The sequence below is a fragment of the Aythya ferina genome (assembly GCF_964211825.1).
Source record: "Aythya ferina genome assembly, chromosome: 19".
In the NCBI taxonomy this organism is placed as follows: Eukaryota; Metazoa; Chordata; class Aves; order Anseriformes; family Anatidae; genus Aythya; species Aythya ferina.
In genome coordinates, this window is record NC_140309.1 from 4,335,655 (window position 1) to 4,594,128 (window position 258,474).

The 258,474-nt window shown below is 45.5% G+C and overlaps 4 protein-coding genes and 2 long non-coding RNA genes across 12 annotated transcripts; 3 read left to right on the top strand and 3 right to left on the bottom strand.

Annotated features, from left to right (window-relative positions):
* Positions 1-6,838: 6,838 nt before the first annotated feature.
* Positions 6,839-17,331, top strand: LOC311421274. The gene is made up of 5 exons (XR_014684780.1): positions 6,839-6,986; positions 7,656-7,746; positions 9,989-10,097; positions 15,771-15,861; positions 16,213-17,331. It is a non-coding gene; the product is annotated as an uncharacterized lncRNA (long non-coding RNA).
* A 701-nt stretch (positions 17,332-18,032) lies between these two features.
* On the top strand, positions 18,033-145,640 carry CASTOR2 (cytosolic arginine sensor for mTORC1 subunit 2). The gene is made up of 9 exons (XM_084492920.1): positions 18,033-18,436; positions 82,653-82,723; positions 126,762-126,955; positions 127,739-127,871; positions 129,169-129,292; positions 129,894-130,004; positions 131,396-131,478; positions 132,442-132,536; positions 136,880-145,640. The coding sequence occupies exons 1-9, from the start codon at positions 18,324-18,326 to the stop codon at positions 136,943-136,945; spliced, it is 990 nt and encodes a 329-aa protein (XP_084349046.1). The 5' UTR covers positions 18,033-18,323; the 3' UTR covers positions 136,946-145,640.
* Positions 145,641-148,515: 2,875 nt separating this feature from the next.
* Positions 148,516-164,538, bottom strand: RCC1L (RCC1 like). 2 transcript variants are annotated; one of them, XM_084493577.1, is made up of 11 exons: positions 164,225-164,538; positions 163,512-163,641; positions 161,039-161,167; positions 160,096-160,162; positions 158,946-158,997; positions 157,558-157,642; positions 156,437-156,618; positions 154,171-154,255; positions 152,939-153,112; positions 151,499-151,584; positions 148,516-149,889 (listed from the first exon to the last, which is right to left on the bottom strand). In XM_084493577.1, exons 1-11 carry the CDS (start codon positions 164,519-164,521, stop codon positions 149,812-149,814), a joined length of 1,365 nt encoding a protein of 454 aa, XP_084349703.1. In that variant the 5' UTR covers positions 164,522-164,538; the 3' UTR covers positions 148,516-149,811. The 2 variants fall into 2 exon arrangements, with proteins under 2 accessions (XP_084349703.1, XP_084349702.1); XM_084493576.1 differs by having other exon boundaries at positions 158,946-159,108.
* Positions 164,539-165,667: 1,129 nt separating this feature from the next.
* Positions 165,668-173,961, bottom strand: NCF1 (neutrophil cytosolic factor 1). The gene is made up of 11 exons (XM_084492927.1): positions 173,807-173,961; positions 173,262-173,342; positions 172,870-172,945; positions 171,396-171,561; positions 171,096-171,151; positions 170,863-170,985; positions 170,252-170,359; positions 169,483-169,600; positions 168,671-168,778; positions 166,910-167,052; positions 165,668-166,284 (listed from the first exon to the last, which is right to left on the bottom strand). Exons 1-11 carry the CDS (start codon positions 173,876-173,878, stop codon positions 166,166-166,168), a joined length of 1,170 nt encoding a protein of 389 aa, XP_084349053.1. The 5' UTR covers positions 173,879-173,961; the 3' UTR covers positions 165,668-166,165.
* Positions 172,955-183,697, top strand: LOC311421243. The gene is made up of 2 exons (XR_014684763.1): positions 172,955-173,148; positions 181,971-183,697. It is a non-coding gene; the product is annotated as an uncharacterized lncRNA (long non-coding RNA).
* On the bottom strand, positions 175,828-255,484 carry GTF2I (general transcription factor IIi). Of its 6 annotated transcripts, none has more exons than XM_084492921.1 (34): positions 255,449-255,484; positions 244,629-244,734; positions 243,494-243,632; positions 231,372-231,506; positions 230,176-230,359; positions 229,944-229,972; positions 228,692-228,740; positions 227,882-227,925; positions 226,339-226,416; positions 219,236-219,295; positions 215,347-215,409; positions 213,553-213,654; positions 209,078-209,143; positions 204,850-205,033; positions 202,966-203,024; positions 199,605-199,676; positions 198,686-198,869; positions 198,314-198,372; positions 196,624-196,695; positions 195,904-196,087; positions 195,365-195,423; positions 194,622-194,705; positions 194,050-194,145; positions 193,187-193,252; positions 192,170-192,353; positions 191,509-191,561; positions 189,659-189,769; positions 188,818-188,901; positions 187,810-187,993; positions 186,717-186,745; positions 185,246-185,302; positions 183,801-183,839; positions 180,883-180,955; positions 175,828-178,100 (listed from the first exon to the last, which is right to left on the bottom strand). In XM_084492921.1, exons 2-33 carry the CDS (start codon positions 244,725-244,727, stop codon positions 180,897-180,899), a joined length of 2,967 nt encoding a protein of 988 aa, XP_084349047.1. In that variant the 5' UTR covers positions 244,728-244,734; positions 255,449-255,484; the 3' UTR covers positions 175,828-178,100; positions 180,883-180,896. The 6 variants fall into 6 exon arrangements, with proteins under 6 accessions (XP_084349047.1, XP_084349052.1, XP_084349049.1 ...); XM_084492926.1 differs by lacking the exon at positions 255,449-255,484 and adding an exon at positions 250,097-250,266; XM_084492923.1 differs by lacking the exon at positions 255,449-255,484 and adding an exon at positions 250,097-250,229 and having other exon boundaries at positions 219,236-219,292.
* Between the last annotated feature and the right edge of the window lie 2,990 nt (positions 255,485-258,474).

The window sequence follows — 258,474 nt, forward strand, 5'->3', positions numbered from 1 at the left end:
CTGTGCTAGCATAGCTATCCCTCTTTTGCTCCTTAATCTAAAATTAAAGTGACTTTTATTTTGCAGAGATAGGTCTGGAGCTGTGCTGGGTAACTGAACTGCACTGGAAGGGGTATTGTGAAATAGTTCCTTTGTAGTAGCTGTGGAGCTCAGTTTCCCTTAGGTATCGAAAGGCCCTCGTACATTCAGTATCCCAACAGCTCTTTAAATAAATCAATGTATTTCTTTCTTGAAATCCTATAAAACTGAATTTGAAAATCCAGCTGGGTTATGTATGTAACAAATACTCTCCATCTTTAAGGAACTTGCATTGAATTAGGAAGAAGACATGTAGAAGAAAAAAAAAACACCTCAGGGTGGGGAAAATGCTAAACTGAACTGTAAACAAAATAAAAAGCCAAAGCTGTAATGAAGAATACAATTGAGAAATATTTTCCTATTAGATACCAGAAACTATTCTTAAAGCTCTACAGACTCCTTTGCCTTGTTTCCTTCCCAGTGCATACAGGCTGATTTCTAACAAAATATGATCCCAGTGAATCCTGGGCTTATGGTGAGTTGCACTGACCCCATGAATCTTGTTTTTAAGGGTATTCTGTTAAGCCTTCTGGAAGATATTTGTCATCTTTCATTGCTGCCTTCAAAAATAACTTTTCAATTTATAGAGACTGCAGTACATCTGACCACTTTTATGCATGTGCTTCAGTTCGTGCGCTCAGCAGAGCCTTCAAGCACATGCTAAGTCCCTTTGATATCAGGAAGACTTTAAGAAGGGGTTAACAGTAAGCACATGCTTACAGGCTCTGGTAGATGCTCACAGATGACTGTCACAGTTTTGGGCATCATCTCTGTTGTTTGTACCTCTTCTAGGCCAGAACCTTCTGCTGAACCACAGCAGTGGACGGGGAACCCGTGCAGCGCCGAGTCCCAAAGCCCTGTGCACGTCTCTGCCTGTGCCTCCTGTCTGCTGCCTGCGCAGGACCCTGCAATTACACTCGGTGCCTGCGTTGTGGGGTTTGCTGGTTTCAGGGAAGCTTACCGTACACAAAGAGGAGCTATTCGTTTAAATGGGTCTGTAGGGAAAGATGACTGCAATAATTGCAGGCTGTTAAATATGCACGTTTGAAGGTTAATTCATGTACTGCATTCAAAGCCAAATATCCAGGACAGATGACTGTTTTTAAAAATAGCCTGGTTATTACAAAACAAACAAGGGAATATAGATGAAACAGCAAAAGCCCACCTGATTCCAGTACTATAAAATGTCAGTGACATACAGTAGGGGCCCTCATGCCTATTTAACTATTGTTTTTCTTCCAGAAGGTGTCAGAAACAAGCCTGTGCGCTGTCAGGTTTAGGCACTCGTAGTGTGCTGGTACTAGGATGGGGGGAGGTGGTGGTGGTCCAAATCAGCTCCTTATGCCTGAACTTTTTTTTTCTTTTTTTTTTTTTTTTTTTTTTTTTCCTGGATGTGAAAGTTTTGTGTCTGAGTGTGATTAAATGGAGTACAGCCACGTCAATCATGCGCATGTCCAGGGCAGTTGTTCCAGTACTAATTCCTCAAGGCTTGCGATCAGAAAGCGGAGAGCTGTGTGTACAGAACAACATATAGCACAGCAGGGGGAAAGAACAACTATCTTGCAAATGTATACATACGTGTCTATATGCAGGACATAGCTGTGAAACGCTGACCTTTTCATTCCCCCTAGAAAGTACTGGCAGTACTAGCTTCTTCATTTCCTTTTCTGCTGTTTGCTGTATGAGCTGCAGCAGTGTGGCCTGGCTGCTGCTTTGTAGTTTGTGCTCCCAGAGCCAAATATTGGTCCCAGTGAAACCAAGGGAGTTCTGCCCTGCAAGGGAGGGGGAAACTCTCTGAGGAAGATTACAACTTGGCCTTGATAGTATCCAGTAGATGTAGCCAGCAACATAAATCTAATGGCAGAGCTCTGTATTTCCTTCTAAACGCAGCTCTCCTGAGGGTTAGTTGGTGGGATGTGCATTTGTTTTGATGTTTGTTAGATGATATTATCATGACAGAGGGTTGTTTTAAAACCAGATACTGCATTTACACAGATCTTATGTATATCACTTATAAAGATAATATACCCTCTGCAACCAGCTGAAATTGGATGCAGAGCCGGGGAAATGACCTGGCTGGCTGTTCAGTGAGCAGAATATTTCCCTGTGAGCACTGGTTGTAGTCAACATTGCTTTCCTGTTGATAGGAGTATGTGTGAGGTATGTGCTTTCTGCAGCAAGAGTGTTTGGTCTTCAGCTTTCCAATGAACTGTGGAGCTTGTCTGTGTCCCCATCACGTGTCACCCCCCAGACCTCCTGCCCCCAGTCTTCTCAACAGTAGAATTCGTTCCCTTTGTTGAAGACCAGTTCCTGACCAGTTCCAGTCTAACAGTGGTGTCGGAAACAGTCATTTATTTTACTGTGGATGAATAAATTAAATAAATGGTTTGCCGTTGTTTCCTTATGGAAATTAAATTGTCTTCAAGGCCTGACCCTAAGAAATAATGAGCTTCTACATTTGATATGAGTAGGCATATGCCGCTCTTCATATTGAGTTCTTAATGTGCTTTCTGAGACAAAATGTAAGTGGATCATGGAAGCAGGTACATCCCTGATGCTTGTGGCCTTCTGGGTCTCATCTGTCCGTCTGGGGCCCCGTGTGTGCCTTCTTCCTTTGTCTCTTTGATGAGCAGTAACACAGCCAAGTGCAGTATGTAATCGCTTGTCTCTTCTCAAGTGTAGAGCAGAAGCAAATCTTGTTTGTAAGGTGAAAGTCTTTGATAGAGAGAGAAGGTTTGACAGGTACCCTTAATTATACTTTTTGGCTTAAAAATGTAGAGGTGAATGTTTTAAATGTGTGCAACACATTGTCATCTGCCTGTACAAACTTCTGTTCAACAAACAACTCTGGACGTGACCCTCTGGAACTATATTAATGTTCATCTGGCAAAGTCCTGGAATTTCATAATCATATAGTTGTCACCAAGATCTTTTTCTTTCCTTTCTCTCTATTTTTATATTAATGGCATCTGTACTCCGTGAAGGTTTTGCTATACTTTGCTGCTGCATAATGAAAAATTATGAAAAGTCAGCAAGCCCATACTGAAAGAAAGTTCAAGCCATGTGAAGACTTCTGTCCACCTGCTTGGAGAAGAAATGTGTATGCAGGAGTGAGCAGTGAGTCCTGTATTTGGGTGCAGGTTGCAGCATTGTTTTTTGTGGGTTTGAAATTTGCAGGTGTGGGGAGGGAAGAAAGTAAACAGCAGCACTGACACTTGGAAGGTGCAGTTAGGAAATCTGGCTTATCCTCTCGCACAAAAATTTACCGTTTTCCAAGTCATAACCATGGAAAGTCGACAGCATGCTGTGTTGTTACATCAGCTCTAGTGTAAACTTTTCATCATGGAAATGTAACTGACACTATCATGTTCATGGCGGCTCAGTGTTGTAGTGGCATTGCACTCCACTGAAGAGTGGAATCTCAAGATTGAGAACATGCTCCCAACTCACATCCTGCGGCAGAGAACATACAGCTGTGCTCTAAAGAATAAGTTTAATACATTTTATGTATATCATCAATATAGGTTCAGAACAAGATAATGCACAATGGTTAAAGCCACTCAATGTACTCTTCTTGTATTCCTCACTGAAGAGCATGTAAAAAGATATTAGAGTGGCAAGTGAAATACAACAACATGCTTTGTTCTGTCCTGGTTTGTCAAGGGCATGTGGACTGCATTGTTCTGTTGTCGTTTGGAGGGCAGTATTTGCTCTGTGCTTCCTCTGAGGTTACCGGAGTGTCTCATGAAGGAGAAGCACCCAGGTGGCTTTGAGCACATACCTGTCTCTAGCACCCTTCAGCACACTTGCTCAGTAATTCAAGGCTCATAGATAGTAAAAGGATGTTCTTTCTTGAGAGGTTATTGGGAGGAATTAATCAAGAATTTCTTATTGAAATGTCTCTGTTGTAAAACGATAATTCATTAAAATCAAACATGTTTTCAGGAGAGGGCTTGTTCTGAGACTATCCTATCACATTCTGTCTTTTTAAATCATTTTTGCAGGAAAGGTTTTGACATTGTTGAAACATCTGCTTTGAACAATTTCTTTTATAAACTCTACTCTTTGAAACATGTAAATGGAAGTCTAAATTGAAAAAGATAAGACAAAATGAACAGTTTCACTGAAAAAAAAAATCAAGCTGGATTTTTCATTCCAAATTAAATGGGGAAAAATATTTTTTTTAAATCACATTCATGTTGGATGGAAGAATGTTTCTCATTTTGTTCTAAAAAATAATGAATAATCTAGCTGGAAATAAGTGAACAGAGAGCAAAATGACAGTTAATTTCTGTTCTTTGCAGAGCAAGTTTACCTCCTGGTATCTTTATGTTAGTGTATGATGTTTAACATTCCTGGAGTGTTCTCAGGACCACTGAGTCCCTCCTGGCATTTGCCCTCACTGTGTTTCTGTTCATGCATGACCTTTGAAACTGAATTCTCCACACCTCAATCAAAACCCTGTGGGAATTCCAACTTCGTAAAGATTGCAGGTTCAGTACTGCGGGCTGCTTGCTGCTACTTCATAGTAAATCTATATTTCTTGTCCAATTTCAGATGCAGGTGTTGCACAAAGTGATAGATCACCATAGCAGGAACCAGCTTCTAGCTTAGCTCTGATACTGTGAGGGCAAAGAGGGTTAATAAGGAAGTAGTCTGTAAATTGGCAAAATATGGTGCAAGAAAACATAGAACAACTACAGAACCAGTCTTTTCATTACATCTCTCATAATTGTTTCCACACATCTTACTAGTAGGTAGGTAATGTGCCTGAAAGTCAGAGCTGGTGTAAACTAACATTATCCCAGAAAGGTCTGGTGGAGTTGTACTATTTCATGCTATCTTCCCAAGAGAGACTTGCACAAAATGACCATAATATGGAAATGACAATGCTATCCTCACTGCCTAAATTTGCTCCACCTGCTGCTGGAGCAGATGAAAATTGATATAATATGAAGAATCTGCTAGAAGAAGGTTCCTTGAAACATCTCTGCAAAAGCAGCTGGAGCTATAGCAACATGCTTCTCATTTAATTGAAAGGATTTGGGGCTGTATTTGCTTTCTGCTTAAATATAATGAACAAGTGAGGGAAAAGAAAATAATTATTTTTGAGGTGTGCTGCTTGGATGCAAAGCCCTGCGTTGGTTTATAGCCATTTTGAAAAGCAGCCACAACACAACTGCCTTTCTCTGCACAAAAAGATGGGGACTCTGCTGTGCCAGGGAGGCAGCCTGCCTTCTGTCGGCTCAGCGCCTTAGCAGTGCCACTCTCTCCAGACAGTCGGGACAGATTCCCTTTAAGAGAAGGGGAAGGAAAAAAAAATTAAAGAGGAAAAACAAACCTTTAATTATTTCTTCAGCAAAGGCAGTTAAAGGCACTTGGAGTCTTGAACAGAAGTTCCTTTTTTATTTTGTGAGTAGAAAAAAAAGAAAAAAAAGCTTGCAGTAGTGGTCTAAGCATGATATTTCTCATTTTCAGGCCATTTATGTTCAGAGAACTTGATTCTTCTGCAAGCCCACGTTACTTGCAAGACACCTTCATAATGAATCTTTGCTTCTGTGTTGGACAACAGCACAATAACCATGTTTTTCTTGCCTATCGGATGAAGCCTCCTGTGATCGTGCTTGATATCTTTTAATTTGTCATGGATATTTGTGTTTTCAGTAAATTGTTTAGACTGAAAGTTAGAAAGAAACAGACTTAAAAGGCTATAAATATGCCAATGATTCTGAACGCAGAGGAGACAAGTGTGCCAAAATCTGAATATGAAGTGTGACTGAATAAAACTTTACATGATTATATTATGGACCTTTCTCTTACCAATAATCAAAAAGCTTATAGCCAAGCTTTAACTTCATACAAAGCTTGTAAGTATCCACAATAATACTGAAGGTGGGTACTAAGGGGTTGCTAATGAAATCACAGGCTTCTTGTGCATCAGATACAGATACATGGGTGCAATAGCCTAATAGAAACTATGACATGGGGTGAGTTTATATTACTGGTTTGATCGGAGCAGATTCCCACTGACCCAGTCTTTGGCAAATAGCCCCTCCCTCTCACCTACTGGCTCTTGAATTTTCATGGCCTTCTCTAGCCTTTCAGTTTTTCAGATCAAAAACCTGATGGCAAACACAGCCTGGGACCAAAGTGTCTCTGCTAACCTTCCTTTGGATAATTTCTTGTGAAGGGTTGATGGCATGGCAACGTGCTTTAACTCAGCCCTCTGTATGTGGCTAATGCACGGGTCGTTCCTTTCTCCCTGGGCAGTTTCCTCTGGAGTGGCTTGTGCATCAGTAAACCCTAATGTGCAAGGCACAGTCCCTTGTTGCCACAGCAGAGATTGTGTACAGCAAATGAGGGGCATAAAAATGTCAGTCACATTATACTGATCCACAAGTAAAGCTTATTTTGGACCACAGAAGGACCTAAGATTAGATAATGCCATGCTTTTTGAAACAACCATGGTTCAGATTTTAATCCTAACTGCAGACTCATGTCAAGGTGGCTGTGGGCTCACAGCTTGTTTGTGGACTCATTACTTGATTACTTGGAACCTCAATTAATTTAAGCTCAGCTGTGTTCCAGCAGGCAATGTCTGCAAGACCTTGTCTTGATCCTGTTCTCATGGCCTGTGGCTTATTTTATAGCTAGGCACATGAACATATCCAGAAAGTAATCCTTTCATTTGTTTTTCCTCAAATTTGATAGCAAGTTGATAGTGCTGCCATGGGAAACGGAATCAGGAGGAGGTACAGTTCTCTTTGGACTCTAAACACCGACAGTGAAATGTGCAACACCTGCCTACAGCAGAGATGCCACAGAGCAGCACACCCAGCTCCTTAACCTTCAGCGCAGTCAGCAGCAGCCCCCTTGCAGCCATCAGCATGGACAAGGGCATACCCAGGGTGAGCTAACTGGGAATTTGCCAAGCAGCTGAGCTGTTCTAAAAAACCTTGGGGCCTGAGGTATTTGGGAAGGGAGTTAGAGAATGTGATTGCTCATGATAGCACAGAATGGGATTCAAGGACCAAAAAGGTCTTTCTTGTGTTTTCTATCTGGGCTTTAAAAAACAAACATTTCCTGCAGTTACATTCTTACAAACAAAATCTTACTGCAGCCACATCACTTAAATGGAGGATCAGGCAGTTGGGGGCAGTTTTTCAATGCTTCTGAACACCAACAGAAAATGCAGTTCCTCTGGTCAGGGGGCCTAGCTTGCATCTGGTTCCACTGACATAGCAAAATGGTGCTGGCAGCAAGTACAGAAGTGTGCACGTAAGGAGAGTCAGCCTCAGGATGAAGGATAGAGAGGGAGGCAGGATTTCTTTCATTTTGGATCTTACGCTTAATCTTTCCAAATGTAGTGCTATCACACAGAGTTGCAAGGTTTTGTTCTTGTTTGTTTAGTTTTCTTGAGCCAAAATAATTACTAAATCCCTAGTGTGAATACAATGATATCATTTATGTTAAAACTAGAGAGTGGGAACCAAGTGCTGTTTCATGAAAAGCTAACGTGTTTTGTTTTGTTTTGTTTTTTTCCTTTTTTTTTCTTTCTTTCTTCTTTTTTGAAACAGAAAACCAAAATGCCTGAACCCATTATCTTGAAAAAGGATTCTGAGACAGGAATCAGCACCCTTCCCATATGGTGGTAGCCCAGTGGGAAAGGTCAGGTTCAAACACATTTTTTAAATCTTGCCTTCCACATTAGAGGTTGCCCTTTCTGGTTTGTATTTATGTCTGTCTGCTGGTCTGTCTGACTGCAGTGTATGGCAGTGCAGAAGAACCCCAGAAGGAATGCTGTATCTGTCTGGTTTTGCCAAGCAATTGTACTGTGAGCACAAGAACTGCTTCCCAACCAGTATTTCATTGAAGCTGATGTTTTTCCACAGAAAGCTTTGGTTTCAACAAATCAGCACTTTCCAATGGGGAAGTGTTTTGCCAAAGAAATTCTCCAAATATTTAGCTGTGGTTGTGGTAGCTCCTCAGTAGGGGGAGTTCTGGTATGCTTAGTTATAGGTTCACGTCCAAGAATTTGCAGGACGTTGCAAAGTGCTTCCATGAGTGTGGTTGGTGTATGTGAAATGAATAAAAACCCCTAGGATTTCTGTTCTTCCATAGGCTTCATTATCTCCTACTTTTGCTTTTGCACACTCCTGCATTAAGCCGTGTACTAGTGCACTCCATTCTCATTTCCCCTTGGGACAAGTTCCTCCAATGCAGACACCTTTCTGCTGCTCACCCTGTGGGAACAGAAGCAGTGAAATAATATTCTGGTGGATGTGTTGCCTTACCTTCAACTCATCTGTTTATTCTGCAAACACATGGACCCATTTAAAGTGTTATCTCTGTCTCAGAAGTTTATCTCATTTCTAGCCCTGCCCAAGGAGCAGATCACGTAAGCACTGCCTATTCCACAGCAAGGGTAAGCGGAGCAGGAATTAACTGGGAATTAATGTGGAAAGAGAGGGAAGGAAGACCATAGGTATGTCAAGAACTGAAGAGGCATGGTCTTCAGGTAATAAGCAGCTTAGGAAGCAAGTATCTGTCTAGTCTCTCTTCTCTGTGTAACTCTTTTTTTTTCTTTTTTTTTTTTTCCTCTGCTTTCTGCTAGTGATGAACAGCAATGCAAAATAAGCCACTACAAACAGTCAGCTTGGAGTTCAGAGAATGGTTTTGCTCCCCTTCCACCTGACTGCCAGATCTCGCTCGCCCTTCTCACCAAGACCTGTCCTCCCTTGCATTTATGCACGTACTAAGAGGCGGTGGTTTTCTGTGCACGGTGTTTGTTACAGCTCCACTTCTCCCCACCCATCCCCCTCTGCTCTCTCTACCCTCCCTCCTTGTTAGACATGATTACATGTTGTTTGGCCTCATTCCATTTAGGTTACTTTGCTGTATCATCCTGAATTTGTGCATAGCATAACAGCTCCAGAGATCTCCTAGTCTGAACCAAATGATAGAGTAGGCAGAGTTCATTAAAATAAATAACAGCATAGCATGAAACATAGCCCTGAAGTAATCAAAACTGAAATTTGAAAAAGTGACTCTGAGTGTAAAGAAGTTCGTTGCATGCTGTCTGTGACAGGCAGAAATGGGGTCTTGCAAACAGCCAGTTTTATATGCTCTATTTAAACCTGTCAGCTCACCAGACAAAGGCATGGGTGCTTATAACAAGGGGAGAGAAAGCAGTTGGGAGGGGGATATCTGTGACCATATTGTAGCACCCAGCACATAAATTCCTCCCTTGATCCCTGAAGCTGGGACATTTTTCATGTTGTTGTTTTTTACTGGGGCCAGTGGCAGAGGAAAGCTGTGATTTAAGCCTCAGCATGGGGAATGTTTTATACAAGGCAAACTTTCTATGCTGTTAAATGCAGCTGACAGCCTCCTTCTACTTGCTCCCTTGTGTGTGGATCTGTCCCATTTCTTTAGTCTGCTTGTTTTCAGTGTTTGTGGTGTTCAATTTCGAACTATTTCTGTGACTTTTTCTCTGCTGTCTTAAAATCCCTTTGTTCCTCGCTTCAGCTTTTTTTCCTCAGAGCACTCATTATTACTACTAAACTTCTGTTCTTAAGGTGAAGGTTCAAGGTCCAAAGAGTAGTTTTGAAGAATGTGAATTTTTTTACCAGTTAGATACTAGACAGGGTGCAGCAGAGGAGGCTACAAAAGTGTCTTATTCTTGCATTCTGCTATCAGCATTTGCTACTGTCAGAAACAGGATTCAAGGCAAGATGGTCCAGTTCTGCAGCTCTTTATGTTCATCACTGAATTTATTTTGGCAACTCCTCCCCTGTAGCATCTATGAGTCTACAAATATGGTGTATAAACCAAGTTGAAAGTATTCCCTGGTCATCTCGAAGGAACACACAATCCAAAGATGCGAAAACTCATTTCTGTTTCTCTGCAGAGGTACCCTGTGCACAGATGAGGCATTTCTGTGATTTTTGCACTTGCACACTGGAACCTGAAGCAATTATACCTGACTCCCAAGTGTTGTAGAAGCAGGCCTTGTGTAGGTAAGGAGGTGTGCATTTCCTAATTGTGAAGTGATTTTTGTGTCTTCTTATTCCATCCTTCATTTTGCTTTTAGTCTGTCTCTAGTATTAAAATCCATGGAGTGCACGAGAGTAGTTGTGCATGCCACTGTATCCTGTTTGCAGGGGTTAGCAATGGGTTAAAGTCTTGCCTGGCATGAGAGGCAAGAGGAGGAGAGTGTTTTCAAGTATTTGCTGGAATGCACTGTCTGGAATCAAGGGCTGAGATATTTGAAAGAAGACTCCACATTACAGACTATGGGAACAACTGGTTTTATCCTCCAAATCACTCCAGAAGGCATCACTTCTATCAAAGTAATTGTGTAAAAAAGACCCTGCTGCAGAAGACAAACAGGAAGGAAAGGAGGAGAGGACATGATAATGTGCCAGGGGACATGGAAGCTGCTCGAGAGACCAAGCTCATGCCTGGAGAGGCCTGGGCATGCCTCTTACCGACAAGTGACCAACAGGCCCTGCTCTGTCACAGCAGGGCCTCGCGCCTGGCTGGGATTCCTGCTGGCTTGCACAGCTTCCCTCAAAGGGGGCAGGCTGTTCCCCTGTCTGCTTTTCTTTGCTAATTTTCTGACACAGGATCTCCCTGGCCGTCCTGCAGGCAGACAAAAGCTTTGACTAGCACAGCAAATGTGTAGGAATTAGTCCCTTAGGGCAAGCTGCAACTTCTAAAGCCAGTTTCAACAGCAGTAAATGCATTGCCACAGCCAGAAATTCCCTAGCAAGTAAAGAGCATGGCAGTCACGGACCCACAAAGTTAACGAAGCCACAGGACTCATCCAGAGGTTATAACAACTGAGGTTCGTTTATACCAAGAGATTTAAGAGGTCTGCAGGTGTAAAGGGCAAGTCCTAAACAAAACCCCGTGAGCCTGACTTAGCTACACCAGTTGTAAAAGAAGTGTAGTGTGACCAGAAGTAAATTGCCTTCTGTGCACATTTCTCTATAAATATATGGGCAAATAAAAGAGTTCTCACCATCTAGATGTGGAATATAATTTCTTGAGAAGGTGAGAGGTGACATGCAGGGAATTTTTCCATGTGGTATTTCATCCAGAATTAAATCTTGTGGATGTCTGAATCCTGTGTTTCAGTAGAGCATACAGGATTTCCTCCTGTGCAATGGGATCTTTCCAGAGTGTAGAAAACTGTCCTGGAAAACTTTAGTGGCTTTTATTTTAATTTGGTCTTTGGGAGGAGTCCCAGGATTGCTCTGGAACCTGCCATTCCCTGAGCATCTCCCATGTGTGTTTCAGTCAGGAGGAGACATTCATTCTTCACTTGGAGGTATAACAAAGGGTGTTCAGCAAGATATTGATCATGGCCCCACCAGCAGGCACCTTCTTGCAGTAAATGAAATGTTCACTGCCTCCTGTGATGTCTGGAATCAGCTGCTTGTTGCACCAGGTTTCTGTGGAGCAGACACAGTGTCTGACTCAGTGTAAAATGGTGAGGTGAAGGGGGAGCCATGGATAAATATCGCACAAGTTCCAAATCCTTAATTTGTGGATCATTAACTTCACACGGTAACCCTTGGAAGACAAGGTCATCTGCTTCATGGGCTGGGAAGGTGGTTTTGCAAATAAGGGTGTTTGTTCAACATTGCTGATCCCTGCTGATCCGTTATGAAAGCCACATTAGTTACTGTACCCATACGTTATGTGCAGTCATGTGATGCTCCAGGCCTGAAATACATTTAGCAAGTCAGAAGAGATAAGGCAGGCTACAATCTGGCTTTCTTCCCTTAGGTTTGCAGAATGTGTTTGCAGATGTGTTGCTCTTTAGGAGGCTGGCAGGAGGAGGGGGGAACATTTTCTTTAATAGCCTGTTTCAATACCAGAAGCAAAAGATGAGGTCATCTTTAACACCTCCCAGTAGCTGTGATGTCCCTCCCACAGCCTGAGCCATGCTTGTCTCAGTTCTGCATCAATGATGATTTTTAGCCATCATGAAGTGGACATGACTTTGGCCATTTCGCCTGGCTTCATGTAGAGCCAGTGAGCTGAGCTGGATCCGTCTCAGTGCTGATGGTTGCAGCCAGTGGGTCAAAGTAGCGCACCTAATCAGTAACCAGTGTGTGACCAGCATCGTGGCTTGGAAACTTTCAGCTTCTATGTCAGGTAATGTTTTGGTTCAGTAACACATGCATGACTTTTCCTCTTTTGGTTAATAATTGTGTTCCCTCGCAGACATTACATGTTTCCCGTAGAGTTGTAGGTGCAACTCGTTCATACATGTGTGCATTACTGTGGATGAGAGATTCATAGGAGTGGCTGTAGCCATCGAACATTCAAGGATGTGGACAGGCTTTGTCAGCCAGTAGCTAAGAGAACAAGGGAATAAAACACCAAATACCTGTACTAGGCTCCTCACAGGCCAAGGCTGAGCAAATTCTGCTTGCCTTAGATTAGCACAGACTTAGCCTGTTGCTTTCTGGTGCACCAAGTTTTGGTTGGTACAGTAGTTGGAGGTTGGTATGTCAAGTTACATGCAACCTGTACTTGCTTCTTCATCTCCAGAGGCTACGTAATGCTGATTACAAGTGCCAAAGCTTGCTTCTGCTAGCCCAGGACTGGGAGTCCCTTTCTTTCCTGTTCTGCAAGGACAGTAGCTGTTAAATGTCACCAAAGCGTAGGACATAGCTGGGAACCAGTGGGTGAGGTATTTATCTCCCCTCCCTGAGCAATGTACGTGGTTGTAACACTCCGGCTGGACATCTGGGCTCCTCGCAGGGGCTGGTGCAATGGTAGAGGCTCATCGGCACCTCTGCTGCCCTGGGAGCATGAAATGCCTGACCTGCTCAGCCCACTTTGTACTTCAACAGTAAATTAAAGGTCTTCATTAGCTTATTTGATAGTTGAATAAAATGCTTTGAAACACTGGCACATTAACTGCAATCAAGTTTTGAAAGGTCTCTGGTTGCTAGAAGGAAATTAGCTTGATAAATCACTCTTTTCAATTAACAAATGGGTAATTTTTCACAAGCAAGCCCAGAAGCTATCATTTGGGAAGGGTGTTTTTTTCTTTTTTGTTTTTACTTTTGTTTTTCCCTTTGCTTTTTTATTTTTTATTTTATACATGATTTTTCTTAAAGAACTGATTGAGAGAGACTGGTTGTCACTGGAAGCGTAAGATAGCAGCCTGTAAAGCCATCCTCCCTGTCTGCCTCTGACACACTCACAGGGGTCCCATGGCCAGGCGGTGCCCTGTGAATTGTTCATCCAAAATGGCAGTAGCTGATGGCACAGCTTTGTTTTTTGCCTGCCTTTCTGTGCCTCTGCTCATCGGTTTGTGTAAAGACGCGTTACCCTCCCTGGGTCAGAAAGGCCTGTTTAACTTAAACTAAGGGTTCCAGGATAATTATAGTTACTTAGTAACTTTCATCTCCAAATAAACTGGTTAAGAAATGTGATGGCTTCCCTTTTGGTCAAAACCAGAGACTGACCCGAAGATACCTCCAGTCCTCAAAGCTCTGAACACAGTCTGCATTCAGAAAGTGCTCCCCGAGGCTGGAACAGATTGTGTCCCTTGTGTACTGAGCCTGAAAGGGACCCCAGAAATGCATGCTGACCCCAGTTTCACACCAGAGCTACAGACGTGCTAAGAACTTCATATGCTCTGTCTACTGCGGAGAAGCAAACGCTAGTATAAACAACTGTGACACTGGATTCATCTTGCCTTGGGCATATTTATCCAGGGTATTGCCGTTACGTCATTCACATTGGGACTGGCATTATCTGCTGTTTCACATCTTGGAAGCTGGTACGAGCCCTAGTCAGAGGTCAAGATGCTGTTGAAGTTCAGATGTTTCTGAAAGAAAAGCATAATTCTTGCAACAGCAGAGTAATGTTAGATTTGCAGCGGTGCCATGTCAGACAAATCATGTGAGAGAATTGAAATTATATTTCTTTTTTCTTTTTGAAAATGAGGTTTTATTGCCAAGAATTTAGATACTGCATGTTAAAATCTATCTGTAAAAGGCAACCATAGCCTCATCTTTGAGAACTGAATAGGGTAATTTGGGGCTTTTTTATGGTATCAGAAGAGACCACAAATGATATAAGAACTTCCTTCCACCAGCTAACTAAAATAATACTGAAATATCCTGCTGTAGTTTGGAGTAACTGCATAAAACATGATGACTCACGTGATTAGAAATTCTCCTTTATTTTTCCTCTGTGCACAGAGCTGCTTCTGGTGAACTGTTTGTCACAGTGCGTAATTACATTCCTTTCACCTAAACTGTTTCTACGTTTCCCATTTCTTTTTCCTGCAATGCTGATTGTTCTCGAGTGTCTTGGTTAGAGTGGAAGCGATCTGTATGCAGAGACTCGGGTGTCAGGCTGCAGTGTGGTTTATGAGAAATTTAGCATTGGGACAAAAGACTCGGCAGAGTTGGAGTCTCCCAGAGGACTGCTGTTGACCCCTACCTGGCTGCTGAGGCAAAGGTTCAAGGCACAATACAGACTATCTCCTTGAACTTAGGGTTATCATAAAACATCGCATTCCTTTGGAGGACCTCACCTCTAGTCAAACGGTGCCTGGGGGCAAACAGAAGATGGCTCTTGCCCTGCTTGCGGTAAGAAGGTCCATGTGAACATGAGCAGAAGCTGAAATATCTGAAAACTGCCCATCTGTTCAAGTACAGTCTGCACTTCTACAGGGAAACCCTGCTGCTTCTGGCCTTGGGGCTTCAAAGGTTTGCTAAGCGTTACCAGTGGTCCCCGACCTAGGGCACTCAGAAATCTCTTCTACTTGTGCTGGCTTGTAAGGGCCCTGCTCCCCCTCCAGGCAGGAGGTGAGTCATGGTGCCTGGTCCTCATACTGAGATTTGTTTGGCTGCTATCTCATCTTCCTGTTTTCTTGTCCGTTCTCCCCATTTCTTTGTTCTGTCTGCCCAGCATGTGCTGTGGTAACCGACATTGGAAGCTGTGTGGGCAGGGAATGGGTTTTGTTTTTAATTAAAAAAAAAAAAAAAAAGAAGTGTGGTTACATCATCTTGCACAACAGGTCCCTGCTCTGTGGCTCGGCCAAGAGAGTCCTTCTGAGCTGCAAAAAATATGAAAAACTTGGAATTGCAATAATTAAATGATATTACAGCATGTTGTATGTAATAACAACACATTCCAGTCTGCTCCCTGCATGGAAACTCCCAGGTACACCTGGCAACGAGGGAGAGAGAGATCTGAATACTAATGGCAACTGGAGGAGGGGGCACCTAATCGTATTTTGGCTAATTGCCAGGTTGCCTGCTCTTGAAAAATGTGCCTGTGCTGAGCTAGGCATATTTTATTTTATTTTATTTTTCGTGTGGAGAAAATTGGGTTGGGTGTTGGTAGGGCTTGATATTTTCCTCATGCTTCCTCCAGTCAGCTGTGTGAAGGTTCACATAGCCATGAGGGCCGCGCTCGCTGCCCCGCGAGGCCTTCGGGCCTTCTTGGAAAGGCTTGGAGCAGCTGGTCAGACCCAGGGAAGAAATTGCAATTTTGGAGAGGAGCAGATGTAAACTAACAAAATGAAGAAGTATTTCTGTGTTTTGTGGGTTTGGGGGGGATTTTTTTTTTTTTTGCTTGTTTGCTCGATTCTTCTTTTTTTTAGTAAATCCAGATGACTAACTCAGGGCCTCTTTTCTCCTTCCCTGCAGGCAGAACAAAAGTCTCTGATGATTTGCTTGCTTCAAAAGGTCCCCACTGATTTTACCTTTGGGTCTGTTCTACCATCTCTCATTGTTTCATGTAAGCATTTTCTGTGGTAATTAGGCTGGTAAAAGCATATTCCCTGGTGGCCTTCCTGGAGTGCCTGCCCTCTCTGGGTTGAGAAAGCTCTGCTTGGGGGCAGCATATTTTGTCTCTGAGCGGGGAGGCAAAGAGTCGATATTGTGAATGCTGTCCTGATTATGATGGAAAATCTTTTAAAAGAGGAAAGTTTTGCTGCATTTCCTAGAAGCAGTTCAGGCTATGTTTGTCTGATTTCCTCTGGAAGCTCACAGCAACCTTGACGGTGAATGTTTTGTCCCTGGCTGCTTCCTTCTGGACTCTGCGGCCTGCATTGTCCTGCAGGAACACAGCTATCTCTGTGATTTGCAGATGCAGGTGCAGGCACTTTCTGTAGCTGGGCACAGATACAGCCAGAGCTTTGAAGACCAAGACCTTGAACTAGCAGTGGAAGCAGATTAAAAACCCTCTTCAGCTTCCTAAAATGCAACGCCTACAGTCATCAGGACTTATGCGTGAGGCAACGAATGAAAACAACCCTTAGGTTTTTAAAGGCTTTTAAAAATTGTACGAGAAATTCAATATTTTGTTTCCTTGCCTACAAATGATTGCAAACTATCAATATGAATGCCTCTAATTTCAAGGTTTTTCTTTTGGGATATAACAGAATTTAGATAGCCTCTCAGAAGTATGGCCACGGGCAGGGGAAGAACGGATGTGTCCAGCGGGGGAAATACAGCCATCCAGCGGGAATTAACAGAGCAGAAACGATTTGGAAATTCTAGTTTCTGAAGCTTGCAGCAGGGCTGTATTCAAGGGATTTCTTCAACAGGAACACAGGCCCTAAAAGGTTATTGAACTGCGGAAGCTCATCTGAAGCAGAAGAGTGGCCTGGAGAGGGGCTTAGTTCACTGAGCTGTGTCTTTCCCCCTTGTACACAGCCCATGCCTCAGTTTCCCCACGTGCAGAGCACAAGGACTGCCAGTGATGGTCTTTTGCAAAGCCCATTTGAGATCCAGCAAGTAAAAGTGGCATGGCCATCTGGGTATTGCTGTCATTCAGGGCAGAATCAGCATGGTTCAAAGCCAGAGCGAGCCCTTCCACGTGGCGTGTTAAAACCCCGATTTTTGGTCCAGGTTCTGAGATCCCCCACCCTTGGCACAGCCAGGCCGGTGTGCAAGAGCTGCCTCACTGGTGAGGTGCTGGTGTGGGGCCCGACCCATCCTACCCTGGCAGCACGGCCACCGCCATCCACATCCTCACACCACTGCTTTGGCCTTCCCACTGGCCACAGCTCTCCTTCTGTAACACCTGGGTGCACACTGGGGTCGTTTGTTCACTTCAGTTTTGCTTTGTGGGAAAACTGATACGGGCTGCACATTGGCTGTAAAGGAGAACAAACAGGGTAAGATGGGAGTATTTCTGTATAGGGTGATAACTGGCTAAGATGGGAGTATTTCTGTATAGGGTAATAAATGGGGTAGGATGGGAGTATTTCCTTTATTATGGAAAACTTGTGAAGCTTCTCTTTTTTGCTGGCTCTTGGCTCCTGAAGGATTGCGCTGTGTGCCTCCTGAGCCAAATGATAAAATTAAAGAAAATTAAAGAAAAATAAATAATAAAATAAAGCAAATTAAAATAAAGGAAAATGAAAGAAAAACGAAAGAAATTTGGTAAAGATAAAGAAAATAAGGAAAAGATAAAATATAAGGAAGAGATAAAATATAAGGAAGAGATAAAATATAAGGAAGAGATAAAATAAGATAAAGATAAAATATAAGGAAAAGATGAAATATAAAGAAAAGATGAAATATAAGGAAAAGATAAAATAAGATAAAAATAATTTTAAATAAAGATAAAGTAAAACTAAAATAAAATAAATTAAAATAATACAAAATTAAGATAAAGCAAAGTAAAATAAGGTGAAATAAAGTAAAAATTAAAGACATGACATTTTCAAGAATACAAAGGACCGGGGAGGGGGGGAGGCTCACGGGCAGGCCCCCTCCTTCCCCTCCGAGCCGCCCCGGCGGGGACCGGAGGGGGGCCGGGGGCTGCCGTGGCTGCGCGGACTCCAAGGCCCGGCGTGCGGCGGGGCGCTGCGCAGGCGCGGGCCGTGAGTGGCAACTTGTTTGTGCGGCCGGCCCCGCGCGGCTCGGCTCGGCCCCGCTCCTCTCCGCTCCCTGCCCCTGCCCCTGCCCCGGCCCCGCTCCGCGCCCCCCCGCGCAACTTTGGCACCCCCCGCCCCCGGAGCCGGGCAGGGGGAGAGGAGCCGGGCGAGGAGGAGGAGGAGGAGGAGGAGGGAAGGAGGAGGAGGAGGGAAGGAGAGGAGGGGGAGGGAAAAAAAATAATAATAATAAAAGCAACGGCAACACAAAAAGCGAGCCCGGGGCGCCGGCAGTAAGAGCCCCCCCCCCACCTCCCCTCCCAGCCCCCCCATTAACGCCGGGGCTAGATGAACTACAAATGAGAAAGAGGAAAAGATGGAACTGCACATCCTAGAGCACAGGCTCCGGGTGGCCAGCATAGCCAAGGAGAGCATCCAGCTCTTCACCTACGGATTGATCAAACTTGCCTTCCTCTCCTCCAAGACCAGGTGGGTGCCGGGGACCCCCCCTTTCTGCCCCCCCAAAAGGGGACGGGGTTTGGGGGCGCCCCCTCCTCGCCCCCTCGGGGGGAGGTGCAGGAGTTTGGGGGCTCCCTGCTCGGGGGGCACCCCCTGCACCCCAGGGTGCTGCTGCCAGGGGTGGGGGCACCTTGGGGTGCTGCGTTTTTTGGGGGGGCACCTTGGGGTGCTGTGTTTTTTGGGGGGGCACCCTGCTTGCTACGAGCCGGGGTGCTGGCCCCGGGGGACACCTTGCCCCTTAGAGGGGTGTTTTTTTTGGGGGGAGCAGGGGTTGTGCCCCCCGCAGCTCTCCTGCCCCATCCCAAGCTGGGGGGGCCGGAGTTTGGGGTCCCCCCCAAAAGGTCCTGGGGCAGCGCAACGGGAACAGGTGGGGGCCGGGGGGGCAGGCTCGGGGCCACCGCCGGACAACAAAGGCAGCGGCAGGAGGAGGAGGAGGAGGAGGAGTGCTTGGTGCTGGTGTTTTTCCCCTCTTCCCTTTTTTTTTTTTTTTTTTTTTTTTTTTCCCCTTCTTGCTCTCTTATTTTTTTTCTCTCGCTTTTTTTTTTTTTTTTTTTTTTTCCTCCCCTCTCCCGGTCGTTGCCGCTCGCTGCCGGAGCGGCTCGTGCAAAGGTTTGCGCTAAAAGGTGTTTTTTTGGTGCTGCCGGATTGCAGGAGGGCAGGGGCAGTGCTCGCCTTGCACTTGGTGCTCTTTAAAAATCGTGGTGTTGAGTAATAGGGATTGTGATAGCTTTCTGGAGGGAAAAAAAAAAAAAAAAAAAAAAAAACAACTGTAATGGAAGGCACCGTGAAGAATTTTATTTTTTTCTTAGGGGAAGGAAAGAAAACGCTCTGGCCAGTGTTACTGTGTGTGCCTTGCTGCCTAGGCCTTTCACAGCAAAACAACTTGAATTGCAAATGCATATTCTTATGTCTTCACTTCGCTTGTTGACTTTGTTGCTCTATTCAGAAGGAGGAATGGGAATGTAAATAGCACGACTCAAACTCTTCTTGTTTTTCCAGCCTGATAATTGGTATTTCAGCTTTCTCTTCAGATTCATCTTAGATAGCATTCTTGTAATGAAGGTGGGAAATTTTCTTTGGCAGTAGGACAATAATAAATAGATAATAAATTTGCTTTTTATTTCTTAAATTGTTTTATTCCAAGCTGTAATTCAATCCTCTCTCTGCAATAATGCTTATGGATGAATGGACCTATTTGTGGTGTAATTTGATTACAGTCCCTTATCTCACAGTTAAACTTCATGCATTGAAATCTCACTCTGATTTGGGGCTCATCCCATTTGGCTCAGCGCTAACGTTGTTTGCAGCGTAATGCACATCAGCACCTTGTTTACTGCTGTCCCTGAATACCCAGCGGGGTATTAAAGGCTCTTCAATCTTAAATTTCTATTTTTCATGTGTTATTTCATTGCTAATTGAAAGCGGTTGCTGATTTGGTGGGGGGGCTGTTGCTCCCCCCCTGCTGACAAAGTGTCGCTGTCGGCGTCAGCAATGAAATCTTCAAACCTGTCACTTCTAATGCATAGGCTGGGGGTTGGGGGTTACTGATTTATTTACGTATTTAAGTTCGTGGATGGTCCTGTTTTCTTTTTGCTTCATGCTAAATTTTGTATCTGTACGTAGAGAGGTGTGAAAGGCTCGGACAGCAAGTGTGCCCTTTGCCCTGCGGTACGATAGCTGGTCCCGCACTGGGGTGCAGCACTGGGCAGTTTGGGATTCCCCAGGTCACTGGTGTCTGGCTCTTTCCACGCAGTGAGTAACAGTAACGCTTCCATGGAACCTCACTGGTCAGGAAGAAAGCTGTTTGTGGAAAGGTTTTGTTTGGCATGGGGAGTTTCTATCTATTTCCCTTTTGTTGTGTTTTTGCAGAGAGTAGCAATGTAGGGGAAAGAAGGGAAAGCTTGCCTCTGTCGTTCTTGAGACAGCCGATAGTGCTGAGATGTTGCTCTTTCTCTGGGTTTCTGCACCCAAGACCCCTGCCCTATGGACCTTCTGCTCTGATGGATGTGTTTGTGTGACAAGTGAAAGTCTCTGAGAGATGTAACTGAATTTATGGTCCTGCTGGTTTATTCTCACTCTAACAAGTGGATGCACCCAGGAGACAACAACTTCTTATTAATGTGCAAGACAGATTTCCCCCCAACCACCCCACCTGGGAAGGCCTACATGAGGGATGAAAGCAGAAGGTGGCCTACATCTCTGCTGGTCCTATCTGATGAGATAAAAATGCCCGTTACTTTTACTACCTATCTTTTTCCCATTGAGACCTTAAACAGAGCTCTTACCTGTGCTGCAAGGCTGCCAGTGAGAAATAATGATTTGAGGGACAGATGTGATCCAGAGAGGTGGCAATGACATCACCAGTATCCTTCTGTTGGTAAGGCAAGAGATTCCACAGCTTTACATAGGCTCTCACTTCTGAGAAGTGATCTGGAAGGAGTATTGGAATATCTTTCACGTTCTCGTACACTAGGGAATAGGGCTGGAACAATTTTTCAAATCTTGTACGTTTTTCTTAATCCTCTTGGGAAGGAAAAGTAACAAATCTCCCTCTCGTTAGTTGGCCTTTTGCCACTTTGTCTGCCCTTGTTCATGTCATGAGTCTTTTAATTTAGCTTCTGTTACAATAGCAGTATTTTTTTGAACAAAGAACAGCAATTTTGGAACTATTCCGATGGCCAGAAGCAAGAAAGCAGTTAACGAGGTGAAGAGGTGAGACCAGTAGTGAATAAAACAGTGGGCTGAACTGAGCTGAAAGAAAAACACTATTAATCATAACTTTGTTAGGTATGAGATATCTTATGCAGAGATGCATTGAGACAGATAGTCAAATGATAGCTAATAGTGAAACCCCGACTTAGTTATGCTGAGCAATGTGCTTTTGGTGCTCTGCTTGTGTAAGTAAGTGCAGACCCATTGACTTCACCTGAACTCTGCCAGGCACCCTAGTGGAGGATCAGGTCCCTGTAATGTTTAGTTGCATGCTGAAGATTTGCATGTACCTCATCTCTTTGCTGTTGCTCTCAGCGTCATCATCCTAGTGTTTTACTGATCGTGACCTGTCTTCATTTGGCTCATGGGTTCCTTGGTGCCAAGGATCTTCGCCTATTCAGAAGGTGTGCCTTGTGTTTGTGCATGTAAATGTAACTGTGCCTGGTTTTAACACTGCATCATTTTCTCTTTGTATGTGCCCCTGTAAATGCTCATTCTCTGGGGCAGAGAATTGTGCTCATCCTTCCCACCTGTAGTGCTGCAAGAAGAACAGCTTCCCTCCCACCAAAATTAAGCACCTCCTTTCTACAGGGTTAAAACATCTCATGCTGTCAGATGATGTGTCCCAAACGACCTGCTCGAGGACTTGATAGACATCCTAATGTGCTACCATGCTCCAGCCTTGATCTTTGTCCTGCTTGCAGCACACTTCTAACTACGTCTCCCTCTACAGCATAAGAATTAAATCTGGATGGAGGGGGAGGAAGGACAGTTTCAAGTCTTGGGTAACGCCTGCACTGAGCCACTAGTACATGGAAAAAGTGAGGTTGACCTTGTCTTTTGAGTTTATAAAAATATATACGGAGAGTTCAAGTCCTGGAGAATCAAGTGGGGTCAGGGTTTTTCCAAGCACTGTGTATAAAGGAACTGGCCTTCGTTTGCTGGTTTCTGGGTAATGCTAAGATAGAAAGACCCTTGAACATCTGGAGTCAATGAGTTAACAAGTAGCCTTTCCTCTCTTGGTCCCAGTACCTAATATAAAGGTTTGGTGGTAAACAGAGAATTGAAGTAGTTGAGGGAGAAAGGTGTTATTTAAATTCTAATGATATTAAGTTATAATTAGGATGAAGTTGAGAGGTTGGTTTGTTCACAGAGCTGGGCAGTTAAAATAATAGTAGGTCCTGTGCCTAGCATCGAAAATCTTAAAATCTGTAATTGAGAGTTTTCTGATAGCGTTTAGTTTGTGGTGGTCCTTGTTATTTCAGTGTGCTAAAGAGAAGGAACAAATTCTCCATGTGTGAAGGGTGAGACCTCAGTCTCAGGAGTGTTTAAGGCAGCCATTTCTAAAGCATCTTGTTTTCTTCTGCAAGGCTCCCAGGTCGCCTTCTAGAGGTGCAGTTGCTGCACACCGGTGGCTTCAAGCAGAATCACAGGTACTTTGCAAGGTGCAGATTCCAGACCTGGCACTGGATCCACGAGAGAGAAGAGATGCTTCCCAGAGGAGCCGGGTGGGCTGCAGGAGCCAGGCTGGCCTCTGCCTTGTGCTCAGCACTGCTGCCACGCTGCCTCTGCCAGGGGACGCTCGGAGGCAGGAGGGGTTCTCAGAGAGGTGCTTAAAAATGTTCATTCCAATCAAAGGGTAGTGAGAAGTAAACAGCGATAAGCTGTGTGGAATAAACTGGCTTCTCTCAGGGAAGTGGTGGAGTCACCATCCATGGAGGTCTTTAAAAGATGCAGAGCTTAGCGATATGGTTTAGTGGAGGACTGTTAGTGTTAGGTCAGAGGTTGGACTCGATGATCTTGAGGTCTCTTCCAACCTAGAAATTCTGTGATTCTCTCGTATATAAATAAGCCATGAAGCTAGGTTTGTTATTTTTGCTAACTTTGTGATAGTTTCTTTGGTGATGTGTCCCTTTTGCTTAGTAATAATCGACACCCCTACTTATAAACAATGTGTTGTTGCTATTAATATAAGTGTTTTTCATTCCCTCATCGCTTGTTTACCGTTTAGGTGTCCTGAAATTGGAGATACTGTAATAAAAGATCTATTTTGGATTTCAAAACATAATAGGATGAACAAGTGTTTGAAATATATCTTAAAATCTGCATCATTTAAGGGAGTTCAGGAGATCAGAAGTCCATTCCTTTGGTATAAACTTAAGCAAACAAGGGTCATTTATGTCCCTATTATGAAGTACAGACTGGTCTGCAGCGTTGGGTGATCTGGCAAGGATAAGTTACTCCTGTTGCTAAAACCTATTGCTCTTGGCTTCCACCCCTCAGTATGTCCCAGGAAGACCACTGAATGGAGGCTTTTGCGGTGTTGACTCACCAGAACAGGTTGCTCTTGTTTTCCTTTGGTGTGGCAAAGGCTCCAAAATGACTCATTTTTTCTTTTTGGTGTGTGGTATCTGAGGTCTGGGGACTCCTTTTTCAGCCCGGCTGGCTGACCATCAGTTATGGAGGGACCCAAACATTGATGTCCAGATGCCACGGGAGGCTGGAGCAATGTGAAGTCTGGTGGCCGAAGCCACCTGCCTACCCTTCCCCAAAGCACTCAGCCTTCCTGACTGCCTTCCCGTGTCCCTGTGTGGTGCTGAGCTTGCTGCTGCATGGTCAGGACCAGCGAGAGCTGGGGAGAATCAAACAAGTAAGAGGGAGAGCGAACAGATGTTTGTTTGGGCCTAACAAAGGACATCAGCTCTTTAATTGTGAATGTCATCGCTCTATTTGGGGCTGCTGGGCATCCCAGTTACCACTGGGATGTGAGGACATTCTGTGGTATTTTAATACATTAAACCTTGTAAAGAGTGGGTTTCCTTCCTGGTAGTCTCTTACTGTTTATTTTCAAATGTTGTTGTGATTTTCCTTTCTTTTCTGCTCTGACACTGCCCTGGTTTACTCCTGTCTCTGCCTGGCAAGTGTCCCTCTGTCCCCAGCCTGCCCTGAGGCTGGTGCCTGGTCAGAAGCTGTCAGGAGCATTTAGAAAGTAAGTGGGATTCAGAAGGCAGAATCTGGACCAAAGAAGCAGTTCTGGACCAAACTCACAGTGCCTTGTAGCTGGAGAAATGTTTGGTTTAGATGTTGGCTTTTGTAACAGAACTGTTCATTTTGTAAGATTTCCTCCCTTTCCTCTCCCACCCCCCATCTGAACTTGGACATTTGCCTTTTAAATAAACAAACACCTGGCTGTAGCTTGTCCTGGGGTGGTTGTTATTCCTCATTTCCCATGCTGAACTGCTGCTGTCCATGGCCAGAGCTGTTGCACAGATGCAATCCATCATCTGGGGATACGCTACAAGTTCAGTCATGTAGAGGAAGCAGCACTGGTGCCCACTGATGTTGAGCTGAGAAATAAAAAAGAGGAAAAAATATTTATCTTCTGCCATGTAAATTGTTAAAACTCCCTTCAGCTGAATATTTGTTTATTACTTTCAGATGAAAGTCAATATTTAAACGAAAAATGTGGCTTTTGTTAGTTCCTAGATGGCTTCCTCTGCAAGCTGGGCGCTCTTCTGCTTCAGCAGCAGCGCTGCAGGTCTGCTAAGGATCGCATGACTGTTGTGCATTTATCATCGAGAAGTAACAGTTGAGTTGTTCATTAACACAATAGCTTGAATCCACAGGCTATTCCTGCTGCTGAGTTATAACTTAAATTAGGCCCCGTTTGATAGCTGGAACTATTTGACAGTGCCTTGTTTGTCCTCTATAAATATGTAGATCTTTTCACTTAATTCTACTCTTTTTTTTTTTTATATCTGTTGAGCACACTACCTCATTTATCTAATACACAACTCCTTAATCGTCCTGCATGTTTCAATTTTTTTAAATGTGTTTGGACAAGAGCTACAATTTCTTTTTCAGAGGAAACAGTGCAGATTTGTTCTTTTGTTTACTGCCAACTCCAGAGTAAACTCCAGCTCTGATCTGCTGATAGCTGAAGGCTGGTGAAGGAAGAATTATACAAGAGGAATGTGAGGAAATAACTCCATTCATTGCAGTTCAGAATCAACAGAGCAAAGCCTGTAAGTTGCAGTTATCATTTCAAAGTAAAAAGATCTCTCCTCCCCCAAGCTCTGCTTGGTTTTGTATAACTAACTGTAAGATACAGTTGTTGAGAAAACAACAGACAAAAATGTTTTATTAGAGAACAAAGGAAATAAAGATTGATAAAGCCTTTTTCATGACTATATAGTCCCGTTAGTTTCAGACATACAGCACTAAGTTTTACTGTGCTGCCCATGGAAACAGAGAATCAGATCTCATTTTTGTGGTCTGATGTATCATAAACATTTTGTACTGGTTGATAAAGTTTTATTTTTACAACCAAAAGAAAGCAATGAATGCCTAAACTTCCTCACCAACCAGATCTTGTTCCTTACTTTGGTTAAATATTCTTAACCGGAGATTAAAATAAAAAAGTCCTTCTGTACTGCAGCCTACTTCAAAGGGCTCCCAGCATTAATGCTGTGCTATTGGAGTTGCTGTTTAGCACAATGTTGGCATGAGGAAAAGACAAGTGAGCTTGTTTGGTGGCAGCAAACCACGGGTAGTCTTTGGAGGACTTTGGGACGTGCTATTGTGTGGATGGCTCAGTTGGCAAAGCAATTGCTTTTCAGACCTTTCTGGACCAATTCAGTTTCGTTGATGTGATGGAATAAGTGTTTTTTTAAGATACTTATGCTATTACTGTCCAGTAGTTGTAGGGAGATGTAGGCTGTAGTTGCTGGTCAACTGTCCTTGGCCCAAATTCTTTTAGTAGAAATTGTTTGTAAAGAAGGAACCCAACTGCTTCATAAGTGTGAATGTGTTTGATGCAGATGTAACTCTATAGGAAACGTTGCTTTTCTTAACCCACGGTTTTAGTGTCCTCATTACAAAGGATACCAGAGATGTCATAAGGTATTGCAAACTACATTAATTTGAAAGTAAAAATGCAACCTTGAAGTGTTATATAAAAGTATTCAAATCGGTGGACTTTTTACTATTATTATTTTTAAATGATACTGGGGGCAATTTCTAAAGCTGGGAGGGGAAAATTTACAAGTTTTGACACAGGTAGAACAGTTAAAACGTCTTTTCTGGTCTTTTTTTTTTCTGTTCAGGCTTTTAGAAATATTGTGTCAGAGGATCTGAGCAATGATATACACTGGTTTTAGTGATACCTGAATATTTATTCTAGTTCTGTGATTAAAAGATGAGCATTCAACCCTTTATTATGCTAGAGAATATATCCTGTTTTACAGGGCGAGTTGGCTGAAGTTGACAAGTCAGAGACCGTGATGGAAATGGCCCATGTTAATCTTGTTTAACATTTGTTATTTTTATTTCTTTTCCTAAAGAGCGATTGACTCTCCTCTGCTGATAGCTTCTAAGGCACTTGCTTGCAAATAAATGTGGTCTCGGCAAAACGAAAAAAGGTTGTTTTAGTAATGAGAAGGATATACTCTGTATGCATCTAAGCAACTGTATACATTTACATAGATTTACTCAGTCTTTATTTTTATGCTTTTTTGAAAATGATGGATGACTTATTTATTACATGATTAATCTTCCAGTTGTGATCTTCTTCACGCTGCTTTTGGGTGGAAATTGGAGTTTGGTTATAACATGGCAAGCAAGCATTTTGATTTGCTGTTTTAAAATAATGAACAACATTAAATGTGCTGAGTATTTAGAAAAAAAAAGTATGAACCTATTTTGTGTATGCAACTAAACAATTTGTTCTGATCTGTATAAAACAAACTGATTTGATGGTGACGTGAGACTATGCCTGTCAAGAGATTAGAGCTAGTAGATCTCAGCCTCCCACACCTACTTCTTGTTTGCAGACTGGAGGGGAAAAAAAAAAAAAAGAAAAAACAAATTTACTTGCTTTTTCAGTTCCTAATTTGTGTCTCAACCTGGAATGAACTAGTGATCATTCTGAACTAAATTGAGAGAATATTTTCCTCGTTTCAAATTACTCTTCTTGCAGAAGATGTTGTTGCTATTAAAATCTGGCTTATTGCGTAAATGGACTGGTTCCAGTTGCTTTGTCACCGATTTCTCCTCAATTGACTTGTTAAATTTGCTTTGGAGTTTCAGCAACAAACATACTTCCTTTGATAGTTAATTCTTGTTTAAACAATCTTCCTTACACGTAAGATGCCATCACTCAAAAAATGATTTCAGGTATCTGAAATCTGTAGATCGGATTTTATAATGTTAAAATAAAATTGTACTTTTAACTGTTTTCATGTCCTAACTACTGGGCTGCAAAATGGGCATGGTAGAATTTCCCTCTCATTGCTGCGGAGATAAATTTGCGACAGACTGTAAAATACTGAGATGATGTGTTTTGAGGTGTGCGTTATCACCCATTTGGCGTTTTCATCAGCCAGGCAGAGTTTTACTGTGCATGACTTGTTTGCGTGAGCTGAGGTAGCAATGTGGGAAACCATACATGCTTGTGGCTCCTTCTCTCGAGCTCACCATGGGTTTTAGAACAGTTGGTGAATGGGTTTCTGCAGCAAGAGATGGGGCCGTGTGTCCAGCAATGCTTGTCTTTTGTGGACTACGGCACACAACTCAAGACAGATCGCTGTTTCAGTTGAGGTCTTTTTTTCAGGCAAAACTCAGCAGTGTAGACTGTCTGTAGAGATTTCTGTGCAAATAAAATTAATACATTATTCTGGAAAATGAAATGGATTTGAGTTACAGGCACTGCAGATGAGGCAACGGTAGTTAGGAATGGATAAAATGATGAGATTCCTTGAGAACAGAGCATTGCTTTTAACAGGAAGATTTTTGGTTTAATGTTTACTTTCTTTTCAGTGTCCCTGGCACACAGGTGTCTCAGCGTTTTGATGGCCAACGGGGACCTCTTTGCTAGACCAGAATGATTTTGGCTGAGCAAAGGAGAGGTTTGCAAGAATTCAGCTTGACCAAAGCAAGCGTTATGGTTTACTTCAAGGAGGGAGAAGAACGACAAAGCACGAGGTTGGCTTGGAGACTGAGGTCTCCTAACCACATGGTAGCCTCTTGTGGGACTTACGCCAGTTAATGCTGTAGTAGGACCTTAACCTTTTTGTGGTGTTTTCAGTCCAAGCCTGGTACAGTGCTGTCACAGAAGAAGAAAACAGCACATCTTTACAGAGTGGTTGAGGTTGGGAAGGATCTCTGGCCATCATCTGGTCTGACTGCCTCCCCAGCTAAGGCACAATTGAGTGGAGATGGTCCCGCAGGGTGTTGCCCAGGTGAATCCTGTACTTAAAGCCCTGCACGTGGCTTTGCTGTCCTGTGAGTTGAGGTGTTGTTGACCTTCCTGACATTATAACTTTGTTCTGTTTGGCACTGCTTTCCCTATCCTAGTATAACTTGTGATTTAATGTTTCATTTAAACAGGACAATGTGTTTTTTGAAGGTAATAGTGGGGTTGTACGACCTCTTAGCTTTGGAGAGGTCCCTCAGTATGGAAGAAAAACTGTCTGTTGCATTAATTTATTGGTACTTTATGTTTCTTCGTGAGCATTTCATGTGAAACTGCTTATTGGCTGCACATTGTTTAAAGAAAAAAAAAAAAAAGCTGAAGTTAGAGCAGCCTCGAGGCTGCTCTAATTTAAACAAAGTAGAAGCCAAAAAATTCCATAGCTGGATAAGAGCAAAGCTGGCCTTGGGAAAGGGCATGTACTCACTTCTGTATCAGTGCAGGCAGCTGAATTACAATTTGTAGGACCGTTAGATGGATGTACAAGACTAATGAAGCCACTTCAACCCCAGTCCTCGACATGGAAGCTTTATTTATGTCTTTGACACAAGTAAGGGAAAGTATTAGAATGGCATAGAGTCCAAATGGTGCTCGGTTTAGCGCACAGCACTGTGTGGTGGATGGCCTGCAGGAAAAGTGGTGCTTTGGTTATTGCACAGCTCCTGAAATCCTTCTGCAATACTCATCATGCGATGAAACCACACTATATGGAAGAGTTTTCTCTATAGCCCTCATACCCGTATCAAGTTACTCCAACGCCCTGCCTTTCTGAGTGGTTCTCATAATTTCTGTGCACGCAGTCACTTTCTTGGCTTCGTGCCTTGCCACATTACCCATCGCAGTGCTGTAATTCGGGGGCCGCCGGGGCTTGACCCCGGGACAGGCGCTCCGTGCTATTGAGGACTGACGCTGTGTGTCTGGGCAAGGGGAGAGGTCTCGAAGGGAAGGGATGGTGCCGGATCACCGAGCTGTCCCCTGGTAGCTCTTCTGGTGTTGCAGCGTAAGGGAAATAAATACTTCTCCTTTGCGCAGCGCTGTGAAATCAGCCTGGAATGACTAATGTAAAAAGACTTTGTGCGTCCTGTACCCGTCTGAACGGCTTTGTTCTTTCAGATGGTGGCTGGATTGTAATCTCAGGGAATGATTTAAATATGAAATAGTCTCAAAACAATATGGTTATGTATTAGCTTTTAATGGGCTTGTGAAGCAGCGTGTTTTCAATGGGTATCTCATTGTGAAAGTGTACAAGTGATAATGACCTACTTCTTGGTGGGGAAATAAAACAGGAAAAAAAGTCAGAAATGACAAAGTGTGTGTGCATGTGTGTGTAAAATGCCTCGTGTAACATCGGTGGTCTTTGGAGATGTATGTTGGTATATGCTTTAAATTAATTTTCTTCTATGTTTGCAGTATATCAGCAAGCCTTTGAGCCAGTACATCCTTGGCTGTTAATCCATGCTTGATAGCCTTCCGTGGTGCGTTACTGCAGTGCATCTCCTTTTGAGCTCCCTCTGACTAGAACATAACCGTGTGTTTTCTTATGGATTTGTAGATGGCCACAGCACTTAAAACAGTTCCTGACTCTATCTCTAGGCGCAGCCCCTGTTGGCTGGATAGCTGAGGGTGCAGATGGAGGATCGTAGCCAAGCAGTTGAGATTCCTGGCCCCGAGTCAGCAGCTCCCACCTCTGCTGTTGTGGAGGTTGTTGTTAGCTTGCCGAGCGTGATCCAGGTTCAGTGAGGGAAAAAAAGGCACCTCTGAAGCCAAATCATTTTGGTTATGTGTATGGCACGGGCTCACAGACAGCTGCTGTAGTGCAGCTGTGGGATGGCTAATTTTGGAGTCAGGGTACAAATGATTGTTTGACTTCTTACCCCTTCTTTACTGGGCAGGAGAATGGTCAGATGATTCGATCGTGTTGTAGGGATAGAAATAAGTTGTGAAGTATGAGATACATGAACAGGAGTGGTGTTTTCTGTTTTGCCAAACTATAGGATAAGCACATCTTCTGTGTATCACTAGTATCATGTTTTGAGTATTACATTTGCTCCTTTTGTGTTTTTAATTCCAACAATAATGATTTTTTACTTGCATTTGAAAAAAACAACAACAACAAAACTCTCAATGACAGGAATAGAACAGTTCCTGGATTCAAAATAGAGTGGTACATTTTCCTTGGCTTGTTTAAACATATTACTGTTTATATATTCCTTGCAGGATCAGCACAGAGAAAAGGACAATGAGAGAATTTCATGGTGCTCCTTAAACAATTCTAACATAAAACAAAGTTTGAAATGAATTAGACTCTACCTTTTAAGCACTTGTCAAATGTTCTCAGTGTCAGGTTTTCTTCCCACTTAATGTTCACTTTATATCAAATCTAATGTGAGGTACATGATAATATTTTCAGAATCACCTAAGTCCCATTTAAAAAAAAATGGCTTAAGCACTTGGCACCCCAAGGCTCATTAGAAGCCAATGGGGCTTAGACTCTGAAATGTCTGTTACTGTGGGAGGGAAAAACACTTAGGGGCTTTTAAAAGAAAATTGCCTCCTGGACAGGCTTGCTGACAACCTTTCAGGACAAAAGCATGGTGAAACTGTACCAAAGCTGGGGAGGGGGGAGGCTTAGTGTAACTTCATGCAGAAAGGAGTGAAGATGCATTGCTGAAAATTAGTTTAGGGAATCAAAACAGGGATCTCTGTGCTTATCTTACCCCATAACCATGTGGGTTAGGGACTTGCTTTACTCCATTTCTCCAGCAGTGCAGCATCAGGCCCCTGCACTACCCCGCTCTGCAGCTGCAATCCCTGCAGCCGCTGCGTGCTCAGGGGTCACCCATCTCGGTGCATTTTGGCTGCATCTGTGAGAGCTGGGAGACACGGCTGGCTTTCTGCATGGAGGGAGAAACTGAGAGACATAGAGGGGGTGAGGGACCTGCTCATCTCACAGAGCAGCTCTGTAGTAGGAGCCTGACTCTTTTTTCCATGCCCTGCACCACCACCACTGCTGAACTGCCTCTTTCTGGTAGGAGTGACAAGAGCCATGTTTCCAGTCTGTGTTTGCATTAGCCACTTGAAATCCCTCTCATCTGACTGCTGTGCTTTCCTTCTCTTTTGCCTTTTCTGTTCCTACTTCTCCTAGGTTCGTTACTGAAGGTGTGCTCTGTCTTCTTTGCTTATACTTTCAGAGAGAAACGTAAGTAGGGTTGCAAGATGTCCATTCGAGCTTCCAGTAATAACAGCAGTCTTCCTGAGCGTCATAAAGAAAACAGCCAGGGATGTACTTGTGAGCATGTGTGTTTTTGAATGCACACACACAAATAAGTAGAAATGTATGTATATAATATATATGTATATATGTCATTCTGAAGTCAGAGCACTCTTGAAATGGAAATTGCCTCGACAAGAAACGAGAGGTAGCTTGTGCTGACAAACAAAAACACATGTTTTCAGGGGCTCTAATAGCTGTGCTTCAGGACAGAGAATGTCTCTCTTCCCGGTACCCTTCAGATGACAGCTGCCACGACGGGGGCTGGATGTGAAGAATACATTTTCAGGCGGCTGTATCCTGGGTACTGGGGAGGCTGTGGAGCTCTGAACAATAGCAGAATACGGAGCTGCCAGCAGGGAGTCTGAGTGGACAAGTATAATCATGCACTGCTCAGCTTTCAAGGAAATTACAGTTAGTGCACTGACTTGCTCATAATAGTGATGCATTGTTTAGCTTAATAACTTATCAGCTCTCCAGGAACCAGCCAGCGATCACTGTCATCATACACTGCTAATCATTCTGTTCTCACATTGTCCAAAGATGAACTGAGGACCTGTCACATCACCTATAAAACTGGCAAATTGAGTGCACTGTAATTTTTTTTTTTAAGCTAGAACGAACAGTATTGCCCACCTTCTTTGTTCTGTTGTTTTGTCGTTACGTTTATCATACGTGATTGTGCATGTAGGTTTTCTTTTTTTTAATGTCAGGTTAAAAGCCTAATCTGGAAAGGACATTGCCAAATTGTGTCTTTTGTTGTTGTTGTTTTTCCCCATTTGTAGAGTCTTTGTTAAATTGCTGTTCTTTGTGGTAGCTACTGGGGAACTGAATCTGAAATATATATATATATTTTTTTTAAATGAACATTTGTTTCTCATCAAGCATTTTGGGGCAGAGGGGCAATTTTCAGTGGTGCTGTCTGTAGTACCTAGGCTCCTGTCAATCACTAGTCAACGTGATCTGACAATGGCTCTCTGTAGCAGCAAGGAGCGATTATCCTTGTTACACAAATGTGGAATTTAGGCACGGGAAGGTTGAGTGATTTACCCACAGGCATGCAGGGAGCTGGAGAACAAGAAGGAGAGCAAGGAGGAGAAGCAAGCTGGTTTGAGTCCTGGTCCCAGTGGGCCGTATATCCTCCGTGGACACAGGCTGGCTCCTTGTCAAAGGGTTGTTTGTGAGTGCTGAGCTGCTGGCACTGAAGGAGCTATTTCTGATCGTTTGTTCTGAAGGAAAAGTGGCCACTGATACACGAATAGACTTCACTTGATAATATATCTAAATCTTCTCTTTAAGAGGTAATGTTTTAAACTCTTCTGGCTCTGACTCTTGCTGCTGCCACTGCTGCTTTTTTCCTTACCCGCCTGGCTGTTGTGCACGGCTGGAGTGCAGGAAGGGGGACGAGGTGCTGGGATTTCATTTTGTACTTTGTTGTTGCCTGGTTGTGTGGCTGGGGATGGAAAAAGTGAATGGTTCCTACCTCAGGACCGATCTACACTGCAGTACCATAGCTAGAGATTCAGGCTGGGTGGCTTGGACAAATCTGGTGCTGTAAGCAGCGCAGTACAACCTGGCACGGGCTAACTGCGGCCACGTTTACCATGTTTTTAGGTGGATTTTTGTAGTCCGTGACGGTCTGTGCTGCTACACACGAGAGCCCTTTCTGCATGTGCTGACAGCCACCGTGGTCAGATGCCGAATAAAAAAAAACACTCCTGTGGAGTACTGCAAAACAGCTTTATTTGCTAACCTTTAGATGGCAGATCCTAAAACAGTGCAAAATGTCAAAGCCTTAGGGACACCTTTTTGTGGTCAGCAGGGCACAGATCCGCAAGTCACGGTGGGGGAGATCTCCCACCAGTTCCATGCTTGGGGCTGAAATGAAGCATCTGATAAAGGGAGGGGGAGACAGATGGATGTGCCCCACTGAAGCAAGCCTCCGTACGGTTCTGAGTAGTGCAGGCAGCTGTAGGATAATATCTACTGATCTCAGGGATTGTGCAAACAGTGGGGTGGGCTATTTTTATTAGACCAGAATGAGTACACTGGGATTTAAATGAAATCCTGAGTATTTCAGTGTGTTGTGTTGTGTTGTTTTTTTTTCTGTTGTTTGGGGTGTTTGCTTTGGCTTCATCTCTCTCCTGTCTGTCGTAGCTTGAGAAAGACAATTGTATCTTTCCATCGGTGACGACTAGAATTAAAATAGGAAGGAGCCTTCTGCTGCAAGATTTATTGCCTGGCACATCTATGTTGTCTGATGAAATGTCATCTTTCGTTATGTTTTGAGACGATGCTGCCTGACTACGATATCTCTGAACTGCGCGAGAAAAACATTTGGCCACACCTAATCTTGTCAATTATTGGGGTATTCTTTTAGCTCATGTGATGTAAGTCTGTGTATATAGTATTGAAAAAATTAAGTCAAGCCTCTGCTAATAGACAGAAAAGATCAAGTTGTTGTGAAATGGTCCCTATAGAGAGTCTTTTGTGTGCTGTGGATGAATCCACTCTTTCTGGTAGCAAGAAGTGAGAAAAATGCTGAGTAAATATCTCTCGTCCCCAAAATCAATTTCCAAAATAAGGACATACCTGAAGCTTACAGGTGTGTCTTTCTCTTCCATGGGAATATTTCCCACTTATCCAGGAGTCTGCTGTCTTCCTTCAAAAACAAACTAATGTTGTTCAGGTTGTTTCTCCTGCAAATAAATCCTGTTTTTTTGGCTCCAGTTGCTGTAGGACCAACAAATGGCATTAGGCCTAAGTTCCGAGGTGGTACCATTTAACTGTGTTTTGCATTGTACAAAGCTAAAAAGCACAGCCAGCTGAAAACTAGAAATAGTCAGGTTGAATAGTAAAGCCTAAAGGCTGGTATGAAATAATGCCAGCGTGTACTTTAAAATAGCGTAACCACTGCCTAATAAGTTACCTTACTGTTTATATTGAAAAACAGCTGACTTTCGCGTTATGCTTGACTAGAGATTTCTTGTGCAAGAGGTATTTTTTTCTTCGTCATGCCTACAGATACAAGAGTATAAATGTCAATATTCAAGGCAATTACTTCATTACAAATCTGCTTGGAATGTCCTGATAACCCAGTTCATACCTGGCAAATACAACAGGTTTCTTTTCATTGATTTCAGCGAGCTAGTACCCACGCTGAAAATCTGATGTGAGGGGGAATGTTTCTGCAGACTCCAGTTCATGAAACCTGGACAGCAATACAGCTGGGGTGTCTGGGAAAATAAACCATTTTCCTGGGTGTAGCATGCATGAGGATTCTTGGATTAATTCATGCAATATTCAAGCCAGCTCTTGATTATCTCCGGGTAAATTATGTAAATGGTGAAGTTCCTGTACGAAGAGGGCAGAAGCACACCCAGTCTGGATCTGGATGAGCAGACTGAAAGCAGTGTGCTGCCTTCTGCTGGCGTTGCATCGCCCATTTCCCGGCTCAGGAATCTCAGCAGGCAACAGGATTGCTGCCTGTTCTTCCACCCCCCAGCCTGTTCCAGGCTCATTTGTATGATTTCTGCTACTTAGTTTTATTTTGCCAAGGCTCTCCCACCCATCCCTTTGTTCTGCATAACTGATGTTTGCAGCGCTCCTGTCCTGTTGCTCAGCAGCTCCACCACAGTCTGAAGCCGTTGTGCATTGTGGTGAGCGTGGAGATATGCTGGTACGAGGGTCTACACCCTCAGAACTCTGTTACAGATGTTTTGTTTCCAGCTCTCATAGCTGCTCCAGAGCAGGATTTGATGCCCTGTGCTGAGAATAGACCACAATACTTCAGAGCATCTCAGGCTGCTAGGCAGGAGTTGGATGCTGTGCTGGGGGAGTGAGGGTGTAAGGAAGAAAAGGTGTTAGCCTTGACGAGGTGTCTAGGAAAACTTGCATGTAATTTTTTGTTTTGGTCAAGTTTTATTTATAAAACTGTGCGGGAACATCCCTAATGTCCTTCCTACACATCTGATGTGCAAGCTTAGGTGAAGAGATCCATCTGTTGGGTACAGGTCACGGTGTTGCTGACTTCTTTACGTCTGCTTTGCTTAGAACAGGAAAAATTGAAGTTTGTAGTACTTAAATAATTCTGGTTAAAACATAGTTGTTTTCTCATCACCAGCTCTCTGTCTTCTTTATAATTTTGGTGCTTCATTTGGTCCTTTTTTCAGGAATGCTGTGTGGCTGTGTTACAGGCCCATCAAAAGCAGTGGCTATATTGACATTAATTGAAAGGGACAGACTTTGTCCCTATCTGTTGATAGATTTGAGTGTTACTTTCTCTTTTCCAGCACGTTTACATTCATTTCTTTATGGCCCTTTGAGTAGTAGATGCTGCCTACTGTACACACAGGTCCAGAATAAAGTTTTATGTGTCAAGAAACTCCACAGCAGTTGCAACTTTGCTTATTTGGCATCAGATGAAACTGAAGCTTATTTTACAGAAATCCAGTGAATTGAGTTTCAGCTTTTCTTAGGACTGCTGTGAAGACAACTCCCTTCCCACAGAGAGTAGTCTGGCACGGCAGCTTTCCAGGAAACCTTTAAAAACTGCTTCATCTTGGCCTACCTTCTTCACTACGTGCAACATTACTGTTAAACTTATAGTAGACTTCGGTACAGGCTTGCACACTGACAGGTATAAAGCAACAAACTCTGTAAAACTGTTTTATCCCATGGATCTGTGTACCTATGTGGCACCTCCTTCTGAAATACTTGCATCTGTGGAGCAGCTTTCATATTCTGCAGATGACAAACAGGAAGCACGGTTCCTTCTTGATGTCATGTAGAATGATTGGTGTCATTTTATTAACGTTTTTTCTCGTGCACTTCTCCAAACAAGTGGATGTCACGTCTGGGCCCAGAATTGGGAAGAATCGTCATGGGAGACGGGCTTCAGTGGAAGTATCTGATTTTCTGGTTAGCTGATTCATTGCTGGGTTTCTGAAAACCCCATAATGCCCTCTGATTGTTTTCTTCCAGAATTAACCTGTTTTTCTTGGTCTGGATTGCTGATACTTAAATAATGACATCCTTCACGAAAGCAGTTTTCATCTTCTCTAAGCAGAAGACAGACTCTTCTCCTCTGTGGACTCATATCAGGATTTGTTCTTTTGGATTGTGCTTTTCTTTTAATAAAAGTCCGGAGTGCTTGGGGATTCAAGCATTGTGTTTATTCATTTTCAAAAAAAGATCTTGGTCCTTCTACTGACAGTTTGTCTTCAGCTGGCTGCCTTTAGAAATCAAGTTCTGTGCTGGCAATCCGTCAATCTGTTGTACGAGGCACGGAGTGAGTGACATTACTTGCTTCAACATATCACAACTGTTACACTTGCTCCCTCTTGCCCTGTAGCATCATGTTATGTCAGAGTGTGGGAAGGGGTTGTAGGGTTGTATGTATTTTTGTTGTTGGAGGATCTCCTCCTTAACCTATAGTCTTTTATATCTCAGGCCTTGGAGGTGTTTGGTTCTCCCAAAAATGTGCTGTTTTGAAGAAATGCAACTTGTGCTCAGCTGGCTAAAGCCTTTGCTGCTGCTGGAACAATGGGATTTGTGTGATGCAGCTCAGCAAGCTCCTCAGGGCAGAGCCCATTTGTGTGAGATGACTGAATGGAGGCTGGAAGCTGCTGCAATACAGCAGGATGGACCAGGCAGGATGAGTGCTGCACAGGAAGACTTGGTACAAGTTACAGGGTTGATATAGGAATTATTACATCAGGTTTTTCAGCCTGTTTTTCAGAAGGTCAAACTATAATTAAAAAGCCTTTTATCTTCTCTCTCCCTCTCCCCCTCCATCCCCCCTTAATCTTTTTTGTTGTTCTTCTTTCTCTTTAGTCTACAGAGAGCAAATTCCGGCAGAATTCCTGGCACGAAGATGGAGGCTGATAACACTGGTGTGTAATACTGAAGTGGGAGCTGAAGCTACAGCTGTTTCATAGTTTCCAGCACAGGGCCTTTTCAGCATAGCTGATGGAGGATTCCTGAGTAAGGCCTCCCAAGGGCAATGTGTGCTGGTGCTGAGCCCCGTTATGTGCCCAGGTGCCCAGCACGGTGAAGGCAGTGGTTGCAGAGGGCTGAGCACTGCCAGGTTGCGCCCTTTGGAAGTGTTTGTGTAGTGGGTACAGAATTGGGAACCAGCATTCACAGCTTTTATTGTATTCTTTTATTTCCCAGCTCAGTAACGGCTTCATTCCAGAGCCTCTCACAAACCGTTCAGGCCTAATCCTGAACATACAGCAGCCCCGAATAAAGTCCTTCCAGTTTTTTCACTGGGAACATAGGATCAGCTTCTTACCTGCTGTTCTCCTCTCACTCAGTATGACTAAGGGAATAAAAAACATGATCTTCATGCATAAAGTGTGAATATTTGTTAATGTTTGGGAAGAGATAACGTGGGCATCTATGTGTGATGTGAGAGACCTGGCTTCCAGAACAGGGACTGATGGATTGCAGTTATCAGCTGGGCCTTTGGAGCATGGGTCTTTTGGCCTCTCTCATCAGAATACAGTTTTTACATGATTATAGAGGATAATGCTAGAAATGCCTCTGCACTGGGCTTGCCACATGTCCAGATGGCAAGGTCAGTGTAGCGTAGACCTTGCTCGGTTGCTTTGTGTGCCAGGATAAGTGCTGCTGCTTCTATTTGTGCTACTGGCTCAGCTAGAAATCGAGGAGTTCTACGGCTGTCAATAAATTCAGAGAGTTAGAAATTATTATCTGCAGTGAACTCTGCTCTTACTGCCCTTAAATTAATTTCCCACCCCTTTGAAAAGGCAAATGGGCGTTACTTTTTTTTTTTTTTTTTTGTATGGTGCTTTTGCTTTAAGAAAATCTGAGCTGCAATCCTAAGCAGAATGGAGTTAAAAACGTTCTGGGATAGGAGTTAATTACTTGAGTATCTTGGAAGATAAAAGGGCACAAAAAAAACAAGATGCTGTAATGTGCAAAAATTTTACCTCTGCATCTGCCAGTGTTGTATCTTGTAGCTGTGTGGTTCTGGTATCTGCCGAGTGCAGCATCTTGCCCTGCTGGTCTGTGTGAGGCTTTATTTTCCTGGTGCAGGGACAGAGATGGATTAATCCCCAGAGCTATTGGCAAAAATCTGTTAGCAGGCTTTCCAGTGGGGGATCAGCCAGAAAAAAACATGGCTTGATTTGTGTGTCAGTTGCGTGCTTGATGGGTGCTAGAGGAAGCATGGTTTCCCTGTTAAACGCAGGTCTGAAAACCCAGAGCCTGGCAGTGGATTACTTTGTGTTTTTTAGGAAAGGTTTGTCAGTGTAGCAGCACTTCATGCTCACGCCTGTGAAGGGTTGGGTATGTCCCAGTGCTTACATATACTTGACTAACAGGGCTTTGAAGTGGGCAGCCTGTGATGAATAAGTTATGTAGGTGAAGTAAGAGGCAGAAGAGCAGAACTATTACCTCTTGTGCCTCTCAGGCTGGGGTGGCATCCTCCTTTCCTCTTTCCCCAGTGAATTCAAATGTTGTCCTGACCTTTACAGAAAGCCAGTCCTGGGAGCCTGGGGGGCCAAGGGTGCAAAGAGCACCAGCAGCTATAGCCAGCAGCTGGAGGATGGCTTTGAGTTAGCTGGGAGCTACACTGGAGAGCCTGTACTTTAAATACACTTCGTTAATGAGGTTCCCTCAATTTGTTCCAACGTATTTTCTCATCCTCGCTGTACAGGAACCTCTTGCTTTCCTGTCTGCTCTCTTCCTTCACCAGTTGCTAGATCCCTGCTGCCTGAAAGGAAAGGCTCTTGGAGGAGCCTGTTTGCTGCTGATCTGCCTGAGGGTACTGGTGGACCCTGTGTGTAAAGCCTTGGATGTCTGGGGATGAGTTGGCTGGCTTCCGTGTCTTGAGAGGGCTCAAAAGTAGATGTGAGCTTCCAGTTCTCTTATCCCTATCCTTGCAGACAGGGTGGCAGCCTCAAGTGCTTTTCACTGCAGAAGAGCAGGAAATTTCTTCTCTAGCAAAATGGGTATTGGAAAAAGAGCCAGGAGAAAAACCTTTGCCCTGCTCTCCAGGTACGGCCTTGGACAAGCGCAGTAAGATGCACTCAGTTGTAGCCCAGTGCTGACCAAATTCTGGAGTTTAAGCTTTTAGAATTTTGAGTAAAGCTTGCTCGAAGACAGGGAGGCTCATATTTTTACTGTGTTTTCAGCCATAAAACAATCTTTTTTTCGCTTCATGTTCATTTCCTTTTGCTGACACTAGAGTATCATATGATTTAGGGCTTTGTTTTCGAGCTTGATATGAAGGCTAATTACTTCCTTCTTGCATTCTCTCTGTAAGAAAACATGGGACTTAATCTTTTACAAAAGAGAATAACGAGGAAGATTTTACTGTTTTTAAGTGCATGGAAATCTTTGGTAAGTCCCTAGATTTGAATTTATTTTTCATAATGGTAATACACGAGGAGCTGAGCTCCAGCCTCCATAGCTGTGTGTGGACACAGTTTTCTGTTCATTTTTTGTGCTCACTGTGTAATTATGCAGTTACAATTTAGTCTGCATTGAGTACTTTTAGCAATTAGGGATATACTGTGGCTATTTAATGTTTATAGAAGAGTCAGAACGTATTTGTCCTGTTTTGGCCCTGGGACTTGCTTTGATTATCTGTAGCCTTCCAGGTAATTAAGCTGTATATTTTCTCCCTGTCATATTTTCTTATGCTCTCTCTTATCTTAATTTGATAAGAGAGGGAAAAACTACAGTGGGAAACTTAGGAGTGTTTGTGAATTGTTTCAGTAGCAATGTGTGACAGTGTTCTGTGGAGATGCCCACTAAAGGGCAACCTGCTGCCTAGGCAGTTTGGCAAGAGAAAGGTTATTGCTAATAAGGCCAATTTTTAGGGAATTTTGGAACTCCACAATACGGAGTAAACACCAGATAGCTTGGGTGATGTTTCTCTGAAAGCAGTGGTCTCAACAAAAAAACACGTTATTTTATATTAGATGGGTTGTTTTTTCTGCAGGGTCAACATGCATCGCTCCCTCTATCCCTGTTCCATCAGGATGCCTGTAGGCATGCCTGACTTCAAGCACATGAGTCACCCCATTAAAATTTATTAGCTAGGTATGTGATTAAATAACTTGATAAATGGGGAATGCAAGTGGGGAGTGGGGGAGCTGTTCCCCAATTCTCTCACCTAGCCGTAACCCCATGTGTGGTGGTGTAATTGCAAGATTCGTTTGCTTCCAAGCTTTACTCATTAACTTTTTCAAAGCGTGTACCCTCCTTTTGGCAGAAGAAGAGTCAAGTGGTTCTTTTGGAGGCAGCCTTGTGGGATTCAAAGGTGATAAAATCAGAAGAGTTCTTTAAAAAGCAACTAAGTTCTGTAGAGTGTCATTGAGGACAGCTCTTTGTCCATGTCTGCCTGAACCTTCTTTAGCATTTGATATAGATTAGAATTCACTGAGTACTTTACAGAGACAGATAGTAACTTTCTGCAAGTGCTTATGATACTTCTCTAGACTTTTCCAGCAAGATACATAGAGGATATATTAAAAAATAATAAAATCAGTAATACAAGCTTTGTAGCAAGGGAGTTTGCACAGCCTACTCATGCCTGTGGCCATTTTCTTTGGAATCTGGAGTTTAAAAAATGCAAGATAGTTGGCTTTAAACATTTTCATGCAGATCAACTACACATACACAGCCAGTCATCCAAAAACAATGACATTGAAATCTTTTTTTTTTTTTTTTTGAATAAGAATTGAGGTGTTCTTACTTCATTCCAGACTGAGCCTCTTTAGTCACACATGTATCATTTTTTCTTGCTCAGATGTCTAAAAGACATATTCTCGACCATTTGTTTTTATAACCTTGAGTTAAAAAAGCAAAACAACAAAAACTCATACCATGGGATCAGTGACAGTAAGATAAAAAGGTTAGCAATACTTGATTTTATTCCGAGTAAAATCCCAAGCAGTTATATGCATTTGGTAATTGGAAGCTGGAAAGCTAAAGAAAAGATAAGGAAACTTTTTTTTTCTTTAAAAAAAAAAAAAAAAAAAAGCATGATGAATGTCTAACTATATCTTGAATTAAAAAATAGGCTCAGATCTTGCTCAAAGTGATTGAGTCTGTCTTGCGCCTGTGTAGGGCTTCTCAGATAATTCTCAGCCATAGTTTGGGGTTGGGATTGTACTTCGTAAGAGAAAGTCTGTACTCTAATTTCCAGTAAAGGGCTACTTTGTTCAACATCGCCTCATAGTGCTGTTCTAACAGCTGAAGACATATTGTCTTCAGGAATATGTTTGTGTAGTGTCAGTTGTGATGGAGATAACACTTAAATGTAGACCTTTATGTAGGGATCTGGATGGCAAATTGTTCTGGTTTTATGTTTAGTCATCTTTTGCCATCAGGTGAACATGCAGGTTGTAAAGGCTGGTTTGTTCTTTTAAGCAGAAGAAAGGTGAAGTAAATTGGAAAAAAACCAGCACAGCACAACGTGGACAAGCACTTTGATGGCATCTGTTCAAACAGGCAGAGACTTGCCAGAGGGCAAATGGAAAGAATGTGATGTAGAGGGCTTGTTGGAGTTGCTTCTCCAAGTTGCTATGGTAAAGGATCTTGTCTTGATTATTGCTGTGTGGTGTCTGAGCTTGGAAGCTGTGCAGAAAGCTGACTGCTTCTGGGCTCTCCTGGCCTCTACTTGGTTGCTCCTAGCCTGGGTACATGAGGTGAGTGCTGCGTGGTAGCCAGGCAGAATTGGAGAAGACGCTGCTTGGAGACCTCTCATAGCCAGCTATTTTAGGAGCAGTGTTACCACAAATTCTGAGTAGTAATAGCTGTCAAAGGACCAGCAGCGCTTCATTAAGAGTGGTTAAGCCACAGAACACCTGCGTGAGGTAGGTGTGGGTTGGGCATTCCATTTTCAGCATCATCATATCCAGATATCCCAAAAAAACAGGAGGTTGGGCCCCAGCAAATAGGAAGACTGTTATAAAAGTTTTAAAAGGTGTGTTTTATTTAAAAATATTCAATATGTTTTTTTTTTTTTTCTCTGATTAGTAGCCAGGCTTTTGGTTTAGATTTGTCAGCAAACAAGCATGAACCTATTTATTTATTTTTTATGTTTGGTCTTGCTCAATCTTGCTATTCTAGGGAGAGATTCAGAGAAAGCCATCTGCTTTGTAACCACATGGCAATGAATGATGGCCCAGTATTGTACAGGAGGCTGGAAGAGGTGAGTGGTGTGCTCCACAGCTGCAGTACCACAGCAGTTCCCAACCTCTCTTGATTCATGGAGATAATTTGTTTGAATGTGATCCGCTGCCTTTGCAGAAAATAGTTCTCCCAACCCCTCTGCCTAAAAGACCTTGGTGTTAACTCTGTGTGTAAATATGTTTCTAAAGAAAATGGATAGGGAGGCTTTGGAAGAGGAGGAGGACTGATTAGTTGACTTTGAGATAGGAATAATAAACATGTGGCTCTTGTGATAGAGGTTTAAACTAAATACTTATGACTGTCTAAGTGGTGGTGCTCGGAAGACTTCTGAACATGTAGAGTTTTTATTTCTTGTCTCAAGCCAAGTTTTGACAAAGCATGGAATTTCCTGCATGTGAGACTGCAGGGATATGGCTTCTTGGTATTTGATCAATGTGTTGAGCAAAGGGCGTCTATTGGAAACTTCCTGGAAGAATGGTACCAGGCCCTGACAAGCAGAAGGAACTAAAACAAGGAAGGAAATTGAGGAGGAATGAGATTACATTTTACTGTTTTGCATTTGAAATAGCCACCCTTGCAAGTTTTGAGCCCGTGCAGTTGAAGGGTAATAACTACTCCAGCTATACCACTTGTGCTTAGATGGATAAATGGCCACACGCCTTTGGCTCAGTAGAGCTCCCAGCACAGTGATTCCCATGAAATCCCTGTTTGTAAGAGCTCCCAAGCTGAGCCTTGCAGATAAATATTCAGTGTGGTGTACGGAGCTGCTCATCATCAGCTCCCGTAGGCACCAGGACAGGGGCAGGGTCGGCTTCTCTGCTCTGCTGACCAGCACCAGGGTCTTGTCCAGCCTGCGGGCACCTGTGTGCATGATACATCTGTGATTTCTTACAGAGAGCCTCAGGAGCTGCTAGAGGGACCTTCTACAACACCTGCTTTCTTCTTCCTGTCCTTGATCTTCATGTTTCCATCTTCCAGGAGGTTTCACACTGCAGTCACTGGAGGCTTGTCCTGCCTCAGCACAGGGAGAGCTATGATTTGCATCTCTTTGTAGGAGAATGACTGATCTCTTCTCCGTGCCTTCTGAGTTGCAATGCCACTGTGTTACAGCGCGATGAAGCCTACATTCCCTCAGTGTTTGCCAGGGGTGTGTGTGAGGAATATGTGAGCAGGGCGGAAAAATAGAACCAAAAAGCTGCAGAAGTCAGGGTACGGAGGGAAAATGGGCCTTGTTATCTAAACTGATACTTGGTGAGGGAAGTGAGGGCCATTGTTGTGTGTCAGTAATGTTTGATCATGCGTGAAGGCATTATTTCATGGCTGGTTGTTGCTTGAACAGACCCCATGGCCAGCAGAAGCACGGAACATGTCACAGCATGGAGGTGGCTGAGGGATGGCTGCATGGCCGGGGTAGGCAGGGTGGTTGGTTGGTGAATGCATTTTGTTCTGCAGTTGTTTTCCTTGTGGCAGGCTTTTATTTTCAAGTCACATTCAACCCTTCTGGCAGCTTCCACATCACATCCCAGACGTGTTGACTGAGCCAGCACATGGGACGTCAGTCCTCTCCTTTGTAACCTTGCTTAGTTCTTCCAGGTGGGAAGTTCAAGGCCCTGACTTACGAGCATAGGTCCTAATTTTTCGCTGAGAGGCCTAACTGAGGCATACTTCTGAATTCAGAATAGCTCCCTTCTACAATTCCCCATGCCATAGGAGAGACTTAAAAAGTAGTTGAATTTTTATGTCATTTGTGAGCATATAACCCAAATATTTCCTCTTCTCTACAACTTTCACAACACAAACTTCCTGTTAGCCTGTCTGAGGCAGTTTAGTGGTGATTCCAGGGACTGAAAGTCCTTGTTTTTTGACATCAAGTCTTTTTAAAATTGTTTATAGGTACAGAAAGCATCTCTTTTCTCAAAAAAATGACTATTTTTACATGCCCTCCTAGCAGTCAAGCCCTTCACAATGAAACTGTGACCCTGTAGCAAAGAACCAGGCTGTTTACTGAATTGTTGTAGTGTTGAGTCAGCTTTCTATTTTGACAAGTATCTCATTGGCTTGTAAGACGCCTCTTTCCAGGCACTTGCACTTGTGTGTTTTCTGTTGTACTGCCATCAATTGTGAGAAGGAGCTTCCCAGCCCTGGACTGGGAGAGATGGGCTCAGCCCTAAGGAGCTTACACAGATCTCTGAGGCCTGTCCTAGCATGCGATTTTGACAAGGAGATGAATGTAACTTGGAAGAGCAGTTTCCCAGAAAGTCATATTCAGTGTATATGGAATCTTTTTATGACATGGGCAGATTCTGAGGAAAAATCATTATTCCCCGAGCCTGTTCTGAGTTTTCGCTTGTTAGCTTACACGAACAGGCCAGTTCAAACAGAGGAATGAAACCATCGTTGCCCTTTAAGTTGCCAAACCGAGCTACAAAAAGGAGTTTAGAGAGTATATAAACCTGCAATAATTCTCCTTTGTTAATGTCTCAGGTAAGTTAAGCCCTTAGTTCCTGACATAAGCAGTTTTGACTTCCTGGGCTTGTTTGAAAGGCTCTGACTTGAGCCCCGGCGCCACAGTGGGTGCGGGCAGGTTCGAGCACCCAGCGAGTCTGGGCAGCAGGGCCGCACGCTGCTCATCGGTGGCTGCCCCGGGGCCGTGTCTGCTCCTTCAGCAGCACAAGTCTGCAATTGAAAAAAAGTGTAGTTAAACAGCTAGCTGTAGTTAAATCCAGCAAAACTGCAGGAAATAAACTGTTGAGAGATCTTAAACAGAGCCTATCTTCTGTTGTGTTCTTGCTGCTAAAGCTGTACAGTTTCCAAAGTTCTTCCTAGAATATATCGCATATGTAGATGGTTCAAGCAAATCCCCTAAGTTTTCTGCACTTTCAGAGTCAAGGAAGTCTGTTTTCAGCTGTTATCCTACTGCTCAAGGTGATGGCTTGGATGAGGAGCAAGGTTAGAGCAGGGATGTCCTTGTCCCTCCTGCAGCTGCATGCTGATCACTCTGCACTTGCAGTCTGATCACCGGCATACCAGGTGAGGGTGTTACTTCTCATGAGCATATATCTGGGGACAAGGGTGTACTTTGCAAGCAGGAGGCCCTGAGAAGCTCCCACTATTGCAGCAGAAGAGGGCTGGGGTCTCATGGGGCCAGGAGGAGGCCATCCTTGTCCCTTGCCTGCCCTCAGGTGGCTCTGTCCTCTGCTGCCAGGTAAGCCAGCCTGGGGCTCCACAGCTGGGTCTGGCAGTCGGTGTTTACCTGCTGCATTCTGCTGTGGTGCCTGTGCTGGTTTGGGGGGATTGTCAGAAATTTCTTTTTTTTTTCTTCCCCTTTTTCTCCAGACTGTCAAACTGGAAGAGCTTTGACACCCAATGGCCCTTCACACAAGGACAGGTTTTAATCAATACACTTCACCATCTCTCCTCTCCAAAATACGTCTTGTCCAAGGAATTTCCTTCCAGCTGTAGTTTCATGGAAAGGTCTTTAAAAAGCCAGGGAGACCCAGAACCGGTGTGAGCCCTTGCTTTTGTGGTCAGCCAGCCAGTGCTCCCAAAGTGGTGAACCAGGGGGGAAATCTCTTGTTACCGAGTAGAGCTAATCGATTAATTAGCAGGGGACAGAGTACACCAACCAATCTGTTATGCCAGATGGATGCTTCAGCGTTAATTTATGTTCTCAAAATAGCTGGACATAGATATGCTCAGCACTGCAGCCTAGATCCTGCTTTCATTGCACTTGGTGATGAAAATGCGGTCGGCTTTAGCAATGCCAGTCCATAAATTTTCAGGAAAAATGTATTTTGGCATCAAGCAGTAACAGTAAAAATGAAATGAATAAAAGCTGTCCAGAGCAATGGACTTTGTCTTCTTAAGCAGGCATATATTACTGTAAAAACTGAAGTTTTGCTTTTATCTCCCTAGAGCGTTCCTACTATCTGAATGCCAAGCAATGAGTAATTTGCATTTTTGTTGCTTTTTCATTCTTTTAAATAACTTTTGATGTATTTTTGTAAGGAAGTCTGAACTAAAGCGTAGTGCTGGAAAAGTTAAGATGTACATTGCTTTCTCTTTGAAGGCACCAGGAATGAGATTGAAAGAAAAAAGCAATTACAAAAAAAAAAATAAGGTTGCGGTGGTGGATTATTCTGCCACATTTTATTTTGAATGAAGGAGGCTCACTGCAAATTTCCACCCATATTTTTCTTCCATTCTTTCTTTTGTGTGTTTTTTTCCTTCAGTTTTTCATAGCCAAGAGTTAACTTGCCAGACAGATTCGTTTCTTATGAACTGCCTGGTGGAGAAGCGCAGAAATCTCTGACAGGCCGTGGCCTGAATTCAGCGGGGAGCTGAAGGCTGTTCCTGCTCGCTGTGGGGAAGACGTGGCCCACCACCTCTGTGATGCTGGGGACATTGCCAGTTAGAGCTGAGAGGAGCCCTGGGTCACGCTAACAGTCCATCCACGTTTTGTAAAAGGCAGTGGGTTTGTTGTGTCGTGCTTGTGCAGAGAGCTAGGTATCTATTCAAGGTGTTGTTTGTAGAGTTGGAGAAAAGGCAGGCCCTGGAGGAGGGAAGAAATCTTGAAGTCTTCTGTTCTTTTTTTTTTTTTTTTCTAATTTAGATTCAAAATATTGGTGATACACTAACATTTTTTAACGCATGGTGAAAAATCTGCTTTCTATACTGACCTTTCCCCATGTCCAGCTGTTTTTGATGGCTTCCTACAGCATAAATTGTCTGACTTAAAAGGCAATTCAAATCACTTTTCTTCTTGCTCCATTAGTATGCTTTAAAAATAAAGCATTATTTAGTATGCACAGAGTGATCTCACAGACTTCGGTTCTGTTTTCAGTGTTTAACCAAAACATTGAATTACTTTTACCTTTGTGATACTGTTAGGATTATTTTTAATTAAGTGAAGTGTTTTAACATGCTCTAATTTGTTTTTCAGCAAATGTGTCTAACACTTGATAGAGAGGGGCTGGTTCTGGGAACAAGACGTGCTCTGTCTTGCCTCATTTACCTGAGAGTTGGGTAAATACTCCTTGAGGACCCAGGAAGGAGATGAATTGATGAATTGCTTCCTATTATAGCCACGTGCAGACCCCAGAATACTTGTGTGTGGACTACAGGAAGGAGACAACGCGAACAGGTTAAATGCTCTGATAGTGAGTTGTGTCATAGGAGCAACTCTTTCCCTCAGTAAACGGTGCAGAAAGCAGAGGTTGAGTCTGAGCAAGTCATTAGCTCAACTTATTCTTACTCCCTGGTGTACTCTCAGCCTACTTTTAAGGTTATACCCAAGCTTGAATTTATATTTCCCTGAAAAAATATGCCATAAATAATAAAACTATTTCTGCAGCAAAACAACACTGCACAAGCAGTTTCTTATTTTCTAAAGCAAGACAGCCACCAGATGTGGGGGGGGTCAAACACATTGCAGAGCAGCCCTTATGTGGCTCTTGCTGCCAGGCTCTTGAAGGGTGGCATGGGACAGAAGTCTGGCCTGGGCCATACAGTGACCTTGTACCCTACGTGGAGCGGTGTTCTGGTGTAAGGATGTCAGAGTGGAGAAGCAGGACTTGGCTCTTTCATTACTGATCATTTTATGAAGAGTGCATGTTATAGTAGTGCATATAGTCCATAGTGCAGGGAGTAATCGGAAGTTTTCCTAGCAAAATGCAGCTTTAGAGGGCTTTAAGGGGGTTCTGTGGCTCTCTATGTGAAGTCTTGGCCTGAGCGTAGAAGACGGGGCCAAACTGCAGAGTGGCTTAATCCAGAGGAGGTTTGAAGGTCCAGGGAAAAAAAGACGCTCACAACAATGGACAGAAGCATGGCAAAATCTGGGAAACTGAGACCAGATGTGTAAACATCTTCTGTGCCATTGCAATGGGATTTCCTTCCCCATCAGAGTGAGAGTGTCAAAATTTGCAGAGCATCACGGTGCGGGGCAGAACTGAGCTGTAGAAAGGCATTTGGGTACTGAGACCTCTTCCCTTTCCTCTTTGTTCCCCAAAAAACAGAACTAGCCTCGGGTTAGTCCTACCCTCACATCCGCTTGCTGCAGGATTCTCCTTTTCTTCTGACCTTGTTTCTGTCAGGTTTAGTCAGTCTCCTGGTCTGATGGCAGTAAGGTACAGGGCTGAGGTGTGCCTGATCCCACTCTGGCATCCCGTGCTGTCGCTGCAGACAGGGTGAGGCTCGCTAAAATGGCAGCGCTGTGTGCTGGAATTTCTAGAATGGATGCCCTCGATTATCTAGTCTTCTAAGCAACATTTTGGGAGATGGAAAGGGGATAAGGATGTGTCTGCAAACAACAATTTGCCATGTTGTTCTGTTCCCTGTTTGGTTGCAAGTAGGAGGTTTGTCCTTATTTACTTAGTCTGCATTCAGGTGCCTCTGAGTATGACTTTCCTCACTGGCAGCCGAAGGTATTTAAGCAGAGTACACAACTAGGTGGTATCTTAATTTTATGCTTGGTAGCTTCCAGAACCTCAGAGGGGCTAAAGAAAGTTTGTGTTTGTTGTTTGTTTTGGAGGGCAGGATGAAGGGTAGATGAGAGGTGTTGGCCTTATAAGTAATATTTAGAGAGGCAGGGTTAGAACTCAAGTTTATAGCTACCCAATGCCAACTTGCTCAATAAAAACCCTGTTAGGTTTCCAAGAGTATCAGGAAACCCAAGGTGGTGTTGGGAGAGGGATGGGAAGCCAGCTGCTTTTTATAGATCAGGTTGCAAGAAAACTTGGGTTACTGTGCAGTTGTATTTATTGCCGTGCCGGGGGGTGTTAAGCACAAGCTGACAGATGCATCACAGATGAGAGCTGGAAGTCCCTTCTAGTATGCGGGCTAACTGAATGAGTGGCAGCTAGATCATTTTAAGAAATGATTGCTTCCCTTTGCTATGTTGTTATGTTCTCCGTCTTCAGCCCAAGCGGTCTATGGCAGCAGGCGCTGACTTCTAGTAATGCATAAAGCAGAGCTTCAAAGCAGCACGTGGCCACTGGATCTGCTGCGATTCCAGGCCCGTGGGCTGCTCAAGGGGAAAGCTGGCTGTGTCCGCAGGATCACAAACCAGGTTTTGGTGTCTCGGTCAGGGTAGAGTGCAACTTTTGGAAGTACACCAATAGATGCAAGTGCTGTATTCGAGCCCTAATCACTGTACTGCAGCAACATTGCTTAAAAGTGTAACAACACGTCTGTGGGGGGGAGCGGGGAATTACACAGTTCATTCACTGCACAGGTAGGAAAAATTGCTTTCCTTGTATCTCCTCCGTGGCTCAGCTGGGATTTATTGTCATAACTAAATAATTTTGTACTAGCAAGTAGCCATTTTCTCCCATTGTAACTTCGATTTGGCGGTGGGAAGGCAGCCCCGAGATCCCTGCGGCTGTGTCTTGCAGCGTTTCCTTCCAGCACGGCAGGCGGCGCAGCCTGGAGCATGGTGGCTGCTCTCCGAGGCCTGCCCACCAGCAGAAAGTGAGAAGCTGCTGGTTTTCCCTGCAATGGGAACTTTGTCTCCTGCTGCCCCCCTTCTTCTCTACATTTTTCCCTTCCAAAATAGATCTTGTAATGGCAGCATACCTAGGAGGGACTGGAGAGGTCTCCGCAGCCATCCTGGAGGCAGCAGCCCTCTTGGCACAAGGACCATGTCAGTGTTGGACGAAGGCGAAGTCAGCGCTGGCAGGAGCTGGGCTCTGTCTTTGAACTGCAAAACAGGGACTTGCAAGTGTTTCTGTAGGCCATACAGGCAGGACTCGAGTTGCTCTTTGGGCTGTGGCTTTGTCCCTGCTGTTGCATTTCGGTGCTCTCACTGTAGCTGCCTGATAGGTTTCAAGAGCAGCAGCCCACCGACGGGCAGTAAAAGCTTCCTGAAGCCAAACATTGCTGTTTCTAGCCTCGGTTTCTCCACCTCCCTTCCCTATTTGCAAAGCAGGATAAATGTCCTTCCTTCTCTACCCTTCCCTGCTGGGTCTGCCTAGATAAGGAGACGGCTGGTGGTGCAGTCATAGCTTTGCGGGGCGACATATGGGATGTCTTTCCCATTTTTCCAGGTTGTCATCCCTCAAGGCAGCCTCAGGACACCAGCAGCAAGCCAGGAACAAAGGCAGCTTCAGGACCGGGTCCTCGCAGTGCTGCTGTTGTTGCCTGGTCCGTTAGATTTGTTTGTGTGTTTTCCACTTCTTTCTAATTATGCTGATATTTACTACTCAACAGCTGTAGTCTGGGAAGGAAAGCGATGAGCGACAGCTCTGCAGCTGACAACAGCCTTGTGCCTTGGCTGCTTGTCAGCAGAGGGCTGCTGCCGGCTGGGGTGGAGCTGTGCAGCTGTTGCCTTCAGCGGGCTGAAAGGTTGCTTGGAGTTACCCGTGAGGTAGCCCCCTAAAAGTCCTTCTAGAAAAAGCACTTGCCAGGTTTTGGTGGCAGGAGCTACCTGTTGACTTGGCAAATAACTGAATTTCTAAGAAGGACATGTTCCAGGAACGGGATCTGTCGTAGTGAAACGCTCCTCAAGAATGAATGCTGGGGCAGTTCTTGGATAGATGTTATCTTGACTCCCAGACCTGCATCGCCTGCTGTCTGTCAGTCCAAGTGTCATGGTTTTCCCTTACGTGTTTTTGAGGATTTGGGGATGTGCTGGCTTCACAGCTATATGCTGGGTCTGGGAAAGCATCTGAAGGTGGTCCTGGAAATGCTGCTTGTGCAGAGTCTTTCATGCTTTGGTCCCTGAAGCCCAGCTCTGGTGTGATGATATCAAAAGGGACCTGGGCTGAGTGACACAGTGTTGATTTTGGCCTTGAACTTCAGAGTTCACTAATGATTTGCCTCTTGATCCTGCAGTCAAGCCTGTTTCATCTTTTAAAGCAGATTCACGCTCTCATGACTCTTTTCAGGGGTCACTGCTCCAATTCAGGAGCTCTTAAATTTGCTTGATATCTGCTTCCAGTTTCCATTTCCAGCCGTGGGAGTGCGGGGGCATGGTGGGAGCAGTAAGCTCTGCGTGGTGCAGAGATGGGGGCAAAGGGTTCGGGTGTCTGAGCTGCTCACAGGAGGGGCATCTGGGTTAATGCTAAACTCAGCTCTGATCGAGGTCTGGAAGTGGGTATCACCCCTGCTTCCATGTGCAGAGATGAAAGTGGCGGAGTTAATGACAATTTACACCTGTTTGCTTCAGGGACATGTGAAGGTGTGTTGGTAAAATACATTTGCTGAAGGTGCATGTCCTGAATTGCCAAATATCAGGCATTAATGTGAAACGGGCTGTTGAAAAGCCCAGTGACTGGTGCTGGACACTGCATCCTTATTCCCGTGTCGGTCCCAGAGGTGTCGGCCTTCCAAGCCCTGTTTTTCCCTGGCAGCATTAGACATGAGTTATCGCCAGCTCTGGTGATTGCAGGCTGTTTGCCAGCATGCGGCTTTGTACCGAAATCTCTGGGCTGGCATACAGTAATTGGTTGTTTTTTAATTTCTTTCCTTTCTTTAAACAGGACTTCAAATGCTGCAGCTTTGCCACAGGGGTATAATTACATAAGCCATAGAAACGTACTTCAGTGACCAGTCAAATGACTTTGTTTTTGCCAGTAGTTTAAGCTTGCCATTTATTAAGCTGTTGAAGGAATATAATTGAAATTCATTGGGGAGTTTAATTTTATCAAGCCTGCTATAACTGCATGCTTTTGCTTTGTGTCTGTGTGCATTTGGGTTGCCTATAAATGGCTTGTTTGCTTTCATAAAGGAATTAGCACAAAAGTGCAGCTGTGTAAGGAACAATCCCCGATCCTTGCCCCGTGTTGGTTAGGGTGCGAAAATATTGACATAAACACGTGCAGAAGTGGCCTCTGAGTGTTCTGGCTGGTAGAAAAGTTCTATATTTTGATTAATTCTGCTGCAGTCCTTTGTCTCATTCTACTTCTGAGCATTAAAAGACAGGGGGTTCAACATGATCCAGGTTTTAGTGGCTCCTCAGGATGTTGCTGCAGCGCTGGCTGGTGCTGGGGAGGTGTTTGCGGCCCTGCAGGACTGCGCTGCAGCCTCCTTGGGTCTCATGGGCAGCAAGAAACTCTTGCTTCATCTCCCTTTAGGGCTTTCCAGCTCCGTTTTGCACGGTTGCCAAACGGGGAGCTTGCCTGCTGGCTGTGCAGGTGTCAGCCTGATCTGGGGTCTGCCCGTGGTCTGGCGCGTGGGGCTGTGGAGCAGAAAACCAGAGCTTTGTGCTGCAGGGAGCCCTCTGCAACGCAGAGCCTGCTCCCCACCATGCCCCCCTTCTTCTGTGCTCCCGTGTCAGCATCAAGACCCTGTGGTGTCCAGGCTGATGGCCCCTCTGTTTTTCCTCTTCTTCCCCCATGTGAGTTGTGAGCCCCGAGGAGCTTCCTGGCACTCCGAAACTGGAAGGGAGGAGTCGTGGGACTTGCACTGCTTTCGATGTGGCAGGCCTCTCTGCTGGGATTTCTATAACCAGCAGATCCGGGGAGGAGTTAAGGCATCTCTTGTCAGATCTCAAGGCATGAATTAGCAGGAGCCTTCTCCACCAGCTCCCGCTCTGCGGAAAACCCTGCCTCGACAGCCAAGCCTGGATGGAAACCTGCGGTCTGTCGTTCGGCGGCTGTCTCGGCATCTAGGTGTTGTGGCTCCTCTGCCATCCAGGACATCGGTGTGCTGATCATGCATGCTGCCCTGTCGTACGGCCGCTAAATATGTAATCACCGCTATCCCCATGGAAACGCATGAACTTTTTTTTTTCCTGTGCATGATAGTGCCTAGTCTGGATTTTGATGCTTTGGCAGTGTTATTCCTTAAAGCAGTGACCTTAGCTGTGCAAGGTGAGCATGTGGGCACGCGCCCGGTTACATAGAGCTGGGCAGTAGCTCTGGCTTTGGGGTGTTTGGCTAATGGGGTTCAGGCACCTGTTTTTCACCCCATTCCCTTGCAGTGGGGAGGGCAGCGGGATGACACCGTGGAGGGCTTGGTTCTGCTCCACGGGCTGGGCTGGGGCTGGGGAAGGGGGCTCTATTGCCGTGCTAGATTTTGTTTAAGTTGGGCTTCTGAATAATTTTAAAGATTTTTCTCTGGTCTGAGTGTATTGGCACGTGATGCTGTCCTTTGTCTGGCATCCCTGCAATTTTTCATGTTTAAAAAAAAAAAAGCAACAGAAACCCCCCCCCAAGCTGTTAGGAGCTGTTAACGTGGGCTGAGCCCAGCAGTACAGATGTGCTGCTCTGTAGTGCAGTCTCCTTCCCTTTTCTTTTAATCACACTTCAGAATCTTCTAATTACCTTCTAGTGATTGTGCTCTATGCTGACTCCATCCTAGAAAGGGCTCAGCCTACTTGGTTTGCACCAGAGCTTCTGGGCTCTTTGGCAGTGTCGTAATGCCAGTCCTCCTCAAACCTCTTTTTTTTTTTTTTTTTTTTTTTTTTTTGAGGTACAAGGGAAGGGGCAGCTCACAGAGCAAAGAGGCTGCCCTAAAATCACACAAGAAACCTACAATGACTGTATGACTGTGCAGGAGGCAGCTTTGAATTCTCAAATTTGATCTGTGAAACATGGAGAAAAAAATCGCCTTACTTCAGTCTTCAAAGTGTAAATGCGGCAAAGACAGTTGAGAAAGTAAGATATTACAGTTCTGATGCCCATGTAAATGCAATGTATTTCAGGCTGGGGGTGGCTACTGCAATACAGAGGTTCCCCAGATTTGTGTCATGTCAGAGGCTCCAAACGCCTTGTGTGGTCTGTAGGGTAAGTGGTCGGTCTTTCTTAGGGTGTGTTTTGTTTGAAGGTACTGCCACAAGCACGCAGCCCAAACTGCCTTCAGAGAGGAAATCTGGGGGGGTTATACTTGGTTATACTTGCCTTGAGGTTTTCTGCTTACTCAGTAAGTATAGCTTGATTTCCACATCTGAGATGTTGAAAAGGACTGAATGAAATATTAGGAGGTAGTTGGTGGGGAGGGAGGTTTTGTTAAGCAGCCTTTTTTTCCTTAAGCATGAGCATCTGTTGTAGGGGATCTACTGTAGTGCTTTGAACAGTGCTGCAACTAAACCATGCTTATAAAAGCCTTGGGATAACAGGAGCACAAACACAATTAGATGATTCGTTAATCAGTCTTGGCTCCATGTTCAGGGTTACTCGGGAACACTGGTAACCAAGGGGGTCCAAGGCCACCTGTGGCTGGCTTTGCGATGGATGCGTGCTGTTTTGCCTTTACTTACAAGAATATTTAAATTCAATAACATAATTTTAATGTGGGAGTGTTCCAATCACCACATCTGCAGTGAAGCGCTGAGCAGGTTGTTCCCGTTGCAGCTCCAGTTGATGCCAGCAGGAATTGCAGTGGCTCGGCGCTCCCAGAGCCACTGGGGGACCTGGTAGGGTAGGCAGTGAACCTGAAAGTGCAGGCTTGAGTTTGCATGGCAGAGGAGAGGTAAGAGTAGCAAGAAACAAAGCTTGGCAGAGAGAGGAGCCAGTTCCTGGTAGCCTACCAAGAGAAAAGTTTTATGGGAGGTGAACTCTTCTCCCTAGCTGCTCCTAGGGTAGTAAGTCAGCAGATGTGAGCACCGTTGGTGTCAAACCAGTAACGGTGACTCAGTGCTCAGGAGTTAAGTGTGTGGCTGGCTCATCGCTGGCCTTTGTGTTGCATTGATGTTTGATAGGATTGTTCCAGCCCAGTGAATCACAAGCTCTTGCTTCTGATTTCCCCACCCACAATGGCTTAATCCTCCTCCTTTGGCTAATTGGTGGCAAAATTCTCGTTCCCTGCATGCACGGTAAAGTTGCTGAAGATGCACATTTTCCTGCCATTGTGTTATCCTGCCAGGACTGCTCTGATGGAGTCTGCACTAGAGGACGGGGAGAAATCCTGACTTTTGGTCCCTGTGTCAGGACTGTTCTAATCCAGCATCCCTGATGAATCTATCTGGAGAAAAATCCAAGGAAAAGTTTATTGTCAACCAGGAATGGGACAGTTGTGGTCTTGGAGGAGATTGAACTTTTTCCACTGCTTTGTGAAATAGCAAGCATGCATGAAAAGGAGCAGAGCTCCTCCCAGTAAGACTGCCTTGGTACTTGCCCTCCCGGGTGCATCAGATGTCCCAGCACAGGGGCAAATATTATCAAGATGGGGCTAGCAGGAAATCTTAGAGAGTGCTGCCTGCACCTAGCAGCTCTTCTCCGATAGCAGGAGGGAGCTCTAAGATTAAGTGTACAGGTGAGCACTTGATAATGTAATAAGCTTTGTACTGAAGCAGCAGTATGCTCAGAAGTGCCCTAATATGTGCCCTGCTCATATTCCTCCTCTGTAAGCCAAGAGGGGAAGAACGGCCGTATTGGGAGCACAAGATGGTGCTGCTTTGTGCGCAGACTGAGTGACACTATGCTGTAGTGCATCAGTGTTAGCGTTTCTGTGCAAGAATATGCAGTATTTATATTTTAAAGCCATAACTAAATGTGTTTTGAAACCCTTATTCCACCTATTGCCTCCTTGCCTTTCCCTCCCATACCTCGTTTATTTTTTGCCACTTGCTCTCCTTTATGTGCATGACTGTTTAATTCTCTGCAAACTTTTTTCAGTCCAGGCAGATGTGAGTTGGTCTGGCCATCAGACTTCTCTTAACTGGGGAAATAATTTGGCTCGCAGGGATCTGTTGCTTTCATCGACAGAGTCCCCCTCTTCAAATGATCTCCACATCATTTAAAGAGAAGAGACATCTTCAAGCGCTTTTCTAAGTCTCCTCTGCCAAAAAATTCCTTCGCTCAAGGAATTATCCTCTGAAAGAAAATGAGAGCTCACTTGGTAAATGATAAAAGCAGTGTTACGGACGTGGCAGTGTTCACAGGCGGCCAGGCAGGGGGAAAGTGGTAGTTGTTTTGTAGGGGCTTGTTAGTGTTGCTGTCTCCCCTCCTTTCTCTTTGATGTGAGATGAGAATTAGGGCTGTCCAACTCTCGATTGGATTCATGTTGGATGTAAACAAGAAGCAGTCCTTGATAGAAAGAAGAGGAGCATTTCTGGGGTATTGCTGGTACTGTTCCTACAGAGTCAGCGTCTTACTCCAGTTTGTGGTCATCTTACTCCAGTTTGTGGTTTTGGTTGCTACCTGAATATTGGTCCAGTTATATGCTTCTCCCTCTCTGCCCCCCCTTCTGCTTTGTGACTGGTGTCTCAGTATCTTCCTGGGAAGATGGGAATTTGCAAATAGCAAATGTCAATCCAGAATTCAAGATGCATCAGATCTCCATGTAGGCATGTATTTTGGCATCCTGTTTTTGAGTGGTGGGTGAATGCTTCAGACCTTCCTCCACAGCTGCAAGGGCTAGATGAGCTGCTTCATTCTAAAGGGCTCTTTTTTTAAGAGCACATGATTACATGAAAACTTCATCTGTTGCCTTACTAATATATCATAAGATTTGACAGTCAGAAAACCATGTAAATTTGGCAGCGAGAAACAAACACAAGAACAAGAACAATTTCCTGCAGCTTGGTGAAGCTGTTTTGGGTGTACTGCTTTCTGTGGCTAGGGACACTTTTATGCTGATGTCAGCAACTTCTGAGCCATTGGTACAAGATAGACTGTCTGGCAATAAGGTGGCAGCAATCTCTGTAATTAACTGGATTTCTTTGTATCTGGTTCTGGTTTAATAACACACCAAAGCTTTGGTTCTCCTGCCTCTATGCTGCTGAAATCATCTAATGCCTTAAAAATAACCCTTTATGTCCCATCTTGCCTTTGGTTTCATAACAAAAGGAGTTAACTTGGTGACACAGGTGGACAGTACTTTGTCCAAACTCTGGACTTCCGACCTATGTCACACCGTTTATTTCTTTTTCTAGCAGCAGAGGCAGCTGATAGTATTTAAATTGGTAATAATACATGAAGCATGCCTGGAAACATCTGATAACTTGCTTCATTCTTTTGATAAGAGATCAAGGCAGAAAAAAAGAGAGCTTAGTGTAAAGTTTATTAAATGGCAGAGCACGTTTAATCTTCCCACCCCACGCATTCAAGCCAGAATTCAGCATTTGTCATCAACAGTGTCCCCGGCAGCATTACTTAAAACGGATTTGTCTTCACCACAGCAGGTTGGTTTTTTTCTTTCTCAGATGGACACAATGGGTTGTTTGTTCCTTCTCCTTGGGCAGCAGAATAATATGTGCACAAACCCACCTACTTCTGTGTGCTTCAAAATTCATGAAAATCAGCAAGTTGCACAGCTACCCATTTTGACAGTACAGTAGCACACTGTCAGCGCTAATATTCATTAATATGCATTGGCAACTGCTTGTGTTTCAGAATGGAGCGTTCTATAATTCCCAGCAAAATGACAGATGAATGTAAAGAAGCTGCAATTTGAGGGACAGGTATACAAACGCATAGAGTATGTGTGTAAGCACTTAGATGCCCATTGTTGAATTCTTCTCTCTTTATCTCTGCCCCATGCCTTGGCACTTTGATGCACTTGTTTTAATGAATTTTAAGGATGGTTGCAAAGTTCATGAGAGCTGCATTCAAGTCCTGAATAGTTAGATTGTCATAAACTCCTACCCAAGCAGTATAGAAGAACATAACAGAAGCCGTTATGTTACCCCCAATTGCACGCATTTTATATTTCCTGGCTTTTCTCCATGATTTTAATGGTTTCCCACATCTACTGAACTATCATATGAAAAATAAAATGACTCCTCTACTGAAGCGGGGTGAAAGACATCCTTTTGAATTATAGTGCATCCCAATAGCTGGTAAGCGCAGAGGGTACCTGAGAGGTTGCTTTCTGTGCTTTCTTCACTGGGAAAAGTATGGCGAAGAGGATTTGGGGCTGCCAGCCCAAAATACTGCAGTGAATCCTTGTTGCAGCCATGAGCTGCACCTCAGATCCTCAAGTCCCAGTGCTGCCACTTCCATTAGATTCCTTCCCTCTTACTTGCAGCTAGAGATTGAGGATCCAGGCTCATCCTGGCGGTTTGAATGACCACATGCACTCATACCCTTTCCTACTCATGTGGATGTTTCAGTTTCCACTCCAGCTTTCTCAGGCACATTCTTTTTATCTAGGCTGAAACTGAAGGTAGTAATTTGCCTGCTCCTGTGCTTGAGAGAAAAAAGCCTTTTCAATCATAGACATAAAGAGAGCCAGGGAGGAATGCAGGAGTGAATGCCGCATTCTTATTTTGCGGGGACGTTGTCTTAGACTAGAGGAGCTGGCCTTTTCCCAAGGGAACAAGGCTGCCCTTCGCGTTCACCTCTTGAGAACAAGAGCCCTCACACACACTAAAGCACCTTAAAATGGAAAAGTACCTTTTTTGGCTTTCTTTGCTAAAACCACAGGACTTTGTTCCAGAGGACTCAGCACCTGTATGTACAGTTGTTTTCCCACACTTGAGGTTCTGCTTTATATGCAAGTTGTGGACTTTGTGTCAGAATCTGTGGCTTGCAGTAGGATGGAGATCAGTCAGGACAATGTCTCCTTTTGTCCCTCAGAACCTGTTTTTGGAGGGCTGGCATTTGTGAAAATGTTTTTTGAGACTGTTTTGTCTTTGAGATGCATAACGGGGAAGGTAAAACTGCTCTAAGAAAGACCCAAAAGATATCTGTCTGGTTGCAGCAGGTAGCAGAAGTGGATGCTGGCCTGTGTTGACAAAGCAGGTAAGTCCTGTAGCTCCTCTGAGATACATGGGGTGAAGCACGTGCACCACTAAGTGAAAACGTTTTCTCTTGTTCCTTTGAGTTTCATCATGACTGCTCCTTGAAGCATGGTAGCTTCCTATTCAAATGGCTGCATCTCCCTTAGAAAGGGTTTGTATTCCTTCAGTCCAGTGGAGTAACAAGATAAACTGTTGAGACTGATGTGGCCAATGCCTTGCACAAGTAATTCCTAGTGCCTTGAGCTTTCAATACTGCCCGTGAGTGGTTCAGAGGATGGTGTGCTTTCTCGGGAGTGGGATTTTCTGGGTTTTACTAAAGGGCTGATCAGATACAGGTGATATAAGAGACCAGTGAAAACCAGAGGAAGATCATAAATCATTTCTTTTTTGTTAGTTTCACTGGTATGTTTATATGTAGTGATGCAGATGCAAATGTATATAGGAAGATGTAAATGGCATTTATCCAAGATAACTGCTTGTCTTATGAAGATGAGTGGAATTTCCCCTACCTCTCTTACCTGCTATGGATTGGAATTTCCATGGGTACAGAGAGAAAACTAGCAATACTAGATTCAGTCATGTCTTTAAGAGACAAAAATAAAACTGTCAGTCAACTCCATAGATTATATTTAGCGTGTCCATTTAAAGATCTGCAGCTTGAGTGTATCTGAAACCGATGCAGAGGAATGAGTAAGAAAGCGTAGCACAAATTAGTGCAGGATGACGTTCTGTTCCATGTGTATCATGAAAGCGTTTGGCACCACGAGCTCATTTTGATCTCACTTGTTGTGTCTTCTGCCTCCTACCAGCCTGGAAGAGAGCTGGAGCTGTGCCTTAGCCAGATTAACACAACATGAATGATCTCTGGTTGTCTCAGGGTTTATCTAACTTAACTTTTGTGACAGCAAGTATTGCTTAGATGGGGTTCCCCCAGCCTGCTGCCAGTACTCAGTGATACACTGGGAGTAGAAATGATGCAGCTCCTAGAGAAGGGACTTCATCTTCCTGGGAAGGAGACCCTATGGTACAGCAGCCCCTGGGGTGTGGGGTGGGAAGCAGAAGACCCCCATGTTTACAGGCTGAGACAAGGCACTGAGTGTGCAAAGGCATTTAGTTCATTTTGAGATGTGGTTAATCATATGGATTTTCAGAGGCACTGAAGTGCCTGCCTCCTTTTCCGTGTCTTGAAGGGGTGGATGCGTTGGAAACCTCACAGTCTGCACTGTTAGCAACCCCTTCAAAAGTCTGGCTGCTGGGTTTTAGTTTGGAAGTTGGCTGGCTGGCAAGTAACTGTGGAAAAGTGCTGCTGTCGGTGAGGCAGAAGCAGCTTTAAGTTGATTTTCCCCTTATATCAATGACTAAAACATACCTTTCCCCGGCCTGATTTCTGGGGGCTTCTCCTGTTTGCCCCGTGGCTTATAGCTAACGACCGATGCTGAAACCTGAAATTAACTCAGCCATGTCAGGGTAAACAGATGGCCATTCCCAAGGAGAAGATACTAAGCTCTCTGTACAGGTTTTGCAGTGTGGTGAATACCCAGGTAACGGAAACAGCCAAAAGTGAAGGCTGAATTATATTGGAGTCCTGAGTCATCGGCTATTGATGCAGAAGATCCTGCTACCTACGCCTTTGTGGTGATGCTGCTAAGTAGCATTTCCAGCCCTCTGGGCGATGACATCAAAGGACTGTGAAGATAAAAACAGACTACTGTTGACTTTGAGAGAAATGTTATATTTATACGGGCATGTGTTGATGTAACTGAAAACTTTCAGACTGCTTAAATGAAAGTTTGCCAGTCCTCAGCCTTAAAAAAAAAAAAAAAAAAAAAAAAAGTCATACTACTCAGGCTTGTATTTCTCTCCTCCAAAATCACGCAGCTGGTTTTGGTGTGTCTGCTTCTTAGCAGAGGAGAGCTGCTGAGATGAAGGAGCTGCTCCAGGAGGGTAGCGGGGCCTTCTGTGAGGGTTCCCAGAGATGTCCCTCGGCCATGAGAGCCTCCCCAGGGCAGACCCTCTCTCTCCTGTGGGCATCCAGGTGCCTTTGTAGGCAGCTGGGCTTGGGTCAGGTCTGGTTCCTGTTTTGGGTGGCAGCTTTGTTGTGTTCGTGTCCCTGGCCCAGGCACTGGCACGGCTGCTGGCACTCTCCAGCACAGCGGTCCACGTCCGCTTCCCTTGGCTGGAGATGCTCACCACCAGGTTTTCCATCCCCTTCAGGCAGTCGATGTAAAGAAACACGGCAGCTTATGCAGGATCCCTACAACAAATAGGGCTCTGCATGCCTGGGCTGCACATCTCTGACGAAAATGAGAAGCCAAACTAGCAGAGCTGGTTTCCTCTTGCTTTCTCCTGCCGCGAGGCTCCCTGGAGTCTGGCACGACGGGAGCAGTGAGGTTTCCTGTGCCTGGGACGTGCCCCTCTTGGATTCATTGGTGTCTTATGAGGTCTATGCTTGTGTTATGGCCTTTCCCTCAGCACTGCTGCAGGCAGGCTTTCCTCTTCCTTCTAGCACCCATTTGAATGGACCTTACTTCACTTTAGTACCTTTTGAAATCTCCAACTCTGATGTTTATTGAAAATAGTTCAAAAACTTATGCAGGGGACAGATCGGATAGTGGGAGTGCATAAATCACCTTTTCCTTTAAAACTAGTCCCAGAGTAGGGGATCTGTCAGTACTTCTTTCCCAAACCTTCCCTGCCCTGACTGTGGGAAGGACGCGATCATCTCTATGCTCCCCTTGCTGCTGAGCAATGGGAGAATGACAAAACAAGCAGAACTTCTCATCTCAGGAAGACCTTAGCTCCTTCAGCACATCACAGCTCCTCTTCCACACTGGGCAGGTTCGTTGGGTGGCTCGTGGCTTGGCCTTGTTGCCCTGAATGACGGCTGCCTGGCTCGTGGCCAGCTCACCGCTGCCGGCAGTTCCCCCGTAACGGAGGAACATCCAGGTGGGTGACCCTGCATCGTGCTTTGTCTGCTAGTGTGCATGCACAGTTCCTACAAATGCCTCCAAGGCATCTCAACCCTGTAGTGAGGTTAAACAGTGCAATGTAGTTATAGGAAAGAGAGCAATTAAAAATTCACATTCCCCAAACATGCATATTGCAGTGCCAGGTCTGCACGGGACAGCAGTGCCTAGACATACCTTCTCACAGCTCCACCATGGACCAGACTCTTCATCCTACAGTCACAGTGAGTACAACCTAAATCCACGGGTGAAGTCGCTGTTTGAAGAGCAAAATACTGTTTGGACTGACTCTTTGGTGTGATAGGAATTGGCTGCTTTATATGTCAGAGGATCATTCTGCGATTCATCAAAGTAGTCATTTTAGCAGAGGAGCAAAAGGCAAAATGGCAAAGAACTTGCTGGCTAATAAATGAATGGTGACTTCCCTCTGTTGGATTTATTCAGTTCTTTGAGATATAAATGTGTTCTTGATGGCCAAAGAAATCGGTCATTCTGCATTAGGAAGCTTGATTGATGTTTTCAGCAGGCCTTTATGAAGGGCTGTGTAAGAAGATCTTGAAATAACCTACAGGGAAAAATACAACATGGTGTAGTTCATTTAATACATGACTACTCAATTATGTTTTTGTTGGTTTTTCTTGTGTTGCTACTTAAGGAAATTTTAATCATTCAGACTTATGAAAAATAAGTTAGCATATCCCTTGAAAAACACCCCTTGTGTGACATTCATCACCCCCAAACTACTGCGACTTCAGCCATGTCTGAATTTTAATCACTGTATCGTTATATTTCAAGTTGATACCTCTTGCTGTGACAGGATCAGATGGGTTTAATTATGGAACAGGATCCTGCTGTGGTGTGCAGATAGCGCTTGCCCCAGTGATGTTGAATCTGAAGCACGGGGCTTCTTGTCTTCTTCAGCAGCCTCCATGCCCTGTGCAGCTTGTCATCCCCACAGCGAAGGCAGTGAGGAGGAAGGCTGCTCAGCACAGTTTGAGCAGTGATTCATAGAAGAGAATCATGGAAGATCTCAAGTTAGAGGGGGCCAACAAGGACCATCGAGGCCAACCCCTTGCTTCATGCAGGACCACTAAAAAATCAGACCACGTGTCTGAGAGCCTTGTCCACGTGCTCCTTGAACTCCAGCAGCCTCGGTGCTGTGACCACATCCCTGGGCAGCCTGTCCCAGTGCCCAACCACCCTCTGGGTGCAGAACCTTTCCCTAACACCCAGCCTGACCTTCCCCTGTTCCAGCTCCATGCTATTCCCTCAGGCCCTGTCACTGTCCCCAGGGAGCAGAGCTCTGGTTGCCCTTGGGAGAAGGTACATCAATAGAACAGACCAGAATTGTGTATTGAGGTATTCTGCATTGAGAATAATAGCAAATGCTCTAGACTTGGACTAAGATGGACATACTAGAATCTGAGGTCTTGTCTGTGATAATGTAAGTGCATTAATGCAGTATTTTGAACAGAAAAAACAAAGACTCCCGGACTGGAAACTGGGCACACTGTCATAGCTTTGGAGAAGGCAGTTTGGTTCCTAACCTTCCAGTGGGATTTGAGTCTCGGTGTTGAAGAAAAGCTTGTGCAGTAACCTGTGGGTTTCCTAGCACCTTCTCTGTTGCTCCCCTTCTTGATTTACAATAGCTCCTGAGGTCAGAGGTTCATTTTTGATTGTTTTCCATTCTTTGAGCAGCTTCCACCCCCTCACTCTTTGTCTGATCAAAAAAAAGCATGTTGCTTGCTTACTGACATAGGTCAATGACAGCAGGAAAAAAATGGTGACTAAGCCATTTAATTGCTACCAGAACAAAGCCTGCAGACCTTCTCTCAAAGCATGAGCTTGATGGTAAAGCGTAGGGCTCAGCAGAACAGTAAAGTCCATATTACAGTGGAGATCTGTCTTTTCCAGACCATCCTGTGCTCTTTTCTCCATCCCCCAGCAGTGAAGTACCAGTTCTGGACAGTTTTCCTATAAATCCTTCAGGTGCTGCACAGAAAGGAGCAGAGGCAGCCTGTGTTTTGCAGAAGCCTCCTGAGACAACTGCTGGAGAACGGCTGCTGCTGGAGACAGCTGGTGACTGGAGGCCAGGTTCTGCTGGGGACCTGTGAACCACATCAGATGCAATTATGTGTAATTCCCTAGCCATGCTTAAAAAATCTAATTCATATGCATCCTCTGAACGGGGCTGAATTTTATATTTCAGGTCATTACTTCCTTTTTCAGCTTTTAGACCATTAGTTGGGCTGAGCTGTGAACGAGGATGTTGGGCTGCTGGTGGTTTGGGTCAAACTCTGCTGTCCTGTGGGACCTTGCTTCTTTCTGATCTCCTTGCTGCTTTCTCACCCTGTAGAGCACGCAGACAGCAATACCTGGTGGTTTTATTCTGTTTCTTTCTGCTGTGAATAAAGGAAAGTCTTGGCTTGAAAGCAAAGTCTTGTATGTTGCCAAAGGCTATGCTCGCTTTATCCTCAGCATAGGTTTAAAACGTTCCTTAACTGTTACGAACTGTTTATTCTGCTAGCAGACTTGCTGGAAGAGCACTAAATGTTCAGACCTGTCTGGGTTATGTGAGGCTGGAGAGAATTACTACCTTGTGCTTTGTCCTGCAAAGCTGAGATGCAATAAAAGCTGATATTGATACTGACTTTCTTTAGAAAGTGCTTTGAGGTCTGTTTGTGAAAAGCAGCAAATAGGAGCCAGGTGGGATTGTGCCTTTCTAAGAGTATTTTTCTCATGTTCCTCGACAAGGGTAATTTAGTGATTCCCTACCAGGCCCACTCATAGCCTAGCAATAACCTGTGTTCTCCAGGTTTTCTTCTACCTGTGATAGTCGTAATTCAACATTGTACTTGTTTTTTGGTTTGGTTTTGTTTGTTTTGTTTTTAAATCTTCTCTGAGGATATTTTAGTGTTTTCTGTGACCTAAATGCATTTTAAAGGGAGTTTTTTTCTGATAGTGCTAATCACAAGTATTTGCTGACCCTGGAGAACAAGAATTGTGTTGTGTGGGTGAGACTGTAAGTCTCATTAGTATCTTCGTGTCTTGTGCTATGCTACCTAAAGTCCTGGGCTGCATTTCACCTGAAGTTCTTGTCATTCATCCTGAAAAGAATACTTTTAGTTTCACTCTTCAGGAAGCATTATGCTGTATTTAGCACCCAAATGAACCACTTTAGCCTGTCTTATGATCGTGCTTGAAATACAGCTGGCAGACAGGGCTCTCACAGGTGGCAAATGTGAAGCCTCATCTGTACCCATGAAGTGTGTTTTAAATCCTGAGTGGAGTGAAAGTGGATTGCTGATGTACCTCAGGGATCTCTCTCAGTTCACAAAACTGCTTTCCTTACAGCTACAGACACTTGTGTTCTACGTGGATTTGTTATCCTGGAACTGCTGAAAGGCTTGAGTTAAAAACTAAGTGCAGAGCTGAGGTGACAGAAGAGCCTCGTGTGTTAAAGGCTCAGATAACGAGACTTTGGTTCGTTTCCTTTCCAAGTTGGGTGCTGCTGATGGTGCAGGCCTGAGTTGCTGGGCACCTGTGCTGCTTGTGACAGCAGGGGAACAATCCCTTCTGAGCTCTTTAGCCATGGGTCAGTGCCCACAGGCAGAATGGGTGCTTGAGGAGTCTCAGGACCTCTATGGAGGTGTCGTATCTTCCCTTTCTGAGTCATCCAAGCATATAAGTTTCTTTCTCAATGAAAGGTAAAAGCAACATCTGACTGTATTTTTGGTTCTCTCAGCTTGGCCACTTACTGCTTGAAAGGAGGGATAAAATCAGGGATGGAAGTGGTATTGACAGTGCCCAGTCTTAGCCTGGTTGCTTTTGGGGGAGCCTCAGCATAAACACACGTAGAAGAAGATCCTAGACTCATCAAGATCTCATACTCTGGAGGTGTCTTTTGATGGTCTAGCCCTATATTGCTCTGAGAGAAATGGTTCCTCCCCAAGCCCTTAAAAGAGGAAGATTGTGTAGTTTTCTTACGTTTTTTCATCCACACTAGTGATTTCACAATTTTAATTTTCTGTAAATCTTTGAGAGCAGTTTTTTGATGCTTTAATTTTTTAAAATCAATTTTAATACTTATCCTGCACAGCACTTGGTGAGGACAGGGCACAAGTAGATGATTACAGCCTGTTGGGTTTTCATGAGGGCTGGCTGTTTCACAATCTTTGGCTGTTTCCAGAGAACACGTTCATGGACCCTGCCAGTTACTAAATGGCTCCTCTTCCCTTTTCTTTTCCTCTCCTTCTCCATGGGGAAGCAAGGAATGAACAATACAGTAAAACATAAACTGAAATGGTGATTAGAATTTCATGTGAAGTGGTATTTAAAATAGTTCTGCGCTTCATTCATCTCCATTTTAAAGCGAAGAGGGTAGGGCAGGGGCAAATCTGTTAGTTCAGGTATTAAAAACTGCCTGCGGCACAGCATTTCCTTTCACTTCCAAAATTCCTATCCAGTCCAAGACAATTGGAAATGGAAAGATGATGTCTGTGCCTTCAGGCTCTTACTTAGAACTACTTGAACTTCTTCCTACGTCTGCTTGTGGAAAGGTTTTCCCAGCATGTTGTGTTGTATTTGTTCCCATAGACTTTAAAGGCCTCTTTAAAACACACAGCCCGCTACTGTTGAGAAGCTTTTTAATTTGACGAAGATGACAGCTAGCACTGATCTCTGGTAGCTGAAACCTTTGAACCATTACTAAAATGCCAACCTTTTTCCTGATACAATTCTCTCCAATCCCCCTTCCCCAGCACAGTTTGTCTCGCTTAAAAAAAGCTTTTATGAGTTTAGTAACCATGAAAGCTATGCCAGGAGAGAATATATCTTGATCATGGGCTTTACCTGGCTTCTAGCTAAAACTCCCCTTTTACCCATCCTGAAACATACGGGCTTGGAAGTCTGAATTTGAAACTTGTGATTGTATCTGAGGCTGTGGGCTGTGATTTATCAGGACCTGTAGTGAGTTTATGTGGCAAGGTTTTGGTAGCAGGGGGCCAGAGGGGTGGCTTCTGTGAGAAGAATCTAGAAGCTGCCTCATGTTAGGTAAGGGCCCCACTGCTGACCAGAGCTGAGCCAGTAAGTGATGTTGTTTTACGCCTCTTATTTAAGATGGGGGAAAAAACGCTGTGCCACACAGCAGCTGGGAGAGTGAGAGGAGTGAGGAACAGCCTTTCAGGCACTGAGGTCAGTGAAGGAGAGGTGCTCCAAGCGCCAGAGCAGAAGTCCCCTGTGGCCTGTGGTGAGGACCATGGTGCAGCAGGCTGTCACCCAGCAGCCCATGGCATACCATGGTGGAGCAGGGCTCCACGCTGCAGCCCGTGGAGGAAACCACAGTGGAGCAGGTAGACCTGCACTGATGGAGACTGTGACCTGTGGAGGACCCCTGCTGGATCAGATTCTGGGCTGGAGCTGCAGCCCATGGAGAGGAGCCCATGCAGGGGCAGGTGACCTGGCAGGAGCTGCTGCCCATGGGGGACCCAGGTTGGAGCAGTTTTCTCCTGAGGGATGGACCCTGTGGTACGGACCCATATCTGGAGCAGTTCTGGAAGAGCTGCTGCCTGTGGGAAGCCCACGCTGGATCAGTTCACTTAGGACTGCATTCCCACACAGGGACAAGAGTGATCGAGAAGGAGCAGCAGAGAAGAAGCGCTATAGACTGACCATAACTCCCATTCCCCTGTTCCCCTGTGCCACTTGGGAGGGGAGGAGGTGGAAGAGGGTGAATGGGGGGAAGGTGCTTTTGGTTTCTTTCCTGTTTCTCACTTCTCTAGCTTGTTAGCAATAAGCAATAAATCTTATTCTCTCCCTATGCTGATTCTGTTTTGCCTGTCACAATAATTACTGCACGATCTCCTCATCCTTATCTCAACCGTTGAGCCCTTTTCATCATATTTTCTCCCTGTTCCCCTTTGAGGAGGCGAAGTGAGAGAGTGGTTGTGGTAGAGCCCGACTGCCCACCTGTGTAAAACCACCACAGGACCAGAAGCTTAACTGCAGAGGAGTTTAACTCTGATGTTCTCTCCTCCCCACCATGAGAAAGGACTGACAGATTTCTCCCAAGGTGGCAGCTTAGCATGAAGTCCCTCTAGGGTTCATTCCCAAACACAGGTGCAGGGATGCAGACAGGACTTTGCTCTGGGACTGACTGCATCTGGGGTCATCCACTGACCCTTCAGCTGGGTACCTTGTAGATGTTGGAGAACACCAGAACAGCACAAGTGCTTCCTAAAGGGGAAAAAAATAAATAAAAAGAATGGGAGCAATCAGGTTTTTATTTCACGCTATCTGCCTGTCCCAGTCTACTCTGGTGTTGAGCGCATGGGGCTGGTCAGAGCAAGGAGCGCTGGTGCTGACTGTGCTGCTCAGGGAAGCGAAACAGGGCCTGCATATGTACCCTGCTGTATCCTCCCAGAGCCCGAAGCATAAGAGGTGTCCTAGCCAGAAGATGTCACCTGGGGCACCGGGTTCACCGGTGAACTCTTCTTCCTAGAACCCATTTTTTCCTTGTACATACTGTCTTATGCATTACTTTCTGGCCATGCCCCTCTCACCCACAATCATTTTTAAATGGAAAACTTTGTACTCTCAGATCACTTTGTTGCATCCCCTGTTTCACACACTGTGAGACAATGAATAATTCTTCTTTACCTTGGCCGTAATAACTTCTCCTGTAATCCCATGCTGACCCATCTCTTCTTGCAGTTGAATCTCCCGCATCTGTTCAGTTTTCAGTGCCTTGGTTTCCCCTTGGGCCCCTTCTGCGTGTTTCTTACAATTCAGTTCCAGCCCACTGGTAGCCTTGGGATAGTCAGATCATGAAGTACTTGGCAGCTGGGTATGTGCTGGATTTGTGCACTGGGGCAAGGAGATATTCTCACCTCCCTCCCTGGTTACTGGTATTCTCATGGCCCCTTTGAAAGTCGCTGAACCTTTTGGAGAACAGCCCGTAGTGACTTCAAAATCTCTTTCCTGAGTGGTAATAGCTCATTTAGAGCCTGTCATTCTTCATTCAGAATTAAAATTATTTTCCCCCTGTATGCATTAATTTCCATTTATTGACTTTGTATTTCACCTGCCATCTTATTACTTAGTCAGCAGGCATTATAAGATCTTTAGGTAGAAACTGAGTTTATAAATCTGGCTCTAAGCAGCTGTTTTCTCATCACCTGGCAAACTTTTTAGGCTGAACAGCGTTATAAAATTTGCAGTATTCCTAACGTAGGCCTTCACGTCATTTGGGTTAATGCTCACTAGAAATGTCTGAGCCCCGTTGTGCTAAGTGCTGTGCAGACCACAAGCAAGAGTTGTCCTGAAGCTGAAGGGATCAAAAGACAAAAATCTGAAGGCTCTGCAGGTACAGTGCAGCCAGTTGAAGTAGCAAGCAAACCTCTTCGGACCCCAGAGAGGGAAGGGCTAACTCTGTGACTTCTGCCACATTGATTTTAGGCCCTGATCTGAGCGGCCTTCCAGCTTGTTTGAGGCTCTGATCTGAGCAGCCTACACTGCTGGCCCTGCAGGGGTCCAAAGCATAGCCAGCAAGGTTAAGCCCTGTGGAGTGGCCGAAACGTTCCCTCAGTGACAGAGCAACACAAAAATGTGCATGGGATTGTGGAAAACTAACCATAACCTCGCTTCTGACCCAAAGAGTGACCCGTTCCGCATTATCAGCGGGCTTCGTTTCTCCCAGAGCTCTGGCTTTTGTTTTGGGTGTTGGTCTGGCAGCTGGATTTAAGGGGCAATATTCAGAAAGGGCAGACTTCAGTCTGAGCCCATGTCATGCTCGCTTGCTGAATAATTACTTGTGTTTTTCTTGGGCCTGGTAGGCCTGGGAAGAATGTCAATGTTGGCCTACCTTTCCATGGGTCCTTCCTTCGCAGCCTGACGAGGCTGATTTAGAGCATTTTAGAAAAGCATTTTTAAAAATAATACTGGCTGACATTTTACGTTTTCAAGGCTGAAACTTGTGGGTTGTCAATACTGACTTATTAAAAAAAACACTTATTGGAATACACTTGGCCCCTTTGCTTGTATTTATAGGAATTCGTTATCCAAAAAAACAGTGATTTGGTGTTTCCTTTTGCTTCATTAGCAAGGAAGCAAATGAAACTTCCTTTCAGCTCCTCTGAGTGCTGCAAATTTAGTCAACACCTTAACTGCTGAACTGGTTCGTGGAAGGCTGGCTGCTGGCACATCTACAGTGCTATCTTGCGCAAACTGCCAGCTAGGATGTACAGGAGTATTGCTTTCCTCATCCGTAGCTGGGCTGGTTAATACCCCAGGACCTGGAAATGGAGCCTGGGAGAATGAGAGGAGTCAGAGGTAGATTTTCCTGTAAATGTGTCCTTAATTCATTCAAGAAACTAAACCTACTGTCTGTGCAGAAGGGAAAGTAAATGACCATTTTTTTAATTATTATTATTCAGGTTCAACAACATCTCTTAAATTGTTAATGTGCATTAAATTTAGGTTTGACGTGCAGGCTCACACCGTTGCCCCTTGGATGGGTTATAACGTGGGGTTTTGGACCCGCTCAAAAATGGAAGCTCTTTGAAAATGATGAGGACTGAAATGTGTTTCTCCTGCCGCTCCGTTTCGATGGAGTATGGCTTGCTCCCTCCTCCCCCTCCAATCCCCCTGCCACACATGTTCTCAATTACTGCCTGCATTGAAGCTGCAAACATTTCTTGTGCATCTAGCTTTCTATATTGAGCTCTGGAAATATATTTTAGTAATTTGTGGGAGAACTATTATGTCCCATGCTGGGAAAATTGTGTTTATGGTTCCTGCAGGGAAACAAGTTCATCAATTCCAGTCCGCAACAGTTTTGCAGTTTCTTCCTCCCTTCTTTGTATCTTGGAGCAGTATCGTAAGAACCTCTTGCCCCTGTTGGGTTGAGCCTGGGTTTCTCCTGTCTCTGAAATAAAAAGCACATGCTCTGCAGTCTCTGTTTTTCAGTGTTGCCCACACAATAATTATTGGGTTTTGGCTGAACACAATAATAGCTACTATGTACCCCAAATATTTGGGTTTGGATATGCAGTAGCACTCCACTTAGAAAAAGTCAGTTCTGTTTTATTGCTGATAGAATTTCAAAGTCAGTATTCTGCAGCAGAGGGCATTGGAGGAGTAACCTAAGGGAGAATCAAACTTGCCAGTGCTGATGTATAGTGCCTGAATTGGAAGGGAAGCAGGGCTTGCTCTGTTGTTGTTGTTCTCAGCATTTGCATTGTCCTCTTTGGATAATCTTTCTGGATCCAGTCAGTAAAATGTATTCATGAGCCTTTGTTGTGCATTAAATCATGCTTTGTTTTCAACTGTAAACCTTAGGTCCCACACCCACATCTGTAATGCGTTTCTCAACACAGTTGCTGATTTGTGGAAGATAATTTTGTGGTTAAGGAAAACTCTGTTGTGCTCCACCTTTCTTTGCTGAAATGAAGTTCAGCTCCAATAGTGAAGCGTTGAGCTGAGAATACTGTTGCTGCTATAAAGAAAAAGTTTTTAAAGCATAGTTACTTTCTGCTTAAATAAACGATGGACTATTTCCAGTGGAAAGAATAGCTTTTGCATCTCTTATGCGGGTGAGCTGGCTCTCAGTAGATGGCCTTTTAACGGTGCTGGCAGGCAGGAATAGCGAAGAGAGAAGAGGAAAAGGTGTGTCTGGATCAATTGGTTAATTGTTAGATAATAAATGAGTCCTTTTCCAATGCACACAAACTGAGCTTCCTTTTCATTTGTTGTTCCAGCTTCCCCTTCAGAGGTTTCATTGCAACATTCTCTCCCAAAGCAAAGAGATCTTGCCTTTTCAATGTAAACATTTGTTGACCCTCTATGGAAATTTGAAGAATGACTTCCCTGTCATTAACAGTGATAAAACTGTAAACAATATTGTTAAAGATGCTTTGGGGGAGAATCAAGCCAAAAGGAACAAATTAAAGCACTTGAATGAGAACTGATGTGCACTATTGCCATCATCCTAAGAGAAGGAAATTAGCACAGGCAGCACTGCACAGCATATCAGATGATAGTTTAAACTCTGAAAATAACTTTATGATTTTTGAAAGTTTGGGGATTCAAACATTTTGCTGTTGCTCTATTGCTTTATTTCAGATGCTTGTTCAGAAAATAAAGCTGGAAGAAGAACAACAATAAAACATAAGTGAAGCGATGCCTGAGATGCTCATTTAATCCCCAACAGCACACTAAATGAGAGTATGATGAGGTTTGGTGTGGTTTTATATCACCATGCTGCTCAACAGGGATGCTTGTAGACCTGCTTTGTAAATGTAAACTGAGTCACAGCCCAGCCCACAGGACCCGTGTGGGGCAAGGTGTTAGGTTAGTCTCCCTGGAGATGGTAGCATAAGTCTGATAGGTTTGGTAGTGGTGGGGGTGGGGGTGTTCTTTGGTTTATTGTTTTTAAAAAGTGGCTAAGAACTTGGTCTCACTTTCCCATTTGTAAATCCAAAGACGTTACAGTCAAAATCAGTGGACTAAAATGATTTCTGATGTAATTTACAGGCTCACCTAAATGGAACAGAGCCTCCCCTGCTGCTCTGTAGGCTCAGGACAGTAGTGATGCCTGCAGCCCTTGGGACTGGACCCCGTAAGCCCAGAGGCGTGTTGCCCGGCTTCACAGCAGGCAGGAGCTGGAAGGGCAGCTGTGCCTGGGTGCTTTTGCTTGTAAAACAGGGTCGGGTTGGTGATCACAGCCTGTTTTGTGACTGTCCTCACGTAGCTGGGGCTGGAGGAACGCCTTATCTAAGGCTACTTTATCTTTTGAATATTTCCATTATCAGCTGCTCTCACGTCTCTTGGGCCCGAGGGCTGTGACACTGTTATTTGTGCTGCAAGGGTCTTAGTCCCTTCTCAGGGTTGTTCCCAATAAGTTTTGGGGGAAGGGAAAGAAGGGAGAATCAGTTTTAATAGAGGGTTTTGGTTAACAGAGGAGAACGTGCAGAGAGTCTGTACAGGCAGTTTTCTGCTATGCTTAAAGCAAATGAGCATCCTTGTTCCTCCTGCACATTAATGGTTATAGAGGTTCCTGCTAATGGTTATAGCACGCCAGCATTGCACAGACAGCACCCTGATGGACGTGTTGGGTCTGCTTTCAAGGCTCTGGGTATCACTGCTGGCAGTGCCATGCTGGAGAGACCCTCTGCCTGATGTAGGTCTGGTATTTCCACTCGTGCTGTGCCTCACCTGCTGCCTTAGCACGACTTTCATTCATTTCATCTACTACAAGGCCTCCAGGTACTTCACTTGGATGTGAAGAGTTGTGAATAGTTGTTTGTTTGTTTGTTTGTTTTCTTTACACCACTTTCCTGGCTTTGTGGGGTTGTACCACTCCCAGGTAGTCCATAGCTCAGCACCACGCTGGCAGGAGCTGCAGAAATGTGCCTGGAGCCCGCAGTGTAAAGCTAAATACAGATGGAGCTAGACGGTCCTAATTGGAGTTCTGTGCAACACAGAGACACAGTACTGCTGTTCTTCCAGATAACAGTGTTAAAGGCAGATTTCTATAAAGAAAAATGTCCTCTGCTTTTGCCCTTTGTCCGTTTTGTATTGAATAAAGCTACTGTTGGGTTTGATGAAAGTCAGGAGGGTTGGGAAGAGAGTTGGTGCAAGCCACTAACTGGGTTATGTTCAGTGAATGGCACAGAGAAAAAAAAAAATAATGTGGCTACTTTTTAGCTCAGAAAACCATGCTAATAATTTCTGGGCTTTTTTTGGTTGTATTTCTGTGAACTTTGAAAGCTTGTTGTTGTTTTTTGTATGTTGTTTTCTTTCCTCCCCCTCCAAAATTAGGAATTTGCATTACAGTGACTCTCCCTGAAAGTTCACTTTTCAAGTTGAGTTTCTGTAACATGATACAGGTCAACCAACAGTGAGGGCTGGAAGAAGAGGACTTTCTCATCCATATTTTCAGTGTTCAGAACAAAAAATATGCCTTCTTTGCACACTTTGTTGTTGGGGAATATTTTATCTTTAGTGATCCAAACCAACTTAAGCAAGATCCTTCTATTCCTGCAAAAGGGTTTTGCTTATGTATCTCAGTAACTAGAAAAGTAGGAATTCGTGGAGGTAGACATCACTAAATTGCTTGGCTGAAATACACTTAATTTTCCCTTTTAGTGTACATAGGACTCCTTAAGTTGCAAGCAGGGCTGTAGTCAAGCCAAGGGAGGCTCCTCCTGGTGAAAGCTCAACATCAGCTGCTACTTCTGTTAGCAGGTGGGAAAACAGATCCTGGGAGCACTTGCAAGCTGGCAGGATGTGCTGCTAGATGAGGGATAGCCCTGGTCTGTAGTGCCAGCCTCTGTTCCACACGTGCTTTAGATGCTTCTCCAGCACGGCCAGCAGAAAGCTCTTAGCAAACGCTGGTAGCATGGCGATCTCAGATGGTCTGAGTCAGTAGAAATGCATGCATCGTTTGGTAAAAAGGGGCAGCACAAGATGAACGCCAACCTGGTGAGGGTTGAATGTCCAAGCCCCCAGCTTGTGCCACCACACCAAGAAATCCCAAGGCAGGAGGGAAGCTGCGGCCTTCACCTTGCCTGCTGCATACCCTTACCTGGGGTCCCTGGTGATTTTGATTTCTAGACAGGCAGGGAAAATCGGCTAATACTGGTATTAACTCTAATTATTATTATTAGTAGTATTGATACTGGGGGACTTGAAGTTGCCAAGTTCATGTTATGAGAAAAATGGGAAATCATTTTGGAGTGTGGAGGAGCACCTGTTATTGACTGTATGGCTCTGTTCCCCTATGAGCAGGCATGCTGATGCTTTTTGTGCAGGAAAGGGACAAAGGTGTATAGCTTCAGTTCATGTTATACTTCCCTCAGTTCATGTTCATGTGTATGCTGATGAATTTGGGCTCAGAATTACTATATGATGACGGGAGAAAACTAGCACCTTTCAGGCAGCATTAAGCAACGTGTCTTGAAATTTGTAACAGAAGATGAATGACCCACTAATTTTCTTCTGTTTTCTGTCCCCAGTGGTTAGAGCATGGAGAGATGTCTGCTTTCAGGTAGAAAAGCAGCAGGTTCCATCAGTGGTCTGACACCTGCATTTTTTCCTGTAATCTAGGAAGTCCAAGTAGTATTTGGGATGGTGAAACCTAACTGAACGCGTTGCCTCTCTCTCATTTCCCTCCCCTCCAGCCCTCAGTTGTGATTTACTGTGTTCCCCACTTAGGCAGGTGATTAAAAATGGCTTTTCTGAGACTGGGAAAAGCCAGCACCATGCTGTGCAACTCGTGTATGGCTGCAGGAGAGGGAGCTGGGGTCTGTCCTGGCTCACTCGCTGCCACAGGATTGTTAAACCTGCTCCAACAGCAGCGTTTGCAGAGTGCACAACGTGCATAAGGCAGAGAAATAACTGTGTGGTTCCAGGTTGAGCATGAGCATGGTAGTGCCACAGCCATACGTGCTGTAAAACGTGGTTTCAAAGGCCTGAGATGTGAGTGTAGGAGCAGAATCCTAAGCGTATACCTACCAGAGTGCTGCTCGATTCTAATGTCTTCTTGTGTTTAAAGTTAGTGGGGGATCTTGTTCCTGTCTGCGAATCTGAGCCATAGCTGCTGGTTTCCTCTGTCCCCTCCTTGTCATCTGGTGCACCAGGATGAATGAACGCTTCCCAAGCAGAAGGCATTCAGCAGTTGAGATGAGAAATGAGAAATGGAGGTGGGGTAATCCCATTTGCAATATATTATTATTATTTTTTTGTTACCCCAGGAAATTTGTAATTATGGTGCTACAACTGATTTTTAAACCCTGATGCCTTTAAAATCAAGAGCTGCTTCCTGTCTGAGCACCAAACAGGCTTTCAGACACATTGGATCTGCCAAACCCCTACGAACACCAGTATCTAGTATCACTAAAAATCCAGTAGGAATGCTAAAACCTTGAGTGAAGCTTTGTGCTTGGATAAGGTGAGGCGCAGTGTGGGTGCAGATCTGCTGCAGGTTCTGTCCTTGTGGTTTGCCCCCTGCAGCACATTTTGTGTTGTGGATGCTTGCATGGCGCCTTGCAGACTGGAGTCCCAAAGAGCAGATGAGCCATTTGCAGATAACTGGGTGACTTTCCTCAACATATGGGCAGAGGAACTGCTGCCAAGCACCTGGCACATTCATCATCTGAGCACCGGCCACAGCAGTAAGGTTCAGATCCAGGTTTTTCATTCAGCCCCATGCACTAATATAGGTGGTGAATAGTGATGTTCTAAGTAAAAACTGCACAGCAGAGCTCAATTGAAATAATTTATGACCTGGGAAGAAAAATCTGTGCTAAGAATAACTTTTAATTACATCAGGTCAGTAAATTATTCTGCAGATCCATGACCAGGATGAGCCTCAGGTGTAAGAAATGCGTTAACTTCACTATGTCCACACCTAAAGTCACTGTTCTGTGCATTGTTCTTGTGAAGTTCAAGAAAAATGCTCTATATTTAGCCCCTTAGTGGACAAATAACAGATGAGCGCTGTAACACTTGCATAGTCTTAAACTGCACTTATATTTCCTGCAGTACTCTCCGCTGAGCACTGCAGGCTTCTTTCCTGTTTGCAGTCGTGTTGGGATGGGAAACCAGCATGGTCACATTCATCAGGTGGAGTGGTTTAACGAGGGAGCTGCACTTGAGTGGACTCAGACCTTTCATCTCCCATAGAGTCTCCTTCACTAAGCTGAGTTTTCCACTGTTCCAGCACGTAACATGCCTTAGTTTCTTCACATGGTGTATTCTTACTCCTACTTAGTGTATTACGTTGCTTTTGGTAAGAATTTATTTCTACACATAAGTCGAGATAAAACAGATTTTCTTACAGAATCTTTGTAAATGTGGTGGTGGAAGTGTATTGAAGGGGGAGAAGTAAGCCGGCGAAGCTGCATGTTGCTTTCTAATTGTTTTTTTAGGAAGTATTAAAAAAAAATCAATGCTATCGTGACAAATAAAAGAAAAAATTGTTTTAGTTTCTGACACACGCCCAAGTGTGTGTCTATAGAACAACAGCAACAAAAAACTCTCCTGAGGTTGTGCTGCAAGATAACTCTTGAATATCGTAGCTTTTTTAAATCCGCATCTTGGGAAGTCTGGACTGACCAAGTCTGTCTCCAGAAAAATGGAAGTCATACCAGAGTTACTAGTCAATATTGTTCCAAGCTACTGCTAATCTTCCATTTACAGCAGTAATTTGATTTGCATGGGCTCTTGCAGTCCAGACTACATGGAACTGTTCTGATGAAGATAGGAACCATGGCTTGGTACTGCTTTAATGAAGGCAAGTACAGTAGGCACCCGGCTGACATTTTTTCCATGTGTCCTGGCTTTATCAGTAAGCTGTACTTAAAATCAGTATTTTTTTTTTTGAGCACATCCACATCCTTCTCCCCCCACCCGCCCCCTTTTTTTTTCTTTCCTGTTTTCAGTATTGCAGGCATCCTTTTTGTGTTTGGTCTTGATTTCCATTCCTTCAATAATGCAGATCATTTTTCAATTATTCTATTCCCAGTTCTCTCAAGGTCTAAATAAAGGCTTTAGATAACTTCCCCAGCTACAGAGAAGTGGCAAGGAGAGGGTCTGACTGAAGGTCCCCCCTTTCAACTGTACATAATGTAATCTGTAGCTTAAACTGTCATTATTATTATTATGGATTAGACAAGACCGTCATGGTTATCGTGTTGGAAGTCTTGGCATAGCACAGGCTGTAGGACTTCCCAGAATTTGTCTGTTTGTGAGTACTTGCTTTCCTTGGCCACAAATCTGTTAGTTTTGTTCTGTTGATTTTGAAAATGATTAACTTTCTGTAATGAACCAAACTCTGCTCTCACAGTGGCTCTGCATGCAGTCTCTGAATGTATTTGCTGATGTCTGTGTCTCAGAGCCGAGCACAACTAACGACGGGGAGGAATGTCACTGCCGTCCTTTGACCGTTTCTAAGAGTGCTGTGCTATCTTCAGAGTTGCCCTTGGCAGGGATGGTCATGCAGAGTTTTACACAGTTCATACAAACAATAGTGCTCCTTTTAACAGGGTAGGAGCCTTCTCATACCAAACCTCAGAACTACATTACCGTAAGAAAGGTGAATCTATTGCTTTCTGACCTTGATGTTGAGTAGAAAGCAAACAGGCAACTATTGCAAGGGGCATTTTTGTCTTTGGAGTTCAGCTAAGCTGTACTTTGAGTCTCACCAAAAAGATGGCAAAGTGTTTTGGCTAACAAACAGATACGCTGTTTAGAAAACACCAGCCATTTCACTGTTTGCAATTTTCAGTGCTATTTGACTGTGTAGTCTTGTAATTAGATGGTGTAAAGTACTTAACATGTTACACAAATATGTCAAAACGCATTAACAGCACAAGTGTTCTTTACTGCTTTCCTAAATACATTTCACAATATGTCGTACTAGAATTCACCTCTTGTCATTATTTATAAAACTGCAAAGAAGTTAAGATCACCAGGATGGAAATGATTAGCATGAGACTGTCTTTCTGTACTAAGAATATGTATTATCATAATAATGTACGGAGTGAAGCATATAAATCCTTTCTCAACTAAAACGAGAAGACAGCCTGGAATAAAACCCAACAAATTATGTTTTTCCATATTCACTCAGATCAGCTTTCTGCTGCTACTTCTTAACTCCCATTCAGATCAACTGCTTCTTCGCAGACTTTTGGGTTACCTCCAAACTTTGCATTTGAATGCCTTTTAGCCATTATGTCGCTTTTGAATGGCACTCAGCTGTGCCTTCTGAATTGTAGGGAGGCCGGATGCCCACCTGCTCCTGGGAAGGGTCTTTTTCCATAAAACAAACAGCTTTGCAACCCTTTACCCTGCCTACGCAACAATTAATTGAGTAATTTCCTTATAAAAGAGAAGATGGGATTTGTGGTTTCCTTAAAGACCATAATCTGTGCCGAACTTCCTGGTAACCCCTAGCAGAGTCCCCTCAGACACGTCCTTGTGCGTATGACCAGACCCAGGGAAGTTGTGTCGATCCTTGTGATCCAGGCAGGTCTGGGGAGCAAATGTCTGGAGGAGACGCTTCTGGTGCCGACCTGCAAGTGAGGCCAACGGGGATGCTCTCCTGCCCGCTTGCCTCTCCTGGGGAGGCTTACGTGCTGTTTGCAAACTGAAATGATGCTGTTGCTGCATCCTACACATGCTTTCCGGCTCTGTGCAAGCTCGGGTATTACTTCCATACACAGTGTAAGCTTTGCAGTTTCAAAGATCTAATCTAATAATAGATTGGTCTACATTTGCTGCGTTGCCAGAAAAAGACATATGTTGTCAGGCAGTCGAAGTCAGCAACAGTGCTGAAGTGGAAATGTGCTGAAACATGAAGAAGGCAGAAATCCAGAAGAATCTATCCGAGGTTGGGCTATTAGGGAACTAAAAATATTTTCTTCTTTACATATATATGCTTTCCACACGTAGTTAGAAAAATGCTGCTTGCCTGATGTCTCAAAGCGATTAAAGGGCATTTCCTTTCCTTTCTTGGCTGTGGTGTGAGATTACAAGATGCTGGTGGCATTCAGCTTTTCTAGGACTGGTGTAAGAGGGAAGAGAAATGGCTGGAATAGCTTGAATGGAAGAGGCGCATGTAGTATGGCACACAAAGAAATATGATATCGGGCTCCTTCTGTTACTGATGCCTCAAGACAATTTGAGTTTCACTCAGTGAAAGTAGATGCGATGGTAATAAATTTTCCTGGGCTATATATTTATCACACAATGTTTGCAATTCCAATTTTTCATTTGTAGCTTTTCCCTAAGAAAAAATGCACGGTTGGCTTGAACAAAGCAAATACATACCCCAAGAACTACTGGTCTTTTGTGGGCTGGTGAAAAAAACTGCTTTTAAAGTCAAATAGCTCTGTGCTGCTGACCTTTTGCAGAAATGCTGTGAGGTGGGGATTGGGCTTTGAGCTGGGATATGAAGATGTGAGGTTTTGACATGCTTTCTGAGCCAGCAATTATGGGATTTCATCTGCACGTATCCTTTAAATATCATCACTTTTAAATGTGTGCTAAGAAAATGGCATCTGTCAACATTCATGCTTTTTCTGCTGGGTCAGTGTGCACACACACGTTCATTACCATCGTGGAACTAAATTTCTCTGTAAATCTCATCGCAGATCAGAGAAAGCTGGTGTTGTTTTTGTTGCTTTTTTTTTTTTTTTTTAATATTAATGTTTCCTCCTTTAAGACCACTAGGTTCTCCCTTGTCAGCATGCATGTGGGTAGGCAGCCTGTTAGTTGCAAATAATTTTATTTCAGTGACTTCTCCAGGGAATTCATCTGCTAAATAATAAATATTGATACCTCCTGGGAGCCACCTGGAGCAGCATACCAGAAGTCCCTTTTACCCGCCATAGATCACCCATCACAGGTAGCATCCTTGTGCAGTTAAGAAGTGAGAATAAAAAATTGGGGCTGCTACTGTTTTCTGCTTCTCTTGGCACTATTCCTGGAGAGAGTTGAGTTAGTAAATGTGGCTGTCACAGTAGCTATTACCAATGACACAAAATAATTAAGTTGTGGTTTCTGTTGTGGTGGGGCCACTGCTGTATTTTATAGTGATACATCTGTGCTAGGAGGGAGAATGTCATGCTTCATTGTCGTGACGGATGCTTCTAGGAAAGCAGGACGAGTCTGTAGAGGCAGGTTGTCCGGTGTTTTCCATTTACATGAAGCCCTGTAGGTTGCGTGGCAGATCCCTAATAGAGCTGCGTGTTGTTTCTTTGGTTTTCCTGCTGAGGTGATGGGGAGGGCAGCAGCCATCTCATTTTCCTGCCTGTTGTTTTTGGAGGGGATAGCTGCAGTCTTTGCTCTTTTCAGCCAGTCAAAAGACAGCCTACGCCAGTTCTTAGTCTGATCCTCTAATCAAGTGGATGCCTTTATTTTCTGATGTGGGGCCATGGTTGTGGGGCACCTGGCTTCCACAAGACCTGAAGACTTTGGGACACAGGTGCTGAGAAACCCTGGTGGTGTGTGCTTGGTGAGTCCTGCCGAGTTGTACGGCGTACAGGAATTGCACTGTAAATGCACTGTGAAATTTGTGGACCTTAAGAAAAACCCGTATTTTGCCAACATTTAAATATTTTCTATAGCTGGCCTCAGGTGAATCTGATAGCATTACAAAGTGCGGTTGCAAAATCCTGCTCTTTGCCATTTCTCCAGTGACTTGGGCTGCAGATGTGGTCTGGGCACTCTGGTGTGCTGCTGGGGACCAAGGGTAGAGGAACAGAGGTGGGGGAGGTCTTTTTTCAAGTAGGCGTTGCTGTACTTATATTGGTATGTGCCACATGTTTTCACGTGGGAAAAAAAATCCTTCAACTCTCTCTGGCATTAAACCTTAAGGCTGAGGCTTTTCTTGTTTGTGTGTCTACAGCCTGAGAAGCTCACATCACTTCTATTTCGTGTCTCGTGTTAGGGGCGACATTGGGCTCGGTGTTGAAGGAGATGGAGAAGCCGTGCCTCGCGTGGCCTGTGGTGTGAGGAGATGGGCCTGGGGCAGAGTGGAGGCAGCAGAGGATGGAGAGGAGGGAAGCAGGCCCTTGGGCTCGGGTGCACAGCTTGCTGCTCCCTGTCTCTTCACCTGCAGCTCGTCCGGGGAGGGAGGCTTCCTGCAGGGATCAGCAGCGGGATTTGGGATGCTGTCTGCTCCTGGGAAGAGGCTCTGAAGCAGTAGGAAGAGGTGCAGGGGCTTTGGTTGAGAGACCAGCCTTCAAACGTTGATGTGGCAAGAGACTTCAGGGGCTAAACGGGAAGAGGGGTTCACATGTGAACCATGGGGAGACTTTTGGAGTAGGTCGGAGGGATCAGTGCGTGAGCAAAGCCTTTAGCTCTGTGTTCGGGCAACACAGCAGGTCCTGGGCTGTGATGGAAAGCCTTAAGGGATACGGTAATTAAGAAAAGTAGCTAATAACTAAGTCATAAAAATAATAAGTGTTTTACCAGCTCCATGGTGTATAGGCAGGCAGCAGGGAATGTGGGTCACACAGCCTGAGTGGCTGAGCCAGGAGTAAAGTCTGTGTCTGTTAGTGCCCTGGGCTGCTCCGTGCGCACCAGCCTGTGGCTCTTTTCTCCAGCAGAGCTTGGGGTGGGAAAGGGCCTCTGTTTTAGCTGGAAGACCTCAGCTCAAAGGCTAATCCCATTCTGCTGTTTGCCTTTGCCAGGTGCAAGTTCTTCAGCCTCACAGAAACCCCAGAGGACTACACCATCATTGTGGATGAAGAGGGCTTCCTAGGTAGGTGTCAGCGTGCGCCGCTCCGGCACCCGACCCGTGGTGAGGAGGAGGAGGTGTCAGTCCTTGGCGAGATCATAAGGCAGGGTGTTTGTAAAACAGCTCTGTTTGTCACTGCTCGTGGTGCAGCTACGGAAGGTGCTTTGATCACTTAAGCACGCTGTCTGTGCTGCTGTGCTGTACAAGGCGTCTCGCACGCAGAATATGAATGTGTTTTAATGCCAGGAGGAGAAGACACACAAGTCTTAAAGAGCAGCTTAAGCATAATTGAAAAAGCAAAACCATCTGCATATTATTATGTTAAAATGAGCTGGCCTTTGTTCCCAAGCCTCTACGAGCACACCACATCTTGCACCTCCAGCTTGTTCCTCTGATCTCCCCTTTTATAAGGAGAACTTGAGGATGAGCACTTGGTATCAGCCCCACACCCGTCGCAGCACTGCAGAGTTGTGAATCAGCTCCTTTGACTTGTCACCAAAAGCTGTGATTTATCCCTGTTTTCACACCCATCTCAGTCCAGACTGTGTGCCACCAATGCCCACGGTGGCTGAAGGTCTCTCTCTGCCAGCATCCAAGGTGGAGCCGGGTGGTTATGCGCCAAAGAAGGCTCTTGGGAGCTGCAGATGCTTGGTGTCGGGCAAGTGTGGATGGAGAGAATAGTTTGGCTTTGCGGATGGAAATAGTTTGTAATAACATTTATCATGTGGGGAGGTTTTGTTTGTAGCAGTGTTATTGAGGTAGTGGAATGAGGAAGTGTTGTGCAGCTATTATTATTTTTGTTCAATTGCTGCTTTCTGTGGTTGGAATTCAAAGACTACACATTTTACCGGTTTGGAGAAAATTCATTAAAATATGAAAAAGAAGAATTTAATTCCTGAATAGGAATTAACTGCCAAGTAGCTACTTGAGACACTGTAAAATTCAATGGTTCTGTGATACCATGATCCTAAAGAGAAAATTAGGAACTATACCATCTTTATTCAGTACAGATCCAAAATTTTATAATCAATACCATTGCTGAATTATTTCCCCTTCTGTTTCAGGAGTACTCATAAACATAGAATAAATTATTACATTTTGGAATACTATAATGGTGGCTTAAACATTTTCCTAAAATAATCACTGTGTTGACAATAGGTGGATGGATCTTGAGAGCTATTGCTGGCTGGGAGTTGCAGGGTTTGCTTGGAAGTGGAAGTCATGTGTTCTGGTTTTGTTCCCAAAAGATGTGAAGACTTATGATCCTGCTGCCAGAATGTCCCTTTTTGCATTTGTTCAGGTGGCATATGCATGAACGTTTTATTGCTACTGTTGATAGTATTAGCTTTTCTATTATGGGTGTTAGCTGGGTGAGAGGAATTCAAATTTGGTCTCCCTATTATAGTAGGATGCAAAACCTGCTTCTAAGAGCTTAATTATAACAGAGAAGTCACCAAAGGAGGAGATTATTTTTTTTTCCCAAGGACTGCAGCATGTGGCAGAGCAAGAAATCCAGAGATTCCCCTCCTCGGGAGGGAGTCTGCATCACTGAAGCTGTGCTGTCCATGTGGATTTGCTCACCTCCAGTGTCATATTAATGCTGTGATATCCGTGGGGCTCACTTCTCTGCCCAGCTGGCACAAGGTAGATCCCTCAGTTCAGTCACTGGTGGCAAATCTGTATTGCCACCACCCCTGCACAGCCTCTAGCGTTACCAGGCCATGCTGCCGTTTGTCCCTCTGGAAATGATTCCAGCTTGAAACAAAGGTAAGCTCAAACAGAGGTTTTGCTCATCAGTAGTGGGGGTTTTGTTGCACTGTGTGCCAGTGGTTGTACTTAGAGCGAATCCTGGGTCCTTGTCCTCGTGTCCTCGAGGAACTGCATGTCCTGCTGCTGCCCCAGGTTTGCTCTGTGAACCAGGCAGTGCTGCCGCACTCCAAAGCAGCAGTCCTCTCTGCTTGCACCCTTTTGACTTTGTTATCTTGGTTCTCATGTGTGTGAGAATTTATTGCTGGTAGTTACAGTACCCACGTAGCTTCTGTTGGCTTATGGTTTTGACAGCGCGTAGCATCCCTTTTGTCAAATGCACAGCGTGCAGTTGGAGTGTTAAAGCGGAGATTTGCAGGAGTAATGGTCATCTTCCAGGCAATGCAGGGGAAAGAGGGAAGGAAGCAGGGCACTGAAGTCGGGTGCAGAACCCAGCATGAGTAGTAGTGTCACAGAACCGACAGCTTCATCACCTTATCTTTGCTGGTGAGTGAAAGACTTCTGCTGGCAAGACTCGTGTTAGGAGAGTTTGAATAATTCAGAGGACACAACCCCGTTCCCTCAGGGACTGTGTCCAGCCAAACCTCTTCTTTCTGAATTGTCACCACCCCATCCAAAGCTTCTTTCTCAGGGTTAGCCCTGCTGGGATATCCCCACTGTTGTTCCATCCCTGTTTCTCATTTCCACGTGCTGCAAAGTTTTCCATGGTCTGGAGGAATTCAGGATCTAAGTGTGAAAGAGCTTTCCTTCGCTCCCTGCTTCCCCTCACCCTCTGGCTATAAGCCTCTGAGCAGGAGGAGGAATCTCCCTCGGCCTTCACATACAAAATGCAATCAGCCCATGGACTCGGAGAGGATCCAAACCTGTACGAGCTGCAGCATCCCACCTCCTTGCAGAGCAGTACTAAGCATCCCTGCCACAAGTGGATCAGCTGCCTCCTGGCCTTACTGGAGAAGCGCTGGGTTCAGTTCCAGAATTGCAGGGCAAGTTCACCTTTGGTGAGCAGTGTCAGTTGCAAGTCCATCAGCAAGAAGATTTTTGTTTTTCTTCCTCTCCAGGTAATTTTTCTTCTTGCAAGGCTTAACAAACTTGATTCAAGTTTCTGAAGGGTAGGCATTTCTGTAACGAAAATTGGGACTTTTCTCTCTCAGGAGCTGATACAAATTTTTGCCGTGGCGGCAGTGAGAGGATTGCCCTGGTACCTCGAGTCAGCCAGGCCTCTTGTTCTGCACGGCACAAACAGTACTGCAGGGAGAAGAATAGGCTGGAGAAATACTGGCACTTTCAGCAATCCTTGAGGTTAACACTTCAAGCATACTGACATGCAGTAATCATTCTTAACTGTTTTGTCAAAAAATAATCCTCAGGCTTGTTTCCCTGAGAGAAGCAAGTGAGCTGGGCTGGGAAAGAAGTCATTACTTCTCCCCAGAAAACGTCTGCAGTGCAAAGCCGTAACCTGCTTAAGCATTCATCATGCTGGAAGGGAACGGCCACAGCCTAATTCTTTGCTTTAATTCCCTGGCAATGAGGTGAGGATTAGATCTGCACAGAACCTCGTTTGTTCCAGGCACCGTTTCTTGGGCTTTGGCCTGTTAATGGGGAAGAATTTTATTCAGCGAAATGACACGGGGACCGTGCACAGAAGGCTCTTTTCCTGGCTGATGCTGAGATGAATTAGCAGAAGGAGCTTGGCCGTGGGCCCTCCTGTGTGAGGACAAGTGGCTCGGCTGCTGGGCTGCGTGGACAGCCATGTAAAATCCTTGCGTTTATCACCTGCCGCACAGCCAGCACGTGGCAGAAAAGTCAAGTGGCTGCTGCTTCCTTATGTACAGGAATATTTGTGTTTCATTTGCTTTTTTCCCCAGGTTTGGCCGAAAGCAGGAGCTACCTATGCATGGTGCAGATACTATCACAGCCCCTGTGCTCCCTGCGCAGTCTGTCCCCCTTGCAGCCTCCCTCCATCATCACGGGTTTCAGTTGTCTCACACAGTGAAAGCAAAGCACACCTGGAGATAGCCATGCTTTCTGAAACCCTCTGTACGTGCACTGGGCAATAGGTGCTGGCATTGTGGTGCTATCCTGGAGGTGCCACCTGGATAAAATGATGGGTTTGGGGAGGTGATAGTGGCATTCCCAGCAGCTGTCACATCCAGCATCTGTAACTTGTATCCAGAGGACCTTTTACTGGGGGGAAAAGGGCATTATGGGTGTGTGGTTTATCTCTTTTCTGATCCCAGTGTCTTCAGCTGGTTTGTTTGCAGATTTGTTCTTCCTTTTTTTTTTTTTTTCTTCCCCTGGAAGTCCATTTCTAGGTTTAGAGATAGTTCTGCTTGGGTAGCTCAGCGAAGAGCCGTTCATCTAGCCCCCTGTTTTGCATTGTTTGTCTAATTGTACAGCACAGTGTGAAACGAAGAATTAATGCTCTACCTCAGCCACCTGCGTTCTCTATAAGCCATAGGAAGGAAGAGCCCACCCGGTGTCACCTGTGTAAGTTGGTCCAGTTGTGTGGATGTGACAGATGTCTATGGCTTACCTTCAGATTTTTTATTTTTTCTGTATCCCTTGCATCTGCTTGAAACAAAGCTGGGGGTTTGCAAAGACCTTCCCAGAACGACCACCACAGGGCCCTGGCTCTGTGCTAGGGCAGAAGGAGCTCCTCTATAACATCTCTGGGGCAAGACAGTCACTGCACCTGGAAGGCAACAAGCTCTTGTTTCTGAGTTTCTGCCCCATTCATGATGGAAAATGAAGTCCCCCTTTTTGACACATCTTCAAGGGCAGCATGTGGGGTTTGAAGGCGTCTTTCCCCATTGCAGGGAGAGCACTGAGCCTGTTGCTGCCTTGACCCATCCTCCTCTGTGACCTTGGCAGCTGTTGAGTTGCTCTGTGAACATCTGCATAAAAGGGTTTTGTGACAGTCTGTCACAAGGGAAGCTGTCCTGAGCAGAGTAAAGCAGCCTTGGCATTGGGCTGGAGGCCCTTCCAGGCAGTTTTTCTCTGCAGGCAATGAACTTAAAAAGTATCAGAGAAGGGGAAAAGAAATAAAATACTGAGGTTAAGGGAGGAGTGAATCCCTGTGGTTTCTGGGCTGGCAAACATGCTTCTTCCAGTTTCAGGGAATTGAGGGTGAGTAGGGGAATGCAGCACTTTGTGCTCTGGGCTTCTGTCTCCCTGACCCAGCCAGCCCTCTCATGTTGGTCACTGCCAGTAGCAGACTTTGGTCCTGACTGATCTCTTCTGGATGGGAACCAGGGGAAGGATACTTGGATTTCAGTACTGAAGCAGCAGGGGGAAAACACCTCCTTTGGTGCAGATCCCCTGTGTAAGTGTAGAGCAAGGCTGTCAGTCTCCCCACACGTGGGTTCATTTCCAAGTGGAGGTGGCAGTCCTTCCTTCAACCTTCTTGAGCTGCCTGATGTGGGTGGTGACTTCCCTAAGGCCAGAAATCCGTGTATTTACACAGCTTCCAGAAGGAGGAGGCTCCAAATCTCAGACCTCACAGTAAATTGCCCAGTGCGTTAAGAATAATGGAACTGTTTGAAAAGCCCTGACTGGTTAGAATGGCAGAGAGATTTTGTCAGAATTCTTAAAACGTTGACCTCATTCTATTAAAAAGAAAGGATAAAAAGAAAAGAAGCCCCCCTGCTGGCAGTGCTTTGTTTTGATAACCATCATCCTCAGACAACCTGTTCCCTATCTGACCTTGGACTCAGGACCATCATATACTTTAGTACCACGTTGATTCCCTTTTTCAATAACATCAAAATGGTAAATTGCTTTCAGTATCCTCTCTCTCATACTGTATATAAAATGGGCAAGAAATCAGCTTATAAATAAGTGCAAGCACAGAACCCATCTAGCTGGGAGCAATCTGTAACTTTGTTTAAAGATACTCAGGGAAGCAAGCTATTAGATGCACCTGTGTTTTGTTTTGTTTTTTTTTTTTGAATATTTCTCCTGTAACTATTTCTCCTTTAATTTTTTATTGCCCAGTGACTAGGCCTTTGTATCTCAGGCATGGTGGCTTAATTTGCTTGCTGACATTTATAGTGCTGAATTCCTTCCCCTGGACCGCCAGGAGAGCCGGCTGGTTGCTAGGCAGAAGATGTTTTTCTCTATTAAACACGTGCACAATCACTCTTCTTTGGATCTCCGTATTGGCCAGACTATACTGTGTCTGTGGTTTTCAGGTTTTTTTTAAGTAATGTGGTATTAATGACCTAAATACAAATTAAAAACACGGGGATTTGACTATGGGCTAATGAGGGATATGTGCTTGCTCAGAAGGGTTTTTGCTGCAGTGCATGTGTGTCAGTGTAGATCAATATGCATGTTGGGGGGCTGTGCTGATGTGGGATTTCTGCCCCCTCCTGAGAGGCGGTAAGGTTTGGTACTTAAATCTTTTGGGGGAAGGGAGGATGAGAAATCTGTAATATTCCAAGGTCTGGTTTGTGTCACCTGGGTAAAGGAGCACTTCAGCTTCTCCTTAGTGCTGACATGTGAGTGGGTTTGCAAATCTTGATCGCACATATTATTCCTTATGTTTGTAACCTGCCACATAAAGACTTTTGGTCCAGTTTCTCTGCTCCTATTTAAAGAAATACTGCATAAATAAGACATATTTTTCACTGTTTCTTCCTGTAGATGGGTGTGTATCAATATCTATTTTTGTTTCACAGCCCGTGGTGAGAAAGCCCAGACATCTCTTCCTGAACCACTTGACTGGCCATGATTTCCTCCTTTAAATTTATTACATCTTGGCTGCTTCCTAACACTTTCCAATCTGAGACAGATGAGTAGATGGATACCATGGCTTGCTCTTATCAAGCCGCTCTTATAAATGCAGGACCTAAAAAACGCTTTTCTGGCTGAAACAATGGAATGATTCACTGAAATTTTCGGTTGATCTCTAAAAGCAAGATACAGCTCAACAGAGATGTAGCAGCCCTATATATGTTTATGTACATTTTAGGCAGGACTTAAGGGGAGTTGGTTAATTAGGTTGATTGCCTGTGTCTGGAGCTAATCATAGTCTGTTGGCTTGGTGGAGACAAGCCAGGGCAGCAAATGGTGCACCCCATGGCCAGGAAGGGACAAGGCTGAATGTACCTTGTAAAACTTTTTGAGCATTTGTATATTGAAATACTGGTAAAACTGCAATTTGTCATTTTTTTTTTCTGTGCTTCCTAAGTGTTGTTTTTTCTTTATAGAGCACTCTGTGAGAGATGAGGAAGTGCTGTTACCTCCCACCACAGGTCAGGAACTGAAGCACAGGGAGAGCTGAGTATCTTTCCCAAGAGGGATCGGTGATATGGCAGTGAAATACTCCTTTTCCTAAGATTGAAAGCATCCAACCCTCAGCTCTCAAACTCTGCTATTAAGTTAGACCACGCCATAAGTTTCAAGCCTCACTTCTCTCAGGTTCATCACCTGATGAGGAACTGGACTTCCCCACCTTGGCATCCCCTTCATAAGTACTGTGACCTTAATCTAGAAATGATGAGCCTACAATAACCATACTACAACACATGAAGAAGGGATAATCTTTCTTTTCCATGTTGAGCTGACAGCAACACATTGGCCAGCCATCATCTTCGCCCTGTGTCTGTCAGGCCAAGGTCCTGTATCTTCAGGGTTTGTGGAAGGGCTGCCCGCTGGGGAAACCTTTCTGCAGCGAGAGCCTTTGCTGCTGCAGTTGCAGGGTGAAGGGACAAGGAGTTGGAGCTCAAGTCCCCAGGTCTGCTGCAGGCTTCTCTCTTTGACCTTGGACAAGTCTCTCATTGTGTCTCAGTTTCCTCATCTGAAAAACAGGGATAATCCTATTAAATCACCTAGTAACAGGCTTTATAATGATTAATTAGTAAACATGTGGAAATGCTTTGATAGTGTAACAGGCAAGGGCCGTGATAAATAATAATTGAGGTAGCTTCTGTCCCAAAGGATTCACAAAGCCTTTTACAATGGGTACACTTGCAGACCTACTGAATAAATCACCCCCACGGTGGAACAGATTGGAGATTATGGTGGAAAGAGCACCCTTTTATGAAAAAAAAAAAAAAAAAAAAAGTTCCATAATCTTTTTAAAATCTTGTATCTTAGTGTTTAATCTTGCTCAGGATTAAGTCATACAGCCTCAAGGTTACAGTCATACAACTGTTAGGAATTCGTGGCTACATCTTCCAGTCTTGTTTGAAATGTAATTATTTGCACTGCTCTGTCAGCCCGGTGAAATATCATCTGAAATGCAATTTAAAAAAAGGAAGGGAAGAAAAAAATACCTCCTTGTGCTGTTTTACTTGAAAATAGAAAAGAATTGAAAACATGAGTCTATTCGCATTGGTTTCCTTTTTTTTTTGGTTGTCTTTTCTTTCTAAATTCTTGGTTTTTCAGCAGCAGGCACTGCTTGCTTCCCCTTGCTGGTGGGAACCTGAGCCCTCTGCATGTGTCGGGGCTGGGTCCTCCCCACCCCTGGCTCGCAGATTCTGCGTTCAAAGCCCTTGCCAAGAGATTTTGAAATACAGGGATCTTTTTATTTTTGTATTTTTTGTCAGGAAGTGGGAAATGTGCTGATTTCTGCAGTTCCTGTAGCCTGATCACCAGAGACAAAGTCCTCGGGTCTTTCAGCCGATGGAGCCTGTGTGCTTGTGAAGCCACCGAGTGCTGCAGGCAGGCTGGTGGCCTCGTGGCTGGGAGCAGAGAGCCGTGCTCGGCAGGTTGGGGACATCTTGGTCATGGCACAGGGCGGGCATCGAAGTGTACTCAGGAGGAATTGCTGGGCAGGGGGGCAGACAGACCCGTGTCCATGCTCTGGACACGTTTAGAGCCAAACTTTTTCATCTGTCATTGCTTACCATTAAAAAAAAGCCAATTTCTTCTCCTTTCTTCCATCTCACAAGCAGACTCCAGCTCACGGAGCTCAGATCTGGTTTTGATTTTCCAGGTTTGCTCATTATTAGCGGTGCGTTATCCCGTGAAGAGGAAGGAAGAGAGCAGCCTGATTTCCTGAGAGCAGGCTGGAGCCTAACCTGGATTTGTCTTCCTAACTCGGTTCTCCAGCGAGGGTGGACATAATGATTATTTTTGGAATTCACCTTGCCATGTTCTGCACTTTTAGCCAAACATAATAACGATGCTTTGTTTTTAGAGTGCATTCATACTTCCCGTCCTATGATACCCCTGTGAGGTAAGAATTTTCTCCAACATATGAGGAAACTGATACACAAAGGAGACTGAGCGACTTGTTTAACATACACATTTTGTGGGACGGTTCAGTTTTTGCCTGAACTTTGAGCCCAGATTTCCTTCCAGGTGTCTGCATTTTAAAATTGGACATCACCTACCATTGTATCCCAAGGATTTGAGTATCTCTTCTAAGACAATGCTGTAAAAACTTGATTTTCCAGTGACCCTCCTGGCAGTCTGTAGCCAGTCACTTGCCCCTCCCCTGCTTGCAGCCAGGTGGGAAGGGTGCTACCACACCATAACTTGTATTATGACTCAGTTTCCTCGTGCAGTGCAATTTGTTGCTAAATCCGTGTCTGGCCCGGCCAGGCCTCCTCGCTCTTCTGCTGCTATCAGAGTTGTTTCTCACGGCAGAAATCACAGGCCATACACACATTTTCCAAAATGGACATTTCTGTGCGTTTCACCTGATATTGCCAGTCCCATTGGAAATGCATTCCTCCTTTGTGTTTAATTTTTTAAAAAGCCACTACGTAAGTATAACCAGCTTAATTTTTAGATTGCTGTCAAAGTTTAAAGTTACAGGGATTGCAAGAGGAGAATTGATTGAAAATGAGATGAAAGCAGGGCTTTCTGTGTAAGCGTTTCCTTTTATCAGTCCTTGATTGCTCTTAGTGGACCCTTGTATGAAGGTCTTTCCTCAGGATGTGCTGATTATTAAAGTGGAGAGAAGGCAGTGTCTGTGCATACATATGGATTCACAAGTTCCCAGTCTCTAAACAGCTACGACATCAGCCACTCCAGAAGGACCAGTATCATGTTATCCTGTGGCATGATAGAAGAGGGTAGGTGCATGCCCTAGTTACATGTTCAGTCCCTTGGAAAGCAGAGAAGCTACTTGTCAGAGTCAGGATTTCAGAGCTGGGCTCTGTGTTTGTACAGCTTCATTTAATTCCAAGTTACCCTTGGGTTATTTAATTTCCTGACAGCTGCAAAAACAGTGTTCTCAGATAACAATAGCCTCTAATTAGGCAATGTGCCTAAAATGGTAGAATGTTTTATTTGACCATGGCACTAATATTTTGCATGCAGCTTACACATGAGAAAGTTGAACAAGTTGCATTTCCAGCTTCCCTTGGCAGAGACATGTCTATCTTGTGATACTCAGTGCATAATGCTAAAGGCATGCCCGCTCTTCTTCTACCCCTGTGGTTAAAACACTTCTCATCTTTTTTGGACTGTGTCATCAGTAAATCTGTCTTTCAGCTGCAACCACCTTCCAGAAATATGTTTTATCAGCACAGCGAGACTAACAGGACTTGCACAGCTGAGGACGTGAAGCATTTTAGAGACACACAGGCACCAAGAGAGCATGTGAGATTTACCTGTAGTGGAAGGTTGTAGCTTCTTGGGGGTTATATCACAGTGCAGAGTTCCCCATATGTTGCTTTTATGTCTCACGCACTTAGTACACAATCAGGCAATGATAGAAATAATCATACAAGTCAATTCTTCTTCCAAATCATTTATTCAATTTGGAAAGGGTGTTAGCGTCAGGTTATGTTAATTAGATCCTGAATCATGATTTGTGCTTACAGAAGCTTTATGCACTGAGCCATACAAATTGGTGTTTTCTGAATTCTCTCCTGTGATAGTGTTTGTTCAGGAGTCCTCTTCCTCTAACTCTTAAGATTATCTTGAAGTCTTGAATCCAAAATATATATTTTTTAAAATTTTCACTGTTTTTACTCTATTCTAATTCATGCCAGAACTTGAAATTCTGATAATTCCCAAACCAAGTCCTCATCATTGCAGTCCTGTAATCATTTTATTTAAGCTGCCATTCAAATAACCATGATGCGAAATTGCAGTTCCTGATGTATTGGATACCTATTTAAGTCTTGCAACTTTAATGAGTTGCTTACTAATCTGCAGTCAGAGCTTTCAGCTGAGCAGTCTTTACACCCACGTCCTGCACCATGAACCAGAGGGCTCTCTTTGAAGGGGGCTTCTGGTATGGATTCTGCATGTCCATTTCCTTTTAGGTGACTGATGCCCTACTCTGGCACAATAATGCGATGAGAGAGGCATTGCCACATCAACTGCAATGTATAATAACAGTGAAAACCTGTTGTCTACGTTAATCTGCACTAATCCTGTTCTGTTGAGACACTGATGTATCTCAGAAAACTGGGGGTGTCAGCTCAGGTTTGCTTTTGGCTAAAGAGTATTGCCCATGGGGTGGATGTCCTCTGCATGATGTGTGCAAGGATAGGAGATAAGCCAGGAGGTTCCTATCCTCCCTTCCCTAGTAAGTTCATACAAATATGAACACTTAATGCTGCAGCCCCAGAAGATGAACAGAAAGAATCACAATAGATCTGGATTTATTCACAATAGATCTGGATTTATTCAAGTATATACAGCAAGTATATGTATGTCAGTCTGAATCACAGCGTTTTAAAAAGCCAACCTCCTGACTCAACAAACCTCATTGAGGTGTCAGATGTGGTTGGCAGCAGCTGACTTCCTTCAGAGTATCAGAAAAAAAACAAGTTATTTTCCCTTTTCTTCCATAATCCCTCTCCTAGCTCTTTGCATACCATCTAGGCAAAAGATGGTAGACATGTTACTAGTTCTCTTTGCATCAGTTTTGTCCATTTTCTCCTGGGTTTGCTCTTGCAATGTTCAACTGAAACATTTTCACTTTTATTTTGCAAGACTTACCAATCCCTCTTCAGTTCCAGCTTCCCCACTTCCATATTTATTGCGTTTCTAAAGCTGGAATGAACCATATTGCCACAGTCAGTCTGCATTTATTTTGAGTTGTTTGTGGAGTATGTGAAATTGAAGAGTTTCATAACATGAGAGGTGGCTTTGCGAGGGTCGGAGGTGCCAGGAGCACCGGGTGTGTGGCTGACATGCCCTTGGAGGGTCCCCAAAAACCTGATTTCTTTATTTTTGTATATTGTACGTTGCTGAGCAGATTGTAAGCACTAAATAAACGGTAATCTCTGGAGTCCTGCTGAAGTAACCATGTCTGCGAGGTATTTATTTCACGGTTGTTTTTCTCTTCTGCTTCTCCGGGCTTGGGTAAAGTGTTTATTTACTGAAGCACTTTGAGCTGAACTTGCATAATTAAGAGTTGCCAATTTATATAATGCCTGTGTGTATATACCTATATTTGTGCATTTATGTGCATATATTTCTACAGGGCTATAGAAGGGGATTGAGTTAAATTATTTAAGCTGCTCTTTTAAAGAAACTTGTCCTTAAACTCTAGCTTAAAACTGCAATATTTATTGGAATTTCAAGCTTTGATATATCTACTGAGAGCATCTGCCAGGATCTAGCGGTCCAGGATCAACCCAAAGTTTTCCTTAGTTGGTGAATTAAATAGCTCACAATAGCAGACATAAACATCCATAAGTGAGAACAGTCCAAGGGAGGAGGGCATAGCCTGGAGCTGCCTGAGTACTGCTCTCAGACCACTGAAATCCCCAGTGATAGCAGATTTTAAGTTGGGTGAATTTGGGTGAATTAGGGTTTGGTTTGTTTGTCTGCTTGTTTTTTTGTTTTTAAAGTTAGGTCTGAGCATTTGGAGATCTGGGATGAGGACTTAGGTGGGTCATGGTGTGGATCGGCCCCTGGTGGATATCTGTTTTGGCATTTCAACCAGTGAACACGAAAATAAAACATTCTCTCAGACAAGCTCTCTGCTGTTTGCAGCAGACAGGAGTGCCTGCTCTGATGGATGTTTACCATGTCTCTATGCTCTAAACAGAGATCATTTTCCCCCCAGACAAATTCATTTTTAGAATTTGTGTAAACAAATTCTTGACCTAGATGAATATTGCAGCATGCCACAATGTGCCTGGTTGAGTGGCTTGTATGTACCTTTACAAGGAAATGTATTTGTGTGTCCAAGAATCAAGGACGATCCATGCCAGCTTCTCAGATTGCCTCCCAGTTGGATGAAAGGAAACCACAAACTGAAACCAGTTTGTTTTCAGAAGTACAACCTGCGTCTCATAAACACGAAGTTCAAAGCAGCTGCAGAGTATACTTTACCAACCCCAACAAAAAACTCTGCTAAGAACAGGAGGTTTAATAGCAATGCTCTTGGTGGAGCAGTGGCTGCACCTTTAAGGCATGTGCACCTGCTTAATTTTAAGCATATTAAGCACGTATGTTCTGCCACCGGGGCACCACAGTCATTCATGTGCCGAAGCCAAATGTGGATGAAATATCCGAAGCATCAGGGCCCCTACATGTGCAGCCTCACAGAAAAGCACGACTTTGGAGGAAGGGAAGGGGGTAGGAGGGAGCCCAGCTCTTCATGGTGGGGAGGAGGAGGACATGGGCAGAAGTTTTACTTGAGTAAAAGCCTCGCTGCTTGAATATGTCCGGCTTGGATTACATGGCAGGGGGAATTGATGGTCTGTTGGCAGGACAAAACTGGGTTTCAGACAGGGCTCTTCCGTACGGCAGAGGAGATGCATGCTGCAGTGCTTGTGCAGGGCTCCGATAGCCCCTGCGGCATTTCAGGTTGTGCTTGGTGCCAACCCTCAGTCCTTCCCCAGGACTCATTCAGAAAGTTTCTGGAGGGAAATGTAGAATGAAAAAAAAAAAAAAAAAAAAAAAGGCACCAAAAAACGCTATTCTATAGAGATTCCTGTGGTTGGGTTTGGTATGTTTTTGATGGGTTGCTCTAAGTGGGGACGCTGTTGTCAGCTTTGATTAGTTGGGCTGCTGGCGCGGGGCGCAGCCTGCTTCCTCGTTTGAGAATGGAAAGATGATGCTTGGAAAGCACTCAGTGGAAAATTGGGAAAAGAAAACGAATTAGACACTGCTTTTCATCTGCTGCTTTTCCTGCTTTTGAATTTTTCTGATTTCTTTTCCCTAGTGAGCTTGAGGCAGCTGGGCTGTGGTCCACAACCAGGTCTCCTAGCCTCTGCCACAGCGTACATAGTAACAACAATGTGGTCCAGGGAGCAACACGCCGAAATACTCGTGTGCTCAGCAAGTAGGTTTTTCCAAGCAGCCATTGCAGAACGTTCTAGGTGGCAAGAAGGGTTTTTAAAAGAGCACAGAAGGTACCTTATTTCCAAGTTGAGCCCATGGCAGGGGCTTCATGTGAGGGATTTCCCATATAGAAAAGTGCTGGTTTAATGAACAGTACATTAATGCGTGGACAGTCCCTGCAGGATAATAACAATGCATATTTCTGCAGCAGATAGGTGTGCTGTGATATGTTGTGTTTTTTCTCCCAGCTTGCTTCTTCAGTCCTTCAACAGCCAGGCTACCAGGAGGGACTCACGGATCAGAGAGTAAGCTTGATTTGGCCTTTTTCAATGGAGGCGAGTGTAACCAGGCAGCCTCTTGCCAGCCTATGTCTGATTTGACTTGGTCTTCTCCGCTTTAGCCAAGGAGTGGGATAAGAGCTGGAGATGCTGCTGCATGTTGGGAGGGAGCTGGTGTGACTGCTGCAAACACGTAGTGTTTAGCTGGGTGGGGAGCACTTGATAGAGAGGAGGCCCTTGTACTCAGAAATGCCAGAGAGAAATCGCGTGGAAAATTCTTTCAACTAATGGTCTGAAAAATATTCTGCAAAGGCTATTTTCTACCCTTACTTCTAATTACATCTTAAACATTAATAGCCTGAGCGACTGGAGAATCGCACACACTAATGTCACAGTTCACTTGGAGCAATTTGTTTTGTAAGATAATGAACTGTGTCAGCAAAAGTTGAAAACTTGTTATAGGTAGAGCCGATCGTACCGCCTCATGCGAACTGCACCGGGTGCTTCCAGTAAAACACCCGAGGCCTTTGCCTGATTCCCTGCTGGATTTGGTAACCTGGGGTTGGGTTGTCCAGCAAGGGGACCTGACTTTGTTCTGTTTTTTAATTTAAACCATTCTTGGGAGCATCTTGGAAGGAAATGCTGCAAAACACTGACAGCCTTTTCTCTGAAAAGCTCCCGTGCTGTGGCAGGGGAGGTGTCTGTGTACCCGAAGACCCCTTCACCTGCCTTGTTAAAACCATTCAGCCCTGGTGCAGAGTTTTTCACTCTGGAGTTTTTCAAAGTGTCTGAAATGACACTGAGTCTGGGGTGTGTTTTCACAGGTTATAGTGTAGCTCGTGCCTGCTGTACTCCTGGGTTTGGGAGAGGTGAGAGGAAAGCCAGCTTTGTGCCCCTGCCTCTGTGCTGCGGGGGGGAGCAGGGCCCCTTGGGGTAGCAGTAAGGGAGGTTTCTGGCCCTGCTGTTAACATCGTAATGCAGAGACAGAAGAAAGTTATAAACAGTGGGGGTGTAGGGTCAGGTGAGTGGGATTGGAAGCTGAGAGTGAGAGCAGCAGTGATGGAGATGAGGACAGGCTGCTGCTGGGGGGAACCTGGTGCTGGGGGGAATGGAGCATGGGACCCATTCCCCAGCTTTGGGCAGAAAGAGGCCACAGCTACAGTGGCAGTGCTCATGGCAGTGGACCTAAATGTGCTGGCTCTAAGGAGCAGTGAAGCTCTGATGCAGTTGCAGTTTTTCAGCAGTTTTCTGCGTGTAGGCCAGTACTTACGCTGGTTTTGTTTCTGGGCATTTTGTTTTAACTAATATTAAAAACACCTGGGATTATTAATAGGGGTGATGCCAAAATTCAGTTGGCCTGGGATGCTTTACCTCCCCGTGTGTCTTCTCCATTGTGCAGATGCTCAGTTGCAACCTTACAGGCTGCTGCTTGGATCCCAAACCCTGGAGTGCCCAAAGCTCCTGTGTTGGGGTGGCGTCTGGCTCAGGTGGTGACGGAGGCTGCTGCAAGTTGGAGACTAAATAAAGGAAATGGCAGGAGAAGAAAGAGTGGTTTCATGGTAAATAGGATGGTGACCCTGTCAGCTGATGATAACCACTGCTGGGCTGTCTCCTTCCTTCAGAGCGCTCAGTATTGCACCGCTGTAAACAACGTTTTTATGTGCAATATAAATCCTCAGCCGCTGTGCTGGCATGGGCTGATGTCCTGCAGGCTCCAGGGTGATGGTTTGTGAGCAGCCTTTTGCGAGGACCCCCTGTTTTTGCTTCCAGGTGTTTAATCCCCATGGATGTCAGCAGGACTTGGGCATGCCTGTCCGTGCTTTTCTGGTTGTGCAGTGTCCTTGTGGGCTGAGCTGTCCCACTGGGGACTGGCTGCGAGCGGTGCAGTGCGATCCCTGAGCATCAGGGGATGCATTGCTTCCCAAGCATAGGTAATATCCCCTAAATTTCAGGCCATCATGGGATTCAGGAGTAAATTGTCCATACAGAGGAGCTCCGCAGATGTTGACCAGCTATACTGAGAAGGATCACCCTTTTCATTAAAGACGTGTATAGGAAAGTTTTAAAAGGTTAATAAATGGTAAGTTTGTTATCGACAGTGAACGCGATGAGGCCAGCAGGTCAAGACATCGCTATCACCTGTATAAAGGGCCGTCTGTGCTGTGACAGCCCAGCGTTTAGGGTTTTCTTTCATCTTCACGATCAGTTGGGAGTCTTGGGACCAGAGAGTCGTCTCTGACTGTGTCTGGTTCAGAAGAAGTCCAGATTTGTTTACCCTAAGGAGGAGGTCATGCGAGTCCACGGCAGACACAACGGCTTTGTTCTGCGGGACGCTTTGCTTCTATGCCCCCTTTCATACCGCGCTGTCCCGTGGCGCTTCACAACAACAAGGCACAGCAGAGCTGCAGAAGTTAGCTGTCCTCTTATTTATATTTTTAGGACCCAGGATTGGTGTCGCTCCGTACAAATCAGTGTTTAGCTGCTCCAGGGTAGCACTTGTGAAACAGGCTTGAAGGAGGTAGCCCGAAAAAAGGCAAGAGCCTCAGCTGAAGAGCATGCCGAGCAGCGGGGCTGCCAGCAGGGCTGTGTGCCCGTCTCCACCGATCAACGTTTGAGACAGGAGGGTAAAGCTGTGGAGCAAATGTTTCCGTCTGCAGTGCTTGTAAGCCTCCGTGTCTGGGGCATCCGTCATCTCTCTCGATCGGCTCTTTCAGGACCTACATTTATATGAAGATGCCTGTTTTATTTCTTCGCTCAGCAGCATGCGCTGAGCTTCTGCTAAGTCCTGTCATGGGACTTTATTTGGCGTTTGATTCCCTGCAATACACAGAGAAATTCCACTTTGCACTTCTCTGATCATGTCTGCAGAAATGAATTTAAAATATTCTTGTCTGTGCTTACCTCCTTTACTCTCCTAACACTTCTAGTGCTGTAAAGGCAGCCAGAATGCAGTTTGCTTATGTGCTTTGTCTTCCTGTGTCAGAATGAAATGTAAACTCTTGAGGGCAAGAACCATCTTTCTGAAACAAGCACATGGCTTCTCCTGGTGGCGTCTCATCCGCTCTGTTAAAACTTGTATTAAAAACTTAGGTGGTACAGGTCTTTAAAACAAAACTATGTAATAAATCAAATTGCTCCCAGCTGGCGGAGCATGCTGAAGATACCAATGCCTGCTTTTCTGCTTGCACTGTTCTTTTTTTTTTTTTTTTTTTTTAATTAGCACCTCTCTACGCAGGGTTTCCCTTCCCTGAGGAGTGAGCAGGTAGGAGCAGTGGTGCCCGCTCAGGAATCTGCCCTGAAAGCCCCCCTGGGTTACAAACCTCGCTTTTTGTAGCTGCAGCAGTTACTGCGAGTCTGAATGCCCACCGTGGCTTTCAGAGAGCAGGGCTCTGGCTGTAAGAGAGGCCCGGGCACCAGTCTGCAGGTCTTCTGCACCTGCTAAGTGGTTCCTGCTTTTAGAGAGCTCAGATGAGCACTGTGTTTACCCATCTTCTTTCAGGCAGACCGATTTGAAAACCTCTTAACTGGCATTATTTTCCAAACCTCTCTATTCTTCTCCCTCTTGATAAACATTTGCTTTTCTCTAGGTGATGATCTGCAGCAATGCAAATAATCTCTCGCTGCATCTCAGGAGAGTAAACACTGTGGGGAGAGTTGTGGGTTTTTTTTGTAAGTAATCCGTTTTTTTATTTTTTTTTTAATTTTTATTTTGAATGGAAAGCAACATTTTACTGATCTTCCAAATCTGTCAGCTTAATTCTGTGCTTGTTACCAGCGTAACCTTTTGTCCCTGTAGCATTCTGGGCAATTTGCAACCTGTGAGAAGTTTATAGATATTTTGCTCAGCACGAGTCAGCAGAAGGCACTGGCTTGATGAGCTGCCAGCTCTCCTGCCCCAGCCCAGGCAGGTTTCGGCATACCTGGGGCTCAGGGGACGCTGATGCAGTCTGAGAGGTGCTTCTGGTAGTTGGTGTCACGAGCCTGTGGCAGTGCCTTTAATCAATGTGCTATTAAAGAGGCCACAGACTCTCTATCGCTGGGTGGTTTAAAAGAACGCGTTAAATGGAATTGGGAAGGATCTAGGGGTAATGGCATCGCCAGAGCCTGGCTGTGTTATGCCTGATGATCGTTCAGCCTTGCCTTTTTACATTTCACATTGTGTACATTACAGATGTACACACCTCTCAGCACAAAAACAGGGAGAGAATCACGTCACGTACTGTATAAATGTAGGAAGAGGTGGTCCTTGCTCTGCAGATTTGGTCTTAAATACCAGGCAGGCCTTAGGAGATGGCATGTTAGCCCAGTGTTAGAGGGGGAGAACCAAGGTACAGAGAGATGCTCTGCAAGATAATCTGTGTCAGGGCCTTGTCCCAGCCCCCCAAACCGATATTCTGTACTCTAAATGGCCCTCTCTTTGCTGGAGCTAGTTTAAAAATACATGTCAGTGAAACAGAGCTTGCAGGCCGCTTGGCTGGGTGCCCATAGCTAATCACTGGAGACTTCACAGCGAGGTCTTTCAGAGTGTCTGTTTGATTAATGGTCCATATTTCGCAGATCTGAGGCTTTTTATTTTATTCTTAAATTTATTACATATCATTTAAAAGAGTTAAATATGTTTTAATCCCATCTTAAATACGGTGAAACAATTTCTACAGTGAGGTTGGCGTTTTCACCTGGCAGCAGCATGTTTGTGGAGGCTCGTGCTTGGGACTGCAGACGGTTAGTTGGGATTTTTTGCACCCCTGTGGCATGCACTTCCCCAGAAGTCTTGTAAAAGTAAGAAACCAGAGAGCTCTGAACCAGCACCAGGCTGAACCTCGGTGCATCGTGCCTCGAGGTGTTGAGGGATAACTGTGCTGCTCTCACGGGAGAGGGGATTGAGGTGTCGGGGGATTGAAGCAAAGGTGTCTGCAGAGGGGCTGGGTGGGGAAGGGAGCTGTAGTGTGCTGAGATACGGAGATGAGCAGGGCAAGGGGAGGTGTGAGCTGCTGCCCTGTGTCACCTCCTGGGCATCAGACTGGTGGGCTCAGTGCTTTGGGCTCAGGTGTGAGCACACGCTGGTCGCAGAGCAGGGGTAAAACCCAGGGGTCCTGTCTGCAGCTGCTCTGCTGCCAGGCTGCTTGCTGTGGCTGATCCCTGAGTGTAGGAGTTGCACTTGGAGCCCTTCTTCAGCAGCTCTTCATTCCCCTGCTGGCTGGGAGCTGGACGAAGGAAGCTCCTGGTGGAGAAGGGCTGTCCTCTGTCCTCAGAGAGCCCAGCAGTTTTCTTTGGCCCAACCTTCAGTACATCAGAGCGAAACCTGATTTTTCTAAGTTCACACAGTCTGCACGCTGCATCCCTTCCTTTTAAATTAAACATCCTTTTTTATCACCCCCCAGTGAGCCCACATGGCAGGAAGACCCCCCAGGCGCGCTCCCATTGTGGCCGCTCTGCTTGGGGCCGGGCTGTTTGCTGCGGCTCCAACCAAGCGCTGCAGCAGCAACTGCACGCGGCTGCTCCATAACCAGCACCCGGCCCTACCCTCAGCTGCTGCTTCCTGAGGACGTCTGTTTTGTTTTTTCTTCCTCACCCATTTGCATACATGCATGAACAAGCTGCCGATACCTGTGTACAACTACGTAGGGCTCGTTAACGAGGGCGGTAGCTGCTGTGCCGTGTGTGCCTGCAGCGCTTTGATCTTGGGAAGGGCACTCAGCGGCAGAAGCAGCGCTGCATCCAAACCGGTATCAAAAGCCTTTATCCTGAGCACCTGGGGCTGGAGGCTCGGCAGGGCAGGGTTCTTTGAAATGAATTAGGAGCATTTCTCCTGAGAACCGGGAGCATTTGTCTCTGTTAAGCTTGTTTCTGCTATTTCCCAGTGCTGCGAGTGATCAGTTATTGTAAAATCCCTTAATGGTTTTTATAGAGGAGAAGAAAACCATGACAAATACAAGCAAACTTGCTGCTTTTGCTTGTTTTGACACTTGTTTCTCTAATATTTTCTGTCCTAAATGACAAATGGCTGTATTCTTTGTGGTTGCTGAGGACCACTTGCAAAGCACTGCGGAGCAGGACCCCCGTGCATTCATAGCTTCCCAGCTCCAACAACTTCTTGAGCCAGCTTTTCCAGCAAATTGCTTTTTTCTCAACTTAATTACTCAAGACCATAATATTGAAGTGTCAAAAGTCCACAGACCAGAGCAAGGCAGTGTTCCTCATGCAGTAATAGCAGTAATATACCTCACTACATTTGTTAAGTTTTTGTAAGCTATTCCATCTTCCCCTAACCACATTTTAGCCCAAACCTAGCATCGTCATGCCAGCTAACTCATTTTTATCCCTTCTGCTCCGGCTTTGTCCTCTATTCTTTTTTTTTTTTTTTTTTTTTTTGCTTGCATTTATGTGACCAGCCCTGCCAGGCTTTCCTTCTATGCTGGGCTGCAATTGCTGCCTCCAGAGCCACTCTCAGTAGTGGGGTCTGCTCTGTGCCACAAAAGCTTTTAAGGGCAGAAAGCCTCTCTGAATTTACTCAGTGCACTCCAAGCAGCTGCATTTATATTTGTTCCCTCTCTGCTCTCTCAGGGTTGTTTTTGTTCCTGTGTGTGGCACCCAGCGATGTGCTCAGCATGATGCCTTCCCATCTAGGTAGCCCTGCTTTTGGTGTATTTATAAAGCTAGCACGAGTCGGGAGAGCATTGCTGGCCTTACCAGGTTTGGGAAGGTGGGAGAGTGAAACGGCAGAGGGGAGCAGCCAGCTAGCAAAGTGGTTATGTCAGATGATGTCTTCTGCTCTTTCTGGAATCAGCTCATTTGTTTCAAAGAGGACCAGCCTGAAAAAAGGCAGAGTTACTGAGAGTGCTGTTTGTTAGGCTCTGTGCTGGGATAACAAAAGCAAAGCGAGCCCTTGCCTAAGCCCACAGGGCAGCGTGATGCGGGAGCTCGTGTTGTGCCACTGAACTGATTTTTATTTTTGCCTTCAGAGGCAGAACACCCACCTCGGCTCTTTTTAGGTCCAGAGATGTGAAATAAAGGAAAAGAAATATTTCCAGCTTTTGGAAACTTTCTTTTTTTTTTTTTTTTCATGCAGCACCTAGTTTGGAAGCAGAAGTCTCTGTTGTTCTGCCAGGATGGCTGTTCAGAAGAAAAGATTAAAAACATATATATATGCCAGGGAAAGATTTTAAAGGGGCACCAACTGGCATTGATCTTGCTGGCAGATAAAGCAAATTTCCATCAGCATCTCCTCAGCATCTTCTGCATCATGCTCCCCCCCTTTATTTTTATCTTCTGAGCTATCATCAGTAAGAGATTTAAAAAAAAAAAAAAAAAGATAAACAACAACCTTCCAGTATGGAGAAATTTAGTGTCTGCACAGAATCACAGCCTGTCCCTTTAAACTACAGATAAGCCTTAGTGGAATTTCTATTCTGGGAATAGTTAATTCTGTTTGAGGTTGGGCAAGAGAGAAACGCACACAGGCTTAGTAACAATATTTTTACTCCGTTTGATTTTTTCTCCTAAGGATTTGCCTCCCTCATTTGATGGAAAGTGCAATTATTGATCAATTTTCCACTAAGAAGAAGATTTTAAAAAAATAGAAAAAAAGACAAGAGAAAGAAGAAACAAACAAAAAGCCCAAACGAGTGTATTTGTAGCTGTAGTGCAGTTATATAATAGCCATTATGTAATGCCTGTTGGTGCCAACTAAAAATATACTGGAAGATAACTTCCAATTCATTGAAGCATTTAACTAGCGTCATCCCAGGGTTTCTTGTTCTGGATTCAGACCCTCCTGCAGATGTTGAGAAGGGCTCACAAGTACCCTAGACCTCACAGCAACCTGTTCTGTCTCCTGTCCCTCTTTCTGCAGTCTTGTTTTTCTCTTCTACCCAAAGCTTTAGCAATGGTAAATGCCTTTTCAGACACCTCTGCTGACTGCACCTTCCACTGACCGTGCCATCGGTTCTCACGGCCCCTTTTCTAGTGCTTTATTGGGCTGAGCCTTAAATGTCCATGGTATACGCTGCATTTTCAGAAGGTGAGTAGAGAGCCTAGCAGTGAATAGATTTTGCAATTGCTTATGCAGCAGCCATCGAACACTCGACAGCTTCATGGGCTGTGTTTTATAGGGAGCTCATCTCCTGCAGCTGGGCTGCAGCTAGAAGGACTCTGCCTGCTTCATCCCGCGCCCCCTGCGAGCTGCTGGCAGGACCTGAGGCCAGTACCCAGATGCCCAGGCAGGTGCAGTTACAGGAATGGAGTAAAACCTCACGGTGCTCCTGTCCAGCACTGGAGAGGTGCGGCAGGAGCTGTGGTCTGCAGCAAAACATTGTCATGGTGCTGGCTGGGCCAGACCTGGAGCAGCGTTTCCAGCAGCATCACCCCGGTCCCTGGACAAGGGGACACGCAGCGCCGTGGGAGGTGATGTGGGCAGCAGCAGTGAGCTGTGCTGCTGGTGGGGACCCTGCAGGGTTTGTTGCTTGGACAAGAAAAGTTCAAATAGCCCTGGCTGAAAAAGCCATGAGCAAAAGCCCTCTTCGCATCCACGTATCCAGGGTTTCAGTCGGCATAGAGGTTTATGACACTACATATCACAAAATGTCATGGGTGCTTTAGTTAAAACCTCACAGTAGTACTGGGGAGAGGGTACCCAGACCTGGTGTTGCCACTGGGAAGTGGAGCTGTGGTTGAAGCAAGTTCTGCTGGGTCACACAGGGATTCGGATAGTGGAGTTTGGGCTCCCATCCTTTGTGGCAGTCAGTGTATGACACTGCCGTTTCTGTTCCTGATCACAGAAAACAGACTCGTTGTGCCTGTACCCAGGCACTAGGACCAGGATATCAACATTGGTGGTACAAATCTGTATTCAGGCTTTTCGCTGTAGCAGATGCATCTCGTTAATGCTGTATTGCACCTCTGTGGTCAGTGACACTGGTGGTGCCACGGCAGCAGCCAGAGGTGCTCTTGTAGGTGGCTGGAGATGCCATCAAACTGCCTGAGTGATCTGGGTTCACTGGTTCAGCCCCCAGTGAAGTCAGCAAAGATTTTTCTTTTTCAAAAGAGCAGAGGTTGAATCCATCTTCAGGACTTACAGAGCCTTTGTTTTGTGAGGATTAACCCAAGAAGAGCCACAATTGCGTCCAAGCAAGCGTTATATATATGTGGCACGTTCTGCTGTTGAAGGTGCAGTAGGAGTCATTAGTACCCATAATAATTACTGTTGTTGCTATTGCTTTATTACAGCCATATAATAAAGTATGAGTGGAGATAACTCCTGGTTAAACTTAATTTCCTCTGCAGGAACAGAAATGTTGACAAACTAATGAAGGGAACCAACAGTGCTTTGCACTCGAGTTGGCTCAGTGTCAGCCACAACGGCAAGGGCAATTACGTTGAATCCAGTTTTAAGGAGGGGAAAGTCCTGATAAGTGAAACTAGGATTTTGCCAGCCAAATATTTTTTTTATCTGCTTGCGTTTAACTAATGCTGCCTTCTTTCTGCCCTGTGGATGTGCTTTGTGTCCCAGCTCCTGGCCAGATGAAAGACGTCTTTCTCCTGGAAGATGCCTACGTATGAAGGGGTTAAAGACAGTGATGTGAGTGCTTACTCAAAACCACAATAAATTAGATGAGTGATGATTATTTAGCACTATAGGATAAAGGGTTAGGACTCCAAGCCTCAGGCCAGTGTGATTTGCTTTCCATGGGGTAAGATATTGCCTACAGCATGCCTGCTTACTGCCTTATTTATATAAAGAGGGACAGGCTGTGCAGAGTGGGTCTTGCTGATGTGTGTGTTAGCAGAGGCCACTCTCCCCGTGCCTATGTGTGTTAAATGCCAGGTGGCAGACAGTTGGAGAGGAGAGACGCAAAAGCTGTGGAAAAAAAGAGCCAATGGCTCTGGCGCTGCCCCGCTGGCCCAGCCGGGCGCAGCTCGAGCAATATACTTACTTTGGCTCCCTTCCCTCGCTGGCGTCATCAGCGTATTAACTGGAGATGTGGCCATGAATTTTTTAGTGCCAGCAAAGAGCTGAAAGTCTGAAACGTTGAATAGGTAACGAGAGCCGCAGCTCTGTGCGTGCTCCCCCGGGGGAGAGGCACGGGGCAGGTGCTGGGTGCCGGGGCTGTGCTGGCCGAGCTGGGAAGCGCTGTGCCGGTGCCTCTGCACCCCCTGCGTGCCTCCAGCAGGGTCACCGGCACTGCTGCAGCTCGGGTTCGCGAGCTCCTGGGCAAGATGTGCTGAGAAGAGCATTGATTACGTTCTGAATAGGCAGAAATAAACCAGGCAGTACTGTATCAGCGATATTGTTGTGTCGGATTGTTATTTAAAACAGCGTTTCATCTGGAAGCTCTGACCAGCTCTTTGATTGGAAATCAGCTGGGTTTGTTATCGTGCCTACGTTTAAATTCTACTTTCCATTTAATCTCTTTAGTCTGCATCTTGCATTAAAAACCCACTTGATTTTATGACCAGAAGATGCCCTGGCTGCTCCTCCTGTAACAACCGCCTCACCACGAGATATGCCATAGCCATTAAGCCAACCCCTGTGGTGACCTGCATATCTTTAAGCATTTAAATGAGTCCTACAAATTAGGCTTTTAGGATTAGTCATCGTAGATTTGCAGCATCATTGGTGTGTTGCCAAGGCCCCCGGTTTTGTCACCATGACTACTGCGGCGGGGTTACCGAGGAGCACAAACTGCAGGAAAGTTTATTAAACAGGGAACTCACGTGCCAGAGCCCGGGTGGGTGCGCAGTGACGAGGCACCCGCCGTGGCCGGGGGAGCACCTGGCTGCTGATACCGGAGGTGGGCCTCTGGAGGAGGGAAGATGCTGTTTTCCGCCCAAGGAAAATCACGTAGTGTGTTTTGAGAAGCTGGAGAGGCAGTGGGAATGTGTGCTCAGCCCATGAAATGCCCTCATCCTGCGTGGACTGTCCCCAGAGAGGGCCATGCACACACCAACGTGCATGGAGCTGCAGGAAAGGAGATCCTGGGATGGAGCTGCTGCAGGAACAAAGTCCTCTGGTACTGTGTTGTGAGACTGAGAGGGAAGGACTGTCAAGTTTGGGGGATTATTTTAAACCTGAGCACCAAAAAAAAGGATGCCATGGTTTGTCTCCACTAGGGAATGTAGAACCCAACTGTTCTCTGCTTTCACCTATTTAGATACATGCCTGCCTTGGGCAAGGGGAAGCACCTGGCCTGTGTCCACCTTCTTTTCAAGACCTTCAGACATGGGAACTGGGGCTTTAGAAACTCCAAAGTGCCATTCCTTCAAGATCTGTAGTCTTTTGTCATTTGAAAACCCAGCCCCCATAGCTTTCTTTTTTTTTTCTTTGTTTTGTTTTTCCCTTCGGATGTCTTCCTCTAGTACCTTTCACATGTGTACACATGAGTTTACTTGGGAGCTCATGAAGAGGTCGTGCATTTGGTAGGTTCATCCTGGCCTAGTTATCATCATGCTGTTGACGTAGATGGCTCTTCCTCACAGTTGTCTCCAGTTCCTCAGCCTGGCTTCTCTGGTTCACAAGAACATGGGACCAAAGTCTTCCTTCTTGCCAAACATGCTGTTCTCTTTGGCACGTCTTGGATTCTGTTGTTGAAGCCTTCAACAAGACAATGCTAGAAATCATCAGCAGATGTTCACCTGCACCTATTGGTAGTAGTATCTATATTACAAAGCATCCTTTATAGTCCTCGAAGGGAGAAGGGAATCCACAGAATGGTTCTTAGGTCTTCAGCAGTTCTGCAGACACTTTCTCCTGCTTTGGGCAACATCAAGCAGCTGGCCAACAGCAGGCTTAGTGCTGGGCAGGAGCTCCCTGAGGGTTTCCCTCCTGCAGGAATCTGCTTTTTTCCCTCTCACCTCATCCCTTCTCACAGGCTTGTGGCCAAGCATCTCCCCAAGGTCAGCTGCCCCATCTGAGCATGGGGTGCTCCCTGGGCTCTGCCACCAGCTCTGGGCCACCAGCTTACCATCCTGGCATAGAGGCCTGAGCGTTGTGCTTTGTTTGTTTGTTTTTGGAAGAGATTCTTTGAATTCAAAGCACAGCAAATTCCTGGTGGGGCAGCTGACGGTTCATGCTCTGCGAGAGCTCCGTGCCTGGGACTTGCTCTTCCGTGGTCCTTCCTGACCTTCCAGCAACAGTGCCAAAAACCTCTGTCATGGGTTACAGATCAAAACTACAGAAATAGAACAAACCAACATGCTGGGGTCAAGAAGGGGACAAATTCTCCTGATGCCAGCTCATATGTGTGGCCTGAAGACAAATTGCCTGTCCTGTGAGCCTGATACTGGCTGAAAATGGGACTGGTTGGGAGGGGAGAGCCTCGCAGTGCGTGCAGAAGCTGGCATGTTTGTGTGTTACATATAGGAGCATGGATGTATACACACAAACACTTTATATTTGCCTGCTAGCAGGCCACCACAGCCCTACTGCTTCCTCAGTTTGGAGGTTTCCCGCTTAAACCATTCTGGTTTCCCTCTTATGTTTTGTTTTTACCTCTAATTTCCCACAAATGGGCAGTCAGGGAGTTCTCCTACCACTCTCCTAAAGGTTTCCTTCCCCTGAACTAAACTGCTTTTGCAGAGGATTTTCACTTATGCAGTAAAGTGCTTGTTAGAGGTCTGTGTGGGTGACTAAATGCTGTTTGCTTTCCACTGTCGGTCCTGTTCCATATTTGTATTTGTCCTCAATGTCCTGGAGAAATAGGGGAAAACAATGTTTTAGCATGAGACCCATCTCAGCGTAAGTGAATTTTGTGCCTATTTCTTCTATTTCTTCTACATTGATCTCATGGTTAAGGGAGTGGAAATAAGGACGTAAAATCCTGAGCTGTCTTGTTTGGGTGAACTGGCTGCCTCCAGAGTATACAGCCTGCCGTGGAAAGCCTCTCTTTTTTAATTGCACATAAAGCTGCCGTTTGGTGGGATTTAGGGCTGGATTACCCCAAAGCCTGGCTGTCTCAGGAACACCAATGTTCTTGGTAAGAAAGTGAGATTTGTGCATGTGCAGTGAATGAGCCTCTCTTTTGGCTGCTTTCAGCCAAATTTGCCAGAGGCCCCTCTTGGAGCCAGCCTTACCCTTATCCTCACCCGTTCATCCCTTTTATCCGCTGGCAATTACCTGCATGATAACAGAATCAAATACTGCAGATCAGGTGAACGCACCAGAGTGCCTCTCCCCAGGTAGAGCATTGGGCCTGGCCACCTGAGCAGGCTTTGCTGGGAGATTTTGGGTGCTCCCTCTTTGCGGGGTGTTGCAATCCAGCAGTGTGTACTCTTGAACTGTCTTGTTCTTTGTCACTCAGGGTAATAATTACCCAGACCATTTTACCTTCCAAATGCTTTGCAGCTATTAGTCACTCATCAGCATTCCTGAAACGACAGGGTTCATATCCCCATTGTGGAAATAAGGAAAGGGAGACAAAGAAGGTAGCAACAGAGCTTTGCAGAAAGTGTCTGCAGCCCTGGGGGGTGCTGGGGGGCTTCGTTTGCAGCCTTGCTATTTCAGAGGTGAGAGCAGCGCTTGTGCCAAGTCAGGCTCTGCGTGTCCTGGAGCGGGGAGAGGCTTTTGAAAAATTGCCCCTGAATTAGAAAGTTGATTTAGGAGTTAGATCAGCTTTCCTCCAACTGCGAGGCTTGTTTGTCTGGGGGACTCGGCAGGGAGATCATGGGCAAGCTCCCAGCGAAGCCAGCGCCACGGGAGGATGGGCAGCAGTTTGCAGCCTTCCTGCATCGTTTTCACGAAGCATGAAGCAACCTGGAATGAAGAGAGGGCTCGAGTTCTGCCAAACATCAACCAGCCATGCAGAGGCAAGAGGGAAAACTGCTGTCTCCTGCCCGAGCTTTGTCTGCAGCTAACCCTTACGTTCTGGCCATTTGTATTCCTGGTTTCTAGCCTGCCCTCTTGCATCTCTCTGTATCCTGGCGAAGGAAGTGCTGTGATCAAATGTTAATGCTCAGGAAAACCTTGCTGTGAGCAGCAGCGCTCGCATCCTGCTGTTTAATTTTGCTTGTCGTGGGCTACGGGGATCAGTGGTTAGGTCAGGCTGGCCGCCGCAGCTTCTCTTGCACCAGGCTGCAGGGAGCCGTGCAAACCACGGCCACCTCCCTGCCTTTGAGTGCTACATAGGTGGTGTGTCCTATCTATAATGCTCCTTATCAGGGCCTGGCTTTGTTTACTTGCATAATTCCCTCAGTGCCTTACCAGATTAGCATGATTTCAAAGTGTTAAGAGCATCAGTGCCTGAAAGAGTTTTGCAGTCAGCTTGCCTGGGCCTCCCCCATTCAGATTAGATGCAAACACATTCGTGATAATAGAAAACCGTTTGGACAGAGGTGGTTTTCCTTTCATCCTAGATGAATAAAAGAAGCATGGAGACCTGTTAGCGAGGAGCAGGGCTTTCTCAAGTGGCTACTTTAATCCTTGCTGTGTCTCTGGTACCTGGCTTTTCTGCAGGCTCGTGTTTAGGAGCGGTGGAGGAAGCCCCATGTCCTGCAGCAAAGGCCACAGCCCCTGCGAGGACACTCGCTCCTCCGAAAGGGACAGGTCCTGAGCCTTATCTTGGGCCTGGGCCGAGCCCTAACCCAGCTGGCACCTGCCTGGTACCTTTGCCTTGTGGCCAGACCGCACCTCGTGCCCATGCACCTACCCAGCACAGACAGGGCTGTTTATGAGGTACTTTTACTTTGCTTGGAGTGCTGGATACAGCAGAGAAGGCTGAAGCTTTGGTCTGTGGGGTAACCAGGCAGGTACCTTCAGTCCCAGCCAGTCCCAATCTGCTTGTAGCTGCTCTCCCTGTTCGTGCTGTGTCCCTGCTGCATGGGAACAGTGTCAGCTACCCCCTTTTTGCCTCACAGAAACGTTGGCCAGCCAGGCCTGTATCTGAGCTTGGGCTCAGCTGGAGCCCACCCCTGACTTGGGTACCCAGGAAGATCTGTCGTTGTTCCTGCTTGCTCTCAGCCATCCCTCACCACCCTCCCTGAAAGCTCCCACCCCTCAGCTTGCTGAATAATTTCAAGGTGCTAATTGCCCCGCGCTGCAGCTGATGCATTGATCTGGAACGCAAACAGTCTCGAGGTAATTTTCTCTCAGAGCCGGCCTGGGGCTTACGCAAGCGCTGGTGTTTGTTTCCTTGTTTTTAATTTCCTGCAAAGAAAAGCTTTTGTGTTGCTCTTGACGAGATGCCTGTGCCTCTGTTTCAGCGGCTGCTCCGTCAGGGCACGTGGGTCTCGAGGAAAATGGACACTGACAGTGCCCGTCCCTTGTGAAACCAAGGTCTGTGGGTGCGAATGGGAAGTCCTGCTCAGTCGTGTCCCCCCGTCAGAACTGCGCTCTTCTCCTCAGGGTATCAAGTGGCTCGTCGTTAGCTCTTGCTCATCATTAGCCCAGCCTTTGGAAAGGCTGGGAGCAGCTCAAACTCGTTGTCCTGTTAGCTAAATACTTGTTCTGTTAGCTAAATCCTTGGAGCAAAGCTTGTTCATCCCTGAGGACTGACATCCCTGCTGCGGCTGCTGGCCACAACAGCAGAGGGCTGGCTACCAGCCCCTGGAGAACACAGCACGCACCCTGCGTGGCAAGGAGTTAATTCTCCTGTGGCTGTTGCCTCCAGCCGCCAGCAGAAACCTTGTGCCGAAGGTTGTGCTGGTTGTGCTGAAGGTTGTGCTGGTTGTGCTGCTGGCTGTGCTGTGTGCTTGCAGGGTTTGAGCCGTGGAGGGGTGGGGGTGTGCAGATGATGTAATGTGAGCAACTCCCGGTGCTCTGCGAGCAGGAGGCTGTGCAAAAATAAACCCATCGGCAGCCGTTTCTCTCCCCAGCTCGCAGGCACAGGTTCAATTTGCCTGCAGGATTTGCTCTCGTACCTTTTAAATAAAATGGGTGGTGGTTCTGCTGAGCAGGGAGGAGGGCAAGGCTGGTGGTGCGGCTCTGGGTCAGGGTGGCGATGGGGAGAGGAGCGCACGCAGGTGGGGGCTGTGCACGGGGACGAGCACCCTCTGCACCCTTCCAGGACATCCACCTTCATCAGCAAACTGTGGAGCAAACTTTGCATCTGATTCTGCATCAGCCCTGCCTGCGGGTGGCATGCATGTGTGTGTAAGCAGCAGTGCACAGCAGTCGTCTACCCCTGAATCACGAGTAAAGTGAAAAGGAGCGTACCACCTCCCTCCCTCCAGAGAAGCAGCCCCTTCTTTGCAGGCTCAGGAAGGTGCCCGTGGCTTCCTTCAGCTTCACTGGCCCAGAGCCCGTTGAGAAACGCTGCCACCGGGCCAGCAGAGCTGGAGGACAGCTCCTGGGTGTGCACGTAAGGAGGTGGGAGCAGGGAGGTGGTGGCACTGTGTGTGCTCCCGGCCTCTTGCCAGGCTGCCTGGTGAGCGCCTGCCAGGGGCAGATCTGTCGGAGGGGAAGGTTCACGCCAGCAGTGTCACACCGTGCCCTTGCAGGCAAGGGAAGCTGGCTCATGCACCAAGCCGTAGCTTTGAGGAGAAATACAAAAATTTATTGTGCTGCTATTTCAAAAGCATCTGTGTGAGTGTGTGTGTGCAGCCCTCACGCCTGTGTATTCAGCTTTCCAGAAGTGGCAAGGATTGGTGACACCTCTAGAACACATCAGCACCTCCCAGCCAAGGAAAGATTTTCTCACTTCAAACAAAATACTGACATATCCCCTCTGTCTGTCCACAAATAAAACAGGACATGGGAGGTAGAAGGAAAGAAACAACTCACAAAATGGAAACCGAGCTGCTGTGAAGCCCCTTCCCAGCACTGTCCTGTGTCACCTGCACGCCTGCTGCTGGCAGGAGATGTGGATGGAGCAGAGCTCAGCTGGTCCGAGTGTCTGGCAGCCGGGGGGGCTCTGCTTTTTGCAGCAGTGGGTTCAGATGGCAAGTGGCGAGCAGGTGTCATCCTCGGGACAGTGGGTTGGGTAGTCAGCACTCCCCTGTTTCTCTCTCATTCAGCCACAAATGTGCAGGTATGTCAGTGCTGCCCCAACATTTGATTTTGAGCTGGTGTAAGTGCTTGAGAAGTGTTCTGGATCCATTTTGCAGTCTCAGAGTGAGACGGGAACACCCAAACAGCAGAGCTGTGTGATCCCCTGTCACTTGGACACGACTGACACTGCCTGTGGCCTGACTCAGTGTGGCCATTGGTGTGGATCCAAAACATCTCCAAGAGAGATTTCTGTTCCTCCACATCCGCTAACTGGAACGAGGGGTGGGGGCATTTAGAAAAACAACTCCAAAGGTCGGAGAGCTTGGAAATTTCATATAAACAGATTTACTCAGCAGAGACTTGCTCTAGCATTGCTGTGTATCAGAGACCCACCTGAACGTTACAGATGGCCTCCCTCATTCATTTCACTGCCGTAGCGTCGTCTGTAGTTCTGGACACGACCTGGGATGACACAAGTGTTCTCCTCCTGTTTCACGGGGTGGCAGATCACAGCACCACAGCAGCACGTCCAGGGACATCCATCCCTTGCACCCGCGGGGAGCTCAGCTACACCAGGCTCTGCTTCTTGCCACAGCCGTCACTCCAGGCTGGGGGAAGGACCAGTCAGCCTGGGGGCTTCTGGAGTCCAGGGAACAGTGATGCTCACAAAATCCTGAGCCCACGAAGGGCGAGGGCTGAGCACATGAGCTCACGTGGGTCTGAAGAGCTTTGCACCAGGTGCCTCTAGTGAAGCTGCTCGAGGTCCGGTAGGTGTGCAGGAGACCACACCACTGCTCGGGCACGCCTGTGGTTGGTGTGGGACATGAGGAGACCCCAGGCAGCGTTTCTGGCCTCTGCCTGCAGCACCTGGAAGGCTGCAGCAAGTGCTCAGCGGTTGTGGAGTTCAGCTCTCCGTCACGTCGACACAGAGATGCTAGAAGATGGGGACGCTGAGACTGGGAGGAATGTTTGCAGGTTTGAGAGCAAATGTATCTTGCTTCACATGGCTGAAGATCCCTCTCCTTGCATTGCAAACTCATTCTTTTCTCCCCTGGGAAATCCTGGCCTTTCATTGCTGCAAGGCGATGCAGCTGCACTCCAGATGCAGACCAAAGGAGTCACTTGTTTTGCTTGTAGGTCGGAGCCTAATGGAGGGAGAAGAAAGCGACTGATTGGATTTCTGCAGCTGTTGCTGTTTTTCCTGCTTCAGAGTGAAAGAAGGCGCGGAGACCCCTCAGCTCTGGGGTGGGGGCACTGCTGGGGATGGCTCCGAGTGTCCTGGTGCTGCAGACACAGGTGGCTTTGGGATAACTGAGTAAAAACAAAATACCTGGAGGCAAATACAAAGGAGCTTCTTCCTGGAAGAGCACCTGCCCAGGTGGCCAAGCTCCATCTCCTAAGCTCCTGCTTATTTCTGGTGTTACTGCTGTAATACCCAGGAACCGCAGCTGAGCTCAATGCTCTGTGCAGCCAACATTTTACATGTGTTTCATCAGACGAGGACTTTAGCAGCCAAATATTTAATGTGGAAGGGAAATGCAGGTAAAAGGAGGTGACGTGATGTGCCCGAGGTTACCTCACAAGCTAGTGGCAGATGAGGGTGGGTGAGCTGTGTCTGTCGGGGCCAGACCACTGCAGGGTCAGCATCCACCTGCAGCACCTTGACCCCTGCTACTGCCCCAGTGTCCCTGTGCCCAGCCCATCACTGTCCGGCAGGGCCACGGCACCTGCAGAACATCCTGCAGCCCTCAGCATCAGCGTGCTGTGGTTTAACCCTGCCGGCAGCTCAGCACCACACAGCCATTCAATCACCCACCACCCTCCCTCTCTGGGATGGGGGAGAGAAACAGAAAAGTGAAGCCCGTGAGCTGAGATAAAGACAGTTTATTAAGACAAGGAAAAAAAATAATAGTAATGTGTACAAACAAGTGATGCACAATGCAATTGCTCACCACCCGCTGACTGATGCCCAGCCTAACCCCGAGCAGTCCGGCCCCCTCCCCCGGCCAGCCACCCCTATATATTGTTCAGCATGACCCCAGATGGGATGGAATACCCCTTTTGCCACTTTCGGTCAGCTGTCCTGGGTCTGTCCTCTCCCAGCTCTTGCTGTACCCCCAGCCTGCCCACTGGCAGGACAGAGCGAGGAGCTGAAAAGTCCTTGGCTTGGTGTAAGCACTGCTCTGCAGCAATTAAAACATCAGCATGTTATCAGCACTCTTCTCATCCTGAGCCAAAACATAGCACCCTACCAGCTACTAGGCGGAAAATTAACTCTGTCCTAACTGAAACCAGGACAGAGCATCAGAGTACAGGAGACAGACGCTGCTGCTGCAGCCAGGAGAGCATTTGTCTTGAAAACTGGTTCCTCCAGAGAACACCAAAGACTGCAGAAAATCAGCAAAGCTTCATCTTTTCCAGCACGAGCGTGATGTGTACTTCAAATCCCTTGTATTTAAAAGAGAAATAAGCAATGGGGTTGAGGAGGAATGCATTTTAATTATTTATCTGAATATTGATGAAAGTTAGCATTACGTGGGCCCCAAGCACTTCATTACACATTTTCAGTTACAAAAAGCCATCCTACCTGCAGAGTACTGTGTTCATGTTTTAAATATCAGTGCACCCTTCTCCCATAAGAAGCTCCTATGAACTTGTGCAAATATCTTCCTGCTGTTTGGTGGCAATTTGGATGGTCACCAAACCCAGGCACGTGGCTGTACAGGTGAGCTGCAGACACCTCGTCTGCAGGGCACTGCGGGCAGGAGGGGACCCACACCTCCAGCTTGGAAGGGCATCTGCCTGTACCTACATCTTTGAGGACAAAAGGAGCAAGGCAGAGTGCAGCAGGAGACTTTCATCCCCTGTGCTTCCTCTTCGCCACCTTGGTGGCCAGCTGCTCTTTAATCCTGGCTCTGCTCTCTGGGTCTGTGTGCTGAGCAGGCGGCAGAAGTGCAGCCCATGCCAAGAGGCCTGGGGTGCAGAGATACAGCCCTATCCTGGCAAGAAGAGAGCAGAATGCCAGGATCTCTCTTGCAGCCGCTGGCATTTTAGTGGCTAGGACTAGCCAGGGAGCCAGCAAAAGCCCCGAGGTGCCGATATCGTGAAGGCACGTCTGCCAGGAGCTTTCTTCTATCTGCAGTGCGATGCTGAATTGGATCATTCAGGTCTCTTTTCACAGGTAACAAGTGATAGGATGTGAGGCAGCAGCCTCCTGGGGAGGCTTAGGTTGGGTATCAGGAAGAATTTCTTCCTGGAGAGGGCGATCAAGCCTTGGAACAGGCTGCCAAGGGAAGTGGTGGAGCCCCCATCCCCAGAGGTATTTACGAGACGTGGACGTGGCACTAAGGAACGTGGTTTGGTGATGAGATTGGGTAGGTCAGGCTGATGGTTGCACTTGGTGATCTTGAAGATCTTTACCAACCTGGAAGACTCGATGAGTCTGTACACTCAGCCACGCCGTCTCTTTTAACAGGAGCAGAAGTCTTTGCAAACGTTAAGGTACCTTCATTATGGGGAGGGAACACAGGCTTGCAGCTGGCTGGGGCTGTGCACAGAGGGCGAGCATTGCAGGGCAATGGGGAACTCCAGTTCTGGCCCAGTGGTGCCAGGTGATAGCTGATGAGTGCTCAAGCACATGCACATCATGAGCTGGAGGCATCAGGAGCATTTCAGGGTGCAGCACGCTGCGGCGGCGCTGGGCTTCAACATGAGAGTGCTGTGATACACAGCCCGCAGCACACGATGCCAGCTGTGCGCCCAGGTCCAGCTGTAGCTGGGACTGCTTGCTCTGCGTGCTCTGTTTGTTGGCAGAGGAATGCAGCATGGGTGTGAAGATGAATCTTTCTGCCTCTACCTTTTAAAGGAATGAAAAGCTCAGGCATTTTTAACCTGGCTTTTGGAGGCTTTTTGCATACATAGCAGCATCTGATAACAATATCCAGTTTATTTTCTCTCTTTCCCAGGAATGGGCTTTCCAGGTTCCTCTGCTTGCTGTTTTCAGGCAGCAGAGAGATCCTGAATGGCTCGGGGTGGGTAGAAGTCACTGGCTTGTCTCCTCAGCCCCAGTGGTGTGCCAGGAGTATTTGATTGCTGGAACTAGCCCAGACTCCTGTCTGCACCCTTAATTGGGAAACAGGGATGGGGATGAGCAGGGGACTCCAGAGGTGTAAATAGATCAGTCAGCCACATGGCGTCATCTCTGCTCTGTACAAACGCAGCTGAGGACATGCTGCGCAGAAAGAATAATTTTAATTAGCACGTACTCCTTCCCAGGCTCCGTGACTAGTGTAAATACATCGCCACTTCTGCTAGGAAACTTTCCAGGAAGGTGCTGTACCAGCACGTACCTCATCTCATTCCTCAAAACCCACGTGGGCCATGGCCATGTACTCAGAGGTGAAGATCACTTTGGCATCTGCTGAAAAAGGGACACGCGTCTTCCAGATAGGCAAAGAGAAGCAGCAATGAACTGTCCTCTCCCATCATCCAGGGCATAGAAGACATGCCTGGGTTGTGTACTGGTAACGCTGTGTAAGTGGTAAAAATACACTGACTTCTCTGCCTTTGAGCATGACATCTCCAGTGCTGTCAGAACGCCGTTCCCACTTACTGCATGCAGATACGTGGGCAGATCTGGAGCAGTGAGAAGCTGCACAGCGTTACGTCCTCCCTTCCCAACAAACTCTTACAAAGGTCTTGCTCAAGAGCTGCTCAGCTGTAGCGCCCGCAGCAGCAGTTGTGTTTCATGTGGCAGTGGATGGGGCTGGTTAGGTTGTTAGGTCGTAGAGATCGTAGAACCACAGAACGGCTTGGGTTGGAAGGGGCCTAAAGGTCATCCATTTCCAACCCCCTGCCAAGGGCAGGGATGCCACCCACCACACCAGGCTGCCCAGGGCCTCGTCCAGCATGGCCTTGAACACTTCCAGGGATGGGGCACCCACAGCCTCACTGGGCAGCCTGTGCCAGTGCCTCACCACCCTCTAAGTGAAGGATTTCCTCCCAAGCTCTAATCTAAATCTCCCCTCTTTTAGTTTAAAGCCATTCCCCCTTGTCCTTTTACCATCCGTCCATGTGAAAAGTTGCTCTCCGTCTTTTTTATAAGCTCCATTACTGAATATCCCCAGCTCTCCCAGCCTGTCTTCATAGGAGAGGTGCTCCAGCCCTCTGATCACAAGGGCAGAGCAGAAGGGCACGATCTCCTTCCTCCCCTGTTGGCCACCCTTCTGTTGATGCAGCCAAGGATGCAGCCACCCTTCTGGGCTGCAAGCACGCACTGCTGGCTCACATTGGTCCTTTTGTCCGGCAGAACCCCCAAATCCATCTGCAAACATGCTGAGAGTGCACTTGATCACTTGCCTATGTCAGTGAGAGATATGAAACAGCACTGGTCCCAGGACAGACCCTGTGGGACACTGCTCTTCACCAGCCTCCACCTGGACATGGAGCCAGCGACCACCATTTGTGGCTGCAGCCAGAGATGCTTTACAGAAAAACATCCCTGTTGTTTGAAAATGCAGAATACTCACATGCCCCTGCAAATTGTTTATGGGCACAATGAAGCTTTGGTGCTTACTGCTGAGCTGACACAGTCTCTTTCCAGTTGCTCCTGAAAAATATTCTGTATTAACTCAGCTTCTGCCTCTGGCTAGGAGCTACTCCTCTCTACGCCTGAAGGATTGCCCTGGGTGAGCAAGGTGATCTGGGAGGCAGGGAGCCAAGTCTCCCGATTTTTAGAAAGTAAAGGGGGGATGAGCATGTTTGTGATTCCTCTCCAGTGAAGGGCGTGGATAACTGCCTTGTTTTTGAGTAATAACAGTACTTTGTCAGATGGACATGGGACCTGGGGTCACTGTGTGCAATCCCCTGTGTGTGATTTGTCCTGTTCGCACAAGTAATGTGAAATTCAAACTGCTCATTACGCTGGGTAGAGTTTGATGGAACTGCCAGGAAAACACGAGAAAATTGCACGGGGTACATTCGTCCATTCTGGTGTAAACCCATGAACGGCCTTTTACATTGAGTTAATCTGAAGTTGAAGGAAACCCATAACAGCAGGCAGGGACCAGGAGAAGATAAGTCTCACATGGGAAATGGCTGCATGGCTTGACGTGCTTTGGGAGTGCTCGCAGGAGGTGCAGACCTGGGGGGAGCCGGGCCAGGCTGGGTGCTGTGCAAGCTCCAGCTGCCCAGGGCTCAGGAATGGAGACTTAGGCAGGCTCTGGGTGCTTGTTTTCCCTTCTTTGTCTTTTCTCCTTTCCTTTTGTCTGCCTTTCATGGTCTTGTTAGTGGAAAGTGAGAGACCTTTGCCTTTCAAACCTACCTTAATATCCCCAGAATAGCCCTAGCATCAACAGCTTCCTCCCACAGCAGTGAGAAAGCAGATTACCCTGGAAAAATCCTCAGAGGCCAGAGCAATGCTTCCCTGTTCTTCCCATTCTTATTCTGTTTTCAGACACTTCAATCTTTGCCAAATGCCTTTTCTGGGCAGAAATTTTCCATGCTGTTTTTCTCCATAGTGCTGATTTTTGCATTAACTGTGAAATGCTTTGATTGTGAGATGTGTATAAACCCCAGCTAAACAGGTCAGCTGTTCCTTGGGAGCAAGGCTTAGAGGAATTGTTATTTTTTGTAACCACTTTATAGGTAGGAAACTGAGGCACAGAAGCACTGAGGTTAAATATATAAAATGTCAAGCTGTCATTTCCTCACTGCAGAGTGTTTGAGTTTATGAACCTAACAATGTTCTTTTGACAGTTTTGTGAGTGGGATAATACCTAAATAGGAAAATGAGATGACGGGTTTCACAGCTTCCCTATTGAGGGAGTTTGGAATAAGAAACTCAGTTCTGCATGTTCTGTTAGATAAAAATGTCAAAAACACAGAAGCAGGCAGTTAGGGATGGCGAGGATCCCCGGCTGTCGGTGCAGCCCTGCAGAGGTGCCTGGGCATCCCAGTAGGAGAAAATATGGGGCAAAGAAGAGTAATAAAAGAGACAAAAGTTGAAGTTTTCTGGTCCACTGTGGTCCTGGAGAAATCTGCCATCCCATTTTCCAGTAGCATGTGGCATCTAATGAATGCTTGGAGCAACCAGCACTTAAAAGATCGCTGATGTCCTGCAGGATCAGATGTATCGCTGCCAGCTTGTGCCTCCAGGGCTGACCCAGAGCACACATAGGTCTGAAGGCATCACATTCCTTGTGATGTGACTCGTGCTGGCAGGACTTTCTCCTCTGCCTGCGTCTGGCACCCATCACCTCCAGCATCGTCCTCTGAAGAGGGTGGCACTTGACCAAACCACTAACATAAAAGGAGAAAAAAATTGCAAAAGCCGCGTGGTTGCAAGCTTGCTGACCTCTTCCCAGGATGAGCTCAGGTTCATTGAATGACTTCAGCTGAATCAGAGCTGTGGGATTTTCGTCCTTCTCTCCTGCACAGAAGTATTGACTTTTTGGACCTAATCACCTTGTTTCCAACACAAAGCCAGGCGATGCGCTTTCATCTCGCCCGGCTATTGTGCTCTGCTAAGTCCCTCGGTGTGAGAGCGCTCCGTGGCACTCGAATCAAACCGACTCAGAGGACTTTCTGCCTGGCGGCCATCTCACACCGCGCTGCAGGCGCCTGCAGGGCTTATTGAGAGTTGGTGTGGCAACGACACTGCCTCTGCTCCCAGTTATTAAGTGTGAAGCTGGCGGTGCATGTGCCCAGATGCAAAAGAAAGGATATTTGCATCCTCTGACAGGTTATGATTTGTGCTGTAACATCCCCTGGACACTTCTTCACCCTGGTGGGGTCCCTGTGAGGGAAGCTCAGCAGTGGATCACTTCGGCTTGTGGCAGAGCAAAGCGAGGAAATGCAGGAGTAACCCAGGTGATTCTGGGGTGGTGAGGACTGGGACACAAGTAGCTGGGCATTGCACTGGCTCCAGAGCTGTTTCTGGATTTTAGCACACCACAGAAACTGATAAAATGACATCTCTACCCCAATTTCAACCCATTTGCATTGCTTTCTGGAAGTGAGAGAAACAAAGTGCCCCATTTCCTAGTGTTAAAGGAGTGTTACTTCGCATAAGCTCTCCAAAAATGTGAGTCTCAGGTGCTTATCCTCTTCCCACTCTCCCCAAGAGCTCATGTGGCCAGTTTCCAGTTTCCAAGAAGCCTCTGAGAGGTTTTCTGAGCAGGGACATCCAGTTCAAACACATGCACTGTGTTAGGTATCAGGGGAACCAGGCCAGTGGGTGCTGGAAGCCCACCCTGGGCATCCTGGCTCCGCATGGGCTCGTTGATGCTCTGGCTACTGTGCGCTCATCTCAGCAGCACCCAGCTGCAGCGCCCGGTGGCATCTCATCCCCTCCTTGGTGACTGCGTGACAAAGCCGATCGAGAAGTCAGAGAGATGCCCGGGCTTTGGATCAGGCTTTACGATCCGAGATAATCCCTCACTTCATTATAAGATAGGATTTTAAAACTGCGGAGCAACGGACAGCTTCCACTGGGCAGCGGGAAGAGAACCTTTTAATAAACATAAAAATCATATTAAAAATATATGTACATAAACTGTGCTGCCACATAGAGGCATGGGTGACAGCTCTCCCAATTTATCATGAATTTTGCAGTTGGCAGCACTTTTATTTTTAATGCCTGACCATTGGCGTCCTACTATTGCAGGAGCTTTTTCCTCTTATCTTTTTAATGCAAGCAGGACTCTAGCTGTCATTTTTGCAGAGGGAGGCTATAAAAGGTGAAATAAGCGCAGTGTATGGGATCTAAAGCCAGAAGGCTGCTAAAAAAGAAGCACAGTAATTTTTAATTTCATTATTTTTCAACATTCAGAGTTAGCCATGTCTGAAAACATAAGCCCTATAATGATGAATTGAATGAGCAATTGTTTCACCCAGAGTACTCTGCTGTAATGCAAAAATTTGTGTACCAAGTGAAGGTAGGTGCTTAGGAAATGATCCAACATATCACACCAAAGAAACAAACCAGCTTAGCACCTTCATTTCCCTCCAAGCACCACAATAAATCCATCATATATCTATGGTTTCATTTGAAAGCTAATAGGTGCCCTCAAGTGCATGTCTGATTGCTGTTAACTTGGAACAAACTCCGCAGGAGATGGGGAGATGCGTATCCACTATGAAACCATTCATTTTCCAGTTACTGTTGTGGCCCCTCAGTTTAAGCCCTTTGAGTAAATTGAACCCATTTAAATGAGGTGCAGGAAGACGAGTTCTGGTGGTGATGTGCTCTCAGAGCATTTTGCCCATTTTCCAGCAGGACGGCTCTCCCAGCTCTTTGCGTCCTGCCCCACAGGGTGCATGAGGCCAAGGGATCCCCAGGGAAACGGGACAGGAAAACACAAAACATTTGCACAGACGAAAACCAGGAGACTCCTTCCTTGCTTTCCCGATGAGGTCGAAGCTCATCATCTGCCCAGCATCCTCCCAAAGGTATTTTCACAGTGCCACAGGGAGCCCAGCTCGCCGTGCTTACAGCATTTCCTAGTGCTCTGGAGGCAGCTGCTCAATCCTTGCTTGGGTCTCGGCCAAGGTTTGTTGTCCTCACTGGAAATAGTATTGATTATTTGTGCTCAGGAGCCAATTATGGCTGGTACGACACTCACCAGCTCACAGCTCAGGGTGGCGTGTGCCATGGAGGCTGCTTTCCTTCAGCTGTGCCTGCCAAATGGGCCAGCGAGGTTCTGGATGATCATGGCTCGCGTAGGTTGGTGGGGGTAGAAGCCAGCTAAGGGGGATGAAATGGCAGCTGGAGTGTGTGACCCGCCAGCGGTGGTTGTGGTGACAGGCAACAGATGGCGACGATGCAGCCTGCAGGAGCAGAACCGCTCCTGTGGGCCTTCTGGTGGCAGGCCTGTGAAGTGTTACACAGCCAAAACACCAAAACCAAAAGGCTTCGCTCTAAATCAGGCTCCAAAATCCTGCTCGTAATGAACAGAGCTCAACCCAGACCTCATAGAGGTCCTTCTCAGCCCGAGGTGAGGTGTGCCCTGTGGTCAGAAGCAGGAGTGATGAGCCAGCAGTGAGGGGATCTTGAGAGCCCGACGGAGGGATCTGTGCGCTGGTCCTGCGTGGGGGACACCTCGGTGCCAAAGCCACAGGGCATCAGGAGATGGGGGAGATGGTGGTTTTGGTGGGTTGGGGCTGAGTCATGGACAATTCCTCATTTTGCTCTTTATTTATTACCTTTGTCTGCCTGAGTCTACATTAATGTTTGTCTGGTGTTTTCAGCTCTCCTTATGCTTGGTGCCTTTAACAGCTTCCTGGGCAAAGCACCTTCCCATGTGGCTTATTTGGTGCTATTTAGATGAATTTGTTGAGCTTCTAGCCTGGGTTTGTTTCAATAAAGTTTGGGCTGTACCTTTCCATCCGGCTGCCTAGTGGGAACAGTGCACAGAGGTGATGCTTTCAGTCACTTTCTCTATAGCTTTTGCACGATTAATTGAATTATGAGAAGCAGGTTACTTAAACAAACAAAATGGTCCTGTTACACTTCCTAGGGCCTGTTAAGCCCATAAAAACAAATATGATCAACGCTGCCTAGCAATTACAAATGCAACTGGCAAATTGGCCTCCCTGCCCCTTAATGAAGAGGTCGACGAGGTCTTCTTGGGGCAGTTCTCCAGCACCACGGCTGCTGGAGGGAATCGCAGTAATGCCTCTGTCCACCGAGCAATGCTGCATCTGCCATCGCATCCCCTACCCAAAATAGTTTACTGGTATTTAACAGGCTGTGATCACGTCACCCATGCACAGCAGGAATATTGTCCTGGGAAATGAGCTGTGATCTCTCCTTGCTGCTGGTGGCGAGTTGCTCGGAGAATGGGGTGTGCTGGGGATGTGCCGGCTGCGGGTGGGACAGGCCAGGGAGTGCAGGGATGGGGCAGCCACCCTGCCCGCTGCTTTGGGGGTGATTTTGCAGAGAGGAGAGGTGCCACTTGGCCCTGTGGTGGTTTAGATGCCTGCCTGCTTTAATGGCTTTGGGATGTGGGAAATGGAAGTGTAAATACTGATGACGTGCAGGTGCCTTTCCTGTGCTTGCGTGCTCTGTGCTGCCAGGGAGCAAATACACGTCCAAAGAAGGAACACATCTTTTTTTTTTTTTTTTTTTCCTCTCCTTTTTATTTGTGTCTCAGGCAAGGAGCAGAGATGGGAATAAAGGAAAAAAGGCGTCAGCTGCTTATTAGATCAGCAGCAGTTATTTTGAGCCCTAGCTTCTCCCTGTCAGTTGATGTGGTAAGCTTTGTTTTCGGGGTACCTTCCTGATGTGAAGGGCGATCTGATCACCAAATGGTATTTTGCTGCCATAATTTTCTGCAAGCAACTTGCAGTGGTCTCTCCAAGGTAACGTGCTGTTGATTAATGCACAAACTTATCCAATCTCCCTGGTGCCCAGTTTTTATTCCGTGCAAGCTCTGATTATTCAGTAAAAAAGAAACATTGGCCTATGAAGCTAAACATCAAAATGCAAAAGCAGAACCCTCAGTGTCCCCACTGTTTGCAGTGTGTTTGCTCAGGGTTATTTTCATGCCACACACAATTGAGGTTATTGAGGAGAGCAAAACGAACAGTATTTGTTATTCAGTTCTTTTTGGGTTTTCAGCACTATCCTCATCTCAGAGCAGTGGTGCCTGGGGATTCCGGGGGTGTGAGGTTATGAATTTATTACATGGTGTGTGGAGCTGTACAGAAACAGCTCCCAGAGGCCTCACTGAAGGAGAAGGAAAGGATACAGCATGGAGGAGCCAGGAGTGGGTGGATGGATTAGGAGACATGGGTACGGACATGGGGCAGCGTGCCTGTGGTGTCGGGGTTTGAGTGCAAGAGAGCAGTATGACAATTTATGTTTTCAGACTGCTGGGCTGCTCTAACCTCTAGCAAAGTGTGTAGCTTTCCACTGGGACCTCCGTTGAGTCTTTGCTGGCTGAATCTGCATCTGAGGTCAAGTTCCTTAAGCCAAGGAGATTTAACTGGGATTATGCATTTGTGAGTCTGGCTCTGGCTCTGAACTGTTTATTTCTGCAATTTGCCAAACCAAAATCCAAAGTCCAGACAATCTTAGAGAAGGTTATACCTTCATTCCAGAGTTTGTGTCTGGTTTTACAGGCAGTTAATACATTAAGGTTTCTGTAAAACAGGTAGAAATTTGTATTAAGTTGTTTAAGTACAGATTTTGAGCACCTTAATGACAATAGACTAGAAGCAAATGGAACGGAACTGGGGTTATTCTTAAAACAATTTCCTTTACCTCAATGTGTGATCACCTTGTAATTTCTTGTGCATGTGTTACACCATCCATCCCTTATAGAGCTGTGGGATTCCTGGCTTCTGTGTTAGAGGTGGAGGCAGCAGACTGCAGATGCACAGGGGTCCTGCTCTGCACCTCCCAAGCCTTGCACTGGCACCCAGGCTCCTCCATCAACCTCCGTATCAAGTCCAGGAGAAAACAAAAAGGGTTTAGAGCAGGAAAAGTAAAAAAAAAAAAAAAAAAAAGTGGGAGGGTGGGGAGAAAAGCTTGAGTAAAGCAGTTGGAAAAATAGGGTGGTAGAGAAGACTGAAATCAAAGACCTCAGGCTGTTTCCATGCGTGGATGTCAGCAGTGTGGGTCACCAGCATCCAGGCAAACAGCTGAGGCTCATGTAATGCCCTCTGTCATCCCTGGAAATCTGCGTGAATGTTGGTGTGGTTGGCTTATCTAAGAAGCACAGCACCAGGCTGTGAAGCAGTGTGGGATGCCCAGGACACTTGCTGGGTAAGTGAGCTCATCTCATTCCTTGCACTGAGGTCTGTGCTAACCACATACAAATCAGGTGGTGGACGTGGCTCTCTCTGCTGCTAAACCAAACCTCTGTCCTCCCCCTCTGTCTCTTTGCAGAGCTCCCATCCTCAGAACACTTGAGCGTGGCCGATGCGACATGGCTTGCCCTCAACGTGGTGTCCGGTGGAGGTGGCTTCTCTGGCTCCCAGCCCATTGGTGTGACCAAAATTGCCAAGTCAGTAATAGCACCACTAGCTGACCAAAACATCTCAGTGTTCATGCTCTCCACCTATCAGACGGACTTCATCCTGGTAAGAGGACACGAGAAAACCGGGCAGGCACCTGCCACCAAATGAAAGTTCAGTTGGGCAGAGTGTGTTTGAGGAGCAGCAGGAACACCAAAGTCTGCTTTCCCCAGAGCTCTGTGCCATGCTGTTGGGCTCTCTGACATCTCAGGAGCTTTTCCCATTCTCAGAATGCCGTGAGGCATTTCTTGGTATGGGTTATCTGGTGTCTAATGAGAGTGCTGAGCCCACACTGCAGTCTCTCCCTTACTGGCACTGGCAGCATTTTCTACCTTCCTTCTGACTTTGGTTTTCTGCATTATAGGAACATAGTGTTTGCTGTCAGGTTGCCTGGTGATGGACAGGAGGCTCCAAAGTTGTTTTGGAGATGAGCAGACTGCCTCACATGCATGTGTGTTTGTGCATGCACATAGGGCACAACCACATAAGATCTATTTTCTTAGGGAACAAGGCTGAAGAACAAGCAGTGCTAAATTCTTGAGGGGATGCTGGAAGAGAGGTGAAACATCTCCCTCTTAGTCACTGCCAGCTGCTTCAAGCTTGTAGAGTTACACAGGCTCTTCACAGACCTGAACACCATGGTGTTTAATCCTACCGATATTTGCAGTAAAAGCACCAAAAATGCTTCCCTAGACACAGATCTAGGTGGCAATTATCCTTATTTACCTGCTGGCTCAAACCAGAATGATGTGTTCACTCTCCTATGCCCTGAGAGTGCGTAACCTCACCTGCAGCATGCTCTCACTTCTGGTGCATGCCATCACAAGCTAACCCTGTTGTCACCTTCAGGTACGTGAGCGAGACCTGCCCTTCGTGATGCACACGCTGGCTGCTGAGTTCACCATCCTCAGAGTAGTGAACGGGGAGACAGTGGCTGCCGATGACCTTGGGATAACAAATGGATTTGTCAAACCAAAACTGGGTAAGAACCAGCGTGGGCTCAGCGTGCTGGGGGTGAGGAGTCTACCTCCTAGCTGGCTTCAGCGTTTTGGTGGATGGTTATCCTGTTGTAAGGTAATAAACCATCTTAACACATGCCTCAGTCCATCCCAGTTTGACCAAGGATTTGAGTAGGTGCTTAACTTTCTGAGCAATGCTGATAAGCTTTGCTGAATTTGAGGCTTTTAATGCTAGTTTAATGTCTCTAGAGGAGATGTGCCTTTTGTAGGACAGAAGGTTAAAATACAATTCATTTCAGTTGCAAAAATGACATTGTCTGTAGCCCATGCTTCACATTTTAACATTTCAAAGGAAAACAGCTTATTTATGAGCTTGTTTAGAGGCTTGTTTATGCACTGCAGCAGTTGGTACATAGAGAACGTTGTTGTTCAACTTTCACACTTCAGTACCACTCAGGATCAAGGCCAGAGTGAGCCCTAGGCCGTACAAAACCTTGGGATGTTTCCAGTGTAATGGAACAAGCATCAAGCAAAGGGCACAATCAGGAAAGGAACTCGTTAAATACACGTCTACCTACACACCTATGTGCAGTTTTGTGCCCATAAGCAAACAAAGCAGGGATCATTTGTTTTGAAGTGCCACTCAGCCTCATCACTCGATAGCTGTAGATCATCTTCTTAAGAAAATGAGCCTTACACAAAAGCATGAAGGAAAGGCACAGTGAACAGCACAGGTATGCAATTTGCTGTTTTGCTGTTTAACAGTTCAGTGCATAAATACTGGCTGCTCCATAGCCACTGGCTGCAAGTGTGATTGCAAAGCTGCTGTGTGTCAGCTGGTTTTTAATTTTTGTCAGTGTTAGAGCAAAACGGGCCTTGGGAAAGGAGGGAAAAGAGGGCGTACTGCCAGCAACCACAGCCAGAGAAATGCCTTCCATAGTCCTTTCAAATGGTGGAAGCCTGAATTTTTTTCTGCTTTACAGTTTGTCTTGCCACCTTTAGCTGCCCCTGGTTTCCTGTGGGTGCACCCGGTGGCCTGAAAGCCCCTCTGAGCGGAGAGCTGACCCGTCCTCCATGCAGGGCAGGGTACTTGGGATGCCCTCAGCCCACACCTCGGGGAGGATGCTGCAAGAGGAGGTTGTCCTCAGGCTCCTTGGTCCCTGTCTGAGAGCCCATGGGGCTTCAGTAATGAGAAAATTTCTGCTTTTACCTTAAAAACACTGCCAGTTTTCTCTGCGTGTGCATGGATAATGTCTGGTGGGATGTGAACCTGCTGCAGGTGTGGCTTCATAGCTGTGCGTGTCTGTGTGTCTCTTCCAGTTCAGAGGCCTGTCATTCATCCCCTTTCCAGTCCGAGTAATATGTTCTGCGTCACCAGCCTGGATCCAGATACCCTTCCCACTGTTGCTACACTCCTAATGGATGTCATGTTTTACTCCAATGGGTAGGTCGTGGCAGGGAGACAGGCTCCCCGGGGAGGCATGGCTGGTGTGTGGAGACACAAATTTGCATTGCTCCTCTCAGATGCTCTGAGATCTGCTTACACTGTTTTGGTGTCTTGCATTTAGGAAGGGAGAGGAGGGAGCTTTTACAGGCCTGGGAGGGTTGTCCTGACAGGTGGAAGGCAAGCAGGAGATTGAGGGTGCCCAAAGACTTCGGCTTTTTTTTTTTTCTTTTTTTTTTGGCTTTGCAGAGGTGAGCCTTTTCAGACTTAATCTAAAAGTAGCAATGGAATCCATATGCTGCAAATCCAAAGGGTATACGGCTGGTTATGCTGCACCCTTCTGGTGCCTGCAGCTCCTGGCCCACTGCTCTCCTACAGGAGGGACCTGGGGCAGGGGTGGGAGAGTTTGGTCAGTTGTGAGGACTGGGAATTCTTCCCCTGCAAAATCAAGAAAATGCAAAGCAGTGTGATGTGACGGTACTCACTGTCACTTCCCTAAGTCAGTGTATGAACATCTCTAGTTTCACAGGCTGTATCTGCTTTAAAAGCCTTCCTTTGATCTTCTAGCCACAGCTAATGTTGATCTTTTCTGTTCCTTCAGAGTAAAAGACTCGGTGGTCGGCAACGAAGACTCGGGACACATTCGCTTTTTCTCCTTTTCTCTCATTGAGGGTTACATCTCCTTGGTCATGGATGTCCAGACACAGCAGAGGTGAGCTTTGGTCGTAGGGTCTTCTCAGCTCCCAAAAAACACCTGTGATGTTCTCAAAGGAGCGGGAAGTCATTTGAGCTCCTACATGTTAATTGTGGGGAGCCTCATTGTGTGGCTGTCACATTCCTGTGCATCCTGTCACTTTACTGAGAGAAGTCTGGCATGTTGATCCAGGTCCAGAATTTTGGGCTTGTCTGTCCAAGCCCTTGGTGAAGTAATAATCCAGAGTAATGTAGGATCCCAAGAGCTGTCTCACTTTGCAAGAGGGACACTGGAGCAAAGTGGTTTTGCAAATTTTATTCCATTGTTCATTACTTGTAATTTTGAGAGCAAAAACCAAAAAAATCTGGTGTATGTGGTTGTAGGTTTACTGCCAAAAACTGAGAGTGGGGTGGGTACTTTGGTGACACTGTCCTCCCACTTCACTTTCACACATGGCTGGGCTTGGTGCAGTCTCGTTGTGATGATAATGTACTGAGTCATCCCTGTGCAGCGGGAGCCCATGGCTCGTTTGTCTGGCAAGGCAAAAAGTCAGCTGGGGAACGAATATCAGCCTGTTTGTGTGTGTGTACTTCTGCAGCTCCACGTCACAGGAGTCTCTGAGGTCTAGAGGCTAGACAGCGAGCTGCACTGAGATGCAATGCATAGGTTTGCCTTTGACACACAGTGCAGTGCTTGGTTTGATTCTTGACTGCCCTAGGGACTTGTTGTGCAAACTATTAATTGCCCTCTTGAAAGTTTCTTCAACCTTAATTGGGGTAAACCTCTGTCTGCCTTCAAGAGAGGCCTGAGGCTTGGAGCAGCAGCCTGGCACTTGGGGAACCGGGCTGGCCAGTTCCTTCTCTGTCACACACCGCCTGCTTGACCTCGGGCAAGTCACATAGCCAACAACCGGCCTTCTTTCCTCACTACAGAACTGGGATCTCTGTGGGGATCCCAGGGGCCTCCCGGGGATGGTACGGAAAAAAGCACTGATGATGCTCAGACACAAAAACATTGGGTGCTGTCACATACCAAAGACAGTGTGTCTGGAAGCATCAGCCACCCCTAGGTGCTTTGAAATGCAGCTCAAGTCAAACATTCAGATTAAAAGTCTTAAGGTTTTTAAAGCTGGGGCACGGCCTGTTGCTTAGGAATTCTTTCTTGTGCCTCACTGAGTGCCTGTGCACGCTTCCAGCATCAGAAGCTTATTCAGTGTAGGACATCTGGAGGGGCAGGCAGGTGCACCTGTACCGCTTGCCCTGACTTTTCTCAGTTTCACCAAGCTGCTGCTGCTGCTATTGCTGGCTTCAAGCAGGGCAGGGATACAGGAACAGCAGCATCCCCACAGGCAGAATCTGACACACCGCTGTGTTTTAATTGCTGCGTTTGGTGTTCCTTTTCTTTTGCAGATTTCCTAATAATTTGTTGTTTACAAGTGCATCTGGTGAACTCTGGAAGATGGTGCGGATTGGTGGGCAGCCTCTTGGCTTCGGTAAGTAAACATTTGGGGGATCAGTTGGTGCACAGGTAGTCACTTGCCTCGGGGCCTTCAAAGGTGATGGAAAAATCCATCTGTGAGTGAGGCTTTTTGAGAGCCAGCAGCTTAACCTGACTTTGCAAGCTGAGGTTTTCAAATAGGTAGAGTCTGACTCCTACCTGATAAGTTAGACTTCCAGGTATAGTCCTGAAGTGCTACATGCTTGACAGCTCCATCTAAATTACATTCATCTGTGGGACTTTGGAGGTACATGCAGCTAGGTCTCTGTTTAGAAATTAAAAATGAACTAAAAGGTGGCAAGGGAATGCATTGTAGATTACTGAAAGCAGCAGTCAGAAAGCACTGTTGTAATCCAGTGCAATCCTTGGGCAACTCTGGGGCCTTAGTAGATTGAGCATTGAGTTATAGCAGTCCAAGCAAGGGTCCTATTCACAGACCTATTTCACTTCCAGTGCTTCAAACGTTTTCTCTACTCAAAAGAGTGTTGGACCTAAGTAGCACAGAGCAAATACATCACATCTGCAGAAGTATTCCTGTTATTTTCACGTCTCCTACAATTATAAAGAAGTCCAATCTTAGTTCTGCAATAAAGATGGGATAGTCAGGAAACACTGGGGCTCCATCCCGTGGTTTCTGTAACAATTCCAAAATACAGGCTTCAAGAAAATTTCTGAAAATTTCTTTCTTTTTCTTTTTTTTTTTTTTTGGTACTATTTAATACTTTCTTCTACACCAGACACAAAAAATGATGCAAGAAGGAAATTTTCATGCACCTTCTTTTAATGCATCTCAGAGGCAAAATATGTAGAAATGGCCCAGCATATTTAATTGATAGAGCTTGCCAGTCCCCTAAGTATGCAATATTTTATTATGTTAGCTTAGGATCCGGTTGAGATGTTAAATTTGTATCAGTGAAATGGACACTCACTCTTTTTTTTTTTTTTATCTTCCCTACAGATGAATGTGGAATTGTCGCTCAGATTTCTGAGCCTTTGGCCGCAGCTGACATCCCAGCCTACTACATCAGTACTTTTAAGTTTGATCACGCGTTGGTGAGTCTTAAGGCAGCTTCTTTGGGGCACAGGAGGTCTTTTGGTCCTTTCTCCTGGGAGAAAAACCATGATGAGAATAACATTTCCCATCCAGAGAACTCGTGGAGGGGCCTTTGCTGTGATGCAGTGGCCCTGTGTCACAGGCTTCTGAACCAAGCTCAGTCCTACCCTGAGGTAAAACCTTATGAGGGATTGTCATTCTTGGAGAATCATGGAGACTTCCTGACCTTCCCAATCTCTTCCAGTGCATCACTGTCCTTCGTTAGAAACAGGAACCAACCCTCTCCATTTTCCTACAGTCGTGGTCAGAGGTGGCAGGCTCTCCAGAGCGTGGTGCATTTGTGGGGGAACCGTCTTGCACCAACAGCACCCTGCTGCCTTCATCTCCTGCTGCCTGCGTGGCCCTAACCTCTGTGGTTTGAGATCCATCTGTGAGTCAGGACTAGCTCTGCTCTTCCTGCTCTGTCCTTCTCCTGGTGTAGACCTTCCGTAAGGAGTAATAAGTGGCAGCAGGGCAAAGGCAGGTGATTTTGAGGCCATGTTTTTGGGAGCATTTGTAGCAGTTGCAGCGCAGGCATTGTCTTGTCGTTCATGTGAGGCTCTCTTCTCTTTTATATCAGCAGACATTTTACCTTTTAGGCATTGGGCCTACCTCTGCTCCTTCCTTCAGCTTTATAGGACACCCTCAAAAACGAGGAATTTCCCTGAAAAGGGAAGATTGCTACACCTGTGCCTGTGAGTGGGATGGCATTTGACATGGAGCCTGTTCCTCAAGTCTTTATGGAGGGAGTCAGTAGCCTACACACTAACAAAACTCACAAAACTCTGCTGTTTTGTGCTTTTTGTTTTCTTAAATGTGCCCTTTATTGCATTATACTTCTCCTTTTATCACTGTCTCCTTTTATCACTTAAATTCACTGTCCAGGCCCTGCTTTTGACCTGTAGAAGGGCTCCAAGGAGTTCAAGGGGTTTTTTTTTGCACTGTTTTTTCTTCAGCTAATTACTTTGGTTTTTCACAGCTGGCATGAACCATTTGCAGCCCGTAGGTCATATGTGTAAAGAGTAAAAGGTAAATATTATTCTAGATAGCAAAGGTCAGAGTGTTATATATGTTTGTCTTATTTTCTTGAATATTAACTGTGCTGATAAGATAAGCTAATAAAACACCATTTTAAAATCAATACTGTTAGCTTTGCCTCACATTCCTACCTGTTGTTGTGGCCACAGGAGCATGCTTTCTGTGCAGGACACAGGGTGCAGAGTGCTTCTAATTGTCAAGCGATATCTGGAGAGCTAAACCCTGCTGCTGAAAATAGATTTTTCACTTAAAACTTGTGCCATACAATTGTGATGACTCTGCAGCAGCTCCGCCTTTTAAAAGTGTCTCTCCCTGCTGCCTCCAAGCCCAGCAGCTCCCTGCTTCCGAGCAGCTGGCAAGGTGCTATTTTGGCCACACATTAAGGTCTTACAGATCTCCCTTCCTCAAATCAGTATTTAATCCTTTTTTTTTTGCTACTTGTTTGTTTGGTTGTTTTTTTTTTTTTTTGTTTGTTTGTTTGTTTTTTTTCTTACAGTTTTAAAAGCCTTTTCATCCAGTTGGTGCCTTTCTAGCTGTCAAAACCTTTCACCAAAACATGTTGGATGCTGGTGCATTTCAAGCCCTCCTTTGCTTGACTTTGCTCCAGAAGCAGTGGCTGGGCTGTGCACTTTCTGGCTCTAGGCTGGTTTGGTTAGCCAAGAACCTCACCTAGATTCTGGCATTTTCCCTAACTTTACACTATTTTTTTGCTACACAAACACCTTGACTTCTAGTGGCATTTCTCAAGGTCTAAAAGCATCCTGAATCCTTTCTCTGCATCCTCTCTTTCTTTATTTAAGGTCATTCAGTATTTGTTGTCAACAGTTTAGAGTGCTTTATAAAAAAAGTTGTTCCCCTTGACCTGATCTTTTTCCTGCTGTGCATCTTAAGGTGTTTTTTGTTGCGTATTTTTTTATTTGACCTGGCTGTTAATATTCAGGTCTCTGCATTGCTGTAGCAGTAGAAGTGTGCTCTGGAAACCAGGAGCTGAGCTTGAGAAGAGATCTTTTTGGGAGATGCTGCTGGGATGGGAACCTCCAGGTCTCTGGTGTGATATGTAGGGTTGGGCTGGAGAGAGCTATGGTTTCCAGCTCCCTCTAGGGTATGTCTAGAGAGAGCAAGTGAGAAGGGTCCCTTTTAGCTTTTCCAGGTGCTCTGCTCTCATTGCCTCATGCTGGGAGGTGTCTTGCTCTTCTTCACCAGTATTTTGTATCCGATGAGGCTGAAGCAGTGTCTGGGAGGTAGTCTGGAGCTTTACTTCGCCTTTCGTGGATGCTTTGATCTGCCCTCTGGCTGGCGAGTGGACGTTCTGCACCAGTTGCCCTGGTTTAGGGATCTTCTGTAAGTGGCAGAGATGGGAAGGACTTCTCCACTGGTAGCAAACCAGGATGTTTGCCTACAAATCAAAACTGTTTGCACTTCTGTCCTGGAGAAACTCAAGCCAAAACCTTCGTGGTATGATTGATATTTCCTTGACATTAAGGGCATCAAACATTTTGCAGTGAGTGAAGGTTCAGCCTGCCGAGTTTAATTGAACAAGGAGGTGCAGGTCAAAGCCAGCTCTGCTTCCTCCTGCTTCTGTACTGCCCTAAAGGATCACATGGAGAGATGATGATCCTCTGCTGGGTCTGGCTAAGGAAATATGTTCTGCAAACTGGGTTCCTGTGTCTTTTTTCATTATCTTCTGGAGAAGCAAAGAGCCACACAGCATCTCCCACTGCAGTATTCAACGTACAGGGAAAAACAATGAAAGAGAAGCAGAGAGTCCTGTCTTATAGTCCTACTTCATGCGGTGGATGTTTGCTGGAATTTTTTTCCAAACCCAGAAAAAATAGCTGTATGGTTGTTTTAAGATTATTTTCTTCCTTTCCCAGCTGACCTTTGTTCACACATCATCAGAGTTAGCGGCTCCTGTTCCATCTTCCCACTGGAAAATTGAACGCTTTTCTTGTTATTTCTCATGGTTTTTTATTTTATTTTTTATTTTTCTCAGTTTTGTTAAAAGCCCTGCAGAAAATCACAGCCCAGTTTTATTTCCACTGTCTGAGCTCTGAAGGGTCTCCAATGAATCCAGGTATTGTGCTCCTGGCCAAGGACTCAAACACCTCACAGACGAAGCAGTCCCTTCTTCAACTTACTTAACGTGAATTATTTTGGCTTCTTGCAGCAGCTCACAGATAATTTATCTTTCCCTCAGTCCCCTTTCCACTTTCCAGGAGCTGTTAGCTGCCTGTCCCCTGAGTGTCATCTGTGGTTTATGTAACGGTCAGACGCCTCTTTTCTGTCTCACCTAACTTTACTTGTGATATTCTTTTCTGTCGATGACAGTCACTCCGAGATCTTTTGCATCTTCTGTTACAAGGGATTTTTCCTGCAGCAAGTGTGAACAGACACCCACTAATAATTTTGTGTGTGGACTTCTGTGGTTAAGTTTCATCACAAGATCGGAGTAAGAATGCTCAGGTGCTGTGCCGCACCATCTGGGACTCCCCCCACAAACAGATGGGCAGGCCTCTTCCTCTTTGGACAGACGGTCCCTTCATCACCTGATGTGGTCTCCCCACCCACGCTTGTGTGTCCCAAACCTGTAGGATGCCCTGGAGAGCCTTGTGGGGCCTCAGGCAGGTGTATAAATCCTTTAGACAAGCACCATGTTCGAGCGAGCTCCTGGCATACAGACGCATAAAGCAAGTCTCTGGGATACATGAGCCACGAGGGCTCAAAGCTTTACCTGGATCTCCCCTTTCCTCCCACCTGTGGAATCCATATTGGTAATTAAAAGATTTCAGGTGTTTTGGGGGAAGACAGTGGATCTCCTGAGCCAGACCCAGTGCTGGACCAGTGGCAGCACCACAGGCAGTGGTGTGTTTTCTGTGGTCCTGGGTGGGGAGAGGCTGCTCCCCCTCCTGCCAGGGGCAGCACTGCTCACCCCAGCACGGTACTTTGCCAACAACAGCAAGGGAGAGGAGGGGAGTGGGAGAAGAGAAGGCAAGGAAAGGCCCAAAACAGTCACCTCCCCACCAGCAGACACCATATAGCCAGCTCTCACTTAAAACACTTGCTCCTATGGGAGCCATGCATCAGCACTTTGGAGCCGGAGGGTGTCTCTCGTAGATGGAGCCCTTTCTCAATGGAGCTGAGGTGTCCAGCATCCCACCTGGCACCCTGGGGCTCTTCAGGCTTTGTCTCCTGCCTCTCTCTTCATTATCATCCTACCCTGGCTTTTGCTAGAGCCTAACCTTTCTCTTTTTCTGTTTTCTTGCAGGTACCTGAAGAAAATATAAACGGTGTGGTCAATGCACTCCAAGTCAGTCAAGCTGAAAAGCATTAGAAATCTTCTGAGCTGGTTCCAGATGCTTTTTATTATTATAATTATTATTATTATTATTATTATTCTTTTTTTCTCACAGTATTTCTTGAAAAAAATCTGATTCCAGAGAGTGACATGAAAAGAGACTGTGGAAAGTTGAGCAGAAACAGCTCCAATTAGCCTTTGTTTTAATTATTATTATTATTATTATTATTGTTATTTTATTAAATTTCTTTATGAATGAGGGGCAGGAGGAAAGGGAGTTCAGATGGTTTCCTGAGGCCCAGCCCCAAGGCGAAGGGTGACCTTTGGTGGTGTGGAAGGAGCTCCCCGGGGACACCGGTGTCTCCCTGAAGTGCGGTGGCACGGCCGTGGGCGCTCTGCCGAGGGCTTGGTGGCACGGCCGGAGCAGAGGGGCCATAAACACTACAAAATGTGGAATTAAACGGAAAAGACGTCGCATAGTGCTGGCTTGTCTCCTCGCATCAGCCTTTCTCTGAGGACCGTCCGTCGTTGCATATGTTGAGATAGGATGGGGAGTGGGTTCTGTTTCCCCTGACAAAACTCTTTGGCGTTGGAAAAGGGGAGAGCATCCCACTGTCTGAGTCGTCCCCTGCCTTCCTTTCTCCCCGCAGTCAAAGCCTGGCTGCCTGGAGAAAGCCCGGGGTGGACGTGTTATTCTGGCCTGCCTCCCAGGTGGTGCCACCACCGCTTTGTCTGCTTCAAAACCCGGCCGTTTCAGTTCAGTTTTCCCCAGCCACCCTCGGTGTCCTCCCAGTGTGTCCCCTGTGCGGGGGCAGCCATTGTCCCTTCACCCCACGTCACAGCAGTCCCCTTTTCCCCCAGGGTCAGAAGAGGAGGAGGGAGGCTTCTCTTCTCACATCCCCTCTGTTCCTTTCCCATCCTATTTTTGGACATTAATTGGGGGCATGAAGCATTGCCCAGGGCCCCTCAGTAGCTGCTTCTCCCCTACCCTGCACAGCCTGGGCCGTCGTGTCTGAGCCCCACAGCAGGTGGTTGTCCCCTGCAGGGCCAGGAGGGTGCCCAAACCCTGCTGGGACCCTTCGGTGGGTTTTATCAGCTCCTTCATCACCAGGGTGGAAATCGCTGCTGCCTGGGGACTCGATTCCCAGGGTCTTTCCATTGGGTTCAGGCCTTTGAAAGCCTCACGGTGCTGAACGCTCCGGAAAAGCAAGGTGTTTTGTGTGGCCCCGCCACAGGCAGGTGACACGGCTCTTCCCCTGGGGCATGTTTGTGTCTGCCTCATGTCACAGCTCCGAGGTGGCAGGGCCAAAGCGCTGAGGTGCCACAGGGGACAGCACTGACCAGCAGCAGGAGAGCAGGAGGCCTTCACCTGCAGGCCTCTGCTTCTACAGCGAGGAGCTCAAGTATTTCTTGTGTTCCTGGGCTTCTTCCTGCCTTTGACGTGAAGAAGTAGCGGTCTCAGAGTTGTAATGAGGACTTACTGACGAGACAGCCTCTAGCATGGATTTTGTGAGGCTGCATCTCGCAGGGTTTTGCATGAAGCTGCAGGCAGTGCGCAAGCTCTTGGGATCGCGCTGTGGGCATGGATTGTGTTGGTGTGTAGGACACGCAGCCGGGTTTATAGCGGGGTGCAGGACATGCAGGCACTCACACTGGTGTACGGCTTGCTGGTTAGTTCTCCTTTCATGGCACTGGAGGGCTGAGATAAATTTGATTTATATTTGTGCTTTCTGGTGCTGCTGGACCCAGACATTGAGCTTCAAATCCCTTTGTTTCCTGATCAGTGTGGTGTTGTGTGGCAGCTGGGCAGGGAATCGGAGCATCCACAAACAAAATCATGGGTAACTTTTATTTCTAGGCCCCAACTGCATTAAAGCATCCCAGAGCACTTGGGCACACGTTTAATGCTTTACCCAGCAGTGTGTTTCGCTGTTCCTTTACGTGGGTTTTCAGAGTTGCCCTGTGATACCTGCAGTCACTCCAGATTTCTGGACTAAAAGATTATTCCCGGTGTGGCACCATGGATGTTTGCTCACAACGATGCTTCGGTTTCCTGCCACGTGCCGTGAGGATGCTGGCACAGGCCGTGCGGTGCAATATTAGAAAAATTACAAAGCAAAACAGAGATGTTTTAGCTGAGTCTGTGTGGCATTGGCAGCCGTGAGCTGAGCTGAAGGTTGTGGCAGGGTGCTCGGGAGCTTTTCACCACATAAAGCGTTGACAGGTTTCTCTGTGGGGTGGCAAGTTGGGATGTTTGTGGGGCCATTCTGGAGATGGAAGGCAGCACAGTGCACTGCTTGCCACCAGAGCTTCTGGTCAGCTGAGTCGAGCCTGAGCTTTCCCTGCGTGCAAGGACAGTGCCAAGGGGACAGGTCCTGTGCACGGTCCTGGGCTCCACCAGCCACTGACAAAATGGGCATTTGGCCCCTTTGTGCATCAGAGGGCAGCGTGCGTTGGCCTCCCCATGTGCCAGTGCCGCTTGCTGAGGGCCGCGACGTTGACACTAAGGGATTACTTGAAATGAGCAGCAGCTTTACTGAGCCTTAAGAGAAAGCAAAAAAAAAAAAAAGTTAGTTTTTATTTTATTGTATTATTTTTTAAATTTTGCACTCAGGCTATTCTAGAGGGTGTTTTTTATTCATTTACATTTTCCTCTTCTTTCCCTGAGGGAGTCAGCCTTAAATCTGTGAAATCTGTGGATGTCTCCGGGGCGCTTCAGAAAGTCACAAAGCAGGTTGATGTCCCGCCCTGACAATGTCACAAGGTGGAAAAGCCCTTGGGGGCCTTCCTGTGTCCACCATCATCCTCGGAGTCACATTTTTATTTCCTCTTTCTGTCTTGATAACCAAGTGGATGGTTTCAGGCGACGAGGGGCAATTCCTTCTGGTGCTCCCTGCCTCGCTGCGGTGCTGGGAACGGGGCTGACCCTGCGTGTGGTTCAGATCAGCACCAACTTGGGATCTGGTGTTACTTGTGAGAACATCGATACGAGGCTAAGGCAAGACAGGGGCTGTGGAGACTTTGTTAAAAAAAATAACAATAATATCGCACTTAATGAGCACACTTAATGAGCTCAAAGCAGTGGCTCTTGAAGCTGCCTGACACTCCTCGCCAGCACTTTGGGGTGGGGGAAAATGGAAGGGTCTTTTTGTTTTGTAATGCCTTACGATACTCACGTCTCTGCACGTCCCTGGCATTGTGCTGGTTCTTTGCCACTCTGGATAAAAGGAGGAAAACATCCCCATGGCACAGAGTACGGCTGGGAGTCTGCAGCACTGAAAACCAAGGTTAGGTGCCAGCTGCCCACGCTGTGTCCAAGCCTCCGTGCTCATCTTCTTGGCGTTTTCTCTCTTTACGGCCGTGGTTGCTGCTGATCAGGGACCCCTCAGCCCTGCAGGACCCCCTGTGCCCCCGGAGTTCCTCTTGGTGCACAAAACTTCACCAAACGGCGCAATGCAAAGCGCATTTCCAGCCCTGCAAGGAGGGGTGGGCAGGGGAGGAGGAAGCAGCCCTCACTCACCCTCCTTGCTTCTCCGAGGCCTTCGTTTCTTAGCAATTGAAACTTTTCTCATGCTGTGTGTTACTGCCTGGGGTTTTTTGTCTTTCTCCGCACGGTTAGATTTTGGCTGCAAGTTCCTTTCTACTGTGCAAGAGTGCGCGTATGTTCATAGAGAAGTGTATAGTGTTTCTGTAGGAATAGTATGTCCCTGTTGTACACATGTAGAAATGCCCGTGTTTTCTGTTTGTATGGCTGTATACTGTACATAGCATATATACTTGAGCAATATAGGTTAATATATACCGCGTGAGTACCTGTGTGTGTGCTCCGGGCACAGGCAGTAAGTGCCGTACACACACATTTACTCACCATATATTTTTAATTCAAGTATATAGGCAATACGAATACTTAGTTATACTCTGGATTTCTTGACACGTTTCTAGCAAAGAAACGGAGCAGAGCTGCGGCTCCTCCGCTTGCTGTGGGCAGGCAGAGCCCAACCCCAGTGCGCAGCACGGTGCAGCCGCAGTGCTGGGTTTCCCTGCCTGCCTCAGAAACGCCCTGCTCCTCTTCAGTTCGGTGCCTCAAGCACAAAGACTTTAGAAAAAAATGCTCCTTTTTTCATTTTTAGTTGCTGTCCTGAATGCTTCAGCGTCTCTGTGCGGGGCTGCCTGTGTGGGTCCCTGGCTGATCTGGGGTTTCTGTTTTCATCTAGAGGGCAGTTTGGGCAGAGGAGGTGCGGGTTTTGGTGGGTTGGTGGCCTGAAGGCAACCCACGGCCACTGCGAATGTCTGGTATTTATTGGGTAGCTTGTGTTTGTTGACCTGAGGAGCTTTAAATCGGTGGGTTATTAACTCAGTGGGTTACTTTTAAATAGATGGATGTGGAGGAGGGTTTTATCCTGTTACGAGTGACAGAGGCTGCCTGAACTCGGTAACTGGAAACGCGTGGGCTTTGCATCTCGTCATCAGACTTCCCTGCTGGCCAGGAGAGCGTTTGGAAGGCTCTGGGTGGGAAAAGGCTCTCACCCCAACCCCTGTCCCGCAGTCACACTGCACCAAATGCTTCCTGGCCGCTTGCCCTTCGGCTCCTCCAAGTCCCATAACTGCACCCGTCAGCAGCCTCGTGCAGCTTTCTGCTTCTTCTTGGACACTGGAGTCAGTTTGGTTTGCAGGTGATGGAGTTTCTGAAGCGTGGTGCTCTGAGTGGCGTGCGATAATCCTTGCATAGGAGCCCTTAGCAGAAGCATTTGGATTTGGCTGGAGCAGACTGTGGCTCCTGCAGTGGGTGATGTTAGCACTGGGACTGACTCGCTGGCAACACCGTTTATAAAGGGCATTCGTCGTGTAAACGCCGCGCTGCTGCTTCCAGGCTGGCTTTGAACTCCAGGCTCAGTGTTACCAACGCCATGGGCACGGGTGGAGAATGCTGCTGAGGGGGGAGATGAACTGACCCTGGGCCCTAACACAGACCTGTCGGTGTCGGACGCTTTCCCGTTACTCTCCTGCCTGCCCTGGGGCCACCTTCTTGGTCCGTGCTGACCCGCAGCAGCCCCGGGGACGTTTCCCTGCAGGAGGAAGGGAGGGGATGGCTGGGGCACTGACTGGTGTGAAGGGCATTTGTCATTTCCTTTGGACTTGAGCAAATATGAAGGTATGCGGTTTCGCTCGTTTGTCGTGAGCACAAAACCATTTCTGTTCTTTCTCCAATTTGACCCAAGCAGAGCTCCTCTCCCTGCCCAGCTCCCCTCTCATTCCCCGGGGACACCTTCGTCCCGGTCCCAGCTGTGCTGCCAGGGCCCCTCCCAAAGCCCCAGTCCTCAGAAATCCTCCGATGTGCAGCCTCTGCCCTGGGGACAGCCTCCGCGGGTCTCCGTGTGCTCGGAGGCAGCAGATCCTTGGAGAAGGACACAAGGTCCCGTGTTGGTGCTCCTCTGGCACTGCTTCAATGCGAGCAGCTCCTGCCTTGTCGCTGGGTGAGCACTGGTTTCTGGTGGCAACACGGGAGGAGACCGAGCCTGAGCAGCAGCTGCCAGCTCCTGAGCAGAAGTGTCTTGCTGCAGCATTCGGTGATGGACAAGAAATCGTTTCCTGGTGGGGATTTCTTTTCTTTCTGTTATTACTGCTGCTGTGGACATCTCCAGTAAGCAGCTTAAGGCATCTCACTTACCTGGTCCCATCCTGACTGCAAATGCTGGACTGGATTAAACTTTTATTACCTGCTAGAGAGTAAAACCCAGTAAGCCTTTTGCCAAATAGTATTTACGTCGTACCGCGCGTGCTGGGGTGTGTTTACATTGGCCGAGATGTGCAGATCTGCCTCGCAGATTTAGATACCTCCTCCCCACACACTCATCTGTCTGTCTGTCCATCCCCCTGTGGGCTGTCCGTGTCAGGGCCAGCGATACCCCGTGGGCTTTGTGGGGGCAGAGCCCAGGTGGAAATGCTCGGGGTGCTTCACCCAGCACGGGCTGTGGGACCTCGACCATGAATCCTGAGTCCCTCTGCTGCCTTCAGGCCCTTTCCATCCCCCTGCCTCCTTCTTCACTTAATCTTCATTAAGCACAACTCGGTTTAAATACCAGCTCTAATTAGCACAGGGGAAGAGAAGTGTTTGCAATACAGCACAAGCACTGGAGGCTGCTCACGCTGCTGCAGCTGCCCCTGCAGAAGCTCTGGTGAACGTGGAGCAATGCACAGACCCTGTTTTTGGCAGGGGAAATAAATGAAGTATGTATCAAGCAAAGTGTATTATAATTTTAGGGTGTGAATGTGCAGGGAAACATACCTCTTTGGAACACAGATAGCCAAGAAGTCCCTCTCTTGGTCTCTCTAGACAGCACCAGCCATTTCTCCTGCTGGTTGGGAAGCTAACTCCTACGCTGAGGGCTGGGACTGAAGGCTACCTTCAGACCACAGCTCATAGCCTTCCCTCACTCTGTCATCCCCTCTGTTTTGTAAATAATCTGGGGGTGGGTTTGGGACTGGGGACGGATGGTGTGGCTGGGATCAGCACAGCAGGGCTGTTGGTTTGAGAGCCATGGAGTGCTGCAGGTCCCTCTCCAGTAGCTGTGCCAGCGTCCGCCCCACCCTGATGCCAAAAAGTGGCTCCGTTCCTCCTTCATTTTGTGGCTCGACTGGATTTTTCCCCTTGTTGCAGATGTGGCAGAGGCAATGGTGCTTGCATGGCGCATTTGGGAGGGAGTTGGAGTCAGGGCCCTGCTGCCCCCACCTCCCTGCTGCCATCTCAGCGCCTCAAGGACCTGAACCCTCCTGCGACAGCAGTACTAAGCCTTTTCTTTCCCCCAAAGGATTCCTACCAGCTCTTTTGTAACTTGAAAAAATGTAGTTTTCCGAGTACCCTGCCCTTTGTGGGAATGCTGCTGCTGTCCCAGTGTGGCTGCCGGCAGCACGAGGGCTCCGCTGGTGAGAGAAGCTGGGGAGCGTTCGCCGTGCGGAGCCAAAGGAAGAGGCGGGGAGCTGTGTTCTTGGGACCTAGGGGAAAAACCCCACTGCCCTTCATTATTTCTTGTAATTAGTTTTGATGCCTGGCTTGTGATTGTTTTTGAATTGTTCAGATCAGCAAAGTGACCCAGTGGGTTTTGCTACGGCTGCAGGGCTGCTGGGGGCAGGATGCTTGGGTGGTGTCAGGGGGAACAAGCGGTTCTGCTCCTTTCGGTCAGTCTTGGTGCTGGAGAACCCGCTGGGGTTTGAACATCTCCTTTAGGGTGCGAACCTCAGCGGCTTCCCTCCTGGGGCAGCGTGCTGCTGAGTCCAGCCCTGGTCCCCATTTGTAAACCCCAAAACCTCGCTGCTGCTGACACCCCGGTGCTGGCCCCATGGCTGCGGGCAGTGGGGCTGTGAGGATGGCGTTACGTGGGGTGGGACAGGCGAGGGGTGGCCTGGCAGGGACCTGCAGCAGGGCCCTGATGTGGATGCCCTGTCTGAGCCTCTGGACAAGCCGTCTGTCTCCCTCCACCTCCACTAGCTGCACACCCGCCTGTTCTCCCGGTGTTTTTTTTTTCCCACTAAACCCAGGGGGTGCAATGCCCTTGCTTGGTCCTGTCGCTTGTCTCCTGCTCTTAGGGCACCGTAATGCACCTGAGGGGTTAATTTGGGGGATGGCGTTGAATGGAGGAACCCGATCATCCCCATCGGTGCTTAGGGACAGATTTTGGGTTGGTTCCTGGGGCTGACATGCACTGTGCTGTCAGCCCTGGGGTAATTCTGGGCTCACGCTGCAGCTGCACTGCACGGGGCAGTGTCACACCGTCTGGGTGCGGGTCAGCAGCCGGAGGGCACCGCCACCCCCTTGGTGTCTCACCTGGCTTCAGCAGCACTCAGCATCTCTCCCCCCCTTCTTTTGGACTTGAGAAGCAGCCCGGATTTTCCCCAAACGCCCAGGATTGCCCGTAGTCATAGCAGTGCCCCAAATTTCCAGCAAGCAGAGGGGGTCCTGGTGCAGCATCTTCCCAGTGTCACTCAGGGTCTTGCCCCTGGCTGCTTCGGGTGGCCCAGCGGGGCAGCCCAGGGGTGCACAGACCTTGGGGACCTTAAAGCCCCTTGTTTAGGTACCGCTGTCTCTGTAACTGAGCGAGATCCCACTGCTGACCCCCGACACCCACCTGCCTGGCAGAGGCTGGGCTGGGGACAGGGGCACCCTCAGCACCCCGACCTCCCGCAGCCCCGCTCGGGACCCTTCATTTTGGGGGAGTACAAAAAAAAACAACAAAAAACATTTTTATTTTTCCCCCCTTTAACTACCAGACTGATGCAAAACAAGGCAGGGGCTCACCCTGAGCTGTGGGGGGGCTGTGGGGCTATGAGGTGCAGGTGGACCCGATGCAGTGACACCTTTGTGCCCACTGCTGCCCGAGGGGCCCAGGCTGCAACCAGCACAGTGCCCAGGGCGCGATGCGTGGAGCTGAGAAGTGGAGGCTTTGCTTTCCCAGCGAGTGCACACGCTTCTTTTCTTTGCTGGTCTTATGCTGAAAAGCTGAGATTTATGTACTGTATGGGGAAAAAAAATACAAAACAAAAACACACAAAACATACACAGAAAAAAAAAAAAAAGAAAAAAAAAACTAATGTTCCAAAACAAATGACAGTATATTTTGTACTTTGTAAAGTGTTAATTAAAATGAAAAAGAAAAAAAAAATGAAACATACGCTGTCTGCTTTTGTACTGATCAAACTGATGAAAATAAAGCAGAGCTTGGCATTGTCTTTATAAGATGTAGCTCGCTTTTTTTCCGGCCCCTGGTCGCACTGGGCTGTACAGGCACAGGGTGCCTGGGGCTCTCAGTGTCCCGCAGGACCAGCCCCAGGGTGAGCATCAGCTCCGAGGGCTTCTCCATCCCCCAGGCTGCTCTCAGGGAGCCCGGAGCCTGCCCCATCCCTCTCCCTGGAAGCCCAGAGGCAGCAGGATGTCTCGGGGTGGGTACCAGACCCGTTTTTTCACCCACTCGCAGACGTGCCCCAGACAGCCCAGGGGAGTTGTCCGAGTCTCAGCAAGCAACGAGGCTGCCCAGGGCTGGTCTCATCCTGGGGGAGCTGAAGGACCTGGCTGGCCGTGCAGGAAAACCCAGCGGATTCCCCTTGCGTCAGAAGCAGCTCCTCTGCATGACCTCTGGCTGCTTAGTCAAGAGATTTTTTTTTATTTTATTTTTTTACGATAGATCAGCCCATTTTCAACACTTCTGGTCAAATTTAAAGAGCATGCACCTAAGAATTTGGTATGGGATCATTAACCTGGGAAATTTGCATCTGGAAACAAGCACTGAGTGTTGGTGACATGCACCCTTAGTGCTGTGCCTTGAGAAAAAGCCATTGCAACACAAAACCAGCCCCTGTGGTCTCCCAGGCACATGGCTACCCACAAGAGACTGGGGTCTTGGGGTAAATGTGCAGGATTTTGGCTGTAAAACTGGAGCTTAGACTCCTAAAACTCCATTTGCTGATGGTGCCCTCTCGTCAGTGGTTGTCTGCCTTTACCCAAAGAGGCACAGACGCTGGGGGGTGGCCCAGCACACCACAAAAAAAAACACCACAAAATCTGGAGTGTGATGAGTCACGCCGAAGGAACATCATTCCAGCGGCATTTTGAACGCCCCAGGCTAATTATTAGTTCTCTGAGTCACTTGTTTTTGAAGGATCCTGTGGAGAAAAGAGCTCACCGTAACGTAGCAGGTGCCTAAAATAACTTTGGTTTCGGGGGCTCCGATGTGCCCCATCGCCGGGCTGGCTCTGGAGTGGAAATTTGGGTGAGTCCCTCATCCTGCCCTGCCGCAGCCCAGCGGGGTGCTCGGGGTGGTTCGTGCACAGCTCTGCTCGAGCAGCTCGTCCCGGGCTGCTTTCAGGCTATTTTAAGCCCAAACTGACAGCGCAATGGTGTTTGGAGGGCGAATTACTCTTGCTAATCAATGCAAAATCAAGGAGGTTATTTTAGCTCTGATTTGAGCTGCTCCCCGTGTGCGTCCTGCGCCCACCCCTCGCTGCAGGTAGGTATATTTAGGGCTGGCTCGTCTGCGGCTCTGCAGGACGAAATGGTGCAAAGTTGCCTCCCAGCGCATTGCTCCCAGCTCCCGAGGGGTCCCTGCCCCTTGGCAGTGCTCGGACACGGCCCTGACCCATCCTGGGGGCAGCAGGAACCCCTCAGGACACGGCTTCCTTTGACTGGGGCTGGAAAGCAATTATTTTTCTATTATTTGCATCTTTTTTATTTTGATACGTTCTTGATTATTACTTTCTCAGTAGAAAACCAGTGCAGGGAAGGTTGCTGCTGGTTTATGAGGGCTGTGACAAGCGCCCCGGGAGCTCTCTGCTCATCCCTTCCCTCAGCACTTGGGGCCCAATGCGGGATGTGCAGAGACAGCTGGAGGCAGGGCAGGAGAGCAGCCCCTGCACGCACCCTGTGGGCAGCCTCAGGCCCTGCTGCATGAACTGCCCAGCACGTGCAGCGTTTCACTGGCAAGTACAGGGGGAACTGGTGTGGGTCTGCCTCTCTAAACCAGCCCCGTTTTGCAGACAGTGCAAGATGCTGAATAACAAAGTGACAGGTGCCACGTTCAGTGGCTCTGGACAAGCTCTAACCTGATCTCATCACTCCAGCAATGCCCCTGTAACCAAAGCGAGGGTTGGGTTTGATGCTTGCCAGCCCACAGGTCTCTGCCACCACCCCTGTTCCCACCCCACCGTGTGTCAGTGAATGCCCACAGCCACCGCAGTGAAACTGCAACCCTCCCCAGTGCGTTAAGCCGTGTAACACTTCTATTCAGGGCTAAAGACCTTGCTGGCATTTAATTAACACACAGACTTTGCAATTTATTGCACAGCAAGACTGCAAGACGAGCAGGTAGGACGTGGCACCAGGCCCCAGCCCAGCTCTCCAAGAGGCCGGAGCAGCGCTGGTGGCAGAGCAGCTGCAGGCCTGCAGAGGGCCCAGGCACCGAGCTGCAATCCTGCAGCCCCGGCAAACAGCAGGGTGCCCGAGGGAGTTGTTACAAACACCTTCCTTGCCAGATCTTTTTGTATTTATTTCCAATGCTTTAATAAGCTTCCTCATGTAAAAAGGGCACAGCTGCTCCCAGGAGGCCAACACGACACATTTGGGCAGCTCAGGCTGCTCCCAGCAGCTGCAGAAGGTATAAATCAGGGCTGTTAATGGGAAGGCACAGCAGCGAACTGTCACAATCCAACATTCACGGATTGCTCTGCCCCAACCCACCACCACAACACAAGGCACAGAGCAACGTTAAGAGCAGCTCATAGACAGGGTTGACTGCAAACTTTGGCTCACCTTCGTGATAGTTCATGTGAAGTCCTCCATAAGTTATTGCCTCAGCATAGAGCTCGGCCCCAAGCTCTGGTCAGGCTAACACAAAACCAATTTGGTACAGAAATCCAGCTAATGCAGCTAAATATGGCATCCTCAGGAGCATGGCTACAGGCCTACAGCAGTAGGGCTCCTCCTGGGGGAGGTGTCGCAGGTGACAAAGTTCCTGCCACACCACTCCACGCCAAAATGCCTGAGTTTAAACACAGACTGCAAGGCAGAGCAGCCCCTCTGTGAAGTGAAATAACATTTCCATTATTAAGAAACAAAGATACAAAGACTTAATCGCTTTATTTATAACAAATGCTTGGATTTTGCAAAAATAACATTTTTAAAAATATGTTTATTATTATTATTAATTTATTTTTACAAAGCAGGAGTACCCCATACATAACTGACACAGCTATGCCTGAGGGTGGGAGCATTTCACAAGGACTGTCCCACACTTCTGTGTGAGATTTGCTGAGTGCCTGCTGCAGGCACACCCAGCTGCTGCTTCCCATCTCCTTTAGCTCACTGCATCCTAGATGAGCTTAACACAACTCCTCTGCTAAGGCACCACGAAACAAGGCTGTGCCTACAGCCCGCTAAGGCTCACGCACTGCAGAAGAGCCAGGCTCAGCCCAGGGGCTCTTTGCAACTCAGAGCCCCCGTAACCCCAGGGACGAGGACTGCCAGGACTCCCCAAAAATCAAAGGCAGCGGTTTGTGATCAGCACACGGAGACCGCTACGTGACAATGAGTGCTGCTTATTTCCACTGCCTGAACATCAGCCCCACGTGCAGCTCAGAGGGACCTTTATGGAAGTAGGCTGGAAACAAAGATGCTGGACTGGCCCCTGCCCTTGGGCCTGTGCTTCCACAGCAGCAGCACTTTCCCCCTGCAGACAAGTTCCCACTCCCCCAGTGGGACAAACGTGTTCCCTGGATGTTCCTTGGCTGTTCAGTCTGCAGTGCACACACAGAGCCTGTGGCAGGTGGCGTGCCCAGGGCTGTCTGCAGGCCCCTGGCCATGTCCAGCTTCCACAGGGAACAGCAGCCTGGGCAGAGCACAGTTGGGGGGGATGCTGAGCAGAGCTGTGCTGGACTCCAACAGCCAGAATGAGTTTTCTTCTGCATAAAAAACTAGTAACTGTAAAGCTTTCCCTAGGGAAATAGCTTGGCTCAGTCCAATGCTGACACCCCAGAGCTGGTGACAAGGAAAGCACCCGTAAACAAACGCCCTGTGCTACAGATTTCACCTCACACCAGTCTTCCCTGAGGGAGATCTCTTCATCCTCACACACAGGATGCACCAGCTGCGGGCTGGGCCTCAGCCTCTTTGGGAGCTTGTCAGGAAGCAGCCAAAGCACTCCGTGCACTGCTGCCCTCCTCAGGGAGCATCCTTCCCTCCCGCAGCCAGGTTGGGATGTTTCAACAATGCAGAGACGAGAGCACCCCGAGGCACTGCAGGGGCTGTCCCTGCCCACAGTCGCTTCTTGCCCGGCTCCATGGAGCGAGTTTTCCTTTCCCAGACGCTCATCACCGAGCTCCCCATCTTCAAGGCGCAGCGCCGAGGCCCAGCAGCATTGCTAGGTGAAAGATTTAACCATGCTCACCATGTGATCCACGCCACATGCAACGTCCACCACCTCACCGGGCACAGTCACCTGCATCAGAGCAAAAGAGCAGATTATTTCTCAAGCTGGTATCTCACACCCAGTATTTCTTTCCCATTTCTCATTCCCCCTCCTGCTTAATATACCACTTGCTTTTACAGGAACTTTCATCAATTGATATGTCAGCTTGAGAACCCAGAGAAAGCAAGATCCAGCACCAGACGTGCCTGTGCATCAAGCTGCCAAATATTCCCCTTCCCCCCTCCCAGGAGGGCACAAAGCTCTGGAAGGACAGAGAGAATCATCTCAGCAGCAGCCAGTGAGGAGACCAAAGCCTCAGCCCATCTGCTCAGCAGCAGCACAACTGACCACAGCAAAATGCAGACAAGAGGACGAGGGCCTGCCCAAGCACCACGAGGATTAGCCTCTTCTCTCATCAGCAAGGACAGGAGAGATGCAAGAGCTTGGCTTTGCCTCAGGCAGTTTTTGCCTCGACGCTAAGCAGACCCAGCTCACCAACCAGAGCAGCTGCACTTCTTGCACTTCAAATACACTTACAGCTCAAGGAAAGCTGAAGCTACAGAGGGCAAGGTGCAAGCTTTTCCTCTGAGCTAAGGGAAAGTAGAGATGGCTCGCTCTAGAGTGGGACGTGACAGGAAAAGAGCCTGGTAACTGCCCTTGTTCTGGTACACCGCTGTACCATAATGGTACTTTGGTATCTCCTTAGGAGCTGGCTGCTGGAGGCAGAACTACCCTCAGCATCCACCCCGGGAAACCTGGACACACTGTGCGTGGTGTAGTCAGACCCTGCTCAGCCACAGCGGTGTGATTTCAGTCAGATGCTCCAGAGATAGCTTTGGGGGTTCCTTTTTAAGAGGAGGAGAGCACATGCCAAAGAAACACATCCACTGCAGGTTCAGCCACACAGAAGGGGACTGCAGGATGGTCCAACTGGTTGCCTCCCTCCTCTCTTACGTGGCCCCTGGTGGAGGCTAGGAACATCTGTTGGGCTGAGCGCTGAACTCTGGAGCCAAGCTTTCCTACACCCCCAGTCTAGCTCTCAAAGCCAACCGAGAGAAGGGAGTGGAACTGGAAGCACTGCGGACCAGCTACAAAAACAGCTCAGTGGCTCCTGCTATAACTCCAGGCAGCCCAGTGACCCACCGCCACAGACACATGGCTTGGAAGAGGAGCAGGGCCAGGCAGCCCGCTGCTATTTGGTCCTGCTGCCAGCACAGCCTGACTGCCATGACCAAAACACGTGTAACACAAATCTTACAGGTCACAGGTAACCAACGCTGGCAGTTTTCTTTGCAGTATGCACAGAAATAAGTGCAGGTCAGAGGGGAAGGGAAGAGGCAGTCAGGCTGGGGACATGAGGAAGAAGCCATTCCTGTGGTTCAGGAGTGATGGCACAGCACCAGGCCTTGCTTTGGGATCTGAAATCTATACTGAAAGAGCAGAACCAGAAGACTCAAGTTTACTGAACACCTCCACCCCTAGAGCACACTAGGCAAGGATCTCTGGAAAAGAAAGCAGTCCTACAGTTATCTGAGGTTTCCACTTCTTCCAAAATTACTTCAAACTATGCAGCAAATATTTCTCAGCCTCAGTATAACAAAGGTTCGCTAAGAAGTACACTCTGGGTCTTAATCCTTACCCTCCATGGGAAATACTGGTCTTCCATTCTTCCAATTCCCAGGCACCCTCTTAGATTCTTGCCCCATACAAAGAGTTCTCCTCTGTCTATGTAGAGAGAAGAGAAGAAAAAAGAATGAAAATAGTCCTTTTTTTTTTTTTTTTTTTTTAAATGAGACTGCCCTATTTGTGATGTTGGCAAGTGTGGCTACAGTGCTGTTGGGAGTATAAAGGGTTATACACGCAGCATGAAAGCCCTGAAGTTCAGTTCCAAGCACAATAAATGTGCTTGTGCTTGGGGAAAGCGATGCCTAATGAGCAGGACAAGTAGCAAACTCTAAGCATAAGTCTGCCTTTGCCTTCCCTTCTTACAGCTCTTGCTTTGGAATTTTATTTGAAGAAAGAATGCAGCAGAAGAGATTCCAGGCAATCATTTGTAGTGAAGTGAATGAATTGCACTGGAAATTAAACAATTAGAGCTGACCCCAATAAGCTATCAGTAAGCAAGGCAGTGAAATCTGCCCCAAGCCATCACCTGGACACGGGCTGTTCAGCTGCCTGACAGAAGTGACCTTCTAATGGTAGCTGGGGAAAAGAGTCTTGTATTCAGCTGTATTGGAGAGAGAGCATTTGTTAGGCCTCTCAGCACACAGATCTCAGAAGTGTGCAAATCAGCTGCACAGCACAGACAGCTAAACCCAGAACACCAGTACCACCTAGAGTGTAACTCTTTCTGGCTCACAGGGGACAGCAGTTACAAGCAGCCTGTGACCAGACTCAGTGTCACACCCACATCTTCCCCAACAAGGACCAAGCACATCAGCACCCAGCACTTCTCATGAGCAAGCTATTGCTTCTGCTAACAAGTACACGGGCTCTCTGTGTTGCTGCCCCCTGCTGCCCATCTTTAAGTGACCTTCACATTCAGAACTTCCTTTAGAGACAGGCAAATGCACCGTGTACATACTATACTGCCCTACCCTCAGCATACTAGATGTGTAGGTCTTCCACCTGAGCTTGCTAACTGAATTGGTGAGGGGGCAAGAAACCCCAACATCTCCCCCTGATTTAGACTCACTTTTACCTTGCCCATTTATCACATGTACTCCTCTTGCTGCTGAAGTGTAACTGACTGACTTACTCTGTACAAGGAAATTAAAAAACCTTCCTGGGTTTCCTGTTTGAGGGTTGTTTTTTTTTTTTGGTATTAGGGTTTATTTAAGAAAGTGTCATTCTTCTAAGCCAGTCCTAGAAGTGACAAGTAGGTAAGAGCCCTACGTTCACATTGTAATGAGCTCAATCACAGCAGTACCTATGCTTAGAGACCATGCTGCCAACTGAGATCATGCTGCCTGTCCCTCCTGCTGCGTTCCAGTGTGGTTTAAGAAAGACTTTTTAGCTTTCAAAGCTGCCAACAATATAGCCACGTGACTTTCTCTTGACAGCAGAAGTAGAAACTTACTTGTAAGTGCTGCAAATTGGCTGAGTCCACAGCGAACATGAGCAACGCGGATGTCCGGATTCAAGTCTGACCAGCCAAAGAGGCTGGGCGGGATCATCTCTGGCACCGCTGTTTCTGTTAGGTTTGGTCCTTTCCCAAGAATTCCGTATCCCCAGACAAAAACATTTCCTTCTTCTGCATCACAATAAGAAGGAATTCTGTAAGAACGTCTGCGCTTGTGAAATTCACACCACGACCAGAAGTTCATCAGATCCAAAGGTACGCTATCCTTTCTCCTACAGCAGACTAACTCCTTCTGAACATTTAAAAGTATAAAACAACACATTGCCATCCAAATGCCTTCATTTATTTTTTTTCTAAGCTGCGTAAGCCAGTCAAGCTTCATGGGCAAAACTTTCATGGGGGAAAAGTGCCAACATAGTGCAGACTGGATAAAATACTTCAGCTGGAGGCTGAGTGTTTTATTATCACTGCTCTCTCCTTTGAGGCACAGCCAAAGCAGCGGCAGGCTGGTCGCCCTGCCTGGCATTCTGCCTCCAGCTGGGTGCCTGGGAAAGGCAGCAGTTGGACAGCGTAAGACAGAGGAAGTTGCTACGACTGCCAGCCCCACTGCCTTCATGCTAGCAGCTCCCACGTCATCACAGCAACAGCACCGTATAGAGGAACCTCTTCATCAAGAGGATCCTTCCTCAAACTAGTAGGATCCTTTCCCTCAATCCCTTATTCAGCAACTTTCAAGCTGTGCAACACTGGCAATCCCCAAAACTATTCCATAAGAAACCTGCTGCAGTTTCACTGTCCTCAGAACCCTCTGCTTTCCAGCCTGGTTTATCAAGGTTTATTTACTTGTCAGACTTATACTGAGTCTGAAGGGATGTTCTCCCTCTCAAGCGTTGCCTTCCTTCCTATATTCATCTTCATACAGGCCACACAGGGCCCATGTGATGAGAAAACAAGGGATCAGAGCAGCAGGCAGTGACCATGCTCTCCTAGCTTGCGTAAGCACCACCAATAGCACACACACACTTTCCACCAGCACGGGCTAGAAGAGATGCTCCATGGCTTGTGCAGAGCCTCTCCAGAATGTTTTTAACCACAGTGATCTCAGTCCCCAAGCTCTCCTCGCACAGGCAGCGAGCCCTGCTTCAAGCGAGCAAGATGCCTGCTCCAGTAAGTTACAGCCCACCCACTGCAGGGCCCTGCAGTGGGCACAATTGTGGAAGCAACCTCACCTGTCAGCACAGCATTGCCCGTCCCTCCACACGCAGCCTCCTTTATCTTCCCGATCTTGAACGGCAAGTGCCTGGGAACGCTGACCTGCAGGAGGTTGCAAAGCGTCATTAGAGACAAAGTACTAAACTGGAAACAAGACATACATTTTTAACTTGTCCTCTGGTTGTGGTAAGAGCTCGCATACACTGACAACTTAAATGCAGACAGCCTTTGCTGCCTGAATAACAGAACGAATGCAAGTCCCAAGACTAAAAGAACTACATGAAATTCATTAAGGTTGAGAGTGCAGACACACCAGAAAGAGCTACCCAGCGGAAGCCTACGCAGGGCAGCAAAGCTGGGAGCACTTAAGGCCTGCTGGTGTCCCCGGCTCTGCAGGTCACACAGCACCACTGTCAGTACAAGACCACCCTGCCACAGCCTCCCAGTGGGCAAAGTAGCAAAGTCACTGAAATGCTCTGCAGCAGCATTTCTGAACACACCAAGGAAAGCCACTCAAAGAATATCAGTCTTATTCAGTAGGGTTGGGTACAACAGAAACCTACAGAGCTTGCCAGGTGTCAACACTGACCTCAGACATCATAGGTAACAGCCAGCTCTGCACTTTCACAATCTGGATGTTATGTGGTACCTAAAACCCCAGCTTTGGCAGGCATGCCACTCATTTGCCTCAGACCTCCCCGACCTCAGTCGGGAGCACGCAGCAGCCAGGAAGGTGCTACGCTGCTTAACCTGGCCGCTGTCCTCAGGCCTCCGGGGTCCCAGCAATTAGCCCTACAGTAAGGGTAGGTCAGGAGTAGCAGGGGACACAAAGGTACCTATTTAATAACAGCCACACTAATGCAATTGCCCGTTCTTGGCCTTCTGCCACGAATACTGAGTATTATGAATTCCCTGACTGTTTTCTGCACTGTCTCTAGGAGACCATCTGCCTAATGACCTCAGTACCGCAACATTTAGTGTCAAGTCAGCACTACGTTCTTTCCCCATGTAAGCTGCTCCAAAAAGAAAAAAAAAGTATCTTCAAAACACTGGAATTTGTTTAGGAGTCAGCTATAAACCTACTGAAGTAGCTGGTGAAAAATTCAGGCCCACAGCACAGAGCTCAACGTTATGAAGTATGGAACTAATACAGCAGAGAAGCTGCTTTCTTTATGTGTCTCAACAAAACCTTGATCAGATTTTATTAAAGCAGCTGAAGAGCTAGAAGGACCCTCTGTGTACACTGCCTTCCATGGATTCTTCTGCAATATACTTTTTCTTCTTTCTACAGATCTTAAGAGTGCTTCAAAAATCGCTGTTCATAATTTACAAGTAGCAAGATTGTAGTCCCCATGTACACTAGCCAGCAGCCCAGTACTCCATCCTGCAAGTCACAAAAATCAAAAACCTGAAAAATTAAAAGGCAATTCCCCTTTACTTCCTTCCAATATTTATCATAAGTGCCCAAGAAACTACGACAAACAGCCACAGAACCAGTTTATAAACAGTCAATGTATTTCCCACTCAATGTTGACAGTGAGTGAGAACCAATCTAGTCTGTGGGGTTTCAATGAGCAACCTCAATCGAGTTACTACAATTCTGGGGCTGGCTATTTGTTGAGGTGCCTTTATACCTCAAGTTTTAAGTTGATGGGTACAGTTACAGCATTATTTAAGGCAGAAAGTATTGGGAATTAAATGCTGCTACGAAGCACACTTTAAGGATGTCTTGTTTCATCACCTTCCTTTTTATTATCAGTTGCTTTCTGTGGTGGGGAAGAAGTTCAGGTGCTCCTTTACCGTGTCAGACTCTGAAGAGCCACACAATCCCACCAGGGCTGGTTGGAAGGCACTTCCAAGGGTCACCTGGACCAAAACCCTGCTCAAAGCAGGGCCATTCAAAGTTCTCGATTAGCCAGCCAAAAATCCTGCTTCTTCCGTCCAGAAACCAGCACAAACACTCAAACTGGATCTCCCTTGGTGCAAAGTCAGCAGACAGGGGATGAGGTCACAGGGTGTGCTCTTCCTTTGTAACTGACAAAGTGGTGTGAGGTCAGCCAAACCTCTGCCTGTCACCAGCTAGCTAACGTACTGCCCTAAAGCTACACGACCATTTCAGACAGGTTGGCTTTATAAGCACTGGGAAAGTCAGCCTGCTACTGGTGTTAGTTTATACTGATTTATACTGCTGTCAAATAAAAAAATAAATAACAGAGCTGGGAGAAATGTGTCATTTTTAACCACAGCATAACAAACATGTAAACCCTCCCCAGGCCAACTGACCTGCGTGGTTTCTGTGACAGATGCCAGCTGCAAGTACTCGGAATTCCCCCAGCCAAAGAGGTCTCCCTCATCTGAGACAGCCAGACAGCAGTCCCCGTAGGAAGAGACCTGGATAATGTTCACTCCAGCAATGTCACCACCTAGCTTCGTAGGAACACTGGTGATATTGTAGTGCCCAAGGCCTGAAAGGAAGAGGAAAGAGATGATCAAGATTTTTTTTTCAGAAATACTTTAATGCCCACATTGGACCATTTTGTCACATTACAGACCATTCATCTTTGTCTGTAACAACCAGCCCCAAACACCAGATCTGCTCTCTAGTACTCTCTGGAGTACAAAGCAACTTCACACAATCACACCTGGAAAAGTCTAGGCCCTGGTCTCTCATCTGCAAGAGTATGAGAGCACTAACCAATCCAGGCAGTTACCCTGAGAGAGGCAAACTTTCATAAAGCTGCTGCACCGTGTCTTCTGCAAGAACAACCATGAGCGACAGCACACTGCAACATTTTAGACAATAGCAGGTGAAGTGGCAAAAGATGCTGGGAAGCAAGCACACTGTGTGACAGCTGCCTGGATGAGAGGCCAGAAAGCAGATGACAAACAGGATGGGCTGTGGTATGCCTGCAGGAGAAAACCACAGGAAGAATCCAGCTTCAGGAGCTAGAGAAGGACTAAACAGTAGGAAATACTCTAGAAGAGTCCTCTGACAGCAAGAACCCGCCCAAAGATCCCATACTAAGACAGCAGCAGCCACCAAAGGTCTCTGAGCAGGAAGCAAAACAGACCCTGAAATGAGAATCAAGAAGCAAGATCTGCGCAGAACCAAGGAGCTCACTTTTGTGTGCCATTTCCACATTCCCTCTAAACTGAGGTAGTAAATACAGAGTTCTCCTCAGACTGCGTGTTTGGATGCATGCTTGGATTGCCAGCATGGCATCCTATAATGAACTGGTTTGTCTCTGTGCGGCTACCCAAGAGCATTGTGAACATCTGCACACAGCTGGAGACACCAACCCCTTCGCATCCACACATGGAGACCAACATCCATCACGAGCTCTGGATGCAGACAGCTCATTAAACTCATCAATCACTAGAGCACAGCTGAGCTCAGCTCCTACCTGTTTGTCCATCAGCTCCCCAACCGCACGCAAAGACCGTGCCTTTCTCGGTTCTAAACAGACTGTGGTCCTGGCCACACACAACCTGCACACAAACAAAAAGCCAGAGCTGGTCAGGAAAGGTCCCGTGTTCAGAATTGATTTAATGAAGCATTACAGGCAGACAAATTGAGCAATGAACCTCTACAATGTCTGGCAGCACAGATTTGTGACCTTTCCCTGCACATCCAATGGCTCTACAGACAGGGAAAGCTATGAACAGCATGAGATGGCACAATAAACAGAATTTTCTTCGTGGAAAGTGATGCTGCAGCTGACTTGGTCTCAGATCCAAAACAAGGCTTGGTTAACAGAAAGCTCAATTCAGCAGTGCAACGTAACAGAGCAGTAAAGAATAAATAAGAGCTCTCCCTTCCTTCCCAGAGCGCTACCACGTGGCTCCCAGTTCCAGCTACAAACTGCCATTGATCCCCTGCCACGCGAGCGCTCTAAGAACACATCTGTTCTCAAATGGACATTTACATGGAACCAGCAATCATGTCTGCCACAGGCCTGGCTTAAGTTAAAGCCTACATCTTCAGGAACAGAGCCTAAACATTAGCCAATGATTGCAGGGGTTAATCCACAAATTAAGAGATTGACTACCAAGAATTTTAAACATGTAGGTGCTGTGAAAGTACGAACAGGTACCGTTTACTCAACTCCCCTTAAAAAGCCATAAAGAGCATAAACAGAAGTTTATGAGCCCAAATCTAAACATAACTAAGATGTACCACGGTGGACTCTCATAGTGCTGACCTAAATCCTTGCCTTTGAGGAGACTGCCTGGACCAGGAGCAATGTGCCCACAAAGCATTGTTACAGCTGCCCAGTCATACTAGCGAACGTCTCCTGTGCCTGGAAGTGCTCCAGCAGTGCGAAGAATCGGTGGCACATACACTGCTCTGCAATCCCTAAGCAGGTCTCGCAGTTCACTTTTGCCATGAGGAAGGCAAAACTCAAAATAAAGCAGTTGCCAAGTGACCAGGACTCCCACAGCCTTTTCTGCCAAGCTGCTCCCCAGTCAGTCAGTCCCAGTGGCCGTTCCTCCCGAGGCAGGGCCCTGCAGGAGGCTGCTGCCAGCCCATTTCTCCAGCTTGTCTGTGGCCATCTGGATGGCAACACAACCCCTGGTGCTCCTCCCATCTTGGTGTCATCTGCAAACCTGCAGAAGGCACACCCCATCCTCCAAACCATTAACAAAGCTGGTGCACAGGATGGGGCCCATTGCCGACCCTGAAGTACACGGGGATTATCAGCCCTTGGTGCCACTGCCCACTACCCTCCGGACCAGCCATTCAGCCAGGTTTCAACCCACCTGCAAAATTAGGTTCAGAAGTTCCTCTTACCTGGACAACTCTGCTGTCAAAATCATTCAGCTGATGAATCAAATGGCTTTCGCTGGACACCACCAAACAAACAACAACCAAGAGAAAAGGCAACACAGCAGAATTCAGAGGACTGCAACTGGTTAGCGTGAAAGCAGACCTGACTTCACTGAAAGCCACTTCACTAGGACAAGAGAGATTCTTTCACATTCTTATATATTCAGAAAGCACAGTTCCACTCTAAAATTCATTCTCCTCTTTAAGAAGTTAAGAACTGTCACTACTTAAATATAATCTTTTAGGGGAACTGGGGGTGCGAGCAGCCCTCAAACACCTTCCCTAGTCTGGAACGAGCACAGACATTCAGTAATACTGCAGCGCCTATACAGCGCTACGCTGAATTACAGACTGACCAGATTTAAACCCCAGAGCACGAACAAAGCAGCGTCAGCATTCATTTACATTTTCATACAAAGAGGAATTCTGAACAACCCAACTGACTAAATTCCCGTATCCAGGTGAAAAAGAGCTGGCTAAACTACAGCTATTTTCTTAAACTCTACAGGCCAAGTCTTGAGGATTTAAGAGCAACCAGCAAGATCTCTTATAGGCCTTGCCAGGGAATCAGTAGCTTTCAACATATTCCCACTACCCGCTTGCATCACTAGCATCTTATCAAGTATTTTGAGCATATGCTTTGGTGTAGCCCGCAAAAACACTACAAAGGAAAAGCAGTACAGATTCAAACAGTTACAGCAAAGAGACTCAGTAAAAGGATTCTTTCATCATTACATGGCATTTCTAATGCCCTCAGAAACAGCACTTGCGCACCCCTCTGAGAGGCTAAAGGGAAAAAGGTCTACTAACACTGACTACCTCGGGCTAGTTACAAAGGTTGGGTTTTCCTCGCTATGCCCTGTGAAAACTGTCAGATGCCGACAGCTTGTTCTATTTTATGAACATGGTCAGAAGAGCACTCGTGCCCAGCTTGGGTTTAAAGCCAGGCTCTTTGTATGATGCCTGCAGCATAAAAGCCTGTTCTCAGACTCTTTAATCTTGAACAGTATCCTTGTACCACCAGACTTTTCCTACCTCCAGGTTTTACTGAAGGGTTATTTTCATGCAATAATGTTTTTAACATTAAGAAAGATCAGATTCTTTGGATTCTCACCTGTAAATTTCATCTTCAACAATCTTCCGACCACACTGTCCGTAAGAATTGTTTCCCATGGTGAAGACTGAAAAACAGTAATAAAATGCATGAGTTTTTATTATTGCCCAGCCTCATGAAAGCTTCTTTGCAGGTACACAGAATATTTTCCTGAGGTTCTCAGCACAAAAGATCAAACACAGTACTGTAAAAATTGGCATAAGCTTTCTTCAAAGCAAGTCCACTTAAATTCAAGTGCCCAAAGCCATTTTAGCCAACAATATCCAGGCGGTAGTGCTGCAGGCACGGGGCAGTACCTGGAGCCCAGTGGCTGTTCTTCACTAATTGCCTCGTTCAATCTGCCGTTACCAAGGAGACTCCGAAATAGATCAGCCTCCCACAGGAGCATTCAGGCAGCCAGCTCACCCAGCGATAAGCAGCACTGGATTGCTCTGTGTGGCACTGAAGCCGCTGCACCAGAATTACCAGAGACATGGAAAGCCAATTCACAAAGCAGATCTTCTGTACGAAGGCCTATTAATTCATGGCTTTTATAAATGCAGCACTCAGGGGCTTCATAGGGAAAGTAACACACAACTATTGGCATAGCCATCCAAAACGGAGTTCAAGAACACATCTGCCCGAACGAGACAAATAGCCTACACTTAAACGAGGCCTGGGGCTAAATAAACAAACCGTATTTTGCAATACTTGTAGCAAAAAAGCATCCAACACGTTTACAGCTTGAGCCAAACAGCATGCAGAGCTCAACACCTGGTTATCAGCTGAGGCCTCTCCCTCCTAGGAGCAATCGCACAAAGGCCAGCAGCTACCTGCACCACATTTACAGTGCAACAGCTCATCTGGGGTCTAGTTCTCGAGGATATAAGGCAATCCTTCTCAGATTTTTTTAAATGAAAGCACAGTCAAGCATCCCTTGTCACCAGCACAGGCGATCCCATACCTCCTTCACTGTCCGTCAGGATCAGGGAATGGGCTCTCCCGCAGGACACCTGCAAGACTCGAGTCTGCTGTGGCTTCTCCAGTGGTAATGGAATTGGAGATGGTTCCAAGACATACTCGTAGCCTTTAGCTTAAGGAATAGAGAAAAATTAGGAAGTCAGTTCTATAAACCAAATTCATCAAATATTTGTTGATTACATCCTCCATACACAAACTGATCCCTATGTTGTTACAAAAGCAGACGTATTTTAGAAAGCCAGGATGCTAAACAAGTAAAATGGCAACTGATATTCACCACTGGGAGGAAGAGGTTAAAAAAACACAAAACAGTGATGACTGAAGCCAGGAATCGTAGCCTAATCAAAAATCCTAGAGACTGAACCATATTAAGGCTTCAGGTGGCCAGAACTGGGAAACTGAGGCTTTCAGACATATGTTCAACCACTTTGGTGAATAAAGCTGGATTACTAGAAAGCCTAACACTAAGCACAAACTAAAGTGCTCTGTACAACTGGGGATACTGCAAACAAGGTATAGTATCAGCAACCACAAAAAGACAGCATGAAAGGCAACCAAAAAATCTTAGGGCTTCATATTTAAAGAACAGCAGATTAAAGGCCCTTTCAGAAACAGGCACGCAAGAAACATTAACAAGCAGGGCTCCATGAGGGATAAGAGATCTAAGGTTTAAGAAAGGAAATGACAGGCTCTACTCCAAGCAGATTTAGTAACCTGAAGAATATGCAATCAGTTATGGTCAACTGGGGAAAAAAAAGAACAGCAAAACAGAATCAGTATTTGGCAAAAGGTTAAGGTGAGATAAAAAGCTTTGATATCAAAAGAAAACCACTTGAACAAGTGAAAGCAAATCCCAGAAGACCTGACGCAGCATTCTGCTCCCATGTAGCAGCATTTTAACTAGTTCTCACCGCCTTCAATTAGAAAAAGAAACAGAACACCTACACTACTCTTACAGTAGGACACTACTGGATGTGAGGAGAGGGGTCACAACTGGCTGTTTGCAAGTGGCCTGGCACACAATGCAGCAGGGAGGAAAAGACAGCAAGGTCTGTACGTGTCTAAAGAGACACGGACATCACAAAGCAAGAGAACTTTTCCTTCTCTCTCTTCCTCCCTGTTCCTTCCAGTCAAGCCAGCAAGCTACTGGGATCTGTGGTAATGAACTCAGTGCCATCACTGATGATATCTGAAGGATCTCGGAGGAAAAGGAACAACAAAGTGGCTAAGGCAGGGAATGGCTAGCATAAAATATAAGTAGTTTAGCTTAGAAACAGCTGAAGTTAGACCATGAAATACAATGGCCTGGAAGCTGGTGAGCTGTAAGTTCTTCTGGAAACAGCTCTACACAGACATGGCATTAGAACAAGCAGGTAACAAACCAGGTTTGCAAAACCAAGTAACAAGCAACTTATCCAAAAGGAAGCCTGTCTGAGAGAAGTTAAATAAGGAGCAGCAGCAATCCCACTGCTCTGCAAATCGCTTTCAACAGCTCTCAAACACTGCACATTCCCTTACTTTGGGCTTTAACTGCATAGCTATTTAACCTGTTTCTATCCTCCAGCAAAAATAATTGATACATGAGAGGAAAAACAAGAGAAAGACAGAACACTCCTGATATATGAGCAGGTGCAGGACTCAGAGTAAGAGCTAACACCTTTAAAAGCAAAACCAAATGGAGGTTCCTGTGGTCCCATCATTTTCCAGTTGCTGTTTAAGCCACACACATCTGCTACACATGCAGACTCTTGGAAATCTATACAGGATTCTAGCAGCAATACACAGGAGTTCCACTGTAAGCTTCAGCATCCTCCATAGCAACAATCATTTTCTTTTGGTTTGCTAGAACATTTAACCTTTTGCCCATAAGACACACCATACCTTGATGGATTAGGCTCTTACAAGGCATGAAAAGGAAATAAATGGTTTTCTGCACAGAAACCATCTTCTCACATATATTTGAGAGCTTGTAAGACCAAATAACTGAATAAAGTGTTTTTCCTTCAAAATGCAATTTTGTATTAAAAAAAAGAAAACCTACAGCTTCACAAGTCTCCACTGACTTTGCCAGAAGACTTCTGTGGGAGAGAGTTAGTTCAGAGATCCAAAAGCAACAGAACTGAGCAAACCATCTTGCCAGAACCATTTTATTAATGAGCCCACTATCAAACTACGGACTCAAAGCAGCACCCTAACCTGCAAACATGCACTTCTGCAGAAAAGCTGCTTCCACTTCAGTTATAGCCAAGCAAGGACACAAGTATAATGCATAGAACAGATGTATCTCTTAAACAGTTACAGTGAAAACAACAGCCATATTAAAAAGATATATACATTTAAAGAGAAGTATGGCCCTGTGGTCTGCATCACCCCATGAACGTTTCCATGCCCGTGACCCATGCCACATGTATCCTACAGTGCCACCCCATCAGTCCTTACAGGACCTCAATCCTTACTTCTGTCTCTTATGCTCCTCTGAAATCCAAGCTGGGAGTCCTTGTTCAGCCCCATGCCCCACACTTTGGTGATATCAGTGGTGTTAGAGGACAGCAGCGTGAATCCATAGCCACAGGCAGCAGAGGTGATCTTTGAAGGCAAACAAAAGCATAACCTTTATCAATAAAATACTGTTTAGGAAAACAAGCCCCACTCCAGACAGTTTTCTCATTAGCAACTCTTTAAGCCATGTCTAAATGCAGCCCAAATTCATGGCCCTTGGGAAAACGATCAAAAATGAAGTTTAGTGATTAGCATAACAGTGTAATCACAAGCCTAATGTTTGTGATTTCGTGTTTTGCTTTTGCGCTTGTACAATCGCTTCTGGACCCATTCAGACAAAACAGCAAAACCTATTTGTTGACCCACATCGGGAGACTTAAAGAATAAAAAGGGAAAATATTAGGGGATAACAGCCCCATGTTGCTCTATTTGCCCGAGGCCCAGCCATTTGCCCTGCCTCCAGCCGGCCAGCAGAGCACGAGCCCTGACGCACGGAGACAAAAACACAGTAAATACAGCAGGAGCTTCTACTTTCCCTCAAAGAACCCCAAAAAGGTATCGAAACCTTCTGCTGCGACAACCAACCCCCCTCCTGCTATCAGGGGCCTGTCGGGGGCACACAGGCCCGCCCACGGCCGTATCGCCTGTCGCGACAGAGCCCCCCCGGCACCTTGCCGTCCGTCTCCAGCCGGTACGGGGTCGGCTGCACCCGCCGCGGCCGCTTCCAGCCCGCGTCCGGCCTCACGAAGCTGGGGACGCCCAGGGCGCCCGCCAGGCAGAAGCCCCAGACGAAGACGCGGCCCCGGCGCCGCGCCGCCTTCCCCGCGTACTGGAACACCGGGGCCGCCTCGTCGGCCTCCCGCAGCTGCCGGGAGCTCGGCGGCCCCGCCGGCCGGGCAAAGCCGCGGTGGGAGGGAGGAGGCGGCGGCCGCCAGGCCCCGCTCAGCGCCCGCCTCAGCGCCGCCATCGCCGCCTCAGGCGCCCGCCGCCATTTTGTCGCCCCCTCACCCGCCGCCCCTCTGCGCGTGCGCCATGAGCGGCGCTGTCCCGCCCTATGGAGGCGATGCCTGCCTTAAAGCGGCCATGGCGGCCGGCAGGGAATCCTGCAATCATCAGGGTTGGAAAAGGGCTTCAAAATCGTCTGCTCCAAGCACCGCCATGCACCAATGTCACCACTCAACCATGTCCCCAAGCACCATGTCCAGCCGTCCCTTGAACACCACCAGGGACGGTGACTCCACCACCTCCCCCGGCAACCCGTCCCAGTGCCTGACTGCTCTTTCTGAGCAGAAATGTCTCCTCATTTCCAACCTAAGCCTCCCCTGGCACAACTTGAGGCCATTCCTTCATGTCCTATCACTGGTTATCTGCGAGAAGCAGCCAAACCCCAGCTCCCCACCCCTTCCTTTCAGGCAGTTGTAGAGAGCAAGACCCTTCACACAGGATGGGCCCCCAGCAAAAATGGGGATCCCAAATGACATGCAAACCCAAGCTCAACATAGCTGGTACGGCTGGGTGTGGTGTCACCCACACATAGTCCTAGTGTTGTGCTCCATGTGGTGCGGCAGTGCTGTCCCAGCACTGCTCCCTGCACTGTCAGGCCGCCGTATGATGGCTGCCAGCCCCCCAGCATGGCAGCCCCAGGGCTGTGAGGCGGACAGAGGGCTGGGCTGGGCGCTGCTGAGCAGCACCAGTGGCTGTGGGGAGCCCAGCAGCCCCGCTCCGCTGAGAGTACCATGGGTCGCCCTGTTCCCCTCACACCCCACCACCATTTGGGGCCTCCTCATCTCATGGCCTCCTCGCCTCACAGCCTCCCTGCCTCATGGCCTCCTCGCCTCATGGCATCTCCACCCCATGGCCTTGCTGCCTCATGGCCACCCCACCTCATAGCTTCCTTCAAGGCTTGGCTCGCCCCAGCAAATATCACACCCGCACCCCCAGCCCTGGTTTCCCGCTAGAGGGAGCAAACGAAGCTTTCATCAGAGAGCTGCTGTTGTTTAACCTCCCCAACAAATTTCCTCCACATCGACATTTTGTACAATATGAGGCCCTATCCCTCTGGCCAGAGCGGGTTGGAGGCATGGGGAGAAACGCCGCCATGCAACCCATGGGAGATGGTGCAGAAATGCTGATGAGTTTATTAATCAGCCATGCAGACAGCATGAAAGCCTTGAAATACATACATAAAGTGCCTCTTTGTGCTACACTGGTCTTTGTACACATAGTTTACATGTTAAGGTTTTCCCACAATAATTGAAGGCCCCAAAAAGCACTGTACACAATGCCGGTTATTGATGAAAACTATGAAGCCATTCAGAATACAAATATGGTACAAAAGGGAACCTAGTGATGAGGAATCTTCAGCAGGCCATTGGAATGCTCAGCCCTCAAAGATGCTGATGGAAGATGTTCACACCTCTCCTCAGGGATTCACTGGGACATCTTGGACTTGCTGTGCCGTGGAATTAACATGGGGCCCCGAGCTGCATCTCTCCAGGCACTCAGCTGCTGTGGGAGCCACGCAGATCCCCCAGTCTGTCTCTGCGTCCCCATTGCATAGGAGTCGGTGGAGATAAAGCATCTGCTCACTTGGTTTTGGGGACTGAGGGCCTCACATGATCTTTCTCCTGGTGCTCTCTGTACAGCGGTTCATGATGAGGTCTTTGCTGGGCCGGGGAGGAACAGCAGGTTGAGCCTTGGACTTGTTCTCCTCTTGCTCATTTTTCTCAGCTATGGGTAAAGCAGATGTAGAGATGGGTCAGAGCTCTGCACCACCCCACACCTCTGTGGATAAATTCAAAGCCTTCCTATGGAAGAACCACAAATCGTCCTGCAGTTAACACGCACAGTATCAGTAACAGCAATATGGGCAATGATAGGAGTGCACAGAGGAAAGCACAGGTCCTAACAGTGGGCTGACCTCCCACTAGGACCTACTGAGGGCAGACATGCCACCACTTTCCTTCATGCTCCTTCTCTGTGAGACCTATAACCAGAGGTGAGAAAATCTGTTGAAAAGAAACCCTGTACACAATTTCCCCATAGCAGGACAGGGTGGACAGGCAGTGACTACCCGCGTGGGTTGTCCTACTGAATCATCTCCCTCCTGTGATGGGGCAGAGGCTGGAGGCCGCGCTATCTTGTAATGACAGCCCAAGGCTTGGGGCATGAAGTGCAGAGGATTTTGGAGAAAAGAAGACTTGTTTCCTTTTCTCCCCACAGATCTTTCAGTCTGGCACAAAGATGCCCAGGTTTGTTTGCTCACAAAACATCTCCAGCAACCACTGCTGGAGGTCACGGGACATGTCTGCAGAACTTCAGACCCATCTAGGGCAAAGGCCCCGCTGAGACTTACAGATGATGTTGGCCTTGTTCTGCAAACTGGCCTTCACGTTCCTCCGGCTCTGGATATACTTCCTGCTGTTCCTCCTGTAGGTCTCCTGGCTGATCTGCTTCCGACTCTGCTTGTGGATGCTCTTAGCATTGCGGATGGTGGATCTGCAGCGAGTCAGAAATGAAACATTAAGTTTCCACAACAGCAGCTCTCACTCCACCACTTTCTTGCTGAGGATGTCCCCAGTCCTGCCTCTCCCAGCCCCACTGCAGCTGGATGCTGCGCTTCCCCCTCTGCCTCGCCTAAACACCCGTACCTGCTATGCCTTTTTGCTTGGCAGAAGGCAGCAGGTGAATGCCAGCCCTTGCGGGTGAGCTGCCATGTACAGAGGCAGCTAGAGAGGTGCTTTGGAAGCAGGCGCTAGTGGGTGAAGCCTGAGCACAAGCCTGGGAGGTGGAGGTGGGGATGGCAAGAGAGGTCAGGCATAATGCTGAAAGGGCGAGCCATGCATGAGGTTTTCCCTGGAGTTCAAGAAAGCCTTGGAAGCAATGTAGGGCTTTGCTCACACATGGATGGATATATGCATATGGCTGCAGAACTAAGATCCCTGGTGTGGGGTTTTAGGGGACAGAGCTTGGGACAGGTGCCTGTGCAGCCGTTTGTGCGGCACTATGCCAGCAACAGAGAAATTACAGAGAGAAGTGAAAGGCCAGGCCCTGGGGCAATGCAGAGCCACACTGCTGTGGGAAAGCCCCAGCGTGCAGGACTGTCCCCAGGCAGATGGACAGAGCCACCTCTTTGTCGTTATTACCAGGGTGAGAGGTGGCTTCAACCGCCCACGGCATCGTCCTGCTCTGCTGGAGGCACCTGCAGCCCTCTGCAGTGCCCAACTGCCTTCAGCCCCTCCCTGGTTTCAACACGTGCCCCATTTCATAGCCAAGCTCTTCCCCGCACGGGCAGGTCACAGCCTTTGCAACGGGGGTGCTCTGAGCCCAAATTCATGCTTTGGCCACTCCCTGGTGAGCACCACCCCAGCCTCCATCTTCTGCTGCTGCTGCATGCTGCCATCAGCAGTGCCACGGGGATGGCTTTCACCATGGGAGCAAGTCACTGGCCTCACTGCCTCACCTCCCCAGAGGTATCAGGCAGCGTCACTGCACTCAGATAAGATTTGTGCTATTTTACACTGGCTCACCTTCAGCCCATGCTCCAGCTGAGCTGGATTTTGAGAGATTTTATGGAAGGCTGCCTTGTTTTCTTGTAGGGAAGAAAGGATCCAGGCAAGCTCTGCCCTTCCTAGCCATTGTCATTGCATCAGAATTAATGAGCTATTATTGCTTTTTATCTTTTTAATCAATATAAAATCCCTTCCATTAGCTCAAATCCTCCCATCAGATTAGGCCATTTGGCAGCTCTGATTACTCAAATCTCTCCTCGCTTCTCAAAGATTCAGTGGATGCACTTAGGAAAAAAAAAAAAATCTAATTTGAAAATTAAACGAGATTAGCCCAGAAAAGAAACTTTGCAGAAGGACAAGGAGAAATGTGCGAGGCTGTGCTGCAGCAGAAGTGCCAGCTGCCCGTGGAAGTCAGGAGCACTATTTTTGCTGCAGCCCTCCAGGATCTGCCTCCTGATCTCTCTGCCCTGCTCACGTCTCTGCTGGGCAGTTCCTCATTGCCAGGCCGAGCAGGGGACACCACAAAACCACTGTCTGGTTTCATTTCACCCCCCTCGAAGAACAGCTTTCACCCTCCTCCCTCCCTCCCGCAGCTCTTCTCCTACCTGCGGGGGGGAACGCTCCGGTTCCTCAGCTCGCTCTTCTCGGGGGTGTTCGGCTCCCCTGATCTCTGCAGGTACATGGAGGGGTAATAACCCGTGCTCTCATCCTTCCTGCAGGGTGACACAAGGAACATTGCTTGAGCTTGTGACTCGGTGGCCACCACCTCCTCGTGCCTGACGCTAGGTGTCTCGTGCTGCTTGCAGGGATGGGGGCTTCCACTGTCCCCCCACCTTGTTTGTTTGGGGCTCTCCCTGAAACTGGGGCCTGAGTCCCAAAACCAAGTAGGCAGCAGACAGAGCAAAGCTGCACAGTTTTCAGGGTCTCATCAGCTTGTATCATTTCTATTATCTCCTGTTTTGTTTTGGTTTTTGCATGTGACACATCAGCCAGGGCTCCCCTCCCGCGGTTTGTAGCTACCACGTGTCCCTGCTGCGAAGGCAGTTTGTGACTCCCCAGAGCACAAATGCCACTGGGTTCCCCCTGGGAAAGTCCAAGACTACAGAGCAGGCCAAGGCTGGGATGAAAGCTGAGGTTGTGCAAATCAGATTGTGCCAGAATGCCAAATAACTGACACATTTTTTTCCATCTGACGCCTTCTTGGATATTTCTGAGGCGCCCAGCAGAGGAAGCCCCAGCTGCAATGTGGTTGCACTTCGCGAAGCCGCAAGGCTACTAGAAAATGTCCTGCAAAGGGAAGTGTTGGGCAGCGGCACCAAACGGTCTGCAGATTTCACAGCCCTGATGGGGAGGCCTCTGCTTCGCCCCTTCCCTCTGCCCGTGGCCCTTTGCCTGGCTTCTTCTCAGTGTCTCTCACCTGATGACCCACCAGCCATCGAGCAGCTTGTGGATGACTTCGATGGTGTCGCCCTCTGTCAGCGTCAGCTCGTCCTCCTCCACGGCTGTGTAGCTTTTCTGGACCACGTACCACTCACCTGTGTGTGTGAAACGGGGACGTTTGGTGGGTGGGTGGTGCGTCACCCCCAGCAACGGGGCTCGGCCTCCCCTTCCACTGAGCCCCGGAGGCACCAGAGCACCAACCCCAAATTTTTGGCAAGACCCAGGGGGCTTCAGGTCTCCAAGCCTGGACCGAGACTTCCCCAGCCCTGATGGTGCCTGTGCCTCATCCAGGCCCCTCCAGCACCTCTCTAGGAGAAAGCTGACGAGTGCAAGTGGAAGGATATCCTTCTGTGCTGAGGAGCATGTTTATAACTTGGGTGACTAAATGAGGAACGAGGAAGTGTTGTGCTAATGGAGTCCGTTGCAGTGTTTTGAAAGCCACAAAGATGAAGCCCTGAGTGCAACCAGCATGAGTCTGCAGGATCCCTCCCTGCTCGGGGTGGTGTGGGCCCGCTCTGCACTGAGCTCATCGGCTAACCCAGCAGCTCAGCAGGCAGCCCCCGAGCTCAGGGTGGGCTCTGGATGATGATGTGCATCTCTGATGAGCCAAAACCAGCTTAGGGCACTGAGCTGCAGGTCCTGATGTCAAACATGAGGCGCTGAACCATGAGCCTGATCCCTCCTGGCAGCCCCTACAGCAACGCCTCCGTGCTCCTGGGGACGCCGTGCTTTTCTGAGCGTTTTACCTGCATAGTTGGGCTCCTGCTCTTCAGACTCATCGGGACCATCCATCGGCTCCAGGTAGGCAGCTGGCACCCAGCCGCGTTTATTCTTCAACTGGCAAAACCACCAGCCTGCAATGAAACCAGAGTGGGCAAGAGCAGGGACCACAGGGACAGCCTACACCAGCTGTGTCCCCTGGGTGGTGTCCGTGCAGGTGTCCCCGTGTCCTGTCCAGAAGGGAGGGCAGTGGGGACGGTTTGTTTTTGTGCTGTGAGCGGGGAGCCCGGCCAGCTCACCCTGCTTCCTCATGGGCAGGAAACCTCGCAGGCGGAGGCGTGCGAGGAGCTTGCAGGCTTTTCTAGGATTGCCTCACACCCTCCCCAGCCAAAACCCAGCATCATGTGGCTCCATGTGAAAGTGAATCTTGCCCCAGCGGGGCAGGGAGGGCTGCGGGGCTCGGTGCTGAGCTTCTGCTCTCCATCAGGAGACCCCGAGCCAGCCTCCCACCCCTCTGTAAGGAACGCCCCGGGGATGCTGTGGGGTGCTGGGTTCAGGCATGAGGTGCGAAGGCTGACCCCAGCCCTGCCGAGGTGGTGGCCAGGCCAGGGCCGGCCCTCGGGGCAAGGACACTTACCGCTCTCGCTCTTCTCCACGATGTCCACCATGTCCCCAGCTTTGAGAGCCATCTCGGACTTGGAGCTCTTTTCGTAGTCGGCGATGGCTCGGTACGTCTGCAGGATGATGGGGCCCGTGATGTCTGCAGGGGAGGAGAGAGGCGTTCCGTCCCGGCCCAGAAACACCCCATTTCAGCCAAACTCCAGGACAGCCTAAGGCAAAATCCACCTGCAGCCCTCTGAGGACTCTTACCGCTGGCGTTTTTCTTGGCGTCCTTTGGCAGGAGGAACACCTCGGGCTTCTTGATCCTAGATGGGTCAGAGCAAAGGCAGCTCAGTGCTGGCACCCTTGGACATGGCGGCAATGCCATCCCCAGCATGGAGCCAGGGGGAGCAGGATGCAAAACCCACACATATTTCTGCCTGCCTAACCTCAGGGTGGGTCCTGAGGGCTAATTATCTGGCAACTAATTGTTGCTGCACCAATCCAGCACTGCCAAGCACCAGCACCGGGGGCTGGCGATGCAGTGTGCCCTGCTGCAGCTCTACTCACTGGCTGTCGGTGACGGGGCTCGTGTCGTCGGGCCGCACCTTGAAGAAGTTGACGACGAGCAGGCAGCGGGAGATCTTGTGGGGCAGGCTCACCAGCGCGTAGCAGTACTCGGCCAGCGTGCCCTGCCTGCTCTGGGTCGACCGCTGGCCATCGAACCACCTCGGGGCTGGTGGAGAGGGGAAAGGAGTCGGGACAAGCAGGTGAGAGCTTTGGTTTTGTCACTTTCTCCAGCAGGCTGCTCTGCATCGTTAATGCTGCCCCGAAAACGAGCGGGTTTGGCCCCAGGCTGCTGTGTGAAGCTCTCCGTGGACGTGCCCCAGCCTCCTCCTTCGTGGCCAGCTCACGCGGGGCACATGTGGGGCATGTGGGGAGCTGAAGGAGCTGCAGGGAAGCTCGCTGCAGGCTGCGGCCGGTTTGCAAAGCGCTGCAGCCGCCCCTTCCTCATTTCAGCTCTGTGCGGCTGGGGACGTGAGCGCGGCCCCGGGGCCACAGGCAGCTGGAAGAGAGCTTGTGCGGCCGGGCTCAACCCTGCAGCCCTTGTGAAGCTCTTAAAAGCCTCGAAAAGACCCCATTAGACCCCATTTCAGCTTTGGGATAACCTCCATGTCCATGCTCTGACTAAGCCCAGCTGTACCAAGGGCTCTCCACCCCTGGTAGCCCCAAAACACCACCGGCAGCCCCAACCCACGTCGCAGCATTGAACCCTGCATCAGGGTGTGCGTCTGCATGGCTCACCCAGCCCCTGCCACTGTCCCACCCCTGCCCAGCCCCTGTCTCCATCCACCCCCAGGGCTTTCGGTTCCCCAAACAGAGCGGAGCGCTGCCCCAGGCCGGCCCCGTGCCCCGGGGGAGGCTCCGAGCAGCCTGGCACAGCAGCAGCACGATGGAAAGGTCCCAGCACGGCGGGGGTGTCCGGCCCCACGGGGAGCAGCCACCCTGCTGTGAGCTGTGGGTTTACTCCTCCAGGGGGGTCACAACCCATGGCTATTTTTCATGCTCCTTCTTGCCCCATTTGAAGCAGGAAATTCCAGAAAAGAGGGATGTTTGCTGAACCGCGCCTTGCCTGGGTACAAACCGCCAGCTCTTTGGATCGAGTTATTCCCTCTCCTTGAGCACACACTGACTGCTTCCCTTCCTCTCGTACAGTAAGGGCACAAAAAGCCATCCAGGGGGTGGTGGCACCGAAGGAGGGCTCTGCTCAGCTGAGGCTGCTCAAAGCCACTTTCCCTTTTGCATGTCCCCGAGGTGCCCGCTATCAGGGAGGATGGATGGGGTCTGCGGCCAGCTTCTGCTGGGGGAAGCAGCCTCCGTTCAGGCAGCCCCTGCTGGGGTTTTGGTTTCAGACCCAGAAGGAAGGAACAGAAATTGCAGCGAGCACCTGCGCAAGGGCACCCACAGAGCGCGGCTGGCGGGGACTTTCCCAACCAGCTGCAGTTTCTGTCCCAACCTCGGCCCCCGGCGCTCTGCCCCTCACCTGGTAGGTGCGGGATGATCCGGTTCTCTGGGTTGATGTCGCCAGATTCGATGGGGAACATCTCCTTCAGTGTTTTCTGCAGAGCAGGGACAGGCAGGGCCGTGAGGACAGTGCAGGGACCCCTCTGTGGCACCCTGCCCGCTGCTCACCCCCTCCTGGCTGTACCCCATGGATCGACACCAGGAGAAACCTCCCCGGGGGGAATGGGGCCAGCAGCTCCCCCTTTCAAGGCATGAAGGAGATCGAAATGCTGGGACCCAGGAGCCTCTCTTGAGCCAGGTTTGTTTCGGGGGAGTTTCAGCTGGAATTTGCTTTCCTCCTTTCCCCTTTTGCCCCCTGCCCAGCCCTGGTGCACCAGCACAGGGGCTGGTGCCCACCCCAGGACCACTCACATGGAACTCGTAAATCTCGGTAAACCGGCGGTAGACGAGCTTTTCGGTGAGGTCGTTCCACTTCACCAGGAACATGTAGACCTGCAGGGTTAGAGCAGAGGCGCTGCAGCCCCGTGGGCAGCCAGGACCCAAAACCCTGCTGTGGCTGGAGCCCCTTGGGTGTCCCACAGACGCTTTGGTTTCAAATTGCGTATTTTCTGTCTGTTCCCTCCTGCACAGCAGTAGCTTTGTGCAGGCAGCAGGTGAGCTGGGAGCTGGGGACACACAGCAGGGACAGAAACACGAGGTTGGGTGGGAATCAGAAGCCAGAGCCACAACAAGTCCTTTCCAAGCCTGAGAAGCAACCGAGAACTTGCAAAGGTGGTGCCCAAAACCTTTTGTGTTTAAGACATCTCAGCCTCTGGCTGCCTCCAGCTTGTACCACCAGCTGTGGCCCCTCCACTCCCACAAAAGTGATGCTCTTAAACCCTCATCAAATTTATCTCAAGAAATGCCTTGGCCAGGCTCCTGCCCCTGCCAGTCCTCACTGCACAACTCGTACTCACGTAGTGCTGGCTGGGGAAAAACCTCTTCTCGTAGCCCAGCAGCTCGATGTGCCGGATGAAGGCGTCCCCCATGGCTGCTGCAGCTCTGCGCCGTGCTCCTGCCTCCCCTCTGCCCTCGCCCCGCGCTCGCTCGCTGTTAAAACCCCTGGGAAAGCGGAAGCAGCGCTGCAATCGCGCTGTAATTGTTTACCCGCTGTGGTTTGTATTGAGCCGGGTGCTTCCCGCTGGGAGTCTTCAGCCGAGCCCCCTTGGTGGCGCCGGGCAGAGGGGAAGCAGGGAGGTGGCCGGGCCACCAGCCCCCATGGCCCAGTGTCCCCTCCACCAGCCAAGTGTCCCCTGCATGGCCACCCTGCGAGGCACAGGCGCTGCAGAGCCCTTGCTGCAGCAGCCACGGGAAGGACAAACACCTCAGCAATGGGAGCAGGAGCCTCTCCCTGCTGCCCTGCAGAGCTGAAGGTGCCACGTGGAGCTCCCCGAGCCCAGGGACAGCAGCACCATCCTCCTGGGCACCCTCTGGGGAAGCCAGGGCACAGGACGGGGTGGCCACGGGCTGTTGTGCAAGAGGTGCTGCCCGTGCCTCGCCATCGCCTTTCTGCCACCTGCAGCTTCCCCAAAAAGCTGCCGGCAAAGGGCTCTCGAGTGGCCCTTGAGGCTGACCCTTGCCAGCAAACTGGGAGCTGGGGAGAGAGCAGGAGACCGGGCTGTAGAGGGATCAATTGATTCAATCAATCAAAGGGATTGTAATCAATCAAAGGGATTGGTGACAGCCCCCACGCGGGATTTGGGGCTGTGTCCTGCACAGACAAAAGAGGAATCCTCACAGAAGCTGAGCAAGGTGAGCACCTTGCCCACACAGCCCAGCCCTTCCCAGCACTGAGCAGTTTTTATTTCATTATATTGAGGACTTCCCTGTACACGAGGCAAAATTATGCAACAAGTGATCTATATATAAAAACCCCACACCCAGGGCTGGTTGGATTCTGTTTCATATGCAGAACCATCAGCAATATTTGCTTGAAAGCTCATTTCATAACGATGCTGGTACTATATTTAAAACAGAGTTACAGGCAGCGCATTACTGGAAACACTTAATTCGGATGTTTCTTGTTTCCTCATTTGTTGTCTTGTGATGTGAGAAATGGAGTTTGTAGATTTTACTGCTGGTGCCAGTTAGCTCACACCATGCACATAAGGCAGCATGACACGTTTAGTGTTTCCACTAACTGCTCTATAGTTACTAGAAAGGAAGAAACACAACTTTAGAGGAAAATTCTTGGAAGAATAATGACCCAGCTGAGAAATAAGCTGATTTACAGAGTTCATGAGGTGATCCAGGTTTTCAGATCAGGAAAAGAAGGCCAGCGCCTGAGGGCAGGACCTGATTTTTGAGAGGAACTGAGAGCTTCCACTGGCCTCCAGAGTGCCAGCAGCAGTGTCCCGCTTTTCTGTGCTGCTCCACCCAGAAGCAGTAGCAAAGCCTCCTAGAAATTAAAATCTGATGAATGGAAGGCCACTCTCGATTTGTTCAAAATATGTATTTAAATAATTTAAGCTTAATTAAAGTCAGAGTCAGGGGAAGACACATTCATGTCACTGACAGCAAACTGCCGCATGTATGAACAGCATTAAATGCTCTAGCAGAGGCTGCAAAATCACCAAAGCGAATCTGTCCCCTCCCCTAGTCACTTGATAAGACATAAAGAAACGAAACTGTACATGGAAAACTTCACATCGCAAAGGAAAAGCACCGGCCAACAGCTGCACAAGGACCATGCTGGACCTCACCTGACACCTAGTGGTTACTGCTTGAGGAAACTGCGGTGCCCTACCTGTGGGACACCACGCTCCAAGATCAATGCCTCGAGCCCTTGGAACCCAAAGTCCAAGTCTGAGAGAAAGGAACGGGTCCAAGAAGCAGGCTGGGCTTTTTAGGTTCAGCAGCGTGCAGAGGAGAGAAGCTTGTCTGCTACTTCATCGCCACAAAGGTTCTCTACTGGAGGAAAAAATACCCAGAGCTCTGGTTAAGTTGTTGCAATTTTATTTATTTGCTTGTTAATTAGTACAGCCAAGGCTTTTTAGGGCATTATCAGCCAATGCCCAAAGAGTGACACACCTCATGTATTACTAGTTTGGAAACGAGTGCGATTTTCATACAAGGTCAACATATTAAAAGTCTGCTACCTGTTAGGACTATAGATATATATCATTTTTAATATAAAATTGATATTTAGAAGGTATAAATATCGGTGCAATTATTTTGTCAGTCTAATTTCTCTCTACTGGTTATAACTCAAAATGTCTGAGACCAAAAAGAGACTTCAGTGTTGATGCCAATGGGCACATTGGCACTAATCGAACCCCTCAGCAGGACGGACACGAGGCACACCACTACCCGAGCTCCCAGCATCACAGAATTACTCCAGGACTTCCAGATAAACTGCTGTCATCAGTTTTCGTTTCATTTTTTAAGCTCTCGTATGCACAGTACATGATACATCTGCAGGACATCCATGCAAGGCAGCAGTCTGAACTCCGTCATTCTCAGTTCGTTTGCTCTGATGCCTCTCCCTCCACTTGTGGCAGCACTGGCGGCTCCAGTAGCAATGTTTGGCTTTGCTGGGCAGGCAGCTGTGCAGAGTGCCTCCCGAAGGGGCTGAGAGAGAAGAAGGGACGGACCAGCCTTCTGCTTTTTCAAAAGGGGAAGTCGAGAGCCCGAGGAAGGCTGCATGAACTCATTACCCCACTCAAAATTTCTAGCAGCAATCGTGAAACTGTCTGTCACTCCGTAACAACCTATTTCTGGAGATACGTTAACTGCGTGTGTCTGGTGATGGTTCAGCGTGGAGCCAACCCTGCTCCCGCTGCCACCACCAGCACAACATCCAATATTTCATGGGAGCACTGAGACCTACCCCGAGCAATCGGGAACACACCTGCATGTGGGCTGCAGCTCTGCCTTGCCTCTAGAATGGCAGAGCAGGAGCTGCTCTGAACTGATCTGCCGAGTTCCAGCTTGCTCCTGCTGGGTATTGCCAGGAACAGACAGCATGTCCAACTGCATTCATGTCTTCAAAGTTTTTCTTTCAGATGCAACAACCTCACCCACCCAGAGCTGGTTTTCTGTCTGAAGGGCATGACAGGAACTTACTTTCCTCACTGGAATTAGTAACTACACTGTAGTGTATTCTACATGCCAACATTACTGCTAGAATGTTACATATAAACGTTTACTGCATGGACAGTCATAAAAACCATCAGAAATGTCTTTATTTCTTAATGAGGGCATAAGGTTTAGCATTTGTGCATAATGCAGTCAATCCCAAACTCATGCCAATGAAAGAGAAACCTTTACAATAATCTCTATCTTCTCTATAGAGAACCAGAACTTCACAACTTTATGGTTTGTGAAACTTCAAAAAAAAATGCATACATGAGTCTCTTACATCATGTGCGGTGTGACCAGGACTGTAGGGGACTTAACTTTTGACATGGGAGGACTTAGAGAAGCTTGTAGTGTAAGTTTCCATAACTAGCTGTAGAAGGACAGCAGGGCTTTACCCCCCAGCCTTTGGGAGAAAAGCCCTCCCACAGGTCCATGCGAGTTTTGTCTACATTGGGACTGCAAGACCAGAGCCTTCATACACAAACCAAGATATTCTGATAAAACATGCACTTACAACTTCGAGCTAACAGAACAAACTACGGAAGGGTTCAATTGGTTCCTAATCCACACACTGAAATACTGTCCACCTCATTAATGCATACTAACGGTCAAGTGAGCCAGTTCATCTTTTATTTATGAAAACCATATGAATTGTGGTAGATAGAGGAAAAATTAGTTCAAATATACAGATACTATTGTCCAAGCAGCCGTTAAAGGAGTGATAACCAAAAATTAGTGATTTGTTTTCTCAAAGTAAAACTAACAAACTGAACTACTTGCAGGATGTTTTTCTTCATTACAAAAGCTGAGATGCATTCAGGTACAGTGAAGTTCAGGTTTTTTGGGAAACGCAGACAGCCTCTGTTAAGTCCCTGTTGATTTTAATCGTTGTCATCTCCCCAGCATTGCTGCATCAAATTTAGTCCTCATGATATATTCCAAAGTAAAACCAGCCATTCCAAATCTACAGTCATTCTTTGCATTAAGTCAATTCACAGAACTGCTGAAAAAGTAGACATTTCTATCTAAAAGTACAAAAAGGGTTTGTATAGAAGGTACTTCTCTTATACAGTTATATTACACGGATCAGGACAGGCCTGACAAGCTCTTCGCAGAACTGGGTGCTTCTGACTAGACAAAAAAACAAATCATAAAAGTGAGTTAGTTTCATTGCAGCTCTCTATCTTATTTATCTTATTACAAATACTAGTAGATTGTTTGTGTCTTTTTTTTTGAGTTCTTTAGGCTTACAATTAGAAAGCATGCAGAAGGTGAACATTGATTTCCATAAATGAGAGATTAGAAGTATGCTTGAATACTCTCTGCAAAAGTTTAGATGGAATATTTTCTTTAGTACACGTTCTCTAGCTAGTAGAGAACATGTAGACCATCTAGCTAGTAGATGGTCTACAGTGTCCAAAAATCCAGAGCAGTGCAGGAGCAAGCTGTGGAGCCACTGCTCAAACAAAAATTCCATGACCTTTAATGGACAAATGAGATGTCTTTTTTTATCTCTATTAGGTGAAGAGCTTCTCACTAAAAATCAAAAAAAAAAAAAAAAAAAAAAAAGATATATTTTCTAATGATGAGCTCAGCTTTATGACAAACATTTCCAAATCAGAATTCAGCCATTTGTTAGAAAGACTACTGCCGTACTTCAAGTTCTCAGGGCACAGACAGTGGGTACGTTGACATGTCAATCTCTGCCAGTTCCTACCACTTCTTTTCTGGAGTTGTCCCTTCACTCCGTCACCCCCCTGCAGCCAGCAGCTCTGCACGTGCTTGCTCTTTGCTAACCCCTGGAAGCAGCCATACCACCCAGCCGCCTTCCACAGACTCAGTGCTCCAAGGATAAGGACTTCGGTGATGCAGCCCAGCTCCTTCCTCCAAGTTTCCAGCAGGTTAGGGACCTTCTGAGCCAGAGACCATCTCTAACTTTTACGCTTAATAGACACAAATTAATCAGGAACTTCCCTAACCCATTTGTGAATGATTTTTCTTTTGGCCTCCTTATCATCCTCAGCGATAAAGGCTACATTTTCTACTTGTTTGTATGAAAATGTGTTTTTTTTGTTTATTGAACAGGTCAGGGTTGGCTTCTCATTCCTCACTTGTGTGCTCTCAAGACACCTTTGGATTCTTGCCTCAAACTTTACAAGCCGTGCTATCTCCCCTTCAATAAAAGGCCTGTCCACTCCAGCCAAAAGCACTGCCCTTGTTTAGGAATGTTTAGGAATGAAGCCTGTCCTGCACGTCCTGCAGCACAAAGTATTAAGTGCCCAGGCCAAAAGGCTATGGAAACTACTAAAGGAAAGAAGAGCACGAGTCCGTGGTCAAACATCTGGCAGCCAAGACCAGCCCTGCAGCTAGCTTTGATCTCCTTTACAAAGGAGACAAGGATCTCCTAGCTCTGGAGCCAGGCTGTCCAATGCCACTGCCACACAGGGATGGTCAGACCCTACAGAAGCACAGAAATGCTGGTTGCAAGCGACCCTGGAAGCCACCCAGCCCAGCCTCCCTCCCTAAGGACTCCAGCTAGCGATAGTTAAGGTTGGCCCTGGTTTTGTCCAGTCAAATCTTAACATTCACCACAGCTAGAGCACCAGAGAGAACAAAGCTGCTTTCTCCATGCTGAAACCCATCAGTGGGGACATCCCTTGCCCTGAGCACTAGAAATGCTAGAAGGACCGAGAGCAGACACCCAGCATCCAACAGGGAGCACCACTGCCTCCATCACCCTGTGTTTGTGCTGCCCTGATAGAGGGCCACGGCCTTGGCTGTCCTTGTCTCCAAAAAGCCAGATGGTGACAGGAGTGCCTTCCACAGGCTCCCCCAGCCACTGCTTCATGCAAGCTGGCAAATGCATTACCAGCCTCATCTGCTCAGGCCAGCAGAAATTAACAGTGAACAGCCAGGGCTTGGCTTTGCTGATTGCCTGTCTGTGCCCTTAGAGCTGGAATAGTACGCAGAATTTTCTTCTCTGTGATGAATAAAATGTCTTTTTCTTACTAAAACTAGACAGATTGCAGCTTGAGCATACCACACAAATACATCCTGTTTTATGTCTATCCAAACCAATTACTGAAGTATCAAAAATTACAAAATGAGGATCGCATTTGGTACCAAAAAATTGAAATTGGAAAAAGTAGTAAAGATCTGCGATGGCTTAAAAATGCCTTTTTCTTTGAATGAAGCATATAAACTCACACGTGTGGGTCAGCCCCCTTTACATTTGGTGACATAACAACATTGCTAGCACTGCTCTCCACCTCCACCAAAATGTCATTTTAGGAGTAAGTGAAGTTTAAAAAAAAAAAAAAAGTTTCAGACATTTCTGCACTTGGAGTTAAACTAAGCTTTTCATAAAGTTTACAGCAAAGAAGCAAACCTTCTCAAGTTAGTTGGTTTGTCATCATGACTAACGATTTAGCAAGTGTCTTGAGCTTAGACACTATTGCAATCACAGTGGAGAGCCTTCCTGCCCGATTACAATTTGGACATACGTGGGCTTTACCAAGAATAATAATGCTCTTTCACACAACCATGTCAGAGCTCTTCGTAAACACTAATTCCCTAAGCTTTCATTTACTCTGCCTCTGAGGTATGTAATTACCATCACCCAATTTTATTTATAGGCTATTACAGCCCACATTTTCCTAGGAATGACTGCCACACAAATTTGAACGCCATATGCGTTCATTGTGTTCTGATGAGATACTGAAAACGTCCTACATTTTATAGATGAAAACTGAGACAAAATACTTCAGAAGGCAAGTAAAGGACTGGCACCTTCTGGCATTCAGCCCTCTCTCTTAGCCTGCTTCTCCTCACTCCAAATTACTGAAGTATTATTCCTTGACAAGTGTTTATTCCTTGACAAACACTGACTTCAAGAAACGCTAAATTACTTTACCGTAGTATTGAGGTCTACCACGTTGGGTCTGGTTCTTGCTTTATTTGAGAACTTTCTTCTGTTTCCATAACATCTGTTGGAAAAGCAGTAATGAATGAAAAAAAAAACCTTCTCAACCAATTTTGTCATAATTATTGTAGTTAGTAAGTAAAAAAAATTACGAAAATATGAAAAGCATTCATTTATCCTTTTAAACTATTAACAGCAAATAACAACGTATTCACAATAATCTGATTTGGTGGAAATTACCATATCCACTCGAATGTAAAGCACCCTGAGATCTAAGAGATCTACTTTTTAAGGCACAGAAATTGCTATTGGAAGTGTATGAAACTTCAAAATGCTTTTTATGTAGCTCAAAACCTTGGTAGGAAAGGAACTTTTTTTTTCTTTAGTGGGGGACATTGGTGGGAGGGGGAAGGTTGGACCAGAGGATCTCGGAGGTCTTTTCCAACCTTAATGATTCTAGGATTCTATAACTTAATCCACAAAGAAACCACACAATTCATGGAAACACATCAGAAATATCACTGTTTTGGTCTGAACCCTACTCTTCAGTCCTTCTCCCTCTGTCAATCCCCAGCACCATTCCTTCCTCAGCCACCTTGCAGACGCTGGGTGAAGCGTTCCCATTGCTCACAGCCCGTCTGCAGCCTTGTGGATGGTTTCCTTTACCTGAAGTTTTAGGGCACAACCGCTCCTTCACATCTGTTCAAATGCTGTCTAAATGCTAACAACACCTGACCATACCTGAGCTCAAGTCATGCCTTCTGTGACAGTGACCCAACTAACATTCATCGCACAGACTTGTCCCAGCACTGACCATTTTTTGTTCCCATCTATAAAACCGCTGCTCTTCCCAACTACATACAGACATTATTCTATTTCAGTCTTATCCAAAAGAAATTTGGACCTCATCTAATTTTTCTTCTTCAATGTATTACACAGGAAGGCATTATTAGATGCTTAAAAAAAAAAAAAAAAAGAAATTTGATCTTGTTGGGTAAAGCATTCATCATCTTTTCATATAGAATTTTTTTCAATTCCAGGAGACTTCATTACAAAATCTTTGCTTTTCTTGTTAACAGGGATGCTTGAAGGTAAATCAAAGAAATTGTGTGTCTTTATAGCACTGCCTATATGACCTGGAGCCTGATTTTGTTCTTTTCATAAGCAGAGACGATGATGTTGGAAGGAAATTCGTTTTTCACTGAAGCTGTTTGCAAGGTTTGGGGCTAGGGTAATTCATCACAGCAAAGCTGAAGTGTTTCACCACTTGATCACCTCCCCGCCTGGTTCTGAAGCAATTGTGTGTTCTTCAGCCTCGTCTCAAGATTATTTCTCCAGTAACTGGCTCTGAATGCAGTTTTGGATGGCAAATTCCAAACCACGTTTGTCTATTTCTTTTAAACAATCTCCTGAAGGGCCCATAGCTGGATTGCCCCCACGAGGAACTCTCAACAACAAGTGTCCCACTCTATTGAACAATTTCAGCACTCCCACATAGTTTTGGCATCATAAAGACATTTGATATTCCAGCTTTCAGTAACTGCGTGCTTAAAGTCTGCAGCTCAGCTCCTCTACAGCTCTCACGCTTCTCTCCTTTTTCACAGATTTTTTTCCTCTTGCTGGTTACAAAAGGATTCATCTAGACTCCTACTCACAGCACTCAGGGTGTGCCTGTAACTGAGCTCGTAATGCTAGTTTTGGCTGAGCATGGTAGAATCACAGAATGGTTTGGCTTGGAAGGGCCCTTCAAGACCATCTAATGCCAACCCCTGCCATGGGCAGGACACGTCCCACCACACCAGGCTGACCAAAGCCCCATCAAGCCTGGCCTTGAGCACCTCCAGGGATGGGACAGCCACAGCTTCTCTGGGCAGCCTGTTCCAGGGCCTCACCACCCTCTGAGTAAAGAATTTCCTACTGGTATCTAACCTAAACCTGCCTCTTTTAGTTTAAAGCCATTCCTCCTTGTCCTATCCCTACACCCCCTGACAGAGAGTCCCTCCCAGCTTTCCTGCAGCCCCCTGTAGGCCCTGGCAGGCCACTGTAAGACAAGTGCTGATGCCCAGGCACCTCCGTCCCAGTGCTGCAGGCTCTGCTCTGCTGCCGTCGTGCTGCTCCTGTGTCGGAGAGCCCTGCTCAGCACTGCCTGGCACACAGGGAGCTGTCCTGCAGCTGTCCCAGCACCTTCCCATCACTTCTGACCCTCACAGGGCAGCCGCCTGTGGGCCTGCTGAAAGCTGGGGCTAGCAGGGGCAGCGTTTGAGGGACCATTCACAACAGAAAACAGCATCCAAATTGTCAGGTCAGTTCCGTACTCTTAATGCTCCAAGACCATACACAAAAGCATAAGGGGGCTAGAAGTCCTACAGTCTCCTTGGTCTCACATAGGTCAATGTCCAAAAAATACAGCTCAGGTCTGTTCCTGGACAACAGGTCAGTTTGAAACTTCTCTCAGCTGAAGTTTGAGAGGAAGCACAAAAATCCTCTTCCCCCAGGAAACCCGTACGAGTATATTCAGCCCAGCGTGCTGTTCAAATTTCCTGATGATGGCAATCATTCACTTGCATAAATTGTGAAAAGGACTGTGTAGAATAACTAGATGCATCGCTCAGGATATGAGCAATCATTCAAAGCCTATATATAGTTGTGACTCACCAGCCCAGAACAACAATTCATAAAACTCTTTTGTAAAATTCTTTGAATAATAGCTTTTGCTGCAGACTATCTTTCAAACGATGCAGCAAGATATTAATACAGATGAAAAAAACTTCCTAGGAACCAATAAATGCCTTTTTTGTTGTTTTGATTGACTTGCCTTCTTTAAAAAAAAAAAAAAAAGGGAAAAGATGCAGCTTCTTTCAAAATGACTTAAAAATATTTGTTGATAGTAACTGAAGACAGACACTCACCTCCTACAGATACTTCTATTTGGCTCGGTTCAGCTGGCTCTTAAATGAAAAAAATATAGTCTAGTGAATACACATCCAATTTCAACAATATGAAACAGAAAAGTACCTTAGCAAAAGTTAGGAAATTAAGTTTACTCTGAAAAAAAAAAACCACCTAATTTTTTCCTCTTCTAATCAAACTAAATTATCTTTGTCTCAGATAACAGTCTGCAACTTCCTATAGGCTCTATAACGGAATATAAGAAATACCCAAACATTTATAACATTATACTAATTAACACTTTCTCTTTAGAGGATGGTTTACTCTAGCAGACATCGTTGAGTCCTAGCTGAACATAACGTGCACTTGCACAGAATATACCAGGTTTGGACCAACTTATTTCAAACCACTTAAATATAAATCTGGATTTCAAATAGATGTCACTACTTCTGGTTAATACTGTTCTTAGGGGTGAGTACACTTATTTTGACAGAGATGGGGGAAGCTGCAGACTAGAGGGCACAAAGTACATCTTACTTCCAGAATGCTTTTTCTATGGTCTGTGTTGATGGATTACAGGTGGATAAGTGCAGGGAAAGTTGTATAACCCTTTTAATGGTGCGGGTGAGTTGAGGACAGATACACTACAGCAACTTCACTGGACAGAAGTTTATTTTTTTCTCCCTTTTCTTGGTTTTTCTCACTCCCACCACTTCCAAATGTAAGCAGAGGGGGCAGCAGGTTCTTTTCTGTCTACCACAGAAGTGCCCCTTACTCTTGAAATGTTAATTGAATGTTTTCTCTCAGTTTGGCAGTTTCTTTGAGCAACAGCCTGTCCAGTTCATTACAAAAATCTTGCCTGCACTACAGATAACTTGATACGCGCATTTTTAGGTCTGTGAACAGTTAGAAGCCACACAATGTCAAAAGGAAGCTGTGCAATCACATTTACTTCAGCAACTCAGAGCGTAACGCTAAGTTCTCCTTTCAGACTGGAGGAGCTGATGTGCGTGCAGTCTGGGCACAGGCTAGCAGGGGGTCAGTGCTGGGTGTCAGGGACAGAAATTCCACCAGGACTTCTGTTCTAGGCTCTTGTCACTTAACTTGGCTGAACACAACCTGGTGTAGCCACGCACTTTGAGTTAAGCAGAAATCAATAAATAGATACTGAGCTGGCTTTATATATCGCCCCTAATGATGCTTCTTTTCAGCTCATTCATTATGTGCAAAAATCAAATCAAGGAACATGCCAATGACAAGACCTGAAGGAAGCAATGGTTCTATCGATTTATTAATATTTAATAGCTATAAATGTCACCGTTGCAGACCATCTGTCAAAATGAAATGGCTCATCATAAGCAGTGTGTACCCAGTGTGGACATGATTACTAATATCATCTGCCAGTAAGATCTCGAACTGCAGGCCCTACCCCTTCTGCAAGGACACGTGGCACACTCTGCATCACCTGGTAGCACGGGTGCTGCTGCCGGGGGGGCTTCTGCTTCAGCTTCTTCCATCAGCTCTAAGATTAGACATGATCACTGTTTAACTTTACAACAAAAATGGTCCCACATGTAACACAAGGGCGATCCTACCTCTTGTATCTGCAAATCCCCAAACTTGTTGTATTAACGGGTTACTAAATAGTCACTGTAACTGAGTTGTGCTTCAGTATTTTATGTTACAGAAAAAGTATTCCCTATCTGCAAGCACCAAAAGGTTTCCTCGTAAGTTCTCACATGTTCTTCAGAACAAGAATAATGCATCACCGCTGCAGTAGGCTCAGAGGCTTCCAATAATTCACCTCATACCTATCAATATCAGTTAATTTTTATCATAATTAATGGACATAGATACTGCATAAAAATCACATGTCCAATAACCAGCTTCCTGCTCCAGTGATGGAGTATGATCAGATATCCATGTTGTTCTTATTCAGCTGATTAGCTAGTGTCAATCCCATCACATGCCAGAAGTTTTGCAGAGAACAGTTAAATGGATTCTTTCATTTCTAAGTCAATTCTCTGGAAGCGTTATTACACATTTATCAGCCTGGAAGGTTCCCTCATAAAAAAGGATCTCTCACCTACCTAAGGTGTACCTAGGACTGGTGGACAGCCCGAAGTGAGTTACTAACTATAACATCTTCCTGAGAACACTTTGTCCTTGCCACTCACAGACCTCAGCACACTAGCTGGAATATACTGGTGGCTGGATGCAAATGAGGGAGTACTGGGTTGGTAAGGCTCAGTCTGGGTAAGGCCAAACTAATGACAGAGTTACCTGGTCTCTGAATTTCTAATCTGACACTGGCTCAGAAAGAACATGACACAAGGGATACTTGTAATGACAGTGTTTTGCTATTTGCTTTTTCTCTTAAATAAGATGTTAAAAAACAAGGTGACAACTATTATAGAGAACTGAAAATACTAAGACTTATTTTTCAAATAAGATTCAAGCATCACTGTCAAACTGCACTTCTGGTAATTACACTCTGCCTCTCTAAGCTGTTACAACTTCAGCAGAATGTTTTTCACTGGAACGTGGTTCTGCAGCTATTGGAAAGTTCTTGTGTAGTAAATGGTACTGTGATGGATCCGATCCTAAAATCTAGACACTCCCATCTAAGTCTGTTGCACAGTCAGGGTCCTAAATCTCTTTGGGACTCTGCAGCTGAAAAATACAGAAGCAGTACCTTGCATTTTCATATCAAAGTTAACGCCAATCTTACACTGGTCTGTAAATTCTTCACGCTGCTCTTATGTTAATTGCACATGCATTTGTAGCCAGGAATTTCGATTTTAATGACAGAGACAAGAGTGCTGTATGTAGAATTTAACCATGATGGGGCCTCCTGCCACAAAGCCAAAATGCAGAAAGCTGGTCTTGGTAAGTTACAAAAATACATTTGCTATCTGTGTCACATAATTACTTACGGTTGTTAATCACAAGTCCTGGAAATGGTCTGTAAAAAGACAGAAGAACAGAAAACATGCTGACTCTAAAACATACTGCATGGGGTCTCTCTCTCAAGACTTCCTCACCCAGCAATTTGGTAACAGAGATCACACTTTCTAACAGAAAGTAGTACAAAACAGGAGGAACAGCTCTTGAGCACAGTGGTTCGTTCACTAGCATTTTGAGAAACAACATACACAAAAAAATCAAAGTCCTTCCCCCAGTCATGACTAATAAACATGGAAATCATGTCTTCATGAGAGCTCAATGAAACAGAACGTATCTAGCAAGAGCCCTTTCAGTTTAGAACTCTTCTTGGTTAAGGGTCAAGAATTCAGACTCCAGAGTAAAATTTAAGAAATCTCTCTCTAAAGAAACTAAAGTTTTCTGTTTCTTGTGAAGCAGACTATGATTTGAGAAATGACAAAAATTAATACCTTTTTGGTTTTAGTTCCTAAACCTCTTCTTAGTATGATTTCCACATTTCATCTGTTCTGCTTCACACATACAAATATACCTTGCGTACACATGTAAATGTGTCTTTATGAATATACATATAAATTAAAATTCATTTATATTGTAATTGTATAATGCTGTATTTTTAAAATGTTGTAGATGAAGTCATTTTATAGGAAAAAAATATTTATGAAAAAGCTTACCTTAACTCAGGAATCTTAGTCCAACCAAAATACTTCAAAAATAGTAATACTACCACAAACATACTATTTACTGCCAAGAGCCAACAAATTTCAGACCAGGAAACTGCCTCAGAGCTTGGTCTTATAAATGGGACAGCAAGGCCCACAGCACTTTAGGACTCCATTATATCGTAGGAATAGATTGCATCTCAGAAGACAGCTTGCTTTAATATGCGGTAGTAGTAATATTCCCTTTGTCCTACTGCTATGAACATCTGGGCTTCATTTGACCTGATGTGTTGTTATCCAAAAGAGTCGTATCTTCCACTATTTAAAGATGCACTGCAAATTCTACTCTTTCAATCTGAATTTATTAAAGCTACGGGGCTGTCCTCACAAGGTCTGTACAATCTGATCAGTGACAACCACGTACCGAATGACTGTAAATTTGATAAACTCTGATGATTCCAAAATCTTCCTCATCGAGCTGATTTCCAGATAACTGGGAGCTTTAAATGCCACGCCAGGAGGCATCCCATCCACCACCACACAGCCAGGGTTGATGGTGATTTTCCTATATGGGACCTTCACAGGAAAATTCATACCAATGGCTTCACCTAAGCAAGAGAGGTCACATTTATTTTCAAGCTTATTCATTTATGATTACATTGAAGGAAAAGAAAACACAGATGATTAGGAAACTAAATGCAAACACAAGCTTTCTATTGGATCTGAAAATGAAAATCCACTTGACTATTAAATCATTACAGTGTCAGAAACAGATGTTTTGGATTACACTCATGAACATTACTACAAGACTATTTAAACTCCAAGTCTGACAGCTCACCATATAAAGAACTCAGATTTTCTTTTTTTCCTAAAAATGGTATAGAACAGGCTATCTAAGCAAGTAACTACGTGACAAAAACCAGTAATTTCCTGCAATGCCCACAAAAGGCAATTCAACACAGCACTAGCAAAGGAATTTCAGATAATGAAGCTCAGGTTATTATTGTACAGTGCAAATACACAGAAAAAATAAAGAAAACTATATGGAGCAAAAGGCTAACTTGTGTTTTAAAAGTTAAAATTGCTCTAGTGTCAAGTATTAATAGCTCGGGACTACGAATCCCTAACAAGAATCATGGTTTGCAAGCAAAATAACTATTTCATCCATGTTTACACAGAAAGAAACAGGATGTGGGGGGAACAAAGTTATCTGTGCTCTTGGGATTTTTTGTTCAAAACACCAGGCAATCCACTTCCCTTATAAAAGATTCTTTTTGAGGTCAGAGCACAACTTTCATACACAATTCTCAAATTTCTTACTTTTAATGATAATATATATCATCCACTGTAAGTGATGATTCAGTAGCATCCCCATGAACAACATTTGTTCCATTCACACCTATGTAAAAATGGGGGACTAAGAAGCATTTACCAAATTTCCGGCTAAACAGATCATTTACTTGCTCTCTCAACTGTCTGGCCTTTTCTACTTTTGAAAGCCGCTCACTTTCATCATCTGAAAGAAATTGTTAGAAAAGCATTAGAATTAAGCACATTTTTTGAGCATGTTTACTCAGAGCAGGCATATCCACGTGCTTCAAAACAGACCATGTCTTGTTCTTAGTTTTAGTGGTACCACAGAATTGTACAAATATACAAAAATGGATGGTTGTGAAGAAATCCATGAGAAGCTTCTACGTATTTACATGACCAACATTAGATTTATTATTTAGAGATGATTTTGTAAACCTAAACTAAAAAAAAATAATGTTTTATTTTCTTACATTGCATATAATGGTGAAGGAAAGCTAAAAGTGCAGTCAGATCCAATAGATGGCCATGGCATGCAATGTTACTTGTTTCTAATGAATGCAGTGTATGCCTGAGAAAGCAGTCATCAGTGTTGTTTAAGACAAACCAGTTCAGTCTGTAGGGTTATTCAATTTACTTCAAGTTTGGATCTCTTGAAGTTGCCAAGGAAGTTACAAATCAGTGTTTAATTTATTACATGAGATAAAAAGGGAAAAATGAGGATTCTTCTTGACTAGGGGCTGGACCAAGAATATTCTAAAGATGTCACTGAATAGATATTCATAAAAGCTAGAAAACATTTAACATCTCAGTAGAAACAGAATACTAAATTATGCTCTTTGTAGACTGTACTTGTGTCACTGTGAACCAGCTAGATTGTAGAAAAACTCCAATGGATGAAACAAATGTCATGAAGAATGTAAGCACAAGGAGTGTGATATGAAACGAGACAGTATACACACCTGGTATAGTTACTTGAATAATGTTGAGATCTTCAACACCTGCAGCTGTGTTTACCACTGTATTCGTTGTGGAGCTTGCTGTATTGGCAATATTAGATGAATTATTTTTTCCTAAAAGTAAGAGATTCAAAAAACAGTTGTAGAGCCCAAAATCTTCAAAGTCATATATAAAGCAAATACTGCAAAATAACAGAGATTTGCAAAGTTTTAAAACAGATCCAATCTCATTTGTAAAATGAGGCAATCTTCCAATGAGACATGCTTATCGAAGATGCACACCGTGTCTTTGCAATTACAAATCCAAGAGGGGAGAAAGGGCTACATTAAAAAATGTTAATCTTTACTTAATGGGTTTTATAAAAGACTATTAAGAAAAAGAAAAAAAAGACTACATGGAACATATGGAACATGTATTTTGTTACTTGTATTAACAAAAAAAAATGCAGTACTTGCAGTTAATTCAGTAACACCTACAGATCCGTGCATTCACAGAATAAATCTCTTGCAGTTGTATTTGTGAGCCACACTGTCCCATGGCACAAACTAGCACAGTTTGACTAGCTCAGTGGAATTAATCAAACTAACTGACAATTTCCTACTGGCTATCTGTGCACATCACCCCTGGAAAACTTCTGTATTGGGTTTACATGGCAAGGTAGTGGTAGCAGGGGGCTGCAGGGGTGGCCCCTGAGCAGAGCCCAGCAGCTGCCCCACGTCAGATAAGGGCCAGTTTCAGCCAGCCCCAAAGTGACCCACTGCTGATCAGAGCTGAGCCAGTAAGCCATGTTGTTTGCACCTCTGTGAGAGCACATTTAAGAAAGGGGGAAAAAAAACCTGCTGTGCAACAGCAGCTGGGAGTGTGAGGAGTGAGACACAGCCCTGCAGCCCCCAAGGTGAGTGCAGAAGGAGGGCAGGAGGTGCCCATGGGAGACCTGTGCTGGAGCAGTTTGCTTCTGATGGATGGACCCCGTGGTACAGAGCCATGTGGGAGCTCTTATTGAAGAGCTGCAGCCTGTGGACCCCCATTGTTGAGTGATCTCCCTGTCCCCATCTCAACCCTCGAGCCCTTTGCATTGTATTTTCTCCCTCTTTCCCTTTGAGGATAGGGGGTGAGAGAGAGGTTGTGGTGGAGCTTGGCTGCCCAGCTGAGTAAAACCACAACTTCTCATTTGGAATGACTTCTGTATCAGGAGCAATTAATTTATCTCTAGAGCTGAACTACTCCTGTGAATTGCACATCACCTGTTACATTTTGATGGAAGGCAATAAAGCACAGATTAGGAATGATAATTTTATTGTGGATAACACAGTTTTAATACTCTTTTGCTAAAGCTATATTCAAAGGGTAGCTGCTAAGTGCTTTTCCCATCTCATCAGGGCAATCCAGAAGCCAAGGTTTTTGACATACCACATTCTTTTGCTGAAGAGAAAGCACTGTAACATGCTTTATATAACATAAGCTATGTATTGAATGCTTTTAAGGTGTTCAATTACAAAAAGCTGCTCAGAAAACCAGACATAGACATGCCAGAAGATGAAATAATGCAAGAATTAGTGAGCTATGTAAAAACAAGTAATGCAATAGTTTGGAAATGGGTGGGGGTGGGGGAGGGGGAGGAGAGGGAGATAGAGAGAAAGAGATCTACTGTGGGTATGGACCAGTGGCACAGAACTTTAGGCTTTGCCTCAAATTCAGCTTGGATAACAATCTCCTTGCAAGTTAAAAACCAACCAACCACAATATAGAACGAATCTTTCAGGAATTCATTAACACCAAGCAGCATTCTTGATTTGTATTCAATCCTTGAAAGAGACTGTTATCTAGGACATTAAGCAGATGTGAAACTCACTCTGGGGACTTTTAGCAGAACTTTCCTTAACTGCCGCCTCAAACATCTCAGGCCTGCAAACAGATTGAACATTTCATGTGTGACAATAAAATTACATTCATTTCATCAGCATAAAAGAAAAGGCAATTTTCTAATATTCATTTTTTAAAGACATGAACTAACCGATATCATAAATACTGTTATTTCTCTAGGTCAAACAGACAGACAGGAATGCAACGGCTGAGAGGCTCCAGAACTTCCCCTGCTTGTTTCTACATGGGCACATGGATTTCTTACCTGGGATAGGTTTAGATAAAACAATTCTTATAACACCCAGTATAAATCTCCACTTCTCAGCCCTTAGTACATTGCTGATAAATTTTAGCTCTGGCTAAGTCGTAAGTCAACAGGAACTAAAACAGTGATGTCAGCACTGAAATGGGCTAAGAAATCTGGACTTGCTCTTCCTCCCTAAACAGGTCAAGTCAGAACAAAGAGAGCTGACTGTAACTCACTCCACCTCCACAAGAGCTTTCTGAATATTTGCTCATTTACTACAAATATTCCAGTGTGTATTTGAGACTGGAGAGAGTAATTCAGTAACTTGGCATCCTAAGTTTATTTTTCATTCTACAATTCTTTTCTAAAAGAATTGATTATCAAAGAGATGCAGGACTCTTACTTTTTAATAATGAATTTTATCTTAGATTTGTTTCTCAGGATCTTCTCTAGTCTTGGAATTCCAAAAGTAGACGGTCGTCGGAATGGCACTCCCTCTGGTAGGCCTTCCACATAGAAAACCTCTGGGAAGGATTCAAATAACGCAAACGGCACCTTCACTGGTTCACTCAGCCCCAGCGCTTCCCCTGAAATGCAACAGAGCCACTAATCTACCAGCTAGACAACTGATATGTTTATAGAGTGGAAAACACCTCAGGTACAAATAGCATATAATAGTTGGCACATACATACTAGGTTAGGTGGAAGAAGCAGGCTTTGATTTTTTTTGGTGACAGCTATAAGTAGGCAGGAAGAAAAACAGTCGCAAACATAACTCATTCTCTTGCAGTAGATCAGATCACAATTAGCAGTTGAAAATATTAGCTTTTATAGGCAGCTTATGCCGCTGGCTTGGCCTGCATACAAGACTATCCTTTGTACTCCACTTTGTTACAAGCAATATATTCTGCCTCTGTCTTTCCTAGAGACTAGCACCAGTGGCAGGTGACATTAGTGCTCTTGTTCTAAGAACTGCACTGGTAAGATTAATGACTTCAGATTCCAAACAACTTGTACTAAAAGAAATACTGGGATACAATGGGGCACACACCTCTCCAGATACCGCCCATAACATGTCAAGTCACGCAGAGGCTGAAGTCATAGAAATTCCCATTCATAATCAGGGTGAAGAATGCTTAAAAAGATGTGGCAGGATGTCGATTCACTGTGTCCCTGGGTCATTAAAGAAGCAGCATACAAACCACAACTTCTCCATTTCCAAACCCAAATAAAATAACCAGTGGAAATGAGACACAGAACTGCAATTAACCTGCATGAGAATGAACTAAAATGAGAGAAACTGACTAAAGTATGCAAGGATTGTAGGACCTTTGGAAGAAATAAGTGGACTTATTGCTCATATGCCTAACTGTATGCATATAAGAAAGACATCCCAGTAAACAGGAATTAATAAACTTACCACATTTTTCATTAAAAAGATTTTCAACTTTTTGCTTTAGGTCAGTAATTTTGGCATTCCATGCCTCTGTCAGAAGGAAATGGGAACAATTAAATCAACACTCACGCAGTGAATCAGTCCTTGAAGAATATTTATAAAGTAATGTCATTACAATTGAAAATAATCCCAGAGTGATCAAAATTTACAAGGCAAAAATTACACATCTCAACCAACACCCAAAATAGTGGCAGAAAACTCTTCATACATTCAGTGTAATAACCCTAAGACACATGTCCTTCTCGATGTCACTTCCAGTCCTGTCTGGCCTTTACTGATTTTCTGGAATTGGCAACCCTGGAGAGGTCTAAAGCTGATCTTGCAAAATCAACTCTGACAGAGCATGACTCACTGATGTTAGTTCAGATCCATCCTAGTTCCTACATACTCCTCGTGTACTCATGTATCCCTCTCTACACAGTGAGGTTCAGTATTTGAGATTTGTGGAGGACTTATTAAGCTTATGCACAATGTAAGATCTCAGCTCAGTTTAAACACCCTCATGGTACTGTGCACCAGACAACAAATCCAAGACCACAGTACTATGAAATAACAGAGCAGCAAAAGTCTGGAGAATTTGATTCTGAACTTAGGTTAATAAGATTTTAATGGATCCATGATGCATTTGTACAGCACTCTCCAAAAATCACCCAGGATATCTCTGAGGCATATTATTCCTGATGACTGAGAACTGAATGTACATGAAAATAAGTAGTTCAGTCATTTCTTACTAAGAATGAATTCAAAATATCCCTGATGTGAAATCACCAGTATTTTCAATAACAACGTTAATAGAACGTATGCATGCTAATTCCTACAATATTTACCAAAAGAAAATTCTCTTCCTCGTGGCTTGAAACTCATATTGGACCCATTGGTTTGAGAATTAGTTCGAACATCTGTCGTTTGTGGTTTATTGAGACCTGTAAAAAGACATTATATACAGAGATCAGAAGTAAGCTATCACATAAAAAAACAACAAATCAAACTTGATTACTAGAGAAAGTTTAACTTCTGAATCAAAAAAAAATATCTTTTAGAACTTCTTCAAGGATTGTAATTAGGCATTTGATACAATTGCTCACATCTGTCATTTCTCTGCTCAGGACAACATTTCCCACATCTCTGCTTGGAATAAAAGGCCCAAGCAAGCTGTCAAACTTGAACATTTTATATAACCATCATCTGCACAGAATCCAGTATTATTCAGAAATGAAAGATAAAACTGTTTCCATGAAAGATAAAACTGTTTCCATATTGAAATGTATCTGCAGCCCTGAAATCAAACTGTTTGCCACATGAGGTGCACATAGAAGTTAATTATAGGGTATGAGAACATAGAACAGAATATTAGAAGACCAGAAAAAGATAAGAAGAGTATTTAATATTTCTTCCATACCTTCATCAACAGTAACTTCTATTTCTGGGACCTTTGAATTGCTTGCAGGACTCCGTGATCTTTTTAAACTCTTTGGACTCATTGCTAGAAAATAATGTAGTAAAAGCTGTAATGCACATTCTACAATACATAGTTTGCAAAGCTAACAAAAAAAATAACTGTATTCTGAAAATCCTAACAGACTGACTAACCTGTGTCCGTACTAAGTACAGTCTACGCTCTGAAATCTGAACAATATAGTGAAGCTCATGTCCTTAAAAAACAGGTTTAATGCTCTTGAACCAAGGCAGGTATCACACCTAAAGTTTCACTTCATTATTTTAGGACAGGAGATATTTTTGGTTTTAAGTGTGAGGGAAGGCTTTGGTACTTTTTACTACCAAAAATTTAGAAGCTAGTAATTTTCTTATTTATAGAAAACAGAAGATTTTTCTTTTTTTATGAATCTTCATTGCTATTTACTTCACATAAAAGCTGTAAGTTGAACATATTTTAGACTGTTAGTAGCAAAATAGATGTTGCAGAACTTGGGTAAATTCGATTTTCTCTATTGAAATAGCCTTAAGTAAAAGAAAAAAAAAAGTTTGAGTAACTTTTAAAATAATAGCAGTTTTAGACTCTACCATGCTAATTCTCCTTAAGTAATGCCTTTTGATTGTGACACCTGTGTTTTTGAACCACAGAAGTCTTCCAACCCAAAGTATTTATGAATTGATGGCAGCAAATAATGCTTAATTATTTACCTTTAGTGTTTACTTTACTAGCCAGTCCTGGTGGCAAATAGGAAGTGACAAGCTCAGGCCTAAAAATTGAACAGAACACAATTCAATCAATTACATATGCAAAATATCACAAATTTCTTGGAATTAGACCAGGTTCAAATTTAAAAAATATCATCACTCTATAATAAAATCCTGCCAGAAGCATGCGTGACTCTCCATCTACTATAACAAGAAAAAGTTAGAAAACAAAGCTATATATTCTACTCTATAATTTTCTTCTGAGTTTACTTTAAAAAAAAAAAAAAAAGAGGAAAAAGAAAGAATAAAGCTTCCAGATACAAGGCCATTTTTTCCCTAGATCCACGATGCACAGAACACACAAATTATGCATTTAAATTTTATAAGGAAGTTACATCCTTTTATGAGATGAACTTATGGGCAAAATATTCTTTCTGTTTCATGGAAACAGAACTTAGCTAGCATTTAAAACCTAAAGTTGCTGGGAAGAAAATTAATTAACTTCAAAATCAGGCATAAAAATAACTGAATTAGAAACATACTTTTTAACAACAAATTTGATTTTGCCACTCCCACGGACAATTCTTTCAAGGCGTGGAATTCCAAACCATGTGGGACTCCGGAAGGGGATTCCTTCTGGCAAGCCTTCGACATACAAGTACTCAGGGTTTGATTCAAATACAGGATAGGGAACCTTCACTGCCTCTGAAATCCCCAGAGCTTGGGCTGAAAATAAAGATTTATTGATAGTTTACACACTCAAATGGGTGGTATTTTATCTCAAGTGATTTTAAGAAGCTTGGCTTACAAAAGCTCTTCTACTCAGAGATAACAAAAAAAAAAACAAAAAAAAACAATTGAAATATTTAAATAGATTTTCTATTATTTTCTGTAGAGTATTTTCAAGTGGGGACTTTGTCCCTTTTGCTACAGATAGATAAAATCTGTTACCTAAGCCTCCTGTACCTAATATGTTTTTCTGAGAAATTCCTTCATCCAAAAGCTTTCTGTACATTTGTCATACAACTGGAAAATTATCTGTCATACAATCAGAAAAACTACGGCCTAGGATGTTGCTCTAAAGTAATTCGTATCATTTATAGGGAAGAATCAGTAAAAAGTAGGTAAGAGAAGTCAAGATTCTGTCTGACCTAGTACATTTCTGATGCCTAAATAAGTGCAGTAAAAAATAAAACTCTTTTTACAGAATTGTTTTAAAACACAGCAGCATTATATGACAGTTAATTTAACATTTAACTTACCAAATTTCATATTAAATATCTCTTCTACTTGCTTTCTTAGCTTTGTGATCCTAACGTTCCAATCTTCTTTCACTGAAAAAAGAAATGGATAAACTATTACCCAGTGTATCTAGAACTGGGTTTGCACACATTATTTTTCAGCAAAAGAACTTGTAAACTATGAACACAACCAAGTAGGAGTAGGCAGGGACATGCAATAAGTAATGACAATGGCAACTTAAATGATACACGTAATTCCCTTTTTGTAATGGAAAATCTGTTTAAATGTGGTTAGAAATGTCAAACATTATCCTAGGTAGGAGAACTTGTGCTTCAGAGCCTTTAGATGTAGGAAGGAATCATTCCAGTGGCTTTTACAAAGTTAGAATTAATTAATTCTAGTGCATAAGAATAACACCCTTTAGAACAGAAGACACAGATTTAAAAAGTGCTCCGCTAAAAATTTTAATTAGCTTAAAAAATAACCTTCAATCCTATCTTCTACTACAAGTAGTCAATTACAGGAATGCTAGATAGAGCTGACAATTTGTAGCTTAGGTAGAGAGCAAAGGATGCTCTAGCAGCAATAAAATGCATTTCTTCACTGACAAACGGCATAATTCATTACTTCTCATCATAACCCACAAATAGCAATTAACTGTTACTGAGCAGTGAATACCATTCAGAGTTGTGGAAAGCACGCATGAAGAATTCTAAAGAGATTTTTTTCATTTATTTCCGAATGAGATGTTCAATCATATTTTTGGATTTTTATTTATTTATTTATGCATTTTAAGAATGATGACCATTGCATGTCAGTTCTTTCAAAAAGAGAATTTTATTAGATGCTTTTTTACTGCTGTATCTTTTATCTGCTGTTATTATTCTATTGACAAAGTGTTAGTTATACTGTCAAATTTGACAATAAACAGAGTTTTGGTAACAAAACAAAACTCAATGCTACCTTATACTTCTGCTCCACATTGAACAGTCTTTTCTACTGAGCTACCCTCTTTTGGAATAAGAACCTTCCTCTCAAAATTCAAACAAAGTCCATAATACTGAGTGATTATATAAGAAGACTATTGCTTACATAATTATTGAATCATATTCTTTGCCCTTTTTTCTTGCAGAGAACTCTATACAATTGTTTCTTGAAGTCACAGTTTGTTTATCCGGTGAAATATGTGGGGAAAAACCTATGAACCCCTGGGTCTCAGTTTGTGTTACTACTATAAGCCAATCCACACTTAAAAATATATATATATATTTGGACTATACACTTTTGTAGCAAGAAAGGAGCATTCTATTGTCTCAGGAAATTAAAAGGTAAATTAATCTGGATCCTTTTCATGTTTTAAAGGCACTTTGTGCTTTCAAGAAGTCATTAACATTCTTTACAAACAGAGGCCTGAAAAAAGTCCAACAAAATGAGCTACGAAATGCAAACACCCAAGCCTGGTATCAGACCAGGATAGCAGCCCTAGTTCTCCTGGGCCGTGAATACGATCCATCCTAGTTATTCACACTGCACCGCAATTCAGAAATCCACCCATTTTTATGGTGATTTATTTATTCTGTTAAAAACTCATGGAAAGCATGTCATGACACTTATCACATAAGGATCACCTCTTGAAAAATGTTGTATTGATCCAAATTTATTTCTGCACCGATCCCTTACATTGCCACTTGGAGACAGCACCTGTCTTACCTGGTGTGTTTGTCCTGGGCTGAATAACTTCGGTTGAACTGAGGGTTAGCAGCTCCGGCCTGCAAACACAAAGCAAATAATCTACCTATGCTTCACACTAAAGAAATAATTCATACTTTTTTACTACATGAAATACAAAGTTTCGATTTTACTATTGTGAATTTCGCTCTTGTGAAAATGCTACAAAGATATTTTGGAAGACTCAGCTGGATTTCAAATACCCACTTTAAAATGCAGAATATTTAATATTGCCTGTTGAGTAAATAAAGACTGAATGTTTCATGACTTAATGAAACTGAGTGCTTGATTACATAAATGGTGTTTGTTTGGCCTCTTTAAAAAATAAAAAATTAGGTATTAACTAATGCTTACCTTTTGATTACGAACTTTATTCTGTTGCCCACTTGAATTATTTTTTCAAGGCGAGGGATCCCATACCAGGATGGACTCCTAAAGGGAATGTTCTCTGGCAGACCTTCCACATAGAGGTCAGTCGGATGGGCCTCAAATTTCTGGTATGGAACAGCTTTAGGCTCGGTGCTCCCCAACGCCTCGGCTGTTAGAACAAAACCAAACCAGTAACTGGACAGTTTGGCCATCTCTCTATTCAAAACTAGCTTTATGAGAAGCCACAAAATCTCCATGCTATTACAAGCATGATCTTAGAACCCGGGACAATGCAGGAGACCTAAATCCAACAGAGTCCAAGTCTCAGCACATCAAGAACACAAGCATTTATCACACTGTGGCGTGCTGACAGTGAGCAGTCACAGCGCTACGCTTTGTTAATGGATTCTTCCCTGGGTATAATGCAGTGGTTTTATCCAAATTTTTAAAACTATTGTTGAGCAACATGCAACATTTTGTTCAAGTTCTTATGAAGCTGACCATTTTTTATTTTGGAGAGACCATAAAAATTCACCAAACCCAGAGATGTTCTGGTACTAGTTTTATGGTAGTGCAATGGATATAAATAAGTAAATGGTTGTTTTATTCACCATCAAAGGTGGAAAACAAAAACAAAAACAAAAACAACAACCAAAAAATAGTAATGATTTAAAAGCAATTAGAAAAGCTATACATTTAAGATTTATATATCTTTCTTTTACTATGAATGTAACTTGTATAAACAGTAAATGCTTTTGTTTTTCAGTCAACTGCCAGGATTTTTTTATTTTTTTTTAAAAGATGATGATCAAAGGTGTCATTCATGTTGACATTCAAAGGAAATAATGAAAGCAACCCTCAAGAAATACAAAGCCATAAAAGAAAAGAATAATTCTGTGCTCACCAAACTTCTTACAGAAGAGTTGATCTACCATCTTCCTCAGCTTGGTGATTCTAGCGTACCACTCCTCTTTCACTGTATTTGAGGGTAACACAAAACGAAGATAACACTCCCTAATTATTTTGGTTTTATTTTCACTTGCATAATTTATAGTAGGCGTAACCATGATGCATTATCAGGTAACCCAGAAAATACTCTGCTGGGGAAGTATGGATTCAATCCCCAATTAAGAAAATTGCTTATCAAAAATGACAGAATATTAAAGCTGTACAAATATCCACTGAACCAGAGACTTGCCCTTGCTAGAAAACACACACAGCAAATTGGCATCAAAAACTGCAATGCTTTTATCCGCCTTCAATCTGTAAATCCCTTTTGTAGATGGGATTATTTTTTTTTGCCAGTTTCATCTCCTAAAACATTATCTTGATACTCTGTGCAGAATTGAGCAAGCATATGGTATGAAAACTTGTTTCCATAGAATTTTCACTAAGCACTGAAAATCCCTAAGCAAGCTTTTACAGTAGGTGCAGCATCAGCTTGCTCCCTGCTGTACATTCATGCTGAACTGCCTGCATCTATTTCTCCCATTGTTTGTGCACAATGCTTATTAAATGGTCCCTAACAGCTATACCAAATGACTCCAGTGATTTTGTTACTCAACTTGGAATGACAAGCAGCTCAGTTCCAACTCTCTGAAATGTTTCCTTACGTTACTTAAGACATGAGTTAAGTTGTAATTTAGGCACAACCCAGCATGTGGCAGCTCAGTAGAGTAGCATATCCTGGGGAAATAAAGCAAGCTTAAATCCAATTTCTCATCATTTTATCACTTGAGCTTCTTTGTTCATTCGTTGATACATATGCTTCTTCAGTAGAGTTTGTCACAGTTTTGTACCTGAATGCTTAAGATTTGGTTCTCCAGCAGACCAACAGAGCACCATGATAATATTATTTCTGTCTGATTGGTAGCAGGAATGGTAACAGCTTTTGTTCGTGTTTTGTCATGTGTCATTTGGGATCAAAGCACAGGTAACTCTGTTTTTACCAAGAAACCAGAGAGCTGCCAAGCTGTGGCTTTGGTTTTTAGCATGCACAAACAAGAACTTCTGTTGCATAACTGCATTGCACCACGCTGCGTTATCTTCAGAGGCACCTGTTCACACTTCGCTCACTTCCTGAGCCAAATCAGTCTTCTCAGGGCTTCGGGGCTAAGGCTATTTTAAGAGCCTTCCTGACCAGCCTACTTCCCCCAAGAACACAAATGCGAATCATCTTCTTCCTGCCAGTCAGAAACACGCCTTCCATACCCACCCCATTCCCCTTCTGCTGGGGACACAGCTAGTGGGGCTGTGCAGACACGGAGCAGCACGCGGCTGAGGAGATGCTGACCTACTGCGAAAGGGGGGATCCAAACAGGGAGAAAACCGAGGGAAAGGAGGGTCAGGCAACTGCTGTGTGCTGAGGTGGGGTCCCTGAGATGTTGTCAGCAGCTTTCACAGATGTTCTCGGAAGTAACGCCGAGGTCGCACGTGGATGTCAGCATCAATACAGATTTGTGAAGACAGGCACAATAACGGGGCTGCTCACAACATCGCAATCCAAAGGGATTGCCACTGGTTTTCTTAGCTACAGGGCTTTTGCAGGATATGTAACATACCTGCTTTGTCTTCATAATAACCATATTAAAAACAACAGAGAAAAGGGCTAATTCAGAAACCCACATAAAAGGACAGTTAAGTTTAAGACTCAATCATTAGCCTACCTACTATTTTATAGTCAAATTTGGTGCTCAAAGGAACAGTAGGTTATTAAGACTGAAAACACTAAGTTAACTTATACTGCAGGAAAGCTTTAATTTCTGCACATCTTAAAGAGACATCCTTCAGACATAATTTCTTTGCTTAATTTAGATCCTCAGTGTTCATTTTAAGTACAGTCCTTGATATGCCTTTTATAACAGAGGACTACGAGTATGTAATGCAATATAATGGTGCTGCAGCAGTGCAGATACCACCACTTACATGCTTGTGTCCCTGTCTGAACTCTGAGTTGTTCTGGTATTACTAAAAAAATCACAGTTCAGCCAGGCTGAGGTTGTCAGCCAGTGAGCATTTTGGGGTTGGGAGCAATTTGTTACCGTTGGTTCACGCATACGAGCTTTCAACACTTGGCTTACTTGGACAATTAAAAAAAAAAACCTTGAAGCCCAAGAGACAGTGAAATACAACCGAGGAGCAAATCAAGTCCAGGCAAGTTACTTTACCAATTATTTCCTGTGCAAAGGCACAATTCTTTCAAAACATCATTTTTTCCATACTCTTTTTTTTTTTTCCCCAGCTTGTGGGGAAATGAGCTGGTGGGCTCAACTGGAACAAAAACCTTTTCTTGCAGTTTTGTTTTTACACATCCATTTTTGTTATCTTTGGATGGGTGCTCAGTGGACAAAACATCTCAGAGCAGGCACCTGCTGGTGGCAAATGACTCAGGTGGCTTTGCCACTACGCTACTACTAGAAAGCAAAGTCCCATCATCCGAGCAAGTCACTATATACGTGTCTATTCTGTCTCTAGAACCAGTGCATTCATTACTGCACTCAAGTTAATCTAATTTTGGCAAATACCACGTGTAAGCAAATATTCCATGATAGAGACAGTTCCCTAGCCGTTAAACTGTATCAGCTATAGGAACTATTGGCATTTCTCTATATTTTAACAGACTAGCACTTAGCTCATTATTTTTCTTTCTGGCCAGATGAATCAAAACAGATGGCAGTGTTAGCATTAGTTATTATATTTTTAAAAGATAAAAAAGTCTTGGATATCCAGTGTTACTTTTCACATCCTAACTTGACCTTCCTGATTTTCTTCTTAAACTCTTGAAAAAGGTTTCCTTGCTGTATTCCTGTTTTCAAAATAAAAAGAAGTAACACCTAATTTTTACATAACATTTCCAAACAGCAGATCAAAGCACATTACAGGGTACCGAAACGTGCCTGTTCCCACTCATAAACATTTAAAATTTTACATATGGCATTGATTAACATGTGCCAATTTATAAATTTTGGGACGGTGCATCATCAGAAAAATTTTATATCATCCTAAGTCTAATTATTTTAACTTAGAAAAGCATTGTACTCTTGAATAAAGAACATTGGGGAAAAACTACTAGATTTCCAAAGTATTTCCAGGATCCAAAGATTTAACTGGAAAATTGCTGTCAATTTCTTTGTAGCTAAAAAAAATTCAAAACACCAGGAATTACTTGCAGTGTGTTATTAGTAAAAGCAGATGGTAGTTACCGCTAAGACTGACAGACAAACAGGAAATCACCCTGTACTCAACTCACACATTTGAAGACCTACCTCCTGCAACTGGTTTGTCCAAGGGTACGTCTTCTCTTGTCGAATTCAAAAGCTCATGCCTAGGAGATTTAAGATACATGCTTCAACAGTGACAGACTTTGACAAACCAGAAGTTAGAGCCCACAGTTACAGCCTCTGTAGCAAACACACTACGAAATACAAGTTATCACTGAAGGATCAAAAGAAAAAAAGAAAACAACCAACAAACAAGGGATGTCAAGATTCATGATGCTAAATTCCACTTAACACCTAAGTATTATAAAAACTGGTTGGAACCCTCCTGACAAAAACATTTTTCGTTCCTGATACTCATATTCACCTGAGCCATAATATTTCGTGGTGACACATATGTATCACTAAAATTATCTCTGGGGCTAAAAGCACTTCCCAGCCAAACCACTATCAGAAACGAAGATCCAAATTGAAAATTCAACCATTAAAAACAAACATAAAAACAGGTATTTCTGTTTTCCAAATACATCTGGTTTTACCCACACTAGAATAAAGACAAATTTTGAAATTCTGACATCTCTCACAGCGATGAACTAGTTTTTGAGCTATTCTGGTTACCACAGATTGCAAGACTGATGAACAACATAAATGAGTTATTGTTAGCAACTAAGAGAAATTTGACAAGAGCCAGTGTTAGTATTACATTAATATTAAAATGTAGGCATAGTGTCTGATTTTAGGTGAGACAAAAGGTAGATCTACACCTCTCCCTCTTTTCTGATTATCTGCAAGCTTTAGGATGACAGAAACTGAACATGTAACTTCTCAAATGTCAAAAACTACCATCAGTGCTAAAGGTGGCATGCACAGGCTGTCACTTCCACTGATGCTGAGCCCAACCACTGCAATCAGCAGATTCCTATCCACTTCAAAAGCTCTTGGATTAGGCACTACACCCCTGCACAAAAGAAAAATGTCAGCTGTTATTCACAGTAGCTTCATTTAAACTGTAAATGCCCATCTGTGGTGTGAAACAACACATCTGCCTAAAGTGAAGCAACAAATTGCAAAAGATAAATATCCATGCGCTGCCAAATCTGCGGATCAGCCTACCAAAGTGGAACCCACATTGCTAACATCTGGAAGTGCTCTGCAGCTCTGAGACCCAGCACTCAGCATCTCTACCGTTTCTCCATGTGTATCCTGAATTCACAATAGGTTCAGGCTCCCTTCAAATCCCACCTGTCTTTCTAGCAAGTAATGTCAGGGTTCTTCTAGAAAAGACACTGAGGCCAGAGATGAGGAGAAAGAAAGAAGCCCAGAACATCTTCTGTGTCTCACATCCTCACTTTAAAGACAGATGATACATTGCCAGGGCCATAGGGCAGGCAAACAGTCTCTAAGCACATCTGAGGCCTCCCCTCACAGCAGCTATCTGATCAAGACAACCCCAAAGGGACACACGCAACTAAATCATAAGAACCTGTTGCTGTTTTGGCCTCAAGCCTGTCCTGGGTGATACTATATATGGATAACACCATAGACACATCTATACCATTTCAGCAAGAGACAAATAAAAGCACAAGCTGAAATGTAGGCCAGGATCCTCAGATAGCCTAACATGTGCCAAGGTCAATGGCTTTCAACACACATTACAGCCATTGAGATTAAATTATTACAAAGAGATCTGCCCATGATATGATAAAAGTCTGTAATACTGAAGAGATCTATGCAGATCTTAGTCACCACTGTGGTGCTCTGGTGATGTGAGAAGCTGAATTTATCAACAAATCAATCTGAAATGAAAAATACCCATCAGCGCGGCAGTAGAACACCTCTGTGGAAATCAGTTTGGTTGAAGACAAAATGAAGTAAAGCAGACCCTGCAGAAACCAACATGTAAAAAAGGGACAAAAATGCCAAATTCCTTACTTTTTAATCACAAACCGGATTCGCTCCTTCGCTAGAAGTATCCTCTCAAGACGGGGAATGCCGTACGTGGATGGCCTTCGGAAGGGAATTCCTTCTGGCAGCCCTTCCACATACAGGTCTTCCACGTGTGACTGGAAGAGTGGGTATGGGATAGACACCGGACCTTTAGCTTTTATAGCTTGAGCTTTAAGAGAAAAGGACAATCAAATCATTAGACTAGCTTGCGGCTCTATCCAAGCTTGACATCACTCTGAAAAACATTAGAATTAGCAGACAGGCAATCAACCTCTCAGCACTTTTAAACATGAAAACATTCATATTTGTGTTCTCCCTCCCCCCAAGCAAATCACTCTAAGTCACAGCAGAGAAGATGGAGACCTGTATACATATGCATGCATATGCAGATTTCTTCTTTTGCATTTACTCTGTAAACATTTAATAAGACATGGCATTTGTTAGAGTGAAGTTTCATAGTATTTTAGTTTTGTTTAAAAACATGATTTAAAATATGAAATTATCTAGACTTAATTATACATCAAACATGTTTCAGTTCATTAGCTCTCGTTATCATTATTTGTTATGTTTAATGGTTTACAAATGTCATCGATGCCTGGGAGGGGGCACACATCCATTCTTTTGAGTAAATTCCTAAAGCTTTGGTGTGTTTTAGAAATGCACGAAATCACCAATCAATTCAACAGTACACCTCTAACACCACCCAGAAAAGTATGTCTTTGGAGCAAATGAAAAGCAAACAACATATTCACACACAGCTGGAGAAAAAAAATAATCAATGTATTTCTTTAAGTTATGAGGACCTTAATCACATTAATATACCTATCATGCTGGCAAACCTTGGAGAACAGCAGGATGGTTTGCAAATACTGAGGGCTAATTTCTTTAGACTCATAAGAGTAAGTTAATTTTGTAGGCCATGCAAGAAGAATTCTTTATTAGCATCTGACCGGTCCGCAAACAGTGTGCTACGTTCTGTTGTTTTGCTATGGAAATTAAATACAAGAAATGACTTGAAGAAGAAAATATTTTAACAGATCAAAGAGGTGCCCTCAATGCAACTTGTTGAATGCAATTATGGATCTGAGGGGCAGCATTCGGCCTTTAAAGCTCACAAGAAGAGCGCACTGATTTCACCAGCACTGCAAGATATTCAGCCAACTGAAGCAATAAAAAAGCTTCTCAAGGATTTGTAAATTAACAAGGACAGTGCGGTCATAACTAAGTTTCCAGCAATTTATTCCAGGTGTCTAATTCAGCTCCTCCAGCTCTCCCAGCTCTTGGGGCAGGCCAGGCTCCTACAGGGAGAAGCCAGCAAGGGCAAGGAGCAGACATGGGCTGTGCTCCCCATACTGATCCCGCACTGCGAAACCCCACATACAGAAATGTTCTCACACTGGACATTCTGCAAGGCACTGAAGGACAGTCCAGATGAGGTCTAACCTCTGATCACAATGTTAAACACCAAGTGAAGTGACCTGAGTTAGGCCAAACCAGAACACAGTGATGTGGCACGATTTCTGAAACTGCTGGAGGCAGTTCTTCAAGCCACGCATGGCAAATAGCCAGTGGTTCAGACACTGGTATATGCAAAATGCTCACGTTAACTCCCAGATTCTTAAAAGCAATCGAACAATTTAGGTTTTAAAGGTGTTTGGATAACACCCTTTCCACCGTGTGGAAACAGACTGGTTCTAGGTGTGTTCATCACATAAGCACCTCGAGTGCTGTGTTCAGCTTTGGGCCCCACACTGCAAGGACACTGAGGCCTTACAGCTCGTCCAGAGCAGGGCTATGAGGCTGGTGAAGGTTCTGGAGCACAAGTCCTGTGAGGAGCGGCTGAGGGAACTGGGGGTGTTTGATCTGGGGAAGAGGAGGCTCAGGGGAGGCCTCATTGCTCTCTGCAACTGCCTGAAAGGAAAGTGTGGGGAGCTGGGGGTCAGCCTCTCCTCAGATAACTGGTGATAGGACCAAAGGGAATGGCCTCAGGTTGTGCCAGGGGAGGTTCAGGCTGGAAATGATGAGACATTTCTGCTCAGAAAGAGCAGTCAGGCACTGGGATGGGTTGCCCAGGGAGTGGAGTCACCGTTCCTGGGGGTGTTCAAGGAAAGGTTGGACGTGGTGCTTGGGGACATGGTTTAGTGGTGACATTGGTGGTAGGGGGTATTGGATCAGATGATCTTGGAGGTCTCTTCCGACCTTGATGATTCTGTGATTCTATGATTCTAAAAAGGGAAGCTTTGAAGATACCGTATGAATCTTTGTCTTATATTCTGATGAGCATTACATATAAAAATTGGTAAAACTCTGACAATTGTGTTTCAACCAGACTTGACTCCAACTGCTACGTATACCACGGCCAAAACTAGAGACAGAATATATATGTACAAAGAGAAGGACATGACTTGAAAATGTCTCTTAGCAAACAGACTAAGAAAACCTGTCCAAACACGACTGTCAGAGACAGGACAATCACCGAATGAGCTGTTGTGTATCGTACTAGTCCTTCACTAAAGTAGATTTTTATTGCAGTCATATACCTCTTCCAAGAAATTCAAACAAAACCTGCAGCCCTGGAGGCTGTTGTGGTGAGTAGTAAAAAGTGTAACAAATCCAGCAGCCGAGTTTCAGATGGAAAGAAGTGTTTGTGAACAACAACTGGCTAGGGGGAAAAAATCAAGTACAACACTAAAATCTAGACCATTCCAGAGCTTCAGAGTAACAAAAATCCCATTTAAATAAATACCTAACAACGTTTTTTTGTTTTGTTTTGTTTTTTGTTTTTACAAGTGAGAGTCTATTTCACCTAAACCAGGAAATGTTTTAGCAAATACTATTCAAACAAGGAACACAATCAGCAATACAGTTTACACTGAGACGAAGTGGTGGAGTCACCATCCATGGAGGTCTTTAAAAGACGTTTAGATGTTGAACTTAGCGATATGGTTTAGTGGAGGACTTGTTAGTGTTAGGTCAGAGGTTGGACTCGATGATATTGAGGTCTCTTCCAACCAAGACGATTCTGTGATTCTGTTTTGGATTTACAAGTTTTTGCTTAGAAATCTCTTTGGATATAGATTTCATTTTTATAAATTTGCCTATATTTGTGAGATTCTCTTTTGTATTTACCCCATAAAAAGTAATAACATTAGTTTACATCTAAACACCAAAATTAGTGTATTTTCAAGAGAAGCACTCTGAGAATTCTGGACATCCATAACTCATGTCAGGAAATAGGAAATTGCATGCCTATACAATTAGAAAGAACTAGAATCAGATATGGAATTGGTTTATGAATTAATTATGTGTTGTCATCCACAGGGAAAAAGGGGGTGGTTTAATACTGTATGACCTTCTACAGAAAGTCAGGAATAGCTCTTTCAATAGACTAGACAGATTTCTAGACTGGCTATGTGTAAACAACAAAGCCAAAATTAAAGCAATTCTCAGAATTCAATGATGCTCCTTTCAAAAGAAATAAGTAAATAAATACTGTGAATCAGATTCTGAGCTGCTTTTATTTGGTATGAGTTGCTTTCAGGGGGCTATTTAAATGTCAGCTAATAGTCACACCTGAAACATCTAATGGCTCTAACATATTGTAAGCTCCGTCCCAAGGATGCCTCCACTTCCGATGCCAGAGGAGCACCACTATACTATATATTTTGAAATTTTTACTAATGCTGTTTTACTCTGTGACATGTGGTCACAAAATATGTCTAGGTGCAACAACTGGAGACATTCCAGAGTCTAACACGCGTGTTTCTTTTTCTCTCCAGGAACCACTAAAATGTAATTGCTGCTTCACTGCAAATCAATCAATCAGAAAGCAACAATCAATCATTGGTAACCTCTCCCCAAAGACATTTCCTAAGATTATTTCACTTAAGAACTCAATGTAATTACAGGAAAAATGCCAACTCTCTCAAATGTGCGTGCCCAAGACATGAGCACATGGAAGCTCCAGGGAATTGAGCACAACTGAAAAATGAAATCAAGTTTTGCACTAAGATGCCAAACACAGTCACCCAATTTCAAAATTACTCTGCTCATCAAAAAGCTCCTGCTCCCAGTCTTAAGCCTTCTATCATTTAACCCTTTGGTGCTGTCAATCCTGGTCCACTGCAGAGAGAACAAGATGCATGCCAAAATGCTGTGGTTTCCAGTGTCAAAGGACTAGAGGCAATTGTTTGGAAAGGAGCATAACACATACCATATTTTTTCTCAAACAGTTCTTCAACTTGCTTTCTCAAGTCTGTAATTCGAGCATTCCATTTCTCTGCAAAGAAAAGAAGAGAACATGTCATACCACAGATGAAACTGAGAATCTTGTTAAATCTCTAACTACTAACTGAAATACACACTGTTTTTATTGCTCGCTTGCACACAGATGCCTGGGGAGTATAGTATAGCCTATACCTCAAAATATATTGATACATTCTGAAAGAAAAAGCACAGATTAAAATGTTTTAGATTGCCTCCCAAACTTGTGCAGATGTAAAGTCAAGTTTAAAAACCATAAAAGGACATAACCCAGGCTAAAGTCTGTCCAAAACTGGTTTCTCTTTGATGCAGCCCTCACTACCATCAGGGGAAAAGTCAATTTGAGCTGCTGGTGATAGCTGTCCAAAGCCAGGGCCTGAAAAGCTTAATAAAGCTTACAGCGAGTACATGATCATCTTTTGTGTCAATCTGTACAACTATATGGATCAGGAGGCATCATGCCATCCTCTTCCTTAATCCAGCCTTTCCCCAAATCCTGATTTTGCAAGACATCCACATAATTCCTACTTCTGAAGTGGGATCTGAAGATGCAGGTTGCAAGGCAGAAGTTACCCTACTTCAACTGTGTATTCCCTGGAGAACTGGATTAATTGGCAATATTTTAACATCTTATTTTCTGCCTGTGACAGAGAGCACACATTTTCACAGTTTTTTTTGTATCATCTCTATGCTTTAAGGAAAATGCCACAAGTCTTTTGTAGATGGTACCAGATGCTTGCTGGCCTTTAAAAATGAGTTAATAAGCAAGTTTACCTGCAGCTTATTTCTTACACCAAAGATTTGAGTCTAGTAACTGCAGAGGTCAAAATATGAGGCCATTCAACCTACTACAGTTCCTGTTGTCAAAAAGCTCTTCTATCAGATGAAATGGAGGAATTTTGAGTCCACATCAAAAGAATTTTAAATATTCGTTCTCAGACCAATGTATACAACTTTGATCACCATTTTTAAGCCTGAAGTTTTTAAATGTAATTTTGTAGACATCAAGAGGACAGCATACCTCAGATGTGGGCAAGAATAAGACCTAAGGAAAGACTGTTTTGGCATGCTGCCTTGCATCCATATAAACTCTTTATTCTAGTTATCTAGCAGATCATTTACATAAACTAACCTGTTTGTATTTTAATATTGCATGCTTGTAGATAAATTGACATAATTGCTTCTGCTGCCCTTTTTACTGCTACTCCGTAGTGCACAGATTCTTAGCTGTTAAATGTCTCCAGCACAATATTCTCTACTCCAGTGTCACTTTGACCATACTGAATTTACTGGGCTGAAGGGGAAACCCTGCTCCACTGCACAGAGCTGGTGAACACACACAGACAGTCCCAGGACAAGGGTTTTGAAAGGCACTTACACAACTCTAGATTGCAACCCGGGGGGAAACTGTCACAAAGTTGAGCTCCCTTCAAGTTCATCAAGGTCTGAGTCTGACTCAGCAAAAGACCTACTCTAAAATTCAGTCTGGTTTTCTTAAGAGGGAGAACAGCCAGAAAGAATGTAATGCTGTATTGCAAAACAGCTATATACATGTATTTAAATTATGTTGTTTTGAATATTGGTTATTACTGCAGTATTAGGAGAGGCTGCTCCCATCCAGCCTTGTCTCCCTTTGCTCATTAGCACGCACAAGAGAGCACTCTTACGTGAGCCATTAAGTTGTCAAGGGTTCATTTTTTTTCAGTTATCAAATCCTACAATCGCTGTCCAAATATTCCATGTGGATCTTTTCAATCAACTACCTCCATGCCTTTCTCTCTTCAACATAAACCTTACAAAGATTAATAATCAAATATATTTCAATATGGGCATGCTTACTCAGAATGCTGGATACAGAAAAAATAAGCAACTGAAAAAAATATCATCTGGCTCACATTTTGATCAGCGCACTGGTCTTTTAGGTACTTCTGTATTTTATGAGTAAATTGCCATATTAGGCTGCAGAGTCGTTTCAAAATTCGGAAGGGCTATCAGACAGCTGGGATTGTTTTTAATCAAATTGTCAGCATCATTAACCCCTTGGATTTGGACCAATTACTGTAGAAACATTTTGTCACATAATTCATGCCCACATAGGAAGGCTGAAGACCTACCTCAAACCTAAGCTCACATTCTGTTTTGGTAAACACTCTGCCAAGTAGTTTAGGTATTCTGCATCTACCTAGATAGGTAGTGGTTTCCTTCTATCCCTGTAAATACCTTCTGAGACCTTGGAACAACACCCTAAGGAAATAACAATCCCGACAATTTCCCCAGCCTGCCCACAGTCTGTTCAGTTTAGCCCACACTCTGCTACATGGAGACAGGCTCCAGGTAACATCCAACAGACTGGGGACAACCCGCACATAGGATGCAAAATCAGACTCAGCTACCAAGCATATTCCTACTCCCACCAGCATGCCGTGGAGAAATAAAATGGCCAACAAGCAGCCACCTGAAGCATGCTGTAGCCTAAGAAAATCCATATTCAACAGCATGTCAGCATGGGGAAGAGCTACACGCAGTTTCCATCAGTGTCATAGACAACACCTTGAGACAACAGCTATGGGGACTTATTTTTCCCCTAAAATGCTATGACACAACTGCACTGACGTTTTGGGTCTTTAAGCTTCTGAGCTTTTGATTGAATCTCCCAGAAAGCAAAAATGTTGTGGGAAGATATTTTTACTGACAATGACAGTTCCTTTCAGCAAAGATATTTTTAACTTTTAGTGGTTGGTTCAGAAATATTTTTGAAATCCAACCTTCCTTCCTAAAGATCATCAATTTCCACCAAGCATCTTACCAGACACTTTTCATCCTCCCTCTGGTTACAATTATCTTGTTTTCCACCAGCTTCCTGTTTGCATGAAACCAAGAGCACAGCAAATCATTCACCCTGCTTCTCTGGCCTCTTGGGGTACCTGATCTCTGGCTCAATCAAGACATACAGGAAATGTCTCCAGCTCACAGTTATCAGACATCTGGAACTCATCAATGTTATGTAAAATACTGAAAGCTCTGATCAGATAAGACAGACTACTCTCTCAAGCATCTGTACCTCCTTCCCAGTCTGCTGAGTGCACATGCCGTTGTCATTCTGCAGCTACTCATGGTGTAATTAAACACCACCTTCCTCCTGTCCAACTGAATTGTCTGAGACTTCATTAGACAAAGATGCAAAATCCTCTGAGATGTCCAAATGCCAGCACTAAAACCACCAACAGTTGCTCCTTTTTTTCAGTGTAGCAAGTCTGTATACAGCAGTCTATTCCTCCAAAGCTTCCCACGTTCATTCTGTGGTGTTCCAACAATGCAAGGTCCACTCAAGCTTTTATCACCCAAATATTTTTCTACCTTTGCTCTCCATGTCTAGTCAACCTCACTGTTTATTCTTTTCAAATACTGCTGGCCTGCCAAGCTTAGATGCTGTTTTCTACTAAGGGAATAGATTCTAGCAAAAGCTTCTGTGGTATTAGCTGCTCAATTTCCTTCTTGAACTTTGCCACTGTGTTCTCCTGATCCAACCAAAGCTAACTGATGCTACATGGGGAATTGCCTATTCACATCAATGATCTTTTGAGAATACAGCTCTTTTCTTTTTTTCTTTTTTTTTTTTTTCCATTTTCACTGAAATTAGCATGAAATAGCATGTTTCACACAAAACAGATGTCGCAAGAGATTCTATGGAGATTTCTCAATTGACCCCAAATCCCAGCATTCCTAATCATCATCTTAAACACTGTGCCAAATGGCATATTCCTGATTGTGCAGAACCTTACAGAAGTATACAGACTCAAGGGATATCTGCCTAGATACCAACCCAAATCAAGAAAATAAAGGAGAGGTAGAGGACTGTGACAAATCACATGGAAAGTACCTTACAGCAGGAAAAACTGCAGCGTGTGGATGTCTTTCTACAGTAAGAACTCTACATAAGGTATCGTGGAAGAACACTACCAAACCCACCTCAACTTTTTGTATATCCACAAGGATGAAGGCATGCTACTCAGCATAATGGAGTCACTGGTTGCTTTCTCAAGAGTGGCTCATCTCAGCACATCTTCATTGTTCACACCATGTATCAAGAAAGTCCAGCTAGACAGGCTCCTGATCTAAAGCCTGCCAGAGCTGAGTACACTAGTGAATTTGGTCTGATTTTCTTGCCCAAGAAATCAGCTGATAAAGATCTGGAGTTATTTTTATTAAATTATTTGCAGTGTCTATATTTGGTGGTCACTTTGACTAATGAAAATCAACAGAGGTAGCCTAAAGATGTTTATACTGCTGCAATCCATCTACAAATAGCCCTGGGCTCTCAAATGAATATATGCATGGGTGTCTTATTCTGCCACTATGAAAGTATCTAACACCTTTTCACAAAGCAAAACTGAGAGAAGAAATAACCTTTAATTTCTATCTTACCAAAATTGAATTCTCTCACTTTTCTTCTCCCAGTATTGGCAGTTTCATTTGCTGACTCAGTGTTTTTCGGTTTCTTGTTAGGGGGCGAGTAGTCTTCATCATCTGAAAGAAGCATGAAGATACCACTGTTTTAACATTCAGAAAACTGACAAACAATGTTGGAACTGTTTGAATTTCAAGATCTGCAAGCATCGATCATTGATAAGAGCTTCAAATTTTGCAACAAATAACTGATCTGAGTAACTTTAGAAAGCTACTGGCCTGTGTAAGAACAATCTGTGTGAAGCACATGAGCACAAAGCAGAACAAAGCAAAAAATCAAGGCTTCTTTTGCACTTCCCAAGGAAAACAATATTGTGTTCTGAAATGCAATTAGTCATATCATGATCATAAAATGACTATACGACAGCAAGAAAAAACAGGAAATATATTGTGTAGACAGACTAGATTTTGTATCTAATTGTAAGTAACCTTCCACTAGTAAGTCTTGAAACACAATACCTAAGTTTGATCTTGAAGAGCTTAAAGGTGCTAAAAATAATTTCAGATCAAGATACAACTGAGGTACTTAACTGAAATTCATCTAACAGAAGGTCTGCCCTATCTCAAACATATACAAGTAGGTGGAGTGCAGACCTGCAACCCCCAGAGTCATTTTTAGTGAGGTGCTACTCAGCCAGTTAGTTCCCAATCCAAAATACTAGTTTCTCTGCTAATTCACGACTTTAAGAAAACTGATCAATTACCAGTACTTCTGTTCTTAGACAAAATAAATGGTTACATCAGACAAAGATGTTCATTTCCCATCCAGAATAGCTCATGCCCAGGTCACCAGGCACATAGTTGACTTAGGAAGTATAACATTACATACTGGCATCTCTTGCACCTATACACTTGTATTACTTTGTGGTAAAGGCATTTGCATACACACAGAATTTAGTGACTATTCTACCTACCTCTTTTGTTAAAGTAATGTAAGAATTTTCTCATTCCCGTATTATAAAAAGATAAAAGTAATCCCAACAAGCAAGAACTCTCTCCTAAAATGCATTGCCTAATTTCTAAATTGCTAATCTGGTGGTCTTCATTTTACCTATTCCAAAAGCAAGCAATGCCAAAGTCAATCTGAGAAGTGTTTTAATGCAATTACAGAACATGTAACTCACAAATATAAGAAATACAGCTCACTTCCAACCAAAACCCTACCATGAAAGAAACTTGGATACTGGTTAGTGGCTTTAGTACTATTTTCATTGCAGCTATACTGCTGATGAAAAAGGGGAATGGTAAATGTAAAGGTTTTTATCTCGTAGTTATCAGTATCAGACATGTAAATTGAAGCTTCACTTAACACCAACTGTAAAACATCACTTCTGCTATGGTGCAATTCTTCCCAGAATCTAGTGGTAACTAGAAATTGGATATAACTACTATGTGCTTAGAAAAGAACATGCTCTTCAGAATGAACATTATAAAAGCTTTTAAAAATCTAAATTAATGGCTGTTAAATAATGAGTACTCTGTATTATTAATACTTGAAAAATATATGAAAAACACACCTCTATCAGGCATTATTTCCAGACTGGCCCATGAAGTCCAATATGATTCAGCATGCTGTAGTTTTTCTTATAAAACAACTGGAATAGGGATGTTTAAAAGCAGTGCACAGTGCAAACTGCAGCCAAAGGCTGGTTCATAATCCTATTTATTCAGTGCTAATATAGGCATGGGTACAGCATTTTTTTTGACTTAAAAATGTCCAATGGACTGAAATAAAGGAACTGGATGACTAACCTTCAATGGTGACCTCGACCTCAGGATCCTCACTTGTTTCTGAAGGGGTGTGCTGGGAAGAATCTGAAGGGACAGAAACACAACTGGTGAACGACTGGCACAGAAAGGATTTTTAAGCAAATGCTCAATGATTTTGTATTTTAACTAACACCTGTCAAAGAAGCTCTCTGTCTCAACAAAACATTTTGCATTCACAGTGTGCAACAAAAACAGAAGCAATGATATCTTACCCTAAGCCTTTAAGCAACTCTAGACATGGGTAAGAAGGTAGGATTATACATGCTAAATTGTGTGTGCAGCAGTGCAGAGAGTTGTCATTAATGACAGTAGGAAATTCTTTATTCTTGGCTTAATAGGATTAATAGAGTCATAAATATTTTTCTCTTTGTTATCAAGGATTACTGAATACATAAACAAAGGCTGTGTGCCCCTACAGATGATATATTTCTTTATCATTTATACAGACTTATAGTTGTTGCTCTGCAATGATTTCCCTGACAGGCTGCAAGGCCAACAGTAAAAAATGAAAGGGAAATGCATAATCACAATGCTTGTGTTAGGGCAGTCTGCACCAATATAATAAACAGGATTAGGCCTATCAGCACCCTGTAGGAGAAAGAGCAATTTGAATTTAACTCCAATAAAGTTTAAAAAAGTGAAGCCAATTATATTGGAAACTATTTCAAAATTAAGTAGTAGTGTATGAAGGAAAATAATTATTCTGGCAATATATTCAAACAGTTCGGTGTTTGTACACTTTGAAGAATGTCTTCTTTCAGGTTTCTCTGAGCTCTATCACTTGGGGAGCAAGTCTGAAGGAATGTCCCCTTTTCACTGCTCTTCACATGATGCCACCTGTGGCAGAGATTCAGAAATACCTAGTGATGTACTGCAGCTGGAGTACATTCAAACTGTGTCAGCTATCATCAGGTTCATGGAAAACACACTATGGCATTTTGATCTAACTCAGACTGAGTGCTTGGTAGGTAACGAGCAAATGCAAACCACAACAAACAGAATGAATTAATAAGCAATGGTCTTTTAGTACGTGTGAACATGAAGTATCATCATAAAAATAAGTATCATGTCAATTCATCACGTAGAGTCTTTTATATATATATATATATATAATATATATATATATATATATATACACATTTGTATATATATATATATATATACACATTTGAAAAAGAAATACAATTGTGGTAAATTTTGTGGAAGTTTATGAACAGCCAGGAAGACTGAAAATGGGCCATTTAGTGCAGTACCAAGTCCCTGAGAACTAGTCCCAGTTAAAAGAAACATGCAAAAATATCAAACCAGATGGTAACAAAGCTCTGGAAGGAAACTCCCAGAGCAGACGTTTCTTCTTAAACCACATTAAACCGACTGGTTTAAACACTGAAGTATTTTTTAAAGCGAAGTATTATCACCACTAGGTAAATTTTTGCTAAGTAGTTCTTTGCATCAGGTAATAAGGTAAATGCACACAGCTGCTAAGCAGCAGCCTTCTTTATAGTTCTACATGTCATCATTGTCTGGCACTGTCTCCAGTTTCCCAAACGTGATTTCATTTGGTTTAGAACATTTCTTCTGATGCACATAACCTTCACTTTCTGATTACTGAATTTCAACTGCACCACGCTCATCCAGCCTTACTGAGACCTCACAAGCCTTTATCAGCCACAGCTAATCTGGGCAATTCCACGCTCAAGGTAATTTTATCACTTCCTCGTTCACCATCTTGTCAAGGCTACTGGAGGAAAAAAAAAATGTGAAAACCAGTGGTGACAGACACCAGAAGATACTTTTATACATGCATCCATTTTTTTTGCTATGCAGAAAGCAGTACCTTCTGCACATCTGCTACATCATGGCCCAATTGTCAGGGCAACTTTTGGAAGAACTTCCAATGCCTATTATCTACATTTCTTTAGTAATAGCTGGCAGGGTATTTGTCAAAGACTTCATGAAATTCAAGCACATTCATTGATTTTAATTCCTTACTCCTGTTTGTGAGGAGCAGACATAAACATTTATTTTTATTTTACAGAATCCAGGCAAGACCGTCTACACTGTATGCCTATTAATGGAAAAATGAAAACAAAGTTAGACTAAAATTAAAGTTGGACAAAACTAAGTTGTTAGGTGCAATTTTTGTAACTGCCCACAGATCTGCTGATAAACACCAACCCTCACAAACAACAGATTTAATCTATGTAGCAAAATCAGGGTGTAACTTTCAGCATATCTTTTTACAGAAGCTTGCAAAGCAGAACAGATTTGAGGAAAGGATGTAGGAAAAAACATATTGTGACACAAAGGGCCACACTCAGCATCCACAGCTATTTTACAGAGGCAAAACCAAAGCAAAGTCAAGAGTTTTGGTCATTTTATAGAACACTTCCCTCAGGCTCTTTCTTCATAACCAGACACAATGGCTCATGGCAGTATGCTTAGGAAAAAAAAGCACCTAGATTTTTTAATTTCTTTTCAAAAAAGTAGTGCTAGTTGCGAAGTCAGCAAGAGCCAAAAACTATATTCTCCTTCACCAAGAGAAATGCTTTTGAATTTCATGTAATGGTACCCTTAACTATGGTGACACTTATCTTCAAAGCAAAAATAATGAGATTTGCAAGAATGAGCACTGCTGCTAGCACAACTTGGCCTAAACATCCAAAAAAAAAATCATGCCTCAGGTTCAAGGGCCAGGGGCTTAGAATGAAACCAGCTGCAGAATGGTGTACTCTTAATGTCATGTCAAAGCATTAAATGGTGGGTGAGGTGACAGGCACCTCACAAATGCAATTTATGATTTACAGAAATGACAACTCCATCCCAACTTGCCTATAGTAAGCCACAGAGTGGCAAGGTTTACGAGATTAAAACAAAATAGAAAAAGAGACAACCATGTGGAAATGTGGAAAGAGAATAGCTGGAGAAGAGGTACAGCTTTAACTAAGGTGCCATCTTTCCAAGTATTTCCGTAAAAAGAAAAATCCAATGATGTTATTTATTTTCATGAAAAACATTTTGTATCTCTAACCTTCTACCAGTATTTCCTCATCTGTTTCTTCACTACAAACAGAACCCTGGTGGCTTCCTTTAGACAAATACAAAATAAAGACATACCGTAACAAAAATATATATATATATATATTTTTTTAACATTGAGTATTCAAAGCAAGGATTTTCAGAAGCCAAAAATCCAGAATCATAACGTTCATATGAAAACCTAAAGAAGACAACTTCTGAATCTTAAAAATTGATGACAGCACGACCACTCTGACCATATAAGGAATGTCATAGCTTGAAACACTGATCAGTTTTTTCTAATGTCAGCAAATGGGCAAAAAGGTATTTTTAATTCAAACTGGAAAAGCTGGGAGAAAAAAAAAAAAGGTAAATTCATTTCATATATTGTTGAGAGTCAGCAAGGAACTGCTTCCCCTAAACACAAACTTTCTGTATGCTTGGTTGTCTATGTGTCTGCTCACTTCACACCCGTCTAAAGGAAAGAAATGATCAAGTTCTATTCACAATACATAAGCAGAGGCTCACTGAATTTTGTAACTAATTATGAAACAGACTGATTTTCATGAGAAACATACACTTGGCACTTATAAATTACTACTGCTTTAGAGTGATCAACCTGATGCTCCTTTTCAATTTTAGAAAAGAAATAAAAGAAATAAGATTCCTTTTTGTATGTCTCTTTATTTGGATACCTGAAAATTAAGGCATCTGAAAATTTCAATTATGTTTTAAAATTTAAATTTCAACACCCTAACTCTTCAAATCAAAGAGGCAGAGCCCTGGAAAGCAAAACTCACACAATGAACTCATAAAATGGATGTGAGGAAAAAAATAGAACTATAAGGCCTACCTGTGTAACTTTTTGCAAGAGCAATTTTTTCATCCATCTCTGATGTTTCAGAAGGGCCTGCTTGGGAACAAAGAGAATGCCTTTTAAATTGTCTGTCACAACAAACACATTTTCCCAGTCCATAGAGGAATTTACCAAATGACTCTTATCTTCACATATCATATGCTCATTCAATACTTTCTGTAAAGTTAACAGGGAAGTCTGTGAAATAACAACAACCTTTAAGTCTTTACTTGTTCAGTTTAGCAAAATACAAATTTGAGGGGCTAATGGAAGGTGCTTGCATTTCCTGCACTACTAAACAGTCAGAAAGACTCACATAGAAAAGCAGGTTTTGAATGTTTGTATTTGTGTTAATAAACTAAACTAATTTTAAAGCATCAAACGCTGATGGTTTTGATTTTTTTCAATTATCTTTTAATTAGCTCAGTCTTCTCCCTGTGAGTCAAAATTTATTTCCCCAGCAAACCCTTTCTGACTCTAAAATTTCTACCTACGTTAAATAGACAAAATCAGAAAGGTTGAAAACATTTACAGCACCACAAGTTTGCCTGCTTTTAACCACAACAGCTCTTTTGACTCCACATATGGACTGCTTTACAAAGGCTGCTGCAGAAGCCCAGAAAGTAAAATTACCACCACCAAACCCTCACTGCTGAATGCTTTGGCACTACAGCAGCCAGACTGCAAGAGGGCCCCACCGACTGAGCAAGAGATCATTTCCTACCGCAGAAACAGCACGGGTGTATAAAACTAGCCTAAGTGTGGCAGACAGGAATACCATCCCAGGACTAACTGGAAGGATTTGGAATAGTTGTTCTCATAAACTGAATCACTTCTGCGTTCATTTGCAAATACAGTATGCAGAACATCACACAGCTCCCCAGAAATGGTGGCCATTTAGAGGGAGGTCTAAGAGGATACCTGCAATCAACATTAATAGTTTAACAGGAAAGGCTACTGTTAGCTCACAAGGCAAGTGAACTATTTTAAACTCTATTTCATCCACACAGTGAGAAAAGCTAGAAAAGACTGCTGCCACAATCAGACGATGAATATTTCAGTCTACTAAAAGTACATATATAATCACAGAATCACAGAATTTTCTAGGTTGGAAGAGACCTCAAGGTCATCGAGTCCAACCTCCAACCTAACGCTAACAGCCCTCCACTAAACCATATCCCTAAGCTCTACATCTAAGCTTCTTTTGAAGACTTCCAGGGATGGTGACTCCACCACTTCCCTGGGCAGCCTGTTCCAATGCCTCACAACCCTTTCTGTAAAGAAGTTCTTCCTAACATCTAACCTAAAACTCCCCTGGCTCAACTTAAGCCCATTCCCCCTCGTCCTGTCACCAGGCACGTGGGAGAACAGGCCAACCCCCACCTCTCTACAGCCTCCCTTGAGGTACCTAAAAAGAGCGATAAGGTCACCCCTGAGCCTCCTCTTCTCCAGGCTGAACAAGCCCAGCTCCCTTAGCCGCTCCTCGTAGGACTTGTTCTCCAGGCCCCTCACCAGCTTCGTCGCCCTTCTCTGCACCCGCTCAAGCACCTCGATGTCCTTCTTGTAGCGAGGGGCCCAAAACTGAACACAGTACTCGAGGTGCGGCCTCACCAGAGCTGAGTACAGGGGGACGATCACCTCCCTAGCCCTGCTGGTCACGCTGTTCCTAATACAAGCCAGGATGCCGTTGGCCTTCTTGGCCACCTGAGCACACTGCTGGCTCATATTCAGCCGACTGTCCACCATCACTCCCAGGTCCTTCTCTGCCTGGCAGCTTTCCAACCATTCCTCTCCCAGCCTGTAGCTCTGCTTGGGGTTATTGCGCCCCAGGTGCAGGACCCGGCACTTGGCCTTGTTAAACTTCATGCAGTTGACCTCAGCCCATCGGTGCAGCCTATCCAGATCCTCCTGCAGAGCTTTCCTACCCTCAAGCAGATCGACACACGCACCTAACTTGGTGTCATCTGCGAACTTACTGAGGGTGCACTCGATGCCCTCATCCAGATCATCGATGAAGATATTAAAGAGGACCGGCCCCAGCACCGAGCCCTGGGGGACGCCACTAGTGACTGGCCTCCAACTGGACTTGGCTCCATTTACCACGACTCTTTGGGCCCGGCTATCCAGCCAGTTTCTAACCCAACAAAGCGTGCGCCAGTCCAAGCCAAGAGCAGCCAGTTTCTTGAGGAGAATGCTGTGGGAGACGGTGTCAAAAGCCTTGCTGAAGTCAAGGTAGACCACATCCACAGCCTTTCCCTCATCCACCCAGCGCGTCACTCTGTCATAGAAGGAGATCAGGTTCGTCAGGCATGACCTGCCTTTCATAAAGCCATGCTGACTGGGCCTGATCGCCTGCTTCCCCTTCAAGTGCTGCATGATGACTCTCAGGAGGATCTGCTCCATGAGCTTTCCTGGCACTGAGGTCAAACTGACAGGCCTGTAGTTTCCTGGGTCTGCCCTCCGGCCCTTCTTGTAGATGGGCGTCACGTTTGCTAGCCGCCAGTCGATTGGGACCTCCCCCGATAGCCAGGACTGTTGATAAATGATGGACAGCGGCTTGGCCAGCTCCTCTGCCAGTTCCCTCAGTACCCTTGGGTGGATCCCATCTGGCCCCATCGACTTGTGCACATCTAAGTGCCGTAGTAGGTCACCAACCAGTTCTTCATGGATAATGAGGGCCACATCCTGCTCCCCATCCCCTTCCACCAGCTCAGGGTACTGGGTATCCAGAGAACATCCGGTATTGCCGCTAAAGACTGAGGCAAAGAAGGCATTGAGCACCTCCGCCTTTTCCTCATCTCTTGTAACTAAGTTTCCCCCCGCATCCAGTAAAGGATGGAGATTATTAATATTAAATACTACAACAGGCAATGAAAAAAAAAAAGCTGGAGTACACTGCTGGTGCTCTAGGACACAGGACAAGAAATTCTCATCAAAAGAGTGGGACTTGCAACTGTTAAGGGGGAGCAGGAATAGCACGTGCACTCACTGGACATGCTAAAATATGCCTCCGTGGCCTAAATTTGCTTTTATTTGACCAAACAGTTAGTGTATGCAGGCAGACAGGTGCATCACTTCCTACGAGTTCTTCTGGAATATGCAATTGTTGTATTTTATAGTGCACCAGCACAAAAGCATGCATCCCATTACAGGCAAAAGCATATATTTTTGTGTTTATTCTGTAACTCTTTTTTTTTAAAAAAAAAAAAAAAAAGTGACTAACACAGATTATTTTATGGAACTTGAAGAGCTTTTCCCATCGCTAGAATAGCCAAAAACAAGTAGCGTGATAATAAGATCAAAAAGAGTTCCACCTAGGAAGAGAAGTAGGAAGAAAATCACAAAAATGAATAAAGAAGAAAACTCATGAGGTAAGAATTTAATTCCAGTGCCGCAAGGACAGTGGAGGAAGGATGATCACAAAGGTGCAAAACTTAATTGCTAACACCCCAGGAAGCAGTTATACTAGAAGTAAAATCCTGCAATAAAGTCCTAGGAGCCTAATCTATCCGATTTGTAGGCAGAGCCACGCAGTATCACCTTGCATCAGAAGAAGTGCCAAGCACAGTTACCAGCTAACAGCAACTCTCCTGTGCAACACAAGAGGCTTACAAATTCTTTAACACTCAGACTAAATCTAGGTCTTTTGTGAGCCTTCTGCTGCTTCTTCTCTTTGCTTTCACTTTCCAAAGCTAGGCTGGATGGGGCTTTGAGCAAACTGCCCTACTGGGAGGTGTCCTGCCCATGGCAGGGGCTGGATGGCTGGATGGGCTTGAAGGTCCCTTCCAACCCAAACCGTTCTGTGATCCTACGAACTTCAAGGCACCTGAAGACTTGCATCCATAAAATCCATTGGACATCACGCTTCTGTCATGAAGTGCTTGGTACTTAGTCAGCAAATCGCTCAGTGCTATAAGGGCCATGTCTCCAAAAAACCTTGTTTCAGTCTGTGCTGATGAAGAGCATGTGTTCCCGAGTAATTTTCTTACTATATCCCTGCTTCTTTGGAAATTGAAAAAAAAAAAAAAAAAAAAAAAAAAAAAAAAGATGGATAGCTCAATTCTGTTCTCTTAATTGCTTCAGAGCTGTTCTCCTTTTGGCACTGACAGTATCTTGACCTCATTCTTTTCAATTAAAACCTTTCCAGACAGCTTGGATCTTGTGGATGGCCTTCTAGTAAAAGCTCTGGGCTTTTTACTGACCAGTACGTTTACACATCAGCTAAACAGCCTCCTGAACACAAGGAAATGGGCATGGACACAGATCATAGAATCATAGAATCATAGAATATCCTGAGTTGGAAGGGACCCTTAAGGATCATCAAGTCCAACTCTTGACACCGCACAGGTCTACCCAAAAGTTCAGACCATGTGCCTAAGTTCACAGTCCAATCTCTTCTTAAATTCAGACAGGATGTATGTACTTGTTTCAAGGACACCAAACTAAGAACAGCATTTTAACTAACATCTCCTTTCAGAAAAGCCTTAAAAAATGGTACTTACAGATCAGGTATATACAGGAATGTTATATTTGGAATGCTCCCACATGCTTTATTTAGTCCTGATTTTTTTTTTTACTATCCTTTTCCTCATATAGTCAGTCAAAATCTGGACCTTTCTCCCAAAACATTTTGTCTCTGATGTCAGACAAAGCATTTAATACTGCAGTGACCTTCACATTTGTCCAAGATACTGGAACCAAATCACCCACTGCCACACTGCTACTGCCTACCGATGGAAAACTGCCCCCATACCCGATCAGAACACCCACATGAAATCTCTGGTGGTTAGAAGTTCCCATTTCCTACTCTTCATACAGTGTGCTGCTAACACATCTCTAAATTTAGTAATTCAGTATTAACTCACGGCAACATCCAAATGCTGCAAGGGATTAGCAGATGATAAGAGATGAAGAGAGCGCCTGTCCCCGGCTCTAACTTTGTCCCCTTTGATTAACTGGTAATTTGTGCATGCCACTAAGGCACGCAGGCCTTTGGTGAGCATCCTGGGTTTGTGAGAGGAAGCAGACACTCAGAGAAAAACAATAACTGTGAAATTTCACCAGGAAATCATATTCTCCAGGAGGCCCCTGGCACATTGCTGTTCTCTAACAGTGAAGTTGTTTGTTCTCATAAATCGATAAAGCCAGCTCTTGCTGGAGGGTATTTTTAGTAACAACTATGACCCTAGCCATTTCCCTTTCTTTCTGCAGCATGTGTCTACAAAGGAAATGCTGGGCAGCCAGACCCCGTCCTTCAAAGACACACCTTACTATAACTGTACTTTTCTTAGGTTTACTTCTCTGCGCAGCATCTTCATGCACACTCGAGCCCCTACATCCCTCTTGAATTTATATCCTTCTGCATTTTTTGTACAACTTCTGTTTCATACCTTAGAGTTCAAAGAAATGAAGGGGAAGCTCCTTTCCTTCAGGGGAAGGTGACAACATGACACCGTAATACCTCTCCTGGCTCACAGCACCCCCATCCTTTCTAACAGCACCTTCTGTTTGGTCTCATTTTAAATGTGAGATTGGGAGCGAGGTTAGAGGGATTTATTAACTGAGCAGGTATGATGTTATGTGGCTATCTGAAAAAAAAGCATATTACTTTCCACCAATCAGAATGATTAAATTTAGAGATAGGTAGGGAAAGACGAGAGAAATCCCCCAAGAAACCCACTTTGCTATGGAACCGTACTGTACAAATGGAATTTTTTAGTTCCAGCGTGCTGCACGACAATGGGTTACTGTGCTGTAAGTGGTTTCAGCACAGACGCTCCTCAAACAGGGTCAGATTACACTCCAGGCTACTGGCCAAATTCTGACATTGTTTTTATGCATGAAATGGAAAGCCACAAGGGGATGAAAAGCAAAAGAGATGACAGGGCTTGGCTTTGGAAGTAACAGTGATTAGGATGTCTCCAAAAAGGCATCTATTATTATTGCATTATATAATGCCTGTAAACCCACGGACCTCTGAGGCGAGGCGATTTACAAACACAAAGAAAAGATAATCCTAACCCCAGAGAATTCACCTTTCAGATTCCGCACCAGAGTAGTGATATTTTGGTACACCATATGGTTAAGATCATTCTGAACAATGTTTGTTCCTACGTTACTTAAGACATGCCAGTAAGAGAACACTGATTCTGCAATCCTGTAATTAGTAATTAAAACACGTATTAAAATAATCTCAAGAATTTTTGTGTCTAAACACACAAAAATGCTGTCTCAATAATAAATATTATTACAAAATGAAAGGATGTGCTGTTTTGCCCTTTGCTGTTGAACATACAGTTATCCTTCAGAGAGGCATGACAGCTTTCCTGTTTTTTTGTTTTTGTTTTTTTTTTTTTTTATTGCTCAGACAATTAACCTAACAGCAGATGCAAGCAAGCTGAAATAATACATTCAGGGTTCTACTTATTTTATATTGCCATTTCTATTTAGGTCTTCTTTCTTACTGTTTATTTCAAGCTACAGAAATAATTTCTTATGATTTTCTCTATTCACTCCTGGCTGAGATTAATGTGCAGTATTTCAACTAGATGTGTATAGATGAGGCAAAGCAGCTGAGAAAGATTTAAAAACACACAGTTTTGAAGCTGAGTCATGGACCTCATAGATGTTGCTATTCTTTGTCAACAGAAATCTATCTTGTAACTTCCAAAACATTTTTGACACATATTGGTCCTTCCATACAAGGAAAGTGATTGATACACCATATAATTTACTGAAACTGTAAAGATCCAAGAAGTGCTCTGACCAGTAACATGACATTTTCTTTCCTGTTTAAAGAGACCAGTGGAATTAGTCTGCATACTGGACTCTCAGGATGAAAACAAAGAAACACCTGAAATTTCTCCTTAAGCCCCAAACACACTTATATTGTTGTGCCAACATTGTAGTGAAGAATACTGGAAGACCTGAAGCACAACTTAAATGGAATCCAGCATGGAAATGCTGTATCCTAACAGAGCTAAGTAAGCAGTTACATGTTTAACAGCCGCCAATAAGCAAAAAGAGAGGTACAGAGAGAGTAAGACTTAAGCAATCCACCCATTCAGGAGATAAGCAGGTACAAAAGTTAGCATCATTACCTGGAATATTATACTGATAGTAGTCAGGATCCTCTGACTCCTCCTTTACTGTTACTGTTGACATTTCCAGTGAAATTCCTGCAGAAGCAACAACGGAATCAAATACGGAGACTAATGATAACCAAATTCTTAAAAACTAATAAAGAAATTTAAAAAAAAAAATAAATCACAACAACACCAAGATTCTATCTGGTCTTTAGTCAAAAAAAAAGAAGAAAAAGAAAATACAAGTACTGACACAGAAAATAATTGTTGAGCTAAAACAACAGTAACAAATGACATGCTGATGCTTCAAGTTTCTTGTGTCTGGGTGGTTACCATCAGAAGTGATCGAGTATGAAAGGCTTCCCTACAAACAGGCATCCCTGCAAATTGCTATCTGAGATCTGAAGAATTAAAAATAATGGCCTCCTTGCTTTTTGCCCACTACCAGCAGAAAAAAAAAAAAAGAAAAAAAAAAGGAAAAAAAAAGGTTTTTTAATCTCTTGTGCTAAAAGTACTTCAAGTACTTCTAGACCTACTCCAAGCTCACCCCTCTGTATCCCTAGTTTCAGATAAAGTCCAAATTTTGCTGCTCAAGGCAGCAACAATGACAGGCCTCAACTGCTCTTGGCTTTATCAAAGTGAACTATTTCCCCTGTATGCCTTCCCCCGTTCCCTAAAATGCTTTCAACACACTGGGGCAAAAGAATTACTTCAAACGTCTTGAAAGCAGCACTGGAAAGAAGCTGGTGAAAAGCTCAAGTTGACTCTTCAGTTGTGTTAAGCTAAATATTAACCTTTAAGGGTTACTAAACGCCAAGCTTGAAGTTATGAAGCAAACAGAACTAAACCAAAATACAGGACTAAACAAAAAATCTTGGTTTTGTGCAAAATGCCAAGCAGTGCAGCCCAACCTAACAAAGCAGAAGGTCAGAAGCTTATCTGCAGGCAGACTGGTAGCCTCCCTGGGATCATTCGTGGTTATCTCAAAGCACACACTTCAGCACTGCCCTGCTACCAACCACTCTGCCTTGCAGCAGCCTGTCCTAAGAGCAGGGGAACTTAAGATTGCTTGATTTTAGTTTTTAAAAACAATAAATAACATGCTTTGCTATTTATTTCCATCTTAGCTAGAAAACGGCATTCAGCATTCTGTCATTTTTGATATTCTGGTAATATTATTGTATATAAACTAAGTTTTTCTCTTCACATTAGGGATAAAATGATCTTCAATTAGGACTAAGTAAAGACCTGAGGATCTTCCTCTTCTCCACTTCCAAGTAAACTATTTACAAAGAAATTATTTTAGTCTAAAAAAGTTACAAATCTCCTCCATCTAGAAATGGAAACCTCTAGCCAAGGTAAATAAATAAATAAATAAATAAAAATACATATAAAAACTGCAACTGAAAAGTGGCCATTTTTAAGTAAAGCTTTTCTTTCTCACACATCATGGATCTTTGCTGCTTTTATTGGATTTTCCTTTCATTCCTTAATAGAACCTTCTGAACAGAAACTGATTCATCATTTTTTGCAAATGAGGACAAAATTTTGAACATACCAGAATCCTCATTTGGTTCCGTTTTCACTTGAATAGGAGGACAACTATAAAAATAAACAAAACAAACACTGACATTATAAAAAAAATATATCACATTTCTGGAAAGTTCCTTCAGCTTTACAAGCTGTCTAGTAAAATCAACCTCACTGTATTGTTTTCAAACTAGAAAAACAGAAGTAAAAAGCTTAGCATCTTGGCTTATCTGAATTATCTTTAGGGAACAGGGAGGAATCTCCCGTCCCTACATTCTCAGGATGTGCACAATATTCAGGAGCATTCACCATTTAACAAAAAGTTCACTCAGAGCCACAGAAACAACTGCCATTTTGCTCTGTTTCCACATTAACCAATTTTTGATTTATTCCACATATAATCTCTTCATTGAAGAGTAAATATATATGTACTGGGTTTTTAATTGAGGAGGGGAAGGCAGGAGCATTACAGCTGTTCCCCATCACTGCTGCAGCACACAACAGGACAAACATCCCTGACTGACAGACCGTGAATTAAGAACACTCGCTGGGCTAATTAAACTGAGGGGAAACTTTGCCATCTGTTTAATTCGTAACAGCTTCCCCACAAATAATGGTCAAAAGAAAGAGAAAATTCAACTTCATGCTTTTTATAATCCCATGCAAGCAAAAGTTATCCAAAGGTCAGTTGGACAGAGAAGGCACATTAAGAGAAAGATAAACTATATGAAAACACGCAGTTGGTACCAACATCAAATCATACTACACAAGCTTGTCTGTTTCTCAGTAGATGAAATATTTAAAGACAGGCAAAAAAACTACATTATTTTAAATTCACCTTCCACCTGGAGGTATAATTGAATGTGAAGGATCTGTCATATGAGCTCCTGAAAGTTAAAAGACAACCTTTGAATTTCCTGTTCTCCATTCACCTTAAACACAAATTGAAAATGTAACATTGATTTCACGAAGCAAAAACCTGTTCAAATTTGGCAGGTATGTGCGTATGTTCTCTGTACACAGATACGAAGGATGGATCTCATTAAACTGCATTTAACACCAATATAAAATTACTTCAAATGTGCCTATCAGTATGCTTTTCAGTGCTCTCTTTCACGATTTGAAGTGAAAATCTTGGGAAACAAAGCTAAGCAAATCCTTTATCTAAACTGCTAAAAGGAGGAGGATAGTTTTATAGAGATTCCAGTTTATTCCTAAATTACAGCTACACAAATGGGTTATGTTTTCAAGAAGTCGCTTACCCATTTAAACCTACCTTGCTTTATCAATATAAATATTTAATTACTGGAATCTCTGTAATTCCCTACTCTCTAGTTTTCTTACTAGGCACAGGCAACACATTTCTGATTTTACTAATCAAGCTTCAGTTTCTAGCTGTTGCACATCAGAAAGTGAAACTTTTCTTTTTTGACTACATTCCTATAGAGATTCTGGTAAGCAACATGCTTTATCCTCTTCATAAAACAAATCCTCACATGCACTTCTTGCAACTAAAGCAAAATAATTTCACAGCTGGAACAGGGGAAGGGACTTCTTCAAAGCTAGAAATGAATCTTCAGAGTTCTTAAAGAACTACGTTAGCTCAGATTTTTTAAAATGTATAGGCTTTCATAGAAACTGCAACACCTAACCACTTCAGAAGATTAAATCAATTTTTAAAATGAGATATAAATGCCAAAATCAGCTACATATTGGAATGCAGAGCACAGCAAAGACTAGGCATCTTCTAAAAATGCAACGCACAGCCTTTCATCAGTTCATTTCTCTTTTCCCTAGGATACTATCCAATTCACATTAAATTTAAATTGAGTAAAAGGACAAAGAGCACAATAGAACAAATTTGTCTCTAATTAGTTGCTCCTAGCAGAAAGCATAAAGGAAAAGGTTATAGTTCCAAAAGCGAGTGAGGCAACTCACAGCCTAGGAATTTCCACGAAGTTTGCCTCTTTCTCCAAAAGACCAAATACTGCATTTACACTGCTATCCTGCCATGTACTGGAGAAAATGATGTTGCCTTTTTGAAAGTAAAATTCTAAGCTATTTTTGAACCTGAATAAGTACTAACTTACCTAGGTGTTTCTTTGGCTCTAGGAAAGGCCTGTATGGAAATAAAGGGAAAAACAAACAAACAAAACACATAGCTTTAGCCAAGACATCAGTATTTACTTCAGAGTATATTAAAAAAAAGGCAACACTTCTGCTCAAGCAAAACAGTCTGCAATGTATTTAATTAAAAAATGAATGCAAATTTAAGTACAAAAACTTTAATGGACAGACTAAAAAGAGGAGGCAGCAAATAACCTTTTGATGATAAATGAGATCCCTGACTTGTTTTCCAAAATCCACTTCAGGGTTGAAACATCGTAATTTGCTGGATGTTTAAATGCAAGTCCTTCAGGCAGGCCCTGCACCACCACAGCAGACTGGTCTCTCTGAATCTTCTCGTATGGCACAGGTACTACTGTTGACTTTCCTAAAGCTTTACCTAAAAATAAAATGAGATTGTTACAAGGTCAGAAGGGTGCAAGTTAGCAAAAGGACCTGTGCCTCATAAAACCCACTACTACTTTGGAGAGGACTGGAGAGAAAACAAGGTGCAGATGCAAATCGCTGCAGGAAACCAAGTACTGCACACACCAATATTCAGTGGAACCCACTGAGGTACAGGGGCTTTCTTAAAACAAAACTAAGGGGACTGTACTGTGCAGTAATCCCAAATTATATCCTGCAAAACATTAGAAAAAAAAAACAAAATCCAATGTGTACACTTTGGAATCAGCTAGTAAAAATGAGGCTGTTGTGGTTTAACCCTGCCGGCAGCTCAGCACCACACAGCCGTTCGCTCACACTCCCCCCTCCCTCTCTGGGATGGGGGAGAGAAACGGGAAAGTGAAGCCCGTGAGTTGAGATAAAGACAGTTTAATAAGACAGGAAAATAATAATAATAACAATAATAATAACAATGATGATAATAGTACTACTACTAATAATGTGTACAAACAAGTGATGCACAATGCAATTGCTCACCACCCGCTGACCAATGCCCAGCCTAACCCCGAGCAGTCCGGCCCCCTCCCCCGGCCAGCCACCCCTATATATTGTTTAGCATGACCCCAGATGGGATGGAATACCCCTTTGGCTAGTTTGGGTCACCTGTCCTGGGTCTGTCCCCTCCCAGCTCTTGCTGTACCCCCAGCTTGCCCACTGGCAGGACAGAGCGAGGAGCTGAAAAGTCCTTGGCTTGGTGTAAGCACTGCTCTGCAGCAATTAAAACATCGGGGTGTTATCAGCACTCTTCTCATCATAAGCCAAAACATAGCACCCTACCAGCTACTAGGAAAAAATTAACTCTGTCCTAACTGAAACCAGGACAGAGGCTTCTTATTACCTTAACAGCAGTACAGCTGAAAGGCTAAGACTGTACAATACCTCCTTCCCAAGTGGAATAAAAAATTAGGAATCCAGAACAGGTATTTTGAAGACTTTAAAGCACCCACCATAGCAAAAGCAGAAGAAGTCCTCCACAGACTTTCTGAGCGCTTCCAGTTCCATGATATCCACTGTCAGCCTGTTTACAGATGGTAGAGTCTTTGTTTTCTGCATCTCTGCAGCCCTCTCCTCTTCCGTAACACCTAGAGTTTGTTTATACAAACGAGACAACATAAAATAGCAAGCTACTAAAAAAACGAACAAGTCCCCCCGGTTTAGACTACAGACACTTCAGAGTGACTCCTGCTTTGAAGCTGTAAGAACTTCTTCACCTTAGAGGCAAACGCACTTACCTATGCACACAGACAATGAGTAAATTTAAACTTACACCAAAATTATTTTATTTTCCCTACAACCTTTGTAAATATCACCCTCTGACGTATAAGAATGATTTAGAGACACAACCGAGTAGGCCTTTTTGGGAATGAAGATGTAGAAAACATTGCAAATCCCAGGAGAGTGAAATACAGTAGAAGTAAGAGGCAAAAATGCCAAGAATAAAAGGATTGATACAGTCACCAAGGAAAATTTAAAATGTCTGTGTGGAGTCTCATAGCTCCCTAGCACCGTGCTTGATGTCTCACTCAGCAGCTGTGTTATAACCTGTTTTGTTTATGCTGTTATGTGCTTAACTGGATCTTTTATGGAAGGGATCTGGCTTTTGACACAACAGCTCCTGTGCAGTGCAGCTCTCTCACCTGCTACAAGACATCCAAGCACATCTCTTATTGCTGGATGGCAGGGGCTGCAAACAAGCTGCCACCAACAGAACAGATAAAAAGGAGATTTCAACCCTGAACCTTGTTCTGTTTTCTGAGAAAGTCATTGCAAAAGGAGCAGGGGAGTAACAACGCTTTGAACTTAAACATAAGCGATCTGTTTTAGGCTGCAGCCTCCCCTTCTTATTGCTGGATGCTTAAGATGTTTTACCAAGAATCACCCAGCAAAAAGAGGGGGAAACAACAGATAGATTCCGTGGATGAAAGAGAAAGCAAGGAAGATCTATGTTCCTACATGCAACAGACACAGATCTATGTTCCTAAGTGCAATCAATGCTGAAACTGCATCACGATTTCACCGTGAGCAAGGACGTGAAGCGTGGGGACTGGCATCACCAGCACTGCTCGCAGTGATGTGGTGAACAGGGGCAAACAAACAGCGCTTTGAACTGAGCATAAACGGTTGTGAAATGAACTGGGAGCACTTTCACGGCAAAAAATGCATTTGTCATCTTGAAAACTCATTTCTTCCTTTAAAAAAGAATCGATTCCTTCCTGCAGAGGCCAGATCCTGTGCCCTGGAAACCCATCCCCATGGGACACCGAGCAGCAGCTCAGCACTTCAGGCCCAACTTTTGCTTTCTCTGAGATGCGACAGTGCCTATCATAACAAAAATAATGCAGGAGTAGAATATTATTATTCACCCGTAACACAAGGGCTTAATTAACAACAGTTTATAAGGTTTGCCTGTGGACTAAGGGATTAAAGGTCTTAGTTTCCATGCAGCATGGCTTTTTGGCTTTTTTCACATAATGACTGATTCACTGAAATGCCTTCGTTGTCAGTAGCTCTCTAAAGGGTACTCACACCTTCAAAAAATAATAAGCAAAATAAAAATGACAACAGTGCTCAAACTCCCATTAAAATGAAAAAAAAAAAAAAAGACAAACTTTCCTTCTTATTTGGAAAAAGATTACTGGTTCTTTTTATTACATGATTTTTATCCGATTTTCTCAGGCTGTACAGCTGTTCGCCTCCCTAATCTCTCCTATGCTTGTTGGCCAATTTCAATCAAGTTGGACAAACGAGATCAGGTCTCAAAAGACAGCAAGTTTTCGAAACCTACTGCCCATTTGCCTCCTCCTGGCAGCATGGGCAGGGGCACCTCCGCAGGTCAGAGGCTGCACAAGCTACAAGGCCCTGCAGGAGCTCTTACCGAATTACCAGGGCACAAAGGAGGTTTCGGGCTAGATTTGGGAGAGGGGATGCCTGGAACAGGACTTGGAAGGGAAGATGGATGGGCCAGCTGTATTTATAAGATAAATGGCTCCGTAAGGGTGGGGAAGGTCATGTAGTAAAGAAATGCATTCTCCCCAGCTGGGAGCATACAGCAGGATTAGCCCGTCACTTTGCAAAGTTCAGCAGGACTACACTGGTCTAAGTACAGTAATCCTCATTTTGCAGTAAGCACCTGCATGTGGCTGAGTGCCTCTTACCTCCTGGTGTTCCCCAGGTGTTTGTTACTCAGAACAACCCTCCCAGCCCTCCCTCTTCCCTGCCCAGCCTGCCACAGGGATGGCAAAGACAGCACCCTAGCAGCATGCAGCTGCCTCTACCCTCATAAGGAGAGTATATAATATCTGTATTGATTTATTTTAAGGGCTGAATAGGCTGCTTTGAAAGAAAAGCCCTCCTTTTTTCTGTGACATAGCAACAAACAGAATCTTCAAAACGATAAAATCTCAATTTGTAATTTTTTTTTGGTACTGGGAGCTGATGAAGCTTAACACTTCTCCAGCAAAGGGGCCATCAGCCCTATGGTATGTAAGGCATCTTGTAACAGCAGGAGGGTTTTAATCCCTCAAGTACAGGAAACCAGGAAAAGGCTGTAAGAAGATGAATGTCATCCATGTGCAGACAGCCTCAGAGGCAATTTAAGGCCAACCACTGCACTTTAATGACACTCAGGGACGTGTATTTTAGCGGTGGTGCTGAAGGAAAACTGTATTTTATTAGTGGTGATGAAGGAAAATTGTGCTCCAAAAGTAACTGCAAACAAGCAAAGGGAAAGTGTGTCTATGTAGCTAAAAGCAGTTTGCTTTCTTTCATCCGCCCAGTTCATGTGTGAGCTTTTTAAACCCAGCCAGTTCTACAGTTCAGGAAATTGGGCAATAACCTCAAATTAAAGAAAAATCATTTTATGTTTATCAAAGGATCTCTTCAACCACAAGAAAAGCAGATCACCTGAGGCGGAATTTAGGAGCCAGGGACTATGAAAGAGATCAGCTATCTGCAGTGACTTTGTTTGTTTGCATCTACAGGCAACGAGATGGGTGGTCTCCACCAATGTGTGGCTGTACTTTTAGCAGGTATTTTTTAATTATTTTATTTTAGAAAAGAAGAGTAGTTACTAGCTTCATAAGCCTTAACTGGCTAGCCAGAAAGAAGCATGAAAGGCTTCTGCCAATCACCCCAGCTCTAATAAGGATGCAAAAGAGGCCAGCCAAGTGCTGAAAAAAGCCAGTGAACCAGCACAGAGCTCAGGGCTGGCTAGGGCACGGCTACAGCTGGAGGTGGGGGAAAGGAAAGGTGTCCAGGCTGCCTGCGAAAATTAAAAAAAATACATTTTTAAAAACTTTTAAAATAATTAGACAAGTTATTTTTATTTTAAGAATTTGGGAAAAGGCATAAACTATTTTTTAAATTGAGGGAAACTGCCAGTACTGTAAAGCTTAGTAAAAACAGTAATCCCTAATACTGTGGAGGGAAGGGGGGGAGGCTACAAAGGAGACGATCAGAAAACACAGAGCTGGCCAGGACAGGCAGGCATCCTCTTCAGGTAAAGCCCTCCTGGCAATGTGGGAAGCTGGGGGGAAATAGGAAGAGAAGGAGAACCACAAAGGAGAAAAGTAAAACAGTAAAGCTGGCCACAGGGCAAAGCTAAAAAGGTACGAGGACTAGTCCCATGCCTTTCACAAAAACCTGGATTATTAACGCAGAGTTCAGCTAACGAACACACCAACGTTTAGGAAATGTGCGGCATGGGACAGCTCAAGAATTACATTGTGTGTGTTTCAGGAGGTTAGACAGGAAGGGAATGTGAGCCAAGCCATTTAAGTGATCTGAAACGCAGGCAGCAGTGGCAAAACAGCAGCTCTCGGTAAGGCAGGGGATGATTACTTTGGGTTTTACTGTCACCCAACAGTTGCAGTTACACGCAGTAAGTACTAGAGGAATGTTATCTTTAAATAAAGTAATCTGTTAGTGTGTGATTTATTGTGAATAAACTGCTCAAGTCTTCAGAGTTGGATGCTCTAACTCACAGCTACAATCTGAAAATACAAACCAGAAAGTGATGGAAACAAGTCTCTAAAAAGCTCTTAGGGATTCAAAGAATGAATGCAGTTCTGCTAGGTTATCAAGTAGTTACAACTGCAACTCCTCCAAAGAATAGGGATAGGGGTGAAAACAACCAAAATGTGCACTAGTGCTTCTGATGAACAGAGTGTGATGTAAAAACCTAAGGGACTGGGAAAGCAGAAGCCCAGAGTGCTGGAAGTAGCCAAGATGCCTGCAGGAAGGCATCTCACCTTTCTGGGAGGAACATACAAGGTTTCATGCTTTTTAACGAAAAATGGAAAGGAGACCATACCATGGAACATTTAGCAACCAGGACGCTCCATGTATCATGTTCACACCCTTGGGAGACAGGGACCCCAGAACTAACCCACAGTGCTAACGTTTTACAATCACACATAATCTACCTGGGCACAAAGCAAAAGCACATCTTAGCAGAGAGCTGCCCAGAGAAGGAAAAGGAAATACACAAGAGGAAGTGAGGGGTTATCATGCCCACACCTCTCAAGCAAGAAGGATTATGAAACTGTTCCCAAATTACCTCCAGGCAGAGCCAGCCAGGTTGGCAAAACACCACTAAGAAGGCATGATGCAAAAAGGCATGATGCAACCTGGCTCACAGAGCACAAAACAAACAGGAGAGCACTCACGTGGTCCCCTCTGCCAGCAGGGAAGAGAGGTCTCAGCTCCGAGGCAGCCACACAGGAGTAAATAAGGTATCATACAGTATGGTTACCCAGCCCAGCCATAGTGGTGCTGGTAAATGCGGACGGGCTACAGCCAGTGTGGCCAGGAGCAGCTGTCAGTCTTCTCCCTTCTTGCAATTTGCAAAGTGGAAATTATTCCAAGTCAGCTGCCCAGGAAAAATAAAGGTGGGGGGAGAGTGAAATCTCAAGGACACAGCTGAGAGCTGCAAATGAATGAGCTCCCATGAAGACTGACGGGGAATTGCCTGTTCCAGCAGATATCCGAGCAGAATAAGCATTCAGCAGAGGTTGTTTTGAAGAGGCCACTCCCAAATTGCTGAAAGGAAATCTGGCATGAAAAAAAAAAAAAAAGAGGTCAAATGCTACAGAGGTGTAACACAGCTCTAGCGTGGTAGTAGGAAACATCCCGGTAAGTACAGCCTTAAAATTCTAGTCCAACAGCCTTTTCTGCCGCTATGCTTCCTTTGTAGCATACTAGGAAAGGCAAGAATCCTGGCAGCCCCAGCCCCAAAACCTGCATTTACAACAGGTAACAGATGAGGGATGGCATGCATGCAGCTCCACGGGTGTTTTGTCAGGATTAATCCTCAGCCCGGCTCTTACTGTTTTTCTTTCACTTAGTATTTAAGCCTACGATTTAATGATTCTTTTCTCTTCCAAAATATTCTGTAGCTTCAGGAACAGCAAAAGCCAGGGAAGTCTCAGCTGACCACAGAATAGCTTAGGGCCAAAGAAAACAACTGTGGGAAACCAGTTCCCCCACTGGCGCATCACCATCAAAAAAGAACTGGTATTTTTACATCAGCTGCATTAGTGTCAAGGGATCATCCTCTGAGCAACACAGAAAGATGTCAGCCAGTTACAGAACAGTATTTCCACCATTTGCCCTGGCACACTGATGATTATCCTTTGCATTTTATAACAAGTATGATCGTTAGCAGTTAGAGCCACTAATAATCTCTACTGTTAGAGGAATGCTGAAATAACGTATTAGGCTCTTTGCATACACGTCAGGGGATCCAGGCTGCACTGCAAACATTTTGCTTCGTGGCTGAAAAGCTAACTGTCCTGTTTAGAGACCGTGTCTGAAATCACAGGCATGACAAGCAAGAAATAGATAATAACAAAACATAACCAGGGGTAATCACAACTGTAAGGAAGCCACAAGTCAGCTGCATTTCTACGTGGTTTCCATCATTGCTAGAGCACCCAGACAGAGCCACAGAAGGACTGTGCCCAGCCTGACAGCATTACACACAGCCAGCAGCAAGCTGCAGGAGCAGAGAGCACCTCGGTAGGTTTCATTAAAGATCTTTAAGCACAGGGCTAAAATTAACCCAGAGCTACTGAGTTAACAAACGTTCACGCTGCTGTAGCTTGACTCCCACCCATCATCTCCTAAATACCAGCGCTGTGCGTGCTGTCCTCACGCCTGCAGTATCATCAGCCTGTGCAGCACTGCTTACACTGAAGGTACATAACGATGCACAGACTGGATCAAACACGTAAATAGCTTCATCATTAGACACTGAAAGAAAGCAGCAAAGCTTGCCTGTCAGCTTCAGCATGTTTGAATCTTATACCGGTATCCCATGCACTTCACTCTGCTTGGTTAAAAAAAAACCAAAGTCACGATTTCTTACACCATACTTTTTGAATACCAGCTACGAAAGAAAAAAACAAGGTTCGAGACAAAAATACTGATTTACAAGCTATTTAGATGCCTACAGGTAGATGGCATGGAAACATTCAAAAGCACTACTCCGGATTTTTAAAGCAGCTACATTGCTTTGTAAATCTGGCTCTGTTGCCTCTGCTATTGCCATTATTAGAAGTAATTGCAATGACTGTGGTATAACGAACAATATTGACATGTTTTAAACCTCAATTGCAAGTATTGACTATTGTCTTTCACACAATGCTTATAGCTTGAAAAGAAAATAGTAGCCAGGCAATTTGGAGTACTGGTGCCTCTTGTCACTACCAAACAGTGCACGACAGAGAACAGGCAAACAAATGACAGGAGGAAGCTGCTACATCTAACAGTGGGGCTCGGGGCAGTACTGTCCATCTGCAATTTCCATGGGACATGACTTGAGCCAGTGCCACCAAATCCTCTGTAGGAAAGTCCTCACACAGACAGCAGCTACGGAGCTCCTACTTGCTGCCACTGAGCAGTGCCACCAGTTGTGACAAAAGCAGATCTGGAGCCTTACGATCACCTCGCAGCTGGCCAGGATCTTGGCACTGTGTCCATGATAGCTTGATGCTGGCACAAGCCCTGGTGACCTGGTGAAGTGCACTGAGCACTGCCACTCTGCTGCAGGTATCGCAGCTACAGACACACTGGGTGATTTAATTCAAACATTGAATATATGTCTGTACTCAGAACAGCAGGAGTAGAATTTCTTAAGAAGCCCTAGAAACAGATCAGGAAAGCAAGTAAAGATAGGAGGAAGAACTGAGATAAGAGTCCCAGTACTTCTACTCTGGTGTCCAGTACAGACAGCACTCAGCCTAGCCAACAAAGGGAACACAGAATGCAGACAGAAGCGAGCTGTACCTCTTGGGCATGGCTAGGAGGACACAAGGTCAGGGCGGTGACAGGTTTGCTTTAATGCTGCACAGGAATCTCCAGCCTGTGGGGATGAACAGCGAGGGGGTGACGCAGGCTGATGCTCTCCGGTGTAGGCGTGATGTACAAACCGACTACTCACAGCCCAGCTTTGCACATCCATCCTTGAAGATCGAATGATTGCTCTACAGCATTTTTGTGCATTAGCCACCGTATTAGACAAAGATAAAAAGCTCATTCTCTGTAGCAGGGAGATCCTGCACAGTGAACAGCAGCTTCTGGAGAAGCCAAACCCTCAAATTACGGCAGTCACTGCATGCCTGTAACTGCAGCTACAGGATAGGAAGCCAGCAGCTTCTACTACAAGAACCCCGACACGGTGTAACTTCAGCCAGGTGTGTTCAATCCTCCTTGGACTATGGGGGCAAGTTACTACATAGCCCAGGTATGCTAATTTCAGTTATTCAGAAATCACAGCAGGCCCCTTAGGTCCAACAGTTGACAGTTCAGTTGGAGACTTGCCAGTTTTATTTAAAAAACAAAACACTAAGATCTAGCTTTCCATGGTTCTGTTAGTTTACTTCTCCTTCCCCCCAAACTGCTGATGTTTTAAATTAGTTATAAAGTCAAAGCAGCAAGAGAGCAACGGTCAGAAAACATTTCCCTGGAAATCCTAATGCATTCTACTCACTCAGAGACTGCAGATTCAATGAGAGGTGCCACAGATCTTCAAGTAGGTCCACAATAGCCTAAGTTATGGGACAGGTCATTTTACCTGCCTGGAAAAGATCATGATGGATATCCAAGAGGGAAGAGTAATCCACATTCCACAGATAGTGGTGAGCAAAAGCTGAGCAATCTTTCTAGTAAGACCTTTGGAGCATTGTGGCACAATCATTCATCACAAGCAGGAGAAACAGCTGTGCCCACTAAAACATTCAGATTCTGATCATTCTTGAAGCTACAAGGAGCTTTTGCAGCCTGTGGCTAGCTGGACACAGAGGTACAGGTAAGGAGAGTGCTAGGCCAAAGTCTCCAGCAGGACCTGAAGCAGAACTCTGGCCCACACCAGAGGCATTAAGGTCAGCACGGAATCTGGGGGTCACCAGGAAGAAAAACCAAGGCTCCTAAGAATAAAGGACTTCTCATTCAGGATGAGCTACCCACAGATGCGAGATGGCCCTACCTCAGTGAGCCCAAAGCCCTAGCACCGAAGGATGAAAAGCAGCATGATGGGGACAGCTGACAGAGCTGCAGACCTAGCAGGGCCATGCTTCCATGCTCCCTACACACCAACAGAGCAACGGTACCAGCGGTATGCCAGGGGAGGCTGCTGGGACTCCTGGAGAACAACCAGCTCTTCAGCAGCTGGGAGGGCACACACAGCGCTTTGCTGTTTCTTTCCAAGTGCAGAGCAGATGACCCAAAAGGTGTTTGAGTCAACAAGCTCTCTTAAAGTCCGCTCTGACAGGCGAGCACAACCCAGGGATGAGCTGAGGCCTCTTCTGCTCCCCCCTCCTTTTGTTTTTTAACCCCCCACCAGCTTCATTTGAATGAGAGTGAATTCCACAGGGCTGGTGCCAAACCTTGACCAAACCTCAAGGGAAATAGCCAAGATGACAAAGACGAACATAAGAAGGGAGCAGCACTCCTGAGGCACCCCAGACTTCTGTTCAGGATGGCTGATAACCCAGAGCTCCAAGCACTCAGGCATTTCATCTCGCCATAGGCCGTACAATAAATACACTTCAGCAGGGAACAGCAACTAGAGCAAAGAGGCACTGGTAGGGCAAGAGGTGTATGAGCTTGAGTACCCAAGGTTGTCCAGATTCTGTACGAGCAGGCACTCCAAGAATATCTCCTTTTTACGCACAACAAACTTTCCTTGGCTTAGAATATCTGACACCACAGGTTACCCAAGTTCTGCACACAAGCACATGCAGTTCCGCATTAGGAGGCACACCTGAAACATCTGATTTCACTGAAACACAGGGCTTACGGATACCTTAATTAAGCACAGTTTGGAAGAGTATTATCTGACCCCAATTTAAACAATTAATACCTCTTGCCTGGCTCTTCAACATTTTAGTACACAACACATACTAATATTAAAAGGAAGCATTGCCACAGTCTGTTTCTAACACACTTTAAGGTAACAAGATACATGAGATGTGCACAGTGTTTCCTCCTTCCCCTGCCACTAAGCATTTGGGAATCCATGTGGATGAAAGTCTTTGTGAATGACAGCAGCAGGAAAACAAACTCCAGCTCTGCTGCTCAGTGAACCAGTTTTTCAGCCAGTCCCACATTGCTAGAGAACACCGATGCTGCTTCCTTCACACCCCTCATACGTATCGCAGTTTAGCCCACTAAGTTATACTCATTACTAAGAAGTACACACACAGCAGGTTTGAAGCCTCAGCTTTCCAAATTCTGAGAACTCTTTGTATGTACGTGAACTATACAAAGGAACTATAGGAAAAGTGGGAATGAAGCAGTACTGAGAGGCACACACTGGCTTGTCACAAGAGAGAAGTCAGACACAGCTTAGTAACTACACTTGCTTCCGTACTTCAGAAGAAAGATCCAGACAAGTCGATACCAAGTCCTTGGAACATGTGCTGCTGACAATATTGAGAATGACACCACAGCTGAAATTATACAGGTTTTACAGCAAACTAAAAAACCTCTTGGAAGCCTTTATATTAATCACAAAAGAATAAGGGCACCACTACAGCTTATTAACAGAACACAGAGAACCACAGATGGATTTTTCTGAAAAAATTAATAAAATTGAAACCACCATCATCTACTGCTAAATTCCATATTTAGCTGAAGAAACAAAGGTGTGAGGGAAAACTCACACTGTACAACTGTTGCCTCCACAGTTTTACATCTTCGACCAACCAATCCTATACTATAAACTTCATGAAGTCTTCGAAGTTGTGAAAGGGGGTGATGGAATCAGCACCACCAGGACTATGTAATGCTACTATTCCTAAAAACTGGTGTTTTAAAGTCAGGTTTTCTGGAATTATCAACACTTTTGTCAACAGGAGAACACCATCTCCACCACTGAGATCCCCAGGAACTATGGGGGACTTGTACTTAAAACCACAAATGCAATGACCGAGGTTTGGTTGGCTTTATTCACACAGATCTACCCCATGATGATCAGGAGAAAGCATAATGAACACAAAGTGGAAATTGTTTAATCTTGACTACCTAACAGTATAAACATGCTGAGTATGAATATCTTGTAACTGGAATAAAGCAAAGGATTAGGATTATCAAACTCATGTAAGCTTTCAATAAACACGTGCACCTCTATAGAAACCACAGCTGGTACAGCCACATGAGCATGGATGAGCAGGCAGTGCTCCTCGTGATACTGAACCAGAAATACAGATCTGGCCAGGGAGCCTGAGCATCAGAACCCAGTTACTCCTCTACCAGATGTGCACAGCATGCTGAGTCCCCAGCACAGCATGGCCTATGATACTGCTGTACTGGCAATAACACAAAGTATCTGAAATCTCAGGGAAACCCTTTGAAAACAAAAAAAACAGGTGAAAAAACTGAACTTCCCTCCATTACTCAGCTAACAGTTTTCATAAATACCAGCATGACACTGCTAACCCTGCAAAAATTGCAAACAAAAAAGGAATGGATTTCTCTTATCTTTGATTTCCCAGTAAGGTCATAATTCTGCATTTTCATATCAGTTCATATCTTTATTACAGTCCAACATTACAGCAACTTTTCTTAGAGTAAATATACTTAGGCCCACAGAAAGTCACTGTCCAAGTGAGTGTGACCACTGCAAATCCAGCGCTCCAGCAAAAACAAATGAACTCTTTGGACAAACCCTTCAGGAGTGCTTTAGCTAGCAGCAAAAGCATTTTTAGGAGTAAATGTTTCTGTTACAGATTAAACATAGTTGCTTTGCAAGCAATATTTAATTAGTGAAGCCAGAACATTTTACAGCTGTTGTTTTTAAATTCCCTCACAGACTGATTCTTCCATATCCTGCTCTCGACCTGCATTGTCTCCCTTCCCTTAGGCAGATAAAGGTACGCTGTGTTATTGATTAAGCAGTGCCTATCAAGAACACTTTGCTAAATGAGCACAAACAATCCCCAAAGAGTCGCTGAATCTTTGAAAGTGAACTAGTGAACTCAAAATATTGCCCTGTACATAGTGGAACATGCTTTATAAACAGAAGTTCCACCGCTTCACCATTAAAATAAAATTAATCAAAAAACACCCTCCTACAGATGTAAAGGAGAACAAAAGTAACACAGTGACTTACAGTGATACAAGAAAGGGATGTAAATAATGTATTTTTGTCAAAAAGGCATATCTACTGCAGTGAAACAAGTGATCTGAAGAACAGGGATCATCTAAGTAGACTGAAACAATCCCTGACCTGTTCTGTGCCCTCACTAACCTCCACAAGAGGGGGAAAAAACACTGGGTGGAGGGGGATACAAGGGAAAACTAACGTGAACTAGGAAATGCAGAAGATGTTGTAAGGCTGGATAGCACTTCCTATTGTACTAGTTTGTCATTTATCTAAGAAATGTCAGCCACAGTTGAAATAACACCGAAGACCACTGTCACCAGTGACTTTTTAGGATATGGTTTTGCCCCAGCCAGCAGTTATAAGATGTAGCCATGATTTACAGAACTTTGCTCTCAGAAGATATTGTTATCACACAATAAACATTAAGAAGCTTGTGAAATACAAAGACACAATGTTGAAACTTACAGTATTTAACAAAATCCTTCTGAAAATCTTTCCTGGAGTTGACAAAGGCTCTTCCTCTCTCAGTTCCAACTACAAACACGTCTGTTTCATATACAGCAATACAGGCAACTTCTGCCTTGGACTTGGCAAGTTCTTTGCACTGTAAAAAGAAAAAACAAGAACTGTTTATTATTATAAAGTATAGTTAATAGAACGTATGTGGAATCATTTAAAACAGTTACTACTTCTGCTGCCAGCACTCACCTCTCAGAAGGCACTGCAAGTAACATCACATCAACTATCAGCAAAGGATAACTTACACGTCTGGAGTACTTTTCACAAGGAATCTGAAAAGCACTGCAGATCCATCAGTGAAATTCAGGCCTCATCTAGACCCAGAGATTACACTGTTTTTAATTAAAATGATTTAGTCTATCCCTTGGAAATTATTACTTCACCATTGGACAATCATGTTGTCTTATACCAACTCCAGCTTTCAGCAGAGTGTACAGAAGTCTTGTTCTTTCACAGCACACCTAACACGAGTTGAGCTGGTTGGAAAGGTGTAGTTGCAAGCAGGAAGGGCTGCTCAGTCGTTGTCCTGCTGGCTGTGCTCTGGGTCAGGCGGATTCCTCCAGAGGAAGGGAAAGAGCACACCCTCCCTGCACACATATAAGTGAGAAACTGCTGGCAAGGAGGTCAGGAAACTTGCAGTGCAAGGAGATGGCAAGATCCTGAGAAAGGTAGGGTAATCATCAAGAAGTGATCATAAAAAGTCAACTTTTCCTAGGAACTCAGAGTTTGCTATAACCCAGAAAGACACAGTAGGTACTGCCTGAGACGAAGTGGCAAAACCTTTAGGAGCTGAATGTACCCCTTGGGAAAAAGGGTTTGAAACCAATTCTCTTATACAGATCCCATTCAAAGTTTTATTGCTAAAAAGAAACAAGAAAGACCACACAGCAAAAAAACAAGACAACTGCTAGCGTGAACTTCCACAAACAAACAGAGCCACAGGAAGATAGACAGCACACGCTAAGGAAAAGATATAACATTACACTCCAGCTCCCTGGGGTGTAATTACAGCAAGATATTGCTGTAATCTTGCAGGTGCCAAGACAGAGCTGTGCCACAGCTGCTGAGCTCGCCTACTAACCATTGACTCAAGTGCCGACATGAGGAACGTAACCACCATCCTGCTTTCAGAGGGATCCTCATCATGGATGGACGCTGCTGGGGCTGTAGCTTGGGCCATTCTCCTCCTATAAAATCAAACACAAAACCTGCTCAGATACACACAGCTGTGCAAGAAATCTAACCCCTCCCTCATGCAAGAGAAGAAATAAATAAGTAAATAAATATACACACATGTATACATATATATATATTCCAAGACCCAGAACAGCCCCCATGAGCAAATATGCAGGTAAAGTAACAGGATCAAGTGTTTGCTCTTGTTTTTACACTTTCTGCTGTTTCATCTGAAGTGGAAGCCAAACGTTTCAAAGTTAAAATGCTGTGCCATGCTCAGACCAAACAGCCTCTGTGCCTAGAAAGATACTTATTAATTGATTGGACTGCTAGAGTTACAGATGTGCTTAGAGAGAAAATCAATGTAAATTCAAATAGCCAGAGATGAAAAACATTGGAATTAATGGTGTGACAACAGGAATAACAAAAAAAAAAAAAAAACAAACAACACAGCTGTGGTACAGGTATTCGAACCCCCCTGTAACTTTCAGTACAAATTTATCACTGCCTGACTCAAAAAAAACCCTCCCAAAATCACAGCCTCAAACTACAGTGTCAGCAACCAGAACAGGACATTTTATCTGCGTATTCATCAGCTGCAGGATTAATGTCATAGCTATGAAGTCCCAATTAAGGTGCTAAAGCTAAAAACCAGATTTCAGGAGTGACAACAAAGATTTAAACCTATTTTATGTACAGCAGTCAGGACTTTCAGCTTAGTTGAGTGCTAATCAGGACTTGTTTCTGCTTTTGCTGGCAGAACTGTCTATAGACAGCAATGAATATATTGAGAAGGAAGTTTTGACAGCTGCTAAGAGCACATTTCTCTGTTGGAATGGTGCAACCGATGTTTACATGGACCTAATGCAATAAGCCGACATGCCTGCAGGAGGAGAGAATCGCAGAGATGTAGCTGCTCAGCTCCACGCGCCTTGAGAAAAACACCTAGAAGCCCAGGTGAGATAAACGAGACGTTTCACAAGAGGCTGGCAGCACCTTGCTGCTCCTGCAGAACCTGGGCTCGCAGCACGGCTCGGGTCCTCCAAGGTGATGTGCATGCTGAGAAGTGTGCAGGCACGTCAGGGCAGCGTGAATAACAACCACTGCAGGTGGAAATACGCGCACGCAGTGGGAGAAGGGCACCGAGCTGTTCCTTTGAGAGGACTTACGGCACTTCAGAACTGAAATTAGGGGGTGGGGGACCCTGCAGCACCAACAGCACAAGGTAACAGGTTGGACCAGGCGATCTTGGAGATCTCTTCTAACCTAAATGATCCCACAAACATCCAGCAGCCCTCCAGCTCTCCAGACTGTCCCAGCGGGGCTTGGGACACAGAGGCAGAGGGATTACCGCCTACCAGAGGAGGGGGAGATGCTGAGGGATGGCCTAGGGGCTGTCAGAGGTGAAAGGGAGACTGATGTGACATTAAAATCCATCTTCACTGAGTTTGGGATCCAACAGAGTTCCCAAGCCCATCTTTGGAACATTTTGGGGTTAGCATGTCAATGGGATTTTGTACACCATGGTAGATTTTTGATGATGTAGGAACAATGCAATATAAAAGATGAAGCAGAACACAAGCCTGCATTTCCCTTCTCCCACGTCCACCCGCAGCCTGATGGAGTTGTTCTGGTCACTGCCACCCCCTAAGCCAGCAGGGGCACGGACACACGCACCCACCCCATCCTGCACGGGAGGGCTCAGGCTGTGCACAACCAAGGGCAAGCGCCTTCCTGCTCTGCACAGGCACCTGCTCCAGAAGAGAGGCCAAAGAATTTCCTGGGATTGCTCCTGGTCTGCAGCCATGCAGGAGGACGCTGATTATTGCAGTGACACGGAGCAGGCTGTGGTCCAGCACCCCTAACGAACCTGAACCTGGCTCCGTTTCCAAGCTTGGATCCTCGAGGCACCCCGTGCAAATGCTTTGGGGTTGGTACTGAGCAAGGTGTTGCACGTGTACGACACAAAAAGGCAGATTTAGACATCATCTGAGCGGCCAGGAGCTGGCTGCCAGAGTACTCCTATGTAATGCATCTATTAATCACGTATTACTAGCTGGTCTGGAAGATTTTTTTTAATATTGGTATAATTGCCCATAAATCCTTTGGCTTTGCCGTGCCAAGATGAGCCCCTGTCCAAATCAAGGCTTGTAAAAATGAGCAAGTCATTACAAGACACACTGGTAGAGTACCACAGATTAGCATTTAACCATTCCTGCCCAATGAGAGGGTCACTGGGACAGAGCAAATAAACCCGTGTTTCCATTTCACCAGGAAAAAGACAGACCAAACGCAGCAGCTTCCAGGAAGCCAAATCAAACCAACATGCATCCCACTCCATGTGCTTCCTGCTGGCTTCTACTTTTGAGAGCCAAAAATTAGAAATACTCAGGGCAAGAAAGAGTGAAACCGCAAGCCAATTTCCATCTTCCCTGTGCTCACACAGAGGCACGCGTGCCAATCTTGTTACAGCCACCGGTAAGGTATACTCTCTGTTAGCTGCTTGCCAGACACACAGAAAATTACAAAGTTGAGCTTTATGAAGAAAAATTGTTATTTAAGGCTATAAAGAATAGATACGGAGAATAATGGAAATACAAGCCCAGAATTGCTTTTCTTAGAAGCAAAGCCTTAACAACAGAGAAGTGGTTTTCCTTTTCAGCAGACGCAATGCACGTGGATATTCCCACAGCGATCTGCGTGTTGTTTGCTGCTCTCACTGGCTCTCACTGATCGTATCCCCTGGCTTCTCTGCCTTCTGGGCCAAGACGTGACGGCAGCACGCCGACCTGCCCCAACCCCGGCCTGCAGAGGCCGGGCAGAAGGTTCTGCCTCCCAGCTGCACACATTGATGCTCGCCAGCTATGAAGTGCAAGTGAATCTTGTTAAAAAGAACTTATCCCACCCCCCCAAAAAAAAATCTGGTATTTCTCTCCACAATATGGTTTAGTGATCCTGAAACTTACCTTTCAGAAAAAGTCAAGCCTGGTGTTTCTGAGATAACCTAGCAAAGAAGCAGTAAGGACGTGAGCCGCTGCCTCCCTGCTGCCTGCAGCTTCCCAGGCCACATCTGCCCTCGCTGCAGCACCAGATCACAGCTGAGCTACGCCAACCAGTTCGGATGACCTCTTTCTTGTTATGCCATTAATCATCTTAATATTACACAAATACTCTGTAAGCAAGAGGCTTGGGTTAACTGCAGCCACTAGGCTGCTCATCATGTGGACTGGAAACAACAACAGAAGGGCAGCCAGGCTGCGGGACACCTCTCCCTTCAGGTCCACCACTGGTTTTTGGAAGGAGGTATTTCCAGCAGTACCAGGAGGGAAGGACGTGGCCACCCCACACCCAGCAGGGTGAACCTGCTCCACTGGCCTCTCCAGACTGAGGTTGGCTCCCTTGGAGGCACAGCCCTGGGGTCAGCAGCTAAAGGGCAGCATCAGGGAAATACACAATCAGCTCTTAGCTAATATCTAGCCAAGACTATTAACCACCCTAAAAAAATAAAATAAAAAATAACTCTCAAGCAGAGCCTAGCAGCGTGTCCCGCTGCAGGTAACAGCGCTGCTCGGAGTCACGCTGCTCGGAAATACCAGCTTGCTGGAAACCCAAAACGCCACCCCAAATCCCTGCTGTGGCCTTTATGGATTTAAGCTTTCGTTTCCCCTCCTCCAAGGCAGCAGAAGGGCAGGAGCAGGGCCCTGAAGAGTCCTGGATCCCAGAGAAAAGGCCAGGTGCTGAGCGCACCCAGCTCTCCAAGTGTCGGCAGCATTTTGCCAGGGCTGGGATGGGGATGTGCTTCGTTACACAGCTCCAAACCCCTCAAAACACCAGGAATTAATTTCCATTTCTCTGGGCACTTTTAAGACACCCAGCCAGGCGTGATGGCGTTTTACCAGCCCAGGAGGCTGGCTGCCTCTGCTACTCAAGAGCCATTTAGAAATGAACCAAGCCCAACACTGTGTACTTTAACTGTGCCTCTGATTCCTCACATTCACAACCCTGCAAAAAGGTACTTAAACCTGGATTTCCACCACTTCTGGAGATCCCGCTATAGACCAACGTGTAACTGTGAAGTTTCAGAAATGAAGAAGCAGCACCTGGCCCCACTGCTCGCAGGACAATCACATCACTGGGTTTGGAGTCGTTAGGAAACCACTGCCATCAGGCTCCGTTCTGCGTTAGAGCCAGGCCCAGGAGCGGTTCGTTTTGTCTTTAGGTGTGCAGTGTCCGACAGCAGCACCCAGGCGCTCGTGAATTACAGCTAAGCCACGTAAACAGCATGAAATATTAATCACAGCAGGCCTGGCCGCCTGATAATTCCTCTCTTCACCCACTTAATTGTACTTCGCCAACATGACGATGATGCTAAATAACTGCTGCTGCTTTATCTCCCTGTGTCCACCAACAGCAACCCCACATAACGTCTGGGATGTTCATGAGTCTGAACCCCAACAGCATCGATCTCGTTATAACAGAGGTGCTGGCACATCTGAAGAGAGTGAGAAGCTCACTGCAGCAGGCTGGCCTGGGGATTTCTGTGTTGCACTGTCAACAAAAGCCCCAAAATAACTTCAGGGCAAACCAAAAACCCCTTTAGCTCTTTTAGGATTCCCACAAAGAGTTATCCAACACGACACCTCCAGCTGGGCTATAACACCTTGTAAGGAGCTAGAATTAGCTGGCAGCAGCACTGGCAGCTCACCATCACACAGCAATGAGTCCCTGCATTTGGCCATCAGCTCCCCCTGCACCTCCCCCTCGTTCCCATTACTGCACGTAACTGAACACCACTTTCCATGGGATAGCTCCCATTCGCCCTTCCCCTAAACAAAGCACATGTGCTAACACTGTTGGCAACCTCTCCTCGCCTTGCTCACAGGCTCTGAGCGCAGGAACACAGGGCAGAGCCATGGGGGAAGAGCTGGGGAACACCAGCAGCTTTGGGGGGGCTCCCCCAGCACAGCCCCGGCCCCATTGCCAGCAGCCCCAGCCCCATTCACTGCCCCACCTCATTTGCATGCCCCGCCCCCACACCTGCACGGCCCCGCCCCTCGCCTTCATTTGCATCCCCCCCGCCCTCGCCCAATCACCACCGCCCCTCGCGCAGCCCCGGCACGTGCGCGCCCCCCCCGCCAGCCAATGGTGGGTCCCCAGGGAGGGGGGGGGCAGGGCGCGGAGCTCCGCCCCCAGCAGCGGCGCTGAGGGGGGCGCTGAGGGGGGCGGGCGGAGGCCGCGGCCCCTCCCGGCAGCGCCCGGTGCCCCCGCGGGCAGGGGGCGGCCTCTCCCCGCTCTCCCCGCGGCCCCTCAGCCCCCCGCACGCCGCCCCGAGCCCTTCTCCGCCCGCCCGCCCGCTCGCTCCGGGGCTCTCACCGCTGCCGGGCTCGGGCAGCCCCGCTCCTGCTGCCGGTCCCGGTCCCGCCGGCTGGGAGCCAGGAGGCGGAGGCCAGCGGGCGGCTGTCCCCGGGGGTGGAGGTGGCGGCGAGGCGCTGGCCCCGCGCGTCCCCCTCACGGTGTCGGGCTGAGCCCAGCGCCGCTCCGGGGGAGGGGAGCGGAGAGGAGAAGGGGGGGGGGGGGGGCGCAGGTTTTTTTGTTCCACTCGCCCACGCTGCGCATGCGCAGACCGCGCGGGGGCCGCTGGGAGTTGTAGTTTTTCCATGTGGGTTTTTCCCATCACCGCGCAGGGCGGGGGGCACGGCGGTGGACTACACCTCCCGGCGTGCCCCGCGCGGCGAGGGCCGGCCCGACCCCAGCGCCCACAGGGGGAGCGCGGCGCCGGCCGCTCGGGCAGCGCGGAGGGGTCTGGGGGGAAGATGGCGGGGGGGGGGCGCCCGGCCCCTCAGGGCAGCCCCGCTGCCAGCTTCTACCTCAGATTCTCCTAAACGCCGACGTTTTGGTTATGTTCTTGTAATTGTAATAAACACGGCTGTTGTGTGTATAAAGCTAGCAGCACTCTGCAAACGCTCACACTTCTGGTTGTGGCTGGGCACGAGCAGCCCCAAACCCTCACATTTTGGGATGTCGCCAGCCCGTTATGGCGGCCGGCAGCGCACAGCAGCGGCCTGACGGCAACAAAAAAATCACAACCCACAAGCAAAACCACCGCTTTCATCACCACCTGAACCCAAACCTGAAGGTTTTGCCCTGCGGCACTGGGGTGGTTCCTTTCTCCAGCCCTTGTGCAGGGAAGGGCATAATCGCCGGCGAAGGACTGTAATCGTGAGGGCAGGAATAACTGCCTAAACCACCACAACTATTTTCTGAGGGAATGCATCAGCTCCCTTTCCATGTGCTATGTCCTTATTAGAGGTAGCCATCACTCCAGGGTGAGAGCATGTTGGCATCTCAGCCGTACCACATTACATGCACAGCCCTGACCCGTGAGGAGACACGGGACCGTGGCTCGTTTGCTTCTGTGCAAGGTTTACTTCACCCTGATGCTGGCAATTTTAACCCTGAAAGAGGGCAGAGTAACAGGGACTTGCTCAGCAGCCCAGCTGCAGGCAGTACCATGCACCTGGGCACTGAGCTATTTTAGCTAACACAGGAGATTTTTGACAGGTAACACCTCATTTCATACAGATTTAGATGTCCTAAGAGGTCCCTTCCAACCTCAACTATTCGGTGACTATGGAAGCAATAGCTGGCAGCTGCTGCCCACCTGGCTCACTGGCTACCACATGGCCCCTCACAGGAGTGGGAATTGGGTATTTCTCAGGGACAGGATCCTTCCCCCTCCTCCCTATCCGTCTGTACCACCTGAACCAGCCACATGAGCTGTGGGGCTGGGCACCCTTCAGGAAAAGAGGGATGCATAATGAGAATTGAGTCATGCTTTATTTGGAATAATGTTTACCCATTGTGGTTACAAGCCAGCTAACTGAAAAATTAGTTCCTTAAGGCTTCTATATCCATCAGAGACATTCGCTGGATGTTGTAAATCAATGCTCAGAGTAGGAATATCTTGTGTGTTTTAGTAGCTACAGTAATTAACAACTGCAACTTATTACCATGGACCGCAAGAATTTCTCCATCAATTCAGACCCTGGAAATCCAAGCAGCTTCCTTCTGAAGAAAGACATTGAACTCAACGCACAGCCTCCATGCATTTGTACCAGCAGATTCCTGAATTGATAGTTATATAGAAACATCTGACTGGTTCATCTCGATATACTTCCCAGGCTTAAAATTCAAAGGGCAGTCTTCTGGCAGAAAATGCTTTGGTCTAAATTCCCTGGTTTAAAGCATTTTGTATCACTTTGCTTTTCCCTCTACTAGTTAACCAGCTGAGCTTCAACTACAGATTGACCAAGATTTTCACACAGCAAGGCAAGAACGACATTTCTCCTAAACAGGGCAGCCAGACTGTAAAAACAAACTGTTAGAAAAGAAGGGTAGAATCTGGAGTTATTTTATTCATAAAATATAATAATAATAATAAAATCCTATTTCAAGTTCCTAGTTTCCTTCTGAAAATAAATTGAGACCAATACCAGTTTTAGTTTGGTTGATTTTTTTTTTTAAACTTACTCATTAGTTTTGGAAATCATTCTGTTTCATCCCCAGAAACATGTATTATTCTCTTTAACACTCAAAAGAGTTAGGCTGTCTTTATCAGCAGGCTTTGCTTCAACACATACAGTGAGTTACAAATTTAACCTCCAGCTAGGCAGAGCGTAGGGGATTTCAGTCAGCTCACACTTCAGATTTCTATGGGTAAATCTAAATATTCCTGACAACTTACATCTTAACATCTAGCACCTGAGAGCGAAAACCTTTGCGTGTGCCTGTTGAAACTACCAAGTCCTTAAAACCTGGTGGAGGCGTGATGGCGAGCAAAGCCAGCCAGATCCTCGCTGCTCCCCAAAGAGCTGCTTCTCCAGGCAGACGCATCTTTCCTTGCACAACTTCTTGGGGGCTTGTTACAGATTTGATCCCAACTCTTTCCCCAGGTATTGCCGTTTATATGCCTTGGGTTATCAGCCAGGGTGTTTTGCCATCTTTCTCTCCAAACAGCTTTGTTTCAGGATTCCCAGCATAAACTTTAGGCAGGGGAGAGGAGAGAGGCAGCCCCAGTGCATCAGGGAACAAAACCAGTGCAGAGTTATGTCGTCTTTTATACTCTGTGCAGAAGCTCAGTTCAGCGTCAGGCAGCCCTGTGCAGCTGTCAGTCCCTGAGAGCACAGGGTTCAGAGCTCCCCGCTGTGCAGTGCTTCTGTTATATCTAGATGCGATGTCTTTTCTTCTCCCAAGTTATTATTTTTTAAAATTTCAATTCCAAAACCACCATGGCTCCACAACAGCCAAAACTAGTGACATACTCTACATTTGAGAACACTGGTGCAGGATGGACCAGGACGGGGCTGCATTGCTGCAGCCCACGTCTCTGTAGAGCAGAGCTCCAGGCACGCTCATCCCGTGTGCCCTTACTCATTTTCCTTTGCTCCAGTTGGCTCAATTCCTTCTCAGCTTTCTTTCACTGAGCTTTTCCTCTGTTAAACAGTAAGGACATCCTGTATTTTCGCTTGGAACACGGTGTGCACGATAAGGCTGGTGAACACATGGGCAGTACAAATATTTGGATGGTGAGAGCACAGCTGGTTTTCTCTGATCACTTGCTGCTCTGCCCTCAGTTAGGGATGCTCTGGGACATTCAGCAAGGATGGGGCAGCGAGCCCCGACTGCAGGGTGCTCCTGGTCACCCCCCTCCACCACATCTGCCTTGCTGTCCCCTCCAAAGCGATGACCTTAACTCAGGAGCCTCCCGTTGCCATTGGTTTTAGTGTCTCTATAAAGCCCACCAAGCAGGCAGGAATCCTGCACTGGCTCTTGTGCCGCAGTCTTTCCAAAGAAAGAAGCATTTTAAAATCATTTTCCTTTTGTGACAGAGGATTATGGTGATAGTAAATATGCACTGCTCTAAATATCAGCATTAACAACAACAGCAAAAACTAACTCACAAAAAAATAACCAAACTTGACACATCATCTGAAACTGCAGGTGCCAGGAATAGGTCCTGGGGACTTCTAAACGCATCTCCTTCAAGCACAAAAGCAGTTACTTCGGAAATACATGGCAGATCTGTGCAATGAGATGCTTGGGTGAGCACAGCAGTAAATGTGAACATCGCGTGGTTGTGCCTCATATTCAGCTGCTCCCGCAAACTTATTGAGACAAAATTACTGTTTTTTCCCCCCCCCCGTTATTAGGAGGAAATTAGATTGGGAGTTTGCCAGCAAGGCTTTATCATCTGAGGTTGTTTTTTTTTTGTTTTGTTTTGCTTTTTGTTTCCTCCTCCTTGCTCCTCACCAAGCCACCTTTGCCAGCAGAATCACAAAGCCTAGCCCAAGCTGCTGACGAACAGACCCACAATTTTCTCCTACATGTCTGATACAAATACCCGCAAGCTGGAAGAGGGATTCTTGAACTTGTTTGCTGTAACGGAAGGAAGACCTTTCTAATGACCTACATTTCTAGGAAAAGGGACTTCAGGAGCGTTTTTTTTTTTTTTTTTTTTTTTTTTTTTTTAAACAGTACAGAACTATTTTGTGGTAAACTGTAATACATATATTTATGTATACACACTTATACCAAAGCCAAATAACAACAAAACCAACAAACAACTTCAGGAGCCACGTGCCTCCGGTTTGTTATTTCAGCCCTTCTCCCCACGCATGTTCCTGCGTTAGGAGCTCACAGGGATGGGGATGGCAGCCTGGCTGCCACCGGGGTCACCTCTTGGGCTCCCTGACACCTCGGTAGTGCTGCTCTACCTGGGCCTTCTCCCCTCCCCACGTCTCCTCCCAATGGAGCCGAGCCCACCCGATGCAGAGGTGAAGCAGCTTAGGACAAGCACAGAGGGGACGCTCCTGCAGCATCTCAGTGCCACCCGCCTGGGGGCCTTCCCCAGGCAAACCCCTTTATTTAGTTTTGGGCTGAACACACTCGGCTGTCACTGTTACTTACCCGTGTGCCAATCTGTTAGCACTTCTGAACATCACTGACTTATTGCATCTTCATCGCCAATTAGTCTGCACGCTATCGACATTTGGGCGTGAAGACGACTGGCATTTTATTTTACTTTATTCTGTTCTGGCTGCAGTAGAAGACTGATTTACTGACACAGGCAGCAGCAGCACAAACAGCAGCTTAAAATGAGTCGTTAGCATCATTAGAGCAAGGGTCAGGCTGCTGGCTGCAGATGAGGGCTTTCCTGAGGATCTCATCTCAGCTCCGGCCCAGCCTACGCAGGGCTTTGTCAGAGAAGTCCTGTGCCACCCCATGGCAAAGCAGCGATGGTGCTGCCTGCGGCTGTTTTCTTAATTCTCCTCATTCATTTCCAAATGGATCGCATTGATTCGGTCAGGGGTAAGAGGGAAGCATGCTTTGGAGAAGCTGAAGCAGGACAGGAGAGGCCACCACCACGAGGCACCCGACCACAGGGCTCCCGGTGACGGCCAGGCCCCAGCGAGCAGCACTGGTGTGGCACAGCCACACGCAGGGGACAAAAGCAGTCCCTCAGTGCTCGCCCAACGCAGGACCCAAGAGGATCGGAGCAGTGGGCCCGGAGCAGCGCTGACACCTCAGCTCGGGTTCAGCAGGACCAGCACAAACAGAGGCACAACCAAAAGCGCCCACCTGGCCTCCCCCAGCACAGGCCACCTGTGTCCCTCCCAGCTCAATCCCTGGAGCAGGGCAGGAGGTTCCTGCCCCCATGGGCCTTACCAGCCTGGTAGTCCTCAGCAGATCTTGCTGCCAGGCTTCTCCAGCCTCCCTGTGAGCCCACACCAGCTTTCCATGGCACCCTTTGGCGCTACCATAACCAGTCCTTGAGCAACAAACACCCCCACTCCCCTCAGAAACCTCCTGCCCAGGCTATTAATGAGGACTATTAATGTGCAGGTTAACGAGCAGCCTTGTTGCCCTCCTGTGACCCACAGCTGCTACCTGAGATGTCTGGCAGTCTTTCTGCCCCACTTTCCCAATGGTAAAACAAGGCAAGGGCTGCCCAGCACCAAGTCAGCCATGTCCCAGTCCCAGTCCCAGTCCCACCACGAGGGCTGTGGAGCCACCTTGGTGAGGCTGCTGCAGGGGCCTGGGCCTGTCCCACCTCAGAGGACCCTCTGCTGGGTCTTACCGTGTGAAATAGAACCACATAATTTTAATGATCACAGGGGTTCATTGCACTTAACCCTCTCCTCCCCCCCAAACCCACTGATGAAAATATATTAATCGTAGCCTGAGCTCAGTTTGGCCACATCCCTCTGCCTCTGTACCCCACGGAGCTGCCAATCTGCCTCCAAGGCAGCTGTTTCAGATGTGAATTTAACAAAAACAGTTGTAATTGTCCTGGAGAAAGCACCCACATTGGGACCCTGGACATCTTGCTATGGGAACGGCTTTCTTCTGCCTCATGCGGTCCTGTGCACTGGCACAAGGCGAGCCCCAACCCCGCTGCAGGCCTTGGCTGAACCCTTCCAAAATTAAAAATGAATAAATAAATAAAAATACAACCAAAGAGCTGCTTCTCTGGGGTGGGGAAGCACCAAGCCCTCTGGCGTGGCTGCAGCAGTGGTTTGTGACACATTTGCCCTCTCCCCGCAACGTTTCGCCTTGAAGCGTTCGCTCACACATGGATTCGGGCTCTGAATGGAGGCGCAGATGCTGTTTATGCTGTTCTCTAGCATCTCGTTGCACTATATTTTTAAAAAATGATCTGAATCAAAGCGCTCATTCTTTAATTAAACTTCATTTAGCTGCCATCTGCCTGGGATCAAAATGGCTTCATGTTTTGCAACTCTTAATGAGGATTGTTATTGGATTTGTAAACACATAAACAACAACAAAAAACCACCACCAAACTCTTTGAAAAGTAATAAATGAGGAACGCGGCTTAAGTGTTAAGATCTGCATCTTCATCTCCTAATTGTAACCGAGCACATCCCATTCAGCAGATAATCATGTTACACACAAAAAACGTGTATAAAAATACCCTGCAACTGGAGGACCGAGGGGAGGGAAGCTGGGGGAACCACGGCTGAGCGAACCCAGCCCTAACGCGAGCTGCGGCGTTTTGGCAGCAGGCAGGGTCAGCACCACAGGCTCCTGTTCAAGCGCAGGCACCGGTGGTGGGAGCTTCCTACCCCAGTTCCGGACAGCGAAAAGGGGGTGCTGCAACCCTAAAACCCCCAGAAATTACAGTGGAAACGACTGCTATTCGCTCCCAAAAATGTAACTGTTGTCTGAGCCCAGCAGCTTCAAAACCCAGCCTGGGTATGGTGGAGGTGGCAGCCACAGAGCATCGTGCCCCATCGGGCAGGGCTCAAGCTGCCCCGTGGAGTGGGGTTTTGGGGCACGGGGAACCCAAATTGATTAAACAATTTAGCCAGGTTCACAGCAGGGAATGCTGCAACTGGATTTGGGTTCAGCGGGACCCTAATGCACCTGTCTGGAAAACCAAACAACCAAGTGGGGAAACAGCCCTGCCGTCTCCCTTCTCACTTTCCTTATTTTTCCCCTGCCTTTTCCAGCCTTTACGATTGCAGTGCGCTTTCCGAACTAAGTCATTAGTCCCCGGTGTAGCTCTGGTGCCCTAATTTAACTCGGCTGCCTGGATGCCCCTGCCTTCAGCAGCGACTCAGTAATCCAGCCCCACAGCCCACCCCGAGCCTGCCCCACTGCTGCTCACGGCCACGGGCCGGGGTAGCGCTGCAGACCTCTGCTCATTACTGAGCCTCTCCACCGCCTTCGGTGGTCCTGAATGAGGCCTTTTAACTGCAAAAAAAAAAAGAAAAGTCAAAATATAATGAACGTGCCCTCCCAGGAGACACCTCCTCGGGGTGGTTTGATCTGTGAGTAAGCCCCTTTCACACATGTTGGGAGAGAAAAAAAGTATTTTTACCTCTGAATCATGTTTCTTTGTTTCCTAATTGGAGATGCCACGGGTCTCAGCATCAGGCAGAAACATAAAAGACTTCAGATTTTGCTGCTGACTGTTCAGATGTCAAACTGTATGTCTAATTGGGGTCACTGATACAGATCTTTGCCCTTCTTTAGGCTGCTGGCTTTGTGCCTTCTCCTGCGTTTGTTTGGGCTTTTATTATCTCATGCGATCATTTGCATCCAACTCCACAGCAAATATGAGTCAAGAAGAAGGAAATAAAATTGCAGCCGCTTTGAAGCAGCTCCACCCGCGCTCAGAATCCTCTGGTGGCATGGCAAGCCAAGGACTCAAGCAGACTGAAAACCCATAAAACAAATAAAGCAGCGCATTACACTTGTTAAACTCCTCATGAGTTTGATCTCTCCGTCTGATACCATCCTCTTCCTCCTGGAGCGCATGTCTGGATGCCTGGGGGGCAGCTTTGCTTCGTGGGAAAGGCTGTGACCTGTCCTGGAGCCTGCAAGGAGCCTGGGCAGTGGGTACTGGGGCACTGACTTCTGCACACAGACGTTTCTGCTCGCTGGCTCCTTACACCATCAAGCATTTGCTCCAGACACATCTCACCTGAGCACAGCTCTCAGCACGCACAAGCACTGATTAAATACCTGCAGCAGCAATAACAGTGATCAGCGACATCAGCATCTGCTGCCAAAATCTACTAGCAGAATTATGTTAAAACTGTGAATATTTCATCTAGCATCCCTCAATTTACTCGGTTACTTCATCTGGCTCTCATGGTGCACAGAGCAGCCCATGGGGCTCTCCCACATGCTTGCAGCTTGTGGGCCAGCGACACAGAACCGGCTGA

Coding starts and splice junctions, on each gene's coding strand:
- CASTOR2 (XM_084492920.1), top strand. CDS start 18,324: ATGGAACTGCACATCCTAGAGCACAGGCTCCGGGTGGCCAGCATAGCC. Junction 82,724..126,761: donor GGATGAAGAGGGCTTCCTAG/GTAGGTGTCAGC, acceptor GTCTCTTTGCAG/AGCTCCCATCCTCAGAACAC. Junction 126,956..127,738: donor ATCAGACGGACTTCATCCTG/GTAAGAGGACAC, acceptor TGTCACCTTCAG/GTACGTGAGCGAGACCTGCC.
- RCC1L (XM_084493576.1), bottom strand. CDS start 164,521: ATGGCGGCGCTGAGGCGGGCGCTGAGCGGGGCCTGGCGGCCGCCGCCT. Junction 153,113..154,170: donor GGGCAATGCTGTGCTGACAG/GTGAGGTTGCTT, acceptor ATTGTGATGCAG/AAGAAGGAAATGTTTTTGTC. Junction 149,890..151,498: donor ACCAGTATTTCCCATGGAGG/GTAAGGATTAAG, acceptor GCTCTGATGCAG/GTGACTGTGCCCGGTGAGGT.
- NCF1 (XM_084492927.1), bottom strand. CDS start 173,878: ATGGGGGACGCCTTCATCCGGCACATCGAGCTGCTGGGCTACGAGAAG. Junction 171,152..171,395: donor AGCCCCGTCACCGACAGCCA/GTGAGTAGAGCT, acceptor TGACCCATCTAG/GATCAAGAAGCCCGAGGTGT. Junction 170,360..170,862: donor CGTGGAGAAGAGCGAGAGCG/GTAAGTGTCCTT, acceptor GTTTCATTGCAG/GCTGGTGGTTTTGCCAGTTG.
- GTF2I (XM_084492921.1), bottom strand. CDS start 244,727: ATGGCCCAAGCTACAGCCCCAGCAGCGTCCATCCATGATGAGGATCCC. Junction 196,696..198,313: donor GCCCAGGACAAACACACCAG/GTAAGACAGGTG, acceptor TTCTTTTTTCAG/TGAAAGAAGATTGGAACGTT. Junction 188,902..189,658: donor TATTCAAGTAACTATACCAG/GTGTGTATACTG, acceptor AATTTCTTTCAG/ATGATGAAAGTGAGCGGCTT.